Below are 243,395 nucleotides of genomic sequence, written 5' to 3'. Positions count from 1 at the left end.
TGGTAATGATTCACTTTGCTCAGAATAATCATACTTAATGCTCTTGACACAAACTTAAATTTTTCAGATATTGCCTGAGCCTATACAAGGGCCTGGACAAGTGTACATAAGTTAGAGCTTCCTAAGTAATTGTTAAACTTGGCTGGACCCCAAGGAATAGGAATATTCTCAAGTGCAGAGTCCATTGTTAACAGCACGATAATATTAATTACTGCTCTGTCAGTGAGCAGGGTTCTTATATTTTCTTGAATTGTTCTTATATTTCTGTTCAGTGTAAATGCTTCTGTGAACTAACATTAGAGACAGCATATAGGTAAGTGAAATTTCCTTTTCTATTAATAGCTTCAGTTGATACATAGGCAGTGTGTGCAGATAAGAGGGACAAAATGGGGGATTCTTTCTTATGAGCCTGTCTGACCCTAACCTCAGTAATCCCCCTACTCCTCTGTGTCTGATCTTCTTTGGGTTTCATACAGAATGTTCTCTTTCAGAAAGGATGAGCCATTTCTTGCAGAAAATGGTTAGCCTTTTCTTTTTATGCTCATACCTGGTAACGTAAAGACAGTCAACATTTTTAGACCCCCAAATCTTTCTGTCCTCTACCCTACTACCTATTTTGTTAAGATGAGTGACTGTAAGGTCACTGTACTAGGGGCTTCTGTAGTCGTATAATGCCAGGATTTGGCTCAAGCTGTATTTTGGATTTCTTTGCTCTTGTGAGAGAGGGTTTTGTTTGTGCACTTGCTGATGCTGTCCTGACAAGCCTGAGATGCCAGGCACTGAATGGACAGACCATAGAGACTGAAGTCTTCACTCATCTTTCCGGTGGTCCCTCCAAAACAAAGATTCTCAACCTTTCTTTCTGAGCCCCACCCGCACATGCTATAAAACTCCCTGCTCCAGCTGTGCCTCAACAACTGGTTTTCTGCATATAAAAGCCACGACTGGCAGTAGGGGATAGCAAACCAGGCAATGGTCTGGGGCCCCAAGCCACAGGGGCCCCTGCAAAGTTACATTGCTCAGGCTTTAGCTCCAGGTGTCAGGACTCAGGGCCCTGGACTTCATTCCAATGTGATGGGGGCTTTGGCTTTCTTCCTTGGGCTCTTGCACATCTAACATTGGCTTGGCTTGGCAGACCCCCTGAAACCTGCTTGCTGCCCTCCTGGGGGATGTTGGACCCATGGCTGAGAACCACTGCTGCCAGAGCATGCTGAAATAGGCAAGGTGGCGTGTGGCATTAAGTCAGCCTCTTTCAAAAGCTCTTTTAAATAAAGAAGGATTCTTCCAGTGAAGAACTGGACTATATTGGGAGGTCTGAGTTCAGTTCCTACCTCTGCCACAGACTTCTTGGGTGACTTGGGGAAGTCACTTCTGTGCCTAAATTCTCCAAGCTGGCTAGACACCATGATGCCATAGTGATGATCACCCTAGAAAAGCCAAAATTAGGGAGGGTGGGCTTTGGGTTTGAATAACCAATTAATAAAAATCAGCAAGAAAGAAGATAAATTGTCATTGAATAATGAAACAGAGGGAAGGAGGTGCTTGGAGACAGACAAAAAATGTTAATTTTAATGCGTCCTTAGAAACATGCAGGAGGAGAAATTGGAGACAGGCAGAGGTGCCTAATTGAAAATAGGGGAAAGGCTGCTGGTGGTGAATGTAGTCTTCATTGTTTTGCAGAAAATTACCTTTAATATAAAACGAGTGTGAGAAGAATAACTTCATTTGTTTACAGTATACATTCAAACCTTTTTTGGAATTTAGAAAAATATTATTTCATCTTGCCTGCTGACAAACTGCTCAATGCATTTTCTTGTGGATGATGAATCATAGGAATTTTGCTAGTGTGTTTCAAGCGTGACTCTTTAAATCACATCATCTTTTCATTTCTAAGTAATGAAGTGATTTTCTTATCTCTTTAGATGATTTATTGCTTTCAGAATGAGCCAACGGTATCTGTGTAGATTCAGTCTCTTGCTCCTAAAACTAATTACTTTACCCCGTTGAAGTGGCACAGGAATAGCAATGCTTAAAAGGACAACAGTTTCAGTGATCTTAATGTGATCTTTTCCTCTTTTTGCTTAGAGATTATACGCACTCACTTGCAAGCACAATTACTGCACCAATGGACAGACAGCTAACTATTCAGCTTGTATGTGTGAGTATAGTAATTCTACACTACTCCAGAGTGCTGCACACTAACTATCCATGTATCCCCGCTGCTGTGCGCGAAAGGTCCCCTACTGTTCACTGACCTACTTTTGTTTCAAACCATAGTAGGTCACAGTGAATTAAGGAATTTTTAGTGCACAGCAGGCTAGTGATTTAGACCCCAGATTTTCACACATTAATGTTTCACCCTGACAAGCCTTTGATTCAGCTACACCAGAAAGCTGTGAAGGCTGAAACTGTTTTAGCTTGAGAGTCATTTAGTCTCTGGTAATTTTTCATGCTAAAAGTAATTTAGTGCTCATTTTTACCAGTCAGAGAAATACGATTCTGGTGTGTGGCTGACTTCTCAAATCTTTTAATGCATTCAGAGTGCAGTTTTTGTCATACATGCATACATCCTAAATAAAAATTAAGGGCCCAGTGGGGAACACCGCCAGATTGATCCATCCCCCTGCCATTGTAGGTTTAGAATGTCCAAGTTGGATCTGTTTTTATAGCATTTGGTAACAAGACAGTTGATGAGTGGGGGGTGGTTTAAACATAGGCCAGAGTTTTCTCTCCCAGATTACATACTAGCTCTGTGTCTATAAAATTTCCCACAATGGTACTGCAAATAGGTTCAGGTCTACAAGAGAAAGCTGTAAGAGCGTGGCTGTATTTGGTCAGTCTATTTCAGCAATGCCTTTGAATGGGCTGATGCAAATAGGGGATTAATGGTATAAAAGAGGATTTCTCAATTAGTGGCTTGCAACCAGTAAACTAGATTCAAGAGGTTTTACCTCGCCACCTGAGGGGGTGAAGGGAAAGCTCTGAAATTCTGCAATAACTAGGACTTAGAGGGAACAATGGGAAGAAAGAGGAAGTTTGAACCTCCACGTACCCTGGGCCTTCCTTGCTCTGCTGTATCTCCAGTCCTGAGACAGCTCTTCTGCTCCTCTTCTCGTGCTTATGCCTGTTACTGACTTGTCCTCCTCCCTTCCCCCATTGGTATCTCGCTTTTAGACCTCTTGTGTCTGCAGATTCTGCTGCTCCTGACTTATGCTTAGAGTTCTTTTCCAGACTACTTTGTATTGCTTATCAAAACCCTAGTAAAAATGGAAAAATGTTTAAAGTGCAGTTCTACTCAGAAAACTGGCTCTTTGCTTTAAAAAAAAAAAAAAAAAAAAGTGTGAGTTTGTGCCCTGTAAGCTGGGTGCTGGGCAGCTGCCCGGGGGAGATTCAGATGCTGATTGGCAGAGCACCCACAACAGACCACAGCTGGCAGCATGTTTCTGTTGGTGGTGCACAAAGGTATGTGCCTTGGCGCGCGCAACCTAATTTATTCTGCACATGGATAGAAAAACTGAGAGGGAACATTGGTGAGGTTCCATGTTTCTTATGAGTCTTTGAGTTAAATGTGTCACTTTGCAGTGCAACTACAAAAAGTTGGTTTCTTTACTTGCCAGCCCTGAAAACTACCTGGGATATAGAAATCCAGCTGGCCTCTTTTCTCCTTTAACATTGCCAGTGATTATAGTTCTGTCAGCCTTCAGTTACACCTTGTTTTCAGGAAGGCTGCACCAGTGTAACTGGAACTTAAGAAACAGTTAGGGTGTTATTTCATAATATGAAATAGCCAATCTCCCCGTCCCCTAGCTATGTTGATTCCTGCAGGGCTAAACAGGAGTGTAAGGAGATAAATATTGTTATAAGATGGTGAAACCTTGTTACAGGTTGAATTTAAACCTCACTGAAGTGGACAGGTGTGAACTCATCCTTCACTTAACAGAACTGCAAGCATAAGCTTTCACCAATTACAAAAGGGGTGTATATGAGCTCACCGGGGAGGTTTTGGCTGAGTGTCTGTTTGGGGTAAGAAGGTGTGCATGTATACGGAGAGAGATCTAAAGCAGATGAGAGACAAGAGGGTGTGGCAAGAAAGTCAAGCAGGAGCCTAAGCATAATATGACCCTGGAAAAAGCTAGACAAAGCTTTTGAGTCTGGTGTTGGCTAAAGAGGCTTGGGTGGAGTAAGAAGCAGCTGCTTTTATTCTTGGTTCATTCTGTGCAGTACTTGGTGCATTCCTTCTGAATAAACAAGATTGCATCAAAATAAATATCAGACGGCATCAAGTGCTACTCCCACATGGAACGTCCCTGAAGCCCTGGGTTTTGACAAGCCACTCAAAAAGGATCAACAACATTTTTAACACTGAAGTGAGCAGTATGGACTTGGAGTACAGACAGGAAGTTTCTACTTTTGAGTACAACTATCCCTTGTTTACATTCCAGAGACAAATCATACGTACGTGTTTTAGAGAAAATTAGGACACCTTGATTGTGAAAGAAAGCTAGTTGTATTGGTGTGCTGAAGTATTCAAATCAGTGACTTGTGAATAAAATGCTTTTTCATTGTAACCACTACCAAGGAAGAAGACGCCAGCATTACAGCAAGTTTGCCAGGCAAACATTTATACTTTGATGCTGAAAAATATACTGACTATATGGATTGTACAGCACTGTGGTAATTTAACTAAAAATTCGGTAATGATGGAGTAGACCACCTAGAAACAGGGGTGTCTTCCTCCAGGAAAATAAATATATTAAATCAGACTCTTGCATTCCAAATGAAAGAGTATGTGACTCTTCATGAGCCTTTGAGACAAAGCAAAGACCCATTTCAGTCTCTTGAGCTATGTGGTACTTGATTCTTCAGGCTGTCTTCTGAAGCACCTTCCTTCATCTAGGGACACTACTCCAAAGTCACTAAGCATGGCCTCCATAGGGATACACATCTTGAAGAACCTCAGTTACTGTGCAACCCTTCTTCTAGGCTGAGTTAATAGCAGCAGGGTCCGGGTTCAGGACCTAGGGCTCCCCTCCCAACAACGTAATGCAACACTGGCTCAAGCCCCCACCCAGTGACCTGGGAAATCTTACACACACCCCTGGGCGCCTCAGAGGCAATTCTTCCCCTCTCACAAGCACAGAGTCTCGGTATAGCAGCAAATCTTTAATACGATGAGGTAACTGACATCAGCATTCAATTGGGAAAAACACCACAACTAGGATTCATAGACCAAACCAAAGACCCACCCCCAGCCAAGCATCACCCAAAGTCCCCAAGAATCCAACACCCCAAGGTCTACACTGGCATGACCTTGCACAAGAACCCTTTTGTGGAAAAGTTCTTGTGCAAAAACTCTTCCAGAAGAGAGCGTCTACACTGGCATGTGCCTTTGCTCAAGAGATGTGCTTTTGCGCAAGAGCATCTGTGCCAGTGTAGACGCTCTCTTGCGCAAGAAAGTTTTGATGGCCATTTTAACCATAGGGCTTTCTTGCGCAAGAAGGCTTATTCCTGAGCGGGAGCATCAGAGTTCTTGCACAAGAAACCCTGATTTCATACATTAGGATGTCAGTGTAATTGCGCAAGATCGCACCAATGTAGACACGAACCAAGAGTTTCTTGAGTCCAGCAGCCCAAAAATCTCCCGAAGTCCGACACCTCAAAAGTCTCTGTCCCAGGTCAATGCCACCCCAGGGTTCAAAAGCTTACCTGCAGGGTTTTTACCTCCCAACCTGGGTAGAACGGAGGAGGCAGGGATTGATACACCTTGTGGTAGGCCGATGGCCCCACCTCTCTGCAGGGTTCTGCTGCTGCCTTTAATACGAGTCACTCCGCCACACTCCACCTGCTGTCCTGTGAGCTGCTCCAGCTGTCCCACAAACTGCCCTGCTCCACCTCTGTCTCGTTCCACTCCACCGGCTGGCCGCCTGCCGGACATTCCCACCAGCTGCTCTGCAATCCGCCTGCTGCTGCTCCCACCAGCAGCTCTAGAAGCCACCTGCCGCCATGCTTACTGGCTGCCCGCTGGTTTTTCCCACCAGCTGCTCTGCTGGGTTGTCCCCGCAAACTGCTCTGTTAGCAGCTCAGCAATTTAGCTTCAGGATCCCCACAGCACTCAGCGATTTCAGCTCTTTAGCAAGTTCAGCTCATAGAGGAGCCTCAGTGCTAATGCACCATTGGCCAAAAGTAAAGTCAGCTCAGCAGCCTGAAACTAGACTCCTAATGGAATCCAAATTAGCTCTGATATTCCACAGTGGAGCGAGGAGGGGGTGCAATTGGTGTTTCAGGTCCTCAGACGGGGACCCACCACCAGTTACAAATACTTGTCCCCAGCCTCTCACTTCACTGGGTTTGGAATCCATGCCCCTTGTCTAGCAAGTGCTACTTAGTTGATGGCGAATCCCTCTGTCCTAAAACAGTTCCACTGTCCTTGATTCACATAATCAGGGTAACAACACTTTATCCCCCCTGCCTCAATAACTGAGGGTATGTCTACATTACCACCCTAGTTCAAACTAGGGTGGTTAATGTAGGCAACCGAAGTTGCAAATGAAGCCCGGGATTTGAATTTCCCGTGCTTCATTTGCATCTTGCCGGGCGCCGCCGTTTTTAAAGCCCCACTAGTTCGGACTCCGTGCCCGCGGCTACACACGGCACGGAGTAGGTAATTCGGATTAGGCTTCCTATTCCGAACTACCGTTACTCCTCGTGGAATGAGGTGTACCGGTAGTTTGGAATAGGAAGCCTAATCCAAACTATCTACTCCGTGCCATGTGTAGCCGTGGGCACGGAGTCCAAACTAGCGGGGCTTCAAAAATGGCGGCGCCCGGCAAGATGCAAATGAAGCCCGGGAAATTCGAATCCCGGGCTTTATTTGCAACTTCGGTTGCCTACATTAACCACCCTAGTTCGAACTAGGGTGGTAGTGTAGACATACCCAGAGAGACTAGGGATCCCACAGTGGCCAAAGTGACCATTTGGGCTGCTGTGAGCTCATACTAAGCGGGGTGGGTGTGCCTATGCAAACAAGATCAGCCTCTGAAGTCTTTTCGCCCCACTCGCCACCAGATGTCAGGGTAGAGCTCATCCTGACTCTGCTTACATCTGCACAAAGGCTATGTCTACATTGGTGCGATCTTGCGCAAAAGCAACCAGTTTTGTGTCAAAACTTGCTGCCTGTCTACACTGGCCGCGAGTTCTTGCGCAAGTACACTGACGTTCTAATGTATGAAATCAGGGCTTCTTGCGTAAGAACTCTGATGCTCCTGCTCAGGAATAAGCCCTCTTGCGCAACTGTTCTTGCGCAAGAGGCCAGTATAGACAGGCAACATGAATTTCTTGCACAAGAAAGCCCCATGGTTAAAAAATGGCCATCGGAGCTTTCTTGCGCAAGAGAGCGTCTACACTGGCACAGATGCTCTTGCGCAAAAGCACATCTCTTGGGCAAAGGCACATGCCAGTGTAGATGCTCTCTTCTGGAAGAGTTTTTGCACAAGAACTCTTCCACAAAAGAGTTCTTGGGCAAAATCATGCCAGTGGAGATGTAACCTTTTTATAACCGCTAAGTTAATGTATTAACAAAGTTAAAGGAAACAAACGTAGCTGTGTCAAGACATTCTAACTTGAAGCTAATCCCTATTTAGCTTGTTCAAAAACATGACCTACCTAGAAGTAGGGATGTAATAGTATAGTTGGCTAACTGATTAACTGATAAGCAAAAGCTTATAGGTTAATGCTATAGACTACATGGATTTCCCTCCTTCCCCCTGCCAGTTAATTTTTTTGGCAGAGTGGCCAGCAGCCTGGGTCAGTTCTGGCTTGTGCAGGGTCTGGGACCTACCCCAGCTACAGCTCTGCATTTAAAGTGTATGAGGAGCTAAGTGGGCAGGCAGCCCGGCTCTGCAGCTTGCGCCAGGTCTGGGAGCTCAGATCCCACCTGAACAGGGGCTTCTGCCACCCAGCACTGCTGCCTCTTAATCAGAGGTAGCAGCACAGGGCGACAGGCAGCCAGTCTGCAAGGGGAGCTGGTTTTTAAACTGGCTTCCCTTGCAGACCAGCTCCCGCCTGGCACGCCACGCTGCTGCCTCTGAGACAGTGGCAGGGGGCTCCTTGGGAGTGAGGCCGGAGCACACTAGCTGCTGGCCCTGCCCCCAGGGACTATAGAATAGCCAACTAACCGATATTTAACATCCCTAATTAGAAGCCATCTCAGAGTCAGGGTGTGTGTCCACATTCTCTGATGGAAGAAAAACAATTCTCTGCATCAGTTAAGGTGTCTGTTCCCCTCTCACCCTGATCTCCAAGAAACCTCACTAACAAATGATTTCATTTCCAAAAGAGCTTTTTCTGTCCATTAATTTTAATTTCATAGGTCAGATCCTTAGCTGGTGTCAGTGACTTCTGTGGTGCTGAGGATATGGAGCCACATTTGTTATAACGTTGATTTGAACCTAAATATAGTATACCTAGGACATGCGGGAATATAAATACAATGTGTATATAATGTGTATTGGGCATTCATGTTTAGTAAGGGTACTGCATATATTGAATTTGCTTTGAGAGTTGTTGAGGTTCCAACTTGCATTAAGAGCAGACAGGCAAGTTTGAGCTTTTACTGGGTTTTTGCTTATATTCATCCAACCCTAACTTGGAAGCTTGCATGGAACACAGGAAACACAAGGTTTTCAGATACCTAGAGTTGTCTAACAATTTCACACATCACCCTAAAAGGTAGGTGTTGTATATCTGAAAGTAACTTCTCCAAATTTTGTAACTGAGTTAGTTACCCAAAGCACATTTAAAACATATTTCCCTTCTATATCTCTTGTGAACCTCTCATTGAAAGACTAATTATCTTAAAGTTACATATACATCTTCCTCATTTAAGCTGCTCAATGTTCCTTAAGAGCTTCTGAAAGTCCAGGTGCAGCTGCATTTCTCGTAAATGAGGTAGTATAAATCAATCTTAGACATTCTGTATTATTGAAGGGCATCCTCTGACTTGCTTGTCTTGCATTGTCACATGCCAAAACCAATCCCATCCAATGTGTTGACAATCTGCAGACTTTGCAAGAAGCTGGTTTTATTTATGATGTGATGGGGTGCAACTGTGAGTGTTCATGCTGTGCTGGCATAAAGCTTCTTAATGCATTGAGTGCTACCCTTTCTTAGTGTGATGTTATGGAAGAGATGAGTAACAATGAATGTGTGTCATGTCATGAGTAATAATGATTTCTATTTCTGTTTTAATAACGTATCTGAGATTTTAAAGAAAAAGTTCATGGAAGTTCAGTAAACAAAATCAAGCAATAATAAAAGGACTTAATCAGTGTGTTTTATATATAAAATGATACGATCAATAGAGAAGAAAAGCAAGAATAGAAAGGCTAGCTTAAATACAAGGGAAAGATTACAAATGAGAGAAAGATATTCTTTATTCATTAACATGGGTCTGCATATACAATCAGTTCTTTGATACATTACACAATAAAAAACATTTTCATTTAAAGATGTATCAGTGATGCAAATTGTAAACCAGTCTCTTATGCTAGACTTTCAGTGCAATTTTCAGTGTTGTACAATTATTTGTTGCATTCAGTACTTTTTCCACATTAGACACGCACACACTATTCCAGAACACATTAAAAAGCTGGCATAGTACCCTAATCCTGACAACTATGTATTAATATGCATACATTGAAAGAGAACAGGAAAACATTTCTGTGTTTATTTGTAGAGGCAGTTTAAGTAGATGGCTATTATGGGTACAACAGCCTCCTTGCAGTGTGAGGGGAAGAACTAGGTCTGCAAGTCACAAGTACCCAGGGAGTGCACTGCTTCCTCTCCAGTTGAACGAACTTCCATTGAAAGATAATTCAAATTTTAAAAACTGTAGTGAGGGAAAAGCATAATTTATCTTACTGCAGACCCTGGAAACAAAAATTCAATGACCATTTCTGGATATTCTGTTTGTCTCCAGCCTGGGGCAGATCTCTGGACCTTATCATGCAATGAGAGGATAATTTCAGATGAGTGAATGAAAACATGCCTATTTGTTGTTCTAAGGTACGCAGATTCGCTGCGATGAGACTTTCACAGCACCGTATCTCCAGGATGGAAAGCAGGCTTGTTCTTCAAATATGGACTTGCCAACTCAGATACTATTGTCCAGGGAAGGATGAAGGATCTATCAAGTGTGGAGAGGAGTTCTGCCATTTTACACTGGCTAGAGATTGAATAACCAGTCTCATTTTGGCGAATGTATGTATTGATGGCCATCCACAGGTTTCAATACAGGAGACGTGACACCTGTGCTTGAGATTGTCAGTGCTCCTAAGGAGTGAACTTAACAGAAGGAAGACTGTTGAATTTACATAGGGAATTTAATGTTATGAACTATTGTGGGGACTGTCTGAATTACAACAATGGGTGTGATCCGAGAGAGTTCCCAATTTAAAAATTGATCCAATTGAAGACAATTATCTATTCAGAGATCTGCTCTAATGGATAGGAAATATGATGCATCAGGGGTTTGAGTTAGGTATGTCCTCAGGGAGAGTAGAATGAGGTTCTAAGGAAGCATTTTATGCTGGGATTTGTACCAAAATTATTTTCCTTAAACATAAAAACATTGTAGAGACTTGACCTTTTTGCTTGGACACTTTTATATACCTGTATTAGCCCTACTAGAGGGTGACTGGGACTCTTAACCAATGGGGATAGGGAACATGGATGTGGGTAAGGTGACTGGAGCTCAAAGCTTGGGATAGATGGATCAGATTAGGGATGCAAAATCCTGTTTAATTGGCTAATGGGGGGAGGTATAGAAATGCTCCTCCTTGCCTGCCAGGAAAACACCCTGGCTAATTTTAAATCCAAGGATTACAAAGGCAGACACCATCTACATGTTTTGTTAGCCTGTGCAGGATAAACTTAAAAGACAAAAACTGGTCTGGTAGCACTTTATAGACTACCTCGGCTACCCCCTGGAGCTTCTGGAGTTGAGTTGAAATTCAATACTATCAATTTAGGACTGAATAAGGATTTTAACTGGTTAATGCACCACAAAAGCAATTTCCTCTCTTGATATTCACATCTCAGCATCAAATGTTGTGAATGAGACACAGCCACTCTGACTTGATTAGCCTCGTTAACATGGGTCTTACACTAGACAAGAAACTTCTTTTGTTGCTCTTATATATACCCCTGCCTCTAATTTCCACTCCAACTCATCTGTGGGTTTTACCAACAAAAGATTATGCCCTAAGAAATCTGTTAGTCTCTAAGGTGCCACAGGATTCCTTGGTGGTTTTGGAGATACAGACTCGCAGGGCTGCCCCTCTGAGATTTCTGAAAAAAAAAATACGGTTTTCAAAAGTTTACTGCTGAATGCTAACTTAGCGGTAACTTTACTATGCAGAAGAAAAATGCTGCTTTTAAACCCTCCTTAATTTAAACAAGCACAGAAAGCTTCCTTACCTGGTCAATTTTTTTAAATTCTCCCTTCATTTTTTGCTAGTTTATGTTTAATCACAGCACTGTACTGTATTTGCTTTTTTTGCCTTTGCTGCTTCATGAATGCATATTTCTGGTTCCGAATGAGGTGTGTTTTTGTGTGAGTGAATAATTCTGCTATTCGTAACTTAGTTGTAGTTTAGGCCTTGAGTTAGTGGGATACTCAAAAACATTCTTATCTTTGTTAGTAGACCCACTGAAGTCAACAAGACTTACTCACAAGCTTAAAGTTAGGCACGTGCTCACATGCTTTTCTGAATAGGGGCCTAAATCCATAAACTAAAAGTGTTGATACACAATAACCTTTTATGTAGATTTGTCAGCTAGAGGGGAAGGAGGAAAGAAATCCCCACATTCCTACTGGGGGTTATATCTATACAAAGGAAACTCTTTAAAAATAATGTCCAGCACTGTTAATCAGTTCAGCTCCCCCAAAGTTAACTTGCTACTAATGTTTAGTAGAATCAGTTGGACCTACTCTAAGCAGCTTAAACTGTTGAAACCAAATATATTTTTACATTGAAAACAGACTGTCACAGTAAATTTTAACTTTAGATGGTTGAGCCAATTACTTCAAAGTGTAAGCTTTGTTACATACAAAACTTTTTAGTCCATTGTAAAATCAACAATTAATGCTGTAAATGCGTACAGTATGGCCAGTATGATACAGATGCTCTGTATTTAAAAAACAAAAACAAAAAAACAAAAACCTTAAATATACCAGATCCAGTGTCTGCCCAACATTGGCATTTATGCTACCTGGCACTGAGCTGAGTTCCTTGACAGACTCTACACCAGTGTTGCTATGGTCTGGGTATTGTGGATGCTTTCTCGGCTTCTGTAGTTCTTTTGGTGCTCTCTCTCTCTGTAGCTGTTCTCAGGGCTGTACTGAGTCCTGGTCATCTGTCTCCGAAAGGCCTGTACTGTTCGAACGGCGAGTGCACAGACCACAGAGCTTGCAAAGTACAGACAAGCAGCAATAATGCCAAATAGGCTGACAGCTGCATCACCCCCCTGAACCTCGCAGTTCATCCAGGTGTATCCACGGCGTGCATACAGTCTTTCCCTCTTCTTGCATGTGTCTGTGGAGTTCACCTGGATGATAAAGTGTAAGTAAAGGCCAACAGCCACAATATATCCCATACAAGCCAGTGCATCAAAGACGCATTCAGCCACGAGCATCCTCACAGAGACGCGATGAATGGGTTTTGCCCCAACGATGAGGAACAGGAGAGTAAGTGTTGTTAATGTCAGACTGTAGGCCACTCCCCCATACACACATGGGGCTCTCATCTGGCTATACTGCATGTCCAGGTCTCTCACCTCCTGGAACTCAGATCCTTCAAATGGGCTGTAAAATGAATTAATGTTGAAAGACCCCATTCCCAAGCCGCCCATAGAACTGTAGCCTGCGATCGCTGCATGGGAGGCTCCAACACAGATCAGCACTAGAATGTTGACAGTAATTTCAACAAACTTCAAAACGCCTGCAGGAAGAAAATGATGAATATTAGCTTAGAATGTGTTTTGTACAAATGGGAAGGGGGCGGGGAACCTAGCACACTCTAAACTAAAGAGAAAACTTACTGAGCTTTGCTTCCCAGGGGAGGCCACAGAAAAACTGTCCTTTTGTAAATGAAGCATTCACTTTAATTAGTGTATTTCAGAGCCTGAACATAATGACTTTGTCAGTAATTTGACAGTGCACTTGATAAGTGGATCATGCAAGAGAAATCCATAAAGATGCTTACAGTGGTGCTTGTACTGCGAAAAAGGAGATCGATCAGTTGAGGCACACAGGTTGAACAAGTGCCTCCTTAAGTATGATTTTGAAACCTTGTTTGATGTAGATTGTGCCTAGTAGCTGGAGTACCAAACAGAACCACATAGAATGGGAGCTATCTGAACAAAACTGAGGACAAGAATAAAAAAAAAGGGCAAAAAAACCCTTCCAGGGTCCTAGTGATTTTTTTTTTATATATAAGGTCACTTATTAGATCCCTAAACATTAATTTAGCAGCATTACTTTGATTTAAAAAAATATTGGCCTAGTATCTGCTGGATCCAATCTACATCAAACAAGGTTTCAAAATCATATTTAAGGAGGCACTTGACTCGATCAACCTGTGTGCCTCAACTGATCTCCTTTTCAAGGGAAGTAACATTTATGATTCTTGACTTGACTTAGCCAACTCCCACTTTCAAAAGCCAAACCCTATGAAAAGTTCTGACTCTCTTCCTCCTCTTGGCATGGATTTTAAGTAAATGAACAGTGTTTGGATAAGTGACTCCTGTTTCTTGTCGATCACAAAGTAACAAAAGCGAAGCTGAAGTTCTTCAGTTTCAAACCATGCACCATTGCAACGAAGAGATGCCATTTAGCATTTATCTTCCAACCCACCACCAAGATGGACCTTTATGCATACTAGTAGTGGGACGTACATCTGTATTTGAACAATCAGCCAGATCAATGTTTTAAAGATCAGAACTTACACAATCACTACAACCTTGTTATAGTAAGTGTGTAATTGTTATCCATGTAATATCACTTCCTGGAGCATAATTGCATGTTCAAGTGTCTGCAATCTAACTGAAAGCTAACATCTCAAAAGGGTATGTTAACCACTCCCCTACATAAGATAAATCAGAAATATAATATGTAGCTCTTCATCATTGGTGTGCCTGGGCACATCCAAATGTGGGGCAGACTGGCTGGCTGGAGGCTGCTGGAGGAGAAGGGGTGTGACAGGGCAAGCCCGCCCCCACAAAAGACGCCAGCGGCTGCGGCGTCAGAAGCTGCGCAGCCCAGCGCGCCTCAGCGCTGCTGCACATGCTCCAGCGACCCCGGGCACTTCAAAAGCCAGGGCCTCATACCATGAAGCCGGTGGAGGATGCAGGATACCTTCAGGTGAGGGCGGCCCCTCTCCACCGCCCATGTGCCCCCTGCAGCCAGCCACCTCCTCCTGTGCACATTCCCGCAACTCCCGCTCCCCACGTGTGGGCTCCCCGCCTTTGTACCCCTACTGCCGGCAGCTGTCTCCGGTGCGGCTCTGGCGACAGCAGACGAGCCGCTCACGGGGAGGGGCGCGGCCGGGCTCCCTGCCTCGCCAGCGTCTCTCGCCTTCCTGCGCTCCAGTGGCCGATCATGTGCTCCGACTCCAAGAGCTGCCCCCCTTGGTGCTGAGGCCCCTGAGTCTCGCCACTGGCCCGGCTGTGCCACACCAGAAGGAGTGCCTGGCTTGGCAGGGCTTCAGTGGTAACTCCTTACATGCTGGGCTCGACCCCAAGCTGGGCTGCTGGCTGCCGAGCTCCAGAGCTGCCCACGTGGTGGGGGCCCGCTTTTCAGAGCCCACCCAGGGAAAAAATACCGGCTGGGAGGGACAGGGCAGGGGAGATGGGCCAGTGGAGCTAGCAGGCGGGGGCAGGGCAGTGTGGCTGGCTGGAAGAGATGGGGGGGAGGTGTTGGGGGCAGTGGGGCTGGCCAGGGGAGATTGGGAGGAGGAGAACTGGGTGGCAGGAAGCAGGGGTGGCCGGGAGGGTGTCGGGGTGGGTATGAAGAAGATGAGGATGGACCAAGTCATGTGTGAGTGCACAGGGGCATGATGGGAACGGGGGCAGAGAGTGGTGAGGGGGTGGACATTCGGGAAAAAGGGGGCAGGGGCAGTGAGGGAAAGGGGAGGCACCAGGAAGGTGCAGGTGCCAGGGGATTCTGGGGGTGATGCAGAAGGGCAGACACCTGCAGGGGAGGGACCAGCTCCAGAGGAGAGAGGCAGGGCAAGTGTGTAGAGGGAGGTGTTAGGAGAGGGGATGAGGAGGGGTAGCTTACATGATCAGAGTGGGACTACTGGAGGAGTGGGCACAGAGAGGAGAGAAGGGCTGGTGGAGGGGGGCAGGTCTCAGGTAGGCTGAGGGCAGTGATAAGGGCAGGAGTCAGGATAGCAGAGGAGGATGATGGGGGCTAATTTGGCTATGACAAATCAGGAAAGAGATCTTGGAGTTATCGTGGCTAGTTCTCTGAAAACGTCCACACAGTGTGCAGTGGCGGTCAAAAAGGCAAATAGGATGTTAAGAATCATTAAGAAAGAGATAGAAAAGAAGACACAGAATATCTTACTGCCCCTGTATAAAACTATGTATGCCCACATCTTGAGTATTGTGCACAGATGTGGTCTCCTCACCTCAAAAAATATATTTTGGCCATGGAAAGGGTTCAGAGAAGGGCAACTAAAATGATTAGGGGTTTGGAACAGGTCCCATGTAAGAAGAGACTAAAGTGACTGAGACTTTTCAGTTTAGAAAAGACGATACTGAGGGGGGATATGATAGAGGTCTATAAAATCAGTGGTGTGGAGAGGGCGAATAAAGAAAAGTTATTCATTAGTTCCCATAATATAAGAACTAGAGGACACCAAATGAAATTAACGGGTAGCAGGCTTAACACTAATAAGCGAAAATTCTTCTTCACACAGCGCATAGTCAACCTGTGGAACTCCTTGCCAGAGGAGGCTGTGAAGGCTAGGACTATAACAGAGTTTAAAGAGAAGCTAGATAATTTCATGGAGGTTAGGTTCATAAAAGGCTATTAGCCAAGGGATAGAAATGGTGTCCCTGGCCTCTGTTTGTCAGAGGCTGGAGATGGATGGCACAAGACAAATTGCTTGATCATTGTCTTCGGTCCACCCCCTCTGGGGCACCTGGCACTGGCCACTGTCGACAGACAGGCTACTGGGCTAGATGGACCTTTGATCTGGCCATTCTTATGTTCTTACGTTGGGGGCAGCAGGCACCAGGGGAGCTGATGGAGCAAGGGGAGGAGACATGGCAGCAGAGGGAAAAGGTAGAGGTTTATAAGATATTTATTAACAACTTGGGTAGCACAGTGGCACATCCAAACAAGCCACATGAACTCAGTACTGGTGTACAACAGAAAATTAATTCTGCTCATGGGAGGAAACTCTTAGAGTGAACACTTCCCCCAGCCTCTCCGCCCCCAAGTTAATGTCACGCTCATTGGGTTAATGCAACTGCAGGATAGTTGCATGAGGGAGGTTTGGTGGGGGACAAACTAATCCCTATTGGTAGGAAGATGGTGGGAAAAGTCCTTAGAGGAGGATCACATGAAACCTTTTACTTCTGGTCGTGTGTCCATCTTGTCCTGAGAGTGTTACCTCCAGAGGTGTGGCTAATGGGGGGTCAAAGAGTACATTTAAAAAAAACTTCTTTGGGTGCACACCCTAATGAAATGTACTGTGCACGCCTATGCTCTTCATCTTAAAGTGGCTTAGGAAATGTATCCAGACAGCACAACAAATAACTCCATCCTTGTGTCTGGAAAATAGGAACAAACTAAGAAGAGGGGAAATTTTTGCCCAAGATCTCCAAGGCAAAACTTTGCAGTATAAAAAAATGTTAGTGGATTTTAATGTCCATCTAGAGGAGAAAGTTATTCGTATAATATATTAACACCCATACAGAGAACTGCATAGAGCTCAGTTAATCTACCTTGCAAGGCTGAATTGTCTGTCGGGCATTGAGCCAATGCCTCCAGGGAATTGAAGTTTCAGGCATTGTTTAGCTGCTATGCCATCTCTTCAAACATGGATACAACAGGCCTGACCAAATAAAATGGCCTGGTTTTAATTAAATCTATGTTTTTACCACTTGCTAATTCAGTCTTTGTACTATTTTGTATTACTCTATTAAAAAGGACTAAATGTTTACTTTTTCTGGAAAAGTGCTGCAGTTTGGATCCAGATCACTGCAAGCACTGAGGCTCCTAATATGTAAATAGTCTTAGAAGAGGAGACATTACAGAATTTATCGTCATATTGTTTGACTATAAAATCTAAAGTTTTAAGATGATGCAATGACATCACCTTAAACAATAAATTCAACAACGTTAATGTAGGTCGTGTAAAGTGTTGATTCTAACCAGTGAAGCATCCGACACCCTGTTTTACTTAGTTTTGATGTAGATGGTATTTTAGATCTTACTACACATTAGGACTCCAGGGTAGTAAATGTGAAATTGTGAAGAATTTGTCATGGGACTAAGCAAAAAATTATAATGTAGAAATTGCAAAATATTCAAGATGTTAGCATAGTCATAGTGTGTGTCTTGTTTCTGTGCTATCCAGAGCTAGACCTTCAGTATGTGTATAGATGTAATCACTCTATTAACCACTAGAGGGCAGACAAATATTAGTAAACATTTTATCACAGTTAAACATTCAACTCAGTTAAACTTTAGGTTTCCGGAAGCCAAACCTGTAGAATGGCAAACACGTTATCTCTCCTAACTTCTGAAAGTAATTACTGAGTACCTAAGGCAGCTTTTATCCCCACCTTATTCTTTGCAGTAATAACTGAATACAGGCTAAATGCAAGAAACTTCTCACAATGGTTCTGCATTTACTGGCCTTTACAATATGGGACACAAATTGCAAGAAGTCTACAGTCTTTCACTTTATTCTGCCAAATTAATCTCCCTTTCATTTCCCAGTTATCTAGCCAGCTGCTCTCTGTTGTTGTCAGAACTGTATGCGCTTGCAAAGGAGGGACTGAAGCAGCACAACAAGGATTAGGCTATGGAACATCCTTTCTCTTGCTAGGCTGTGTTGATCTAGAAACATTTGCTCTTTGGAACATGAGCCTTCCTGGGGCAAAACCAATTATGCTCTTTAATGGCAGGTCTGAAAAATCGCAGAACTGTACAACAGCATGAAAACTATCGAATCCCAGTCTACAATTTTGCATTGCCTGTAGCTTTCTATGTAATTGCAATGCACCTGATTGACACAGATTTCAGTGAAACTCCCTCTGGGGTAAGGTACTACAGTATGAGTAAGGGTAGCAGAATCTGACCCTTAGACAGCAGGCGAGGAAATAGAGATCAGCATACGTGTAACTGTCTCCAACTGTAGCAGGAGTTGCTTTATGGCATGTTGTGAATTATATTTCAATTGAGACAGGAAATTCAGGTTAGACAGGCTTGTGTGTCTGTATAATTCCACCCCAAAGCTGCCACAAAGCTGACTTATTGAGGAATTTGGGCTCGGCTTCAATGAACCGAGTTTGCTGTACTTGAGTAAACAACACACAGAGGACTCCAGTGACCCTCCACTTCCCAGTTACTTGCAAGGTATTTAGAATGACTAAAATGAGCAAACATCCACTTTTTTTCCTCCTAAATCAAAGAAAAACTATTCTTCTCTGGAGCAAAACTGGCAGCTGTGAATTAGAGGGCAGAAGTGCTGGATTTTGTCAAAGTAATAAACAACTAAACTTACTTAAGGGGTTAATGAAGATTAGATCTCTGGAGTAATAACCCTTCTCAAAGTTTGACTTCCTTCACAGTAGACTTAATACATTGATCAGAATACCCTATCCTAGCCCTGTACAGTCGTCTCAGACGCTCTTGTTCCTTCTGTTCTCATTTACTGCTGCTTCCTAGAAAAACTCCCAAGCTGCTGCTCCTCTTACCATCCTCCAATTCCACCCAGATAGAAGTGTGCTTACATGAAATCCATTTTGTCAAGTTTCCCCACAGCAGCCACACAGGTGCCTATGGCTGCTCTTCTCTAAGCAGAAGGTCAATGCTGCTGCAATCAATCTTCCGGAGTTTGATTTAACAGGTCTAGTAAAGACCCACTACATCAAATGCAGAGGGTACCCCTGATAGTGGCTTGGTACTCATACTCCTCTGAGGAGTAAGGGAAGCTGACAAGAGCATTTGCTCCGATTGGCCTCCCACTGTGGAGGGAAACTCGAATCAAAGTACGTTGATTCCAGCTTCATAACTAATTAACATAGCTGGAATTGTGTATCTTTAGTCGATCTTCTCCTTCAGTATAGACCTGGCCTATATGTTGGGTGCTGTAGAGTACTCAGCCTGCTGTTCATTTCCATATGTCATCACATGTGCTCTGAGCAGGAACCCGTGACCCTGTGATAACAGGCACCGTATCAGAACCATGGCTCTACACATCACTTATACTTGCAGAATGACAATTCTGAACAATTATAAGAGTTTTAAAAAACATCCCTGATCTAAACAAGGCTTAGTCTAAACGTAATACCCACTTTTCTGCACCAGTACAAGCAATGGTGTAGATGGAAGCCCTGATAATGCTGCTCACAAGTGAGCACTAAACATGCCAGTTAGTGGGGCTTGTCCCAAAGCTCATTGTCATCGTATTTATGGTCAGGAAGGAATAGTTCCCCCAAGTTAGACTGGCAGAAACTTAGGGCAAGATAGTAGAATTTGCAGCACAGAATACAGGTCATTTGCTGGTCTAAACTAGAGCCAGTTGTGTATTTTCTTTAGCAATTAAGATGTGCTACCTAACTACTCCTGATAGCCTAGTGTACACAAAGCAGAGTTTAACCCGCACTAAGATGGAGGAGTTGTAGCCTATGCGCCACTCCTGAGGCTTTGATGTTTCAAATTAGGCAGCATGGACTTTAATGCATGCTAATCTACTTCCAATGCTAGTTAGCACCTTCTACTACAACATCCTAACTTTTCAGGCCTAGTTTAGACAAAGCCCTGGGGGCTATTCTTCAGGGCAAGAGCTTCAGCTTAAAGTGCTTGTTCTTACTAGGTGATTTCATAATTAATGAATATTTTTGTCCAGTGTTTTTAGCATCACTTTTAAGGACAGCACAGAATGATTACCAATATCAAGCACCTGAATCCTTCCCCAGATTCCTGTACAACCCAAAAACTAAATAGTGAGCCAGGCAAAAATTCAGATCTCATTCCTCCCACCCATGCAGGCATTAAAAAAATGAACTTTCAGTCCACCTGGCAGATTGGCGGAACTGAAGCTTGTCCGACTCAAAGAAATGGAGTGATGATGACCATTAAATAAGGGAATGGAGCAAGTTTGTTTTGGTGTGTGTGTAGGTGGCTGGGGATAGAGGAGCGTCTGATTATAACTCTGCATTTGACAAGAATCCAAAACAATCCTAATACCACTGCCCATGCACAAAACAGTTCCTTCAATAAATTAGCTGAAATAATTAAAAATTAAAGTGATAATAATTAGCAATGATAAATGAAGGAAGGCAGTAATATTCCCGTAACTTGAGGGTAAAACTGACCCTCTGACCCTCACCTGAACACTGTGTACTATTTGGATGGGTGGTATTCACTGGTGGCCTCCTAAGTGCCAAGCTATACATTTGATGGCTAAAATGAATGTGAAAACTTGTGCTAGTGAAGTGCATAAAATGGAGACTGCTCTGAAAGAAATGTACATGACCAGAACATCTTGGGTTTAATCATTTTAAAATAACTCACCATGACCTGGATGGTTGCCCCAATCTTGAATATGGGATATCATTGTATAATGACTTTGGCTCCAGCTAAGTTCATGTAAGAACTGATTGTATCATAAAAATAGTTTCAATAGCTGTCACCAGAGAGAACAGTTTCTGATCCTGGTAGGATAAACAAAGGTGTATTGTGGTGTGGAATGTGAAGGCAGTTCTGAAAGGAAAACTACCTTTTTTTTTCTTTTAAACTTAATCTTACACTATCTCAACTACTGGTATTGAAGTTGTTTTAAAAAAAATATGGTAACAACATTCATCATGAAGCGAAAAAATACAGGATCTAAGCCAAAGCCCATTTAAATAATCACTCTTCCTGACTTCAGTGGGTTTTTGAGTAGCTCCATTATTCCTTGTGTTGCAAGGATCAAATTGTGTATCTTTTATTAGTACCATTATTGAAAAACCCTGTAGAACTTAATGAAGTAACTGTTCTATATTATTGCTGCTTCTTTATGCATGATGCAAAAGTCCAGCAGAAGTCAAGTTTTATATAGTTTAGTTTTTACAGTTTTTGCAGATGCATATTAAATTTCTGTTAAACCCCGATAGTTTTCGCTTACGCAGGTTTGTACAATTTTTTTTGTAAATCCTCAATCTTGACCACACCCACACTAGGTAAATCCACAGCTCCTCTCTGCCTGAAACTAAATGCTAGATACTCTACCACCTGACCTCATCCCTGGATCAGATAAATATTTAGGTTTACCCAAGCATCCAGGATTCACTTCTGCGCTTCCTTTCCTATCTCATTTTTTGCTGCCCCTCCTGTCATGCAACTAGACTGGCCATTAGAGAGGTCTTAACTCCGCTTCTGTCCTCTTGCAAGCCTGTTGCTGGCTTTCTCCCTTTGGAGAAGAGGGTCTTCTCTGTGACCGGCTGCTATTTGTCCCCTACACTCACCACATCAGCAACTTTGTCTCCTCTTTACTTGTTCCCAGCAGATAATTATTGGGGTGTGTAGATCTGGGTGTCTTGGGACAGGACAAGCTGATGGAAGTGGGAACAGTTAATGATGTTGGGTCAGGTGAGATACATAATACACATCTGTTTAGGAAGCTCATTTCACCCCTCCCTTCATTAAGGCTTATAAAGGGTTATAAGTGGGTGTGATGCTTGTTCTGGTTCTTTCTGGATCACTGGCACATGGAGTGCCTTTTTGCCTTGATCCTCCACTGAACCAAGATGAGTCTGTCAAGTCTAACCACCTTGTCAAGACAACGCATTCTTCCAACCTGGTCCTGAGTACAGGGGGCTCCCTGTGTGGCTTTTTGTCAAGGTATGCAAGAGATCACTCAAGTTTGACTCAGTGGTTTGGTCTCCTGTTCTGCTCTGCTTGGTGGTGTGACTATTTCCCTTGCAAGGTGCCTGTGGCTGAGCTTTCTTTCTGTCATGGCAGGAGAATGCTGCCAGCATCCATGTAAGGATTTCTGTTGGGTTGTCCATTCACAGTTGGGAAAATGGTGAAAGTCAGTAGTTAAATTTAGTTGCTTGTGTTGCCATCCCTGAATGAAGAAAGAGTTCCTTTGTCTGCTTACGTAATGCCCTGGAACAGTTGTTTCGCCCCCCTCTTATGGCCTCTTCGTGGTTCATTTTTCCTTCTCTCGTGTTTTTTAAACTGTGCTGTGTTTTCTCCTCTTTCCCTATTTGTCTGCCTACTCTGACCCTCACCTGAACACTGTGTACTATTTGGATGGGTGGTATTCACTGGTGGCCTCCTAAGTGCCAAGCTATACATTTGATGGCTAAAATGAATGTGAAAACTTGTGCTAGTGAACTGCTGCATAAATCTGCAGCCCTGTGTTCACGAGCTATTCCTGTAGTGGGCTCCATTAGTGGCTTCTATACAAGCAGGGAACAGAGAGCAAGAGGTCAGATATGAATTGGTCAACTCAAGGGTTAAGGCTGTGCAGCCCATTTTACATTCCCTGAGCCAGTGAATCTTTAAAAAAGCAGGTTGACTTTTTTTTTTTAAGATAACTTTTTAAAAAGACCTGACAATACATAGTGACTTGCAAAGGAAGGAGTCAAACAGTTCAGAAAGAGATTCCATATGTAGAACTACTCTTGCCAATACACATTTTGCATTCCACAGAGTAAAGTTACAGCTGAATTTGAGGCTTTACAGGCACCTCTATGCTTCAGCAGCTGGATGGAGAGAGGCGCAAGGGAGATGGACAGTGAAAAAAACCTGACAGAAGAAAGGAGATTCTTTTAAAACACGAGCTGCAGACATGTTAAGATAACATGCTAAAAGCAATTCAGTGAAGCTGGATGTCTCCATGTCACTATAAAGTTGCATGTTCACTTCAGTGTGTTTTTGTTTGTACACCTTGTATACATATCCCTGAGAGATGCAACTGCTGCTATTGAAGTCAACAGCAAACATCCCACTGTCTCTATTGCTGCAGGATCAAATCAACAGAAAACATGCTATGTAAAAAACCCACTCACCCTTCAATTTACATGTTCCCTGTCAGGTGGTGCTCATTTCTCTGGATACTCCTAAATATCCTTAATATTTTTGTCTTGATCCTCCAGTGAACCAAGATGAGTCTGTCAAGTCTAACAACCCAGTCCAAGACCATGTATTCCTCCAACCTTGTCCTGAGTACAGGGGGTACCTTGTGTGGCTTTTTGTCAAAGTATGCAAGAGGTCACTCGGGTAATACTTAAAGCAATGTAATGGCAAACATGAATCACTGAGCCTAGGAATTTCAAGGGAGCCTAAGAGAATTAGCTACCCAAACCCAGTGAATTCAAATGGAATCCAGATGCCTACATTCTGTGGACTCCATTGAAAATATTTTAACATGAGACTATCTTGTTGAATTTATTCAATTCATCAAAATATTTTATGGTCGTAAGCATCTAACAAGCATAAGAATGAAGCATGATAATATCACCTGATGAATACAGCTTCATTCTCATCGGGGCTGCCCCTTAATCTAACTACTATTCTGAAATCATGTATATGCTACTTCAATGTGTGCTACTCATTGGTTAGTTGACAGTGAAACACAATGTAGCATCTTTGTGAGAATCAGAGCCATCCAGTTCATAGGTTGGCTCAGGGTGGCTGTCCCAACCCCTGACCTTTGGAGTGGGGAGGCGTGATGACTACCTCAGCCATCTTAAGGACAGGATCTAGGGAAGCCCCAGAGAATTACTAGGCTGTTTGGTGTGGGGCAGCAGCTGGAGTCTCACCCCCCACAGTGGCTGGAGCTGGAGTGACCTGCCAGCCTCCTCCACCCTCCTCTCCCAGCCCACTATATTCTGCTTTACCACAGCAGCAGAGAGCAGGGTGTCCTGGCCCCATGGGGCTCCACTTCCCACCACTGCAGTGAAGGGGAGCGTAGCAAGTTGGGAGAGGGTAGCAGGGTGGAGTGGCGCAGGCTTCCAGGTCACTCCAGCTGCCACCACCCTGAGGAGTGCAGGAGGGGAGCCTGACCCCTGCTGCCACCCCACACCAGACTCCCTGGCAATCCCCTGGTCTTCAGGCAAGGGGGCAGAGCAGGGGTGGGGCAGAAATGGGGCAGGGCTTGGGGGGGGGGGGGAGGTTGCTTCCCCCCCCTCTCTCCACCCTCCCCCCGACTTGCTGCCTCTGATACAGATACAGCAAGGGGGGAAATACATTTAGTCTACTCGATTACTCATTTACATCCCTAGCTAGGAGGAGGAAGGCACAGCCTCCTTAAACTGCCAGCCTGGCCCCACCCACAACTCCACTCCCAGAATGCCTACTCTAGGTCAGTGGTCCCCAACCTTTTGAGGTTGTCGGGCGCCATGGGGCGTGGCCGTTTGCCGGCCGGGCACCAGGGGGCGGGGACACTAGCGCGCCCGGGGGTGGGCCCCCCCTTGCCGCATGCCCGGGGGCGGCCCCCCCCAGCTGCGCGCCCGGGGGCGGGGCCCCCCCATAGCCGCACGCCCGGGGGGGGGCCCCTCCAAGGGCCGCGCGCCCGGGGCCGGCGCTCCCCCTCCCCCCGCCGAGTGCCGCGCGCCCGGGGCCGGCGCTCCCCCTCCCCCCGCCGAGTGCCGCGCGCCCGGCCCTCCCCCCGCCAAGCGCGCTCCCCCCGCAAGCGCCCGTGCACCATGTGCCTGGGGCCAGGCCAGCCCCGAGCACCTGGCGGGCGCATTGAAATGCCCCCGCGGGCGCCATGGCGCCCGCGGGCACCGTTTAGGGGACCACGGCTCTAGGTGCACTGGGGCAGAGTGTTGCTGCCCCCAGCACCTGCCTTCCCTGTGCTCTGGGGCCAGAGAGGTTGGAGCCACCCCCATCCTATCCCCCCGTTTTCTGGGGCTGGGGACACTGGGTCCCGCACACCCAGTCCAGCCCATGGTGCTGGGGCCAGAGAGGCTGGGGTCATGGGCCACTCCACCTGCTTGTGTGTGGGGGCTTGCAGTTTGGTTCCTTTGGGGGGGACCTAGGCAGGGGAGTGAGGCTTGGGCAGAAGGGGCAGGACTGGGGGCTTGCCTCCCCCCGCTCTACCTTCATCCACCACCTACGGTGCTGGACTTCATAGGTGGCTCCTGACAGATGCAAAACATATGACATAAGTATAACAATAGACATGAAAATGTTGATTCTATGTCTACTGGACTGATCTCTCAGTCTTGGAGATACTGTTTCCAAGCTTTTCATTCCACTACTCAGAGCTACTTTCCAGAACCTATCGCTATGGTTAGAACTTCCAATCACATTCCTAAGAACAAAGGCTTATGGATGCTTACATTGTAATTAGTGCTGGTTTACTAATGCATGAGCATATCCTAGAGCAAGTCATGTTACTGCTCTTCTGTAATTTTTATTTCCTGTTGAAATTAAACTCAGTTGGCTTTTACTACAGGATAAAAGTGAAATTAGAAAACGCCCTTGTTTCTAAGAGATACCATTCTCTAAGATGGCAGGGGTCGGAACAATCAGGGCATTTACAGTTTAGGTTAGAGGTATGTTCACTAGCAATCTGTTATATAATGCAGCTGAGGAATACAACCCTATTCACTGCATTTGCTTTGAGCCACATTCATGCTGCTAGGAAATAGGCTTTCTGTTACTCTGCAAACTGTGTCTCAAGCACCTTTAATTTTTATGGAAATGAGAGATTAGTTAGACCAGAGTTAAAATAGATGATTAATGTAAGAATTTTTATTAAATAACTTTTTGATTGTTCAGAATGGGCGAGAGTAATATGCAGATAGACAGTGATAGAACTTTGTGCACTTTTACTTTATAAACAAAAGTAAAGACATTTTACCATGTCACTGTTGCCTTTTCCTTCACATCGATAAAAATATACTGAAACAAAACTAAAGTATGCAGTATCTCAGGGTTTTTTTTTGGGGGGGGGGAGGTGCCTGGGGGGGAGTAAGCATCCCCCAAACATTTCTAACTTATTTAAGATTAGAGATTTACTTACACACTTGACAGTTTTTGCCCAATCTTTGAAAGACGAAAGCCATGTCAGGCTCAAATCTAGCACTTTCCCATACCACCTTCTGCCTCTCTACATCCTCTCACTGTCCTGTCATTCAACTGAAGTAAACCTATGTGAGCAAAAGCCTAAATAACAAATGTATTTTCATTGGCACAGGAAAAGGACATACAAAAAATAAGAGCAATTATAAAGCAAATAAAATGTAATATTCTATTAGTCTATTGCCAAACTTCAAAAATATTTCCATCCTATGTTTTCTTAGCTTATTACAAAAACTGTATGTCAGATAAGCTGTAAGTAACTATTGCAAAAAGCAGTTCCTTCATTTATAGGAAGGCTTTATTAAAGTGTCACCATTATTGAGATGGGGATATGAAAGAAAAATTTACAAATATGGGATTCTTATAAGCACTATTATCTTGAAATCAGTCAGTTAAAATAGATCTCGGGGTAATCATTTTTTTGGTTAAGACCAGCCTCCCAAGATGCCCTTCCAATCGAGTATAGTCTCACTTGGCTATGTTTTTCCAGTAATTTTCACATCTTTTCTGAAACATGATATAGGAGAAACTGACTATACAGGGGAGGGCAATACAGAGTTGTACACAAATTGCTATCAAGTGCACAAGATTTGTAATAAAAGTAGTGCCAGTATAGATTCCTTCAGTTATAGTGCTATTATGTTACTTGTAACAAAAGCAGATTAAATACTCAGATGTGTGACTTCTTTTAAATAAAATTGATAGTCTCTTAAGTCCACATAAATTAATATATAAAGGGGTTTGTATTTTTGAAATGTTTTTCACATGTTTAGGTTGTTTCCACTTTAAACAATGAATAAATCCTCAGTTAATATTGTCATCAAATATCAATATTCTAAAATAATTTTCCAGTGGCTAATTCCATTAATTTTTTTTCTAAATCAAATTCGATTATTTGTTAAGCCTTCAACCGTTATCCTCCAAAATTGTATTGGGAGTGATTAGCTATCGATTTCTGGGGGAGCACATTCCTTACTTTGCTGGCAGCTATTTCGAATACCAATAATATCTAAAACTGAGGCTGGTAAATTCTGTTGCAAGAACAGGACACACAGGAAATAGATCTTGCCTTGCACAATATAAACATGGCTAACAGCAGGTTTATCTAAGTACTATAGTTTATTTATATAGTTGTATTAATTCACATTCTCACCACTGTACTTGACAAAATAATAAAAGCAATATGAAATAGATCTTGACACAGATGCCTTGCTTTGATAGGTTTTATAGCTTAATAAAGTAGAGAGGCATGGTTTTGTCTTGATAAATAATGCAATAACTCTGTGGATCATTTTAGCATCACAAGGAACAATATTTCCCTGAAATAATTTTTACAATTCCTTTGAATATTAAGAGATTTTTTGAAATTAGAATTCTGTTTTTGCACAATAGTTTTTCATTTGACAGCTGGAAAAAGGATATTAGATAAACGTGGCCTGGAAAGGTCAAAGGGTCAATATACTTCAGGAAAATTAGATCCAACATGAACAGGAAATGGCTTGTTTTTCTAAAAACAAAAGTGTAAGGAAAGGAAGAACCTCATCTTGCAAGAAAGATGGTGGTAAAACTGTCAGGTGAGTGAGAAATGTTTTTTAAAGGATCTTTTTATAGTCCTTGCTCCCACATACAAGTTAGAAATTCAATTTAAGGAAGTTCTAACTCATTTTATTTCCTCTGTCTCCCTCCAGAGAGTATTTTAAAGAGGAAAAAAATATGAAAACTTAAATAACATCAAATGTTATGGGAAAATGTTTTAGGTGGTAGCTTTCTTTTATGGTATCCAGTACTAGGCTGTTTTATTATTTAAACAAATGCGCACAAAAGAAGGGAGCAGAGAGAAAAGCAAGATGCAGCAGAAAAGCAGTTCCTTTCTCGGGTATTTGTAGTTTAGTTTATGGAAGACTGCAGCACATAAACCAACTGGCCTCTCCTAGACCACTGTTTACGTCTTGTTGGCTCTCAGGGGAAAAAAATTCTGGGTGACCAAGCAAGGCAAAGATTGAGAGATCTGGTCATTTGGATATTTTTATGACCAGTATGGAAAGCCAAGTGTGCAAGGGTTACTCTTATCCTTGCAATCTTAATAAAAAAAAAGAATAAGATGAGAGCAGAAATTGAAACAAGAAGATAGCAGTAGCCCTAAATTCACACAGCAAGTGTTGCTCAGGGAACAGTCATGGACAAGATGATACAGTAAAACTCCATTGGTGCGGCATCCAATGCTCCGGCACTCCTGATGGTCCGGCACAATCGGGAACACGGAAGTGCTCGGGGCAGCCAGACAATTGGAGCTACTCTGTGCCTGGCTTCCCCGATTCAGCTGCTGCTGAAACTGACCAGCAGCTGAATCGGGGAAGCCGGGGGCAGAGCAGCTGGGGTACTGCCGGGTTGGTCCCGTAGCGCTTCCCCTCGGGGCTGCGGGACCAACCTGGCAGCACCCCAGCTGCTCTGCCCCAGGCGCCCCGATTCAGCCGCTGCTGAAACTGACCAGCAGCGGCTGAATCAGGGACGCCTGGGGCAGAGCCGGACTATCGGAAGGGGGGGCTATGAGGGGTCTGGAGTGGCATCCCCCCCACTGCACCCCAGATCCCTTATAGCCCCCCTTTCTGATAGTTAGGCATATCTGATAATCCGGCACCCCCTGGATCCTAAAGGTGCCGGATTATTGGAAGTTTACTGTATTTGGCTCCCTATTCCGGTCTGAGCAGAGCTTATTTCAGAATCAGGAAAAAGAAGGTTCGATCATGTAGTGGTAGACACAATTCATGGGGGGGTAAGTACACATCAGTTTCCAGATATTTCTCAGAAAATATCCAAAGGGAGCAGCGATGCCCTCAGAGAACAAAGAGAAACTATTATAAAACAGAAAGATACCAGTTCTGCTTGTCTGGCAAGAACAGGGTAAAGGAGGCTTTTTTCCAGATCATTCAAGCTGTGTATATTTTATCATTAAATCGGTAGACTCATAAGAAATCTAGGTTCCTAGAAAAATCACTGGATTCACAAATAGGGATATAAGCGATCGACTACCTGATAAGCCTAAACTTATCGGTTAATCGAGTCGACTACTCACTCCCCCATCCCCCAGCAAGGGGTGGAGGAACAGCAATCAGAGACAGCAAGGGGTGGAGGAACAGGAGCCCGTTATGGAGGGAGCATTTTAAATGGGGGTGCCACACAATTGGAAATTAGTGGAACCAAGCCAAGGATGTTTATTCCCCTGGTGTGGGTGGGGTGGGGAGAGGAGGTGCGGGTGAAATAAGCGCAGACTCAATATTAATCACACAGTGAGGAGGTTTACAGGCCCTGCGCTACCCACGTGAGCCTGTGCACCACACACAGCATGAAGGGAGCCACACAAGGCAGTTTAGACCCTATGCCCTGGCTAGGCACTTCGGAGCACTCCACTCTGTGCATTCACTCACCTGTCATCTCCCCCCTGCTTTCTTCCTTCCCTCCCCTTCTCTAGAGCCTGGCTAGTTCCTGACTTCAGTTTTGATGCATTTTAAACATGCGTGCACAAACACACGCTATGAATTGGAGCGAACTGAATTAGAAACCAGACCTGGGTGTTCCTAAGTAGCCCTGTACCCCCAAGAATAAATGCCCCCCCATCTTGCCTCGCAATCTGGCAAACAAAGAGTTTCCTTTTGATTCTCACACTTGCTATAATTTTTAAATATAATTGACTTTGCACCTGGCTAACCAAATCTGTGAGGGTTTGTTTGTTTGCCTGCATGGGGCATCGGGAACGAGCCGACTCCCCCGCCCCCGCCATTTGCTTCCTTCCCTCCCTGGCCAGGGCTTGCTCACAGCAAAGTGTTCACAGAGGTAGGTTGCAATTCAGAACTTACAGGCAGCAAGTGAGCCAGGAGCGGCAGATTTGCTAATCCGGTGGTTAATGATCATCCCCCCCCCCACACACACATACACCCCTCACACCCTGATTGATCGGTGATGTTGGGTTTGCAACCGCAGGGAGAGGTGAAGGCACAAACCCTGCCCCAGCCTCAGGGAGAGCAAACCTTTCCTTCTTTGCCTGCCTCTCTCGAAAGTGATTTTTTTTCGCAGTGCCTCTCGCTCCGCAGCGCTTGCAAGGCAAAGAGCTGGCGATTGAAGTCTAGGGAGCAGAGTCTGAACCCTGCCCTCCCTGCTTTATCCAACCACTCCTTTATTGTTAAGCCTCATTTCTCTTTTCTTGGTCTCACCAGTCTGGGACCAATGTGGCTCTGCATTTTAAATGTAGTAAGGTTTAAAATGCAGCGCTGCAGCAGTACTGGCTCTGTCCTGGATTGGGCCAGTTGGGGACCTACCCCTGCTGCAGATCTGCAGCTTAAATGTAGTAGGAGCTTGGTTATGGCTCCTACTAGGTTTAAACTGCAGAGCGGCAGCAGGAGTAGCTCCTGTACCAGTGTGAGCTAGGACAGAGCACCTTCCCCTATCGACTAATTGCGTAGTCGATACAAATGTTATCGACTACAAGATGAGTCAGTTACCCACCTCTTAATATCCCTATCCACAAAACCTGAGTTCAGCTGCTAGGCGACCTATACACCCGCATGAGGACACAGTGGTGCCTCAGAATGGGATTCACAAAAGCCAGCCTGATGGGAGGCTCCTCGTCTAAGCCATCCAAGTTGAGGTGTGCGCTCTAAAGCCAGCTCCTTTTGGAGACAGTTATCTAAGGCTTTATCTACACTACAAAGTTTTGTCGTCAAAACCTGCCTTTTGGCGACAAAACAGTGACAGCATACACATTGCAATGGGACTTTTTTGTAGGGAAAAGCACCCAGTTTCACTGACACAAGCTTCCACCCCTCTGAAAGACTTTTTTCTCCTCCCTTTATTGTCAACAAAGACTCAAGATAGACTCTGCTGTTTGTTTCGTCAACAGAACTGGCTTCCACCAGTATCCCAAAATGCCTGCCTGCCTTTTGATGGCTCTGCTCAGGTTTGACACAGCTGCCATGCAGCTGTGTCCCTCTCTTTTCAAAGCACCAGGAATTGTCTGACAGCTGAGTGAGCTGCTTTATTTGTGAACAAAAGAAGAGCAAACCATTGGAGTGCTTCTCTTCTGCCCTGCACTGGGAACACAGCAACAGGCAGATTGCTGATTCAGGGGGAAGAGACATGTTGCTTTGCTGCTTTTTCATTCCTCAACATGGAGAGCTACTCATGATGGCAGTTGAAGAGACTGTGGGAGAACTGAGGGGGAATCCCAAGATGTACAGGGATCGGCTTTGCCTTCCCACAACGTGGCACAACTTTGCACACTAGCAATGATGGTGCCCCCCCCCCCCCCCCCCATGTGGACATGATCTATTAACGGGGGAGCAAGCGAGAGCATTCTCTGGCGATTTTTGTTTTGTTGACTTGTGTGTCAACATAAGTTGCTGGGTTTGTTTTGTTTTTGTTTTTTTTAACAAAACTTGGTAGTGTAGACATACCTTAAATCCTCAGTGCAGGGAAGTGCCTAACTACTTGAGATTGAGCTGCAAAAACCTGTCTTGGTGTTAAGCACCTAATACCATTTAACAAAAAAGCTTGAGGGGGAAAAGAAGACAAGGAAGTACCCCTCCCTCACAACCTTTGGCCTAACCACTAGGCAAAAAGGTCACCAGTTCAAGGACCCCTACCATACCTGAGGGGAGAAGGTGAGTGCCTAGACCACTGATCTGTAGGATAGTCCAGCATGTTGCTCCCTCAATCTCTCTTGATGAAGCTATTCCACTATGAATAAATACGTAAGTCACTGGAGTAGGGAGTCTGGGCCCTAGGTCTCCCACCTCCAAGGCAGTAGAGTCACTCAGGCTTGCTCTGGCTCTCTCATCTAAGGTTGCCAGCTTTCTAATTGTACAAAACTGAGCACCTGAGGCCCTACCCTCTGCACATTCCACTCCCTCCCTCTGTTGCTTGTTCTCCTGGCCAATCGGGGCTGCGGAGCCAGTGCCTGGGGCAGGGGCAGAGCCCGAGCCCCTATGACTGCACACTGCCTGTGACGGACCTCCCACCATGCTTTTGGAAATGGACTTATGGACATGAATATACATATCTCAAAAGTGTTTTGAGCAAATCATTTTGTGTAACCCATCAGTCTTCATGTCACAATTCACTGTTTCTCTTTATCTTACATACAACAGAGTATCATTTGTGTGTGTAAAATTAGACACGTGGCGTGGGGAATACTTTGTGGGTTTCAAATGTGTGAATGAGAGACATAGAGAGTGGCTGGGCTGCACCTGAAGGAAGGAGCCTGAGACCCCAGGGTGGGGAAGAGAGACCTGGTTTAGACTGGCAGCTGGAAAAGAAGTGGATTGAGGCCACTCCCTACCAACCACTGCTCAGGCTGAAGGACAAAAGAGATAATTTAACAGTTGAGGGTAACACCCTCCATGTGTCTCATTCACACATTTGAAAGCCACAAAGTATTCCCCACACCACGTGTCTAATTTTATACACACAAATGATACCTACAACAGAGTAAGATAAAGAGAACCAGTGGATTGTGACATGAAGACTGATGGGTTACATGAAATGATTCGCTCAAAACACTTCTGAGGTATGTATATTCATGTCCGTAAATCCATTCCCAAAAGTATGGGGGAGGAGGGTCCGTCACACAGCCCTTGAGTCTAGAAGGTGAGGAACATGTTGCTGCTTCTGGGTAGGGATCCTGCCATCCCCACACCAACCAAACTTTTAATGGCCTGGTCAGGAATGCTGACTGGAGCTACCAGGGTCCCATTTTGTCTGGGCGGTGTGGTCAAAAGCTGGACACCTGACAACCCTACTCTCATCTCAATGACTGAGTGATTCCTTAATGCAAAATTCTGAAGTTACATAAAGGCTTAGGGGCCTAGAAATGCAAACAGGTGCGTAGAAGAATTTACAAAAGCCTCTAAGCAACCTAGAAAGTCAGTGGGCAATTACTATTTAACACAGGTGCTTTTATGACTCTAAGAGCCTATTTGTATCTTCAGTCATATCTGTAAACCTGGCCTGTAGACATTTTACGACTAATAACTAAGCTGTAGTTTTTTGCCATTCATGAATCTCTGGACTTTGTTATTCAGTCCCCTGCCTCTTTTGACCCTTTGTCTAAGTTTGTGTTAATGAAACAAGGGGACACATCTCTAGAGAGACACAAGGGTGGTAAGTAAAATAAAAATCCACATACCTCTCCTCGTGCATAGCTTGTTACATTTCTCTGAAAAGGTCTCTTTCTGGGGATTAAGATGTGGTGGATAGCTGACATATTCATGAGTTATTGCTATGTTTTTTTGGTACGGGTCTGAATAAGCAGTAGAAGGTCTTGAGTGTTGGTTGCCCGGAGTGCCTTGTGTTGACCTGCAAATAGGATAGAAGTAAAGGATTATATATAGGCAACAACATAGTCTAATGTTTCGGGGAAAGTGAAGCCAAAAAAAGTATTAATTTTAGTTTCTGTAATTTTTGCTAACTTATTTGCTTCACTGGTATGTGTTTGTATGTGTATGTAACTTTTATTTGCAGATAATTGATCAAATGAGATCCGTTAGCAAGAATATTCATGAAAAGAAAATCTATTACCTGGTTGCAAGAATAAATATTCACAATGTTTTGTTAATGTCTCACATGGGGTTGCCAGGCATTTGATTTTTGACAGGAATGCCCAGTCAAAAATGAAGCCTGGCAGTTCTGGTCAGCATTACTAAACTGGTCTTTAAGGGTACATCTATCTACACAGAAGGGCTAAAGTTGGAATAAGATATACAACTTCAGCTACGTCAATTGCATAACTTAAGGCAAAATAACTTATTTCGGCTTTTGGCGCTGTCTACACAGCAGGAAGTCGAAGGAAGGACACTCTTCCTTCGACTTCGCTGATTCCTCATGATGAGGGTTACAGGAGTTGGAGTAAGAAGTCCTCCAGCTTGACACTGTTCCAAAATGAGCTACACTACAAGCCCCTTTTGTTATTTCGGAATAACGTTAGTTATTCCGAAATATCGCTGCTGTGTAGACATACCCTAAAAGGCCAGTCAGTGGTGCAGCAGGCCTCAGGAAGACTCCCTGTAATCTTTTCACACCCTGGAGCCAGAAAGTTGCAGCACTGTAAAGTGGCAGTATAGACTTAGCCCCAGTTGCTTCCCCTTTCTCTGAACTCCGACATAAGAAACATTCTGAAACTGGAAGAAAGTACTACAGCAATTAACACAATATTCCAGCTGCAGTAGCACCAGCATCAATGTATAAGATTACTGCCTTTCAGCTTGAATTTGCATTAGCCATTTTGTTGCTATATCATAATGTCAACTCCACTATGAATACAGATTTTGCCATTTGTAATGGACTAGGAGACTATATCCCATCTTGGCAAACAATGACCTAACTTCAGTTATGCATGCCTTCATTTATTCAGGACTACAGCAATGCAGTATGCTGGGGCATGAAACCATCAGTATTTAGTTTGGTCCAGCTAGTACTGAGATGTACTACAATAGTCTGTAACAGTAACATATGTTCTTAGTATCACACATGTCTGCTACTATTCCTAGAGAATAGCAAGTTAACTTCCAGGTCTTAGCTCTTTATCTGCAAGGATCAAAATGGCTTGGGCCCAAGAAAACTACAAAAAATTGCCTGGAGCTCTGGTATGAGGTCTGTGGTCAACAACTTAGTTACAACAGATCTTTCTATCACAGGGCACGGGGGTGGAGAATGCATCTTTGTAGGAGAGTGCTTTCTTGGGGGCAGGTTTGAAACCTGCAAAACAAATCACTCCAGGAACGAACAATCATCACAGGCCTCTCACTTTCTGTGCCAAATGCAAAACATTCTTCTCTGACCCACATTCTCTAATATACAGATGTGATGTGTGAACATAAAAGCCCTATCAAACCAAAATACAACACTGACCTACAACTAAAACAAAGTTCTCCCTCAGGGAGGATGAGAGAATGAATAGCATGTGACAGATGTTACAGATTCCAGTGCGCTCCACTTCTACGGTTATGAGGATAGAACAAGAAAATGTATAGAACAGAACATGTCTAATTTGTTGTCTTATTACTGTACTATTAAATTTACTCTAGTATTGTTGCTTTAAAATTTCTCCTTCCAACTGAACATCTGTCTGAGATTACTTATGCTCAGGTCTATTAGCCTGCCTTTTTCCTCAAATTATTTTTTATTTTCTGATCTCTACGTTTTTTTGCAGTTCTGTCTTCCTACAATTCCATCAATTTAACATAATCCACAAATATCAGTTAATGTGTAAGCAAAAGCATCCTCACTGGGTAGAGAATTGAGATTTCTTTTTCTCTCATTCTTCTTTAACTTTAATCTAAATCCTAAATCAGACAAACCTAATTTATCTGCAGATTATTGCTGCCATCAGCTATATTTTGGCTGAGACATTCCTAAGTTTTCTGGTTTTTGTCCTGGGTCTCAGGCAGGTGCCTGACAAACTAAACTGTGATTTATAAAATCTGTCAGCTAACATGAAAGGAATCCCTTTGATACTTCTGGTGCAGCTGCTTCTCCCTATTGTAGTGTGCTACTTGCCAGGAATGCTGATGTTCAGAAAAACAGTGTGTTAAAGTTCCAAAGAAAATATGGTCTTTTTGAAATTTTCTAGCAGTTCTTTTCACAGTTACTGTACTCCCATTCTTCTCTGTGGACTGGATTCTCAGTCTGGATTACATTTCCAATGATGCAACACTTTCTCCCAGCTTGATGAGGCGAGGTGGTGTGTTGATCAGAATCTATGGCCATGGGACATCATGGGAAATATACTCTGGCCAGAAAGAGAAACCCATATTGAAGACTGGGCTCATTCAGCATCAAAACTACAACTCCCATGATACAAAATGACATTTCAGTGCATCAAAACACTTTAGTTTTCAGCTGAAAACTGTTTCCTTCCCAATTTTCCATATCCTTTCATAAATTGTCAATGATACAGCAAGTTCACTGGCAATTTTTTTTAATTTTCTAAAATTCACATCAGCTGGACCAGATGATTATCTTTATATTTCCCTGTATTCTCTACTTTTCCCTTTATCACTAGTTATGTAGGTTGTCTTTGAATATCTTTTTTTCCTTCCTGTTAAATATAGATTTTTAAGGATGTCAGTATTTCTGCCTTTTTTTTTAAATCAATTAAATTCATCCTGCTCCCCTTTACTTTTCTCTTATTTTATTAATGGTTCTGAGAATTCGTTGTTGTCTCCTCTCTTAAATGCATTAAAACAAGCCAGGATGCATTCCAGTGTGATCTAGTCTGGACAGGGAGAGCAAAATACATGCCAGTTTCTGAGGCTACCCCAAACTTCTCCATTAGCTACTTCACATAATGCATCACATTTATCCCAGACACTGAGGCCTTACTTACAAACTAACACTGGTCTACTAAAGAATGACCATATGTGTTTGCACCAATTTATTCTGATTTAGCTTATAAACCTATTCCTAGTTGAAATAAGCCTTCACTGAGCCTTAGGATCTGTTTAAACCAGTGCAACTATGAACGTACAGAAGTATGCACCAAATATCACTTCTGGAGAGATGGGGACATAACCAACCCCTCTTATGACCCATCCACATCTCTCCCTTCCCCTCCCACTTCCTTCTCCACCTCCATGTCTCACTCTCACCTCCATCCCTTACTCCCAGCCCACATGTAATTTTTTATTACAAATAATGTTTAATTACAGGCTTCCTTTAAAACTTTCACTAATTAAATTATTCTACCACGATTCTGAATGTGGCATATTTAAGTTTCTGAACTTCATGGCTGAACATGCCTTCACTGACACTGTTTTACATTCAGATTATGGTTCTTACAAACAAGCTCTGCATCCCATAGTAAGGGACAAAGAGATGACGCACCTTCCATTGGATGGGTGTGGCTTTTTAGCCCTTCTCTCCTCCTGGTGTCTGTCAGATCTGTGGCTGTCATGATATTGGTACTGGTTATCATGGTGAGGCCTCTCAGCATGAGACATCTTGTTTCTGTCATGTGTTTCTTCTTGCTGAAATAATCTTCTGAGCTAGAGAGATAAAACCAATCCAGTTTATAGTTCTAATTACTCATTGACCAGCCTTTGCACAACACCATCACCCCTGTGGCTAGTTAAGATTTCAGTAAAGGTGATCAAGTAGTATAGCGTGTGCTGGGGAGGCAAGCAGTCCTGAGTCCACGAGTGAAGTGTAGTTTCATGAAAAAGTAGTAAGTATTCCTTTGTACTTTTCCATTGCCAAGTAACTTTGACTTATCTGTGTTCAACACCACAGGTATTAAAATAGATTTTTCTTCTCTCCTAACCTGATTACAAGAACCATGTACAGTATTCTCCTGCATTCTTATATAAAGCATATTTTAAGATTCCTGTTCTGGTGTCTTTTTGTGTAGGACATTAAGCACAGGAAATGCCCACCTACCTACTTAGGTCTGCATTGTGTGAATGTGTGGTTCCTACTTACTAGGAACCATGTATATCTGAGAGCAAATTTAGCCTGTTAGGTATGTTTAAGGACAGAGCACAAGTGAATGTGATGCACTTTAAAGTAAGGATGTTAAATTGCAGCTATCTGGCTAATTGTGTAGTCGATCCAATTAGTCGATAAGGGGCGCTCTGCAGTGCCACAGCGGGGGTAGCTCCCAGACCCAGCTGGGGATGGGACTAAGCAGTCCCCGGCTCCCACCAACTCCATGAGCCATGCGCTGCAGCTCTGCATTTTAAATGTAGTAAGAGCCACTGGGCTCTACTAAATTAAAAATGCAGAGCTGCAGCACTCTGGACCAGCCTGAGCTGGGACTCCTTGGGTTCCGGCTCATGCCAAGTCCAGCAGCCCCTGTTCATGGTGGCCAGGGCTGGCTGTGGCTATGGCCTGCCTCCCTTGGCAGTAGTTTCCCCTATCACCCACCTACCCCCCACTGATGGAGGCAGCACCACGAAGGTGCTGAGGGGGAACAGGCTTTTAACCCTGCTCCCCAGAACTGGCTCCTATTCTCCCTCCTCCCCAACTTGCTGCCTCTCAGACAGATGCAGCAGTGTGGTGGGGGGGGGGGGGGAGGGTGCAAGTACTTTACTTGACTACCTGATAATCAAGTAGTCAACTATTCACTTACGTCCCTATTTTAAAGGAAGGATTATAATTATCTCTACATCTTCATCTTATCTGAAGAAGTAGGTTTTGCCCATGAAATCTCATTATCCTATATATATTTGTTAGTCTCTAAAAACACATAGTCCTGGGTCACCTTAAAATTCTCTCTACAGTTTGTGCTTCAACCTAGATTTTGTTCCTAGATCTATCCACCTACTTCTGTCACCACCCTCCAAAACCCTCAAACTTTTAATATGGAGACAAGTAGGAGTACATTATCCTCCCCAATAAATGTTATACAGTCAGGAAATTGAAATGTAAGATTAACTTTAAAAGGAGTCCCTACATATTAAATCATGGGTTATTGTACCTAAACAACCTTGTCTCTGCTGAGTGGGAACACCATGAAACACCCAGACACTTATGATTAATGTATAGAAGTTTGTAGTTTTAGCTTAGATGTAACTGATTTTAGAAGTCTTCCCCTCCAGTCTCTCCTACCCCCCTCCCTGGTGAAGGGAGGAGTTAAGGTTGTATACCTGCAACTGGGGAACCACCATCTTCCCTGAAGACAGCATGGCTACATGCCCAGTTTTCTCAAAGGAAGGCTGTGTCATTTTTAAAGCAGGCCATTGTCTCTCCTGAAAGTACTTCTGGCCTTGCTTTCATTGAAAACAAAAAGAAACTGCAGGTAATTTGGGCCATTTGTGGGATTCTCTGGGGAAAGAGAAACTGTTTTAAAGTGACAGCCTCCCCCCCAAAAAAGACCCATACTTTCTTCTAATGTAGCCAATGCATGAGATTTCAATGATTTCTAATTATGAGAAGTTTGCATTATTCCATTAAAATTATGCAGAGTGCTTAAAGTAAGTTTAGTCAAATGACGTGTATCCCTGTGACGTCTTAGCGCTGTGGCTCTGGGAAGCTTACACTGTGCCTGAATCCTTAGCTGTGGCCCCACACTCGCTTGCCCTGCTTCTCAGCTGTGCCTCGTGCTGCTCGAGATCTGGGACAGGCCCTTTACAAGTCTCTGCTCTTTAATTTCCTCACTGGGCCCAGCAGATACGAGAGAGAGATTCCGCTGGATTCCCAGTCAAAATTTCAACCCCGCCCTCCTGCCCTTTAAGCGGCTCCTAGGGGAGAAAGCAAGCGCTTAAGTAAACAAGGCGGATTTCACACGGGTCACACCTCCCCTCTCCCCCAACCAGCAAGGGCCACTCAGAGCCAGACCGTCCCAGCTCTTCTGCCCTGGCCTCCCTCCTCCCCCACGCCCCATTATTTAAGACCCCCTGGCTGCATGAGACTCTGCGCCGCCTCCTTCCCCTGGACCCCACCCCACGCGCGTCTCCTGGCCTCCCCGCCGGGCGGCGCTTGGAAAGGGCCCTGGAGGCGCCTCACGTGTCTGGGGGCAGCAGTGCCCCGCTGCTGGTGGGGGAGAGTTGGCGTCGCTGCAAGCTGCGCCCCGGCGCCTCTGGGGCTCCCGCTCCCGGCCAGCCGCGGTGCGTTTCCTTGTGTGTGCGGGGCGGGGCGGGGCGGGGAGGGAAGAGTCTCGCAGGTGGAGGGCGGGTCCCTGCCCCTCCCGGCGAAGGCTGGCGCTTGCCCGCCAGAGCAGTTTCGCTCCGCACCCTGCGTGCGGCCCCGGAGGCCAAAGGGCGGGCGCCAGGGAGCGTGCGTGGCGTGGGGCCCGGGGGGCGCCTTGCATGCGCCCCGCATTTCGCAGCTGTGGCTACGTCGTTGTGCCACGCATGTGTGCGCCCCGCAGGAGCGAGGGGAGCCAAGGCAGCAGGCCTGAGAGTTGGGGGCAACTAATTCCCTGCCTTCGCCCTTGCGCCAGTGTCTTGCGGGTATGTTTGGGGGCAGTGGGGCCCCCGCCAGAGGGACGTGTAGGGTACGCAGAGGTCTTTCAAGGGACACGTCAGTTCAGCCAGGTATTTGCCTGCTCTTGCACCGGGCTGCCTAAAAAGCACCAGCCAAGTCCGCGAACACTAAAATGTAACACGGTGACTGGTTACTGCAGAATAGTGATAGAAATGTAGCCGTGTTAGTCTGGGGTAGCTGAAGCAAAATGCAGGACAATGTAGCACTTTAAAGACTAACAAGATGGTTTATTAGATGATGAGCTTTCGTGGGCCAGACCCACTTCCTCAGATCAAATAATGGAAGAAAATAGTCACAACCATATATACCAAAGGATACAATTAAAAAAAAATGAACAAATATGAAAAGGACAAATCACATTGCAGAACAGGAGGGGGATGCGGGGGGGGGGGGTAGGAAGGAAGGTAAGTGTCTGTGAATTGATGATATTAAAGGTAGGGAGAGTGGGATGTTTGTGAGTTAATGGTATTACAGGTGATAATTGGGGAAACTGTCTTGGTAATGGGTGAGATAGTTCAAATTCTTGTTAAGTCCTTGTTGGCAAGTGTCGAATTTTAACATGAATGACAGTTCAGAGGATTCCCTTTCAAGTGCAGATGTAAAAGGTCTTTGTAGCAGAATGCAGGTGGCTAAGTCATTTAGAGAGTGTCCTTTCTGGTTAAAGTGGCAAGAAACTGTTTTCTCTTTGTGATCTTGTCTGATATCTGTTTTGTGGGCATTAATCCTTTGGCGAAGGTTACTGCAGTGTGAGCGCTGCACAATAGTTGCATTTCACCGGATTGAGTTTAGACGTTTTCGTAAAGATGCGAGAGGAAGCAATGTTTCCGTAGCCGTGCCCTGACACTTGTATTTGTAAACCTGATTTTTGAAGGCGAGCCGTTTTTAAATGAGGTGGCCGGAGGGGGACGCAAGACCCAACTAGATTTCCTGAAATGGGTACGGTAGACTGAAAAGTTGGGATCAGTGCTCCTAATTTTCCCACTTGTGCGGAAAGAATTGTGTTACGTGCACCAATGTGGAGGGGATGTGACATAGCCCAAAATGTTTATGTGACGGGTAGGGTGAGGGGTTTGAAGTGTAGGAGGGAGCTCAAGGTTGTGGTTTGGGGGGGCTGCAGTCTCTGGGGGTGCGGGCTCTGAGGTGCCACCAGAAATGAGAGGTTTGGGGTGCAGGCTGCACTGGGACTGCAATGGGAAGAGATGACTTCCCTGCCCCAGAGTGCAGCAGCACTTGGGCTGGTTTGGGGGGGGGGGGGAAGGCACCTTTCCCACAGCAGGCCTGGGGAAGAATCTCTCCCATCCGCAGCACCAAGTGCCTGCGCAGCACTTAATAGGCTGTTGCACAGTCGCGTGGCTTAGAGGGCACTTAAGTTGAGAGCCACTGTTTTGGAATTTCTAATTAGCGAACATAAGAATGGCCATACTGGATCAGACCAAAGGTCATCTAGCCCAGTATCCTGTCTACCAACAGTGGCCAGTACCAGATGCTCCAGAGGGAGGGAACACAACAAGTAGTCATCATGTGATCCCTCTGCTGTCATCCATTTCAGACAAGCAGAGGCTAGGGATACCATTCCTATCCATACTGGCTAATAGCCATTGGTGGACCTAACCTTCATTAATCTATTTAGCTCCTTTTTGAACGCTGTTAAAGTCCTACTCTTCACAACATCCTCTGGAAAGGAATTCCTTTTGTTTGTTTTAAACCTGCTGCCTATTAATTTCATTTGGTGACCCCTAGTCCTTATATTGTGGGAATAAGTAAATAACTTTTCCTTTTTCACTTTTTTCAAACAAGTCATGATTTTATAGATCTGTATCATATCCCCTCCCCCTTAGTCTCCTGTTGTCTAAGGTGAGAAGTCCAAGTCTTTTCAATCTCTCTTCATATGGGGCCCGTTCCAAACCCCTAATCATTTTAGTTGCTCTTTTCTGAACCTTTTCCAATGCCAATATATCTTTTTTGTGATGAGGTGACCACATTAGTATGCAGTATTCAAGATGTGGGCATACTATGGTTTTATACAGCAATAAGATATTCTGTCTTATTCTCTATCCCTTTTGTAATGATTCCTAATATTCTACTTCCCTTCTAGAGATGGGGAAGCCCACTGGTCTGAGTTTTAAAGGAAGAACATGAAGGGGAGCCACCTGCCGCCCTGCGCTGCTGCCTCTGTATTTTTAAACCGGTTCCCCTCACGGACCAACTCCTGCTTGTCACCCTGCACTTGGGGGCTCCCCAGGAGTGGTGCCGGGAGTGCATTAGCTGCTGGCCTCATCCCCAGAGGCATCAAATAATCGTGCAATTGTTAAGAATTGTTAATTGCCTATTTGTACCGATAGTCTTCTAATTTCTTTGCATTATTTATAAAAGTTTGATTGATTGAGCATAAAACTGGGATTTGAGCATAGAATTGAGCATTCTGGGTTCTAATCCCCAGCACACCAACACCAATCCTTTGTGATCTTACGATGCTGGTCCCTTCAAATGTATGCCTGGAATCAGAGAAACCCAGAAGGCAGGTCTTTGGTAAGTGTCTTATTATCAAATAGTGTCAGGGAATGAAAATGTACTGTTTTAGTTCAGGAGAGAATCATGCATTGCTTCCCATGAGACATTTCATATCTAGGGCTGTCGAACAAAATGTAACTTTTTCATCAGTGTTGGAAATAAGCCAGGACACTCTGGATGCAGGTGAAAACAAGCGGAGGATTTATTATACATCAGCTGATGGAGTGACACGCAGGGGTTACCCTGGTGAACACTGGTTAATTAACACAATACAATAGATTATATAGTCAGCAGGTGGACGGAGGAAAAATGATTTGATAGGTCTAGCAGCAAGACGAAATGAGCACATAAGCCAATAGAACTACTAAAGATTACATAATATCTCCGCCCATTGCAAAGTAACAGCTCGTTAATTAATATACAGGTGGTTATTGTTCAAATGCCAAAACATGTCAGCAAAACAGTAATAACATTTTAGTCTGCATAGATGATGATGTTGCTATAGCAGGCGGGTATGGCCTTGAGTTGGTGCAGCACTTGGTTCTCAGGCTTATTATCTAGGAGTGAAGCAAGACAGTTTAAGCAAATTTTATGAATGTTATCTTAAGCAAAATGTGTTACATTACCAACTGAGACCCTTTTCGAGTGTTTTAGAACGTGATTGCTATGGTGCCCAGGGTCTTTTACTGTCTGCAGTTCTTATCCTGACTGTGGTGTTCCTAGGCCTTAATCCTAGAATGGAGTTATTCTGTTTAGAGGCCTACTAGCACATTTAGGGCTGCCTCAGTTTACCCTACAGTTCCCTCCTTTTGACCTTAGGGTTCCCTGACCCGCCAGGTCAAATACAGTAATTTCAGGGTGTTTATTTTACACTGGAAGCGACGGCACAATATCAGTATCAGTATGAATGTTATGATTGAAACTCCCCACATAATTTGGCAAAACACTACCTAAATCCACCCCCAGGGTATTTCTTCACTGGTGAAGGCGCTGCCCATGATTTAGGTTTGACCTCTACTGCCTGGTTGAGTGCCTCAGAGGTAGGTGTTTGGCATGGTCCACGGTGTTTCCCTATCTGTGTGTACCTCAGACGGCCGGCCTCGATATATCTTTTGAGCATTGGCCACCAACTCCTTGATCTTTGCCTGCAGGGCCAGTAAACCCTCCTCTTGGTACTTACTTCCGCTGTGCCACTCAAGATCTCATGTTAAGTTACCCATCACTCCTGAAGTGCGATAGAGCCGCATTTCATCAACGGTCAGGATCGCCCGGTGGGGGACTGTTATGCACACAGACAGATATGTAGAGGGGCAAGATGGAGTGATCTGTCTGGGTAGTCAAACACCAGTAGGTACCGTTTATTTGGACCAGCTCGATGTTTGTTTTTCTGTGAGAATCACATTAAACCTAGGCAGATTCGTCATGATGTTAAATGGGCAAGTACATAAAATTTTTATCAAAGTGGGTGCAATAATCCCTGGATACAGGGAGGTTTCTACACCTTCACAATAAGCAATGCTCTCTACTCTATTTATATGCTCTTGCTTTGGTACAGGCAGGGAGGTTACCATTCTGAGCATTGTGAGTGAGGAGGCTAAAACAAACAGTTATACTATGGCCTGTCTAGGTGGGCCTTTGGGTCCTCAAGAATTTTTTACTTTTTTACTCTCATGGATAGGCACAGGGAAGATGGGGACTCACCACTTCTATAAGGGCTGGGTGGTAGTGGCTAAAGCTTTCTCTGTTCTTCAATACTGGCCTTTTAATTTCTTTAATTTAGTTCGATTAATTAACAATCAAATTAGTCTCTGGTCTAAATATCTGATTAGGTTTAGTGAAGTGGGCACAGAGCTGGACAGATCCTTCAAACTATTTAGGTTCACTTGATTAGCTTGGCTGGTGCTTAGGCCTTTACAAGCACTGGATATTACTGCATCTACTAGCCTGGACATAAGTGCTACTGACAGAGTTTCCAGGCCCAAACCAATCTGCGATGGTATCTGCTAAGCCCCGTCGTTGCCTAATTAGGCACTTGCCAATTCCATTAGCCAGTCTAGCACACAGCTGGTCTATACCAGTGTGGAACATCACCAAGGTAAGGACCAGTGACAGTTGTCTTAGTTCTGGGCCGGGTCTGTTCAGGGAATGATGCACAATTGGGAGGCTCTATTTTGTCCTCAAGGACTTGGTTAATAAAACTTAAATGAGGGCAATTTAGCAATGGCCTTTGTTTAACAAGTGACAGCCATGCCTTAGGGGTTACCTTTGTTTGGGCTTTAAGTGGTAAGCCTCAGTGGGAGTTAGTAGGTTTAACGTCAGTGGCCTGATGTTAGTGTTTAGTTTCTTTTCCACAATATTCCATACAAACTTTAACTCAGAGGACTGTGTATTCTTTGTCCTCGTAGTGTTCATGTTGTTACAATAAACAAATAATTATGTGTGAATGAGGGGAGGCCTAAGGTCGTGTATTCCCCATTGCTATTAGTGTGTATTTGTTCTATGTATGTGACTTGAAGGACGTTACATTGACTAGAGTCACTGTTTCTCTTATAGGACTAAGCATGGTTCACAGATGTTTAATTGTTAATAGGAACTCATGCAATTCCATAATTCTTGAGGCCTTTTAAGGCATCAGGCAGCAGTGAGTAGCAGGGCAAGTAGCTGTTATTGCAATGGTGAGGTTACTAGTTTCCTCATTGTTGTGGGCATCTTTACTTAAATATGCTGATGTCTCACTTGCCTGTGTTGTTACTTATAGATTTCTTATTATCTCTGGCTAAACCACTTTTATGGTTGGTGTGCAAATTTGCAGAAGCTAAATATTTTATTTATGTAGCCATTAAAGCAAAACCAGTCTGGTGGGGGAGAGGGCTGGTACCCGTCTCCCATCCTCCTGTTCATGTGATGCGCTCCTTGCTTCCTTCCAGTTCTTTTTTTGTTCACCTGTGGAGACATTGTTAACATTCTTCTAGCCTAAATAATTACTAAACTATTATCCTTTTACTGAATTTTAAAGTTGACAATTGATTAAGTTTAGAGTTGCCAATTGATTGGGCCCAATTATTAATTTTGTTGGTTTAAATCCATGCTTCTACTTAAATTATCCTTTCATTAAATTATCCTTTCATTAAAACAATTTCCTATACACAACAACATTTGCAATATGTATTACAATTAAGACACATAAGACAAACTTGGACAGAACACAAACTTATTATGTCATGACACAGAACTATGGTTTTTTGTTGTTTGTTTTTCTTCAGCTGGCACCAGCGCTTTCTGATGATCTGAAAGACAAGAAAACATTTCTACCCACATTGGGGTAGTGCATTATATTTAGAATACCTTTTCTTTACAGATGTTCTTTCCTAATTTTTATTATCTTGTTGTTACCTAATGGTATGCTTTGTTTTGCACACTAGCTTCAGAGGGTTTGAGTAAATTACTTCATTGTTCAATTATTAAGTTGAAGATGACATGCTTCAGTTTCCCTCTTGTACTGCAGTTCAGGCTCTTTTTTCCTTTAATGCGTGAAGCTTCAAATAATTTGCTGCCACAGAAACTTTTTCATAGAACAAGGCACTTGCTAGTTACTATTTTAGCAAGCAAAAGGTTTTCTTTTCCTGAAAAGAATCATATACAATGTTACAGGCTTACTTATGAGGGACAGTGCTCCCCCCTTTCTAGAACAGACAGGCAGTTTGCAGACACAACTTTGGATTTGAAAGCAAGCTAAAAGTGCTATCAACTCAGCCTTGAACAGAGACAGTGAAGTTTCAGGGCTTGGATTCTTAAAACAATGGTTTGTTTTCTTAAAGAGTAAATTTAACCTTAAGGATTGAATGTATAGATTTCATTCTTCTATACAGTTAACCAGTTAAGTATCAATCAAATTTCTTATTTACTTTCTACTATGCCCATAGGACTCTAAACTCTTTGCCTTTTCCTTTCACATGCTTTTTTTTTTTTTTTTTTTTCTCTTCTTTCTTATGGTCTATCTTGATTCCTGCTAAATGACCTTTCCTAATGACACAAGTTTATCCAATATTAATTTGGTAAGGAGAGCGGGCTTTCCAATTAGCCTCACACCTCCTTATTCTTTTCAATATGTAAATCTAATTGTGTATTATTGCAGTTAGCTATTATTAATTTTAAACTTCTTAGTATAGGGTTTTTATAATATCCATGCTGCAGCAGTTGATCTATGCTGCTGATTCTGGGGTGGATCACTTGCTCATGCTCTGTAAGGAGATTTATGTTGCAGAATGTGTCCCCTTGTTAGGGCAGATTTAGCTTCTGGTGATTACATCTTTAAATTTAATTTCTACCAGTTGCCTTTAAGGTGGCTTTTAGGTTACTTCCTCCCACGCCCTCAAGCTAATTATAACAGCGTGTGAGGGAAGGGTTTTAACTGGTTTTTTTTTTTTTTTTTTTTTTTCTGGACGGCCTCTGCTCGTGCGTTGTGAAACATCCTTGAATTGCCTGCGATTCCAGCCGGAGAGGCTGTAGTTATCTATTTGCTAACAAGGCCTTGAGAATCTCCTGAAGTTGGTTGGCAGACTTTCCTACTCTTGTATTGTGTTCTGTGTAAATGTTTCGAACTAAAATGCCTAGGGTTAATATGGCTTGATGGTCGGCAGGCATTCTTTCCTTGAGAATTTGGAGGAATACTTCCCATCAGCTGTTAAGTTTATTTGCTTTGAATCGGGCAAAGTTGTTACTAAAGCCCGTTTTTTTATTGGGAAGAGCTGATCTTTTTTAGTTATCTTTCATGCCTGCTCTCTAGCTATAACGATGTATAGCTCATATGGGTCTGGGCATAGAGAGGAGTAAAGGGGTAATGTGTCAAATTCCCCCTCTAAGCTTGGGAGAGGCAGCACAGTTGATATGGGTGCGCCAGCTGAGAAATCCTTTCCTCTCACTCCTCGTGCATTCTTTTGGCACAGAGGCACTGCTGCTTGTAAGTTACATTTCTTACCATAGGGAGGATTTCTTTTTGCTTTTCTGAGCTTCAATTTTATCCTTCAGGGCTTTAATTTCTTTTCTGTTAATCTGTTAAATGCTTACAGGTCCTTGGACCATGATGCACATACATATAGTGGGTGCTTTTCTGCAGTATGCTTAGACTAATCCCCATTCATTTTAGTTATTCAGGGGAGTATTTTGTCCACTCCTTGTTTGTTCAGTGGCTTATAAGAAACTAAATCTACACACTCCAAAGAAGGGGTCTGCTGCGTCTAGAGTGTCAGACTTTATTAGCAGCTTATGAAATAAGGGGAGTCGTCACTCCCTCACATATCCGCTCGGCCTCAAGGTTCGGCTGACCTCCCCTTGCATTTAAGACCTTGTCAGCGGCATTCACTCCTCATACATCAATTTGCATTCATTCAGATGAGTGATTATAAATGTGGTTTTTAACATACTATCAGTAGGAGAAATAGGATTATCTCTAGCAGGAAAAGGAGCACTCCTTGGGATTGAACAAATAATGACAGGGTATGACATACAAACACACAACACGTGGTCCGGAGAACGCAGAGGTTCAGCAGATCACACTTTCCAGCTGTAACAGCTACAGCTCACCGTCCGACCTTCCCAGTCCCTCCGGACAGGCGCTGGGTTCTTTCTCTTCCAGTCCTAGACTTGGGTGCTTTGGCTCCCAATCTGGCTGGGCTTAACTTCTAGCTCGGGCTCGGGCACCTTGCTCTCGACCCGGCTAACTTCCAGCTCGGGCTCGGGCACCTTGCTCTCGACCCGGCTGACTTACTTCCAGCTCAGGCTCGGGCACTTTGCTCTCGACTTGGCTGACTTATGGAGGCTGCGCGCGGCTTTCCTCCCTGCTTCTTCTTTTTGGTACCTCCTCGGGGAGTCCACACACGACTTAACTGTCCCTCTTTAGCTTCGTCTTTCAGACGTACTCTTAGGGATCAGCCTTTTTCCCCGAACTTCCATGTGTGGGCTTATGCCGTACGGTCTTTTCTTCTTGTAGTGTCTCTTGGTACTTTCACAATTACTGGCGGGGATTTGCACTATGCGAGAGTGTGTACGTTAAGTGCCTGTTGGGGGGCGTCCGCCAGGTCTTACAATGTTACGTGCAATGAGAGAGTGGGTCACCAGTTCGTGCTGCCTGCCGCCTTGCGTACTCGGCCAATCCCGAGCTTAACGTACGGCTCAATCACTCCCTGGTGATTTATCCAGTCTCTCCGTAACGAGCCCCTTAGTTCTAACAGTACACAACCCTCTTGTGCTCGTCCCCAGTGGGGGGGGTTAGATGTTCCTCCCTCCCTCTTTCAGGCCTGCCTCATATACTTGGTTCACCTTCATCCAGGTATCTCATGCCTCAATGGGAACGGAACTAGGATGTGTCTGAAGGAAACCAGAGACGTCAACCCCTAGACCTAATGAGGTGGTAAATTAAATATACTCACCTCTCTTGGGTTTCAGTCTCCAGCTCCCGATCAGCTCACAAGCCTGTATCCCGGACGAGCCCCCAAACTGTTGGAAATAAGCCAGGACACTCTGGATGCAGGTGAAAACAAGCGGAGGATTTATTATACATCAGCTGATGGAGTGACACGCAGGGGTTACCCTGGTGAACACTGGTTAATTAACACAATACAATAGATTATATAGTCAGCAGGTGGACGGAGGAAAAATGATTTGATAGGTCTAGCAGCAAGACGAAATGAGCACATAAGCCAATAGAACTACTAAAGATTACATAATATCTCCGCCCATTGCAAAGTAACAGCTCGTTAATTAATATACAGGTGGTTATTGTTCAAATGCCAAAACATGTCAGCAAAACAGTAATAACATTTTAGTCTGCATAGATGATGATGTTGCTATAGCAGGCGGGTATGGCCTTGAGTTGGTGCAGCACTTGGTTCTCAGGCTTATTATCTAGGAGTGAAGCAAGACAGTTTAAGCAAATTTTATGAATGTTATCTTAAGCAAAATGTGTTACATTACCAACTGAGACCCTTTTCGAGTGTTTTAGAACGTGATTGCTATGGTGCCCAGGGTCTTTTACTGTCTGCAGTTCTTATCCTGACTGTGGTGTTCCTAGGCCTTAATCCTAGAATGGAGTTATTCTGTTTAGAGGCCTACTAGCACATTTAGGGCTGCCTCAGTTTACCCTACAATCAGCCACCTGAGAGAGTTTGAATGAAGAATGTTTCTGAAATAATACACACACAATAGTCTAGGATGGATAAGTAAAGGAAATAAGATAAAAATATGCTTGTCATGACCGATCAAGACTGAAGATAGTGTCCCACAGCAATCTGTCTGCCAAGAAATAGTCACGTTCCGTGCAGATTCTGTTCTTCCAGATCTGTATATATCAGAGGATCATGCATCCTGTCCTTGCAACACTTAGGACAAGAGTGCAGAGCTGTGCAGGCTCCATGCATCTGCATAGGTCCTGGGACTAGAATGCTGTTGCAGCCGGGGGGGGGGGGGGGGAAATGAGTGGGTACTTACTTAGCACCCACCAGCAGCCAAGCTCCCTCCCTTTTTCCAGAGCCTCCCACCAGCCAGCAGCCCTGCTGATCAACTCCTCCCCCTCCCTTCCAGTGTTTCCTGCACATTGCAGAACAGCTGTGAGGGAGGGGGAGGAGTGTTGGTGAGGGATGCACTTGGGGGTGCGAGTGGGAAGGAGTAGAAGTGGGGCTTTGGGGCAAAGGGTGGATGGAGACAGGGCTAGGGTATGGATGTAAGCGACTAGTTGATTATCTGATAAACAAATGCTTTTTGGATAGTCAAGTAGTGACTTGACTAGTCACTTCCTTCCCTCCCCCTCGCCCCCGCCTCTCTCAGAGAGCGGCAGCAATGGGGGAAGCAGGATCCTGTGCTGGGGGGAGCCAGTTTAAAAGCTGGTTCACCGCAGCACTGTCTCCGTGGGGAGAAGAGGCAGGGGCGCAGAAGGGAACTGGCAGCGCTTCCGCCTTTGAAATGTAGCAAGAGCAGGGCTCTTGCTAAACTTCCAAAGCAGAAGCGCTGCGGAGAGCCTGCGGTGAGCTGGGGATTCAAACAGTCCCCCGCGGTCCTGGCGGCACTTTGCTTTTGAAATGTACAAGAGCCCTCCCGGGACTCTTGTACATTTCAAAAGCAGGGAGCATGGGGCCAGCAGGGGACTGCTTGAGGGCTCTGCTAGATTTCAAAGGTGGAGGTGTCCTCATTGACTAATCGAATAGTCGATGCATATTAGATTGACTATTCGATTAGTTGATTAAATGTAACATGCCTGTGGTAGAGTAGGAAGAGAAGGGGCAGTGCGTGGTAGGCATTGAGCGCACTTTTGATAGGAAGTTAGTTCCTATGCCACACGCCCGGCTTGAAGTGGTTTTCATTATGTATAGGGTTTATAGTTTCGTTCAATGGCTCTCAGCACTCCCTCCACAGAAATAGCTCCATCAGCCCTGTGCAGCCATGGAGTCCTAGGGCTGGAAGAGACCTCAGGAGGTCATCAAGTCCAACCCTATGCCCAAGGCAGGACCAACCCCAACTAAATCATCCCAGCCAGGGCTTTGTCAAGCCAGGACTTAAAAACCTCTAGGGATGGAGATTCCACCACCTCCCTAGGTAACCCATTCCAGTGCTTCACCACCCTCCTAGTGAAATAGTTTTTCCTATTATCCAACCTAGACCTCCCCCACTGTAACTTGAGACCATTGCTCCTTGTTCTGCCATCCCTCACGACAGATGTCAGACAGCTAGAAGGGATGCACAGGTTTGTGGGATTTTTTTTTAAAGGTGTGGAAATTATGGGATGTAGATATTATGGGATGGAAACAATGGTTGGGGACAGCTCTCCATGATGCATTGCCCTGTACGTCAACACAAGCACTCTTAGTGAGAATGCATTCATGCAAGCAATATACTAACTGTCGGCTTTATACCAATATAACTTGCATAACTCAAAGTGTATGTGACTAAGATATGGCCTCAGTTTTCCACTCTTCAAAGAGCTGCATATGGAACTCTTTATATATCTGATCAAGGCCCTTCTCACCCACAGGTATATCTGATGGAAAATGGCAAATTGAGAAATAGACATCCCCCTCACAATCCCTCTAGATGGGCTGAATCTATCTAGAAGCTAAGTAGTAAGGTGAGTGAAAATTCTTACCTTTTAGTTCTGAGAACATTGCTTTATCAGAGAATAATCTTTGATAATAGAACAAACTGTTCCAGCTATTTAAAATTATTCAGTGGCTGTCTGCATAAAAAGTGACTTTCCAGCTGAGGAAGGTACCACTAGTCTTATAGGCATTTTAGGGATTGTTTACACTTGGAATAATAGTTTCATAAGTGCCTACATCCCTCTTTCAAAAGTGATTTGGGCACTCTAGAGTGTATCTCACTTAAACACTTTGACCCAATGTAACTCTGTGGTTGGCATTATAAAAGTGCAAAATAGGGCATTATACCAGACCAACTTAATTTGGTAACTTACTAGAAAAAATCTTGTCAAATTTACACCAATGCATTACATTCACTCTGGAGGTGTTAACCAGCATAACTAAAAGTATCTAGTATAATCTTAGCAACAAGTGCTGATCCTGCAACATAATCTATATTAAGAGAGTTCTCCGTTCATTCAGATCCTCATTGAAGTCTAAGGGATTCCATACAGCCGCAGGGGTCTGACCATGTGTATCCATTGTAGGACTGAGGTTGAATATGCCTCTTACTTCTCTCTAGCTGGAACGCTGCCCTCCTCAGGTCAACATGACTTAACATTTACATTGACATTCCTCTTTTTTTCTTATAAATTGAATCTGTAAGTTGTAATTAGTTATGTACAAGTGACTAATATCAGCAGAATTAATTTGGCTTGGGGGTGGTTTATTTAACAGATTTGGAAAGATCCAGTTTTGTAGAGGGATAAAAATGGAATTTTAGAACTAAGTAATTGGCTTTGTCTCAGTCAATTTTATGTTTTAGTGGAAAATAAATATCACACTGCAAAGGAAGTATCAACAACCGAATGTTTTTACGGCTAGTGTATCTTTTCTTTGGGATGTGACACACACACCTGTGTGTGTGTGTGTGTGTGTGTGTGTGTGTGTGTGTGTGTGTGTGTGTGTGTGTGTGTCACTCACTCACACATATAACGTAAACATTTCCTGCAGGACAACAGAGAAAATAAGACCCAGAATATCTTACTGCCCCTGTATAAAACTATGGTACGCCCACATCTTGAATACTGTGTACAGATGTGGTCTCCTCACCTCAAAAAAGATATTTTGGCCTTGGAAAGGGTTCAGAAAAGGGCAACTAAAATGATTAGGGGTTTGGAACGGGTCCCATATGAGGAGAGGCTAAAGAGACTGGGACTTTTCAGTTTAGAAAAGAGGAGACTGAGGGGGGATATGATAGAGGTCTATAAAATCATGAGTGGTGTGGAGAGGGCTGATAAAGAAAAGTTACTTATTAGTTCCCATAATAGAACAACTAGAGGACACCAAATGAAATTAATGGGTAGCAGGTTTAAAACTAATAAAAGAAAGTTCTTCTTCACACAGCGTGTAGTCAACCTGTGGAACTCCTTGCCAGAGGAGGCTGTGAAGGCTAGGACTATAATAGAGTTTAAATAGAAGCTGGATAAATTCATGGAGGTTAGGTCCATAAAAGGCTATTAGCCAGGGGATAAAATGGTGTCCTTGGCCTCTGTTTGTCAGAGGCTGGAGAGGGATGGCAGGAGACAAATCGCTTGATCATTGTCTTCGGTCCACCCTCTCTGGGGCACTTGGTGCTGGCCACTGTCGGTAGACAGGATACTGGGCTAGATGGATCTTTGGTCTGACCCAGTACGGCCGTTCTTATGCTCTTATGTAGAGTGAGGTCAGCACATCACACACGTTGCCTCGCCCCGCCCCCAGCTGCAGGCCATGATCTCCACTCCCCCACTCCTGGGGCTCAAATGCTCTGGGCTCTGCTGGCCCCTCATGGGCAGAAGCATTAGCCATGGTGGGGCTCCCCTCCCCAGTAGCAGGCCTGGGACTCAGTCCTAACCAGCCACTGGGGGCAGAGCTGGTGCTGGCGTGGCCTGGGCTGGGGGTAGGAGGGATAAAAGTCTGGCGGGGAGGGGTGGGGGGGGGGGGGAGAGCTGGGGCTTGTGCAGCCTGGGCCTAATGAGGAGAGAGGGTGCAGGAGGGGAAAGGGCCAGACGGGGGAAGAGCCAGGGCTGGCATGGCCTGGGCTGATGGGTTTCGGGGCGGGGGGGGGAGGGAAGAACCGGGACTGCCTACCCCCAGAGAGAGGGGGGTTGGCAAGAGCAGCGAGCAAGAAGCACAGCCCCCCTAGTTTCTTTTTAAAAAAATAAGTAGAATCATCCTTAGATATCTTATTTTTGTTGTATTTTTGTGTCCACCCATTTTCCAAAGCTAATTTCTCCTCACCTTCTACTGAGCAATAAACAACACATTTAATTTCCCCAAGAGATCTTTGTAGGAAGAGGAATCAGCTCAGATCACAAATCCAGATTTTAGGCTGAGGAAGACCCCAGATTCAGGGAATGATCCAAAACCTATTGAAGGGAATATCAGCAATATCAAGTACCAGTTTGGATCTTCAAAAATCTATGGCTTCAATTCAGTAATAAGCTCCTTACAGATGTGCATCCTTGATTTTGCTTGCATGAAGCTCATTGCAGTATTGGGGCTTAAGATCCCAAGGCAGGTTTTCTCAAACCATTGGTTCATAAGATAATTTTTATGTTGCGTTATTGTCTAACGGAATCTTCTCCCATACTGTTGCATGAGGTACTTTTTCTCCCATTGCGGAGCACATTACATCCTAGACAACTTACGTGGAAAATTTTTAGGAAAGTATGGCTTTTTAGTTGCATTATGTATGCTAGATGCTATATCCTTTTTCAGAAGAGTTAATCACACAGGGTACTTTGCGTCTTCATTTCTTCTTCCCTGTATTCTCTTTCTCTCAGATGGAGTGGGAAGTGGTAAAACTGATCAGAGAGTATTTGTTCTTTCTTTTGCATGCACAACTAATAGGCCAGATTCAGCATCCTTGGCAGTTAATGAGCAGACCCCTATTTACCTCATTGAACACTGGATTAGGACCATAGTGCATAAGAAATTGTGTGTAAATAAACAATGGCTAAAGTTACCCAAACATTTTATTTCTGGCAGATGTTTTGTTCTGTGATACTGAGCTTTCACATCAGGCATTGTCTGCAGTTGTAATGTTGGCTAGTATGATACAAACACACACAAAAATTCACTTTTATGAACAGTTGTTCATTGTTTCTAACGAACAATTTATTTTGATGTACTGAAAAAGAAAAGCAACAGTGGCATCCTGTGGTCTATATTATTAATGGCAGGGGTGTGTGCATTTTCCAGAACAGAGTCCATATTTCTTTACGGAATGGTGGGAAATTGAGTTTTCAGTGAATGTTAAAAAAAAAAAAAAAAACTTCTATACATACAGTGCAAATCTCTGGATTTCTATCAGTCTTTCACTAGCAATTTTGATGTCTTTGTTTTGTTCTTTTTTCCTTGTTTTGTTGTGTGCTTTTGCTGTCGGTATTCCTGCAATGTAAAAAGCCAGTAGCATAATTAAAGTTTGTGAAACTCTGTAGAGCTAACAGCACCTGGAAGATCAGCAACTGGTCTTTGGTATCTGATCACTGTATAGCCTAGCTGTCCAACAGCAAACTCACAAATACAATTGCTTGAAGTATTGTGCCTTTTATTTATATTCTCTCCGATTATTTATTCAAATAACAGAAAACAAAAAATGTTAAATCAGATTCTTAATTTAGTGACCGAGAACAAAGACTGATACTGGAACATTCTCAAAGGTTGTATGTAAGATGCAATGGCAAAAGCTGTTAAATTTAAGGTTGCCTAGTGATAAGTTGTCCCATTGCAGAACATTGAAGTGAGCAAACCTCAAATTTCTGAAAACGCACAGCAAAGATTGAGAGTTTATCTGAGTAAGTATCAGGCAGTTGTATAAGTTAGGGATGTTAGAGTATAGTTGAATAGTCGTGTTACCTCATGAAAACTTAGCGTTTACATGACTGAGGGCCAGCAGCCAGTGTGCTGTAGCCCCACTCCCAGGGAGCCCCCTGCAATCCTGCAGGATGGCAGGCAGGAGCTGGTCCACAAGAAGAGCCAGTTTAAAAAACAGCTCTCCATGAAGACAGACTGGCTGCCTGCCACCCTATGCTGCTGCCTCTGTAACAGAGGCAGCAGCGAGGGGTGGCAGCAGCCCCGGTCTGCGGGGGTTTCTGAGCTCCCCATGAACAGAGGTTGCTCCATGGGAGCTCAGAAACACCACCACCCCCTGCAGACAGGGCTGCTTTGTGAGATGCAGAGCAGCCTCTGTCCACAGGGAGCTCAGGCCTGCTGTGAACAAAGGCTGCCTCATGGCAGCCTCCCTTGCCCTTGCACTGCTGCCTCTCATAGAGGCAGGTGAAAGGGCAGGTGGCACCGTGGAGCCGGTGCTGGGGAGAACCAGCTGTAGGAGGCAGTAAGGGGAGGGGCAGGCAGGTGCACCAAGCCAGCAAGTGTGGGGAGTTGGATTGAAAGCCGGTTCCCTGTGCATATTGACTCCAGCTTACCCCCCGACCCTCTGCGCTGCTGCCTCTCTATCAAAGGCAGCAATGCGACGGTAGAGTGGGCAGGCAGATCTGGTGCTCGTGGGGAGTTGCCTTAAGCTGGTTCCTCATGGGCATTGGCTCCCGAACTCCCCTCTCCTTGCTGCCTCTGATGCAGAGGCAGTAAGGGTGGGAAATGCATGTAAAGGACAGGATAAGCCCAGGCTTATCAGTTAATCATGTAGTTGTCTACACAATGACATCCCTAGTAAAAGTCTGTGAAGTAGTTGGTAAATTGTACACATGTGGTATTCTTTTTGGTAGTTGGCTAAGTGTGTGAGTGTACTTTGGGATCTAGAATTTCCTCAGTCTAAAATTGCTAAGGGCCAGTGGGAGTATGTGGTTTATTAAATCTTTTCTCAAAAAGTGTAGAGGGAAGTGGCCTGGGCAACATTTTTTCCCTCCTTTTCTTTCCTGTTTATCCTTTATTAGTGTTGGATGGAATCCTGCAGATGACACTTGCTTTTATAATCAAGTAATAGTCTCATTAAGCTGTTATCACCTGGGATATCAATAGATCATGCAAACTTTGGGAAAAATTCAAACAAGGTTGGTGCCCAAAAATAGCTATTCATAGTACCGTATTTTCTGGCGTATAGGGCAACTGGGCGTATAAGATGAACCCCTAATTTTTTAATTAAAAGATAGAGTTTCATCTTATACCCCAGCGCCCCTCCTCCTCCTTTGCTCCCGGTGTCCCTGGTCTGCTGGAGATGGTCCCCAGCAGACCAGAGGCACCGGGAGCAAAGCCGCAGCAGCTTTGCAAAGCCTTGGGGGAAGCTGGCGGCGGGGCATCCCAGGCGTGCCTGGGATGTATACCCGGCGTACAAGACGACCCCCGATTTTTGGGGGATGTTTTTTAACATCAAAAGTCGTCTTGTACGCCGGAATATACGGTAGTTACTAAGTTAAGACGACATCTAGGTCACCAAAACTGTAACAAAAAAAATCACCCATTCATCCAGAACACCTTTAGACAAACTTTTAAAATTCTTATTCCCCCTTCCTTAGCTACTTCTATTAATAATCAGGACTTTATGCCTAGGAAGTATCAAAGTGGTTATTTGTTATGGGTAAGAGGTGAAGCTTACTTGATATGGACAGCTTTTGAGTCCTTTTATGAAATCCTGTCAAGAGATATGTAATAATGTAAAGATCCCATATTTTCAGTATTTGCAAGTCAAACATTTTATTGTGAAATCTGGATAGAAGGTGGGTATATCTAGATCTTTATATTTGAGGACAAAATGTTTAATTTCTAAGATGTATACCATTTGATTGAAAAAGATGCAAATATGACAGATGGACAAAGAAATTGGTGTGTGTGTGTGTATATGGAAAAGAGAATATACAACTTGAATTTTGGTAGGACATAAAGAGAATTTTTATAAATTATTATGTAGATGGCATCTGACTCCAGTTAAGATCATATTTTTTGTTACTGGTGAGATGCTGTGTTGAAGGGGCTGGGTGAAAAGGGGAACATACTTGCACATGTGGTAGATGTCTCCAGGAATTAGACAGTTTTGGGAGGAAATTATTAAAGAGATTCATCTTATGTCAGCTTCCTAGGGAATCCCCTGACTCGGTTACTTAATGTTCCAGTAAAAGATCTACATTTTAAATAAAATGACAAATTAATTTATTTGTATTGTTAGTTAGCAATACTTTGTATTGCACATTATTTGAAAAATGTGACTTCTGTCTGATTATGGTATAGTAAATTATGGACTGTCCTCGTAACACAAACTTTCACACCATATCCAGACAGAAGAGAAAAGCCAAAAAGGGGATAGGTATTTAGAAACAGGCAGTCCCTGGGTTACGTACAAGATAGGGACTGTAGGTTTGTTCTTAAGTTGAATTTGTATGTAAGTCGGAACTGGTACATATTGTAGGGGAAACTCTAGCCAAACATTTCTCCAGAGCTCAGTTTTATTCTCCCACACCTCACGTCCCTCAGTCCTTTATTCTCAAGCTGAGGTGTCTGCTGAGAAAAGCTGCTCTGCGTCTCCCTGGTCTGCTGGGGGGAAGCAGCTAGTGCGGGGTTGCCTCACCCCGTCTGTAAGTAGGGATCCGTTGTAAGTCAGATCCATGTAACCCGGGGACTGCCTGTATTGGTTACCATTTTAAGCATGCTCAGAGGACCACGACTTCCTAAAGTCAGCAAACTGGAATCTTTTAGTCAGGTTCTTTAAATATTGACCTGATTTTGAATAAGTAATGCATAACCTAGTAAATTAATGTTTTATTGTAGCTTTGCCTTAATAAAAAGGTTTTCCTTTTATAATATACATTTTTTAAGTTTGGGTCTCTAAAAGAATTACTCGGTGTTATGTATTGCATTCAGTAAAATGGCACAAATTGAGACCATTTTGACTCATATTACATCAGTAATTTGATCGCTACCTATATGCAGAAAAAAAAACCACTTAAACTTTGAAAAATGGTTAGTTTTATCAGGGCTCTTATCTGAAATGTCTAGCTCAAATGACTCCATTTCACTCAGTAACTTCTACCTAATATGGCAGCACTCCTATAGAGGGAAAGCAAATTTTGAGTGAATCTAATTATACATATCAGTTTTATGGTACATAGAAAGATCAGCCTGGAAACATAAGTGAGGATGCAGCCTTAACTTTTTAGTACAGGCAGTCCCCGGGTTATGTACAAGATAGGGACTGTAGGTTTGTACGTAAGTTGAATTTGTACTTAAGTCGGAACTGGCGTCCAGATTCAGCCGCTGCTGAAACTGACCAGCGGCTGACTACAGGAAGCCCGAGGCAGAGTTTCTCTGCCCCAGGCTTCCTGGAATCAGCTGCTGATCAGTTTCAACAGCAGCTGAATCTGGACGCCTGGGACAGAGCAGCTGGGGCGCTGCTGGGTAGGTCCCCACAGCGCCGCACCTCGGCGCTGCAGCGATCAACCCGGCAGCGCCCCAGCTGCTCTACCCCAGGTGTCCCCAAGTCAGCTGCTGCTGAAACTGATCAGCGGCTGATTCCAGGAAGCCCGGGGCAGAGAAACTCTGCCTTGGGCTTCCTGTAGTCAGCCGCTGGTCAGTTTCAGCAGCGGCTGACTTGGGGACGCCTGGGGCAGAGCAGCTGGGGTGCTGCTGGGTTGGTTCAGTAGCGCCGCTCCTAGGTGCTACTGGAAAAACCCAGCAGCACCCCAGCTGCTCTGCCCCAGGCGTCCTGATTCAGCCGCTGCTGAAACTGACCAGCAGCGGCTGAATCAGGACGCCTGGGACAGAGCAGCGCGGGTGCTGCCGGGTTGGTCCAGTAGCGACGAGGAGCGGCGCTGCGGGACCAACCGGCAGCGCCCCAGCTGCTCTATTACAGGCGTCCTCGAGAAAAGCCAGGTCTGTTGGGGGGGGGGGGCGCACTAGCTGCGCCCTCCCCCCCCCCCCCCCCCAGCAGACCATGGAGACGCGGGCGGCGGGACCGATACGTGCCGCGGTGCTGCCGCCCGGGTCTGTGGCTTTGCTCCGCGTCTCCCTGGTCTGCTGGGCCCCCCCCAGCAGACCAGGGAGACGCGGAGCAGCTTTTCTCGCCCCTGAGGACGCGGGCAGCGGGACCGCGACGCATCTGGGCGGTCCCGCCGCCCGCATCCTCCGGGGCGAGAAAAGCCCCGTTCGTAAGTACGGATCCGACATAAGTCGGATCCACGTAACTCGGGGACTGCCTGTATAAAGATTGAACCTCCCAAATCTGGGGTTCTCTGGTCCGGTAACATCTGTGGTCCGGAAGGAAAGACCATAGATGTTGCTGGACAAGAGAGCTTCGGAGGCGAGGAACAGGAGACAGCTGGGAGTCCTGCAGGTGCTGGGGAACCCCAGCTAGGCTGGCAAGGGCTAGTCCAGTGGTAGGTAGGGAGTCCAGCCCTGGGGAACTGAAAGGAATCCCCGGACCCAGCCAGGAACCCCAGCAGCAGCAGGGCCGGCCGCAGGTGCAGGGAATCCTCTGCCGGTGGAGAGGGACCAGTGGCAGTTGGGGGGAATCTCAGCCTGAGGAGGCTGTCCCTAGGAGCCCCGGCTTGGGGCCAACAGCAGGGAAGGGAAGCCCACAGTCCAGAGGAGCTTTGACCTTCCCTGGTCCGGCAAACTCCATGGTTCAGATTCCAAGGGTTCCAGATCAGAGAGGTCTAACCTATAGGAACATCTTTGAGTAGATATGGGGCAGCATAAAGCCTTAAAGCCTATTTTAGCCCTTCAAGCACTGCAGTTGATACAAGTGCTCCTAGTGAGGACACACATGGCCAAAACAAGGAACAAAGTGTAGACATGCACAAGTGATGTAATTAATATGACAGCTGTATGCCAACCTAAGGTGTGGATGTGCCTCCCCTCCCCCCTTCATATGTGGTTTGTGGCCAGTATAAAAATCCTGCACTGAATCTGATGTTTTAAGCAGTTAATTTTAAGATATGGGGGACAGGAAAGTATTGATGTTGCAATTCTTGTAATCTGACATGTCAATCATATGAGACAGTGAAATATATGATAAAGTAAGGAAAGAAAAAGAGGTTTACAGGACCCCCTGTCTAATTTACAACTAGTTTGGTATGCACTGGTTGATTTGAATGACAAGTAAATAAATATGCCTGAACTATATTGTTCACTGGTCAGTATTCCCCTATGTACTGAATAAGGCAGCAGTCTTGCTGAAAATCTATGTAATTGAAGATTGCAAACCAGGTTCTAACCGCCCTCCCACACCCCCCCCCCCTCAAGTCTAGTTGTCTTGGACTGCGTCGGCCTCAAAATAACCAACACTTGCCTCAACGGAGTTGCTATGGATAACAGCGTAGTGGTAAAAAGAGGGAAATCTGAGGAATTAGGCTTTGTCTACCCTAACTCTTCACCCCCATTGATCTAACCTATGGGACTTCAGCTACGCAAATAGCATAGTAAAGTTGATATACTTACCTTACCACAGGGTCTTCTGTATGGTAAAGTCGTCAGAGGCTGCTCTGCCATCAACTCTGGCTACTCTTCTAATCCTGGTGATGTACTGGAGTCAACTGGAGAGTGCTCCAGAATCGATGTATTACCTCTAAGCAGACATAATAAATCAATTACCAGTGGATAGATTGCTGCAGCATTATTCCACCATTTAGTGAACTCAAGCCCTTAATGAATTTAGATATCTTGCCTACTGGGGTTAACCGTCTGCCATTTTAGGGTCCAAAAGAATGCACAGTTTTGGAACCTTAAGGGATTTTTCACAGCTTTAGATGCTGAGATAGCAACTGTGGTCAGAAATGCATTCTTTTACCACTCACTAGCAGTGATACTGTGCCCTTTCCTCTCAGATACAATCTCAGCCAGAGAGATTCATCTCTTCACTGCAAATATACTCTTCCTGCGACTAACAGTGAAAGCCACTTGAAAGTTCAGTGAATAGCAGACCAATAAGAGACTTATCATGCTTGTTTTCTGCGATACACTGTGGCTCTCTGTCCACTTTCGAAGTTGTTTCAAGATCGTGGTCTTTAACCTTCATATTCTTGAATGGGTTATGGAATAACTATCTTAAACAGTCAATCACCACCTCTCCAGCATACATCAACAACTGTGGTCAATAAGGATTCCTTAGGCCTCAGTAGGAGTATTGTCCAGGTCTGGGCACCAGATTTCAAGAAAAATGTGGACAAACTGACCAAAGCCTGGAAAAGAGCAACAAAAATTATTAAAGGTCTGGAAAACATGAGCTATGAGGGAAAATTGAAAAGCTTGGGTTTGTTTAGTCTGGAGAAAGGAAGACTGAGAGGACAAGTTTTCAAGTTCGCAGAAGATTGTTGCAAGGAAGAGGGAGAAAAATTGTTCTCATTAGCCTCTAGTCTAGGGATAAGACAAGAAGCAACTGCAGCAAGGGAGGTTTAGGTTGGACATGAGGATAAACTTCCTAACTGTCAGGGTGGTTAAGAACTGGAATAAATTGCCTAAAGAGGTTCTGGTATCTCCTGTAGATTTTTAAAAATCACTGTAGATTTTTAAGTGCAGGGTAGACAAACACCTGTCAGGGATGGTCTGTCAATACTTAGTTCATCAGTGCAGGAGAGTGGATTAAATGACCTCTTGAGGTCCCTTCCAGTCCTATGATTCTATGGAGGGTTTGGAAGATAGTCTGTGTGGACCATGGGAAGAGCGTGAGTGGCTTTGGAATTCACCTGTAGTGGAAATCAAGGTGAGCCTGCCTCAGTCATCTTTGCAAGGGGAGTTGGTGACAGGCCTTTCAATAGCCTAATCTCCCAAATCCCTCTTTTTAAGAGGAAGAGGTGAGAAATGGGGTCTTTCAAAGCCTATCCTTCCCCTCTGATTCCTTCTGCATTGGATCTAGAGGTACAAACTTCTGCATATCCATTATCATTCACCTGAGCTATTCAATCCCCACTTCTCCAGCCATTAAATCTAAAATAAGCAAAGATAAAACTGGAGAAAATATGGACTTGTCAACATGACAGTTCATGTTAAACCTATTTTGTACTGCATTCTAACGGACTAACCGCTACAAGCACAAAATAAAGTGACTTTAACTTTTCTTTCTTCATTTTCATCAGTGTCCAGAAGGATGTTGCATCTAAGGTTCATATGTATTTTATGTGATTCTACCTTAATGGGTGAAAAGTGGACTTCAGTAGTGTAAGTGGTTTCCTACTCTCCATACACTGAATTTCTTGTGGGCATCAAATTTCCTGTTGCATGTTGCAGTCATAGAAGTTCCCTTCCTTGGAGATTGACTCACACAGAAATAGAGAATAGGGGCTTGAGACAAAAGTTTAAGGAACACTTATGACATAAAATGTTTTGCAGGACCTGCATATTAGTCTGTTCCCCATTCAATCACTGGTCTGCCCCTGAAATAAACATACTTGAAAAAATGTTTAAACTTATTGGACTGCAATAATGCTAAAACATGCTCCTTTTTGTCAGTTAAACTGACAGCTCAGATAAGAGGAGCTGGTTTCAGTATCATTTGTTGCACAATAAACCACGATTGAAGAAAGAAACAGCACCCTGTCATATGAGTTTCCTTTAACTGTCAAAAGTGCTATTTTTAGTGTGATTTGCTATCTAACTTTTTTTTCCCTTAATCATCTCTCCCAATTTTCTCTCAGTATTTAGCCCTCCATCTACTTCTTTCCAGTACAGATCCTGCTGGTAGCGTGGTTGCTTTTAGCAGTAATTTGTCAAAAATCTCTCAATGTATGTATTTGTTGGGACTCAACTATTGTAGCACTGGTACAGAAATGCAGTTCTCATCACCATCCTGGGATCCACAAAGTCTGAATTAGGCTCCTAGGCACCTTATACACTGAATGGGGTGGGAGGCTAAGAAGGGGAAGTCACACTTAGAATACAATCTGTAATAGTTGGAATAATGGAAGTTGCTGACGAGAGGCCTGTGTCCTGACCCCTGCTGCTCTTTCAGAGATAGGTGCCTAAATGCGGTGTGCAGAAAGAGGCCTCATTTTGCTAGCAATCCTCTGCTGGAAGCAGGTTATGTAGACACCTATGCCATTTCTTATGAGGGAGGAGTTAGGAACCTACATCATTCTATACAAAAAGCAAGGCAGGCAAGGGGGTGATGGTGTCCAACTTTTAACTTTATGCCCAGTGCTTAAAGCACTCAGTTGGAATGTGAGAGACCTGGCTTCAGTGCCCTGCCTGAGGAGGGAGAAGATTTGAAGAGAAGTCTCCCACAGCTCTCAGGAAAGTACTCTAACACTGAGATATTCTGATGTGGGTCTCCCTCAGTCTCTTCTGTTGCAGCCTCTGTCTGACTGTTCACCTCCTTTCAGTCTGTCTCTCCTGGTCAGTAGTCAGTCTATTGCTACCTTCCCTGTTGGCATATTGTTATTTTGTTTTTTCTTGTAAAGCACAAAATCTCTGTTCTGGTGACTAAGTGACATGATGTAGAGAAATAGCAGGGAGCATGAGCACTAGCTGAAAGCTTCTTCTGAGTTAACTTCTTAGGTTCCACTGGCGGTCCAATCTTTTTCTCCTGCGTCATTAGGAGACTTTTGGGCAAAAGCATCATCAGGCAATTCAAAATGTGTTTCAAAAATTCACCAAAGAGGCAGAATGCTTCCTTAGGCAGATTTTCTTCTTGGACTGCAGAAAAGGCCTCTCTGAGACACCACCAGCTGAATGGGTGTAAGAAATAGCCTCCATGATCATTAAGCCCATTCTTGAAGCCAGGGGAGGAACTGCAGATTATTGAAACAAAGCAACCAACCAGCATGAAAGGAAAAAAATAGAGAAGAGAATCTGCTATAAACAATATTATCACAAACAGCACACTATCACATTGCTAGTCTGCTATACAATACAGATCCCTTTCCTTCCCTTGTCAAGATGATTTGACCTTCTATTGAAAACATTACATGGAGAAAGCTTGGCACTCACATTCACTAAGCAAAGCTGATCTGTTTTCCACAAATTGAACAAAGCTGGTGGCTATTGCATGCACATATAATGCAGCAGGTTAGCTTATCATGGAGAGATGATGGTCTAGTTATTGGCTTTTATTTTAATATGGCTCATGTTGCTTTAGGATTTAAAGTTAATGCACACATAAAATTGACTTGAAATTTCCAAATACCTATTTGCTTTTTATATCAGTCAATTTATAGGTACAATTGCACACTGTCCTTGATTTGCAAGTGAATAGATTGTTTTAAATTCTTTGCACTGTTGGTTGCTATTTTATGTCACTGTTTAAATGACTCTGACCTAGTTGGTTTATTTACTTTTAGGAAAATTAAAATATTATACCTAAAATGCCTATTGCAGCACATAGATGAAATGAACAGGGGGCAGCAAACAGCAATTCATGAAGGTAAAAAGAGATTCCCCTGCTGAACAAGATGTGACTGCTAATTTTGGGGTGAGTGAGCTTGTTGGTTTGTTGGGCTTTTTCTCCTTCCGGTTACTTAAAGTTACAGTGTTTGTTGGGATTGTATGTTTGGGAACTGCTTGAGCCTTTGTTTTGTGGATCAGCCTTGTGATCGCCCTCCTGTGGTATGATTATTGAGGGTATAGAGCTGACCTAGGAGAGAAGGGCTTAACAGTCAAAGGCCAAGTGATCAAGAGGACAGCAAAAATCAGTTTGAAAGAAAGTTTGTGGGGGGGAGACATAACATAATTATGGTTAGGAAAGGCCATGTCGCCAGTGCCAGTGATGCTCCCATTTCCTCCAACTGCACCCAGACAGAGAATCTGGCCATGGATGCTTCTATACCTGGTATGGATGCACAGAGCCTGCAGCTCGTATTTCCTTGTCATAGAAAGCCACTGTGAGGGAAACACCCAGTGTGAAAGGTGTCTGCTGGTGGACTCGCTCAAGAAGCAGGTGGGAGAGCTACAAGAGGATGTGGATAGGCTAAGGAGCATCTGGGCACACAAGAAATTCCTTGAGTATTGATATGGAGACATTCAAGGCTGAGGAAGTTATCCAGCTGCAGAGGACTGTTGTCACACTGTAGGGCAGGAAGAAATTTCTCTACCATAGTCCAGAGATCAGAACAGGAAAGAGGCAAAATGGAGATGTTTTCAAGGCCTTTTAAAGCTTCTATATATGGAAAGAACTTCATTGCCACAAAGCAAGCCCTCGCCACAAATGTGGAAATGTACAGGCACAAGATGGAGTTCAGTACCACATGATCTAGTTACATGCCCTTGCATGCTTTAATGAACCATTGCAAAGGCTGTTAACCATATTCTCACTAGAATAGTGGTTCTCAAACTGCAGTCTGCAGATCTCTAGTGGTACACGGCTGCCTTCCAAGTGGCCTGCAGCTCAAGCTCTGCCTTGCTCCTTCCCCGCACAGTGGGGAACCCATGCTGGTGCTCCAGTCTCACCCTCTCTCCCCCGCAAGGTTGGAGTGCTAGCACTGGCTTCCCACTGGAGTCGCGTCGAAGGGAAGAGAAAGCCGCAAGTCTCACTGTACAACCCAGCTCACAGGGAAGAATTGCTCACCTCCCCCAGCTGGGGAACAGCAGCGTACAGGTGTGCTGCTTGGAGGCTTTCCCCACTGCTCCCATTGGCTGGAATTTGGCCAATGGGAGCAGCAGGAGGCCATGCCTGGGATCAGTGTAGGGCATAAAGGCAAGTTAGTGCCCCCTACTCCCTCGTGCCCAGTCCCCACACCCCCAGTCCCCTTACTCACCCCCTTGCTAAGACCCTGCACCCCCAGCCTGCTCTTGCACCTTCCCCCCCAGCCCGCTCCTACCCCCACCCTTGCTCCTGCACCCTACTTCCTGGCCACACACTGCACCTTTCCTTGCTCTTGCCCCCTCTCCCTGGCCAGGCACCCTACTCCCAACCTGCTCCTGCACCCTACCTCCCATCCAGACCTCACCTCCTCACCCTTTCCTATACCCCACCTCCCACCAAGACCTTGCACCAACATCCCCTCTAACATTCTATCTCCGACCCAGTTCCTGCACCCCATCTCTCTTACTGGTAGCCCTGTCCCACACATGGAACCCCCCATTTTTGTCCCAACCCCAGAGCCTAGGTGGGTTCACAAAATCCACTAACCCCGGAATCTCAGAAGAGTATATTCTGGCCTGTGGGAAGCCCTGAACCTCAGTCATCACTGGCCCTCCCCCTCACCCGCCTCTCCCATGGGGCTGGAGTGCCAGGGGAGTGAGTTGTCTCAGAGTATATATTAATAATTTCAGATAAAAATGTCATAGACATACAGATAAGCTCTGTGGTGTCCAACACACTAGCCACTTGCCACATGTGGCTATTTGGCCAGTTCAGTGTGACTAATTCTGCTTCAGAACTGGTTGGACACCACGGGATAAGATAATTATATTCAGCAAAGCATGACTTTTCTGTTGACAGCTTATATGATACATTTTGTATGAGATTTGTTGCAATTATGTAACAATGGTCGCAACAATGATTTACATGATCATATTCCCATAAGAGCAAGGGGTCACCCAATGAAATACAAGTAGCAGGTTTAAAAACAAACAAATGTTTTTCTTCACGCAACGCAGTCAGCCTGTGCAACTCATTGCCAGAGGATGTCATGAAGACCAGGACTTTCACAAGGTTCAAAAAAGAACTAGATACATTTATGGAGGCTATTAGCCAGGATGGGTAGGGATGGTGTCCCAGCCTCTGTTGTCAGAAGCTGGGAATGGATGACAGGCGAGGGATCACGTAATGATTCCCTGTTCTGTTTAACTCCCTCTGGGGCATCTGGCACTGGCCACTGTTGGCAGACAGAATACTGGGCTACATGGATCTTTGGTCTTAACCAGTATGGCCGTTCTTATGTTCTTAGTATAATTATACAATGCCACAGTGGAGGAGGCTTTTTTAAAAAAATCACCCAAAGCACAATAGTTGGTAGTGGTCTGGGATTTCAACTACCCAGACTTCTGGTGGGGAAAATAACACAGAAGGACACAGATTATCAAATAAGTTCTTGAAGTGCATTGGAGGCCATATTTCATTTCAGAAGCTGGAGAAACCAATCATGGAAAGGCTTTTCAGATTTGATTTTGACAAATGGGGAGGAACTGTTTGAGAATTTGAAAATGGAAAGCAGCTTGGGTGAAAATGATCACAAAATGATAGAGTTTATGATTCTGAGAGAGAGAAGGAGGGAACACAGAAGAAGAGATAATGGATTTCAAGAAGACAGATGTTAGCAAACAGGAAGTTGGCAGGTGAGTTCCCATGGGAAGTAAGTCTAAGAGGAAAAAAAGTTTGAGGGATTTCTCAGATTTTCAGGAGACATTATTAATGGCACAAGAGCAATCTATCCCACTGCACAGGAAAGATGGGAAATCTTGCAAGGGACTTCCCTGGCTTACCCGGAGATCTTCAGTGATCTGAAGCTCAAAAGAGTCCTACAAAAAGTGGAAAGTAGGTCAGATTCTGAAGGATGAATATAACAAAACCCAACACAGGTGTGTAGGAACAAAATTAGAAAGAACAGGGCACAAAAAGAGATTAAATTAGCTAACTACATAAAAGGTAACCAGAAAGTATTCTACAAATACATTAAAAGCAAGAGCAATATGAAAGAAGAAGAGGAGGACGATAACAGAAAATGTGGAAATGGTGGAAGTGCTAAATCTTTTTGTTTGTTTTCACAAAAAAGGTAGTGATTGGATATCTCGTGCAGAAAATGTCAGGGAAAATGAGGTAGAATCTGAGGCTAACATAGGGAAAGAATAAGTAAAAAATTACTTAGACAAGTCAAATGTCTTCAAATTGGCAGGTCCTGATTAAATAAATCCTGGAATAGTCAAGGAGCTAACTGAGGACATCTCTGAACCATTCCAAATTATCTTTGAAAACTCACACAAGACAGGAGAGATTCCAGAGGACTGGAAGAGAGCAAGTAAAATGAAGTGGGAAAGTTCAAGAATTAGACCAGTCATCTTAACTTCAGTACTTAGAAAGGTAATGGAGAAAATAATCAAGAAATCAGTTTGCAAACAATTAGAAGATAAGGTGATAAATACAGTCAACATGGAGTTGTCAAGAACAAATAGGTGAAGTCAGTGTGGTATCTTTCTTTGGCAGGGTAAAATGCAATGTGGATAGGAGAGAAGCCAAAAATGTGGTATTTCTTGACTTTGGTAAGCCTTTGATACTATCTTACATGGCCTTCCCATAAACAAACTAGAGAAATAAAGCCAGCTATAAGGTTGGTGTCTAACTGTTCGGAAAACCATTCACAGAGAGTAGTTTATCAGAGGTTCTCAGCCAAGCTAGAAGGGCATATTGAGTGGGATCCCACAGAGATCAGTTCTGGGTCCAGTTGTGATTAGGGATGTAATAGTGTAGTCAGTTAACCCATTAGCAAAAGCTTATAGGTTAATATAGAGACTAAACACCAGTACATTTTTTTAGCAGGCTGGCCAGCAGCCTAGCTCAATTCTGGCTTGTGACCTTCTCCCACTATGGCTCTGCATTTAAAGTGTATTAGGAGCCAGGTGGGCAGGCAGCCCAGCTCAGTTCTGGCTTGTGCTAGGTCTGGGAGCTCAGACCCGCTCCCTTTTCCCCCCAGACAGGGGCTGCTGCCATCCTATGCTGCAGCAGCGCAGAGCAACAGGCAGCTGATCCATGAGAGAAGTTGATTTTAAAACTGGCTCCTCTCGTGGACCAGCTCCCGCCTGGCACCCCGCACTGCTGCCTCAGATACAGAGGCAGCAGCCCAGAGTGACAAGGGTTCCTCAGGAATGATACTGGAGTGCACTGACTGCTGGCCCCACGTCCGGGGATTATAGAATGGTTGAGTAACCAATAAAAATTCATGAGGTTAATTGACTGTTCAGTTAACCAATATGTAACATCCCTAATTGTGATCAATATCTTAATAAATTACGGAGATAATGGCATAGAGAGTATACTTACAGGCTATGTCTACACTGCCCCCTCTTGCGCAAAAAAATGCAAATGAGGCAAAGTGTGGAATATCTCCGCACCTCATTTGCATAATTAATTAGGCTCCGTTTTTGTGCAAGAGGCTTTTGCACAAAACCCCCCTCTCGCACAAGATCCATTCTTCCTCTTTTTTTCGGGAAGAACGGCTCTTGCTCAAGAGGGGCGTTTTGCACAAAAACAGCCCCATTAATTATGCAGATGAGGTGCATTGATATTCCACACCTCATTCGCATAGTTTTCTGCACAAGAGGGGGCAGTGTAGACATAACTATAAAGTTTGTGGATGATCCAAAGATGGAAGGGGTTGCAAGTGTTTTGGTGGATAGGATTAAAAGTCAGAATGATCTGGACAAACTGGAGAAATGGTCTGAAGTAAATAGGATGGAATTCAATAGCGAATGTATATTCCACTGATGAAGGAACAATCAGTTGCACACATACAAAATGGAAATGACTGCCTAGAAAAGAGTACTGTGGGAAGGGATCTAGGGCTTACAGTGACTCTCAAGTTAAACATGACTTAAGAGTGTAAAACTGTCACAGATAAATATCAGAATGTTGTTTTTCTTGCAGTAGTGTTGTAAGCAAGACACAAGAAGAAATTCTTCTGCTTTACTCTGCACTTACAAGGTTTCCACTGAAGTATTGTGTCCAGTTCTGGGTGCTACATTTCAGGAAAAATATGGACAAATTAGAGAAAGTCCAGAGGAGAGCAACAAAAATAATGAAAGATCTAGAAAACATGACCTGAGGGAAGATTAAAAACTTTTATGTTTGTTTACTTAGGAAAAGTGAAGATGGAGAGGGGATGTAACATTTTTAAGTGTGCAAAACTTCATTACAAGGAGAAGCATGACAAATGATCTTTATTAACTTCTGAGGATAGGACAAGAAGCAAAGGGGCTTAAATTGCAACCAAAGCAGTTTAGGTTGCAGATTAGGAAAATTTTCCCATCAGGTTAGATAAGCACTGGAATAGATTGCCAAAGAATGCTGTGGAATCTCTTTCATTGTAGGTTTCTAAGAACAAGTTAGACATACACCTATCAGGAATGGTCTAGTGATCACATAGTTCTGTGTTGATTGCAGGGGCCTAGACTAAATGACCTACTCACGTCCCTTCCACACCTACATTTCTATTATTCTAGGACTCCATACTTAAAACTTTTGGGCCCATCTTGCTGTCATGTTGGGTGACCATATAGGTAGACTTTTTCATCCATGTTAACTAGTCTTCCATTTGTGGTCTTAATCTACCTTCATGAACTCTCTGCTCTTTTTGTTTTATTTTGTATCATTAGCTTAAAGACTGTTCTACCACCTTCTTCAGAAAAATAAAATAATCTGTGCTGTATGCATTGTGACAAAGCTCTTACAAAAATTTGGTGGGTCCTTCACTTCCTGGTGCATTTATTTGCCTCAGAGGCAGCCCACAGTTTTAGGTACCATGCCCAGCATGCCACCATGCTGTTTGTTGAGCTCTAATCATTGGCTAGCATATTGTAAAATGGAGAATAAACTCCACAATCCTTTTCCCCCAAGTGGAAATGGGGAGGTGGGTGTTGTGGGGAGGGGACCTGGGCCCACCCTCTACTCTGGGTGTTAGCCCAGGGTCCTGTAATAGTAGCTGCTTGTGTGAATCCCCAACACCTGCTATAAGACAGCTCCAAGACCCCGGGCTACTTTCCCACACTTCTCCCAGCACCTTCCTTCTCTCCAGTTCGTGCTCTTGGTGTTCAGTTGTTGTCCCCTTTCCTCCTATTCCTAGCAGCACCCTCTTCTTCCTCCATCCTCTCAGCTACACACACCCAACTGCAGGCAAGCTTCTTTTATAGCCAGTCTGAACTGGTTTTCTTAATTACCCTCAGGTGTCCTGTCAAGGCTTTTTCCCCACTCTGGCATGATGAATGCAAAAGTGGGGGCCTGTAAAATTACCCCAACACCTTATCTTTCCCGGCTTTGGTATAAAACTTCCCCCCGAAATCTTAAAAACCTAGATTTTGGGGATAAAAATCCACTTCCACCACCCAAGTAATGGTAAGAAAACCAGGGAAGAGATCACTTGGGAAATCTCAGCCCTAAAGTAAAACCAGGACACAAAAATTAACCAATACCAGGCTAATAAAAAAAGAAAGAACTTTTAATATTACCACAATACTCCTGTTACAAGCATAATGACTAGATGGAAAAGTCGCCAGTTAATAAACTCATGGGGAATTCCACCATTGGCCAAAGCTTAGTTGCAAAAGAGAGCAAACTCCATTTCTAAATGCACAGACTTCAGAGTCCCATTCCCAAACCATAAAACAATAAAACCTAATGGATTTATCTAAACTTTACCCTACTTACGGATAGCGAAGAGTCTTTTCTTGGAGAGAGAGAGAGACATATCTGTCTCCCTCAGTATCTGGAGAAAACTGCCAGGGACAAAGGAGGGTAAAACCTAAAATTCCTTTGTCCCAGTTTGAAATTCCTATCTACATTTCTATTGGCTGCCTGCTACTGTTACCAGATTTGCCCAATACTCTGGGGTATGCTCATTTATTAGGGTTACTCTTATAGGACTGGGGGAAGGTTATCAATTCTATCAGTGTGCTGCTTGTGCTTACTTGTACTCTCAGATGGAGCTGAATTCTCATCCTGCTGTCAATTCCCCCTCCCACTGGAGCTCTCCTGCAGGAACTAGGTTCCTCAGGATGGGGTTCTTCCCACCTTAGCAACACACACAGACACTCACACCCACTAACAGAGCATGTCTGACAGGACTGGGTAATCAGCACTCACAAGCTGACCCCTCATATGTCCCTGGATTCAGCAGGCTGGGTTTAACTGCAATGCCGCACTGCACCCTCATATGCCTTTGGACTCAGTGGGCTGGATTAAACAGGGCTTCAAACTGCCATCCTCATATGCCCCCAGGTTCAGCACCCCCTATCCCCACTTTCACACCACAATCATTCACTGGTAAACAACACGATGAGCAAACCCCACAGGATTTTGGGCACTCCAGGGATCTTTAGCTTGGGTACAAGAAGCATTGTTGCAGAGCGAATGGGGAAGCCAAAACAACACCTCTTGAGGAAGAGTGAGCGAAAGAGAGAGAAACAACCAGCTTAACAATGAAAGTTATTTATTATACAGTAATTCCTCATTTAACACTATAGATATATTTCTGAAAATGATCGTGTTAAGTGAAAACGTGTTATGTTGAGTCAATTTTCCCATTGAAAATAATGGAAGAGGTGGGGGTTGCGTTTCAAGCGGTGGTGTCTGGTGGGACCGGGACATAAGTTTGGGGGAGAAAGGGGACTGGGTTACAGCAGGGAGGGAAGGTGTTTGGCTCTGGGGAAGAGAAAAGGAGAAGAGGGGAGGAGGATTGGGTTGGGACTATGCTCCTATAATGGGTCTGCCGGGACCCGCACTGTGTCTGGCGAGGGGGGCATCGCCGGTGAACGGCACAGCGAGCAGCAAACCCTCCGCCACTTCGCAGAGGCGGGGGAAGCCCCACACAGCTGCTGGCAATGGGCCAGCTAGGGAAATCGTGTTATTCCGGGGACAGTTGTGTAATTAAAAAAATGTTCCCTAAAAAAAATCGTGCTATCGCGAAAACGTGTTAAGCGGGCACGTGTTAAATGAGGACTTATTGTATATATAGGGAACCAAACACACAAAACAGTTACAGTTACAATATTAAACCTAAATTGGAACTGATTACAAATGTTAGGGCTAGCTAACCATGTAACAGTTTACAAAGGGCAGAATCAGGAGGCTAGGCTTAGAGATAGGTAGTTGGGGGCAGGGGGAGGAGAGCAAGAGAGACCTCACCACTCTGTGGAGCTTGCACTGATCGGGATTCCCAGATGGTGATGGTAGCTGGGGGTCCAGAGGGCAGGAGACAAGCAGAGCAGAGCCCCTAGCACGATCAGACAGGAGATGATGAAGTCTCAATGGAACTGATGCAGTTAAAATCCAGGTATCAGAACAGTTTTTCTTGGGGCAAGGATAGGAATTTTTATAGGGATAGGACAATAGTTCAAAGAGAAAGAGGCGAGACAATAGAGACTGATCACCCCTGGTTATGGGTGATGGTCCTTGAACGAGCTCACAATGCAACTTTCAGTATTTTAGATGTCAATAGGATTTTTACTAGAATTGGCCTGATAATGACTAATTTGGGTGTGAGCAGACCTGGGTTCATTAGCATCTGGAGCAGAGATTTCCCATCAGGCAGTGCTTCTCTGCTTTCGGTATCCCATAGTTCACTGCGGTTCCTGCCTTGGAAGAGCTGGTCTCCATTCTGTATGCTAATGAGATGTCCCTCTGTTCCATCTTTAATGCAGATGAGGCTGGGGTGCTTTCTTAATTAGTTTAGGTGTGTCTTCCCTGGCCTTTTCGTTGCTTTGTCTGATTCTAGCAGAGGCCTAGGGGAAGGGGAGGGGAGAGGGTTTTCCATGACTGTCACTCCCTGGCTCCCCTACACTACCTGGTTAGGTAAGGGACATAATTAACCCTTTAGTCTCCAGGCTGCTGGCCATCCCTCATGATCATGACATGACCTAATTAGCCAGGCTGGCCTGACTCTGCAGGCCTGGTCAGTTAGCCCCTGGTGTTTCGCTGCCCCTGAGTGCCTCTGCTGGTTCTAAACCAGCCCCTCCTTGTTACTTTGGGAACAGAGATCTCCTCAAAGGAAGGTTTATACCTCTCCCCTCTACTACTTTTTGATAGCCTTCTGTTCTGACCCTGTCACAGCATGTGTAATGCCCATCCACCACAGGCTACCAGTAAGGCTATCCTGAGACCTTCCATCTTAGACTGTAGGAAATTACAGCACTAGCTGGCAGTGTTAATAAGCGCTTCTCATTTCACTTCATAGGTTAAAGAACACACTCCATGGTATGAAGTGGCTTAAGATGATCATATTTTGCCTGCCCTGAAGTAATGTCACCCTGGGCATGCACATGCCTCAAAATCAGCACATGCTCGGCCAGATTTTCATTCCATACATAAGGTGTCTTTTGTTTCTTGTAAATTCTTTCTTGATGAGCAGCACTGCCAGGAGCTATCTAATGAAACTACCCAGCCATGAAGTTAGGAAAACGGTGCATGCCAAGAATGTTAAGTTATATTGCAACTCGCAATAGTTATAGCAGCATTTCAAGTGGGCGAGTTGGGAGGGGGATGTCAGGGAAGTTCCCTGTTTCTCTGATAGTTAAGCTATCTCTCTTGATGGTGCTAAACAAGTTAGTTTTCAAAAGCTAACAGTGTGACCCATTGCTACTAATTTGTCCCTGGCTCATAACTATACTTTTGAAGATTTCACCAAATAATGTGCTCCCAAAAATACTCTTCCTCCAGTGATAGACAACATTCATATGTGGGTCATCCCTGTAGAAGGGCTCCATCCTTCCTCTGCAAATGATTCACTTCAATCAGGGATTGACATTTAGAGAAGGCCTCCTACTTTTCCCATTAGTCACATTTTATTAAGTCATCTGGGGCCCTAATCTTTCCTTGGATCTCTCAGCCAAAAAGTCTACCCAAAAAGGTTTTAAAAAATCAACAAAAGCCTGTCTTTGGAGAAACTTAAAAAGAAGTCTGACTAGTAGACAGCTCAATCTGTTGTCAAGCCTCATTGCTTCAAATCTGTCCATCCCATCCCAGCAACTGTTTTATCTGTAATAATGAAATTAGTGCCTGCAGCATGCATTTTTGACAAGGCAATATTTCTTAGTAACTTAGTAACAGCGCATGCACATACAGAAATACATTTATAATTAGCTCTTGTCTCAAAAGTTGGAAGAGGTTTTAGATTCATTGGAGTCTGGCAGCCAAATTCGTTATCTAATTGGATGAAGCTCCTACTTTCTGCAATTTGGTTGATGTCTGCTTTTGCCCAAACTCATTAAATGCAGCTGTACTGGAAGTTTATAACAACAGCCTCAGCGAAGACTAGTCTGAAGCTAATAACTGTGCTGTTTTCTTTTATATGGCTTAAGCTCTTTTGATGATAGTTGAAACATGTCCAAATCTTCTTTCCCTTCAGTCACCCCCCTCACATCCCTTTTTTTAGTCTCGATTGTCTTGCTAATTACCAAATATACAAATTATACAGAGGTTTCATGTTCTTTTGAAACCACAGTGTTTAGAGGCACTTTCAAAGAAGAGAAATTTTTAAAGCAATTCCAACACTTCCATGAGACACACGGTGCTGATTTATATTTTGTATTTCAGCGTTCGGGGGATAAGCTGCAAAGCTGTCAATCACAGAATCAGGAAATCTTCACAGATGGTAGGGGAACCAGATGTCCCAATATTAAGGGCTCTGTCTTATATATACAGCTATACTCTTCACGCCCTCAAAAAAGTGTCCTGACCTTTCACACTTGCTACATTTTCCACAGTTAAGCCTGTGTTAAGCTTTTGCACTTAATTAGACTTTAAAAGCCTTTCTATTGGTCAGAATGAATATTTTAATGAATTTTAGTGAAATATTTCTGAAAGCTCTGAACTTTTCAATGTCTGCTTTGTAGTTTCAATTTTAGTAAGATAAATATATTTTTAAAATCTCAATTTTCTAAAATATAACCCTGTATTTCCAGCATAGATTAATTTCACATTTATTAAAACACCACACAACAGCCTCATCTGTAATACAGATGTATCCAAATTTTAAATATTTTTTCCTTGTAGCTTGGAACTACGCCAACATTTTCCAGAGAACTTCCAAAGCTTTGCAAGAGACTTCCACCAGCTAGCAGCTGTATATTGGCTATACACGTAACTTCAGGGTCAAGTCTCCTTCTTTTCCTTCCCTTTCCCATGTTCCATCTTCTAACCAAAGAAGGGAAACTCAGGTACTAAACAAGGATAACTTCGGAAACTGCATGGAGATAGTGAGTCTTGGCCCTGAAGTTGTCTTTCAAGAAGAGTCATTAGCTCTTGTCCCAAGGGCACTTTCCCTTGCCAGTTAATCACCTAAAAAACAAGGAGCACTGTGGCACCTTAGGGTATGTCTAGACTACAGGCTTTTCTCGACAGAAGTTTTGTCAACAGATACTGTCGATAAAGCGCGTCTAGACTACATCCAGTTCTGTCAACAAAGCAAGCCGCTTTGTCAACATGACAGTGTAGATGCATTAACGCCTTCTGTCGACAGATCTTTGTCAACAAAAGGCGTTATTCCTCGTAAAATGAGGTTTACAGCCATTGACAAAACTGCTGAGTTCTGTTGATGTTATGTCGACAGAACTCAGCGGCAGTGTAGACGCAAGTATAGTTTTGTCAACAAAAGTCTACTTTTGTCGACAAAACCCTGTAGTCTAGACACACTCTTAGAGACTAACTGATTTATTAGGACATAAGCTTACGTGGGTAAAACCCACATCTTCAGATGAGTTGGAGTGGAAATTACAGAGGCAGACGTATATACAAGGACAGCAAAAGAAGTTATTTGTAGATGATAATAATGGTGTTATCACCTACAGCCCCCAGCTAAAACCCCTCCAGCACATCATTGACAATCTACAACCTATCCTGGAAAATAATCCCTCTCTGACAAACTTTGAGAGACAGGCCAATCCTCACCTACAGATAGGCCCCTAACCTGTAATACATACTCACCAGCAGTCACACACCAAAGCACAGAAACTTACTCGGGAACCTATCCTTGCAACAAATCCCATTGTCAGCTCTGTCCACACAACTATTCAAGTGACACCATCACAGAATCTAATCACATAAGCCACAAAATCAGGGGCTCATACAGCTGCACATTCTCTAATGTGATTTGTGCCAGCAGTGCCCCTCTGCCGTATATATTGGCAAAATCAGACAGCCTCTATGACCAAAGATAAATGGACACAAATCAGACAGCAGGAATGGTAACACACACAAACCTGTAGGGGAACATTTTAACCTCCCTGGATGTTCAATAATGGATTTGAAAAGTAGCCATTATTCTACAAAGGAATTTTATCACCCAATTACAGTGAGAGACTGCTGAATTGAAGTTTGACACTATCAACTTTGGGCTTGAATAAAGATATAAACTGGTTAATGCTCTACCAAGACGATTGTCCCTCTCTTGATATTCATATCACCACATCAAATACTGCAAATGAAACACATCCACCTTGATTACTCTTATGAAAACTGGTCCCTACACTTGGCAAGTAACTTCTTTTGTTCTTATTAATACCCCTGCCTCTTTAATTCCCACTCCAACTAATCTGATGATGTGGGTTTTACACACAAAAGCTTATGACCTGATAAATCTGTTAGTCTCTAGCCGTACATCTACATAGCAGGGCTAAAGTCGAATTAAGCTATGCAACTTCAGCTATATCAGTTGCGTAGCTTAAGTTGAAATAACTTAATTTGGCTTTTAGAGCTGTCTACACAGCAGGAAGTGGAAGAAAGGATACTCTTCCTTTGACTTCCCTTGCTCCTTATGAAAGGAGGGTACAGGAGTCGGAGTAAGAAGTCCACCAGCTCAATATTACTTCATAATAAAGGCATATAGTGTAGACATGCACTATGTTATTTCAGAATAATGTCAGTAGACATACTCTAAGGTGTCACGTGTTTTAACCGGGGAGAGGAGTGTATCCAACCAGATAGCAGTGGAAATGTGGTGGTAGTCGGAGGAATGGAAATACGGGGCATGGAATAGTTTTATTGGTAGATTCAAAGGGACTACCTACTTGGCCAAAATCCCACAGTGATGAAAATCTATCTCTGACAAAGGCAAGCATGAGAAATAAGTGTGGGAGCATCCTGAACAGAAGGATTTTTGGTAGGCATTTGCATGAGTTTTTGCTTCTGGCATTCATAAAGTTACAAATGCTGAGGTTTATCTTCTAGATAGCGTTTCTTGGTGAAATATCATATTGCATGAGTTATTTACCTAGTGATGTGTTGTGTATATTAAACAGTTCCCAATAATTTTAAAATCATGCTAAATTTCACAAGACTTAAAGATAGCTGCAAGCTAGTATTTTAATCTTATCAGAAAAATAATGAACAAAGTATAAAATTATGCCTATGGTGGTACTAGTAAATTTCAAATAATGGATTAGTAATATAAATAGCAAATAAATGAGAAAAAGAGATTACTCAAATATTTTTCAAAGGCATGTTAAAAAACTTACCTAAAACAAATTTTTAATTTTTTTTATTGAAACAATAAAATGTTAACCGACTACATATCAGTTATGTATATGGACAGTAACTTCACAGAAGCAGCTTCATTTGAAAAACAATCCTATATAGTGTGAAAAAATAGTGTGTGAAATCTCGAGAGCCTTTTCAAACTTCTTATAGAAGGAAGGAGACTCTCAGAAGAAGGGTATTGCAGTAGTCTATGGAGATCTTCCGTCCATAACACATTAAGATATTTTCCATGAACAGTGCTTCTCCATCCAGCACTTATGCTGCCTAGTGTCTGTGTTCTGTGGGTCATTGTGCTTTTTTCTTTGAGTCCTCCGCTCAGTAAGGGCATGATGCTGCACAGTTCTGACACCCTGAACGACTTCAGTGAAAGTTCTGGGAATTTAGCAGCTCATAGGATTGAGCCCACTTGAAGGCAAGACTGTGAGGGTGATGGGATGGGTGAGAAGTAATGTCTGAACCTTACATGAACATACCCTTCAGTCCTACTGTAATGTTCCTCCCTCAAATAAACATGAGATGTTGGAGCTGTATGTTGCTAGACTGTGGAAACACTGCAACTGATTTCCTCTATTCATTGTGATAAGCATTTTATAGAAAATTTCATGTTTGCAGATTGGTTCTCTTTAGTGATGATTTATACACTTGGTAGATTGTCTTTTGTTGGAGAAAAGTCAAACTGCAGGACTGAGTCTGATCCAAAAATAGTTGTGAATGAGCTGTTGTCTTAGGCAGAAGAATGAAACCTGTACATGTCTCTCTGACACTACATAGTTCTGCCTCTCTCCAGATTTTCAGAGTTCAGTGGTCACGGCTCACATTTATGTAACTAAGTGAGGTGGTGAAACTTTCTCACGAGTTCTGCACACAGAAGCTCCCATTCTTTTCATGAGTTTTACAAAATTGACCCTTCTTGTCCACATAGTGTGAGAAAACTGTCTTCATAAGTTAGACAAGTGTGACTAGGTCTCTTCTCAACAGTAGTTTATATCCGACCTGTTCTGTACTGAATCTTTTCAGTGCACAAATATATTTTATTACCAGCAATGCTGACTTATGCATGAGTTCACTTGATGCTAGAACATTTTTCTATAGGCATGTTTACCCATGACACATAAAAATGACAATCCTTGCTACTCTGTCCATTTTTATTATATTTTGACACGATTTGTGATATGAATGTGTGTTTGTACCACAGTTGTTGATGACTCATGCCATTTAATTTGATTGGTCAATATGACAAACTAATGTGGTGTTCTGGGAATGAAAAGAAGTTCTTTCATTTGTGGTTGTGAGCTCATGGACTGCTTTTCTTGGAAGTTGTCAGTTGGGTGTGATTAAGAAAAAATAGTGAAGTCTTTCACTGACATTTGAGCGAGTTGAATGATGTCATGACAAACACATTTGCTTTTTAATTTTTTTTTTGTTTTTATTTGTGTTTGGAAGGAGACAAACAAGATGCATTAATGTAGCAATGTTAACAACTGTTGATTCACAGAAGTGTGAAGTCTTTCATACGTCTCGGTGCCATGAACGTGTGTCATTATGTAAAGGCTTCAGCACTGGAAAATGCCAGTTATAACCCAAGAACGAACTGAGGAAATAAAAAAATATTTAGGTAAGAGGAGTGGACATACTAATGGTTCACATGACACACTTGCATGGCATGTTCCCTTTCTGAAAAATCTACATCAGTTTGTCATGGACATTGGAGCTGGAGCATTGTCTCACCCTCCTTTGTGTTAAACTCCATCATGGAAGAGACAGTGGCAGCCACAGGAATAGTCTGGAGCTGGCAAGTAGTGAGAAATGGCATCTGTTCTGGGGTTCTGACCAGGGATTTATTGGAGTTGCAATCATCCTTAATATTCTTCTTGTTAGAAAACCCCTGCTGTAGTCAATCTGTACTAAAAACAGGAGAGGATTGAGTAACCCTACCACTTTCCTAGCTGTTAACACACACAAAACAAAGCTATTTTGTGACCTTAGATGTTTCTGGTTTTGTATAGAAAAACAAAGGAGCTGCCCCTGCTCTTCCTGAGGTCAAGAGTTTTGCCCCCAAGTTTGTGATAAGTCTTAAGAAAAAAACTCTATGTATCTGAACCACAGATACTGCCCAAAGTATTTTAAAATGTAGCCCTCAAATTATTTTTCCTTTTTCTGTGTTTCATAAATTTCCTTTGTGATTTGCCTTATCTTCCCTTTTGACAGAGAACTTAAATTTGTGACTTACCATAAGAATGGCCATAGTAGGTGTGACGGCCTGTCGGGGTTTCCATGCCATCTGCAACCCCGTAGTGGCATGAACAGACTCCACCAGCCAGTAGAATAGAGGGAGTTTATTGCTTCTCCACGATACAGCACAGATGTAATCTGGTTACAGGAACTGGGGCTAGGAGGCCTCAGTGCCCCCCCCCCCCCCTTGAGATGTGGGGTGGCTGGGCCCTACAGTCCCAGCCTCCTCCCTAGCTCCTTCTCCCCTGCTTCTCAGACAGAAACTAAAAAACGTCCCTTCCAGCCCTGCCCCCCATCCAGGGGCTGGCCTCCCCTGGGAGGCAACTGGTCCGACAGGTTGGGAGCCCCTTGCATAATGACTCATCCCCTGTCCTGCTGGGCCGTGCCACAAACAGCCACCAGCGGAGGTCACCCACAGCCCACCGCCCAGCATAGCAACCAGCAAGGTACCAACACTACATTACAATAGGTCAGACCAAAAACCATCTAGCCCAGTATCCTGTCTTTCAACAGTGGCAATGCCTAGTGCCCCAGGGGGAATGATCAAAATGGATAATCATTAAGTGATCCCAACCCTTAGATTCACAATGGCATCTGTGACCAGTTTAATTGGTACCAGTGCTTTCAATTCGTGGTTGAAGATTGATTTAAATTAGAGAGAAAGGTTAGACTGGTTTTTGTTTTATGTTTTAAGCAATGGCATCTTAAGCGATCAGATATAAGGTGTTGGGCTCGGTACAAAAAAAACTACCCAGATGACAGATGTTACTGAAGGATCAAAGGTGTATACATTTGTTTAAAACATGGGTGAGCGTTAGGCATAGATTCATTTTAAATTACAAAATACAATACCCAGTTTTCTTAAAGCTGTTTGACAGATAAGCATTTGTGTTTTATTAACTGCAGTTGAATTACAAAATGGGAGAAGTGGTTGCAAAATGTACACATTACTTTAGAGAAATAACATCTGCTTTTGTGTATGTAGAAAACTTGGAGCATTTAAAAGGTAAGTGTGTGGAGCGGAGTAGACAGTGGAAACTGTTGTGAAAGTAATGAGGAGAAGGTCCAAACACCTCACCAGTTTTATCCCTAGGTGTAGAGGGAATTCAAAATTAGACTCCAGATGGCAAATAAAGTCGGAACCATGTGAGCTTCCAGCCAATATCCCTCGGCAATGTTAATTTACAGCCTAATGAGTGAGCACTTTGGTTTTCTGCCAGTCTTAGCTAAAAGCACTATACTCTGTAACACAGTCAGCAATCCTTTCCAGGCCATAACTTAGGTCACATATTTGTGCAGTAAAATTAGACAGCTCAGCCCGTTAGCTGACCTATGAGAAACTGGAAAAGCTAATGGATTACTCTGTGTTCAGATTTCTCATTACAGTCAAGTAGTATCTCTTCTTCATTGGCTGCTGGGTACTCTAGATAGTAGCATTTGTGTTTTATAAAAGTTGGTTTACCAAAATGTTTGTTCATATTTTTTGGAAGATTTTTGCATGATTGGATTTAGTGTTAGGTTGCTTTGTTGTTGGATGAAAGACTAATTAAATGTGGCTAAAACAGCTGAACAAATCAGAAAAAAATGTAAAAGCCCGGCAAAAGAGGTTAACTGTAATAATTTTGAAACAAAAGACAGAACTATGTAGCACTTTAAAGACTAACAAGATGGTTTATTAGGTGATGAGCTTTCATGGGCCAGACCCACTTCCTCAGATCAATATGTGGAAGAAAATTGGCACAACCATATACACAAAAGTGATACAATAAAAAAAAATGAACGCATGTGAAATTGACAAATCAAATTTTAGAACAGAGTTGGGGTGAGGGGGGAAGGTAAGTTTCAGTGAGGTAATGACATAGGGGTGATAATAGGGGAAGTTTCTGTGAGGTAATGACACTAGGGGTGATAATTGGGGAAGCTATCTTTGTAATGGGTGAGATAATTAGAGTCTTTGTTTAAACCCATACATAAAGGCTATGTCTACATTGGCACCCTTTTCTGGAAATGTTTAAAACGGAACAGTTTTCCGTTATCAGTATTTCCGGAAAAAGTGCATCTACATTGGCAGGATGCTTTTCCGGAAGAGCACTTTTTCCGAAAAAGCGTCCGTGCCAATGTACACGCGCTTGTCCTCAAAAAAGCCCCGATGGTCATTTTCGCGATCGGGGCTTTTTTGTGGAAAAGACTACTGGGCTGACTACACTGGCCCTTTTCCGGAACAGTTTTTCCGTAAAAGGACTTTTGCCCAAACGGGAGCAGCATAGTTTTTCCGGAAAAACAATGACGATTTTACATTAGATCGTCATTGCTTTTCCGGAAAAGCAAGCGGCCACTGTAGACAGCTGGCAAGTTATTCCAGAAAAGCGGCTGCTTTTCCGGAATAAGTGGACAATGTAGACACAGCCAAAGTGTCACATTTAAGCATGAATGAAGCTTCTTGTTGAAGTCTGGAGTTAAAGTCTCTTTGACGCAACATGCATGTTTTAAGATCATTGAGGGAATGATCAGTCTGGCTGAAATGGCAGGCAACAGCTTTCTCTCTGTGAGAGAGTCTTATGTCTGTTTTGTGGGCATTGATTCTTTGGCGAAGTGTCTGAGATGTTTGTCCAATGTACATAGCAGACGGACACTTTAGGCACATGGTAGCATAAATTATATTTCTGGATGAACAGGTGTATGTGTTCTTGATCTTGAAACTGGCATGGTTAGGTCCAATAATGGTATCAGCAGAGTAAATATGTGGACAAAGCTGGCACCGGGGTTTGTTGCAAGGGAATGTTCCAGGGTTGGTATTAGTGTGATATGTCCTGTGGTTGTTGGTAAGAATCTTCCTGAGGTTAGGTGGCTGTCTATAGGAGACTATGGGTCTGTCTCCCAGAGCTTCTTGGAGTTTAGTATCCTGTTCCAGTATTGGCTGTAGTTTATTGATAATGTGTTGGACAGGTTTAAGTTGGGGGTTGTAGATGATGACAAGTGGTGTTCTGTTGTTGGTTTTCCTGGGTCTGTCTTGAAGTAGATGGTTTCTGGGTATTCTTCTGGCTCTTTCAGTTTGTTTTTTTATTTCTCTGGGTGGGTAATTGAGGTTTAAAAATGCTTGGTAGAGATCCTGAAGTTTCTGGTCTCTGTCAGTGAGATTAGAGCACTTGCGATTGTATCGAAGGGCGTGACTATAGACGATAGATCGTATGGTGTGTCCTGGATGGGAGCTGGAGGCATGTAGGTAACTGTAGGAGTCAGTGGGTTTTCTGTAGAGAGTGGTATCTAATTTGCCATTGGTGATTTGTACTGTGATGTCCAGGAAATGGATCTCTCGTGTAGAATGGTCTATGCTGCTGGAACTGGTGTTTACAGGAGTTTGCAGACACTCAGCATCTTGTAAGGGTGAGCCTTGTTGGAGACCAACAAGCTTTTTTTAATGTTACGATATTAATGGTGGGTAGATTTGATTGCTTAGGTAACGGTCAGTGTGTACATTTTTGTGGGTGTTTTATTTCTGAATTGTTTTGCATTATTACTGCAGTGGGACCTACGTAGCTTTTTTTATTTGATTAGCAGGAAGAAAAGACAACCCCCCCACTTCCTTTGCAGAATTTGAAAGGATGTTAATATAATATTGCTGATTGCCCTGTCATTTTTAACCCCTACATTTTGAGAGAGCCATTTTACATCTGCTTTTACTACCAACTTCTTCAAATCATCTGTTTTTAATCAGCTCACTGACAATGGTGATCAGATGTTTGAAGAGTTAATTTATTTGCTTTTTGTTGTTCACCAGCTTGCTAAACAAACTTCTTGGTCTTGTCTTACCAGTAAGCAGGGTGACAAGCTAGCAAGTATGGAAAAATTTGGAGGGAGGATGTCATTGCCTATTTAAGACAAAGCCCCTAATATTAGGACATTTGGTCACCCTACCAGTAAGGCTAGGTAGCATGTTTCTGGAAGAAATTCTTGCTGGCATGTAAGGGTGGAATTAACTTCTGTAAAGGAGGGCAATATTATGGCAGGGGTGGGGAACTTTTTTGGGATGGGGGCCATGGACTCTCAGAAGGAAAAAAACCCGTGAATTCTCACTGATGTGCCCTCCCCCAAAATAACTCATGTTATTTTGAAATAAGTGTGTGCAACTAGTCTATTTTGAAATAATTTTAAAATAACGGGCTTCTTACTCTGACTCCCGTAATCCTCATTTCACAAGGAGTGAGGATAGTCAAAAGAAGAGTGTTCTTCCTTTGACTTTCTGTGATGTAGACAGCTCTAAAATCTAAATTAAGCTATTTGGACTTCAGCTATGCAATTGATGTAGCTGAAGTTGCATAGCTGATTTAGACTTCAGCCCTGATGTGTTGACATCCCCTGTGAGTGTTGAAAAGGTTAAAAAGCACGTAGGAAAAATGGATGGAAGGAGAGAGTCCAGTGACTTACTGGGTTTGCAATATGTTAGGATAGTTGCAAATTTTGTTGAGGAGCTGCTCATTCATGGGCAAACTTAAGCTACATTTACAAAAAGAGATCTCAAATTTTCCCTATTGTTTTCTGACTATTGAAGGTTTTTGTATGAGGGAACTCTCATCATAGTATCTCATATTGTCAGTCAAAACACATTTTGGCTGTTTGTTAGGTCTGAAACACGTTCTGCCTTATGCCTGACTCTTGCATTTCCTTCCTCTTGTTCTCCTCATCATCTTAGTGCACTGGTACCCATGTCACTAATGCCATTACAGATGCTCATCTCTCAGCCTTTCAGAGAGGAACCGACACTTACATTTAGTGACAAAAGAGGAAGAAGAGTCTGTGCAGTAGGCAGACACTGGGACAGTTCACATGTTTTGCCTTTTTAGTGGAGAAACTTACATGATCATTCTCCACATGTCAGATGTCATTTTAAAAAAGAGTTGCTTCCCTAACTCCCCTTCCAACCCTGTAAGAGCTGATTAAGTAAGCCTATAAAATGTAAAATATCTCAGTATCTATGGGGGGGGGGGGGGACTCATGATAATGGGAACAAACCACTAAGAATAACTAAAACAGTGATCCCCAACACAGTGCCCACGGGCGCCATGGCGCCCGCGGGGCCATTTTTGTGCACCCGCCAAGTGCTCGGGGCTGGCCTGGCCCATGGCACGTGGTCCATGAGCTGTGCCGGAGCCGGCCCTGGCGCATGGTAAGCGCCGGCCCCGGGAGTGCCGCAAATTGGCCGCTCGTGCCCCGGGCGCACGGCGCTTGGAGGGCAAGGGGGGGAACGCCGGCCCCGGGCACGCGGCACTTGGGGGAGGAGGAGGCGCCGGCCCCCGGTGCTTGCAGGGGGGGCGGCCCCGGGAGCGTGGCGCTTGCGGGGGGGCCCGCCCCCAAGCACGCGGCTATGGAGGGGGGGCCGCCCGCCCCCTGGCGCCCGGCAGACGAACGGCCACGCCCCCTGGCGCCCAGCAGCCTCTAAAGGTTGGGGACCACTGACCTAAAACATAATATTTCTTCTTAGGGTTGCTTAATGTCTTTAGACTAGAGTAAAAAGTTGCTCAGCAAAGAAGCAGTTGACAGCTAGATAAATGGGAGACACAAAATGTAGTCATGGCATTGCGTTTCCAAAATGCGAGGTGCATTTGCCTCCTACATTTCACATTGGATATTACATCTTGATGTTTGGGGTCCTTGCATAACTTCTGAAAATCCAGTGCCTCAAAAATATTACCTTGACCAAATGTCCTTTACTTTTAACAGTGTTTCTATACAGGCAGTCCCCGGGTTACGTACAAGATAGGGACTGTAGGTTTGTTCTTAAGTTGAATTTGTATGTAAGTCGGAACTGGTACATATTGTACCCCAGGTGTCCCCAATTCAGCCGCTGCTGAAACTGACCAGCAGCTGACTACAGGAAGCCCGAGGCAGAGCTGCTTTGCCCCGGGCTTCCTGGAATCAGCCGCTGATCAGTTTCAGCAGCAGCTGACTTGGGGACACCTGGGGTAGAGCAGCTGGGGTGCTGCCAGGTTGGTCCCCACAGCGCCGAGGTGCGGCGCTGCGGGGACCAACCTGGCAGCGCCTCAGCTGCTCTGTCCCAGGCGTCAATTCAGCCGCTGTTGAAACTGACCAGCAGCGGCTGAATCGGACACGCCTGGGGCAGAGCAGCTGGAGTGCTGCTAGGTTGGTCTGGTAGCCTACCCTTGGCGCAGCGGGACCAACCCGGTAGCCCCCCAGCTGCTCTACCCCAGGCGTCCTGATTCAGCCGCTGCTGAAACTGACCAGCGGTGAGAAAAGCCTGGTCTGCTGGGGGGGGGGGGGGAGAGTGACGGATGCACTAGCTGCGCCCCCCCCCCCAAGCAGACCAGGCTTTTCTTGCTGCGGAGGACGGGGGCGGCGGGACCGCGGCGTGTCTCGGCGGTCCCGCTGCCCACGTCCTCCGCGGCGAGAAAATCCTGGTCTGCTGGGGGAGTGGTGCACTAGCTGCGCCCCCCCTCCCCCCAGCAGACCAGGGAGACGCGGAGCAGCTTTTCTCGCCGCGGAGGACGCGGGCGGTGGGACCGCCGCAGCGCGTCTTGGCAGTCTGCTGGAGGGGCGGGGGGGGGGGGGGGCGCAGCTACTGCGGGGTGAGTCACCCCGTTCGTAAATAGGGATCCGACATAAGTCGGATCCACCTAACCCGGGGACTGCCTATATGTGTCTATCACTGTGGTACAAGATTCACATTTGGCCCCAGAGAAGAAAGAATTTGGATAAAAAATATAAAGTGTTTGCCTGGAAATTAAGTGCCACAGATTAAGCTGCTAATACCTTTTATTACACTTATTTTAAAAACTATATTTCATTCTTTTTTTCTAGGAGCATTTCTTGTAGCATTATCAGATAATTCTGCTATTTGCAACACTGAGGCACCTTTGTCTTTAAAAAACTGGATCTTAGCTCAAACAACTCCTTTTTGGTATGCCTGTTTTTTAGGTCTCCTCTGGAAGATTCCCAGGTTGCTTGATACTTGATTTATCTATTTTGGAAGAATGAAAACTGAATTGACTTATGTGCTGGGACCTGAACCCATAATTCCAGAACGCCTAGGTGTAGGATAAAAACTGAAGTTCAGACACACTCTTTGAATAATCTTAGCTAAGGTTTAGTCCTTCAAACACTTAAACTATAGTTCTGCAATGATCTTTGTGTATACAAACACCTGTTTTAACAAGGTACTTGGTGTGAGTGCCAAAGTCCACCTCAATCTTGAATATTCAAAAGTCACGAGTTGGGTCCTCAAAAATAATGAAATTGGCTTGAAAAATTACAATATTTAAAAACCCACACATTTAAAGTTCTGTTTGCCTTCTTGCTTTGAATCTTTCAAGCTTCTCTGGGTAACCATGAAGGCTAGAAACCCAATTCACATGACTCCAGTATCTAGGACTTTAGGAAAATCATCAGATGTTAAGAGATTTATAATTAAAATCATGTGAGCTGGAACTGCTTCCACAGAGCTCATTGGAGGAGGAGGATTTTAATATGCAGCCTAGCATGTTAATACAACTAGTGAGTAGTAAACTCTTCACTCTATTATTTACAGGATTAAATTCGTGTTTGCTAATAGTGGAAAAAGTAATATGGTACTAACAGTTCAAATGCTTAAGAAGTAACTCACAGTGTACTTTATTATTTCTTCACAATATTAACTAGACAGAAGTTTAATGGCAACATGTTTATAACAATTAAAACACAAAGAACAATCATATTAAACAATATAAACTAGCAAACTACCGTACATATACCATCCAAGATAATGGATAAATTATATCTGCTTATTTACAATGATGCTGGTGATACTTAAAAGTCAAATATTAAAAAGAAAAATTCTATTTAAATAACGAAAAAATACATTGTGTGTGTGTGTGTGTGTTAATGCTTTATAACAGGGTTGTTAGGATTTCAATTCCAGGAGGAAGGTGCATTAAGTTTTACCATAGGAGCACACTTAAAAAAATGTTTTTGGGATTAAATTGATTCTCTAGCCTCCTTATTGTTTTAAAAATATATAGGAATGAAAAATAACACTCAATATTTATGCTTTCAGAAGATATTTATATTCCCAAAAAGTGACTAAAAAAACATTTAATTTATCATAATGGAATAAGGCGGCATCATTAACATAATGTGAATTAATCCTTTTGCTATCTTGTTTAAAAAAAAAAAAAAACCAAGCTCTTTACAGATGCAACTTCATCACACTTTTCATCAACATTTTGAAACAACAAGAAGTCCTGTGGCACCTTATAAACTAGCAGATTTATTGAAGCATAAGCTTTCATGGGTCTTTACCCACGAAAGCTTGTGCTAAAATGAATCTGTTAGTCTCTAAGGTGCCACAGGACTTCTAAATGTTTATGCAGATTTGGACTAACATGGCTACCCACCCCTCTGATACTTGTCAACATATTAAAAGGTTTTTTTGGATATTAAATTAGTGCAGGTGCATAGCCAACACACCACCTTGCCAAACTCCGACTGAGGTGAATAGGTGGTTTGTGTATGAAAGGTCAAGATGTTTCTGGCCCATTACCTGCACTCTATAGCATCCCATATTGACTTTTGCATGCAAAAAGTCTGTTTCCAGACTATAGCTGTGCTTCATTAGGAAGCATTCTCCAGGAAGCTGTGCTATCACAGATCACAACTGGAAACTAAAAATATGTTAATTGTACTCATGGGTTAATGCACAAACATGTATGATTGTTTTAAATCCACTTTTTGGACTACTGTGGCCAAACTTCTGCATCATACAAGACTGTGTATACAACCCCCACTCTAACTGCCTTTCAGCCCTCACTGGCCCCCTTTGTTCTGTAGCTTCAATTACCACAACATAAGTTATTCCATTGTCAGAGCCAATGACTTAATTATTAAGAAACATCCTTTGGCTCATCTGATTTCTCAATACTTAGTTTTAGGCTCTTTCCCCTTGTTTCAGCACTCTTACTATGTAAACAGGTCCTTCATTTTCACTATTTTATTTAATTTTCCCTAGGAACTTATGTTTATTACAACAAAATAGGTGAAAATCAGTGCAAAAACTATTAATTTTTTTTGGGGGGGGGTAAATATTGGGATTTACTTTGGTGGTTTGAAAGACTGGGGGCAAAGGAGTATTCAGTAGATGCTTTCAATTCTGTTCATCAATGAGATTTGCTGCAGATGCTAAAACACAATGCCACTTCTGAGAAAACAATTTAAAAAACAACATAACATTAAGTCTGAAATAAAACTTTTCATTTGAATAAACAGTTTGGACTTAGCATTATTATCATATAAACATTTACATTTAATAATTGGAACACACGATTTGCAGCTAACGATGTCATCCTTTTTTCCAGTTTTTCCTGTTACTTCCTTGTGTTCTGAAACACATTCTGCTACAGATTTGTTTTCTTCCCATGTTAGTGCAGCAGATCTTAAAACCATTATCTGCTAGCGGCTTGAAATGCATACACGGTGGGTGTGAGACCCATCACTATGTTCAGATGCCTACCCACATGCTTCAGACCTTGCATATGTGTGTTTGTTGTGTGTATCTTCTAGACTAATACATAGCCTTACTTCAACCAGCAGCTTTGCAACTATACACAGACTAATGTATCCATCATAATACATATCTCTCTTTCAATGTATTGTAATTTCATGATAAAACATGGATTTTTATGTGGCTCGCTCATACAAAAATGGACTGAAAAGAATAGTACTTTTTGTAAAACCCAACTTTTTTTTGTAAAAAAATGTTTAAATGGAAAACAAAGGGACTTATCTGTTAATTAGGAAACCATAACAAATCTTAGATAATCTTATGAAGTTTTCCTTTGTTTAAAATATTTGTTATTGAAAATCAAAGCTAAAAAGAATTAATGGACAAAAATTGTGGTATAGGAATGTCAAATAGCTGATCTGGTTTGTAGATGAGTGTTGCTAGTATTAACAAGGCTTTACTTATAAAAGCCCCTCCCAGCAAGGATTTGTTAACCTTTTACTTTGTTTATCCTCACTACCTATCATTCTTTTTCATCTACAAAAAAGGTGGCCAAATCTCATATATACTATTATCCTTAGTCATAGATCACTGAAATATTTTCATCTTCTCTCTACACCTTTTTATGTGTTGTCCCTTGGTTCCCCATAGCCAAGTAACTTTAGAAGTGCAACTTTTAATATTTTTAGCTTCTTATAAATTGCCCCCAGGACTGATCGGTGGTGAGCGAAGTGATTTTTAATTGTATTGTAGTCTTGGAGTATGACTGTAAGGCCCTGCATTTTGTAGGAAAAGTTTTGTTTCATATGGTAACAAACAAAATGGAAGAGACAGGAATCCCTGTGAAAGCAAGACAGTTGAAGGAGATGTTTCAAACAAGTTCAAGCTTTTATATACATTCAATGTTTCTAGTATGGTGATTAATAATAAATGCATCATCAACTGTCCTTACAGCTAATGCAGCCATAATATTGTACAATAATGCAGTCAGTATAGGAAAGCTCCATTATCTGTTTAAAAAAATAACCATTAACAGTTGCCTTGACTTTTTTAACTTATTAACTAATATACTGGGAATCCCAGTGAATAGATACAATAGAACACAAATTGGCAGCATCTACATAATCATCTTGGTAATGTAACTATTTCATATTACTTCTAAAGCAGCTTTGAAAAATCTTGCCACTGGAGGACACTCCAAAATAAACTCTCTCCAAATTATCTTGGTAATATAGCAGCACAGGAATTTATAGTCACTCTTTTTTTTTGTTTTCTGATACTGTAAACCTTCAATAAACAATCCAACATTGAAAAAGTTCAAGGTCAAATCATTTATTATTTTTAAAGGGGGTTAAAGGGCACATACTACAATGAAGATTAGATTATGAAATGTGAATTGAAACAGTATAATGCCAATTCTAGTTCACATTTGTACCTCGCTCTCCATAAATTAAATCTGCTAGGTGGAAAATCAAGCCCACAGTCAGTTCCTATTGTGTGGTTCCCTATTTTAAATATTTTTCATAAGTGCCTTGCACAAATGCACACAGTTTAAACATTTCAGATATTTTTACTCAGCAGAGTTTAAAAATAGATCACATTTTCTTTAGAAACATTTGTTTCATTAAATGCTTCTGTAAAATTAAAATAATTGCAAATTAGGAATGTGAAAGTGTAACCATGTAAAGGGTAAACCAGTGAGCCTAAGCTCATCAGTTAATGTTCACGGTTTCATGTTTTATCCCGTTACGTGGGGGAGCTGACTTAAGCTGGCTCCTGTGTGCGCACTGCTCCAAGGGAGCTGCCAGCCTCCGCATGATGGTGCCTCTCTATCAGAGGCAGCAACACATGGTGGCAGACAGGAGCTGGTACATATGGGAGCAGTCTTAAAAGCTGGCTCTCCATAAGTACCAGCTCCCAGGGCTGCAGGTAGAAGCAAGTATGCACGGGGAGCTATCTTAAAAGCCAAATTTCCATGAACACTGACTCCCTGGTAGTCAACTGCCATCCCACGTGTAACCATGTAACCGCTGACATTTTCAGCAGTTAAACGGTTACTTCGTGACACACATTTTAACATCCCTGTTGCAAATTTGAAATGCAAGACTCACTCCATCTTTGCCCATAGACCATATAGGTGCCATGACTAAATAGCAATAAAAATGCTGAGATGCACAAATCTAAAAATAAGCAGCTTTGAAGACGAGACATCAATTACAACCTTAACGATGAACATATTACATTCCTAAGTTACTGCAGATATTTTGCATTTAATGCCACAGTTATATCATTGACATCTCAAGGTTGACTATACAGTTTTTCATTGTATTTTTTTCACTTTGAAAATACTTGTATGTTGTTATTGTACTTGTATCCAGAGCTTTCTAACTTGTCCCTGGACGTACATTTAGCTACAATTTCCATATTTTGAAAGTTTAATAGTAAAAAAATAAAAATACTTGACTTCGCTGTTTTAAAGTGGAACTCATAGAAGCCAAAAGCTTGTTAAAACCGACTTTGATGTATGTTGACATGACTGCATAAATCCTGGAACCATACATGTTAGACACTTTAAAGCTGTGTATTCTGAATTAATCTTATATAAATTGCAATTATTGTCTGAGAAGCCAACTCAGTCCATCCTTTCTCCTTGCTTATTCTCCCCGGAAGTGACAATAGGCATCTAAGGAATCTGGATGTCAGTGAGTCTGTCCAGCTAAAAGATTAGGATAATTTCTTCATCTTCTTTATTTCTGTAGAAAGTCTTAAGAAATTATCATGAAATACTTTGACTGTAGGGGTGAGCTGCAGGAAAAAAATACAGATCATCTGACTTCTTTTTTTAGGAAAATGAATGTGATTTTGGTGCTCAATTTGATAAACAAGTATAGTTGGAGTTAAACTGGAATTCAGATCATGTCTCATTCTTGCCAAATAAATTTAAATGTTTTTCTACTTTCAGGGATTTAGAGACAAAACTGAATTGGTTTCAAAACCCTGGAGGAGCTCAGCAAGTAAACAGGTCAGGATCAGTTGCTGATATGAGCCCATTAAAATGGGACACAAGTCAGGACTCTGGACTCCAGCTGTGCTCTGTAGAGGCAGGCACTTATGGTCTCATGGTTTCTGTGTATGTAGCTATAAAAGACATTTAACTGCTGAGGAAATAATTGAAACAGTAATTTCTTGCATGTCCAAAGGATTTCATTTCATGCACTCAAAGAATATCTGAATTAACGCATCCTTGTTTTAAGATGATATTGTTATGATTATGATGTATTGGCACAATTTGGTAGCATAAACACTTTCATAAAATATATGTATTCATATTTCAAACTGTTGTCCTGTCAGGAGACTCCACTAGATGGCTGTCCTTCGAGAAGTTAGTATTCTGACATCAAGTATGTACCATATTGAATTGTATACTCATGTCAGTGCTTGCAACTGAAAATAATTATAATTCACTCCGACTTTTTTAGGATTTTATCCCCTTGGATCTGTGAGGAATTGTAAGAAAATCAACACAATTACACAGCCTAAAGCAGCCCAAGTAACTGCTCCCCCAAGAGAAAGCAGGTAGGTCTTTGTCAGTATATTTAAATCACCCAGCTGCATTATTTTTTTTAAAAAAAAAAGCTCAAGGTTTTGGGGGCTCATTAAAATTAATAACAATATTATGTGATACTAGGATATAAATTGTTTGTAGAGTTTCTGAAAATAGCAAGTTAAATGTAAATATCTTTAATAAATAACTTTATTTCCTGCAATGTAAAAAATAAATGATACCTCCCTTTGGCAGTAATAGCTGATTTATATTTAGCCAGGAATTTCTGCTCATAAAACTAATATAATTGTGCTATTGGAAAAACATATTATTTTATTGTTTCGCAAGACTTTTGTAATCCATGGTTAGGCGGTTGACTTCACTTATGTCCCAGATAAGCTCCAAGGGTGATGCAAGCTCCCACCAGAGCAAGACTGAGGATAGTCTTCAAAGAGATCCAGGAGAAATCAAACAAAGGCCTCATGTTGCTGCCATACAATTCCACAAAGGCATCCTGGGTTGGGAGGAAGGGAAATAGAAGAAAAAAAAAAAGAGTATTAGAATCCATACCAATATAATTCCATAGCAGACAGGAACAAAAGATGTTTGTTGATTAAAGCTACATTAATAATGATAAATACAAATCATTCAGAGAAACTAAGAAAAGCACAAGAGTGACCTCTTTTGTATGCACATGTAGGTAACTCAGGAACCAGTTTAGCATACAAAATGCTACTAACATTAAGTTCTTTAGGCCAATCAGGAATCGTCTTTGTACAGCTCCTAAAACAATGGGCTCCCGGTGCTACAATGATGCAAATAACAAAGAAATGTGAGCACTTTCAGCTCCCATTGATGTCACTGGTATTTGTGGGTGCTCAGAACTTCTGAAAATGAGGGGACTTTTGTTTCGTTTCCTAAATATGGATTTAGGAACCGAACTTTAGGCAGACAGGTTTCTTTTTTTATGTATATAAATAATGGCTTTATTTTGTGAGCTTTACACATTTTCTTGTTGATATTGGCAGTGCATAGAAGATTGTTTTATAGACAAAAAAATGAATTTTTTAATGAAAAGTGTCAAAACATTTAGACACCAGGGTAAAAGATGAAAACTTTATGAAATATCTGGGTTGTGTGAGAATTATGAATCCAATAAGATTTATGCATTGAAATGATTAGTAACCCTACCAATGCACATATTAATCACACTTTGCACTTACATAGTATCTTTCTCCCAAGGAGCTCAGAGCTCTTTACAAATATTAATTAAGCTTTCTCTCCTAGAGGGTAGCTAAATGAAGAGACAAATTAAAGGACTTTCACAATGTCTCAAATTAAATTGGTGTTAAAGTTTGGAATAGATTTGTGGTTCCCATTTCCTGATGCAATTCCTATGCTCTTCTACCCAGATACTGATAGATACTGCTAACTACTACCATTGTTACTCCCCCCCCTCCCTTCCTTTCTGGACTTCTAATACTCCAGTCATCTGAAGAAGTGGGTTGTGCCCATGAAAGCTCATGATACCATCTACATGTTTCGTTAGTTTTTAAGGTGCTAGTAGTCTATTTGTTGTTTTTTAAGTTTTTCCTGTTACAGACTAACTCGGCTACCCCACTGAAGCTATTGTTTCTAAAGATTTTGGTGGCAGGGATTCAGTTAGTTGTAGAAAATAAACATTCCTTTTTTTCAGTTACACTTACTGTAAAATAGTGGTCACCAATCAGTAGATCGGGATCTACTGGTAGATCTTGGAGCCTGTGACAGGTGATCCTGACTGGTTTGGCTAAGGCTATCAAGCCCAGCACTTCAGCTGCCCCTCTCCTAGTGCATCTCTTGCCATTTGCCTTGGAGCTGTCTCCCACCCCCTCCCCAAGCAGAACAGGGAAGGGAGAAGAGGGGGCGCTCATGTCAGGGTGCCCCCTCTCCTACCTTCTTTTCTATCTCCTCAGAACAAGGTGGGGGGGGGAGCACAACAGGGCTTGGGATGTAGTTTGCTGGCTGCTTTTCAAAGTGGTGCAAGGCCAGGGCCTTAGCCCCAGTGCACCACCACCCAGAGCTGCCTGACGTAAGCATTGTCCAGTTGGAGCCAGCATCCCAAACCTCTACCCCAGTCATAAACTCCATACTGCACCCCAAGCCCCTGTCCTAGCCCTGAGCTCCTGGACCCAAACTCCCTTACAGAGCCTGTACCCTGACCCTCCTTTGGCACACCCCAAATCCTTACCCCAGGCTCAGGTCAGACTCCAAATCCCTTAACCCAAGACTAGAGCCTGTGCTCCAACCCTCTGGCCCATCCTAGTGAAAGGGAGGGAAGACAGAGGGGGCAGGAGCCTCAGAGAAGGGGCACAAAGGAGGCAGGGTAAGGGTATTTGGATTTAAGGTAGATCATGAATTGCACTTAAATTCAAAATGGGATCTTGTGCTTAAAAAGGTTGGAGACCATGGCTGTAAAATGTCGTCAGCCATCTATAATGTAACATATTATCCCAGCCTCCTAAAAATATACACGAGTACATTAATAAATTACAGCCATTGAGGAGAACAAAGCCTTTGTAAATTACATTAAATAACAATAAACCTTTCAATTATGCAGTGTGTTTTTCAAAAGATGTGGACATAGTGTACCATTTTACACTATCCTTTGTCATCTGATATCACAGGCTATTGTAGGTCAGCAGGGAAAGATTAGTTTTTGCCACAAGAGGGCGTGTACATTTTTTCTATTGAAATCCTCTTTAGTGGAAGTTTGGTTCTGAGGGAGATGTACTTAAATGGGAAACTGTGTCTACTTCCACAATTTCTCTATGTAATTAAACAACACCAGACCAATTCCAGCACCCCTTCTGGAGGCAAAACTCCTATTGCCTGAATTAGGGACTGTGGAACCCAAAGAATGACTATGTACAAAAAACGCATCTCTATTTATGATGTTGTTTTTTGACATTCCTTTAGACTAATATTTTCAAATGTGTGTTTCTTAAACATCCCCACATCCATATATAAGCAACTAAATAAAACTCTGTTTTTTAATGATGATCCATGGAATCTCTGAGGGCTGAGAAAAATCAGACCACTTACTTGGGTACCTAATTTTAGAAACACAAGGTTAATAATGCCATTCTTAATGTTTTGCCGTGTTGTTGGGTTGCAAAACACACTGAATGTGCTGTTTTTCAAAAAGCATCTTTTACTACTTCTCTTTAAGGCTATTAGACAACACAGACTTCAAGCAAATATTACAGAGTGGGCTGAATCCTACAATCCCCATTGCAGACTCACAGATTTCAATGGGAACTTTGTCAGTGCGGAGAGTTAAAGATCAAGCCTTATAAACATTCGTTGAGGACAAAGTTCAATATATAACAATAAAGCGACAGAGGAAATTAGAAGAAAAAAAGTGTTGAGAAAATGTAAGTCAAGTCCTATGAAAAGTTTTTAATGTTACATTTCAGTGCTGCCCTTTCTGAACAATCTTATCCTATTTCTGTTACACCAGTGGGAGCAGAAACATATCCTGTGTCAATTCACTCTCACCTCCCAGGTTTAGACGGTGAGCAGCCCAATTTATTACTAAAACTACTGCTGAGAGAGAGAGAGAGAGAGAGAGATCTTGGTGCCTGGCATGAAAGTAGACTAGAGGGATGCATTAACACAATGCAAAAGCTCTGATTTGTGACTCGACAAAAGGAATGTCAGCACAAAACATTCAGCATGAAACAGTTTGTTATTGAGACTATTATAATAATAACATGAACCCAACCTTATGGTTTCTGTACTATGTATTACAAGTAGCTACTTTATGGGTGCCTTTTTATTGCACTTTTGCCTTCTCAAACATCCTGATTAGGCTTATTTCCGAAGCCTGTTTGAACAGCCTGTCACTATTTGTTTAAGTTTCAAACCTGTTTTAAATAAACACAGGCCCATTTATGTATTAAAACAACAAAACATGGGAGCCTATCCCCCCCCATGAAAACTGTTTTAATGCTAAGAGAACAGGACATGTACGCATAATGTTTCATATGTTTCTATGTATATGTATCTTAATACTCATAATTAGATTTTTGTCATCTATGTTCATCTGATTAAAATGACTGTATTAAAAAACCCTACACGCTGCTTAATACAGACTGCCTGAAGAGTTTAAGTCCTCTGACAAATACTCTCCTTTGGTAAAAATGTTTTGCACTCACACAGAGGCTCAAAACCTGGACCTTTTGCACAGCTTGATGGGCCCTGAAGAGCTGCCATACTTACTGAAAAGAATTTAATAGAAAAGGATAACTCTTGTAGATTTTCATTTAAAAAACATAAAACTTCACAGAAAGTTATACCTCTGCAATAGAATTCTCTAAGACAGTTCCAGAACTCTACAGAATTTCCTTTGCTATTAAATTCTATAGGCTTTTCAACAGTAATTTCTATAGAATCCTACTGCACTTTTATTTAAAGCTGCTCTTTTACTTTAATCTCTTTAAATTATGTTAGACTTTTCTATGAGGGAAGGAGTGGTGAAGGAAGGGATGAGCTCCTCAGCTGCGTCTAGACTGGCAAGTTTTTCTGCAAAAGCAACGGCTTTTGTGGAAAAACTTGCCAGCTGTCTACACTGGCCGCTTGAATTTCTGCAAGAACACAAATGCTTTTGCGCAAGAGGGCCAGTGTAGACAACACAGTATTGTTTTGCGCAAAAAAGCTCCGATTGCGAAAATGGCGATCTGGGCTTTCTTGCGCAAAACCGCGTCTAGATCGGCATGGACACTTTTCCGCAAAAAGTGCTTTTGCGGAAAAGCATCCTTGCCAATCTAGACGCTCTTTTCTGCAAATGCTTTTAACGGGAAAACTTTTCCGTTAAAAGCATTTGCGGAAAATGATGCCAGTCTAGACGTAGCCCTCATGTAGCTGTTACATTCTTTTCTACAGTACGAAAAATAAAGGCTCGTAACTCTGGAACTACGTATACATCAAACTGCCCAAGCTCCATAGAAGTCTTAGCTATGATGTTCTACATGACCAGCGTATGAAGGCTTCCCATGATAGCTCTGCTGTCCCATATGCACACACAAGACTTAGAAAGATGATAAGCCCGCTAATTACCAGCCATGTCCACTTAGCCACCCAATCATTATTTAAGGGTAGCATTGCTGCAAATTCAGAAAGGCTCAGTATCTCTCACTCTTATAGCTGGGGGGGGGGGGGGGGGGGCAGCTTTTTTAGGTTGTGTAGAACTAAATATTTCCCATACACTGAGTCCAGTGATGCATTAACAATGTGAGTTTTCTTCATTGAAAATACAAAGGGAAAAACCAGCTTAAGTGCCACACTCTGCATTTATTAGTAAAGGGGTGGTGGGCAGAGCAAACATGAGGAAGTAAGGACTTCCTTTTTCTACCTGAATCAAACAGCTGGTGAGGAAGTGACTTTATTTCCCTTGTTATCATTGGTTGACAGGATATCCTCTTGAGCCACACTGTATTGAATGAAGTGCCTATGAGACTTCCATTTCACTGAACGGGAATTGCCTTGTAGCTATTTTATGCTAACCTCTCTGTGACTCCAAACAAACAAACAAACAAAACATTAATTCTAGGCTTTTGAAGAAACTTTCATGACACAGCTTTGCAGAGAATGACATAACTGCTAATGGCAAGAGTTAGTGGATGAATGGCACTTCTCTTGTCCCTTGTCTTTGTATGAAAAGCCTAAATATTCATAAATCTTTTATTTTAGGAGAACTGAGAATTGATTAAATCAGCCAGTGTCTTGTAAAATAAAACCTAAAAAAAAATTCTGTCCTGCGGGTAACAGGAAAGCTCCTGGAACATGAAAATGTACTGGTGTTTTTCTGAGGCATTTATTAGTCTTTTATGTAAATACAGACTAAATATGTATGCAAATAAGCGCAGTTCTCATCTACAGTATGTTTTGCTGGGTTTTGGTGTTTCATGGTCCTGGTATTTACAGAGGCAAAGAGCTTTACACTTGGAATGCTAAAATGCTGGCAACCAAGTCAAGTCTGGTGTGCTTATCAAATTCACTGCTCAGGAGCAGAATTGCATTGCAATAAAATCTGTGTTAACCATCAACAGTAAAGCACCATTTTCAATCCATTTTGACAAGGTGTCTTTCATGATGCGTAACTGTTATTTATTTGTAATACAGGCAGTCCCCGAGTTACGCGGATCCGACTTATGTCGGATCCGCAGTTACAAACGGGGCTCTCTCCCTGGTCTCCAGCAGACCAGGGAGAGGAAGCAAAGCGGCGGAGCACGCGGGCAGCAGATAGCCCAGACTTGCGTCTTGGCTGTCTGCTGCCCGCGTGTTCCGGCGCTTTGCTCCCCGTCCTTCTGGTCTGCAGACCAGGGGGACGGGGAGCAAAGCAGAGCAAAGCAGCTGAACATGCGGGCAGCGGACAGCCCAGATGCGTCTGGGCTGTCTGCTGCCCGCATGTTCCGCAGCTTTGCTCCCCGTCCCCCTGGTCTACAGACCAGGGAGACGGGGAGCAAAGCCGCGGAGTCCGAGGGCAGCAGGACAGCCACAGCGCGTCTGGGCTGTCCCGCTGCCTCCGTGCTCCGCGGCTTTGCTCCAGACACTTGTGGTACAGCAGCTGGGGCACTGCTGGTTGGTCCTGTAGCACCGCTCTGGGCGCTACTGGACCAACCCGGCAGCACCCCAGCTGCTCTGCCCCAGGCATCCCCAAGTCAGCCGCTGCTGAAACTGACCAGTGGCTGACTACAGGAAGCCCCTGCCCCGGGCTTCCTGGAATCAGCCGCTGATCAGTTTCAGCAGCAGCTGACTTGGGGATGCCTGGGGTTCTTAAGTTGAATCTGTATGTAAGTCAGAACTGGCATCCAGATTCAGCTGCTGTTGAAACTGATCAGTTTCAGCAGCGGCTGAATCTGGACGCCAGTTCCGACTTACATACAGATTCAACTTAAGAACAAACCTACTGTCCCTATCTTGTACGTAACCCGGGGACTGCCTGTAACTGATAGTGCAAATACCTGCCTTAACAACTCCACAATCTCGGGGGCAAATTTTGTGTTTTTATTTAAGCAAAACTCCTATTTAAGTCAATATGAATTAAGTCAACGGAAATAATGTCTGAATAAAGTCTGCAAAGTAGGGTCCTTGTATTGCAAGAGCTCTTAAACAGTTTTGATGTGTGCATGCCAGACCCTATAAAATTTAAATACACTTCAAAGCTCTATTGTTAATAATTAAAGTATTGTCTGTCTTTTCTCTGCTGGAAGCCAACCTGAGCAGAAAAGGGATATTTCACTGATTACTCTAAGAGATCTGCAACTAAACCTTGGTTAGATAGAGTGATTAATTCAGTCTGGTTAACCACATGATTGGTAAGGTGGTGCTAAATCAATTTTACACAGAAATCTATACCCTGTTCTGCTGAGCCTCATACTTGTTAAATATTTTACATACTGACTTGGTTTAAACAACAAGGCTTAGTGTTTTGAGCTAATTGAGTTACACATTGTTCCCCCCTGAAAAACAAACCAACCAACCCTAGACAGAGTTAGGGATGTAATAGTGTAGTCGATTAACCAATAAGCAAAAGCCGATAGGGTAATGCTACAGACTACTTGCATTTCCCTCTCCCTGCCAGTAATTTTTTTAGCAGGCTGACCCAGTCCTGGCTTGCGACAGGTCTGAGACCTACCCCTACTGCAGCTCTGTATTAGAAACTGGGCAGGGAGGCAGCCCGGCTCAGTTCTGGCTCATGCTGGGTCTGGGAGCTCAGACTCCCCCTCCCCGCCATTAGACAGGGACTGCTGCCACCCTACGCTGCTGCCTCTTTCTCAGAAATAGCAGCACAGGGTGACAGGCAGCTGGTCCACAAGGGGAGCTGTTTTTAAAACTGGCTCCCCTTGCAGACCACCTCCCGCCTGGCACCCTATGCTGCTGCCTCTGATACAGTGGCTGCCGCCCCCACCTCTGGGGACCATAGACTAGTTGACTGATAAAATTTAATGAGGTTACTCAACTATTCAATTTACTGATATTTAACATACCTAGACTGAGTAGGAGTTGCCTTGTTTTGCTGTTATGCCTGGAAAATAAGATACTTCTGGCCCTGGAGGTAGCATAGCCCAATAAGTGCTATCTGATGATGTGACACCTCTTCTCCTGGAGCAATATTAAACAATGGTGGCACTGCTTGTGTCTACCCTGTATGGGTGAGCATTACAGCACAGCTCATTTGAGAGAGATTTACTGGAATGTGAGCAGTTTACGTGGGGGTAGAGAGAGAGGCAGCACTATCTATACGGCCAAGTAGCTCATTTCCACACAGAATAATTCAATTTTAGGCCCATCTTCCTGTTCTAGCCAAACTAGGGTATAACACTAGCTTTAAGGAATTTAAAGTGGGTGAAGCAAGATAGTCTATGCAAATAGGGGGGCAATGTGCTTCTGTTGTCCCAAGTGGGAAGAGGGAATGAACTTCATGTAACTAACTGAAATATCCCATTACACAAAACTAAATAAGATCTTGCATCAGTACCAGTACGTTCATTATGGTTCTAAGCTAGGTAAAATCTAGCGGGGTGAATCAAACTGATGTGTGACTCTCTCCTTCATTTATAATGATGGTAAAAAACGAAAGAGCTTAACTCAAAAAGAACTTAATAGAATCTGCCCAGAATCTTAGCATAACCTGCCCAGAAATTAACACCATGTAGGGAGAGAGGTTCCAGGGGATAGCCAGGTGATGATGAGAGAGGGCAGAACACAGAGAAACTCAGAACAGACAAGAACTGAGAGTTAGGCAAAGGCAAAAATCAATAAAGCCAAGCACTGTGTGACTCTGGGCTAAGCTAGATAGAAAGCTTTTGGATTAAGGATGTTAAATTGGGGTTAATTTACTAGTCGATGGAATTTACAGCAACTACTGGACTAGTCGATAGGCACTTGTGCATTTCAAAGGAGGAATGTGGAACCCGCGCAGCCCAGGGCCAGCAGGGGCTCTTGTGCATTTCAAAGCAGAAGTGAACTCATGGAGCCCCGGGGTCAGCGTTGCCGATTTGAAATGCCACATGGAGCCTAGAGACAGCTGGGGACTTCCCAGCTGACCGCAGATTCTGCACAGCATTTCTCCAAAACCTAGGGTCAGCTGGGGACTCCCCAGCTGACCCTGGGTTCCACGGCAATGCTGCACAGAGCCCGGAATCTGCTGGGGAATCCCCAGCTGACCCCGGGCTGCCACTTTGAAATGTTGCCTCTGCATTTCAAAGGGGGCAGCACTGCACAGCTGAGCTGGGATCAGCTGTACAGCGCAGCCCTTTGAAGTACCCCCTTTGCTGCCTATCTGATAGAGACAGCGGGGGGGGGGGGGGCAGGAAATTGACTAGTCGACTGACTATCTGAACTTTTGCTTATTGGCTAATCGACTAGTCTTTAACATCCTTATTTTGGATCTGTTACGTGAAAAGGCTTTGGACTGTAAAATAAGAAACTACTATTTGTTGGTTTCTCCTGTGTTTGGAGAAGCAGGCATTTCTGCTTGTAAGTGAACAAGACTGCATCCAAGAGAATAGCAGACTCCATTGATTTCTACTTTTAAAAATGTTTTAAAAGGGGGTGTAAACGTGTAGCTACTGCCATTTTCAGCGGTTATATGTTTACATGCAAGGCAGGGAGCTGCCTTCAAGCCACCTCCCTGCGACCAACAACTTCCATGGAGCCCCCTGCCATGAATTGCTGCCTTTGTATCAGAGGCAGTAGCATTTTGGTGGGAGCGGGAGAAGGAGAAGGTGGCTCCCCAGGAGCTGGTGCTTGTGGGGAGCCTGCTTAAAAGCCGTCTCCCCATGCACACTGGCTCCTGCCTTGCACGTCCCGCTTGGTGCTGCCTCTGATACAGAGGTAGCAGTGCTGGGGGAAGGGAGGGAAAAGGAAGTTGTATGTAATCATGAAGGTTAACTAATGTACCTAGACTTATCAGTTCCAGGTATACCTCACATCCCTGCTTTCAGCTAGAACATTCCCAGGACCCCAAACTTTCAGTTTAAAAAGAGGCAGTATTACCATGCCCATCAAAGCACAGAAGTTGTGTGTGTTCTAGGTCATTAGTAGATGTAAAATTTAGATTAATTAGCTAATAGACTTTTCGATCAATCTATAAGGGCGCCTCTGCCTTTGAACTGTAGCAAGAGCCCTACTGGGCTCTTGCTACAGTTCAAAAAGTGCAAGTCCTGCAGGGAGCGCAGGGCCATTCAGCGCCAGAGCCTTTGCAATGTACAAGATAGGGACTGTAGGTTTGTTCTTAAGTTGAATTTGTAGGTAAGTTGGAACTGGTGTCCAGATTCAGCCGCTGCTGAAACTGACCAGCAGCGGCTGAATCGGACACGCCTGGGGCAGAGCAGCTGGAGTGCTGCTGGGTTGGTCTGGTAGCGCCGACCCTTGGCGTGGCAGGACCAACCCGGCAGCACCCCAGCTGCTCTACCCCAGGTGTCCCCAAGTCAGCCGCTGCTGAAACTGATCAGCAGCTGATTCCAGGAAACCCGGGGCAGAGCAGCTCTGCCTCAGGCTTCCTGTAGTCAGCTGCTGGTCAGTTTCAGCAGCGGCTGACTTGGGGACGCCTGGGGCAGAGCAGCTGGGGTGCTGCTGGGTTGGTCCAGTAGCGCCACTCCTCGGCGTTGTGGGACCACCCCTGCAGCCCCCCAGCTGCTCTACCCCAGGCGTCGGCAAGAAAAGCCTGGTCTGCTGGCGGGGGGGGGGGCAGCGCGTCTCAGCGGTCCCACCGCCCGCGTCCTCCGCGGCGAGAAAAGCCGCTCCTCGTCTCCCTGGTCTGCTGTGGGGAAGCGCCCCCCGTGCCACCGGAGGCGGCGACAGTAGGGGAGGCACCCTACACTAGCTGCGCCCCCCCCATTCGTAATTAGGGGTGCGACTTAAGTCGGATTGATGTAACCCGGGGACTGTCTGTACATGATTTCCACCATCAGCACCTCCCCATATAAAAATTAACCCAGCACACCTGAACAGAGGCTGCTTAATTCTGCACTTACACACTGAAACACAGTTCTCATGTTAGATTCCTGATTGCCAATTTGGAACTAGACCACCTAACTCTGGCAACCATGTTTGAAAAGTGGACTCCCCTTGAGCAATAGGCAAAAATAGTAGAACACATCCCCTTTCATTGCTTGTGTGTTCCAGATGCCAGAGCCTATTAACAGCTGCTGCAAAAGAGTTAATTCATATAAAAGTGTGAGAAATGGGAACTGAAAGTAGCTGCTTCTTATTACAGGTTCAAAGTAGACTGGCCTTAACTATTGTCATCAACACACTGCATCCAAGGTGGAGGACCTGGTGTTTTATTTAGTATGTTCAGTTATCCTGGATCAGGGATGTGGTCCTTGTTTGTTTTAATCCACAGGTGCTGAGTGAGATTAAAAAAAACACACACAAAGAATATTAGTTTCCTAAAGGGAACTTGCTCAAAACAATCTCAGACCTAGTCAAGGCAGCGCACCAGCTTGAAGAGGGTGAAATAGAACTGGTTTGAGCAAGCTGCATCATCAGCTGAGCACCACGAGCGTCCAGTCATGCATTCTCTAGCTGTTAGCACCGCATAGGAAAATATGCGATCTTTCTCTTGTTTAAACTAGCCATTAAGTTTTGATCCAAATGCCTTTGGCTTGACAGACCAGTCCTTGAGCAACAGCTACCCAGGACCGGGTTTGAACTCATAGTTTTCAAGTCCAGCACCTTTTGCACACTGTTTTTGCAGCACATGCTGTTAAAAGTTCATGCAGTGCCACTGGCACCTTCTTCAAAAATGCCACAAATTCTTTGTGACCTACAGCAGACTTTAAAAAAAAATCTTGTGATTGTCAAGTGACTTACGGAAAACTTATTTTTGTAATAAAAGATTTGCCACCTGACTAAGAATGGCTGATCCAAATAAACAACCTTTATTGGACAAGCATACTGCATCCAGCAGGGAAAAATGATGTGAACCTATCTGTGCATGTGTGTTCTTGGCAACTACATTTTTACTAGTATCCAAACCACTTGAGTTCACTTAGAAAAACCTGGTATAAGGAAAAGAAGGGCACCATGGGCTTTTTTTTGGGGGGGGGGAAGAATTCCTTTCTCTTGCCACCTCACAAATCAACCTCTTCACATATCATACATGAAGGCAGGAGATTTGGGAAATGGAAGAAGTGTTGACCTTATGTTGGGGATCCCTGGGGGGAAGCACTGTAAACTTTCCTGCCATGCCTACCCATCATGCAATGATGAGAAGAATGAAGGCATCAGTTTGCAAAGTCTTTTCTTCATTACAGCAGGCTCTATGTTATTCACCATAGTAGTCTCTAGACCTCCTACTTCAAAATTTTATCTTCCTAAGTGATAAGGGGAAATGAGTTTTCCTCATCTGCAGCTGGCTGAAAGGTAGATTTTCTTTGTCTTAGTGCCTCTCCTCTGTTGCCTGTGCCTGCTCTTTTCATAATGTAAGTGACTCACACATAACAGGAGGAACCAGGAGTTAAACAAAGGGAGACTCAGCTGGTTCACCCACCTGCACAGCAGTGTGAGGAAAAATCATGAGAGTCCTGTGAAATTAGGCACTTGGGAGATTATAATTAAAACAGATTTAGCAGAACAAATGAAAACTTCTTCCTGTCACAATGAACCAAATTCTGTTCACACTCCCACTCCAACCTACTGTCTTCACTGGTATTCCACGCAGGCTAATCAAGGTAAACTTTGGAATATGCAACTACATCTTTGTTTTTGTTGATTCAGTTAAGCCTTTGCTAAATCTTAGCAGGTAGGAGCTAACGGAAAAATCCAAGGTAAGGTCAGCATGTTAGAATATGATTAATATTCAGATTGAAAGATCTGTATTTTATTATTCAAATCAGTTCCTTCAAAGTTCATTTGCATAGATAGTTGTAATCCATTAACTATGACTGCTATAGCACAGAAATAAAAGATGATTTAAAAAAAACACACACACAAGAGGCACCAAAGTTGGAAAAAAAAAAAAGCTGACCCTCCCTCAAAAAAGACTGCTGGGCTGTTTGAGAGATGTTCTTAACCTATGTGTAGATCCGTGTTTTAAAACAACATTCCTACACAGCAATTAAAAACTGCTTGGTGGCCCATGCCAGCTGACTCTGGCTCAAAGGGCTTGAGCTAAGGGGTTGTTTAACTGCAGCGTAGACATTCAGGCTGGAATCCAGGCTCTGGGATCCTGCAAGTTGGGAGGTTCCCAGAAGGCTGAAACCCAGACGTCTACAGAACAGGTGTATCTTAGCTTAAGCCCGAGTGCCCAATCATGGTCTAGATATAGATTTTAATGGCAGTCTTGATATACCTGTAATCATAAAACTGAACCAATGTTAGAGGGGAATAAAATGAATCTCTTTATTTTCAAAATCAAATCATTCCTTCCAACTAAATGTTAAGCACTGATCTCTGTTAGTCTGTGCATGAATTTATACCACATTTCTTCTAGCAGGCTAATTTTCACTGCAAATGAAATGCTCCTTAGGAAACAATAAATTTCCCAACACACTAACTATACCATAAACTTAGGGAATGATTTTATGGGGAGCTGAACACCTGCAGCCCCTGCTAAACTTGTGAATGCTCAATCTCTCTCACAAATCAAGCCTGTAAAGTCCTGTAAAAGTCTGACATTTTTCCATGCAATTCTACCAGTTTATCAGGCATAAACTTTGCTGATCTCATGGTGATATGCTGGCTATTACAATTTATCAATGAGTCCTGCAGGGTGTACAGAGTCTTTCTAGACTAAGCCATTAAGTAACATGTGGAAGTTCTTGAGGGCAGGAACCATATCTTTGTTCTGTAATCAGGTAGCACTCTGGGGATCTTGACCAGAGCTCCTAGGCACAATCACAATACAAAGCATGAGTCCCAGTAACACAGTGCTGCAGAAACCTGACGCAGCACTGTTGGCAAGCTATGCACAACTCCTTGGGAAGAACTGAAGTAAAGCTCAGCCAGAGCACATTGAATTCCTAGTCACAAAGGAAACTAAAAGGAACAATATTTGGTTCACCGTTTATTTTTATCATCTTGGACACTATTAAGGCCTGAGCTTCAAAAGGGCTGAGTAGCCATATCTCCATGTGTCTTCTGCCGGAGTGGTGGCTGGCCAGCATCTCTCACAAACTAGGTCCTTAGTCTATAATTTCTGAGAATGACAAATCAGAGTCAAGCCTGTCATGGTGAGCTTACTAGGAACCAGAGAGCCATGCTCCAGACAGGAAAGCACTTATTTATTTTATTTGTCTGGCTTTTAATACAGAGAATAGGAAATTCTCACAGAATTCCCGATAATCAGGAGGAGTAAGACATAAAAACAGGAACATCCAAGGCAGCTATGAAAATTAAATACAATTCAGCACACATCAAAATAGGGCTGGAAGGCACGGCTGTATTTCTGGAATAAATATTACTTCAACAACTGATAACTGTGCCAATCAAAACTGGAATGAGGTAAGTGTACTGTAGGACAAGTAAAATCTTTCTGTGTAACTTGAAAGCTTGATCAGTGCTGACAGTTCCATCCAGAGTGAGATCAAAAGGGGATTTGCTTTAGCTACATGTGCTGCACAGAAGTTGATGAAATTATGGACTGATAAAACATTATGTTTTGTATCAAAGTGACTCTTATCAAACCAGCATGATGCCATGGACTGGAAGCAGGTGCATTAAATGCAACAGACATCAGCAGACTGGAGGCAGTAGACAATTCCTTGGAAAAGGGCAAGCAGAATGATTCTAAGATAAATGAAGTTAGCAGGAGAGCAGGATGTGAAATAAGGGTACCCCGTTGGCTGTAATCAAGCCGATTACAATGATGGGAGACTACAGAAGACACATATGATTAAAAAAAAAAACACAACCACAGCTGAGGTCAATCAGACTAAGAGCCCCACCACCAACTAGGAAATTAAACACTATATGCAGGGACATGACCAGGCCAGGCCAGGAATGAATGGCAATGCTGTGCTGCTCCCTCTGTCAGTAAAGATGCTTTGGGGTGAGAAGAGGAGACATATATAGTCAAGAATCCACAAGAATGTATTAAAATGTTATCCACATAGAGAGTCACCTCTGCTAGGCAGAGCGGAATATGAATACAGGGTCTCTGGGATCTACCTCTGGTATAAAAAGAGGAACTAGATGCAGCAATGAGGCACAACAGCTGCCATGGCACCTGCACACAGTCATCTACTCACCAGGGCTACCTCAGGTCTCAAATTTCCCTTGCACCCAAGCTGTGTCACACCCACACTTTACTTAGCAATCTCAAACCTCACTCATGTGCCTTTGCCACCACCATCACAGATGGGCTGGTACAGGAGGAATGTCTGCTTTATGCCCTTCGGCAGTTCACCTCTGCCAAGAACCTTGTCAGCTGGCCAAGTGTGCCATTTCAGGAGGCCAGAGGGAGGATGCTACTTGCACTTCTACCCCTTCCCCTCTATCAGGGAGCAAGAGAAAAGTACACAGCTTGCCTGCATTGACACACTATCTGTCTAGATTCTCATCCCTCACACATCGCTGTGGAATCTGGGCATCTAGTGCTGGATGCAATTTAGTTAGACTTTTTGCACACTGACGGTGGAAGTTGACACCCAATAGCCTCTTGCTTATAAATGCAGCCAGCTGTTTGCCAGAAACCTACTCAAGTGAAGCTGCTTCAAGAGCTCCCCACCTTAGCAGGCCTTCTTCCCTCATATGTTTCCAGATAATGAGACCAAAGAATGAGAAACGTGCCAACCATAATGTAGAACCAAAAACAGAAATTCAAAAGTGCTGCAAATTTGAGAGCCAATGGAACTTACTAGCCTGCAAATAAGTTGCTGTAGCATTCCCAACAAGCTCACAGTATCAAATTTTACTTAGAACGTGATTTTCTTTGTATCAATCTGCATGGGAATAATGTCTACACAGGTAAGTAGAGTGTTGTCACGGAAGCATAAGTGGCAAAATGAGCTAGCTACCTTGAGTAGCATGCCCATTGGAGACATTAGGCATGTACACAGGTGGCTAGCTCCTTCCACCAGTCGCGTCATGTGGATATGTCTTCTCCAGTGGGACTCTCACCCCCAGCTCAAAGTGTAGACATACCAAAGGAAAGGATGAGCAAATTACAGCCCACAAGCTGCATCCAGTCCATCAGGGCTTTTAATCTGGCCTGCAGGATTACCAGTGCAGCAGGTAGGCTCCTGGCTTGTCCAGAAGCAGCCGGCTCGTCCCTACAATCCTGCGGGGAGAGGGCAGAGGGCTCCCTGCACTGCACCTGCCTGCAGGTACCACTCCCTGCAGCTCCCATTGGGTAGGAACAGGGAACCAGTCAGTGTGAACTGTGGGGGGCAGTGCCTGCAGACAGCAGCAGCGGAGCCATGTGGAGCCAGGGCCGGCCTTAACTCCGCTGTGCTGCCACCCTGTAGCACCTGAGGTAAGTGGTAACAGGCTGGAACTTGCACCTTATGCTCCTCCCATGCTCCAGCTCCCTGCCTCGGACCTGCATCCATGGTCCAACATACAATCTTGTGGCCCAGATGTGGCCTTTGGACTAGAAAGTTTGCCCATCTTTGCCCTAAAAGGCTTATCTTCAGAAGTCAGGAACATCACTGCTTCTTTCATTCACAGTTAAAAAAAAAAAAGCCACAAAACAATTACAAATCATTCCGCAGTTTCCAAATTTGGAATCGGTCTTCAAATGTTGTAACTACTCAGGGCTTGATCCTGCTCTGATTGTCAACTGGGAACAGGTTAATTCCCTGAAAGAGCAGTTTTCAATGCCCCTTCTGATTATCATATGAGTCAAGACAAGAAAATAGAGAGGGACGGGAGGCTGAAGATTAAATTGTATTAAAACTATATTATTGAATTGCATTATTTTATTATTAAATTAGATTAGATTATTCAAAAATACCCTTTCTATATTAAATTGGAGGTCTGAATTGTTTAAGGGATGAGGAGACAAGGGAAGAGGAAATGGAGGGCTTGTCTACACTAGAAATTTTGCTGCTTTAAATACCCCACTAGAGTTAAGTGGAAATCACTAGTGTGGACCTGGTTATACTAATATAAAAGTTTTTATCCCAGTATAACTTATTCTGATTCATGAAGCAAAATAATCCATGCTAACATAAGGCATTCTTATACTGGTATAACTGTGTCCATGGTAGAGGTATATCTACACTACAGACCTTACAGCAGCAGAGCTGTACTGCTACAGCTGCCCCATCGTACGATCTCCTTTGCAGCTGCTCTATGCTGGTGGGAGAGAACTTTTTGCCAGCATAATTAAACCACATCCAACTAGCAGCTGTAACTATGTCGGCAGGAGAACATCTACCTCCAATATAGTGCCATCCATACTGGTGCTTTTGTCAGTGAAATTTATGTTGGTTGGGGTATGTTTTTTCACATCCCTGAACAACAAACTTTTACCAACAAAAACGCATTAGGGTAGATAATGCCTAGGGGCTCGTGCCAGGGTAAATATCTGTGGGTAGAACTATACTACAGAGTTTTTGTGCAAAAACAGATGTTTTTGCACAAAAACTTGCAGAGTATCCACACCTCCAGCACGTTTTTGCGCAAGAAAAGCGAAAGAACAGAGGGTTTTTTCCAGTGTAGATATTCCTCCGTCTACGAGGAATAACTCCTTTTTTTGCAAGAGCTCTTGCACAAAAAGGTGTGTGTGGATGGGGAACAGAGTTTTTTATTGCAAAAAGAGGCAATCGAAAAAAGCACAGGTGCCCTGATGGCCATTCTGTAAATAGCAACCAGAGTTTCAAGAGAGCATCCATGCAGTCTGGACACTCTCTTACACAAAAGGGCATCATCGCCTTTTTGATGCGCTTTTACAGCGTGGACACGCTCTTGCACTAGAAGTTTTTGCAGAAGATCTCTTCCGCAGAAAACTTCATGCACAAGAAGCCTGTAGTATAGACAGAGCCTGTAAAAATCACCCCCCAAATGATAACAGTTATACCCGTATAACTCTTAAGGTCCACAAACAGACCTTGTAAGCCAAGAGGATGAGTGAGGCGAGGGAGCAAGTGTCAGGGAAACATTTGCAAACTACTGATTTATAATAATTTGTTCTCTAGAAGTTCTTGCAGATCTTTCATGAAAGAAGATTAAAAAAACCCACCACACCAAAGTTCTTTCCCTTCCCTATATTTAATCCCATAACATTAAAGTTAGATTTGTAGATTTGTTTCTGGAAAGCAAACTAAACCAAGTCCGTGACTGAAACACTCAGTTAATTTGGTTATTTGAGAAACACTTTATTTTAATGTTCCCCACAGAGTCTTTAGTATTTTTTTCATATTTTCATGAGTCTGTTTGACCTGAAAGGAGAGCATTTTTTACAGCCAGAGGACTGTAGGTCAGAGTAGTTAAGACAGTGGCCCCCAACCTTTTGGGGCTGCCGGGTGCCTGGGGGCGGGGCTGCACACACGCCACGTGCCGGAGGCGGCACTGCGCATGTGCCGCACACCCGGGGTAGGGACCACCCATGCGCCACACGCCCGGGGCCAGCACAACGCATGTGCTGCGTGCCTAGGGCTGGCACCACGCATGTGCTGCGCACCTGGGACAGAGGCCGCCCATGTGCCACGCGCCCGGGGCAGGGCCCGCCCATGTGCCGCGCGCCCGGGGCAGGGCCCGCCCATGTGCCGCGCGCCCGGGGCAGGGCCCGCCCATGTGCCGCGTGCCCGGGGCAGGGCCGGCCCAGATCATTCGGCGGGCGTACATAAATGTCCCGGCGGGTGCACATAAATGCCCCAGCGGGCGCCATGGCGCCCACAGGCACCACGTTGGGGACTGTTAAGAGAATGTTAAGAGTCCATGTTGGCGACTCTTAACTGTTAAGAGATGGAACAGAGCTGTCATTAACTTCATTCACTTGAAAGTCCCCCAGATACTGGGGAAATAATAAAGGTAGCATCTGATTTGGGGGGGGAAGACTGCTATACTCTTTTCACTTTGCCTGGCTCTTTTCTCCATATATTTTGGGACCATAGTTTTATAATAAAAATGTGGGTGACTATTGTTCCCCCCATGTCTATTTTGCCTCTTTCCTATATTTTCTCTTTTCAGTTTTAGCTTTATTTTCTCAAATTCTACTTCATTGTGTGCATCCTACTCCTTCTATTTATTGTGTTTCCTTTTTTGTCTATATTTGATATACTTAGTTTATATTTTGTGGGGTTTGTTCTTACTTTTGTTTTTATAGATTTCTTTAAAATCTTTAAATCTCACCTTTCTCCTGCTTTACCTTGACCCTCCCTGTGCTACCCTGGGAAATTTCTGCAAGGCATTAGTTATGCCTTTCCTCTACTAATAAATTGGCTACTTGCAACCACAAATTGCATAATATAGACAAGGACAAAAGACATGTTTAGCATCAGGTTAGCTAATCATGGTAAAATCCTGGTCTCAGTGGGTTTCAACCATGACAAGCTGACGCAATGCTGGATATAATTTATCTGTGCTGAATGCAAAGGTGCAAGTAGCACTGTATTAATGAGACTCTTCAAAGTCATGTTTTAAACCTAACATTTTATCATGAAGACAAGTTCCACCTGTAGCTCTGTAAAGAAAGTAAGAATTAGTTTATAAAATGGTATATACACAAGATCAAAGTTATTGGAGAAGCCAGAAACGTGGGAAAACTTATGTTATATGTACTTTCCTGATATAGGAAAATTTCATCCCCATGTTGAAATTCTGATTGGATTAAAACATTGATTTCAATATATGTGAAATGCTGTGAAGCCAACACAAAACCGTGATAGCAGAAATTAAAGGTATGGTCACTCTATCCATGTGGCTCAAATTTTAGCTAAGAGCATTTGTTTTGTTGCCTGAAGGGAGATTTGTCCTTTCATTCTGCAGTCTTCGCAATGGTCAAAGAGCTAACAGCTGCTGAACTGCATGAGAATTTCTCTGACGGCTCTGGGGCTACGTTAACACTACAGGGTTTTTGCGCAAAGAACCTCAAGCACATTTTTGCATAAGAAAATGTACAGTGATTCAACAGAACAGAGGAGTTTTTGCGGTATAGGTATTCCTCTTTCTACGAGGAATAGCTCTTTTTTGTGCAAGAGCTCTTGCGCAAAAAGGTGTGTGGGGATGGGAAATGGGTTTTTTACGCAAAAACAGCCTATCGAAAGAAGCACAGGTGCTCTGATAGCCATTCTGTTAATGGCAATCAGAGCTTTCTTGCGAGAGAGCATCCATGCAGTCTGGACACTCTCTTGCGCAAAAGCGCATCGCTTTTCCAATGCGCTTTTGCAGTGTGGATGCGCTCTTGCGCAAGAAGCCTGCAGTGTAGACGTAACCTGAGACAGACCTGTCTTCAGGAGAAGATATTCTTGAGGATATATGGGCATCTGGTTATCAGAAAATAAACTGTCAACATTCTAAGGAAATTGCAGTTATCTTTCCACTAGACCTCTAGATAAGAAAAAAAAATGTCAAAAAAAAAATTGGTTAAGCCTTTCCCACCACATTGAAGCAGCAAGAATTCCCCATTTCTTAAAACAAAAAAAATACAGAACTTATACTCTTTACTGAATTTCTTAGATACCCAAACGTGTGTCTTATCAAATTCTTTAGATACAAGTAAAATGAGGTCACCTCATGTAGATAAAGGAGCTAATATTTTGAACGCAGAAACTGTCATACTGGATCAGACTCATGGTCCATCTAGTCATTATTTCTCAGTGGCTAGCCCAGCACATTCTGGATCTGACTGGTGCCGAACCAGAAGAGGTCAATATTGTATAGCAGGATTACCAACACTTCCACTGCTTACTGGGCTCATAGAAGACATTTAGGGGTTAATTAGAGATAAATAGCATAGAACACTGAGTTAGGACTGAAGGCTTTAAACAAATTTTATGGGACCATGAGAAACTTAGCCACACATGATAAGTGTAGATCCAGCTAACTAAAACCATGCAGAACCAAAGTGTGCCGGACTAGAGATGTTCAATCTGTATCACTTTTTGAACCAGCCTCTATTTGTTAATTAAGACAAGGCAAGAACAGCTGTCCTCTCCTCTTGTGTGCTCTAAAATTAGCTGTTCCAAGATGCAAACATATAAAGTGTCAAGAAATTGCAAGTTTATAAGTGGGTCCTACATTATCATTTGTTGAAGTTTGCAGACTCTGATTCTCTGTGATTTGCACTTAATTTTCTTTTCTTGATCTGGAGGTTGGCACTATAGCCATACTAATATATTTAGATTCTTACAGGTTGGCATTTGTATCTTTGTATCTGGTGAGTCAACTATGTGGCCCTCAGAATTTTCTCTCTCATTAGAATCTATCTAATACATTAGTTACAGAGCGGTACTTTACTTCTTTGGTCTATCCTTTCCTGTTTAGGTGTATTAAACACTGCAATAATGCACTGGTTTTTATAATTCTACACACTTCCATAATGTTTATTGTATCAAGGTCCTCATCCATTGCAAGACACTCTAATTTATTCTTTTTCTTTTACATTTCTATCAATAGATATTTATAAATATTTATCATTGTTGCTCAAGTATCTTTTTTATTTAAAGCCTTAATCTATCATGCTGTTGGTTTTCCAGAATTTATCTGTGTTTTTAACTTGTCCCTGTTCTAGTTCAATTGTAATTTGCATCCTATCCTTCGTTGAGTACACAGATATTGGTGTATTACCAACATCTTTAACAGATGTTTCTATGTGCTTCTTGTTCCTGCAGGTTCCTGCCGCACTCTTATAAACTCCTCTAACACCATATTTGTTTTACATGGTAGTTGTCTGGTTTCATTTTGATCCCCTCTGTACAACGTCCCCCCTTCCTCAGAATGTTTCTTGTTGACTAATAAACTTAACCCCTTTGCTTTACACAGTTTCCTCAACCAAGCATTGAGACCCTGAACGTCACTATGTTAGCTGGACCTACATTTGGGGACTGGAAGTGTTTCAGAGGAAGCTACCTCTGAGGCCTTAGATCCATGAGTCTTTTACCTAGTAGTCTAAATTTAGCTTCCAGGACCCCACTCCTACATTTCTGATACCAAGATGTAACATGACCACATGGTCCCCTCTAGCACTGTAAAGAAGAGGACTTCATTAGGAGCTGCTAGGAAAATCAAGGCACTGATTTAGGTTCCCAAATTTGCCATTAGGAGTGTTAGAAAATCTTGTGATTTTGTAATATATTACTTCACCCACGTATGGATAAGGCTAGGGAAGCTTAATTGTATGCTTCTATTTTTTGAAAATCTTGGACATATCACTTTCCAAAACTATGATCACGTGGGCTACAATTTACTAGGTTTTTGCTTAAATGTGCATTGTGTATAAAATCTGAAGAAATCTGTTCACGTAGAGTTCAATTTTCTACAACGCTGAAGAATTTGAGGGGGCTCAGAGAAAAGCAACAAGAATGACTTGGAGTATGGCAAAAAATGGTCATATTAATAGAAGTGGAAAAGTCTGGAGCGGTTTATCTTATTATATAGCCCAATAATAGGGGACATGACAAGAAGTTAATAAAATAATTAATGATTTTTGGTTGATTAATGATATTTAGGGAGAACTGAAGCTCTCTCTCTCTCTTTCTCTCATAATACAAGCAAAAAGGTTTCATCAGTGAAATAAAAAAACGGGAAATTCAAAATTCATAAAAGGAATTTCCACCCACAATGGGGAATTAGTAGAATTCATTGACACAGACTGCTGAGGTAAAAATTTTTGCAAGACTCAAAGAGGAGAATAGGTGGTTATAGTGAAAACAAGAATATCCAAAGCTATAACAATGAATTGGAAGAATATTAGAAGGTATATTAAACCTTATACTTCAGGTATTAAGTCAATGTCTAACTAGTTAGAATTAGGAGGTGCCTGTGAGTGCAGATTACTCCACATCTGCCTAGTGTGCATGAATTGCACCTTCTCTGACACCTCTGGTGCTGGCTATTGTCAGAGACAGAACACTAAATTCTGTCGCCCATGGGTCTGATGAAGTATTGCGATTCTATGTGTTATCTGAGCAAAAGGAAGTTGCATTTTTTTTAAGCTTTTAAAAAAGTCTTGTGGGGCCAGATGGGCTTCAGAGCCTGACCTGCAGCCCAAACTATAGCATTTCTACTATTATTTTAGGGGGCTAGCTCGCCCTGCACTAGTGCAAGTCTATCTAGTTAGGCTGGGAGGCTTGCTCCCAGCTGCATGGGAACCACTCTCTGTATTTCATTTCTAATACCTCCTTTTTAAATAAGCACATATGATTGAAAATGACAATTAAGGAAGAGAAGAGCATCATATACATGGAGATGCCAGCTATAAATCTGTGACTGTTTAATATATCTGAATCTCTTCCTCATGATCAGTTTGGCCTCCCAATTACTCTTCTCCACCCATTCAATACTTTCACTCACTTCTCTCAGACTACTAACCAACCACGGTCATTCACCTCTCATGCCTTATCCACCTCTTTCACCCTCTGCCACTTGCCCATGATTGTCATTTATCAGTTTTATTCTCATCAAACCATTTCTCTGACACCCACCCTTCTTATCCACCTCTCTCACCCGTTGCAGATAGGGACTAAGTCAATGTTCCTAGAGTGACTCATCAGTAAGATCAGAAGATGCAAAGTGATGATGGCACTAGATTGGAAATCCTACTGTCAGGAGATGTGGTATGCGTTTCTGGTGTTATACAGCTATAAGTTCTTGTGTGAGTTTGTGTCAAGCACTTACGCCCAGATCCTCAAAAATATTTAGAGACGTCCTTGCCCATCTCGCTGTGGCATTCTGAATCATAAAGCAACATCCTGGCAGCACCCCAATATTTTCCATGGTGATACGATGATGTTAGTTTTTATACAAAGTATGTCAAATAAGGTATCAATATAATTATCCTATTTGTATCTACATATATTTGTATCTAAAGTTATGAATGTTATCTGTGTATTTCAAATGCATTTACTTCTAGGTAATAGCAACAAAGTAGTTGACATCCATTGTAGTCAGCATATGATGGATGAACCATTGTCTCACACAGGAGGGTTTAGAAGAAGCTAATCCCCACTTGATGGACTTTCCTTTGAACATTCTAGATAGAATATAGGTAATGGCCCCTGCTATGACTCATCAAGGCATGCAAGGGTATGTGACTAGATCATGTGAAACTGGTCTCCCATCTTTTCCACTGACTGTGCTGGGGTCTATGCTTGGAACAATGATGTTCCTTATGCATGGAAGAAATTATACAACGGAGAAGCGACATCATCAGCTGACTTCATTCCACCCATAACTCAATATCTGGAAACATCTCAGGAACAAAGACTGAACTGGGGAGCTGATCCCACGCTGAAGGGCTTTCTAGCCTGTGTATGGAAAACTGGTGGATTGTTTGTACCATCAGGGTGAGACACTGCTTGACCAAAACCCTGTCTAGTGTATAGAACTGCTTGCAATTTTGTTTATTCCTTAGGTGACGAACATTGATCTGTATTCCATTACTAACAGTCACTTAAAATTGGTTTTTCTGTAGTTACTAAATCTATTTTATTTTACATATATATATATTAACCTAAAACATGGTGTTGTTTGAAGTACCTAGGGCAATCTGCACAGGATAGGGAGCTTGTTCGTTGACCTCTCCACAGAGAGAGGGGTGAACTGGGTAATAAACTTACACTAGTCAGGCTTTTCACTAGGGTTGCCAGGTGTCTGGTTCTGAACTTTCTGTCCAGGAAACAAAGTGAGAAAATACGGACATATAAATGTCCGGTATTTTCTAATTAAGTAAGTTGTATTATTATCATGAGTATCATCAGTATGTAGTTGCGTACTGCCTGGCTGGTAGACATGCTCACACTGCATGAGTGTGTCATCCAGCCAGGTAGTATGCAACTATACAGTATAGAGAAGGGGGGCGGGGGCCCTGCCGGGACCATGCATGGAATGGTCCCCAACCAGCCCTGCTTGCCACCGGCTGTCCCCCCCCCCATCTCCCCCGCCAGCCCCACTCTCCTCGACCAGCCTTGCTTCCCGCTGACCAGTTCCTTCCCCCACTCCCTCCCCCCAGCTAGCCCCGTTCCCCGCTGGCCAGTTCCTCCCCACTCCCCCCAATACCCTCCCAGCCAACCCTACTTCCCGCCCCCTCCCCCGCCCCATCTGAGATCAAGTGTGTCCGGTATATTTTTGAAATCATCTGGTAACCCTACTTTTCACCAGGGCAAAACAGCTCTGGGGTCCTAGCTCAGGAATACGGAGTATGCAGAGAAACTGGCTCAAATCTCTCTATTGCTGGTTTCTGAGAGGCTCGCCAAAGCATTTGTGGAACTCAGCTGAGTGTGTCCCTGCCTGTAAATGTTTCTGTGAATGCGAGACTGGGACAGCTCTGCACCTTGTCACAACATCAGTGACAGAGGGTTCAGTAATACCCCAGCTCCAGTTTGTACCCTGGGGAAGTCCATCACACCACACAAGTAGGCTGTGAGATCCATCCATGCTCAGTTTTGGGATGAATATTCATCCTTCCACAGTCACTACAAAGAGAGGTTACTCACAACAAATCTGTTTTAGTTCAAGCCTTTATTTTTATCTAGCTTTATATTTCTGCACTTGGTTACAATAGGAAAATAAAAGTCAGGCCTATATTTGTGTGTCATCTTACCTCAGACTAAGAAAACACAAAATAATGAGAAAAAATTGTAATTATTTTTCTCACATATTCTTCAGTCTTGTGTGTATCTGGTGAATCCACTGTAACGTGACAGGACTGTTCTTGGGGCCTAGTCCTAAATGACCTATTTTATCCTTTCAAGCCATATTTATACCATTTATTGACAGAACAATAGATGCCTGTCAACACCTGCCATGTTGCAGAATGACTAGAGAGTATTATAGTCTGACTGAATATAAATGAGCTTCTGTAGATTTTTTTGGTAAACAAAAACTAGAGGCAAAATTAAGAAACACTAAAAATCAGTGTAGTAGGAGGCAGACCACACATCAAGAACATTACAAAGAAAATGCAGGTGCTAGTGACTTTTTGCTGGCTGGTGACTCTCAACTAGAGATGATTTAACCAATCACCAGAGTCCACTGATCATTAGCAGGACTTGTACTACACCCATTCCTGTACACTTGAGTTGATGGCAAGATGGAAAAGTACAGACTCAAGGGCCTGACCCAAAATCCACTGATGTCAGTGGAAGATTCCTATTGTCTCAGTAGGTTTTGGGTCAGGCCCTTAATGAAGTAAAATGTACTTCCCCACAGTTTGGGGCCAAATCCTCTTGATTGCAAAAGACCTGCATGGCCACAGAACAAAGGTGTTTGTACTTTAGGACAGAGATATGAAGGCACCATTGCTGAAGAAGCCAAGCAGAGCATCCTCTCCAATGCAACTCTGAATGGACTTTACACAGATGTGAGGCTAGATGTATAAAAGAACTTGGGTGCCTAATTTCCACTTTAGGGTACGTCTACACTACAGCGCTAATTCGAACTAACTTAGTTCGAATTAGTTAATTCGAACTAAGCTAATTCGAACTAACGCGTCTAGAACTAAAAACTAGCATGTCCACATTAAGTGGACCCTGAACCGGGCTTAAGGATGGCCAGAAGCAGTGCCGGCAGGGCATCAGATGAGGACTTAAGAGCGTGGAGATGCTGTCTCAAGCTAGCAGAGGGCTGCGCTTAAAGGGTCCCGACCCCCACCCCGGACAGACAGTTCTCAGGGTGCCCTGCTTGCAAAGCAGTCCTGGCTTGGATTGCCCGGAGTACCCACACTGAGCACATCACAGCACTTGGTCATCAGACTGGCTGCACTTGCCACAGGCTGCCATCTGGGGAGAGGGGGTAATTGGGGGGGCTGCAGGAGAGCTTCCACCCCCAGAAGCCCGCAGAGCCAGCCCAGTCCTCCCCATTGGGGGCGCGTACCCCATTCCTCCCTCACCTCCTTCCACTTACCCTTCCCTAGCCCCTCTTCTTGATGTACAAAATAAAGGACAATTGTGTTCAAAAATGGAATCTGTCTTTATTGAACAAAATGGGGGGAGACTGGGAAAAGGAGGTGGGAGAGGGGAAGAGAGAGGGTGGGAGAGGGGAGGGCAACTAAAATGATCAAGGGTTGGGAACAGGTTCCATATGAAGAGAGGCTAAAGAGACTGGGACTTTTCAGCTTAGAAAAGAGGAGACGGAGGGGGGACAGGATAGAGGTCTCTAAAAGCAGGAGTTGGGTGGAGAGGGTGCATACAGAAAAGTTCTTCATTAGTTCCCATAAAGAAGGACTAGAGGACACCAAAGGAAAGGAATGGGTAGCAGGCTTCAAACTAGTAACAGAAAGTTGTTCTTCACAAAGCAAAGAGTCAACCTGTGGAACTCCTTGCTGCAGGAGGCTGTGAAGGCTACAACTAGAACAGAGTTTAAAGGGAAGTGAGATCAAGTCATGGAGGTTGGGTCCATGGAGTGCTATTAGCCAGGGGGTAGCAGTGGTGTCCCTGCCCAAGGTTTGTGGAAGGCTGGAGAGGGATGGCACGACACAAATGGCTTGGTCACTGTCTTCGGTCCATCCCCTCCAAGGTCCCTAGGGTTGGCCGCTGTCGGCAGACAGGCTACTGGGCTAGATGGACCTTTGGTCTGACCCGGGACAGCCATTGTAAGCTCAGGGCTCAGGGTCTCAGTGGACCCCCTTGATTCTCTTGCACACCTGCTCCTGGGTGGCCAGGCTGGCAGCTATCCTGCCCAAGCCGGCCACTTTCCTGTGCCTAGTGCAGAGATTGTGGATGAGGTCCATGATGTCCGCACTAGCCCAGGCGGGTGCCCGCCTCTTGCAGTTCCGGGCAAGCTCCCGGGAGCCGCCAGCCTGGTCCCGGGAAGAGGGGGAGGGCTGGGGGGCATCGGGTGGGTGGCTCGAGCTGTGCCAGGTGCAGGGTCTGCTGGCTGGGTGCTGGCAGGCTTGTACCTGGCACGGGCACCGTAGCCAGCCCGTGCCCCTTTAAGGGGTCCGGGGCCAGGAGGGGGGCAGTAGAGTTTCCCTGGTGTTGGCCAGAGTGGCCACCAGGGAAACCTGGGGAGGGCTAGCCTCCCACTAGTTCGAATTAAGGGGCTACACACCCCTTAATTCGAACTAGCTAGTTCGAACTAGGCTTAATCCTCGTAAAATGAGGTTTTCCTAGTTCGAACTAAGCGCTCCGCTAGTTCGAATTAAGTTCGAACTAGCGGAGCGCTAGTGTAGCGCCTATGAAAGTTAGTTCGAATTAACGTCCGTTAGTTCGAACTAACTCTGTAGTGTAGACATACCCTTAGAGATCTGAATCTCAGAATCAGGCTCCACTGGGATTCACAAAATCTCAGCTCAACTGCCTCTGAGTCCTGCAGGCACCCAAACACACCAATACCTTAACTTTTGCAGTAAACATTCCTTATGTTACCGCCTCCCAACACATGCCCTGTAACCCCCGCCAGGCATCTGGATACCTGGGCCCCAATGAGATACACAAGCCAGGGAAGCGCAAGTGTTCTGCCAACTATTGTGCATTCAGAACTTGGTCTGGTAAACCTGCTCAGAGCTCACTTACCAGACGGCCACGGTAAGGCAATGGATTCAAGACCCCCTTCCAGCAGAGTGGGATGAAGGATTTGACAGAGATCTGTCACTTCTGAGTGAGTGCTCTAACCACTGGAATATAGGATATTCTGAGGTGGGGCTCTGCAGTCTCTCATCCTTCTCCCACCCACCAATTTTTTTCCTTATGTAGCTACAGTGGAATAGCTTCAACAGCAAAGTGTGAATGGGAATCTCCCTTCAGCTAGATTAGGTGAAGAGGTGCTTCTTGTGCTGCCCTTTTTAAATCCTGTTCTGAGGGGACTATCTCCTCCCATTTATTGCATAGAGAATAGGGGTGGGAATGGTTAACCAGTTAATTGGTGAGCATCACTCTTACTGGGTGATGCATAGAGATCCTAAGCAGTTTGGCTTTGTGACTCACTACGCTTTTCTAGATGCCTAAAAGTTAGGCGTGGAGATGCTCACGATCACCACACACACCTACATTTTTTTTTCAAATCCAGCCCACAGGCAGTGGGTGAGTGATTATGAGGACTAGCTGGCCAATAACACATGGATAGCAGGCAGCAACACTGATCCTGAAGGGGCCTTTGCAGGCATTCTGTATAGTTCCTGGAAAATTCCTAGCTTTTCAAACCCTGTATCGTTCCATGCATAAAACCAGTTTACTTGGGCTTTACATGGGACCCTGACTTGGACCTAAATCATTAAACAGCTGAGATCATGTCAGATAGAAGTTGGGCTTGTGAGATTTTACAATTCATTGATAAATACTTCCTAAAATCTTCCATTTTTAATTTGATCTCCCTACTGTATGGCAAAGAATGATGAACAACATTTTGGGTGTCCACATATTCCCTAGCCAGATAAAATACATACTGTATATTAGGAATCAAAGTGGAGTACTTTCACAACAGACTTTAACTATACAATTCAATTAATGAACAACAATTCATATTTCATTAGAACAGAAGCTTTTTGTGACCTCAAATAGACAACAATTTGACAAGGGCACTGCGGAATTTTAATTAGACAAGGAAATAACAAAGAAAAACTTAATGGAGGGAGGAGGGAAGATCTGCCAGGCAGAATTTAAAACAAAGGATGTATTTGTTCAGCTAGTTTTTCTCTTCTTTCCCCAATGCAGCGGTGCAGAGAACAAAACATTGTTGGCTTTCTTTGACTATGATTAACCATTTACAGGAAAGGCTCTCCCACCACTTATGCTGTACACACTGGGAGGGAGGGAGAGAGAGAGAAACTGATGAAACAAAACTCGGTGGTCCACAACTACTTTTTGCATATAATGCTACAAACTAAAGAGCAACTCCACTGAGGGAAATGGAGTTATGTTAGTCTAAAACCTGTGTAATTCAAAGGATTAATAGGTCCTATAATTGCACAGCAGCAGGATAACACACAGACACATATTTGTAATATATTTGATGAAATGCAGAATATCACACATCTGTACAAAATCACTGACAGGGTTAAAGTAGAGATGAGATGAGAGTGAACTACCAAGTGTTTTTATGTTAGAATTTCTGACTAAAAGATATATTTATTTTTCTGGTATGTTAAAGTTTGGATGGGAATGGAGTGCAGGAGCATGTTGGTTAATTCACTACCCCACTGACTATTTGTTTCAGTTGCCATAGCTATAACATTTCTGCATGTGCTGCCTTGGGAAAAGGAGCAGTGGCGTAGTTACAGTGGTGAAAGTGATGCAGTCATGCCAGAGCCCTCAAAGTTACAGAGACCCTATGACATGGAGCAGTGCTCTGGCATTTCACCTGGCACATGGGGGCGGAATGCCACACCCCACTCAAGCATGGCGCCACCACTCCTCCATGCCAGATCTGAGTGGAACTGTGACTTGTCGCAGGGGGACAGTCACTCAGGATTGACCTAGCTGACTCCACCCCATGACAGAGGAGCAGTTGAGCCAAACCTGAACGGAGCTGTGACCCCCTGCACCATGTTGTAATACCACTCATTACTGAAATTTGACCCATGCTGTGTGGAAAGTGGAAACTAGTAGAACCACTAGGCAGCGAGGCTCAGGAGAAATCACCTTAGCCCAGGATGTAAATGTTCCAGTGAGGGCCCAGGATGATGGCTGAAGGTCTGGGGGAAAGCTGTTTGTGGGTAATGGAGTGAGGAGTTGAGGCAGGATTGGAAAGGGTACCCTACCCCTTACTTATTACACCTACTGTCTAAATGCCTACTAGCTAATTGGCTTTCTAATATCTATAGTTCCAACTGACCTGATGTACATTTCTATGGTTTGACTCAACTCTCATCAAAATCCTACAAAACTCACTATTGCTGATTATGTAGGAAAATAACTTCCTATTGTCAGAAATTGGATTATTATTTACTCATATAATGCCAAAAGTGTTCTAGGCACTTCCTATACATGTAGGAAGAAAGATTCTGTTCCAAGGAAATTGTAATATAAACAGACAGCATAAGAATGGAAAGATTATAACATTTTTTTCCTTTATCCTTTTCCCCATTTACCATTATTTGTTGTTTCTAAAAACATGCCTATTTTCTCTTTACGCTTTTTTGTTTTTAACCCTTGTTTTTTTCTTTTAATATAGCCCTTTTAAGCTTTAATACAAAATAAGTAACAAAAATCATACAAAGCTTCCTAGATTTTGCATTATAAACAATGTACCATATAGGAAGGAACTAGATATGTGGCAAGATACATCTGTTTAATCTGGATATTTGTTGATTTGGGTCAGTAACTGGGTGGCTGTTTATCAGGGGTCAGTGGGTGGTAATGGCAACAAATGGCTTATAACAGACAAGGATTATTTTTAATTTTGGTAAACATATCCAGATGGGTATAATTTAAATTCATATATGGTGATATATTTATTAAATAGATATTTTAAAACTAGTTTCAAATAACTGATTACAATAAAAAAATGCACTCCAACCCGCTATTAAATAGTACTTTTAAATAACATTTAAAACCTGATACTGTTTCTTAATGACAAAGAAAAAAATATTTTACCTTTTACTGAGTTTGCTGATATATTAGATATAAAATGTGTGTATTTTTCATAAGGACAAGTAAAAATATCAGTACTGATTAGCACAGACGCTCTCAAACTTACTGTAAGTGAAGCCAGTTTTACCAGAACAGACCATGCTATTTTATTGTCAAATAACCTTTTTTAAAACATAAAGAAAACAGAAAAAGTACAGTTACTAAATATGAGACATTGTAAAAGGGGAATTTCCAGAAGTCACTGATATTAGCAATTCACCCCTTCATTCCCTTCCTCTCTAGTTTCAAGATGGGATGATTATAAAAAGGTTGATTTGTCAGAAAAATGAAACTAAGCAAATTTGCAAACTGACACCAACCAACCTGGGGAATTCCCATGCCTGCCTTCTCTGACATGCATTCAAAGAAGCAACAAACCTAAGACAGAATTATTTTATTTTATTAAGCATAATTCTTAATACCTTCTCCCTTCCCTATTTCTAAACCTCAGTATTAATGATTAAAGATATACTTTAACTTTTGTTTGGCCCAAATTATAATTGTCCTGTTTAGAGCAAAAGACAGCCTTGTCTTGTCTCTTATGTAGCCCTTTACACCTGTTCAAGGTGAGTGAAATCATTACCTGATTAGAATGGTAGCTTTTTGTACACCTACATTGCACAGGTGACAATTTCTATGCCTGCATGCAAAGCCCAGGAGAATCATGCCCTCAGTATTCATTTTTAATGGTTCAACTAATGAAAACTTTTTATAAAGCTACATTGAATAATACTGTTTCCTTTAATTTTTTCATACTTTTTGGCTTAACTGACAGAGGAAGAAGAGGAAATGTTTTCCTAGAACTATCACCTACTTCATTATCTTTAGAGGGATGTCTTTGATGAATTTTACAGTCTTATAGACACATTGTTTGAGATATACTATACATTATGCTAACATTATCTGAATCAGTGCTGTTATCCTCATAGTAGAATGCAAGTATAAGTCTTTTGCATTTTCTCTTATGCATCTGGATGTACAAATCTGACACCAGACTATGCTCTGTCACAGTACTGTAAATCTGATGTAACCCCACTGAAGTCAATGGAGTTACTATGGATTTGTGCAGGTGTAACAGAGCAAAAAAGCTTTTAGATGGATGGGGGGGAGAGTTGAGGTTAAAGAGTAATGCATACTCATTTTCTTATTGTTCTTGGAGACTATTTTTGACATACAGGAAGAACTCTCAAAAACTAGTAATACCTATTTTGGTAAATTTCACATAATTCTTAGTTTTCAGTATTCCAGGCAGCAGGCTTTCAAGAAATGATGGCACTCTATTGTCAGCCTATGTTAATCTAAATAGAAGTGCAACATTTGTATTAGCCGACTAGGAGCTATATGTTAAAATAGTTGAGACCTATGTCTTAAAATGATATGCAAGACTATTCAGTGGGATTGGGTCCAAATATTATATTCGAAAATAAACACTTAAAACCTCTGATGATCATAACAATGTGGTTTTAAAAGTATCACTTTAAAAGGTCAGCTATACCACCCTTCTAAGAGCACAAAGTATAGCGGATATATTGAGTCATACATATTGTTCATTGTTCATTTGCATTTGGTGAAATCCCTGAGTTGGACCCAATTTAGTAAGCAAGCACTGACTTGGACTCCCTTGGCAATACTTACCTTGTAAATATAGACACTGTTTCTCTAAAGCAAAATATTATTCCATCCCCACTGCTAAATCACATGGTTCCTTTGATCGATTGTCATTGTTCAAAACATGTGGGTTATGTCACATTAATGGAAAGAGAAACAGAGGGATTATGGGTATTTTGTGATTCTCATCTTTTGATATATTTTCTGCTTATTCTAAACAAAGTTATCAACTACATCAATGTGCAGATTAACATCTTGTCATGCACTAGTGGTTATCAGAACTAATATTTCATGGGTGAAGAATTATTATATCCATTAACCTTGATCCTGCAAACACTTACTACGGAGCTCAGAGCTCACTATCATAGACAGGACTACTGAACTCAAGAAAACTATCTTTGCAGCAGAAAGTGCAGTGTTAGCCAGATTGGGCCCTGTATTTTTGTCCTTATTTTTGCATATTTCCCCTGATGTGGACGGTTGTGCTTTCCAGTTGCAACCTGTACATCGCATAAGTTGCCTTCCCCCTTCCGGGAGCTGCACTTAAAGTGTAAGCAAATTATGTGGGTATTTTCTAAGACTTATTTTGTATGAGCAATGTTTAAAAAATGACTCATTCTCAGCTCAGCTAGTGTTGTTGGTAAGTGTTGGTCCAGGGTGATGATAGCTCTAGATTGGTAAATAAAACAGTTTTCACTGCACCAAATTTTTTTGCTCTAATGTTGTTAGTTAAACTTGACGTCACAGTGAGAGAAGGAGAATATAGATTAATGTATGCAGATGGCCAGTTCTGCAGAATGTATGTTGAGGAGGAAAGGAATAGCTGATCCTGTTTAATATTAGTAATACGGATGTAAATCATTTGAAACCAGTGAATAAAGACCACAGAAAAACAATGCAATGTTGGGCAGATCCAAAGCCCATTGACGTCAATGGAAGACTCCCACTAATTTCAGTACATTCTGGATCAGGCCCTGATTGAGGATTAGTAAGAAACAAAAATTGACTAGCTTACAACTAAATATACTTGACCAGAATAGCATGAAAACACTTATACACAGAAGGATTGGCATTAGAAACTGCTTCAAAGCAGATCTTAACTGTATCTTCACAAACAGTAATTTCCTAGCATCTCACATCTAGGAATACTAATACGCTTGGTAAATATGAGTTATTTAGTCTTCACAACACCCCAGGAAAGCATGGGAAGTATTATTTATCCATTTTACTGATAGGAGACAGCAGCCAAAAAACATTGGTTCAGTGACTTGCTGAACAAGGTCACCCAGTTATTCAGTGGATAAATACGAAATAGAATACCGTAGCCCTGTTTTCTGTTTTAGCTGGAAGACAACATTATTCTTTTGATATTTGGGAACTCAATATGGCTGATATATGGGTGCCACTGGTAATCTTTACCACTTCCCTAGTTTTGATGGCTAGTGGCTGGCCTAGTATTGAAGGGCTTGTCTACAATACCACTTTCTTTGATAGAACTTATGTCACCCAGGGGGCATGAATAATTCATACCCCTGAGCGACATAAATTATGCTGACCTAAGTGCCAGGGAAGACAGACCTATGTCAGTGGGAGAGCTTCTCCCACCAACACAGTGTAGTTGATGGCAAAAGTAGAGTAATTAAGTTGATAGGAATGCTCTCCCATATTGGCTTAGGGCATCTTCACCAGATGTGCTACCATGGCACAGCTGCATGGCTGTAGCATTTATAGTGTAGACTAACCCTTCGCATGGCAAATCGTCATGCCTTACCTTCTGGTTCTCACTGTTGTCTGCCTTTTACCATCATGCTTCCACCTCATCTGCAAGCACTACAGACATGTGAGGTTCATGTCCTCTTTATAGAAACCCTTCATGTCCCTTCCACTGTCACCTGATCAGGGTTGCTAAACTGACATCTTTTGTAAGCACTGAACTAAGAAAACAAAAACAAAAAATCAACAAGGTAGTATCCACAAGGTTTACCTATGTCACTTAAGCAAGTAACAAACAATATTTATATTCACAATTGTTTGCTACTTAGATATCAAATTGTGTTAAAGAAGGGGAAATGCACCTATGATGACAACAGAGAAGATTATTTTAGACCCACGTGCATTTTAGCTACATAAAATGCTATACTATGTTGAGGGGAGGAAGTACATTGTTAACAATATTAAAGCCACTCAGCTGGACTCAATTTAAAAAAAAAAAAGAAGACGAAAGATCTGCCCAGCATTTGCATTGTGGAAGGCTGTGTAACTTGCTCCAGAAATTTTAATTGAATCCAGCCCCTCAACACAAAAAAGAATTCTTTCTAACTGGTTCATGATATAAAGTAGGATACAACATATCATACTGATTCTCCAAAATGAGGTTCTTGCTATATACAACACACTTAACATGCACTCAGGTCTTCTCTGATCAACATTTAGTACAAAGTAGTGTTTACAAAGATTAAACATTGCCAGTCAACACATGTTGCTCAATGCATAAGTCTATCTTAATTTTGACTTGATTCAAAACAATGTCCCTAATTCTGATTTTACAACAGTGTAAATCAGAAATAATTCTACTAAAATCAATGGGCCTAATCCTTAAGTGAAGCAGAGGAGTGCAGAACTTGGGAGGGACGGTGACAAAGATGGAATTAAAAAACTTTGCACTCACCAGATCATAGGGCCATGAATGCTGGTATCATCTCCAAATACCATGATAGCCACAGGTGATCTCAGTGGCTTACGAGATCCTGGGCTATGTTTTTCCCTAGCCATATCCCATATACCCTCCACATGGAGCATGTGAAAGGAAATGTTGTATGCCAAATAATAAGACTGCATTTTACTTGTGTATACACACACATAAACAGAAAATGATCACAGCATAAGTTTAGTATATTTATAAACTGTATTGCTCTACTTCACAAATTACTTTTTTCATGTTCTGTCCATTACATTGATTCAATAGATTAAAAAGGCTGCTGATGTCAAACTCGCACCTTTTAGCCTCTTAGAAAAATAAATGAGGATTCAATCAAGGTGTCATATGGTTTTAAATGACCCATTGATGCAATTCATAGTGTAGTATCCATTTAGCTACTGTACAACCATAGTGTGAATGAAACTGACTCATTGCTGAGCAAACAAATAAGAGTTTGGAAGAACTGATCAATATATTTAGATAAGATGTATTGAGAATACCTAGCAACCTGTGCCTTTGTCTGTACTTGGAAGACGAAAGATTTAAAGGGAAAATATCCTCTATATTAGAGACTTCAGTCTAAATTATTCTCTCAGTTACACTTGTGTACGTCTGGAGTAACTCCACTGCAACCACAGGGGTTACTTCAGTCAGAAACCAGAATAACTCAGAGTCAAATGGCATTTATTAAGAAAACAAAACAAAAGAAATATAGAGGGAAATCCTAGGCTGAACCTTCTCTTCAGTATATGAACCCTTTGAACTTCAGTTTGCCCACACACACTCTTACTCACAGTGTGTTTATAGAGAAGTAGTTGGAAGCTATAAAAATAATCCACTAAAACTGTCAAATTGGGAATGGCCAAATGCAGATGAAAAGCATAAAACTATAGATTTATTACTTACAAGAAAACACTAAAGTGTATGCAAATACTTATGTACGATTACGAATAGTAAACTAATATGTTGCTCCTTTGCCTGCCTTTCTTCCCGCTCCAACCCTTATTAGTAGGAATTCCATTAACTGTGAATGGGATCTTTGTAGGAATTAGTAGTACAGGAAAAACTAGGACAACATTTAGTATGAAACAGCCTTTGATAAAAGAGCTAGTTCTATTACCAAGCCTGTGTTCAATTGCCTTCTCTGTTTTCTTTCAGACAGCAGCTGAGCAATTTACAATAATGGAAAAAAGAGAATCTGTTTCTAGTACAAACTGGAAATTAGACTCTACCTGAATCTAATATATAAAGGAGAACATTTGTATGTTTGTGCTCTAATAACTTGGACACTATAAGAGCTACCTCAACCAAACTTTGCATGGGACAACCTTTCCTCCAGGAGAAGGTTTTAAGGTACTGTGGGAGGGTGTCGGGGGCCCCAAGTCCCCCTTCCCCGCACTAGCTCTGCCGGCGGTAATGCGCTCCCAGGCCGCTGCTGTTCGGGGCCTGTGGCGCTTGCACAGAGGCGGTGCACGGAGGACCGCCCTCACGGTGCAAGCGCGCCTCAGCCAGTGTGCAAACCAGTGGGCAGGTGGGCCCAGGGAGAGCAGGGGCTCCGGCAGGGATGCCGGCGTGGAAAAGGGCACTGACAGTTAAAACCAGTGCCGGGCCTAACACAAGGAGGGGAGAGAGAGAAAGAGGAAGGGGGAGCGGGGCCGGCTCTTTTGCACTCTGCCACCTCCCCCCTTTCTTGCCACTTCCCTAACTGCCGGCCTGTGCCCCACACAGACAGAGAATCTGATTTTCTTCCACCACATCTGTCCAAGTACCAACCTATCTAATATATAAAGGAGAATGATGTTTGTAAGTTTGTGCGCTAATAACTTGGACACTATAAGAGCTACCGCAACCAAACTTTTCATGGGATAACCTTTCCTCCAGGAGAAGGTTTTAAGGTACTTTTGGACCCAATTGGGGTGCCGTCCTGCCCCCCGCAGCACCTGTGGCCCCGGGCACGAACTGGGGCACCCCTCCTATGTGAAGCCTCCCGGGACTCGTCCTCTCCTGCCCGTGAGGTTACATAACTGACTCCCCCCTTAGCATGCAGTGCCCCCATGTGCACAACGGCTCAGGCACCTGCCCTGCCCCCCGCGGCACCTGCAGCCCCGGGCGTGAGCTGGAACACCCCTTCCGCATGTAATCTCCCCTCCGCCCGGGGTCGCTCCTCACCTGCCACTCCACTCCCCTCCAGAAACCAAAACCAAAGCCGGCCAGCCTTTCTACTCAGCTCTTTGGGCTTATCCGAGCAGAAGGAATCAGTGTGCCTGCTGCAGCGCAGGGCAGAGGGGCTGGGTCAAACCCTCGATGCGTTACACTGTTGTGAAGCCAGCCAGCTGCTGTTCGTACTGTGAGTGGGGCTCTTCTGTGTCCGGTTCCAGCCATCGGGGTTAGATGTGAGCTCTGAGCTTTTGCTTGCCAAGGCAGGGCCAGTGGATCCCTGAGCCAACCTTGCAAAGAGAAGTCCCCTTGCTACTGTCCGCACGACTGTGTACTGTTCTCCTGGGGGCTGGCTGCTCGGTCCTGCGGACAGGAGGGTCCTGCTGCTCTCAGAGGGTCAGGTGTGGGCCAGGAGCCATTAGCCCCCACGGTCTGTGGCTTTGGGGATCCCCTGGCTCAGGGTCCCCTCCTTTCCTAAATTTTCCAATTTTGTTCCTCTGAGCAACACCGAGTAAGTCCAGCTAGTATTCTGTACAAGTTAGTTGACTTCACTTGTCTGTTTTCTTAACAAAGCTAAAAACTAGTTTCCTCAGCAATACATATTGTAATTTGATTGAATACAGTACAGAAAACAAGCCTGGAGAAGAATATTTTGAGATCTGTTCCAGTTTGGAGGGGGATTTTTTTTTTTTACTCCAAGTAAATGAACATGAAAGAATCACACATATCTGGGCTTACTGTAAAAACCCGGTACGTTCTTTATACATGTTTGCATGGGCATGTTTACTATAGGGCAACCACTAGATGCATACTCCAAAAGAACTGGTACCCACCAAGTTGTACATAACAAATTTGCTTAAAGACACTAATTTATGCACCTCAATACCATGTGGTCTCCTTATATCTGTGATCATATACTGTTTAGTGTGTATAATAGAGATGTCATCATGACTGTAGACGACTACACGATTAATTGATAAGCCTGGGCTTATTGATTAATCCTGTTGTTTACACATATTTCCCTTCCCTCCCCAACTGCCTCTATATCAGAGGCAGCAAAGAGGGTGAGGGGAAGTGGGAGCAGGTGCCCGTGAGGAGCCATCTTAAAAGCCAGCTCCTCATGAATACCGGATCTGCCTGCCCCCACCTCTGCGCTGCTGCCTCTGATAGGCAGCAGCATGGAAGGTGAGCGGGGAAGGCTAGAGCCAATACATGCGGGGTGCCGGTTTTCAAGTCAGCTCCCTGCACATGCTGGATCCGCAAACCTGCCTGTCTCCTCCCCTCTACCGCTGACTGTGGGGAGGCAGGGAAGGATGCCACGAAACAGCCTCTGTCCGCGGGAGGTCCAAGCTCTCCACGAACAGAGGCTGTTCCACATCCCATGGAGCAGCTTCTGTCCGTGGCGAACCTGGGCCCACCACAACAGAGGCTGCTTCACATCTGTTGATGTGAAGCTGCATGGGGCAGCAGGCAGCCAGTCTGCATAGGGAGCTGGTTTTTAAACTGGCTCCCCTCGCAGACAGGTTCCCACCTGTCATCCCACACAGCCGCCTCTGTATTGGTGGTGGCGTTTCAAAGTGGCAGCACTGCACGGAGCCCAGGGTCACCAGCTGATCCCAGCTGGTCCCAGGCTCTATGTGGCGCTGCCCCTTCGAAACGCTGCGGTGGTGTTTCAAAGCAGCAGCACCACACGGCGCAGCTGGCTCTGGGCTCAATGCAGCACTGGCGCTTTGAAGTCCTCCCATCTTCTCCGCCCTTGCTGCCTCTTCAACTGCCCGCAGCTACACGCGGCAATAAAACAATAATTCGAACTAAGTCCTTAGTTCGAATTAACTGTTACACCTCATTCCATTACACCACTAAGGACTTAGTTCGAATTACCGTTTCACTGCCGCGTGTAGCTGCAGGCAGTTACTTCGGACTAGTGGAATTTTAAAATGGCGACTGGACGGGAACATGCAAATAAAGCCCGGGATATTTAAATCCCGAGCTTCATTTGCAACTTCGAATGCCTACATTAGCCTCCCTAGTTCGAACTAGGGGGCTAATGTAGACATACCCCTAGTGTATAAACCCACATATTTTGAGAAACCCAGAGTGATATTAAACGTAACCCTCCACTGATTTCTAATATAATTACACTTTATTTTTTTGGAGAAATTGCATTCAGTGGGAGATCTGGGCATTTTTAAGAGGTGTTTAGCCTCTTGCAGATTCATGACTTTTATCAGTTAATTCTCCTTGGTGTTGGTGAAATGTATGTACACAGGACATAATGCTCAAATGCAACCTGCCTGATTGCTATGAGGGTACCATCTCCTCTCTGGCGACTCTCACAGCAAAAGGTTGTGATTTAAACAATCTAATATCCCAATCTTGCTGTCCTAGTGATAAGCCTCAAATAAATCAATTGGGATTTCATTCAGGCATGGTAATACATCTCATGGATTACAATGCAAAATCAGGGACCAAATTTCCACACAATATAAATGTAAAATTGTTTTTGGTTTATACCGTCAAAAGAAATATATTAATGACTTCCACAGCAAACTTTTTCTTGCTAATGTCACTGTTTTTATCACAAGTATCCAAATATTGGGCAAAACTGTATCGGATATTCTAAGAATTACAGTAGTTAAACTTACAAGATGAAACATAAAAGATCATAATTTGATGAAAATACCAGCTTGTGTGTATATTAACTGTATTTACTGTGAAATAGCATTATAGGCACATCATATCACAAGCACTGTCCATATGCCCACAACAAAAAAAAATAATTTTAAAACAGCCAGGGAAAAATTATTTTTTTTTAAACTCCATCATTTTGATTTAATATAAATACAATGGGCTTTATTCTCTTCTCACTCCCAGTCTTGCTCTGGCATGTTGCTAGTAACACCAATACAGTTACTACTGATCTAGTATGCTATGAGAAGAGAATCAGGCCCAATATTCAGGCTGCAAATTTCAGCTAGCATTATAAACTGATAACTTCAGCCTGGGGCTCAAACTTAACATCAGGCTAAAACTGTCAATCACTCTGCTTTTGATAAGTCAGCTTAACATACTGCAAACTAAGGGACTAAATGTGGTAAGTGTCGAGAACTTGCAATTCCAATTTATGTTCAGAGGAGTTGTAGGCACCTAGATGTCTTTACGGGCCAGAGCACTTGTCAAGATTAGACCTCTGGACTGCAGGACATAATATTTGAAGTAATTCAGATATCAACATTTGGATTCCATAAAAGGAAAAAGCATATGGCTAAAATCCTGACAGCCTGGGAAATCCCTCAAAAGGATGACTATTAGTACAAACACCTGAACTGAGTAAGAAAAATTCCCAGGATCATCTCTGACTATATTTACAGAGGCTGAGGGTCAGCCAAATATTTATTCTAGTTAATGTATTAGAGACTAGGGTATGTCTTCTTCAAAATAACACTTAATGTAGTTACTTCTTAGTGTACCCATGGTGTGCATGTAACTCTCAATGAGAACGCATAAGCAGTCCATGTTAGTACTTACACAGTAAAGAACACTATGCTTACATGGATTTAACTGCACACCCAACATGCTCAACATTTGTTCAGCATGGTTGGGCTCAATGGTTCAATTAACGTAAGCTTAGGCTAGTCTGAACCAGTTAAGTGTTCAATTAAGTATGATCCACTGCATCTCCCCTTTTTATTTCATACATACCCAGATACTGTGTTTTTTTCCATGACACAAGTGACTCCCTAATCCTTTTGGAAAAAGGCTTTTAGCTGACGTGCCTCGCATATATAAGACAGAGGATAGGAAATGTTTTTTTATCTCACCATTGTGAAGAGGGAAAAAAAATCATCGAATGTGACAGATTAGCACTGACTAAATGGAAGTTATTTTCCTGAGATACCATATTCTGCCTCCAAAATGGATGATATAACACATCGGACAAAAGCACCAGCACCAAAATTCCATTTTGATTTCCATGTATAACAAAATAAATGCCATAAAGAAAATCTTTAAAAGATCTTTCAGAGCAACATGCATCTCCACAAACAACTCGTCTGTCACACTGCAAACAATGGTTATTACACGGGGTGGAAATTATTAATCTGCACTGTGTTAAATCTGCATGCATTTACAATTAAATAATGGGCTAAAGCATCTGCTGGTGTAAACCATCAGGGCTTTGGTGACTTCACAAAAGCTATGCTAATTTACACCAACTGATGATCTAGCCGATATATTCTTTGAAAATGCTTCTGTCTTGAGGCAAAAATAAACCAATGTTGCTTATTATGGTAACTCTGCAGTGGTCCTGTGCTCCACAATGACAGAGACTAACTGAGATTCTCGAAACCAGAGTGAAGAGGAAATCCTTTGAGGGATGTAGGTGGGAATTGGAACATCCAGTTTGATTAACCAGTTAGTACACCTGCTCTGAAGGGCTCCACATCATTGGCTTGGGCAAAACTTTCCAGAGAATGTCCCAGTTGTACTCATTCACGTGATTTCTCATCTGGGGCAAGGGAGATCCCTTTAAAGGTCAACTTGAGAAAGATGATTCAAAAAATAATCCTTGAACTTACAGAAAAAACAAAATTTATTCAAATTACTCCACCACTCTCACACGACTCCTAGATACAGTTGTTCTACCAGGAATATAGCTCACTTAGCCTCTCATTAAGAGCTGACACTGAAGTCACACATAGCCTGTGAAGGCTGCCTTTTACACAAACTAGACTCATGATTCCCTAGTCTTTAAAAGACTATACACTGTCTTTTAAATGATAAAAAAATAAAAAGAACGACACCCCAAACTGTAAGGCAGTATAGCTCAGATCTATGTTTGTGGGGCTTTTGCTACATTTCAAAGGCAGAGGCGCAGCAGGGGACCCGGCGCAAGCTGGGACTACTTGAGTGCCTCCCCTGCGGAGACAGTGTTGCACCCCCCACTTGTTGCTGGTATGGGGGGGGGGAAGGGACTAGTTGAGTAGTGACTTGACTACCCAATAAGCATAGACTTATCGGGTAGTCAACTAGTCGATTAGTTGCTTACATCCCTATCAGAGATCATGACTTTTTTTGGGTGGGGGTAACTGGGCATTTGTCCCTCTTGGTCTAGGAAGGCACTTAAGTATGTTGTGCATGAGAAAATGGGACAAATGCGCAGTTTTCCCCAAAAAGTTGTGATATCCATGATGTCAGCTCAGGGCAGCCCACATAGCAGAGGTTGGTCAGCTGCAAGACCAGGCAGCTGAGGTAAGTGGCAACATCACTTCCCAGTGTCCTGTTCTCACTTTAGGGAAACATGTCACACTACATATATGTTCACTGCACACAGAAACCTAGTATCTGGAAAACTGGCAAACTATGGGCACATCTAGACCACATTCCTTTTTCAAAAGAGGAATGTAAATGAAGCAAATCAAAAGTGCAAATAAAGCACGGATTTAAATATCCTGTGCTTCATTTGCATATTCACGTCTGAGTCCTTTTTCGAAAAAGGGTTTTTTGAAAGTGAAAGCACAGTCTAGACAGTGTTCTTTCAAAAAAAAAAAAAAAGAAACTTTTTCGAAAGAACCCGTACTCCTTATTTTTTCAGGAGTACAGGTTCTTTCGAAAAAGAGTTTGTTTTTTCAAAAGAACCCTGTCTAGACTGCACTTTCACTTTCGAAAAACCTTTTTTCAAAAAAGCGCTGAGACGCAAATATGCAAATGAAGCACAGTTTATTTAAATCCATGCTTCATTTGCACTTTCGATTTGCCTTGTTTACATTCCTCTTTCAAAAGAGGAATGTAGTCTAGACATAGTGTATGATTTAATATGGGCTGGGTTTTTAGCAGATGGGGAGCTTTATGGCAGGTACAACAGTTCACAGAATTAGTCAACCTGCTGCAGATTTTGTAGAATATGTTAGTCTAAACTGAATGTAGTACAAAACAAAGAAGTAAAATATAAATGATCTTGGTTTAACCATCCTGATGGAGTGCCTATTTCATAGCAATAAAACAAGCAGAAATGAAAAGCTAAGAAGATATTGGAGGGGACACTCTATTAACATAAATAAAATAGCTGCATATATACAAGATATATATAGAGAGAGACACTGAGATTGTCAAATGTTCACCATTCAAGCTCTTCCTATCACAGATGCCCTTAAAAAGAATACAGTTGTTTTGATGTATGGGGATATCTTGGGAGTATCTTTATTTCATTTAGAATTGCTTAATGCTTTGACCCATGTTGTAGATTTGGTTGGAGAGATGAGAAATAACAACAAGATTTGAGAATGGCTTATAATAATTATAAGATTTGGATAATTCTATTAATACATTCCAACATAAAAGAGGCAAAAGAGTCCTCATATGTTGTTTTATTTGAACATGCACTTTCTGCTATTTGTATATGGTATAAAAACTGCTGTTCCTAATGTGCTAGTCTGGCATGATTTTCTATTCCTTTCCCTAAAATTTCCTTTTATGGCTGCTGTGCAGTAGATCTGTTATTTTTAAACTACTGGGATTTTTTTTCCCTAACACTCATCTGACTGTTCAAAGCCCTACCATGGAGTCTCAAAACATACAGCTGCATTTTTCCACTGTTTCACACTGAGTTCATTTCAGATTTGGATCGGCATTGGATTTCAGTTTAGTTGTTTTATTTTTTAGATTTTTGTTTGTTGTTCATTTAAACTTTTGATTGTTACAGGTGAAAACAGTTGCAAAACAATCTTTTACTTCTTTGGCAGCAAAGCTGTGTTATTATTTTGGCTTTCAGTGCCCTCTATGCATTTCAAAGCCATCAGCAATGTTGGACTGCTGACTATCATGATTACAGCATATTTTGTAGGTCAGGCCATACCCTCTTCCCTCCAGTTTTTAGAATGCAGTTCTGCTCTGAACCTGACTGTAAGGAAATCAAGTTTTCTTAGACATCTGCTATTTAAGCCAGATTCTCAGATGGCATAAACTGGTGTAGCGCCATTGACTACCACTGAGGATCTGGACCCTTGCATTTTCCAAGTCTGAGCTACTGAATTTAGTAACTAAAAATCAATATTAAAATCTTTTTAATCCTATCAGCACTGCCGAGCAAGCAGAGCAGTGCAAAGAATTCTGTTCCATTAGATATCTCATAACCATAACCAAGTTCCAATTAGTTACACCTGTGCAAACCCACTGACATCAATTGCACAGGTTTTATTGAAGGCAGAATGTGATGGCAATGGAGTTGGACAGGTATCTCTGCAGGACTAATAGGGTTTCACAGGTGCTGCTGAGGACCTAATTTAAAGTGGGGGGCTAGGAACTGTGCACACGTATTTGAAGGTGCGAAATGAAACATATTACTAATGCAGCACATTCAAATAGAGCTTGCTTTGTTTTTACAGGTAAGTGGGCCCTCAAACAGACTTAGCTTATGCACACAGCAGCATACTGTAGAGAAAGGAGTATTTAGCAGCTGGAGATGGGATTCACAGGGGGGACTCAGGCATTTCAATCTAAATTGTAGATTCTCAAAACCTTCTCTCAACTCCCTAGGTACCTGGGTTTCCACTGTTAGGTCATGTCTTCACTACAGGAAAGATCCTTGCTGCCATGATCGATCTTCTGAAGTTCAATTTAGCGGATCTAGTAAAGACCCACTAAATCAAACCCAGAGAGCACTCCCATTCACAGATGGCACTCCTGCTCCTGCAAGGAGTAAAGGAAGCTGATGGGAGCATTTGCTCGCATCAGCCTCCTGCTGTGGGTACAGCGAGGAAACTCAAATTAAGGTACATCAACTCCAGCTACATAATTAACGTATCTTGATTTGAGTTTCCCCTTTAGTGTATACTTGGCCCCAGAATACCCATAACACCTAAATTTCTGCCACTGGGCATGCACAGCTGTCTCAGTCTTGACATCTCTGAGCAGTTCAGCACCTATCACATGCCTAACTGCCAGCAGAATTCACAAAATAGGTGTCTCCAATCTATGTCACCTGTGGGGCATGACCAAGAACATTTGCTCAGAGACTGCCTTAGAGCATGTTTACCAGATTTGGCCCCACACAAAACACAGCTGGAAGAGGAGGAAGATAAGTTGCCCCAATAGTCCAGTAGCTAGAACTTACTAGGAGATATGTTTGTAAGGGAAACACTTGGAAGTGGAGATAAGGGTGCTAGTTACTATCAGAGTTTCCATAATTGGGATTGGAGTTGCTGTCACTAAGAAAAATATGAGCTAGGGAGAGTTCTGCCAACCCAAAAGACAAGAGCAGAGTTTCTGTGAGTAAGCAATGTTTGGCACACTCTGTGGGAGGAAGAAGCTGGGTTAATTTTCAGGGGGCAGGGAAATTCATACGTTTTGGCAGTTGAGAGCTAGGGAAGCAAAGGGTTTTTGTAACTGAGGTGAAGGTTTGGCAGCTGTGAAGATTGTGTGGGCTATTCTGGGCCCGTCACTGTTCATTAATAACCTCATGATGGTACATGCATGGAGTCCTGGAACATCTAGCCTAAATTCCCTTCTCTATAATTTTAAGAATGGGTTCCACAGGACAGGCTTCTAGATTTACTGCATTGAGATGTTTCTGACCCTTTGTGGCACCCATCCTCTTAATCCCAAATCTTATAAATAAAGATAAATGTGATAAAAACCATAATCCATGAGGAATCTTTGGCAGTATACACAGTACATATACATACTCATAGGCTACGTCTAGACTGGCATGATTTTCTGCAAATGCTTTTAACAGAAAAGTTTTCCGTTAAAAGCATTTGCAGAAAAGAGCATCTAGATTGGCTTGGACGCTTTTCCGCAAAAACACTTTTTGCGGAAAAGCGTCCGTGCCAATCTAGACGCGCTTTTGCGCAAAACAAATCTGAGCTGTCTACACTGGCCCTTTTGCGTAAAAGCTTTGCTCAAAAGGACTTTTGCCCGAACGGGAGCAGCATAGTATTTCCGCAAGAAGCACTGATTTCAGACAGTAGGAAGTCAGTATTCTTGTGGAAATTCAAGCGGCCAGTGTAGACAGCAGTCTAGACACAGCCATGTTGTATTAAACAGAGGAAATTCAGTGCATTCAAATGCTGTCCAGACATAAAACTAGCTCAATTTACACCAGAAGTGTAAAAATGACCTTATGTGTAGTCAATCACCGAGCTCTGTTCTCACTGTTGCTTTATTCCTATTCATTTTTCTCCTTATGCAAATAAACCTTACCTAAATAAATTGCTATAATTTAAAGTACAGTTGTTTATATAGAACTATGTCCAGTATAGACCCATATAATTAAAATGTATTCCCTCCACCTCATTTCCATATTGTAAAAGTAGCATAAAGCTATTAAGGCCTTAAAAAGTCATTTTGTCATATGCTTTTACAAATATGAAATATCTTGTATGCCTAAAGCTTGGTATAGACAAAGTACATGGTCCTGGTCCTTCAACATGTGTGATAAATGACAAACATGGCAAAACTAAAATATAAAATATAAATAAATGGAAAACTTGATGTAGAATTAATCTTTTAAACATGTTCTTGAGAAGTCTGATTTTTTTCTTATAATCACAAACATATGTTACAAGCCAATGGGTATGAATAGGTTTTTTTAAACTATTTATTAAAATGCTCTGGATATAAGTTAAGTTTCATGCACCACATGTATTATTGCTTCACTTAGCTTAAAATTGGAACTAAATGAACTTTGATTTAAAGATTGATTTGTTTTCCTAGACCGTCTCTCTAGATGTGTTTAATACAATAATTCAGGTTATCCAATATCTAATTAAGGACTAGTGGAACCTTAATTTGTTATGGGACAAGAGAGGTGACTGCTTTGGGTTGCTTGAAAAGGAAAGCGGTGCTTAGCAGAGAAGTATAAATAGAAGAGGCTACTCTACTCGAAGTGCAAAGGGACTGGTTCTGTACTCCTATGGAGTTAATACTAATAACTTTAAAAAGTGACACCCCATTTAATGTAGCCATTGTTTTTTTATCAGTATACTCTTTCCCAAATATTAAAAACCTATCTGTGACCTGGATATTTCCCCTCCAGCCTCTCATTAGAAAAAACCTATTGGGTCCTCTTGCTGTAGTTTACTGCAGTGTCAGTTCCTCCTGAGCCAAAAGTGCCTTTTTTGTATAAAACTACTCCTTATTGTGTAAGTTAACAATCTCCCACCTTCTGCTGACTGCAAATTTTGACATCACCAAAGCACATTCTTTCTGGAGACATAATATATAAAATAAATACCAGTCTTTTAGTTTCTTCTAAACACATGACTGCTTCTGACTTAGCAAAGCCTTGCTGACGTGAAATAGATCTGTCTCAAGAGAACAGCGTTTGACATTCTAGTCCCAAATGGGCTACAGCACAAACAACTGTGACTTTGCTCCGTAAAAAAAGTTTCAATCAAGCAAGCAAGTTACAGGTTTAAAAATGTGACGCACTGTCACCTACATCAGGAAGGTAGATTAACAGAAAAGGTAAAATTAATTACGATAAAAGGCATATTAATTACACCTTTATGCCTTGATCCTGTCTTTCAACACTAGGTGGTATATCTTTTTAAAAGCTAGCAATTGTAATGTACATGGAATGACCACAGTGAATTTTGCAAGATCTACATTGATAAATGCTGTGCTTCACAGAGCCAGACATAGCCCATAAAGTTTAATATCATACTGTATACCTCCTTGTAATGCCAGAGAGTGCAGCTCCACATGGTACATGCTAGTAAGGCTAAATACTAATCTGGGCCTGTGTGAGTGCATGGAAAGTACCCTTGCCACGGGCCTCCTCCTCGCATACATCACTATGGATATGACTACACTATAATCCAACATCTACAGCAGGCCCATGCCTACAAACTTGGGCATGCTGGGGTCAAACTAGGGGAACCCTCCTACTTCACAGGGTCCTAGATTCCAGGATCCAGCCTGAATGTCTACACTGCTCTTAAACAGCCACTAAGCCTAAGGTATGCCAGTGTGACGGGCCAGCCATGGATGTCTAACTGAAGTGCAAAAAAAACAAACAAAAAAAAAGAACCTTAAAAAATAACAATGGTCCTGTAGCACCTTCAACACTAACCAAAAATTGAAATGGTAACACGGAGAAACCTGTTGGGGAGCATTTTAACTTGCCCAATCAATAATGGATCTAAAGGTGGCTATTCTCTTACAAATCAATTTCAGGAATCAACTAGAGAGAGAGTCTGCAGAATTGGCCTTCATATGGAAATTTGATACAATTGCACAGCTTGAACTAGATAGGCCATTATAGTTAACACCCAAATGACATCAAAAGGTAAGTATTGGGCACTTACAGCCCACTCTATTAACCTCATTTAGCACAGACACTTTGACAGAGGAGAGGGAGTTCTCTTCTTCCTCTCCCCTTTTCTTATGCATTATAATTCAACCTTGGTGCCTCTTGCTCCATATTTGTCATCTAAAGAAGTGGGTTGTGCCCACAAAAGTTCATGATACTATATATACTTTTTAAAGCTTCAGAGGGGTAGCCATGTTAGTCCATAACTGGAAAAACTTAAAAACCAATTAATAGTCTAGCAGCACCTTAAAAACTAACAAAACATATAGATCAGTGGTCCCCAACGCGGTGCCCACGGGCGCCATGACACCCGCCGGGACATTTGTGTGCGCCCGCAGACAACTTGGGCCAACGCCGCCCCCGGCGCGCAGCGCACTGGAGGCGCCGGCCCCAGGCGCGCGACATGCACCGGCGCCTGGTGCGCGGCGTTGGGCAGCCCCAACCCCGGGGTAAATGCGGGCACGCGGCGCCGATGCCGGCCCCAGGCATGCGGCTCGGGCGGCGGCGCCGGCCCCACAGCACAAGGCGCTCGGGCGGCCCCGGCCCTGGGGCACATGCTGGTCCCGGGTGCAAGGGCATCCCCGCCCCTGGCATGCCCCAGGACGCGCGGCCCCGCCCCCGGGCACCCGGGAGCCTCTAAAGGTTGGGGACCACTGATGTAGATGATATCATGAGCTTTCGTGGGCTGTGAAGTGGGTTGTGCCCATGAAAGCTCATACCACCATCTACATGTTATGCTAGTCTCTAAGGTGCTGATAGACTATTCGTTGGTTTTTAAGTTTTCATATTTTTTTTGGTTAGTCTCTAAGGTTCTACAGGACCGTTGTTTTTTTTATTTACAGATTAACACGGCTACGCCTCTGATACACTTAAACATGCAAGAAACTAAAGTGCAGACATACCTAAAAAGGCACAGCTTAATAACTCTCTGAGGAACAGGGCATAGACAAGAGGCAGAAGTGGTCCTGGATCCTGGGGATCTAGGACCTTATGAAATAGGAGGGTCCCCCTTACTTGTGGTAGGCAGTAATTTTTGATAGCGGGCCACATATTTGGAAAGTGGTCAAGGGATGCACTGTTCCATATTAGTGGAATAGGCGTGGGGCCTGAGATGGAGGTTGGGTGCAAAAGGGAGCTTGCAGTATGGGTCTGATGTGTAGGACAGAGTGTGGGGTCTGGGAGGGAATTTGTGACCTGGGTTAGTTGACTATGATGCAGGGGTTTGGTTTGTGACCTTGGGCAAGGGGACTAGGGTGCAGGAGGAGATAGAGGGGTTTGGGCTGTGACCTAGGGTAGGAGGGGGTTATGACTTGGAGCAGGGGAATGAGGTGCAGGATCAGGGAGGGGATATGGGTAAAGAAGTTTTGGGTTATATGGGGGTAGGGGAGCAAAGGGGTGGGGTGCCAAAGGCAGGCTCTGGCTGAGAGACTTACCTGCTTGACTCCCAGTCAGCAGCCTTCTCAAGTAGACTCCTTGCCTGCCCTGCCCCACCCCTGCACTGGCTGCAGGGGCCATGTGGTTTTTGAATAGCTATGAGGTGCTGAGGTGCTTCCCAAGATGCCTGTTAACAACAGGCAGCTCCCATTGGCTGAAACCAGCCAATGGGCTTGTGCTGGGGGTAGGAGCAGCGCTTGAAGGCTCACAAACAGAACTCAGCAGCAGCTTTTCTCAGCAGTTTGTGGGGGACAGGCAGGGAATCTGCCTGAGACTCCCCGCTGTGTCCATGGGCCAGGTCTGTCAGCTTGGCTAATCATATCCAGCCCACGTAGGGTATTTTACCCAGGCCTGCCTTAGTTAAGCCCAGCAAGGCCAAGTTTACAGGCACTAGCCAGCCGTAGATGTCTGGGTATAGAGCGTTTGACATGAAGGTCATCTGTTCAAATTTGGCCACAGTTAGTGCTGACCACATGTTTTTAATCATCTAATGGCTGTCCTGTGCGATAGGCGCTTAGCAGGTTCAATCCAGTTCCTAGCTGTCAAATATCTCTAAACCATAACTTGTGTCCTGCTCTTGCAGTTTCAGAAGAGGCTGGATCAGCCAATTAGACATACTGGGTGAACCATGTGAGGAGGCCTACCTTGTGTCCACGGAGGCTATACCTGTTTTTAAGATAACAAAATGTCAGTGCCCAGGGCTGTCTGTCTAGATCCCAAGATTAGCACTACATTCAATAAGGGAAAATACATGCTGTGATAAACATATGAAAAATAATGGGAACAATACTCAATACTTATACAGAATGGAGTTTATTTAATTCTCATGCAGAGACTAGACTAACAGTCCAGGAGTCTGAAGTCTTTATTCACTAATCAGGTCAAGTATTGAAAGTATAAGTTGCCCCATGGCTGCCCTGCCAACATGTCTAAACCCTTACTTAGAGAGACTATTTATAAGGAGTCACAGGACAGATCAGTCTTCGTGCCCATTTGGTCCTCAGTCTCTATGTTAAGATAGCACATATTATGACTATGTAGGTCTCTAATACGGACACCTATCTTGACTAACACCATCACAAAGCTCACTCACTAAGACTGCAATGAATTTAGATCAGTAGGAACTAGGCTGGCCACAAAACAGGAACACAGATTTGAAAGGCTCAGAATCCTATTACCTGAGCCTTCCCAGCTTCTTAAGTAATATTTTTAAAACATTACAGCAGAGAACACATCCTCTTTGTTTCTCTACACACTACTTTCCTTCTTCCTCTTCTCTCCTAGATAGACTGAATAGACGTCCACTTTAATTACAGACCACTTAAAAGATGCACACACACTTAGGAAAGGGTTCACCAAAAGAAGAAGTTGCGTGTGCATGAATTGCTCCTTTAAAGATGCACATAAATATGTAATGTGGAGCATACTCATAATGCAGCCAAGAAGTAGGAAAGGGAACTATTCTTAGAAAATGACTGGGAGTAAAACTTCCAATTCTTCACATCATATCTCAGATCAGATTGCAAACTCTTTGGAGCAGGGACCATAGCTTTCTATATGGACTGTAAATCCCCAACCACACTCTGGTTACTGTTGAAGAAAACACTAAATATGGGTGTGAAATCTTATTTCTCTTGTCTATGTTCTCCTCCCGACCATGCCTTTCAGAGCCAAGCTGAATGGCATGTATTATTTTTTATAGTAGACAGCTCATTTTATCTAGCTTACCAAATTTCACAGTCCATTTTGGTCTATTTCCAAGTTGTGGGATTTTAAAAATAATAAATTTCATTATTTCACATGTTTAAATCTGAAATGTCATGGTGTTGTAATTGTAGGGGTTTCAATCAATCTAGGGGACATGGGATGGGGATGGGGATTGCAAGGCAATTGTATGGAGGAATCACGTTATTGTCACCCTTACTTCTGAGCTGTTGCTAGCAGAGCACTTCCTTCAGAGCTGGGAGGCTGTCTAGCAGCCACTGTTCTCTGGCCACACAGCTCTGAAGGCAGTGCAGAAGTAAGAGTGTCCCCCGCCCACTCCTAACAAACTCGAGACCTTGCAATGACTCTCTTTTTGGTTGGGACCTCCAGTTTGAGACACGCCAGTTTCTCCCATGAAATCTGTATCAGATAGCGTAAAAGTACACAAAAAACTATATTTCACAGTCCGTGTGATATGTTTTTAATGGATGTGAATTTGATAGGGCTCTATGAGCAATGACACAAGGATCCAAGTCGCCTACACTAACTGCCCTGCTGTTCTATCAAGACAGTTCAAAAATTATGTCGTTGTTTAAACAGGTGCAATTATTTATGTATCAGACATTTTCCTTTTGCAGCAGGAAGCCTCTCAGATGTGACAGGATGATTTAATTCTGTACAAACCTCACCTCCCTGAATTCTTAGAATGTAGATATATACCACTACCGGTATTCTTAGAGTTAGTGCTCTACAACCTAACTGAGCAAATATAGTACAATGGAACTCAGAGTTTCACTGGAATCCCTAACTATTAGCTATTACGTACTTTTCTTAGAGAGAGACAGGAAACCAAATATACAAGACACAGATCTATAGATATCTTAGCATTTGTCAATAGAATGTTTTCATAAGTTAACAACACGACATAAAACCTGCTTGCAGTGTATTCAGTAAAGGTGAAACTGCTTTTAGCAGTGGAGTGAAAGTTTTAAGGTGTTGCAGTGCACTCCATGGACTATAAATATTATCTTCACTCAGTTTGGTTCCACTATGATAATCCCTTTGGGGATACCCAGCAGGAAAGCATTAAACACTGGGTTCACTCCCAAGAGATTATCATAATGAAATTGATGCTATCTTGTGCAGTGAAGAGTGAGGAGGAATTCTTAGCACCTGACCTTGCAACAGCTGTTTGCAGCACAAAGAGAAGAAGGGCCACACTTACTATGCCGGGAGCTATTTCCCACCAGTGAAAGTGAAAATGGCAATCCCCAGAAATCCTAATGTAACTGTCCATCTGCAGTGGAGGTGTAGAGAGGACAGATTCTCATGGCGAAGAAAAAGGCCATTTTGCACTCTTGTTATAGGGAAACTCCATTTATAAATAGAAAGATTTTTCTGGCTGTGAAATAACAAATTCTGCAGCAGTTAAGACCTTTGGAGGCAAAGCTGTTGCTGCCCGATACACTTCCCATTTGGATACGCAGAACATGTGGAGAGCAAAGAGGTAGCGCAGCTTGCAACCCACTCCACTATCACATCTGTAAAGCAGTACTGTAACTCCTCAGGGAGGAGCAGACTCTTCTCTTACATGTATTAAAACCAGGCAGAGTTTCCCATGGTGCTGTTGTGGTTTCTGGTTTTATCTCAATATCATGCATTTATTTCTTTTTTGCCTATCAGATGTCAGAACCACCTTTTAAACTGAAATCACATCTTTAACAGTGCAAAGAGCACTTGGCTCCATTGGTGAATCACTCCAACTGCCATGATGTACTCATCCCTGCATGAACTTGTGTTTTATTAGGATTGCCTCTGATTATCTCCTTTCAGATGATAATAAAAATACCCAGTTCTTATGTTGTGTTTTTATATATACAGCTTTCAATGTGCTTTACAAAAGAGACCAGTATCATTATCCATGATATTTTAGAAGACAGGGTCATAATTCAAAATAATCTGGACAAACTGGAGAAATGGCATGAGGTAAATAGGATGAAGTTTAATAAGGACAAATGCAAAGTGCTCCCCCTTAGGAAGGAACAATCAGCTTCACACATACAGAATGGAAAGCGACTGTCTAGGAAGGAGTACTGCAGAAAGGGATTTAGGGGTCATAGTGGACCACAAGCTAAATATGAGTCAACAGCATGACACTGTTGCAAAAAGAGCAAACATGATTCTGGGCTGCATTAACAGAAGTGTTGTGGGCAAGACATAAAAAGTAATTCTTCTGCTCTACTCAGCACTGATTAGGCCTCAGTTGGAGTATAGTGTCCTGTCCTGGAAAACACATTTCAAGAAATATGTGGAAAAGTTGGAAAAGGTTGAGAAGAGCAAGAAAAATTATTAAAGGCCTAGAACAGTGGTCCCCAACCTTTTTTATACCATGGACCAGCAAATCCATTCACAACCTTTTGGTGGACTGCCAGCCTCCTATTTCCAAAGCCCCACTGCATCCAACCCAAACCCGCAATATCCCTCCCGTACCAGCCCCCAGTCTTCAATATTAGCCCCATCCCATAGGCCCCCAGTGCCAGTCCTGCCCCCATAGCCCTTTCACTACTAGCCCTACCTCCAGAGCCCCCCTGTGCCAGCTCCCTATCTGGATGCCCCAGTGCCCTCCAGCATCAATCCCCCACCTCTTAGAGCCCCCAGACTCATTAAGACAACCCACAATTCAGCAGCCCAAGAGCTGGGCAGTGAGAGCTGGGAAAGGGGAAGGAGGCTGCTTGGAGTGACTTGGGCAGAAAGTGGGCAGTCCCAGCGGGTGGGGGTGGTTGAAAAGGGATTAACAGCTTGGTGTTTGCCCAGCTGCAGCCCCGGGAGAATAGCACCAGCAGACTCTGGGCTGGGTGGGACCCACCAGCTCCTGGGGCTCCCCTGCTGTCCGGGGCAGGGCACGAGCAGGAGCTGCATTCACCCCTTCACGGTGCAGCCTGGCGGGGTTGGGATCCGCACTTGGTTTGTGCATGGCCGGCGATGCAGCTCCAGCCTTCTCCTGGGCGCTGGAGGTTTGTCCTGTGGCAGGTCTCCCTGCACATGGACCGTGGGCTTCCTGCACGTCATGCTTTCCTCCCCTTTCCTCCCGACATGGCCCCCCAACATGACTTCCCTGCAGCTCCTGCTTGGGCCTCGCCTAGGGCTGCCGGAGCAACTGCCGACCGACACCCAGCTCTAGCCCCAACTGGGGCTACTAGAGCAGCTGCTGGCAACCTAACACGTGGCCTGCTGCTCCAGCCCTGGGGAAGAGCCAAAGCTAAGCCAGGCCAGAGCCAAAACCACGTAGACTGCCCCAGAGCAGCCGATCAGGCCTCAAATTCTTCCCTTAGAGGGAACACTAGAGGGAATCCAGCTGTGGGCATGGCCTGGCAGTATGCCACAGCTCAGCAGGCAGGGGTGCACAACTCGGTAGTTGGGAACCACTGGTCTAGAAAACATGATCTCTGAGGGAAGATTGAAAGAATTGGGCTTGTTTAGTTTGGAAAGGAGGAGACTGAGAGGGGACAGGATAGCGGTTTTCAAGTATCTAAAAGGGTGTTACAAGGAGGAGGGAGAATAATTGTTCTCCTGGGCCTCTGAGGATAGGACAAGAAAGCAATGGGCTTAAACTGCAGCAAGGGAGGTTTAGGTTGGACATTAGGAAAAACTTTCTAATGGTGACTAAAAACTGGAATAAATTGCTTAGGGGATGTGTGGACTCTCAATCACTGGAGATACTGAAGAGCAGGTTGGCTAGACAGACATCTATCAGGGATGATCTAGATCAGTGTTTCTCAACTTTCTTTTTTTATAAAGTACCTCTTTAAAAAAAAATACCTACAGTACCTATAGTTTTCTGATACACACACTTTTTTTCTACCATTACAACACATTTGTTTAAACAACAATCGTAGCCAGGCGGGCGATGAAATTTTTGGGTGTAAAAAGTACAAAAATAATAAAATGCTGTAAAACTTAAAACAAAAATTCAGTTTTCCCCAAATTTCATTTGTGCTGTTCTACGCCCCCAGACTTCTCTCAAGTACCTCTAATGGTACTCTTACCACTGGCTGAGAAACACTGATCTAGATGGTGCTTGGTCCTGCTGTATGGGCAGGAGACTAGACTTGATAACCTCTCAAAGTCCTTTCCAATTCTAATGTTCTATGATTCTATCCATGATTTACAGATTGGGAAACGGAGGGGCAGAGAGGCGATCTGACTTCCCCAAGACAGGCCAGTGGTGGAGATGAGAACAGAACCTTGGTCTCTATTAGGCATTTCCATGGGATAGGACACGTTAGAATCTAAATGCCTGTTTTCAGTATGAAATGCACATTTTATAAACAAGTGAACAGATAAGAAAACAAAGGAATGTTACTGTCCTTGGAAGAAAGCACTGAGTTGGTTCATAGTAGGTCTGATTTTGCAGCACTATAGTCGGCAGAAGCAGGAGTGAGCTCATAGCTCTTTAAGCAAGCAGACTGAATGCACAGAATTGGACCCTAATGTTATAATTCATCCCAATGCAAGAGGCCAACACAAGATGTATACACCTATTAATTCATATTTTGAGAACTTGAGAAGGATTTAAGTGAACAGTAAGCGATACAAAAGTTTTGTATTAGGTCTCTACCCAGGGTTAAATTTCACTCAGTATGAAGAAGAAGCATCCAGCACCTGACAAGTTTGGGCCGCTGCTGCCAAAGGGTCAAATTCACTCTTGTGCAGAGTGTCAGCACATATTCCAGGTACCCCTTACATCTCAACTAAGTCTTCCAAATAGATCACATGTCTTTCACTCTTTTCATTTTTTCATTTCACTAATGAAAAAAATGCCTGTGAATTATAACTACAGACACACAGAAATTAGGTCAAAAGAACATTTGGTGTTGCAGAGTCAATCATTCAAAAGCTAGGAAATGCCAGAATTAAGGCTGCCCATTCAAACTTACTGAAAAAAGTAGGTGATTTATATAATAGGCAAATGTTCCAGGAAAGACTAGATTCTCTTGTCTGTTATGATCACTTTGTACTGCTTAAAAGTGTCCGGAGATAACAAATGGAGAATTTTCTCAACCTAAGAGGACATGGTACAGGAAAACTTTATGTAGTGGCAGAAGTTAGGGTTGCCCCTGTGCAGCTGAACAGTTTTGTATCAGTGAACCACATCCAGCTCTTTCCAGTCCCCACAGAATTGTCTGGGCTCTGCCTGGACAGTGTAGAAATGCAAACCAAGAAGATTATTCCATTTTTACATCAGTGTAACTCCATTAATTTCAAAACAAGCAAGCATTTAATTGTAAAAACTGTAAACAACAAAATGTATAAAAATAATCATGTACTGAGAATCCGTTATATGGATGGATATCAATGGAATCACAGCAGCTTAAAACTACAGCAACTCATTTATGAAGCAGGTTTTAGATTTAACTAAATGCATACAGTTGATTATCAACATATGATGTTTTTCCTCAGCATTAAAGGTACCAAATGATATTATTTAGGTTTGGCAGACATTTGTATTTCTGCATTGCTGATGTGATCATAACAGACTGTGCTATAAACTGTTCAGATACTCTAGCAACACTGAAACCAAAATATTCTGCCAACCCAAACTTGTTTATCTTCAATCATATGACATCACAGAGCATACACCATTTATTTCCTTAGTCTAGTCTAGACTTTACCAAAAATCTATTTAATTATGAGAGCCATTGGTTTGCCGTTTAAAAGAAAGAAGAAAAAAAAAAGAATGTGACACATTTGGAAAACTTTACATTTTGAATATGAGTAAAAGGACTTTTCTGGGGGAGGGAGTCTTTTTAAATGTTTCATTTTATTATGTGGTTTTCAGCACTAGGTTTATCTTAGTGTATGTTTTACTATAAAAAAAATCCAGAATGCAAATAGTGCTGGAATTAAAATCCTTGTGCTCTTTCACTGCTTGGAAGCGAAGCTGTACTCCTGACTGCAAAGAGCTCCAACCAACTGACACATTTGAAGCAGGACATGTGAATAACAGGTATATAAGACTTACACGACAATCATTTTCTTTTACCATAAACACACTGCGTTCATGTTCTCAAATGGAAAGTGCAACTGAGGACCTTATTTACAGATCTAGAAGTACAGGCTGATTCCTTGTCTTTGCAGCCAGTTTCAGCCACGTTTAGGTTTTTCTTGGCAAATGCTCAACTGTAATGCTGGTGCGCATATGCTTAATACTGCTTTAGTCAATATGATTTCTGTTAAAATTATCAGTGATATGAATTGGGCAAATGTTTAGTCTTATTACCACCAAACAGTTATTTTGAACTATATCCTATAGCTGATAAACTGACAGAAAAGGCCTTGACTTAGATAGGCACCAGGAAGAGACCATTTTCTTAGAAAAGCACAGTTCTCAGTAAACCACAGAACTACTGAGTTCAGACAGTTATACATATTAAACCACAAAAAACTATGTTTGTATATTTTTTCAGGGTCTTCAACTCCCCATAACTAAGGATTCTTACACTGAAATCTGGAACTTAAATATCTTAACTCACTGGGCATTAGTGTCCCAGCCCTGCTCCACATACCTAATTAACTGAAGGAATCTGCAATGTCCCCGCCCTTTATTATTACTGAATTTTGGGTTAACATAGTGTGTTGAGGCCATAGTAAAGTAAGAATCCTTGCCCAAAAACTGAATCCTTGCCCCAATTATCAGAACGCTTCCTTTTTCTCACCCTCTGTCCGTCTTGTCTGTTTAAAGCAGGGTGGACAATAAGAGCCCCGCAGGCCAGACAACGTTCATCAGGGTTTGCCTCTAGGCAGGCAACCAGATGCTTTATTTACCTGTGTGTCTACACGTATGGCTGCTTGCAGCTCCCACTGACTGTGGGGTTCACTTTTTCAGCCAATGGGAGCTGCGGGAAGCAATGCAAAATTGGTGTGTTGGAAACTAAGCCTAATTGGTGAACAAAATAATCATAGGATGGGCTGTCCCATCCCCCTACCGCAACGTTTGTGAAAAAACTGGCTACTGGACAGAGTTTCACTACCATGGCTGCTACCCGCATCCTCTCCTGAGACCTATGGTCTACATTTTCCTGATCCTGAGAAATGTTCTGACCATTCCAGGCCAGAAAGAGGGACCCAGACAACACTGGTTCTATTGGTTTCAGCTAAATCCCTATCATCACCTGGGATAAAATGGGATTGGACTTCAGCAATAATATGTCCAGTCCAATTCAACTAACTTCACTCTTCCCCAAAAGGAGTTATTACCATTTTGAATATCATCTATGAGATTGTCAAACAATAGGGTTTTGTTTGTAAAATCTCTCTGCAGCTAAGAGAAAAGGTAACTAGAGATGCTGCTAAAATGAAAACCCAAGTTAATACTTTACATTTAAAATTATTGAACTGTTTTTCCTCCTTTTCTTTACCAGTAATAAAAGGTTTCAAAGATTTTTCATGGTTTGTCATAATAATATGCAGGCTAATGTGTCTGTATGCCAAATCTTGACCCTTTTACATACGATGTACTGTTTTCTAGTGTACTAGAGTTATGTTAACACTTTCAGCCCATTTATTCCATTTAAATTAATATACCACCGTTACAATGATCCCCAATTTACAGAAGAGGAAATCAGTCACAGAGCCTTCACTACAGGAAAGCCTCCCTATTGAGAAAAGCACTTCAGGTCTAAGAATGGGCTTACTTCCCACTTAAATTGTACAGCCCCAATGAAATCTGTGACTGGGCCAAATCTTAGGTAGGAGCAGTAGCTGCTTCATTCTCTTCTGCTATTACATCCTCTAATCTGGTGTTGCCATCTCAGAACTGCTAATGCTTTTTCGATGGAGAGACATAGGTGAAGTAGGGTCTGAAATTGGGCTCAATCTGTCTTGCTTAGACACTTCACTAGGAGAGTTCCACTGATACTGAGTTAGGGGCTTTTACAGCAGAGAATCTTGAATTAAGTAGCTTTTAAAGCAGGCAAAAGAGAAATTTAGAGATTGCTTCTTATGCTTAACTGCATGAATTAACCTTAACTTTGACCCTTGTTTCTCTGAATTGGGGTTAGATTTTTAACAACACAGTACTAATGAACTGGAGATATCCAGCCATTTAATCATCCTTATTTTTGACATCAGGAGAACAGCAGCCAATTTTTTAGCAGTGTATTATGCACTGGCACAACTCAAATCTCCATTGACACAGAATTCCATTGCGGAGGGAAGAGGAGAAGTCCTCGGTGACGAATGCCCTGACTCCATATGATAAGAGATTCACTTGCAGCTCCATCAGCAATAACTCACCTGTTGAGTACAGCATTTTAATAGGGTGTGGTCTACACTAGAAGTTAGGTCGGTAAAGCTTTCAATCCGGGGGTGAAAAATCCATACCCCCCTAAGCAACAAAGTAAAAACAACCTAAACCCTGGCACAGACAGCACTGTGTTGATGGGAGAATTCTCCTGTCAACCTAGGTACTGCCTCTTGAAAACATTGTTTATCTATGCTGATGAGAGAACGCTTCCTATCAGGGCAGGCAGCTTTGTCACTGAAGCGTTCCAGCAGAGCCACTGCAGAATTTTAAGTGCACATAGGCCCTAGAAGCACAGTGAGATTGTTATGGAGATTAAATACATCTTGTATGGCATGGGGGAGCAGAACTAACAGTATGTTTTGCATGTGGTGACTTTTTAAGAAGCACTTTCTGCAGCCTGTTGTAATGGAGGAAACTTGTGAGTGGCTTTCCCACTCAATCCAAGGTTGCAGCAGTTAGCTCATAGGTGACCAAGTCACATACAAGCATGACATCTAAAACAAGTCCACATCTAAAACAAAGAGGTCTGGTTGAAGATGGAAGAAAGGCATTTCTGGTCTCTGTTGCTACTGAGCTATCAGGATTTAGCATTGATCTCTTCAGACTGCTTGCTATATCTTGACAATAAAAAGATGCTTTTGACACAACAGAATGATAATCAATTCAGCCAAAAATGATGCCTATGAACCAATACATTTCACTGTGGTATTTATAATACTGAAAAATGAAATGTAAAGAGCCATGACTAAACAGAGGAGACTTTAAAATTCAACTATGGACAGAGGAGTGAGCATGTCAAAATGGCATTTTATAACTCATATCTGTTAATGTGTTTTGCGTTATCAGTTTACACTATTGAAAAAATAAATGTAAGCACTCCCAACTCCACGTAGCTATGGAAGGTTAAATCAGATTCTCTCACTTTCATATATCATCTACAATAGTGACAGCTTTACATTTTAATTATTAAGCATATAATCCTGGCCCCAGGAAAGTCAATTGCAAAACACCCATTGACTTCTATGGGTCTCTAGAATTTCACCCAAAATTTTTATGGCTAATGATAATCTAAGAGTGAGGCAGAAAGAAGATAGTTTTAGTATTCAGACTGCAAAGCTGGCAGGAAGAAAACTCATCCTTTTACCCAAACTGAGCAAACCTGATATTTATTCTCCTAGCAATTTCCATTTCAGTTTGTTCAGTTTACAAGTCAAAAGGAAGATTTTTCTCCCTGTCATCACTGCTAATTCAGTCTGGTATGTCAAGCTAATCCACACCAAATGGATCTGGAAAGGAGAAAAACGATGGAATGGAAGGTTGAGAATGATGATCAAGATCAAATAAGACATGATTCCAAATAGTCTTTCCTGATTAAAAAAGAGATTGTAGATTTAAAAAAAAAATTTATTGTGTTCAAAGATTTTAAAGCAGTGGCTAATTAAACTAGTGTGGAAATGAAGGGTATAATAATTCTAGCACCTAGTATCCTCCAAGTGGTAAAACTATTCAGCTGCTAGGTGAAAAGCAATGATCACGTCATATATTTAAGGGACACAGAGAGCTAAGGAACAATCAAAGAAAGTAATGCTGTTCTTGCAGTACAAATAGTGCATAAAAAGATCTGCTACATTTAAAGTACATTTTGTAAATGTTTTACATAAGAAGGAAACGAGATATACTATCTTTATGTACCATAATATCATAGAATACTAGAACTGGGAGGGACCTCAAGAGATTGCTTTAAAATTCCCCAATCCAGTCGTTTGGCCAAAATTTGCTCCCTGTTTTGCATGTTCATCTTTCACTGAAGTCTAAAAAGAATTTTGCTCATAGTGCTTCAAAATAATTAAAAGATATGAGTGGGCTGTGCCTTGTGCTTGCTACGCTCACCAACTCCCCCTCTTTCTGGCCAGAGAGCCCAATGATGTCATTATATTGCATGGCAAGAAAAACTTTTTTATATAGAGAGATATTCATGCATATATTTAATAATTTAGTTGGGGGTTGGTCCTATTTCAAGCGGGGGCTGAACTAGATGACCTTCTGAGGTTTCTTCCAACCCTAGTCTTCTATGAGTCCATAATTTGTTTACTGAAAAATCTAAGTAATCACTACAAGGCCTAAATATTAAAAAAGGGTAACTCGGAGGACAAAGAATAGAATCTTCAGGTTTAGACTAGTAAAACTGTATTCAGAATTTCAGAAAGAATAGTTTTCATGGAGGAAAAATAAAAGCAAGTACATCTATCTATTGTTTATCTTGTTTTTACTAGGAAAGCAACAAAATGAGGGAGCCCATATCCTCGGCTGTTATAGTTTGACATGATGCCATTGAAATAAATTGAGCTACGCTGATTTATACCAGCTGAGGGTCTAGCTTGAAATGTTTTAAAATACTACTAAGAGGATGGGTGTATTTACAACTTAGCAAATTTTAAGTAAAGTATTACAGTAATAATAAAAATATTTATATTGTGCTGAGTGTTCGGAAGGAATCCACTGGTTCAGGTAATTCAGAATAAACAATTAAGGAAAATATGGGGCAAAATCTTTAACTCAGAACTGATAAGAAGTTGAATAGTGCATGTCGAGGGAATGAAAGAGACTTCTGAGATCTCAATTCTAAATTAGCCAATTGGCGCTTACCATTTTGACTATATGGTACCTGACAGGAAAAGTTTAATTATTGCATCTAAGGATTTTTTTTGGTTGCAGTCTTCAGAATAATGATATTTTACTGAAATATATATATTACTTTAATTGCATCGAAATACAGGTTTACAAATTTCTAATAGAGCCAAATACATCAGTTTGTCTAAGCAACAACTGGAGGTCACTTAAATCTTTAAATATTGATATGTAAACACCAGAGGGAGAGAAATTACTAACCATAATAAAAGAGTGTATTAATTAGGAGAAGTGGGATGAAATTAAAAAAGGAAAACATTAACAGTATATCATGAACAATTTCCTGAAAAGATTTAATAGCCAAGGATAAAGGTTGAATCCCTGTTATTTAGAAAGTCTAAAATGTACAGATAGCCTTAAGATGAGCTAATACAGCAGCTCCTATCATTTCTTATTGAACCCTCCTTGTAGGTATAAGGGACTGGAGAATCAGGTTCAAACACTTTATACCAATGGAAAGCTAGGATTTAGGAATAAGATGACAGTAAAACTTACACTGGTCAAGAGCTTGAGTACAAGATTTGGATTTTAACATTCTATCTGCACCTTTTCAATAAACTGCATCATCTGTTTAGTTCCTAAATATCTTCAACTCTTTTTTCAGGTACCAGAAGAGGGGAGTATTGTGTGGGGAATATTAGAGGCAGCATCAAATTCTCAGATGGATTCAGCCCACTGTCCCAATTCCCAAATTATCTGTGCTGCTGGATGTTCAGAGAAAATTACATCTTGAAACTATTTCAAGAGAAAATCCCTTATTTGGATTTTTGTTAAAAATTCCACTTTGCATAAAGAATACATGACTTCAAGTGTGTACTGTTCATGAAGGTTTGTTTTTTGTTTTTTTCCCTCCTCTCCTGGCTTAAACAGTGAATGGCAAAGCTCCGAGTCTGAATAAACAGTGTGGGTGGTGACTGTTCTGTGAGGCCCATGTAAAGGATGCAGTCATTTTCTTTCTGTTCAGCATTAAATCATCTGAAACTAGTTCAATTACAGCAAACAACATTTACAGCGTAACATTCTGAGTATTCTTTCCTAACTTTGTAGGGGAAAATAATAATTAATTCTCCTAGCTTGAAGCATGTAGCTGTGTATAAAGTTTACTGACCTCACTAGTTGCTGTCAGATGATCTTGCTAAGGCCTGTGAAAAATATCCCAGGAATGCAGTGATGTGGGAAGAAACAAAGTGAGTTCATGCCACAAAATGCTTTAAATGGAACTAAATCATCAACCATCCAGAGAGAATGCACTGAAAACAGAACTATAGAATAATCAATGGGTTTAACCTCACCCAAGCACAGCTAGTTCTGGTTATTTTGAAGAAGTGATTATTATTAAATCATATTTTAAAAAAAAACTTGTAGCATCTGTCATGTGACTACATAAAGTAACTGTTTATTGGTAATCTCTGCAGCTGAGACAGAACATACTGAAAACACTGGCAATGAGGGTTTCTGGGTTCTATTCCCAGATTCCATGTCCATCAAAGTGATATAAATAGGCTTTTGGGTAGGTCCTTTACTTCTATTTTTCAGAAGGGAATATTGATGTTGTAATGATACATCTGCATTTTTCAGTGCTTTGAGACCTTAGCAGCCATCACATATTTTGCATATATGCAAATTTTATCCACAGTACTACAATCAATGCTTTCTGGATCATCATTTCTGATTGCATTCTGCAGTCTCTTTCTGACTAGTGGCAAAGGAACATGTCAAGCCACTCATTTCCGATGATACTATTAAATGAATAAATTAAGCATGAATATGCTGTTGGGTTTATATAAAAGATCAGCTGCTCTCTTTGTAGCAGTTTACAAATAAATGTATGTGATTCCAAAGGAATGTCACAGCATTTTTTATTAAGCAGCACTACATCGACTATTGTACAGGTTTCCCTAAACTTTAAATGAAGGTAAAGGCTGAAAGTGTATGCACCTATCTGCGTTAAACTGCAAGGTCTTAAGGACAAGAACCATATGGCTCTTTGTATAGGTTGTACATAGGGGAACTGGCAGACTCCATGTGCCCCTGGGCGGGGGAGCAGAGGAAGTTCCATTCTCCCAGAAGGGTGGGGCCTCAGTTGGAAGGGGCAGGACTCTCAGCTTCCCCACAGCCCTCAGAGGCAATTTCAAAGGCCTAGGGCAGTGGCCAAGGAGCCCCAGACCTCCTTGCATCACTGGACCCCAGGGCAACTGTACTCTTTGCTCTCCTCCTGTCAGAACGTAGCACAAGGGGACCCTGATCATGACTGAATATTAAAGGACTGAAAATAGTGTACTCTATACTTTGGTGAGGCTGAAGCCTGAGTCACCTAAAGGCAGTCTCTGTGTAATAGGGTATAAGGGTCTGCAGTTTCTCCAACAGACTAGCTGCAAAGTTTGCCTTTTTTTTAGGGGAAAAGGGGTCCATGTTTCCTGTGGAGTCCCACAATACACTTGGCAAAGTATGATGTGTTACTACTTGGCATTCCTCTTTCTGTGTGCGTTTTCACGGCCATTGCTCCATGCTGATTTGTGAGAGTAAAGTGGTACAATTAATAAACAGCAGCAAGGTGATGCAAAAGCTGGTCTGAAATTATCACATAAGAAAAATGGCCTGAATCATATGGCCATCTACTTCCTCAGTGCCACTCCTCAAGTTACTCTCTTTGTACTCAAGTCATGATGGTCCAAATCCCTTTTAATATACTTCTGGCATTTTAAATGTCTTATCACAATGGCATAAGATATGTTCTTGAATAAATAACTCTGGTTATACTATTTTCTATTAAGTTATTTGGCACACTTTGGGCACCATAACAGGCCTGGATTATAACTTCCACCATCTGGAATGTAATCTTCTTCACAGACAGATAAAACCAGATCACACCATATTAAATTTTGGATTACTATTATTATCTCTCTTCATATTAAGTGATAAAACCTTACCACAAAAGAGTGTGTAGCTTAAGACAATCTATACTGTTAAATGTATTGGAAAAGATGTACTTCATTATCTGGGCATCCCCGTTACAAGTCGCCCCGGATACATCCATTCCGCACTAAAGTCGTTGACATTTGTAGGAACTGATACATTATAAGTCCTCCCATTTCCCGCTCTTAAATCACAGAAAAAAAACCCAATCTGTGCAAATGGAAGTCAGCCACAGGAAAAAAATTCCCCACTTTAAGTTGTTGTGCAATAAGTCCAAGGTTTTTCTCAAAACTTGTGTTTCTTCAATTATTTTTGCTTTTCATTTTCTGAGCTAAAAGTATTAGAATACAGGAATTAAGTGCAGCCATAGCAATGCAACTTAAACTTATATTTTTCAGAAATATTAAGTATTCTGAGAGCAACAGACCTACAAAATCCATCAGTACCCAAGACCTATGTCAGACACATCATGCTTTCATAGATTTATTTTGTTTACAAAACAAGATCAAATAAATGCTTCTAGATCTGCAAATATATAAACAAAATGTGACCGAGCTACTTAAAAGTTGTGAAACATCAAGCAAATTGACACCAAGCTAAGTCTTAAAGAAATATGTAGTACTGTACTTAAATGAGATGAAACTTTTGCTTCAGTTCTGTAAAATCAGAATGTGTGAGCCGATTTAAGACTGAACGTCTGTCTGAGCAAAACACATTTTCATAAAAACTTCTCTAAGTCCTGGGTTAATTACCATATCTACCAAAGCATAATGATAACTATTCTTAAATGGGAGACTGTAAATCATTGCAATCCCATTGATTTGAATAGTCTAAATAGGTGAAACTGACAGCATTTAACCACATGAGTTCAGAAGCTTTGTTATTAAAATACAACTTTGAAAAAAGATAGAACTTGTGGAAAAATTACTAAAAACTTGTGGAAAAATTACTAAAAACTTGTGGAAAAACTACTGAAAACAATCTTATCTAACAAATTTCTGCATAATACATTGATGGAAAGTTGCTTTCTGAAAGCGCTTTTGTTAACTCCTTAAAATACAGTCATAAGAATCTAAAAGCAACCACTGAAAACTAAAGATGTGCAGAAAAGGTCTATACAGCAATTCAGGGATTCACTATTTATTTTTATTTAAACAGTGTCCTGGGAAACTTAACTAGTCTGGAGAGCCTTGGTATTGCCAAAAGTAATGAGCACTAGCTGCATCCTATACCAAACTATCTTGGACTACCACCCCCCACCCTCCCACCATTAAAGTCTAGTATGATTTTAGCAGTCAGTAGCTAGAATGTATTAAACAATGAGGGTATTCCTTTGTGCTGCTTGAAAGCTAGAAATACAAACCTTCAGATAGCACAAAGAACTGTTTGCTATATTTAACTGTCTTGACACAGTGATCCCCATAATCCTCACTTGTTATCCATATATATAAGTTCAGTATCTTGTGATACAGCAGTACTAGAAACAAATGTCTGGCACTACTGGCACAATAAACATAATTAACTTTGTATTCCAACAATGTAATACATTTGTTTCTAACCTCAGTGATTTATGAGCGATATTAGACCTTAAAATTGTCACTCTTTCTTTGCTCTAGCATTGCTTTGTTGGCACTGGTCCGGGTCTTAATTTTGCAAGTCCAAGATCTCAAATTATTCATACCTTCAGTCCTTGTCCACTTTAAGTCAAGGGCTGGAAAAGGCTCCAATCTATGAAGATACAAGTGGTTCTTTAGAAACATCAGGCTAGATTCACAATTATTCTAAATTGGTGTACCTCCATAAACTTGGCCAGAATTAAGAAAGCTATGGATTCTCTCTGAAATATAGTATTTAACACAGAATATGAAATCAGAAAAAAAGGAAGATCCTATAGTCATTTCAAGAAGAGAAGATTAAAGGAGCTCACTAGATAAGGCCTGGATTTTCTTGTCTAGCACTTTGGTTTTAATTCATTTTCCCCTTCTATAATGAAATGAGTTATGAAATATGAATAGTATTTCATGGCATAAATCTATTCTACAATATAGTTATGTTTAAAAATATACACAACTCAACACCATATATGAAAAAAATGTGAAGTAAATTTTGAAGGGGAAGAGGAGCAATTATCTATTTCAGCCAGCAAGCAAAGATTAATCAAATAAATGGGCCAACAGGACAACCAGCTGGAACTATTAAACTAAAAGCCCACCTCTGAATACTTGTATTACATCCTACATGGGCTGGAATTGGTTTAATCTTTCTTGACTGTTTCATCGGAAAGTCAGATAACACAGGCATAGCCTACAGTGGAAAATCTTACTGATATTTTTCTTCCGAAGATACTAAATCATATGAAAAATATATAATTGTAATTGTTTTCCCACACTTAGCTGGCTATGCTTCAGTGTCACTGACACTAGTTCTTAGAATGTAATTAGCATCTTTTCTCTGAGGACTTAAAAATGCTTTATAAATCTTTGTGAATTATGTCACACAATCATTTTGGAAGATATATTTACATAATTAGACCCATTTTACAGATGAGTATACACCGAGACTCATAGATTGACCTATTGACCCAAAGCCACAAGGCATAGGTCAGTGGCAGAGTTTTCACTCCCTATTTCTTACTCTAACTAAAACGTCACTCAGAGAAAGAGTCTAAGCCTTACAGAAGTATAGAAGGTAAATTACCCCAGCTACTAAAACGGGAGGGCCCTTTATATTAGTTCTATCTAGTAGTGGTTGTCTGGTAAGGAGAGAAGACATTTGATATGGGTTTACTCATGCCACAACTTTATTAGATGTCTGGGACTGCCCAGCAGATAACATGTACAGTGCAAGTATCCCCACTTGTTTTTCTCCCATAATTAACCTGGAAGGGGTGGAGGTACCTTTACTATCTCCTATCCCTTTTCCACCCATGTCTTTCCAGCAGATCAATTGCCAGGACCATACAATCCATGGTTGAAGCTTCCCCAATTCTCCCCCTTCCCGTCCACGTTCCTCCAGCGAATCCATTGTCAGGACTGTACCAACCACCCCTGTTGTAGGAGGGGAAAGGTGGACTATAACAGGGAGCTGGCTTCCTGCTGCACCAATAATAAGAGTTCCTAACTAGCTCCAGCTTGCTCAATTACAGAATACTTCTCCTGAAGTCATTCCCCCAAACTATGTATCCGTTAGTGTATGCCTTCTTTTATGTAGTTCCTGCACTGAACATACACTATACAGTTAAATAATGAGTTGTGACATACTGTCTACTGTCCATCATGTTTTGCATGAAAAGGGCCCACCTGAACCTGTGGTGAGGAAGGTGGAGATTTAGGTAGGATATTAGGGGAAAAGTTTCTGCAAGAGTAGTTAAGCTCTGGAAGAGGCTTCCAAAGGAGGCTGTGGAATTGTCTACATGGTCCTGCCTCAGTGCAGAGAGCTGGACTTGATGACTTCTCAAGTTCCCTTTCAGCAATACATTTCCATAATGCTATGAAAGACTGGCCATTTATTTATAAAATACTTGAAGGCTTTATCTATATGGGATATTTAGAACCTCTTCCAATAGGATCTGATGGTGTACTCAAGTGAATATTTACTACAAAGAAGCTCCACCCAGACCCAGTAATAAGACAGGGGCTTCAGTGTATTGACACGTTGTTTAAAATGGTTTCTGGAGGTGCTATCCTGTAGTCCCGGTCACTGGAACCTGCCCTCCAAGAGACTCCCTCTGGCCTCCTGTGTAAGCATGTAAGAATTATGCTCTGAGTTTTAAACCACATAAGCCAGAATTGTACACAATTTGGTATTCAATGCAGTATCCAGGCATTCAAAAATCATGCCAGGTTCCCAATGGTCATGAATTTGTCTTAAAAATAACGAGATTTTTTAAAAAATAGTACTTCTGTGTCTTTTGGTTTTTGAACCATTAAGTGCTGCACTTGGGTCATGTTATCAAGATTTTCTCTGAAACCACGAGGGCAAGAAAATTTAAAAAAAAAAAAACGAAGTTGGGATTCTTACAGAATCAGATGACTCCAAATCTGGGGCTTTAAGAAAACTATCAGGTATCACAAAACTTACAATAAACATCACAAGAGTTGGCAACATTTGTAAATGAGTCTCTCTGATTCCACTGTGACAGGTGTCTTAGACTAAAAAGTCAACAAAGAGACTATAAAAATCCAGACGGTTTCATCTTTATGTTATCTTTGATGTTACTCTTCTGGGTAATTCCCAATGTACAAGTCTCTCTGTGTTTAATACCTAATAGTTGACAATAATTGGTCGGGAGCTTCTTCTTTAAGAATTATAAAGTCAGATAAGAGTCTATGTTGGTGAAAAACAATTACTAAAACTGAAAGCAAAGGCATTCTATGCCTGCGTGACAGTGGTGGGCAACCTGCATCTGGAACACCGTGAATCAGCTGTTTTCTGGGAGGGAGATGAAGGAGAAGGGAAGGAGTGTGAATCAAGCAATTTGTGGCACTTCAAAAGTGTGGAAAGGTTGGGGGGAGGAATAGGAAGTGTGGGGCTATAGTGCCCCAGTGCACAAGAGGCACATGATGTAAAGGAGGACAGAAAAAGGGGTCTGTGAACCCGCAGGTGGATTCCAGTAGGTCGTGGGCTGCTGCAGCCCACTGAGATGAAGGAGGGCCATTCATGTGGCACACCCACTATTCTTGGTTGTCCATTGTTGATGTTGTAGGACATTGCTTTGCCTTAATTTCAAATAGACCATTTTAGATTTTAGGATTAGCAGCTGGTAAATGAAAATGACTTTCACATGGCAAGCAACAAATTGCAAATGCCTTGCATCAATCTATGCTTTCTTACTTGATAATTCTTTGATTTCACAAGCACAACGTTGTGAGTAGGTACAAAACAAACTTTAACATGCCACTGTAAAATATATAAGCAGAAGTTGAATTGAGCAGGAATGCACTGGTTTTCCACAGCTGCTCTTCTCTGCTGGCCTCAATTAAGATTTCATTGTTTTAAAAATTAAGTTTCTAAACTTCAGGATTACAAAGCAAATCTCTGGCTATGACCTGATGTGATATTGAAACTACAGCCAGACAAAGATAGCTCCCTATGTAAATCTGATGACAATTTGAATTACACTGTTAATTATGTCATTGCTGATCTTTTAAATTGCAGTGTGGAATTAATGATTTTGTGTAGGTATGACTACTTTCCTCCCCCATCATCAATAATTTTATCCTTGTATATAAGCAAGGAAAATGTGGATGCTCTTAAACATTAATCTAATGAAACACTAAGCTTCAAGGAAGCTTATATAGAGAGTAATTATTTTCCTTTGTGATGTAATTATTTTATAATATGAATTTGATGCCTGGTTTATGAAATATACTGCAATAATTAGGAAAAAAGGATGCAATAATTTGAATAATAATCACGAAAGTAAATATTTTACTTAGGACAGTAGGCAGTCTGGGCAATAAGTTCAAAAATTATAAAAAACTTATTTAAATTTTAATAGAAGGTATGAGTACAAAGCGAATAAAACATTGCATTTTCACTGTTCTGGGTGATGAGATTATTTGGGATTAACTACTGCATTGGAAAGATGATTCTCAGTACAATGTGGGCAAAAAGGAAATAATATACATTTTTGTGGCTATGAACATTAACCAAAAAAATGGTCAGGGCTTACTGTTGCTTAAAAACATGAAGCAATTGTACTAATCATGTCTCAGAGTTAGTTTCTTGGGACTAACTTCCCACTTCTCTCTTTTTCTCTCTCCTATCCCTTCTAAGGATGTTAAAGACTAGTTGACTATCCGGTAAGCATTTGCTTATCGGATAGTCTTTTGACTAGTCAACTAGTTGATATCCCCACCCCTCATATGAAATAGAGGCAGCAAAGGGGGGTAGGGGTACTTCAAAGTGGCAGCACCGCACAATGGCGCTGCCACTTTGAAACCCCAAGGTGGCCGCTGCACAGCTGATCCACGGATCTGCTGTGTGGCGGGGCTGCACCTTTAAAACACCACCTCCATGCATTTCAAAGGGGCAGTTGCTGTGGAGCCCGGGGTCAGCTGGGGACTCCCCAGCTGACCCCAGGCTCCATGGCTTTGAAATGCACAAGAGCCCTTGCTGGCTGGGCTGTAGGTTCCGCATTCCTCCTCTGAAATGTACAAGAGCCCCAATAGGGGCTCTTGTACATTTCAAAGGAGGAATCTCGAAGTGCCTATTGACTAGTCGACGGAATTAACCACATTTTAACATCCTTAATCCCTTTCTGTACAGAAAGGTCAGAGTTTCTTTTTTTAAGATAAAGATTTTTATGAATACTTATACACCTTCATTTTCCTCTTTAATTACACACAGTGGCTATTAAAAATAATAAACAATAAAAAAAATCTCTGCTCATCTGAGGAAGTGGGCTTTGCCCATGATACAATAATGATATGTATATTTATGTATGCAATATAGATATGTTAGTCTCTGAGGTGTTACAGGACTACTTGTTGTTTTTAAAGTCATAGACTAACATGGCTACCCCACTGAGACTATTAATAATGGCATTCTTACTAAATAATGTAGGCTAACCTTACATACACAACAGCCTAGATTTCCTCTTTTGCCTCATAAGTACCACTTTTCTTTTGTCTATATCATATAGAGAGAACAAAGTAACTTCTATAACTTGTTCTTAAACATAGTTAGTCTTTTCTATAAATGATTCACAAACCGGGGTCAGAACCAGATTCAGCATAGAGACATCTCTAGAGGTATTAAAAGATATCCTCCCCACTGCCCGTACATAGATAAAATCTGATATCTCTGCAACCTTTGACATAGCAGACCATGGTAACCCTACCATGCCCTTACACAACATAACAGAAGACAGAGTAGACCTACAGTGGCTCCACTAATTCCTCTGAGTAACAGAGAGGGGATAGCTGACTGTTCCTCTCCGAAAGACCTCATCTATGGGGGCCTGTAGGGATCTATACTATTCCCACTTGTCTTCAATATCTACATCATAGTACCAAGAGGGGGAGAGAGAAGGAGACAGACAGACACACACCATGGCCTCAGCTTCCAACAATAGGCTGTTTACACTTAACTATACATTTCACCTCTTTCTGAAACCAAACATCAAATCGATACACAGCCTCCACCTGCTACAGAATGTGACTGCCCCACTTCTCTATGACTTAGGCCTTTGTGAGAACATCAAGCCAGTGACTCTACCAGCTGCCAGCCAACTTTTGATAGCTGTTTAAAGCCTTGGCTCTAATTTTCAACGAAATTAATAAATCAGGCCCCAGCTACATCAAAGACCAAATTGCAGTTCATCAACCCCCGTGACAGCTGTGCTCCCCTGAGACAAGCCCAACAGAAAGCATGTAAGAGCTTGAGACAAGCATTCCTTACTGAGGGGGATCTACCTATGGAATAATCTTCCCATGGAGATCAGGTGAACCAACCTCTCTGTCCTCCCTCAAAAAAATCCCCTACTCCAAGCAGACTTCTGACCCTGAAAAGGCAGTGTGCCTGACTCCATCAAGTCCACTAGGGAATTCACTATTGCTATTAATTTTATGTGAAAGGCACTTCAGTGTGTGATGGTCAGCAGTATAAAAACAGACAGATGACACACAAAGTTTAGAGACTCATTCCCTGGGGACATTATGTTCAGGACAACCTTCAGCATTAATAGGAATTATTTGTGTAATTCTCCCACAAACTGTACCGCAGTCAAAAGAGTTATACTTCCACCATGGCACGATTTAAGGGCAGGATGGGCCAACAGAATTAACAGAGGGCTATAGCCTTCATAGATACATAGTCCTACATTTTCAAATGTGGCCTCTACTTTTGGGTGCCCAACTTGAGAATACTTGAGTCTAATTTTCAGAAAGGCTGAGGTCTCATGAGGAATATATGGTCTTAAAATGGATTTTGCCTTAATTTCTCTGCTTGCATTTCTCCATCTATAGAACTGTATAGATACTAATGTCTGGGACTAATTCTCTACTGCCTCATCTCCTCTGTAGAGATTACACAAGTGTAAAAGTAATAGTGAAATGACTTGGACTCTGATTCAGCCAGATACTTAAGTATGTGCCTACTCATATGCCTAAAGTTAGATGAGTTGTGGAACTGCAAGATAGATGGAAATTAATATTCATTACCATGTCATCATTAGCCTGATAAGGCCCTGCAATGGTTGCACTCTCAAGCAGCAACATTTTTAGAAAACAAAATGTACTAACTTTTTCTGGTATCTTTAGGCTACATCTATTAAAACTTTAAAAGTCAAAATTTTCGAAAGTACAGAAGGACAGTTGTATTACTAAAGTACAAAAAAAAGGGATGTAAGTTCTAGTCAAAGATAAACAAACAGGCCAAAGTATCAACATATCCACTAAATTTGAGTGTCTCAACTTTTTTGGCTGCCCAAAATGAGACAAATGAGTGCCAGGATGCATGGAGAAATCAGGTCTCAGATTTCTCAAGCTGAGCATATAAAACTAGTGGAAGATATTGGTCTTATCTTTTCTGTCTCTTATTTTCCCCCACCTGGAAAATGCAGAGTCTTACCTCTTTCTCACAGGGGTATTGAGTGGTGGATAGCAATTTTGAGACTCTCACACTCAAGATAATACAAATAACCAACCTTCCATCAGGCGTCTGCCTTCCACTAAAAACAGTTATAGAACAGAGCCTTCATAAACTCATCAAATGTATTATTTAACACCACAATGTATTATTAAACATTTATATAGATCTGAAAATGTACACAGTGTTTCGTAAAACATAGGACAGACAGAGCCACTCTCCTACAGAACCTACCATTTTCTATAAGTCAGCCACACAGTTCACTAAATATCATTTTTGTAAACTGCTATGCAAAATGCTTTTGAAACAATTAAAAAGTCTTATGTTAGAGACAGATTCATAAAAGAGTCTTACATAAATTACGTAGTGTCTCCTCAAATACACTCATCTTGCCTAATTTAAAACGTGCACATTCTCAACTAATGCCGAATGAGGTTTCTTCAGCTTACAGTACCATTTGCAACTTAATAAGCCTGGTGCCCACTGAACACTTAAGAAATAATAACCACATTGATTAGAAACAGCCAGAAATGTTCTGTGGCAAAATGTTGTTGTTCTCTACTGAGTGTCTGAGAAAGGGCTTATTGACAAATGAGTAAGAACTTAACGTAAAAGAACAAGCATCCACTACAGATGGCTTATCAGAACAATGTGTCAGTGTTCCCAATATATCCTAGAAAAGAGAACAAAGTTTAAATGAAAACACAGTTTGTGTACAAATAAGATTTCACTGAATTCACACACAGAGGATTAAGCTACCCTAAGGCAGACAGGAGGCAGTGTTTGGTATCACAGAGGTGTGGTCTACATCTAAAACTTGTATCAACCTAACTACATTGCTCAAGACTGTGAAAACTTCCATGCCTTGTGGAATGCAATTATGTGGACGTAACACCCAATTCAGACCAAGCTAATTGACAGAGTAATTCTTCAACCTAGCTACTGCCCATCAAGGAGATGGATTTACTACTTCAATGTAAAAACCCTTCACCCCTGCATTAAACATCTATGTTGCAGTGTTCATCTGTGCCACTGTAGTGCAAGTGGAATAGATGTACCTGAAAAATAGCTAGAATAAAAGAAAATAAAGTGCAGTTTGCATTCCAGAATGCATATGACACAAACAAAAGGTGTGATATTTTACTACACAACAGAAACTGCATGGAGTAAATGAATTCAGTATACAATAATCTGAAGTACAGCAATGGAAAAGAAAAAGATTATGTTTTCATTCTACTCTATCCTATTTCCTAGAGCAATACACTTACAGCATTGGAGTGATCACACTCTTTAGATATCTGATCATCTGATGCCTAGACTGAGCAAGTGTTTTTCCTATTCAGAAGATGCAGATTTCCAAAGATTGTTTGTCTTCCAGAACCCATAGTCTATTAAGAATCCTTCTCCTAGTACACTTTTGTATGGCGCTAATGTCAAGCCACATCAAAGTTCACGGGAATCCTACATATGTGAATCCAAGTTTAATCAAGAAAAAAAAAGGCTCAAGTTTTTACTATGTGAATTTTATTGGAACATTCCCTTCATGTCCCTACATACAAAAAAGCGTCTGGATTCACTTACAGCAGCACTGACTCCCACACATCTGCTTTCTTCTTGTAATAGTTACCTTTCCTCACTGGATACCTTCTCCTTCCACCCCCCCCCCCCTTCTTTCACCTTTAGATACATGATGAAGAGGATCAAAAGCTCAACCTTCAGATGTTCCAACACAAAGACATTAGGTATTGGTTATGCTTTGAAGTTGCTTAGATATTTTCATTCATCTGACTTTGTTCTAAAATCAACAGTGTCATTGACATTCTCTGTTTTTAAAGTATCTACAGCAGAAACTACACAGTTTTGCTCACAATTACACTTATGCAACAGCACTAGAGTTATGGCATTGTGTGAGGTGTAACTGATGGTATGTTCTTATTTTAATGTATCCATGTGTCTGTTTACAGTACACAATTTGTCTGAGACATGTTTCACTTGAACAGACATAATGTAAGGTACAGCCTAGTTTCCTAGCAACATAACCAAAAACATTAAAATAAATGTTGGATCTGCAAGATTCACATTTATTACATAAACCGCTTAACAGGCTGCATGACTGAAAGCAGTACATGTCAAATCCTAAATAGTACTCAGTGTTTCCAGATAGTACTGAGCACCCTTAATTCTAGCTGAAGTCAATGGGCTTAAGGGTTTTTAGCACATAGCAGTATAAGGTTCTAAGGGTGTCAAAATGTTAATTTTAATAAAGGAGACTTTACCAGCCATACTGTGGAATAAGTCATTTTTATAATAAGCAGTCTATAAGTTCAGAATTTCTGCAAAACTTTAAGAGTAGAACTTATCATGGCTTTTACTGTAAATGCCTAATTCTGCTCCAGCTGAAGTTAGTGAGAAAGCTTCTCTTGACTTCAATGGAAATTAGATTGGGCATTAAATACATATAGCAATGAACCATGAAGACTGACAAGGATGCAAGGGCCCTCCTAAAGGATGAAACATTTTCGGTGATGAAGTTTTAGGTATTTCTAAAAAGGTGTGTGGCACAAAAGGAAGGCAATAAAAGACACAGGTACTAAGGTAATATATTCCCTAACAACTGAGATAGTTATTACTAAGATAAACATACAAATGGATTTATTTTTGATTCTTGAGAGCAGGTAACAAGGATTAATTAGTGCGTCTTTGAGTCAAGGTCTTAGGCACTTAATAGATTCAGAAGTAGACAATGGCAGGATTTCCAGTGAAGAATCACACCTATTTTTTGAGTTCGACTAAAAGCAGGTATCAGGAAAGGCAGCAAGGAAAAGTGCAGATGGAAGCAAGTGAACAGGGCCTAACTTCAACATGTAAAGCTTGGACATGATGGGAATTAAGGTTATATAAGACAGCAAAAAGATAGAAGTGATCTGAAATATTTTCTAATGTTTCCAATATTCAAACCATTGGGATTTAAAAAGTATGTGGGATGAATTCAATGCAATAGAAATGAGCATGGGAACATTAAAGCCCAGGGCCCAGAGGAACTGCATTTTCATTCAAGATACTTTCCTTACCAAAGTGCTGATTGACAAATACAGGTACTAAGCAGAACTTGCTCATTACCATTCCAGTTTTCTCAATGGTACAGAAGCAGCCCTACCTGAGAGCTGTAACTGAAAGCCGAATAGGAACAGCAGTTTATTCCTCTGCTTGCAAATTATTTTAATTTCTGGAGCACACTTACAGAGTTAGGCTGAGGCTTGTGATTGCTCAGTGGACTTAGATACTGCACATTATTCTCCAGAGATATACCAGCTGTTCCTACTTCTAGCTCCTCTGATGGGGCTAGGGAGGAACAGAGTGTTGTAGTGGCTTGTGCCATTCCTTTTGAAACTGGATTTCCTAATGCACCTCATCATTTAATAATCAAACCATTGGGAGAAATATAGGTCAGATGCTACTTTGCATAGCTGCAAACATAATAATATACCATGGGGCTGAAGCACTGAAATACAAAGACTAGCCTTTTCCTGTCACAAAGCATTATCAAGATATAATAATTTTCTACAGAGCACTCATTGATAAAAAAAGAGAAGACTAAAAGAGAAATTCAATTGCAGATTTAATTTCAATGACAGTACAACTGAATTGTTCTGTAAATAAGCTAATTTAACTATTCAAATTAGGCATCACTACAGACGAACTGATATTAACCTCTGGGGAAATTTTAAGATTGATATTTTTCTCTCTTAACCATAATGAAAGCCCCTTTTAAAAGTCACTATTCCCTGAATCATAGGTTATTTACTATGATGCACAAAAGAGTTTCTTAAAAACGAATGACAGGTTCTCTTAAATGTGAGTCTTTTCAAATAGACAACTATTACCTTGAACGAGCAACACAAAATCTATTTGCATAGCTTTAAAGGTTGAACTGAGGACAATAAAGCCCCACAAGTATCATGGCACCCCAATCCCAAGAATGATAATATAAGCCATCTTTTGGCAATAGTTTTTCTTGGGCAGGAACGGTGTTCCTAACCTCTGTGTGACAGGGCTGAGATTGGGCAACAGGAGAGGGATCACTTGATGGTGACCTGTTCCGTTCGTTCCCACTGGGGCACCTGGCAGTGGCCACTGTCAGCAGACAGGATACTGGAGCAGATGGGCCTTTGGTCTGACCCAGTATGTTCTCGTGTTCTGTTTTCATCCAGAGCAATGAGAAATATGGGAGGTGGTACAGCAACAATGGGCAACCAAATATAGGGAGTGGACCGTGTGAATGGCCCGCCTTCACCTTAGTGGGCTGCAGCAACCTGTGGTCCACAGGATTCCACCTGCAGCCCTGCGGTCCCCCGTCTACCCTCTCTCCCCATGCACCTCTCGTGCACTGGAATACCAGAGCCTGCACTTCTCCTCCCTCTCAGCACTGTCAGAGTGCCATTAATCTGCTGATTTATATTCTGACCCCCATCCTCCCAGAACTGGAACAGCCACAAACAGCTGATTCACATGCTCCAAAAGTGGTAGGACGGAGAGGGGAGGCACAGAAAGTGCGAGGCTCTGGTGTTCCGGTGCGCAAGAGACTAGTGGGCGGGGCTCTGCGGGCTGCAGGTCACCCATCAGAGTAGTGCAGTGTTATCTGCAAAGAGAAAGATGATAACCGTACTATCCTCCTGGATTCCACATGTGGAACAACTGTTAAACATGGCTCTAGGACAGGAGTCTCAAATTCCCAGCCCTGGCTCGACTGATTATACAATCCGGCCCAGAACTTCCAACAGGGTATGGGGGGCTGTCCATTACCAGTCTCCGAGACCTGCCTCTTCCCATTATCACCCCCTCTTATCCCTCCCCCCATGGCACTCCATCCCTCAAGGATGTGGCTTCGGGGATCAATGGGGAGCCCAGCACTGCACCGCTGCAGCAGCCAGTCCCCCAGCATTCCCCATGGCGGCACAGTGAGTGCACTCACCCAGTGCGCTCCGCTTCCTCCATGGCTTCTGCCACTGTAGAAAGTTCGAGGTAGTGTGACAGCTACATCTGTGAGGTGCCAGGCCCTCTTGGTGATTCTCCGGAGATGGGATGACTAGGATGGGAGAGGAAGGGTGATGGCGGGAAGGTGTGGGGATTGGTGGCTGGTAAAGGACACTGGGAGTCCCAGGCCAGACTGCACAATCACTCTGGCCGTGGATGGCCCATGGGCCAGGAGTTTGAGACCCTTGCTCTAAGATCAATCCTCTCATGAGTGAAACAATCTGTGGACCAATGACTGGAAAATTCATACGGGCACTTTAAAAATATCAATGTAAAACCCCTGAATTCTGAGTGGCACTAGAAATCAGTAGGGATAGGCCCAAACCCTGGACCTAAACACGCCTGAACTTTTGGATATTTAGATCTAGATCCAAACATCTTGATTGGCCCATACCTTTATAACCAGCCCAATGAAGCTTTTAAAATTAACTCCCTGGAACTTTGAGTTCAGATCGAGAGCCCACCTTTAGTCTTAATTTCCATAAAACAACCATTTAGAAAGCTTGCAATGGTTAGTAGGCATTTCTATGCACTACCTGGCAGTTCTTTCTCACATGAGTAGGGTGGCTAGTACTTAATACAGAGACAGCAGAATCTCTTTCACATTTTGGCTATGTCTAAACTACATTTTTTTTGCGGAAGAGGCAACGCAAATGAAGTGCTCATTAGGATTTTCTCACTCTTCATTTGCATAATCTCTTCCCATCTGTTTTGCAGAAGAGGTTTTTGTGCAAAAAAAAAAAAGCAGTGTGGACGTGTCTTTTGCATAAGGATCTTTTGCAAAAAGGGGTTATTGCGCAAAATGGATACGTCCACACTGCTTTTTTTTTTTTTTGCACACAAACCTCTTCCGCCAAATGAATCGGAAGAGATTATGCAAATGAAGTGTGAGAAAATGCTAATGAGCGCTTCATTTGCATTGCCTCTTCCGCAAAAAGTTTGTAGTGTAGACATAGCCTTATAGCTCAGCTTGAATCAATGCATTTGATAGGCTAGTGCACTCAGACACAATATCCCAGAATGGCTCTCAGAATGTTGCAATTGACGAAATGGGAATGGCTAAGAGTACCAAAGTAAAATGTCATAATACATTCCTTTTACATGATCAGAGAACTTTTCTTTTGCCACTAGTACCAGCTGTTCTATGTCAACTTCGTTCCACAGCAATAATTGCCAACAAAGATACATTTGGTATTTTTCATGTCTTCTTTAAAACCTGTTTGGTAATCTGTCAACTAATCAGGCCTCAAATTATTAGAGGACAAGTGCATTTTCCCATGTAGTCAATCTAAATTGAAACTAAACTCCAATTACTAAATACTGTACTGTAAAAAATTTGTTCATCCTATCACACATATGCATTCAATCTATATTAAACTAGCTGCATCCTTCTAGAATTAAAGTCTTGACTAAAAATATTAACTTGGGAAGCTTGACTTAGGGGGATGAAAACATGGTGATGCCCTATTTAAATTCCACCAGCTACCCAAGAATAGCAGAATACTGTTGCTGATAACATGATCAGCAGTGAAATGATAATGCAAACATTTTGAATTGTCACTATAATGCTTCAGAATTTTGCTTCCCCCATTTTCCTCTTATTAGGGACAGGAAGCATGTCCCAGTGGTTGGGGTGCCAGTCTGTGATTCAGGAGACCTCCGGAGTTCTGCTAAAACTTCCTGTGTGATCTTGGGCAAGTTCCTTAGGGAGTTAGGTACCCAAACACCTTTCAAGATCTTTGAGGATTCCTTATCTATAAAAGGGAGTTAATAGTATTTCCTCACCACATAGGGTTATGGTAAGGATAAACATTGTGAGGTATGCATATACTGGAAGAGTGGGGTAATCTAGCTAAGATTGATAGATGGGTCTTGAACTCTCTCAGGCTTTTATAGGGGAAGTCCAACACACACACAGCTACACAATGGTTTGGCAGTGTTCTCTTTGAAAGCAATAATCCTATTAGGGACAGTGGTTGGAAAAAGGGAGGTGGAGTCTTGATATTCATGTACAGTAGGCTAAGGGATAGGAAAGGGATCAAAATCTAGACACTAACATAATAATCCATCTCTCTCGTGTCACTGCAGGATTTTTCCCTATGCTACATTTACTATAGTTTTAAAAGTTGAATCTATTATTCATTAGTTTTAGCTAGAAGCTCCAGTCATGGAACAAGACATTTGCATCTAGTTTTAAATATCCCAAATGCTGTGATATATATATCACTTCCCTTGGGAAGACAGACAATCACACAGCCATGAGAGATCTCAGTCAAGGAGTGAAGATTTCACTGTTTTAGCCTTAATTTCATCCCATCACTTCTAGTTGAACTCCCTGCAACCACCTTAATAATTCTTTTGCTTTATATATTGCTGATAGTGAAATGCCAAGAAGGGAATGAAATTTTCCAAGTGCAGTTGCACTAGAACCTTTATAGGAAGGGATTATTGCCTTTTGTGCCTCTGGACTGTGTTAGCACAGATCAAATATTATTTGCTGCTGGCCTTTTGATGCACATTGGTGGTCTCGGTTGATTTCTATGGAGAGAGGGGTCCTCATCACAAAACTATCACTATCAGGAAGATGCCACGAGCTGCACAGAAATACAATTAAGCTGCCACTAAATCCTGGAAATGGTCCTTTAAAGTCCAAGTTCAGGACCTGTGGGGAAAGTATGTATGGGGATGTCTGCATTAGTATTGCCTGTGTTGTATATGCTTTGTGAATAAATAGAGCACTATAATCTGAAAAGGTATGAAACCAGCAACATTCACCAGTATAAATGTCACTAAAGCCACATACATCTAAGTCACCTTTTTAAGATTTGAGTACTTTGTTTCCATTGGGTTAATAAATTTCAGTCGAACACAAGAACATAGTAACTCCAAGATTTTGAGAGATAAAACCAGAAATATTGAGCTTACAGGAATGGGGAAAATAATAAATGAACAGTTAAAATGCCATTCACTAAAGTTTCCATATGACATGGAGTACCTATTTACAGTTCTTGATAGACTGGTCTAGAGAAAATTTGCATACATTTGGATTTTGTTGTGTTTGTTAGCTTGTAATTTAAGATCATGAGACACCTCATATTCAGCTCAAAACCTATCATAAAGCTCTTTTCATACCAAAAATAAGGTTAGGAAGGCCTTGTTATATTTTATTTTCTGGTTTATTTTTTTCTTATTGATCTCACTAGTATTTTAGCAAGAAATAACATGGTAATCAATATTAAGAAATATAAATAGAAACAAGAGGAAGAAGATATAATGGGCAATATTTTCATAGCTCATACAACGAATAAGCTATGTAAAATGGGAAGAGTGGAAAAACACTGTTTTTATATCACAAACAGGTATTAAAATGTGCATATTAGATAAAAGCTTGTGCCAATATGTTTGGGAGGCCTGACTACCAAATACATGCAAGTGTATTCCTATTTAGGCAGGTGGCTGCAAGGCATACAGAACATACCCTGCATTTTGTATGCAGGCACTGAGTACAGCTCTTAAAAAATAGGCAGGTCCAGTATTTAGACATTTTCAAAATCACTTTTCATAGGAGTTCATCAAAGATCTAGCTCTTTGACTAGTACTTGGGACAGACAACAGGTTTTTCCAGTGCCTCACCCAAAGTAAGAATACTACAAGCAGACAGGAGCTGCAGACAGAGGAGTTTGAGAGGGACCGCAAGGCATCCCGCCGCTGAACAGCCTACTTGGTGAGAGTACTCGCTTTTGGTGTGAGTAAGTTTGTTCGACTGTTTGAATTTTGTTTGTTTGTTGAATTCTGAATCTGATTTCAGTTTCAGCTGCTGTGGCAGCTGGGACTGAGTGCCTGACCCTTTGTTCCCTCAATTGCTCTCTTGATTGCATCTGGTCAGCCTTCCCCTGTGTGACTCACGAGGGGGCACGCCTGGCCTAGGCAAGCAGGCTTTAAAAGCCAGAGGCAGAGCGCCCAGGGAGCGAAGCGGACAGGAGCTGCAGACAGAGGAGTTTGAGAGGGAGTTTGACAGAGGGAAGCCTACGATGGTCAGGAAGACCCGCAACATCTGTGCCAGCACTGCTTCTGTCTCCTCCACCGGCGCCTGTAACCAGACAGAGCACCTGAGCATAGATGCCTCTACCCAGATCCTGGTGTGGTTTTGCAGGGACTGTGGCTTGCAATTCCCACTTATTGATATCCAGGCTGGGGAGATCATCCAATGCGAAAGGTGCCTGCTGGTGGACTCTCTCAGGCAGCAGGTGGCAGAGCTACAAGAGGAGGTGGCTAGGTTGAGGAGCACCCGCATCCATGAGAAATTCCTGAACCGTGTTCATGAGGAGACAGCTGAGGTAGCTGTCCCGGTACACAGGACTGGGGACACACCACTGGTGGAGGAGGAGACGGCTCAGGGTGGACAGTGGCAGCTGGTTACTTCTGGCAGCAGACACTGCTCCACCCCTGCTCCGAACCTTCCCGCTGTGGTACTAGGAAACCGTTATGCTCTTCTTTATACAGGAGATAAGCAATCGCCCCTACACCGGAGGAGGAGAAACCCCATACCCCCAAGGCTGGGAGGTCTGCCACCACCACTGCGAATAGGAAACATAGGGTAGTGGTGGTTGGAGACTCTCTTCTGAAGGGGACGGAGGCGCCCATATGTCGCCCTGACACTTCATCTCGGGAGGTATTCTGTCTGCCGGGGGCCCATATCCAAGATGTTACGGAGGCATTGTCGAGGATTATCTGGCCCTCTGACTACTACCCCATGCTACTCATCCATGTGGACACTAGTGATACTGTGAGGTGTGACACTGAGCAGATCAAGAGTAACTACAGGGCTCTGGGGGTACGGATGAGGGAGTTTGGAGCGCAGGGGGTATTCTCTTCGATCCTTCCTGTCGAAGGTAGGGGCCCAGGCAGAGACAGGTGCATCCTGGAGGTGAATGCCTGGCTGCAAAGATGGTGTTTCCAGGAGGGCTTTGGCTTCCTCGACCATGGGATGCTATTCCAGAAAGGACTGCAAGGCAGGGATGGCGTCCACCTTACAAGGAAGGGGAAGACCCTATTTGGATACAGAATGGCTAACCTAGTGAGGGGGGCTTTAAACTAGATTCGAAGCAAAGCCCACAGGTAAGTGGAGAACATGGAGACCTCGGAGATTGGTCAGAAATGGGAGGGGGAGTGGGCTACAATGGCAGAGAGAAAGGAGGGTCAGGGCAAAACTGAAAGGCAAGGACAAATTAGGATCTTAGATGTCTATATACAAATGCGAGAAGTATGGGAAATAAGCAGGAAGAACAGGAAGCGCTAATAAATAAGCACAATTATGACATTGTTGGCATCACAGAAACTTGGTGGGATAATACACATGATTGGAATGTTTGTATGGAAGGGTACAGCTTGCTCAGGAAGAACAGACAGAGAAAAAGGGTGGAGGTGTTGCCTTATATATTAAAAATGAACACACTTGGAGTGAGGTGGAGTTGGACATAGGAGACGGAAGTGTTGAGAATCTCTGGGTTAGGCTAAAAGGGGTTAAAAACAAAGGTGATGTCATGCTAGGAGTCTACTACAGGCCACTTACCCAGGTGGAAGAAGTGGATGAGGCTTTTTTTTAAAACAACTAACAAAATTATCCAAAGGCCAAGATTTGGTGGTGATGGGGGACTTCAACTATCCAGATATATGTTGGGAAAATAACACTGTGGGACACAGACTATCCAATAAGTTCTTGGACTGCATTGGAGACAACTTTTTATTTCAGAAGGTTGAAAAAGCTACCGGGGGTAAGCTGTTCTAGATTTGATCCTAACAAATAGGGAGGAACTGGTTGAGAATTTGAAAGTGGAAGGCAGCTTGAGTGAAAGTGATCATGAAATCATAGAGTTCAAAATTCTAAGGAAGGGTAGAAGGGAGAACAGCAAAATAGAGACAATGGATTTCAGGAAGGCGGATTTTGGTAAACTCAGAGAGCTGATAGGTAAGGTCCCATGGGAATCGAGACTGAGGGGGAAAACAACGGAGGAGAGTTGGCAGTTTTTCAAAGGAACATTGTTAAGGGCTCAAAAGTAAGCTATTCTGATGTGTCAGAAAGATAGAAAATACGGCAAAAGACCGCCTTCGCTTAACCACGAGATCTTGCATGATCTAAAAATAAAAAAGGAGTCATATAAAAAATGGAAAGTAGGACAAATTAGAAAGGATGAATATAGGCAAACAGCACAGGAATGCAGGGGCAAGATTAGAAAGGCAAAGAAACAGAATGAGCTCAAACTAGCTATGGGAATAAAGGGAAACAAGAAGACTTTTTATAATACATTAGAAGCAAGAGGAAGACCAAGGAGAGGGTAGGCCCACTGGTCAGTGAGGAGGGAGAAATAGTAACAGGAAACTTGGAAATGGCAGAAATGCTCAATGACCTCTTTGTTTCGGTCTTTACCGAGAAGTCTGTAGGAATGCCTAACATAGTGAATGCTAATGGGAAGGGGGTAGTTTTAGAAGGTAAAATAAAAAAGAACAAGTCAAAAATCACCTAGAAAAGTTAGATGCCTGCAAGTCACCAGGGCCTGATGAAATGCATCCTAGAATACTCAAGAAGCTGATAGAGGAGGTATCTAGCTATCATCTTTGGAAAATCATGGGAGACAGGAGAGATTCCAGAGGACTGGAAAAGGGCAAATATAGTGCCCATCTATAAAAAGGGAAATAAGAACAACCCAGGAAACTACAGACCAGTTAGTTTAACTTCTGTGCCAGGGAAGATAATAGAGCAAGTAATTAAGGAAATCATCTATAAAACACTTGAAAAGTGGCAAGGTGATAGGGAACAGCCAGCATGGATTTGTAAAGAACAAATCATGTCAAACCAATCTGATAGCTTTCTTTAATAGGATAACGAGTCTTGTAGACAAGGGAGAAGCGATGGATGTGGTATACCTAGACTTTAGTAAGGCATTTGATACGGTCTCGCATTATATTCTTATCAATAAACTAGGCAAATACAACTTAGATGGGGCTACTATAAGGTGGGTGCATAACTGGCTGGATAACCGTACTCAAAGAGTAGTTATTAATGGTTCACAATCCTGCTGGAAAGGCATAACAAGTGGGGTTCCACAGGGGATCTGTTTTGGGACTGGCTCTGTTCAATATCTTCGTCAACGATTTAGATATTGGTATAGAAAGTAAGCTTATTAAGTTTGCAGATGATACCGAGCTGGCAGAGGTTGCGACTAATCTAAAGGATGGGGTCATAATTCAAAATGACCTGGACAAATTGGAGAAATGGTCTGAGGTAAATAGGATGAAGTTTAATAAAGACAAATGGAAAGTGCTCCACTTAAGAAGGAACAATCAGTTTCATACATACAGAATGGGAAGTGACTGTCTGGGAAGGAGTATGGCAGAAAGGGATCTAAGGGTTAGAGTGGACCACAAGCTGAATATGAGTCAGCAGTGTGATGATGTTGCAAAGAAAGCAAACATGATTCTGGGATGCATTAACAGGTGTGTTGTGAGCAAGACACGAGAAGTCATTCTTCCGCTCTACTCTGCGCTGGTTAGGCCTCAGTTGGAGCATTGTGTCCAATTCTGGGCATCGCATTTCAAGAAGGATGTGGAGAAATTGGAGAGGGTCCAGAGAAGAGCAATGAGAATGATTAAAGGTCTAGAGAACATGACCTATGAGGGAAGACTGAAAGAATTGGGTGTTTAGTTTAGAAAAGAGAAGATTGAGGGGGGACATGATAGCAGTTTTCAGATAGCTAAAAGGGTGTCATAAGGAGGAGGGAGAAAACTTGTTCATCTTGGCCTCTGGGGATAGAACAAGAAGCAATGGGCTTAAACGGCAGCAAGGGAGGTTTAGGTTGGACATTAGGAAAAAGTTCCTAATTGTCAAGGTAGTCAAACACTGGAATAAATTGCCCAGGGAGGTTGTGGAATCTCCATCTCTGGAGATATTTAAGAGTAGGTTAGATAAATGTCTATCAGAGATGGCCTAGACAGTATTTGGTCCTGCCATAAGGGCAGGGGACTGGACTCGATGACCTCTCGAGGTCCCTTCCAGTCCTAGTATTCTATGATTCTATGCTTTCTTCTAATTTACTAAATCTTGTAGAGAGCAGATCTATCCAAGAAAGATCACAGGGGGTTTAACTTAACTCTGTCATTATGATTTACCATTCTCTTAATAATTCTTTCTCCATCTCCAATAGCTATGTATGCTGAATATGGATCAATACAATGTCCTCCATGAAGAATAATAAATGCTTCCGCAGCCAGTGGATCGTGGAAGCACACTTGGTGGAAATGGAGATTCATGACTGACACTTTCTTCAAAGGATATTGGTCTATGAGGTTCTTAGTTTAGCTGGTCAGAGATAATGAAATGCTAAAACAGGGTACTCAACACGCGGCCCGTTAGTTTGCGACCTGTGGTATGGTTTGGGTTTATGTGGGGCTCAACACTCGGCCCATGGGTGGGATCCTTCGAACATGGCCTCCACTGGGAATATGCTCCACTACAGTGAGTCAATATAATGGTCTGTTGATATGTGTTTTAGTAGTTGAATTCCTGGACTGTCATTGCTCATTAAAAGTGCTGTCATATGGGTGGAAATTGGGTAAATATTGAATTTTATTAATATCAGCAGAACTGACTAAAATGGAGCCTGAGTGTTGTGTAGTCTTGCCTTACTCTTTGTATTCATGCCTGTTAGTGTGAACAAAGCTGTTTGCATATATTTGCATATATATTTGCATGTTCACGCAACCACACTTAAGTTGTGGCCCTCGGCATCTGCTGTGAGTATCATTGTAGCCCCCTGGACTTCCAAAGTTGACTAGCCCTGTGCTTAAAGAACTCCAAATCCAGGTCTCCTAGACAATACCATTTTGCATAAATCACCAGTCAAGCTTTTGGATTGGTCACACGGGGCTCATCCTTGTTAACAAATTGTAGTTGCAGCTCCAATTACACAACATTGCTTTGGTCCCTGTCTACATTTCAGAACACAGAACTATGTATTCAATGAATACTCCTATGAAGTGCTCAACATTTTCCACTCCCATTAACCTCTGAGTTAAAGGCACTGACTACAATACCAGAAGTATTCATTATAATGCAGGATTGGACCTTATGTAAGAGAGACATTAATTACAAAACTTCCTCTGACATCATAATTGAGCACATCATGCTTTTCTTGCTTCCATTCCCCTTTTACTCATAGGATTGGCATATTCTTCAAACGTTTTCAATCCACTATAATTCATTTTGTGTAGTTATAAATATTTTAATGTATGACATCAGTACAACATGTTTTCCCTGTGCTTAGATCTCTTCAGTTAGGATGGGGACTGTGTTATTCCTTATTGCTTTTGGTACTTTATACCTGATGACCAACTTCATTCTCTCTCAACATATTCCTCTTTCTTCCAGTGGGGAAGAAAGCAATGAGTGATTCTTTTTATTTATTGTTCTTGATAATTGGCTTCATTTTCAGTCAAAATAGACCTGGTTATCATGGAAAAAGAAATAAAACACATAAAAAAAACCATTAAGGAATTGTTATCTCTAATTTAGAAGAGCAGTGAAAATAACCAAAGGATGACATAAGTGGTAATTTTAATCTGGAGGATAAAATCGTCACTTAAATGTCTCTTGAAAATGATACGGCTCACAACTGCAATTATTTATCTCTCTTTATTCCTGGACTTTTCAATTTTTAGAGAAGCTAATCTATACTAAATAAAGGCATAATTTACAGTATTGCCAACAGCATAAAGGTTCAATCCTGTTTACAACAAAGCCAGTGACAAAACACCCATTCACTTTAATGGGAGCAGGATGTGGCTCCAAATTCTGATTCAGTTAAGGCTAGTCTGTGTCTTTTAAGCACAGCGTTGAGCAAAAGGTGGCGCATATACTGCACCCACCTAGCAATAGCACTAGAAAGCATTATGCTGGCCAAGACCCAACCCTTCCCTACTACCCTTTGCTTAAGGTGAGTGGGAATAATAGAGGGCAGTAATTTTGCTACTGGCATATGCTAACAGCAAATTAAAACTCCCCTTCAGGTATTTCAGTTACACTAGCAAGTATGGGGAATGCAGAGTCTTTGCCCATTCCCTGTGATTCCTTGTCTGCTGCCCACATCCTTATTTTGGAGAGATTGGTAGCAGACCCCACTTACTCCTATGTACTCTGCCCAGAACCTAGTTCTCTCTTCCCCAGGCAGGCATGTAGCTTAAGTCTCCATTTAGCCCCTTATTACTGGAGTTTCCCAATCAAGTAGGAGTTTAAGCAATCACACTGCTGTTTAGTAACCATGTGAAGTGCTAGGATTTGGTACTTTCCAATACTTTCTCTACCGGTAATCACATAAGCATATATACATTACAAATGCAACTGACTAGAAACTACGTCAAATTTGTTAAGTACTTGGGGTGAAATGAGAGAACAGCAATCACTTAATATATATTTCAGGCTTGGAAATTCATATTTATTCATTCCAAATACAAGTATTAGTCTGCAACTTTTGATTGTTCATTTGTGGTCAACAAATATTGGAGTGCTAATCCATATTATTAGTCAAAGCAGATACTGAAATGACCATCCTGATGACAAACAGAGATATTAAAGAGAGCGAGAATACAGACTTCACCAAGGCTGTGCAGAATAAGAATGCAAACCCTTTTATGAACCAATAAGCCAAGAGCAGCTTGTTTTGAAGCACACTAATTAAAGGGGCATAAACCAGTCCTCAGTTCTCTCTTTAGGCAAGTGCTTTTTAAATAGAGATAAATGTGTTAATTAACACAGTGAGATGTTTTATGAGGAGGCCTAGAAATAGAATTATATAGAATGACAGTAATCTCAAAAAGAAAAATGTACGCCTGTGTAATTCCATTGAATTTCAAAAATGGTTGAGGCTTTTTGAGTTTTGTTTTTAGTACGTTTGATTGTTGGTGGGGTTTTTTTGGGTGGGGGAGTTAGATGTAGGATAGTCTTATGAATAAGGCAGTGGCCTAGATGTTAGAAGATGTGGGTTGAATTCCTGGCTCTGTCATCTACTTTCTATGTGACCTTGGGCAAGTCACTTACGGTATGTCTACACTAGCCACCCTAGTTCGAACTAGGGTGGCTAATGTAGTCATTCGAACTTGCAAATGAAGCCTGGGATTTAAATATCCTGGGCTTTATTTGCATGTTTCCGGGTGCCGCCATTTTTAAATGCCCGTAGTTCAGACTCCCTGCCTGCAGCTACACGCGACACGGGCTAGGTAGTTTGAATTAAAGCCCGTAATTCGGACTACTGTTACTCCTCATTGCAGGAGGAACAATGGTAATCCAAATTAGGGGCTTTAGTTCAAACTACCTAGGCAGCGTGTAGCCACGGGCAGGAAGTCTGAACTACGGGCATTTAAAAATGGCGGCACCCGGAAACATGCAAATAAAGCCCAGGATATTTAAATCCCAGGTTTCATTTGCAAGTTTGAATGACTACATTAGCCACCCTAGTTCGAACTAGGGTGGCTAGTGTAGACATACCCTTAAAGATTTATGAATGCAGGTAATTCCACTAAAGTCAAGTTAAGCATGATGTGGAAGGACTGGGACCTTAATTTTTCTGTATCTCCATTTTCTGTGCCATATCTTCAGGTGCACCATGTTTATACACAAAGCAGTTAAGAAGAGTGGTGACTCAGGTGCTTGCTGGATCCTGAACAGGCCAGGGGCCTAAATGGCCACCAGAGTAATGTAGAGCAACTTAAGGGGCTACTGTAAACAACACTAAGTATGCTATGTCCCATCCCCCCTCTCCTGCAGGGAAGTCAGTGGCAAATTCAGTCTAATTGAGACAGCACCAAGCAGCCAAAGCTGGAGATGAGGGTCTGAGCCTCCAAATGTAAAGAGGAGATAAAAGTATTTTTGGTATCTTCCATACCTCAGAGGTGTTGTGAGGCTAAATTCTTTGTATATGTGGTGCTCAGATACTACTTTAATGAGGCCTGTAAAACTGCCGACACACAAAAGTTTGCACTGAATTCTCTAACAGAATCAATGGTACCTCTTTCAGATAAAACTGTATATCAACTTTCTTTGGGGTTAAAAGGTTTTATATTTTATTACACAATGTTAAATGTACTAAAGCAGTATAATGTATTAATACAAGAAGAAAATCATATTTATATAAAAACCAACATTGCCTACAACTACTATGTACTTATCTACTTTAAAAATTTTTTACAAGCACACAGAGAAAGGAAGAAAAACTGTGATCCTAAAGGCTATCAGTACTGCACAGAAAGTTCAACAGAAACTAATTAAAGGCATGACAATCAAAGTCTCCGATGGTACTGTAACCTAAAAAGCAATACATAACTGTTCACATCTTTATGATACAAATCTTACCCTCATACTTCACCTCTGAGAAAGTATCATCCTTGTTTTATGCAATGAGATTAAGGCCCAAACTTTTTAAAAATGGCATCAAATGTTGGTTGCTGTAGGTATTTTTCAGGATAGCTTAGGACAATATTGACCTGCAATGCAGACTGAACTCCATGGAAGCTGCAGGTGAAAAACACCTCTGACCATCAAGCAAGTTTTAATTAGGGGACTCAATTTGGATTTAGGAACCATAAAAGGCATTATGGGTAAAATGCTAGCACCACTGAAGACAACTGAAAAACTGCTGCTGACTTCAATCAAGACAGGGTTTTACCCTTAGTTTTGACAGGACTGGCCAGGCAGAACATAAAATCCAAAATTAAAGGCTTTTAAAGTTTCAAAAAAATCATGCAAGAAAAAAGGCAGATCGACAGCTAGGGGCATGAGCTACATTGATAAAATGTAATCCTTTTATCCTGGAATTTAAAAGGATTCAATGGCTTATTCTGTCTGGTGCTTTGATCAACATTTATCACAAATGAGCCTAGAATAGTACATAAATTACATAGTCTGTTCGGAAAATATACAGAGCAGTCTCTTTACTATTACTATTATTACTTTCAATTAGGATGCTCAGATCCCAGCTCAATTCCTTTATCTTTAAGAGACAGATGCGCCTTCTGGTTGGGGATTTTTTAAAGTATAAAAACCAATTACTCTCCTTCACTGAAGGTAAATTTAATTTCTTTTTTGATGCTCTGTTGTGCATCTCAGAATAGTGCCTTCAAATTATGACTAGTGCACAGTATTCTCACTCCCTCAAACAAAACAGAAAATATATTTTCCACCTAGTTATTACTAGAATGATAGCATGAGTACATTTTGAATAATTTAGTCACTTGGTAGCAAGTGAAAAAATTTCCCTGGTTAATTGAGAGGGCTAACTCTGAATTATCAGCTTCTGGAATAATTAAGTGTCTTTTTCTTTTTTTTAAGTTTTCAGCGGTGACACTGCCTTGATAATGGGAACCAATGAAGTGTAGTGTCCCTGAGTCTGCAAACAAATGACACTAGTGCTGCTGCCGGGGTTTATAACTTTCTGAAGCAGAAGCAGACTGTAATCACAAAGGGTATGTCATGTCTACACTACAGCGCTAATTCGAACTAACTTAGTTTGAATTCGTTAATTCGAACTAAGCTAATTCGAACTAACGCATCTAGAACTAAAAACTAGTTCAAATTAGCGTTTTGCTAATTCGAACTAGCGCGTCCACATTAAGTGGACCCTGAAGCGGGGTTAAGGATGGCCGGAAGCAGTGCTGGCAGGGCATCAGAGGAGGACTTAGAGCGTGGAGATGCTGTCTCAGGCTAGCCGAGGGCTGTGCTTAAAGGGTCCCGACCCCCACCCCGGACAGACAGTTCTCAGGAGTGCCCCGCTTGCAAAGCACTCCTGGCGTGGACTGCCCTGAGTGCCCACACTGGGCACATCACAGCACTTGGCCATCAGCCCGGCTGCACTTGCCCCCCTTCCAAAACACTGACATATTGTTTCTTTTTGTTTTTTGTGTTTCTTTGTGTTTTCTTTTTTTCTTTTTAAGTGAAGTGGATTTCTTGTTAAATAGTACCAGGGCGGCAGCCTCTCCTCCCCCCGCTATTTCCCACCCTCCCACGCAATCATACTTACATCACACCATCTATTCTGGTATCTTATAAAAAACATTGGCAGGACATGCGTGTTCAAAGTTAGTGAATAGAATGAAAACCTCCACACGGATGTCCACCTGTGTATATAAGAGTAGAACTGAGACCTAAAATGAGGTACGTTCTTCTGCTCTATCATATAATGTTCCACTAAAGCACAGCAAGCTATTAGGTTAGATGCTGAATGGAAAAAATGTACCAGTTTCACTATTACATTAATTTCATTATCGTGTATATATATATATATATATATATATATATATATATACACACACACACACACACACACACATACATACACACCCACCCCCCCAAGTTTCATATGTAAACAACAAACATCCTATGTTGGAGAGATTCATGCACCATGTACAGTACAATATGTTTTCTTATTATTATTGTTTGTAGTTTCCAGCTTAGGATTTATCCAATTATATATCTATTGTGTGACAGACCTGGCATGAGAGATTCCATTTACAGGAAATATTTCTGAGATCACTGGCCCTGCAGGCTAAATGCAAAAACTGGAGCAGATGGTAACTGATCCAGTAAAGCTGTACCTTGAGGTGCTAGAAGGGGGGAAAATCTTGGAAAGTGAAGTCTGCTAACAAAGTAACTTCATATTATTACAAAATACAACTTCATGAGTCCAGCAAGCAGCTAGGGATCTAATTACAAAACAACTCCTACCACTTCTATTTACTTATTTTTCAGAGAAAAGCAGAGAATGGGCAGGAGAAGCTGGTTGTATTGTAAAACAATTCACCGGTCGGATAAATATAAAGTCACGGAGAAAAAATTAATTTATAATTAATTATTGGATAGAGATAACACCTAGAGGCTTCAACCAATATCTGAAAACTGACATACTTTTTACATAATCATTTCTAGTCCTTCCTTTTGGTACCATTGCAGGCTTTTGAGATTAGCACTCTAAATTCCCTCTCTATCTTAACAATAAGCTTCTGTGCTGGGACCTGGTATACCAATGCTACTATTCAGCAGTATGCCCTCTAATTTGTAATGTATCTTGTGTTTTTAGCAGCACAGGCTGAGGCCAGCTCTATAGCAGAAAATCTCTGAAGGCAGAGCTATACCAGCAAACCTTCCTAGTGTAGATGCAGGTTATGTGCTTTTTCTAATATAGCTAATTCTAACCAGTTTTCCAAGTGAAATCTACCATATATTTGAGAGAGTTTGTGTGCATGTCCATGTGTCTGTCTATCTAAGAACTCCTCCTAAATGGTAAGAGGTAGAATACCAGATTCAATATACAGCTTCCTCTTCTCCTAACTTAAAGCAAGCTAAGGAGCTGGTTGTGCCAGGAAAATGGGATGTGCCTGGAACGGGACTGTTTCTTTTAAAAACATACAGAAGAAAGAATGTGTGTCCGGGACTGCCCCGGCCCCAAGTCTCCCACCCTAAGACATACAGGAACATTGCTGGCAGTTCCCCTTCATCAATGAGTGGGGGAAAGTCCACAGTTTGCTGCATTCCTCACTCTGGCTGGGCAGACAAACCTGTAGCTAGAGCTGCAGTGGCTATGGAGAGGTGCTTCTCATCTGGCCCCAAGCTGCTGTGGTGAGAGATGGCTGAGGTAGTCCCCTCTCTTTGGGGCAGCCTGCATACCAAACCCCTCATCCCCAGCCCCACCCTTGTGCAATGATTTAAATGAAGAAAAAAACTGAGTTAAGGACCCAAGCAACACTGAGTAAAACTTCTAGTAAACTATATACACAAAAGCATTTTCCTCTCAGTAACAGCATCTACACTAGGGCTTTTGCCAATATAAAAATATATAAAAAAGGAAAAGAAAAAAAAAAAGTTCCCTGGGTGATATTACTATACCTGGAAAAATGTCTAGCATAAACCTAACCCTTAAGTTCTCAGGGAACAGACTGTCTCTACCTGTATGTTTATATTGTATGGAATTCAATAGGCTTCCAATCTTGACCTGGGCCTGTACACATTAGAGCAGTGGTACACACCAACTTTTCCTGTTATGCCCCTTCTTACCTATAGTTGGCCCAGCAGAGGAGTTTGGGCTCTTCTGCTAAGCCCCGCCCCCTCACACACACACTCTGCCAAGACCCCATCCAGCTTCTGCACCCTCCCTCTTGACCAGCCTCTGATGAAGCTGGGGCAGCTGGACCGAGTGGTGCTCTGACCCTAGGGTCTGCCACTTGCCGCCTCCTCCTCCATCTACCCCCACCAAACACTCCTCTACAGCCCCATGGGAAACATACCCCACAGTTTGGGGACTTCTGCACTAGAGCAATGTAAATAAGCAGTAATAATAGCGAGATAGGGAACAAACACAAGTGAGGGGCATCTAGGAAGTACTGGGTGAAAAGGTGAGGATTTAGACTGGTAAACTTGTATATCAGCCCAACAAGCTTGAAATGCACTGGTTTTACTAACCTCAATTCATTCTGTTAATGTGGTGGTAGTTACATCATTCATAAGTAAATCAATGCAAAATGATATCCAGACCACTTTACGTTCTTAACTTACTGGAAAAGTATGGGCCTAAACGTCTACTAGCATTGTTTTTATTGTCTCATCTTTATTGAGCATGTACATAATTTTTAAAAGGGAAGAATCTTATAGACTCTTTCGGCCATTTATATAGAAAAACAAACTTGATGTGTACTAAAGGCCAAGATGCACAGAGACCTGTTAATGTGAACCCTTATGCCCCTTGCAGAGATCTGTCAAAGTCAGGAGGCCTCTATGTGAGTACGGGGACCCTTATGAAGGATTGGGATTTAAAATCACCCACAATTTCTATGATTTAATAACATTTAACTGGTCAGTTACTTTGCTATGGACATGACTACTGAAATAGTTAGCTAAATATTTCCACAGAAATAAAGGTAATTTTGTTTGTAGGAATTCTTAATTTAGGCCTAAAGGACTAAGCAACATTCCTGTGAACTGCTAATTAATTGCTATTTTTAAATTCCATTTTGAGTGCTGTAAAACTTTTAAAGATGCACCAAAATTTTATAGTCAGAATTTCTAAATTCCCATATTATTTACAATCGTTGGGTAACTTATAATAAACTACAGCTTCCTAATAAAACTTCAGACACCGCACTCATTTGCCTTCAACACATTTATAATGCTTTTCCCACAAAACACACAGAAACATGACCTGAAAAACTCCAGGTGTCAAAATAAACAACACTTTAGAGTTCTAAAAGTCACAAGACAAATAAAATAAAATAACCCCTCCGGGAAAAGGTGCCCAGCTGCCTCCAGCTATTTTGTCACCATGATGCTAAACAGCACATTGATCACCTTTGACTTCATTCCAAATTTCAGGCAAATCACAAAGTAAAAAATCCATTATTATTATTTGCATTACAGAAATGCATAGAAATTCTAGCAGAGACTGGTGTGCCATTGCACTAGGTGTTCTGTATGTACCAGCAGAAAATTTGGCCTAATAAGTACACCTTTTCTATTCTTCCAACATTCAAACCCTAATCCTTCCTGTACATACTGCATAATTAATTTTGATAAAAATTCATTCATTTCAACAGAATTGTATTTATTTCATAGTGTTAAACAAAACTCCAGCATAAATTACTAATTATCCTTTATTTTCCAGCTTTTAAAATGTTTCAGAGTACATTTAATATAAATATTAATTGCAACAGATGTAACCATTTTAGAGTCTAGACTGCCTTTTTGCACGAATAGATTGCCTTGTTTTTGTTGTTGTTTTTTTAATCAATATATTTAACAACTTAGCATTCTGACTGTATTTTACTGGTGAATGAAATTTAAAGGATTGGTAATTTGGTACCGAAATGTTTCAACACTCCCTGATCATTTGTTTGCCCCCTTATAGATTCACATACACGCCAAGTCCACTGCTCGGAGTTATTTTTTTACATAAATATATGAAAGACTGCAAATATCATACTGCATTCACAAAAGAGGTAAGAAAGGAAAGAGCCAGCTCCAGTTTTGTACCTCCACAATTTCTTCAAATCTATGTCAATCGCTACCTTACAATGAATTTTAACTCTGTGGAGAGTGTGAAGGATAAAGCGGACATTTATTATCAAGAAGAAGCAGAAGACAGGTAATACACAAAGCAAATTTAATCACACTGTTACACAATAGAATACCACTTGAAATTTATTAACTATATTTCCAAGTTTTTCTACATTTTTAAATATATTGATTTCTATTATAAAGTGTACAGTACTTAGTTTATATTGGTTTTATTACAAATATTTGCACCGTAAAAATGATAAAAGAAATAGTAATTTTCAGTTCACCTCATACAAGTACAATGCTGAAGCTCTGTTTGACCTTCTGCAAATAAGTGGGTTGTGCCCATGAAAACTCATGATACTATCTTCATGTTTTGTTACTCTTTAAGGTGCTACTAAACTATTTGTTGTTTATTAAGTTTTTCCTGTTACAGACTAACTCAGCTACCCCTCTCGAGCTTTTGCCTTCTTTTCCTCAGTTCTGTATTCTGCTTAGTTGGAATAATATTACCTCCCACCCTCACTTGCATGTTATGATGATTAATTAGTGTTTGGAAAGCTCTTTGAAATGTTAAAAATGAAAAGGATTTAGAGCTCCTAAATTTTATCAGAGTAAATTTTTATCAGAGTGAAATTTTCAAAAGTACCTCGGAGTCCCATTTTCAAAAATGATTTTAGGTGTCTAAGTCTCACTATGTTTCTATATATGAGGCTCCTGATTCCTATTGGCCAGGAATGGTGCACTGTGGCCCATGGGAGCTATGAGTGGCTGCACCTGTAAATTAAGTGTCTTGTGGACCACCTCAGGTTAATCCTGGCAAATCGCGTCTGGCCCATAGGGCGCTTATTGCCCACCCCTGCTATAAACGGTGCCCTAAAAATTGCTAATCCCAAGAAGCCCTGACTAGTTTACTGTCATTATGTGGTCAAAATTCAAACAAGCGTTGAAAAGTTTATTTTTGCCCCTGTGTTGTCATGTGGAATGTTCTTACAATCCTTGATCATCCAAACCAAACTGATCATCCTGCCTTGGAGGCTGCTCAAGAACTTGAAAGATGTCATCATGACATTCTGGTGCTGGAGTAAGAGGATACTTGCTGAAAAGGGCTGGCTGACTGAGGAGAGTGCTGGATACATTCTCCTCTCTTCTCCCACCAAACAACCCAGGTGACACAGGAGTTGGCTTTGTAATGAAAAAGAATCTTCTCTCTCCTGTCGAGAGCCTATGCAGTGGGATAATGACAGACTGGTCACATGCCAACCGCCCCTGAGAGGTCAACAATAAGCTTTGCTGGTCAGTGCTACACACAGACAATGACTAACTCTGAAGACTTTAATTCCAAACTAAATGGCTTGATATGACTGATGCCCCATGAAGACAAGTTGATTATCTAGGTGACTTTAAATGCTTATGTTGGCCACGATTCCAAGTAGCATGGCATACTTGGCAAACAGGGTATCATCAAGATGAATAACAATGGTCTACTCTTGCTGATGAAATGTGTCTAATACCAATGTGTCTAATTATTAGAAATACTGTATTCTGATTCCCAACAAATACAAAATGACCTGGATGCATCCTTGCTCACATCATTGGCAGTTTTTGACTATGTTTTGGTCCAACAAGGTGATCTATTAGATGTCTGCATAACTCAGGTGTTACATGGGCTGTCAACAATCAGCTCCACCATATTGTCTGATCAAAGCTTTTCTATTAGTTCAGATGAAAATGCATACAAAACAGTCAGTTATGTCTGTAAATATTGACAGCTCTTTCAGGCAGGCAATCACCTAACAATTTTCAACACACCTAACTGTTTTAGAAACTCTTCCAATGATCAGAGATGGAGGATCTACTGAATAGGTTTCCCTGCATGACACAATAACACTGTTGTTGATTGTGTTAGGTATCAAAACACTGTCTTGCATACTGATTCAGTAACAATGATCCTGAAATACTGTATATCCTTGATGTCAAGCGATAAGCACATGCCACACTCTTGGCTGATCCACTCTGAGTCAAAAAGGTTGAATATAAGGCAGCTTTCAGCATGCTCCAAAGAAAGCCTGCCAAATGCAAAATATGTGGTTTGACCATAAAGATGATGAAGTACAGGCTCTTGCTGATAAAAGCCTCCAAAGGTCTCTATCATGCAGATTTTAATCCCTCTCTTGTCCTGTTTTAAATGTTGCAGGCATTACCATAACTAATAAATAGCATGATACATGTGTACTGCTATGTATGTATTTTACAGCAGTTAAAGCTATATATAGACCAGTGTCTCTCAAAGTGGTCTGTAGACCCACTTTGAGAAAGCTGCTAACTGACCGTTCCCATTTGTTTATTTATCTGTTCTGCAGACACAGAGCCTCGCAGCGCCCTTTGGCTCCAGTTTGCTGTTTGTAGCCAAAGGAAGGCACAGGAAGCAGCAGCCCAGTCCACACCACTTCCTGCGACTCCCCTTGGATGCAAATGGTGAACCAGAGTCAATGGGAGCTGTGAGGCTCAGTGACTGCAGAGCCGGTAAATAAACGGGAGCAGCCCAGTTAGCAGCTTTCAAAGTGGATCTGTGGACCACAGTGAGAAACACTGATATAGACCTATATGATATGCCCTGACACCACTAGCAAGTCATCAGGGTGAATCTCTTATCACAGATTGCACTACTGTAAAGCTAGAGAAAAAAGCCAGCACCAAACTTCATTAAATTTGGAAGCAACATGGAATCTATCTGTATGCAAAAAAATCAAAGTCTGTAATGCAGTTGTCCTCATAACATTTCTCTATGGGTATAAGACATGGTCCTGTGATCACCAGCATATTAAAAAGTTTTACAATACTGTATCTATTTGCAATATGACAATTGCTAGGCATCAAATGTCAGGACCAGGCTTCCAGCACAGAAATCTTGGTGAAAGCTGGTTCAGTCAAGGCTCATTTGATTTGTACAACAATTGAGATAACCTAGCTGTGTAATTCATATGCCTGAGAATTGTTTACCAAAACAAGTCATATTCCAAAATAAGCCCCAGCAATCATAGAAGTGTGGAGGAGATGAAATGCTTCAAAGTCACCCTGAAAAAAAATCCGCACAAATTGAACATTTTGGATAGGAATTTGAGCAATTGGCAATTGATTTTAGTGTACAGTACCACACTATAAGGTAAGTGACCAAGACTTTAAGAAGAATGGCATTGTGCAAATGGAAATACGTCAGGCATGGAAACAAATTACAGCTCAATCAGCATAAGCAGGCACATGGTTCTGTAGCCAGTGCAGTAAATGTTGCTCTTCCTGAATGGTGTATGTAGTCGTGCAAAGACCCATTAGTACAAACCATGATCCTCAACAATCTCCTCAAAAGTGAGGTGACCATTAAGATCATCACTAGTTGTTGAAAAAGGTACTATTCAGCATGAGTAAGGGCATCAGAATCTGGACCATAAGAAGAAAAAAAATCTTTTTTAAACAGAACTGAATTTTTCACTGCTGTTAATAGAAATCAGGCTGGTAAGCTGTTCAAGGGGAGAGAAGCACCTAAAAAAAAGAAAAGAAATAATCAAACTGATATTTTTGTTTGCTCCATCTTTTAAGGTGGAAGGTGAAAACATTTTTAATTGCTAACACCTACATGAGTTCAGAGAACTGAATTTCTCTTGCAAGTGCTGAGCGGGTCTTTAGCACCCAAACAGTGCTGATAGCTGCCCATTTCTTCAATTGATTTAGGAGTTGTTAATTTCAGTAACTCTTATGAGCAGAAAAACAGTCCTCTGCTAGGCCAAATTTAGTTGCAGTGTTACCCTAAGCAAACTGGCAAATGGCTGACCCTAACAAGTCTCAGCTATCAATTAACGACCATTTATTCCCCCTGAGAAGCTTCAGTCTCTCTATTCATGTACCAACTAGGGATGTAATAGTATTGCATATTAACCAATTAAATGATAAGCAAAAGCTTACTGGTTAATGCTATAGACTACACTTTCCCTCCCCCAACAGTAAATTTTTAGCAGGCTAGTCAGCAGCCTGGCTCAGTCCCAGCTTGTGCTGGGTCTGGGACCTACCCCTGCTGCAGCTCTGTCTTTAAAGTGTATTAGGAGCCAGGGAGGCAGGCAGCCTAGTTCAGTTCCAACTTGCACCCGGCCCAGGAGCTCAGATTCCCCCCGGACAGGGGCTGCTGCCTTCCCGTGCTGCTGTCTCTGTATCAGAGGCAACAGTACAGGGTGATGGGCAGCCAGTTCATGAGGGGAGCGGATTTTTAAACTGGTTCCCCTCACGGACCAGCTCCCGCCTGGCAACCCACACTGCTGCCTCGGATACAGAGGCAGCAGTGCAGAGTGGCATGAGGCTCCTTGGGAGTGGGGCCAGAGTGCACTGGCTGCCAGCCCCACCCCTTGGGGCCTGCAGAATAGTCAAATAACTGATAAAAATTCATGAGGTTAATCAACTATTCAAGTTGCAGGCAAGTACCAGCAGGCAAGTAGAAGCAGGAATCAACTTTCTAAGGTGTTGCTTAAAACCTAAAATATTTTTAAAAAACAATATTTATGTTGTCGCTGATTGGCACCATCAATACACCTTTCTATATTTATTTAGTTAAAAAATGTATTGCCAAATCACTTTTCTGAATAAAATATTCTTAAATTCCAGTCCTAGACGGTGGCTAAATACCATGAAATCTGAAGACAATCTTCAGAAAAATTTAATCAAAGCACCAAGGGGCAGTCATTGCAAATAAAACAGCACTTGGCCGAACTCCTCAGTCCTGCAGAACATCACTGTACTAATTGGAAGAACAAGAAATTCTTATCACCAAGAACTTGAAACAATTGACTAGTGAGGTATGAGTCTGCCATGTGAGCACAAATCCTTAGGTACCAAATGTGGAAGACAGATGTTAAATAAATACCTTGTCAAATGTATCAAAAGCTGCTAATAAATCAGAAGTAGAAAATCTACTAGAAGTACCTTAAGGACCAAAGGATAAATTCTCTGTTGGCAGAACTCCAGCAGTGGCATTTTGCCAACACAGAATTTGGTCCCAAATTTTTGAAGAACTCTCAATTCAGCCTCCACCTGCACACAACAAAAATCACTTGCACATGTGATTTTGAATGCGGCCTTTCTGCACACAAATAATAGCATTTTACATGCAAAAAAATTCATTTGTGTATAAACCAAACGTAAATGGGGGGGGGGGGGGAGCAGAACGACATTGCATGTAAAATTCTGTTTGTGTCCCCAAATGACTATGTGCATGCATGAATGCAGATCATGTTCTGAAAATTTAATTAGCAGTAGATCATACACAGTATGACAAGAATATATGCCACATACTCCAATTTAGAAAGAATAGTTCTGGCATTTTAGTATTATAATCACTGTTTTTCTATTTTGTCCCTTCAAAGGTCTCCCCTAGTTCAATGGATTTAATTTTGTACCTGCTTTCTTCCCAAATGTCCCTATTTATGCTAGCAAGTACGTAGTAAATACAAGTACTTCTATACCTCCCCATAAAAATGAGACTCTACTTCAAATCGGGGGGGCGGTGGAGGAAATAATGAACAGCACAAAGGAATGCTTTCAAAACAAGCAGATGGCAATAGAAAATAAACTTATTGGACATATTACCTCATCCGTGAAAGTACGATGAGATATAAGGGTTGAATGCAAGTGCTGTATAGATGCCTATTTCTCCCTTCCCTTTTTTTCCTCTAACAGCAACACACCTCTAAATTATTAAGGCAATTAGAAGCTGGCTCATCACCAGCCCACTCTAACGGAAAAGAAGTATTCAACTCACACCTAAAACTTCTATATTGGCATGGAATAAAGCTTGATAGCTATCTCTGTACCCACAGCTGTGTTCCACATATAGAAAGAACACAATTGACTCTGTTTTCTTTGAAGATGCATCGCCCTTTTCCTGAGCCGTAACTTAGACTGACCATTAAAACATATAAATACGAATGGATACCTTACTGTTAAATGTGTATTTTACAAAAACACTGGATTTATTTTAAAGAAACAGTTTAAAGTTACACCATATTCTGCATGTGTAGAAATGGCAAATACTTTGGCAATGACATAATGAATATTTCTGAAGCTTTGTACACTTGAATACTTGCAAGAGCATAGCAATCATGACACAACACAATGCAAGGTTCAGTGGCTTAGGAGCTGACCCAAAATGCACTGAAGCCATTGGGAGTCCTATGGGAGTTGAATCAAGTCCATAACAACTGCAAAGTCACTGAAATAAAAGAAGTACTTTACAGAAGACCATAAAAATGCTAGTCCTCATAGCAGGTAACACTGACATTTCATTATGAGCAGCACTTTGGGCATATACTAGCACCCATTAAAATATTTCTATTTATTGTGTAAGTAATTTCAAAGTAAGAGGTTTCTGTGTATGCTTAGTACTGGGTATGTTATGGTAACGCTAAATTGCTTTAAAACAAACAGTAAATGTCAAAATTATAATCATGTCCACTGCAGTTGTGATATTTTTGCTGCCCCAAGACTCCAGCATAACTTCAGATCCCATGGCCTCCTCAACTGATATTATGAGCGCCTTATAAAAGAGCAGTACAGAAGCAGCCATTTACAATGCCCAACACATTTCATCAGTGCTACAAAACCCAAGAACTATGCTGCATATTCTTCAGCATCACCTACTGATAACATATCTAACGGCTATTTACATGCATGGAGGCAACTGTCACCTGCCCACGTGTCAGTCTCATGCTCCATGCTCATAAAAGTGAAATGGAGTAACTAGCAGGTCAAAACTCCTGCAGCCCAAGTGGTAGGTTTTCTCTTGCCTGTGGATTGGTCATTGCAATCAAGCCTTGGGGGGGGGAGGGGGAGCATATCACTGTACACTTCCATACATACTTGAAACCTAAATCCAGACATAGGTTTGAATCCAGCTAATATTATATACGTGAATCTGGTTGGGATAGAAGAATCTCAAACTATCAAACAACATGCTTTCATAACCAAGGGTCTCCTGATACATTTGAGTGAATTTACTAATCTTTCCATTTAAAATATTCCTGCGTCCATTGATCACAGCAAATCAGCTGGCTCTCTTTCCTCTTCTTTATGGTCTCCTCCAATCCTCTCATCTTTGATGCTTAAATGCTCTGTAAATTGCATTCATGCAATAACATTCCACTTATTTGAGGGTAGCATTTGGAGAATATCTCTCTCTCTCTCTCACACACACACACACACACACACACACACACACACACACACACACACACACACACACACACACACACACACACACACACACACACACACACACACACACACACACACACACACATGCTGCAAGGGTAACAGCATGTGCTAAGTACACACAAATATACTGCACTTCCCTACAAACGCAGAACATTAACTCAAGTCTCTACTGGAATACGAAGCAAAACTTGTTTCTCACCACACAGACTTTCTGTAGCACTTGCAAAATAAGTATTAAGAGAAAACCAGAAAGCAGAAAATTAGAATCTTTCATTATGAAAAAAAATTGTTATACAATTTATTAACTCAAAGATATAGCCTGGGCCATTCATTTTCTTTCGTGGTGGTTACTTGACTGCACAAAAGAAAGGAAGTGAATTAGAAAACAAAAGCCCTGGCTTCTGTACCCCTTTTCAGGTTATAGAGACCATCACAAGCTGTAAAAATCCATCATGACATTATCTTTTTGGAATTACTACTTATATTAGCTATGTTCACTTGACACACTAAGAAGATTCTTTTGTCATTCTGATAATGGCATAAAACCATAATGGTTAGCACTCACATTTTTCAAACTTACAATTACAGAGAATTTAATATTTCAACTGTCTTAAGATGCAGACCAAACATCAAGTAAAATAGAGCACAGACTGTCATCTCGGTACAGTGAATCCCAACATGCAGCTGAAAATAACAGAGTCTACTCACAGATGCTACGATGGGAACTAAGTGAATTTTAGCATGGAATGACAGAAGACATATAAACACTGGCAAGAAAACACTGAGCAAAAGTAAGGAGGGGGAATTAAGAAGTCCTTAAATTAAATAATTTCAATGTATTAATTCTGTCTTGTTTTGGGAAATCACAAATACATGAAGTTCAAAGGCAAAAATAAATCACATTTCTTATTTACATTGTTGCATTTTTCTTAAATTCATCTGCTAACATTAAAATTCAAAGGAAAAACATTATTTTAACTAACATTCCTGAGGAGAGAAAAGTTGGCATTATAATGTGTCTGCATAGTAAAAGAGCACTTGAGAAATTCACAGCCGTACAGAAGGCCAACATGAGGCCTATGAAGGGCTTAAGATTTACGTAAGCTGTTTTTGGAGAGCCTAAATTTGAATTAAGATGTACATAGACACTGTGCTGGCTCTCTGCACAGTGGTGAATTTCATCCTCTAAAGAATGGACTAAATGGAGAAAATAATACAGACTTTTAAGAAAGACACTCAACTCTAAAAAAAAAGTCGTTTTAAAATTAATTAAAATATACCTGTTGTAATTTTACAATCAAAATATTTCTATTTTTATAGAATACTGTCAAAAACACAAAATAAGCAAAGGGGAGAGGAGGATATTTTTAGCTTTTCTCCAATATAATAGTTTAAAGTATTACTTATAATACCTCTAACAAACATTTTAGATCTGTGGTTCTCAATGTTCCCAGATAACTGTACCCATTCCAAGAGCATGATGTGTCTTGCATATTCCAGTTTTCACCTCACTTAAAAACTACTTGCTTATGAAATCAGACAAAATACAAAAGTGTCACAGTACACTAATGCTGAAAAAAAAATCGCTTGTTTTCTCATTTTTACCATATAATTGTAAAACAGATCGACTGGTACATGAATATTGTACTTACATGTCAGTAGGATACTTCAGCCTATTTTTCACTTGAGTGTCTTGTCTGAAGCCAGTGCCCCCACTGCCCAGGGCTGAAGCATGGGACTTAGCTTTGCAGAGCCCAGGGCAACTGCCCTGCCTGTCACCCTCTAATGCCAGCTCTGCACTTGTAACGCTCCCCCACAACCACCCTGTGACACACACTCCCCTTGAAGATGGCAACCCCCAGGGTGAAAACCACTCACCTAGATGAGTTTGAGTACCTCCCTGAAGACCTGAAATGACTTATGAAGTGAGGAAAAGCAACTTGAGTGTGGCTGGTTCTAAATGCTTATGAGATGAAGAACACAGCATAAGAAGTCTTCCTCCCTTATATCCCTGAGCAAAGCCTGGGCCCCAATTATAGCCCTTATGCTCAGGAAGAACAAGGAGCCTGAAAGTCTATGAGAGCATCTCTAGAGAGTCAAAAATCAAAAAGACTCTCTGTATAGGCCAACACAACTTGACACACCCCAACATCACTCGTTAATAAAAGCCATGTTTGAAAAGCACCACTTAGTTCAAAGTGTGAAACTGCACGCCTTATGATTCCCCACAGTGGAATTACATATATATGATATGATATATGATATGATATGATATGATATGATATGATATATGATATATGATAATGGCATAATTATGATGCATTTTGTATAAGATAGGTCACGTAAGGTGTAATGGAAAAAGTTCCAATTTGCAGGATATGATTATCTGTTTGTATGAAAGTATTATTTTTGTATCTGAAATTATGAATATTGACTATGTAACTGTACTTCACATTTAGTCACACCTGGGTGACACCCAGTAGACAAGATATTCCTGTCTAAATAGCTGGATCTGAAGGTTGCATTTAGTGTAATGAGTCACTGGGAAAACAGGCCTCAGGAGAAGCTTATCCCTCTCCACGGTGAACCTTTTTGAGAACATTCCAGACAACCCACGGATAATGGCTTCTCTGACTCTGAAAGGTCATGTGGCCAGCCCTCATGACTGTCTGGACTCCATTTTGGATACCTGTATTTTTCCATAAATTATGCTGGCAACTGTTTTTGCAACAGAGGGTTTCTGCCATATGCTCATCTGTTGTCCTTCACAGTTGACCTCATCTGTTGTCCTACTCTCCTCCACAACTGAATAACTAAGAGACTCTCTAAAAGAAAAGGTCTTGGTATGGAGTGGAGAGTCCAAGATGCAAAAGTAAGTTTAGCTTGTGCCTTGATACAAAAAGGCTTAAGATTCTCATCAATCAGGGTGAAAGATTATTCTAGTATGTTACGCTTAGTTTGCATTTTTGTTATTTATTAGGTAATCTGTTTGCTATCACTTAAAATCTGTGTTGTGTAATTAATACACCTATTTTTTGTTTTAGCTAAATCAGTATATTTGTGACTGATGTGTCTAGGGGAAAATTTCAGCTTGGTTTAACAGCAACGTATTGTGCATATTCCTCTCAACAATAAGGGAGAAGTGAATGGAGTAATAAATTCATAATGATCAGGGTTTTGATAAGGGCAGAATGGTGCAGCTCTAGGTCCTAAGCTGAGGGTCTGTGGATTAGTTTGGCTGTGGGCCAGTGTTTCTAAAAGTGGACCGCAGGCCCACTTTGAGAAAGCTACTAATGGACCACTCCAGTTTATTTATCTAAAAGGCCCCATAGCCACGGAGCTTCGCGGCTCCCATTGGCTCCAGTTTGCCATTTCCACTTAACTGGAAACAGCAAACTGGAGCCAATGGGATCCGTGAGGCTCCTGGGCTACAGAGACTTTGGATAAACAAACCAAGGCGGCCCGTTAGCAGCTCTCTCAAAGTGGGCCTATAGCTCACTTGGAGTAACACTGCTATAGCCTTTCTATTGTTGGTTCACACAGTGACTGGCCAATGCCTACACATAACTGAGGCAGGTTGGGTCCTTGCCGGTGTGAATGTTGGTGAGAATGGTCTACGGTAGGGCTATTCAACTTGGGAAGCCCCAGGGGCCACAATGATACTCGCAGCACATGCCAAGGGCCACAACTTAAGTGTGGTTGCATATACAAACATATGCATATGCAAATATATGCAAATAGCTTCTTTCACACTAACAGGCATGAATACAAAGAATAAGGCAAGACTACACAACACGCAGGCCCTTTTTAAGTCAGTTGTGCTGATATTAATAAAATGCATTATTTAGCTGATTTTCACCCACATGACAGCACTTTTAATGAGCAATGACAGTCCAGGAATTTGACTACAGGCAGTCCCCGGGTTACGTACAAGATAGGGACTGTAGGTTTGTTCTTAAGTTGAATCTGTATGTAAGTCGGAACTGGCGTCCAGATTCAGCCGCTGCTGAAACTGATCAGTTTCAACAGCGGCTGAATCTGGACACCAGTTCTGACTTACATACAGATTCAACTTAAGAACCCCAGGCATCCCCAAGTCAGCTGCTGCTGAAACTGATCAGCGGCTGATTCCAGGAAGCCCGGGGTAGGGGCTTCCTGTAGTCAGCCACTCGTCAGTTTCAGCAGCGGCTGACTTGGGGACGCCTGAGGCAGAGCAGCTGGGGTGCTGCTGGGTTGGTTCAGTAGCGCCGCCGCTCCTCAGCGCTACTGGACCAACCCAGCAGCACCCAAGCTGCTCTGCCCCAGGAGTCCTGATTCAGCCGCTGCTGAAACTGACCAGCAGTGACTGAATCAGGACGCCTGGGGCAGAGCAGCTGGGGTGCTGCCGGGTTGGTCCAGTAGCGCCCAGAGCGGCGCTACAGGACCAACCGGCAGCGCCCCAGCTGCTGTACCACAGGCGTCTGGAGCAAAGCCGCAGAGCACGGGGGCAGCGGGACAGCCCAGATGCACCGTGGCTGTCCGGCTGCCATCGGGCTCCGCGACTTTGCTCTGCTTTGCTCCCCGTCCCCCTGGTCTGCAGACCAGGAGACGGGGAGCAAAGCAGAGCAAAGCCGCGGAGCACATGGGCAGTGGACAGCCCAGACGCGTCTGGGCTGTCCGCGTGTTCCGCCGCTTTGCTCCCCGTCCCCCTGGTCTGCAGACCAGGGAGACGGGGAGCAAAGCAGAGCAAAGCCGCGGAGCACGCGGGCAGCGGACAGCCCAGACGTGTCTGGGCTGTCCGCTGCCTGCGTGCTCTGCCGCTTTGCTTCCTCTCCCTGGTCTGCTGGAGACCAGGGAGACGGGCCCCGTTCGTAACTGCGGATCCGACGTAAATATCCCCGCGCTCTCCACCCCTCATCCCCGCCAGGGGAAGAATGTCCCCACCGGCCTTCCATCTGAGACAAACATTTTACATGTCCGGTATTTTCTTTTTTTTCTTTTTTTTTTTTTAACTGGACAGAGGCGGTGAAAGCTAGACTGTCTGGGCGAAAACCGGACACCTGGCAACCCTATTAGTGAATAGCATTAACACAGCAGCTCCTTTAGTTGATGGCTGATCCATTTAGGAGCATGGGGTCAATATAATTTAAAACAAAAATAAAAGCATTATAATTCAGCTACCAAGAATGGCTGCTTTAAGGTCAATGACACAAGCAACTACAGATTTAACTCTTACTTTGTTGGACTAATATTTCCACTACTGTCATTTTAAGTGACTATCCAGATTATCAGATTGAAGTGTAAAGGACTCACACACATGCACAAGACTAGCACCTGGCTTAAATGTCACTTATATCCCACTTATTCATGTTGAGAATTTAAATGATGCCTTTGTGTTTGACCTCCGTACGGGAGCTAATTTTACTCGTAGTAAATAGCTATTGTGTTTTTTCCATCATTAAAGAAGAACATGACCCTAAGAATAAATGTGATCATGCACATTATTCACTGGTGAGGCGTCATAATTAGTATATATCCTATTAAGTGCAAGGTTCTGCAATCTCTAGTGGCATTGACTCCCATTGATTGTTTGCATGGATATAGACTGCAGGTCTGGGTCCTAGCATGCTATTTCAAATAAGAATGTGCACAATTAGATGCCTTTGCTTGTCATCCTGATTTATTTCCTGTTACCTCATCATTTACTAAGGTACCCATGTTATCAAAAACACTTACTTAAATGAATAGGAGAAGGAAGACCAAATGTATCTTTTCTTTCTAGGCTTTATAAATTGAATGTATCCTGAATTCCACACTGCTGTTAAACAAAGATGAACAACTAATTATGTAGGTATTTTTCTTTTTAAATTAAGTGAAAAAGATTGCTGTTCATAAAGATCAAGTTAATTAATAATTTGAAAATCGTTCTTGGTCTGATCGAAACGCCATAAAACTCAGCGGAAAGTCAGGCTCTAGATCACAAACTAAAGAATAAACATTTCATACTTTAAATAGCTACCACTTTGGGAAGGATCCACTTCTACTATGTTAAAATCTGCCTGACCAAAGCATTCACTAGCTTTTCCATTCCATTTGTGAGCAAGTATGGTATTCTAAAACACCACAGATTAAATGAAGGTATTGCAGGAGCAGAACTAGTAAGAATGGTTAGTTCCCTAACTGCTAACCCAAAAGCTACTGCACATTATGTGCATCTTACCCAGTACTTAAGTACTAGGGATGTTAATTTAAATTAATCAACTAATCGAGTAGCCGGTGGAATTTCCATCAACTACTTGATTAGTCAATAAGGAGGAGGTGGGGTGCTCACTATCCCGACTGAGCCTCTGCCTTTTAAATTTAAAAGGCAGAAGAGCAGCAGGAAACCAGGAGCAAGAGGGGACTGCTTGAGTCCCCACTCGCCCCGGGGTTCCTGCTGTGCTTCTGCCTTCGAAATGCTTATAGAGCATGGGGCTCTTGCTACATTTCAAAGGCAGAGGCGCAGCAGTCAGGACCTGGCACAAGTGGGGACTGCTTCAGTTCCTGATCGCACCATTTCCCCACTGTTTCTACCTCCCCTGCCTCCCACTGCAGAGGTGCTGGGGGGGAAAATGGCTTTTAAACTGGCTCCTGCTCCCCGCACTTGCTGCCTCTCTCTGATACAGTCAGCAAGTGGGGGGAGGGGAAGCGACTAGTTGAGTCACTGCTTGACTACCCGAAAGCATATGCTTATCGGATAGTTGACTGGTTGCTTACATCCCTATTTAGTACCATCCTATTATAAAATGTAAAAGGTTAAAGTTACATTCCATGGAAATCTCTTGTTTGCTTGGTTGTCATAAACATATGGTCAGAAAAGGAAACACTCCACACATCATGTTTTCCGCTCCTAATACATTTTCAGTTTTCTATTGCAGTCTTTGTTTTACCATGTATCACTGATAAAGGACTACTATAGTTTGACTATGCTGCATAATACTTTCCCTTCCTTTTTCTATAAGCTTCCTCATGACAACAGAGAGTACATGTCTGTGGCCCTAAGGAGAGACTCGAATGTACCATATTTACAAAAAAAGTCTTTAAAATGTTAAGCACTACTGTATTTTTTTAACCATGGCCCTATACATTAAAGTGTGCATGCACACAAACTCATACATAACTATTTATAGATGTAAAATTTTTATTGGCACAAGTTTTGACAAAACTCTGCCAACAGATCAGTCTGCATGGTTTCATATCCTTTAATTTTGTTCTGAGATCCATGGTTGTGTAACACCCTCTTATCTTACCCCAGCCCTCAAAAAAATCTCCTTCAGCATATCACTGATTAGACTGACTGGGTACATTATTGAACTCATCCATAAATCCTGTGAGTTTTGAAAAAAGTTTGGTGAAATTGCCAGTTTTGTAACAACCCCCTATGTGTACTAATCAGACTGGTTCATTGAAATCTTTCCGTAACTGTCCTCTCTTTGCTGTCTCTGAAGCTCAAAAAGGATCAGTGGAAGTCTCTCAGGAAGTGCAGTCACAGTCCCATATGCGGGGGGGGGGGGGGGGGAGGGGGGGGAGGAGGAGGAAGGAGCATGCTCCAACTGGCCAGGGGAAAGGGCGTGGCATGCTGCCTGAGCCTCCTTCCCCCATGCTCTGGCCATCTAGGGGGCTGATTTCCCCACTTACTTGGGGGACCATAGAGGGTTCATTCACACCCTTGCGGTCCATATTTACAAAAAAAAACACCCTCCCCCACAGAAATTCCTGCGTACAGGCCTGAGTCAGTTATACTGTTGGGGTCATAGGCCCCAATATGCAAATTCCAATTTGAGCATAGCACTAAGTCACCTCACCTTCCTAGTTAAATACTTGCCAGTGTCTATGGACCTAATGCTGTGAGATACTGAATGCCTTCTGTGAGGTAGTGACTGTACCCAGCTCCCAAGCAATTTCTTTAGGACATGAAGGCACTGAAGGACCTCACAAGGTGAGGCACTAATTACCTCACAGATCTAGTACCATGAATTTGTTCTGTGTTTATATAGCACCTAACACAACAGGGGCTGGTCCATGATGAGGGTGCTTAGGCGTCATGATAATTCAAATAAGTTAAATAAATAATAGTAATAATTAGAACCTATGGGCTAGACCCCTACGCATTACTCCCATGTGAACTACCTGTAGGGCAGTGTTTCCCAATTTTATTTGGCCACAGAATCCTTCTGAACTTTAAAGAATTTTATGGAACCCCTGGCTGACTGCGCAGAACCCCTGACTGATTGCGCACGCACACTGAGTAGTGACATCATCGTCCCCACTCTCTGGCTGAGCTGGCATTACACAGGGACACTTGTCATGGAAAACACAAATGAAAATTGTTTTCAGTAAAATTCATAAATGAATGAAAATGCCATTCCATTACAATAATTCAGGTTGCAATGGAATTCTCTCGCAGAATCCCTGTTTTCACTTTGCAGAACCCTGGGATTCCATGGAACACCATTTGGGAAACACTGCTGTAGGGAATGCCTAGCTGGTTTAGAGCTGTTATATGCAACTCCGCTCTATCCCTTTTTCTCCCCCCATCTAGCTCAGTGAGGATGCTGGGGTGGAAGGAGGCATGGTAGGAATGCACCGAGCGCCTGCATTCCCTTGTTTGGGTAACAGCCGTTATGGAACTAGTACAAGCTGGTATAAGTTTAAGCAACCCAGAGGCTGCTCTAATATAAGCTTCACTCAAAGAACTATCCAGCTACATTAAGTAACAGGAGAATATAGAAGAAGTGGCATATAGTCACCTTTGTTCTTTTGCCCCTCGAGACCTGTAGCCCTGGGAGTTATTTCAAAGTAATGCCCCTTATTTCAAAATAATAAGTGGAGTGTCCACACCACCACACCTGTTATTTCAAAATAATGGGCTGATTATTTCAAAATAATAATTCCTGTTTTCCACAAGGAATAACACTAATTCTGAAATAGTTATTTTGAAATAGCAGCAGTGTGGATGCTCCGCTGCTGCTATTTCAAAATAAATACTCCTAAGGGAAATTCAAACTAATTACTCCCTGAGCCAAGTCAAGGTTGTGCAACCACATTAACAGAGCCTGCCTCAGATTAATTTCAAGACTTCTCTGTACCGTGGACATGCTATTTCGAAATAATTATTTCAAAATAAGTTATTTTGAAATAATTTCCTAGTATAAACATGCCCCTAGTGAGCTCAGTGGAGCTGGACCAAAGGATCAGGGATGGTATGAATGCAGAAATGGTATTACCTATATCAAGTAAAAGACTAATAAATTGAAAACCCCTGAAGCATATAATAGCTTACTGACAAACTTTTCAAAATTTAAGTGTTGATTGTTTAAAATTTATGTCTAGATTTTCCTTAAGAATGCAATTTCCTGGCACATGGTAAAACTCACTTTTAGACCCACATGTCAACACAGCAGGCATCCTGTTTCAAATGTTATTATGGAAATACTACAGTGTTCTGTGCCAAATGTGTCCAAATTAAACCAAGGGAAATAGAAACACTCTCCCTGGATAGGTGGTGGTTGCAGTAGGTGGGCTTGTTCATAAGGAGAGTAAAAGTTACAGCTAAATATAAAAACAGATACATCATAATATTGTATAAGAAGCTGAACAACATGTCATTCAGCCTGTATACTGTGGAAAGAACACTAAGGTCATATCTAAAATAAGACCAGTGAGTGTTTGATAATAGAAACAAGTAGGAGGTAAAACTGGAGAATTTTCCACTTTTTTTTAAGTGACACTGTCAGATTAAAACAAGGTTGTTTTTTTGTTTTTGGGGGGGAGGGGGGATAAGGGGGCGAAGATTGTCAATGCAAATGTCCTTGATTGTGTTACTATGGCTCGGATGCAAAGCCCATTGAGTCTGTGGGGAATCTATTGATTTAAATGGGCTTTGCATCAGGCTCTAATGTAAATGCTAGCCAATATTATTAGTAGTGTATGTTTTGCCTCATGCTCAGTTTGGAAAATGAGAAAACAATACTCTGCTAAATTTTTGTTTCTATACAATTTCACTTTCTGGTTCAACTGCCTGATTCTCTTCTCACGGAACTCACTTGACTTCAGAGCACCTAGCTGTGTGCTTCAAGGTAAGCATGTATGTTTGCAGGATTGGGGCATAACAAAATTCAGTTACCTATGCTGTCAGTGTATTTTTGAAACAGAAAGTTTGAAAAACAAATGTCTAGGTCCTTTATCCACCAGGTATTAAGTTTCCTCTGCAAGGACTTGACATCACTAACACTGAAAGCACAGGGAATACAGCTTCCTGCTCTGCTGGAAGGGTAATCTGGAGTCAGCAATTCTCATAAGAGAAATACAGAATGCTGAACTCAAGTCTTGGCAGGTTGGGGATTTTATGTTTTCTTAAACACACCCAACAAATAAATAACTCTTTCATCTTACATTTATAATATATCTACACATCTTTGAAAAACTAAGATCTTAATTTTCTCTTAAATTAATAATTATTTTAAAGCATTTCCTGTAAATAGTAAAGGATTGAAATCCCTCTCATATATATATTTCCACATATTACTGGATATGTAAATTCCTGCAATTTTTCATTATATTTTATTCGCCCTTTAATAAAGTTATGGCAATAGAACACAGGAAAATAGACAAAGATTATAAAATTTTCATAATTACAAAAAGTTCAATTTGAATCCCCAACAACATCATAACAACAAAAAAGAAGAAAATAAACCTCAGCAATTCAAAGACAAAGTCAAAAGACAATCACAGTTGATTTGGGTATACAGATACACAGATAATCAATTTGAATCATGGACTTCTATTAGGGATGTAAGAGTGTAACTATTTAAATTCTCAGCCCTGCTCCTAGGGAGCCAGCTGCCACCCCATGATGCTGGCTCTGTAGCAGAGCTCACAGAGTGAAGCAGTAGCCAGCTCCCTGTGAGTATGACCAGTAGCCGGAAGCGGGTTGGAAGCCGGTATACTCTGGGGACCGACTTATAAGCCAACTTCCGGCACACACCGTCTCCTGTGGAGCTGGCTGCCACCCCATACTGCAGGCTTTGTAACCAAGTCTGCAGCGCAGGGCAGCAGCCGGCTCCCCAGGAGTGGGGCCAGCAGCTAGGAGCTGCTTCTAATAAGCTGGCTTCTAGCACGTACTGGATCTGGTTGCCGGCCCTGCTCTTGGGAAGTGGGCTGTGCAGTATAAGCTTTATACTGCAGAACCCAAAAAGTGTAACTGCTAAAATGTTAATGTTTACACAGTTGCAATATTAACATCTCTAATTTCAGTGTTAAAAATTAAATGTTAAAACCTTATATTATTAAGTCCATGTGCTAGTGACTCTGCGGTCACCCACAGAAGGGGAACCACAAAGGAGCCTATTGCAGCTACCTAAGTCCTCAGATTAGTTCCATTTAGAACTCTGCGGACTGCTCCAACGTATTGTGAACAGTAACAGTACGCAAGAGGCACCTGCCAGCTATGGATTACAAGAGTTTTATAGAATGGAATGGCCAAGAGGACAACCCTTACACCAGACACTGCTGCAGTGAGAGACCGGAGTCAGCTATGCCAACTCTGCTGGCTGCTTCCCAGCCCTTTTGGGCCACCAGAATAGTATGAAGGGTTGGACTGCAGCATGTTTTGCTTTTTTTTTTTTAAATAAAGGGAATGAAATAAATTCTTGCGTTTTGCTTCACAATGGCCACCTGTTATTTTCATACCTTGAACTTGCATACAATAGCATATGCTACTAGCCCTCAGAAATAGCATAGTATTATTTTCAGACAATACTACTGAACTTGAATAATTGCACTGGCCAAAAAAAAAAAAAAAAAAAAAAAAGAGATGAGGGGGACATCTACTGGCATTTTTTTCCTGCATTGGATGCTGGAAAAAAAACAAGAAAGCTGGTGTTCTTCCAAGTATGGAGGCAAAATTAAGCAACATGGTATTATTTAATATTTTGATTAATAAACAATGGTTCGTCTTCAAGACAGATCTTTGAGTGCAAGGAATATTGTTAAAAAACAGCCACCAAATTGGTTGGTGAATTTGATCACAGGGGAGTTACTCAGAAAAGGAACCTCAAGTCCATTCTTGATCGTGAGCGCTCATGTTAATTTACCACATTAGTGAAAATGTTTTCTGATTGAAGTATTCCCATAAGAAATACATCTCATTCTGTGAGGGCCTAGGAGTTGACATGCCATGATGACAGGTAACTAAGTGGGGATGTAAAAAAAGAGTTTAAATATTTAACTGGTTAAATGACTAAAGTTTTAATGTTTAACTGGTTAACCACCTGCCCAGCCTCTGCCATTCTGACATGGCTGCTGGCTTGCCTGGGCCAAGTCCTACCCTCAGGGTGGGGCCAGCCAGGGCTGGAGACCCACTTGTCTGCCCCATATGGCCGGAGCCCTATTCCCAGGACCGCAGCAATGCAGGAAGGCAGGCAGGAGTCAGAACCTGCAGGCCACCTCCCCACCCCGATGCTGCTACCTCTGTGGAAGGCAGCGTGGAGAAGGCAGTTGGCTCTACAGGAGGCGGTATGCTCAGGGAGCCAGCTTGAAAGCCAGCTCCCCGCATGTACTAGTTCCTGCTCCCCACCCCCTATTGCCTCTCGCCCTCCACCCCCGCTGCCTCTGTAAGAGAGGCAGCAAGGTCAGGGAGGCTACATGTAATCGAGAGGGTTAACCAATGAGCCCGTTAGCTACACATTCACACCCCTATCAGTAAGCCTAATGCTTACCCTATAAATGGTTAATCTTTTATATCCCTCCCTACTAAGAAGTATCTTAAGTAGAAGTAGAACATGGGCGACTAGATGTTACCCGAGCATACTAGGACTACCCTAAATGAGCAGACTGTATTTTTGACTTTCAATTTATTTTATACTAACAGGTTTTCTTTAAATAGATATTTAAATGTTCTCAAAAACAAAACAATTTGGGTGTTCATTTCAGCAAAACAGGCAGTCTATTCCAGTTATTAGAGGATGCAAACTAAAGAGAAGCCCACCTCACGTTGTCAGTTTTTCTCTAGGACACTTATTAACATTAATAGACTGGATTGAGTAAAGGATACACAGATAGCCTGAACGAGGAAATACAAATTAAAGAACAAATTTTCTCCAATAATTTTCATGTCCTGTCCTAAACCTAACCTGTTGTTTAGTGATTCTGTCCCATACATGTAGCCATCCCATGTATGCTGCATAACAGTAAGCCAATTTTGTAGTATTCCCATGCCCAAAATAAGCTGATTGCAAAGGTCAAAATCATGTAGAATTTATTATCTTGTACTTCCAACCAGGGTTTTGAGTGTTTTTTGTTAGAAAACAAAGAAATTAATTATGAATAAAATGACTCCTGAAAAAAAATCTATTTCTCTCAATGGAAACAATCATCCTTGAAAGATTAAAAAAAGGTAAAAGTGGAGGAACTGACAGGTTCTCCCATTGTTTGGAGAAATCATAATGAAAAGCAGAGTGAAGAGCAGTTCTGAGCTTCTGACTCACTACAATAAAGCACTAAAGGATTTCATTAGCTGATTATTAACTGAGGATGAAATATGGCTTTAAAGGCTGGAATCCTTAAACTAAATAAGAAACACACCAGAACCACAAAAAATTATAAAATTAAGAAACCTCCCAACTTTCATGTAAACCATCACTGTTAAATACCCCTGTCTGTCTGATAGCTGATACAGGTGAGTCAATGAACACGCAGGCGAAAAATTTTAGAATCTTCAATGTTATCTGCCACTTCTGCATAACAATGCTATGTTCCAGAGCTAAATGATTCAGGATGATTCTAGGACCCCAAAGCTAACAGTAGTCTTAGAATCCTAGGGGTGAAATCCCGGATCAACTGTAGAGATATAAGCGACTTGTTGACTACCAGATAAGCATATGCTTACTGGGTAGTCAAGTGACTACTTGAGTAGTCGCTCGTTGCCCTTGCTGCCTTCTATCAGAAGCAGAAAGGGGGGAGCAAGGGCCGGTGTTGGGGGGAGCCAGCTTAAAAGCCGGCTTCCCCCAGCACCATCTCCATGGGCAGGCAGAGGTGCAGTGGGGGACTGGGCATGAGCAGGGATAACTTATTCCCAGGTCAAACCTGATCCCCTGCTGTGCCTCTGCCTTTTAAATACACTAAGAGCCTGGCGGAAATTCCAACGACAACTCAATTAGCTGATTAAACAAAATTTAACATCCCTAATCAACTTGAAATCAATAGGAGTTTTTCCAGTGACTAAAATGGGCCCAGGATTTGATATACTAGTCTAAAATAGAATGGTAGAATTATCTACTGAAGAGGCTCTGAAGACAATGATGAATTACTACAGCATTCAGATGGAATTACAACTTGGGTCATCTATTTATATTCTGCCTGCCACGTGAAGTTTCAAATCACTACAATAATTTTCATGTCCTGTCCTAAACTGTTGTTTAAGTGATGCTAAAGAGTTACCACCTTTCATTCTAAAAGTAAATAAATTTAAGAGGTGAGCAAAGTAGTTCTCTCCTATAAAATGTGAAATGGTATTAGTGTTTATTATTACTACACAAGTATGTTTGGAACAAAAAAGAAATGGTATAGGTCAAATGATAATTTGAAAACAGGACTAATTAAACAGGATCCCTATTCCTGACAATATATACCACATAAAGATCTGCCACATGTAATGTAAAGAGGCCATAAAAATCAGAGTAAATGACATTTATACTGCACTGGCTTCCTATTCATTTCCTAGTGCAATTCAGGCTTTTGATTTTGATCTATGAAGCGTTACTTGGCTCAATTCCTGATTATATGACAGACTGCGTATGGCCTACAAATGTACCCCAGCAGTGAACTAACAATCTCTAAACTGAATGTCCGTGCAGAGCGGTTCCCAGGTGATCTCAGTGGATTGTTCTTGATTGTGTCTATCCTAACTTAGATTTGCAGAGTCTTGTTTGTTTTTAATTCAGATTTGGGAGTAGAGAGCTCTACTTTTTTAATTCTGTACATCCACTAAAATGCTTTTCTAACTGGGAACATTTTTTAAAATAAAGTCTAAAATGACTCTCAGAAGCTGTTTTAAAAAAACCTAAATGGGTATTTCCTTAAGTACGAAGTAACTCACATGCCTACATTCTGCACTGCAATCTCTAAGTATTCTCACAGACTTTAAGGCCAGGAGGGAGCATGACCTCCTCCACAATGCAGGCCACAGAACTTCACCCATCCGCTCCTGTAATAGACCCTTAACCACTGGCAAAGTCCCTGCTGGACTGCCGCAGCCCGGCCTTACTGGCATCCAGGCTGCCACAGCACACTGACAGGCTGGCACGCAGCCCCACTCAGGCTGCCACGGCCCCAGCTGGGTTGCCAGGTCGCCCCTGCCCTGCTACCTCGGCCATGCTACTGATGCTGGGTTGCTCAGGGCTTGGCCCCATTACCAATAACTTCACCTTTCCCAGGGCTCTCAACTACCAGCTCTCTTGCCTTGGTCTCTCTCGATCAGCAACATCCATAGTCTTGCCAGACCACAGAAATTGCCGGACGAAAGAGTCCCGGTTTAGGGAGGTGCAACTTAGCAAGCTCATGAACAGTTGAACCAAGGTTGTACCTTATAGCCAGTTTTTTTTATGAGGTCTTCACTATTCACCAAAAGCATATCTAAAATGGCATTACTTTTTATTAATTGAGCTACTGTCTGGTAAAGAAATCTAACAACTATCACAACCAGGAAGATCTGAGCGCCCCACTATTATTAGTAGCACTTGTCCTCCAACCTCTGTCGGGGAAGTGAAAGTCTCTTAAATACTTCTGAGAAAAATGTGATTATTTCATGAAAAACATTAAAGAGATCTCTATCCATAGCCAAATCAGAATCTAGAGCCTGGGGAACCTCTAGTTGCTTTCTTCCTCTAAAATGATTTTGGTCCAAATGGGACTCTCTCTTATCCATTCCAACACATCTAACTTCTTTACATAGTCTATGACATCATTAATGGTACTTTACTACTTTTGGCCTTTATTTCTGTTTATTCCTGAACAGCATATACTCTTCAAAACCTGTATTCTAGTCATGACTACTATTCCACCATATTTCTGTTATCCCTATCCCTGGTTTCACTTCCTGCCCTGGAAATTCTAGTTCTTCCATTTTTTTAAACTCATTTTACCCAGGTCTACAATCATCTTTGCATTGGTCTACAATCATCTTAATCGTTGCGGTTTGGCTTCATCCACATTTCTCACTCAATTGCACATAGTCATTCAACTGCCAGAATCACCTATCTTTTCCCTGTAATGTCCATTTCTCTTACCCACTGTTGTTCCTTTCTCAATTGCTGTATCCTTTCTTATTTGATTTTCCTCCCTCTCAATGTGAAAATCAGGCGTGGAGATCTCACGAGCACCTACCATCTCCTCCAAGTTCCAATTTGAAGCTCTTCTAATGAGTTGTGCCAACCTCCATCCCAGAGGTCTATTTCCCTCCGTACTCAGGAAGGGTCCATCCCACGAGAACAATCCTCTGTCCATGCATGCCTCTCAGTGATCGAACATTCCAAAACCTTCCTTATAGCACTCCTGCTTTAGTCATGTGTTGATCTGATCGTCATGATCTTGCCCCATCTCTGTTCTCCTCCTCTAGGGACAGGCATAATCCCACTGGAGATCACCTCATCCTCCATTTTATCAAGCATCTTCCCCCGCATGATATTTGGCATCATCTCCCAATGAAAATCTAGATATATCATTTGTTCCCACATGAAGGGCAATCAGTAGATTCTTTTCTGCTCCCATCAAAATCCTCTTCAGCCTCTGGTCCATATCCTGTATGTTAGTGGCTGGCAGACAACACACTCTTCTGTTCTCTGGATCAGCTCTGATGACAGGCCTGTCATTCTTAGTAGGGAGTCCTCAGTTGTAAAGATTTGTCTTTTCCTGGTGATGGTGTGATCCTCTGGCTTTCTAACTGTTTTTTTCTGGCTGCAAGTCCTCTTGTCTTTTATTCTCCCATGAAAACTTCTATGAGTCATCCTATATCTCCTGGGGTTCTGAACTCTGGGTATCTAAACTCTAGCTCTTCTTACAAGATTAGCTGCTCATCTCCTCCTCTTTGCCCTCCCAATTTCAGTTACTGCTGCTGTGCCCCTTCTCCATTCTCCAACTCAGCAAACCTGTTCCTAAGTTCTTTTGTCCTTTGAAACTCTGATTCACAGGTTCTCCTAAAGAAAATTATGACTTGAGTATAAATGCTCTTTCCTCTGGTATGAAATTGATAAAAGTTATTTAACCACAGTAATACAAGCTTTGCAATGTACAAAAGTATTGCTGTAAAAGACATTTCACTGGACTAAAGCCATGATACCCAATCCTAATGTCACCACACAAGCAAAAGTTTCAGATAGGAGTTCTGTCTACACCAAGGACAGACAAGCCCCAATTCAACAAGTTATTTAAGCACATGCCTAACTTTAAGCTCATGAATAGCACCACTGATTTGGTAATTAGACATAACTTATTTGAGCAAATAGGTCTTTTTTTTTTGTCTAATTGTGCCTAAGCTTTACTTATTTAGGAAACAGGTTTGTGCTAGGTGGAGGAGCACATGTATTGTGTGGGTACTGCTAAAATAATGTAATTAGTTGTATACATATGTGTATAAGACAAACTGAAAGGAAGGCGTTTCCTTTGTTAAATGTTTATCAGGAAAGACCTAATCATGCACAAGGGAAAGGCTTAAAGATGCAAACTATAGCACAGAACATTTTTCATGGATTTTCCAAATAATCTACAAGCAGCAAACCAACCTTCAAATTGACCAAAATAACTTGTTTTTCTATACATTGGTAATTTCCTCTACCTCTTTGCTAAACACATTGCACTATTAAAACTGAAAGCTTTTAAATCTCATTTATATTTAAACAGTTTACCTTTTATTTTTCAGCAATTCATTGCATTAAATTTGGCCATTAGTCACTTTCTTATCTAATTACCTTCTGGTTCTCACATACTAGCCAACAGCAACAATAATGAATGAATGCACAATAGAATTTTGTTTAAATCTAAACCTAAAACTTTCATGAAAAACCGTTCTGCTAATATTAGCTCTTGTTAATGAACTTTTTTTTTTTTTGGTAGGCCTAAACTCCCTGGTGACTTGTGCTTCTCAGCATTGTTATGAGGCAGACATATCACGTATCCATTTCTTGGTTGGGTAAACTGAGACCGAGAGAGAGATTAAATGACTCACTCAAGATCACACACAATTAGTAGTAGACCCAAGAAAGAAAGTTAAGGAGTTCTGATTCCCAGCCCCCTTCCCTAATAACTAGACCACAATGCTTTAATATCTCTTTCAGAGAAAAGGAGATAATTTCCTTTGATTACATAGGATTGCTGTACATTAAATCATACATCTTAATAGCATAAAACCCACTCATACATAGTAGTGGTGAGTTATCTTTCCTATTAAAAGACATAGTAACCAACTCTTCCCTCATTTTATTTGTAACATGGAATAACAGCATTCTTTTAATGCAGCATTATTCCTGTTCATTAACAAATTTTAGTAATAATTAGATTTTAAAAGATAAACACATGAGTACAGCAGTGAATTCAATGGTGTAAATGCTCAGAAAGAAAAATTACAATTAATAAAAACATCTTCTAACCTTATTAAAAATTGTATCAATATGTAACACAATATCCTTCAAATGCAACACTCTGAAAAGAAGCCAGACTCATCTCCACTTCTCAACATAGCTTTAAACATAAGAATTGCTATACCAAGGCCTCTCAATTAGAGACTTAATTCTATATTTGAGTAAACTATAAAGTAAATGCAGGCATTCCCACACTACACCAACAGTCTATCTAGTCCAGCATCTTGTCTCTGACAATGACCAATATCAATTACTCTTAGGAAGGTACAAGAAATCACATAAAGTGGGTTTACACTGCACCGTAACTCAAAATAAGATACTCAATTTGAGCTACACAAATTGCGTATCTTATTTCGATGCTCTTTCAAAATAGCTTATTTTGTCATTCGGCTCTGTCTAAATAAAGCGCTATTCTGAAACATCCCTTATTACTCATAGAATGAGGTTTACAGGGACATCAGAATAGCGAGCCTGAAATAATGGGCTTGCTGAGAAGATGTGGGTTAGTTATTTCGGGATATTCTGGTATCCCAAAATAGTGTTGCAGTGCAGATGAACAACGATGGACTAACCTACCAATTGAAATTTCTCCCAAACGTCATCAGTTATTGTGTGATTTATCCCTTGATTCAGAAGGGTTCAGACATGTTATAGGCAGCAATTTTATCCTATCTAATGTAAGTGTAGATGTTTTCACTATCCATATAAATCTTTCTTAAATCTAACTAAACAAACTCAGTGATATCTTGTATAATAGAAATCATACACTTTAAAAAGATCTTTTAATCTGACCTCCTGAATAAACGCAGGCATAAGACTTAATGGAACTTATTCTGCTTCCAATCCAATAGCTGTGGTTGAACTAGAGCATATCTTTTAAGAAAATATCCAATCTTGATTTAGAAATTTCAGGTGATGGAAAATCTACTATGCCTGTTGGGCAACTGTTCCAATGATTAATAACTTATACTGTTAAAAATGCATGCCTTATTTCTAGTACATTCATCTAGCTACAACTTCCAGTTATTGGGGCTCATTATACCTCTGTCTGCTAGATTGAAGATCCCTCTATTATCAAATTTCTGTTCCCCATGTAGATATTGTATTTATGAACTGTGTTAACCTTTAACCTTCTCTCTGTAAATAAATTGAGCTTCTTGTGTACCTCTTTTTAAGGCAGGCTTTCTAATCCAAACACCAGGGGTTAATGATGTATTATATAAAAAGTATTTTCTATTAGTTTAAAAGCTATTGCCTTTTATTTAAATGGTTACGTTTTCTTGTATCATAAACAGATACAATTTAATTACAATTGCCTAAAAAAGAGGTCTGTTCATCTTCCCACTGAAGTCAATGGAAAATGTTCAGTGACTTCAATTGGAACAGGATTTGGCCCTAAATAAATAGGTGGATTATGCAATTTATTTCTCTCTTCTTTAAAGCATGTTTGTTTGATACTTGCTAATTTGTAAAATGCAGGTAACTACAGGAAGCTTTGCAATAAGTGGAACATTTCAAGATTCCTCTGTATTAAATTCAAGCTTCAAAATAATAACATTGGTAAAAGCCAGCTACCACTGGGATATAGCATACTGCACATCTCCCAACAGGAAAAGAAGGAATGTCAGATTCCTGGGTGAACTTGGAAAAGTTATCACATTTCATGCTCTTTTACAAGCCAAATATAAATCTGATCATTAATGAAACCAAAAGCTAGAACAAAATAAAAATTCCCCAAGCCTGTCATCAGTGGCTGTGTGCGCCAAGAAGGCCTGGATGTTATTCTGATGTGGAACAGATTTAGAGCACCACACACCTTCACCTATTCTATTATTGTGCCTCGAATGAGAAACACTATTCCAGTACTGCCCTCAAAAATAAGTTTATTTTGTTGCAACTGAGTAATGACTGCCTTCTCAGTTATGATTGTTATTACTATTTGATCATAAGATAGAAATAAAGCATTACGTGTATATTCCAACCAGTGGTGGAAAATAATAGAGAAAAGATTAAAAGTCTGATCCACTGATATCAACCAAAGACTTTCCCTGTACCTCAGTGGGCACTGACTCAGTCAATAAGTGCCAAGTTAATTAGTAAAAGTTAATTTGTTGGCTGTCTTTGTATGTTGTTGCATGATGAACAAACCACGAGCCAGACTGGTGTAAAACTGGTCTGTGACCAATGTAATATAACAAATGCAATTACTTTTAATTTATACCATTGTGAACAGAAAATAGGACCCATGAGTTTAGCAATCCATGGACTTCGGCCAGCGTCAGTGGAAATGTTCCCATCAACTTCAGAGAACATGAGATCACGTTCCACCAGAATGCCATACAATTAGATACTCTAGTTAACCCTTTGAACTTCAAATATTAAGACAGTTTAATATTAAAACAGTTCTGTTTTCTATTTGTAATGTGCTTTTGCTGGGGTTTTGTTTTCGTTTTGTTTTTTAGAGTGGCTAAACTACTGCTACAAAATGATTCATATATTTAGGAATGGCACTGTGGATGTACTAAGTGCTAGAAACCTCTAAACATGTGCCACCCACGCACACACACGCTGTTTCCGAGGGGGTCATCAATTCAGCTGTCAAGCTGTATGAACTTAGATGGGAAAGACAAGAAAAAAAATTATGGCTGTGGCTTTTCTGGAGCTCATGCTATTTTGTGATTGTTGACATGAACTGCATCTGTTTAAGAAACAATTACTAGAAAGTGTGACTATAAATCATGCTGGAGAGTCTGATGAGCAGTCACTTGGAACTAAAAATGAGAAAATACAATTTACTAAAAGTAGAACAAAATCATCCAATCAAAATACAAAGCCATCACTAAAAGAAAATTGCTCCAGTATGTGACAAAATGGATACTTTTATGAATATTAACAAAGAGGTAGCCGGCAAAACAGAAAAAGCAGTCATGTAGCACTTTAAAGACTAACAAGATAGTTTATTAGGTGATGAGCTTTCGTGGGGAAGACCCACTTTTTCAGATCATATTCTGAAAGTGAATTGGCATGACCATTATATAACAGAGGGATACAATGAAAAAAGTAAAAAAATTACAAACTGGCAGATCAGCTACATAGAAGGTGCAGCCAACAGAAGGTGGCTAATAAACAGAAGATGGGGGCGGGGTGGGAGGGGAGTGACAAGGCAGGAGGAAACTGCTTACTGTAAGAGTCAATTAAGTGGCTAATCTGGGGTCACTACGAATATCAAAAGGTGAGGAGTCTGTCTTTGTAAAGTGTAAGATAATTATCATCTCGATTAAGGCCCATTCGCAACATGTCAAAATTTAGCATAAATAAAAGTCCCTCTGTAATCTGGTGTTAGTGTCTCTTTGTTGTAAGACACATGTTTTCAGGTCTTTAAGGGAATAGCCAATTTGACTGAAATAAATGCTGGCTGACAGGATATGAGCCCTTGATCATATAATTGACATGGTTAGGTCCAGTGATAGTGTCTCCAGAGTAAATGTGTGGAAAAAGCTGGCAACAGGGTTTGTTGCAAGGGAAAGTTCCAGGGTTAGTTTTAATGTGATATGCCCTGTGGTTGTTAGTGAGAATCTTCCTGAGGTTAGGTGGTTGTCTATAGGAGAGTACAGGTCTGTCACCCAGAGCCTCTCAGAGTGTAGCATCATGTTCCGGTATAGGTTGTAGGTTATTGATAATGCGTTGGAGGGGTTTAAGTTGGTGGCTGTTTATGAATATGTAGCTTTACATTTTTACCCGTAAACTGAATTACTAAAAAGGAATGAAAAAAATGAGAAACAGAAGATTAAAAAAAAATCCATATTGTTAAAGAAGATGTGTTATTTAATCAGATTTCTCACCGTATTTTATTCTGTTTTATTGCTGTTAACTAAGTTTAAGCAGCTATGGCTTATCCGCACAAAGCATCTGCCAGACATTAATATACCGCTTGTACATTAATTAGGAGCACTTAATGTACCACTTGTACATTAATTAGTAGCAATTCACTACTGTAATATCTAGAAGTCTCTCAATGGTAAAAGACAGTCCTGAAGATGAGACAGTCCTGAAGATATTACAGTCTAAACAGACAAGTCAAACAAAAGGTGGGAGAGAAAACAGAGAGGGAGAGAAAACAGAGAGGAACTGACCCTAAGGAAGGTCACATAGGAGGTTAGTGAATAGAAACCAGGTCTCCTCGCGCGCGCGCGCACACACACACAACCTTTGCATTTTACAAATTCTGGCAATTCCTTTTGTTGCTCAAAGGATCCCAAGATTTCCTATAATTTACACCAACAAGCAGTGACCACAAGAGACCAAAACCACCACAGTGGGTCAAAACAGTACACCAGCATGGTTCCCCCTTTTCTCAGATAGCAGCCCTTTTCCCAGTTACCCCAGGCCTGCAAAACCAAAACGATCCACTTTATGTTGAGATAACTCTCCTTAGGGAGTTAAAAATCCCCTTTAGAGTCAGATTCCACTAGTGATGCAGTGCAAACAGACAGTACCATGCTAGAAAATCTGGGCCCTGACATTTGGCTGCTGGGAAAATGTCCCTGCTCAAAATATAATTTCACACATCACTGAATGGGTTCTGTGCCTCTTCTAGTGAATCAGTGCTTTGTCAACACACTGTGAAATAAAAGCCATTTGATTGGATTTACCATGCATTTGTGGATTAGCAAACTGTAGTTTCAATCCACATACTAAAACTCCAATCTTAAACTAGATATTTTTCTCACCACAGATAACACAAGTATTGATACAAACACAGAAAAAAATAGTTCTCAGCACTGAATAAACCTATTCTATAAACCAGCTGTTTGAACACATTTCTTTGCCAGATGAAGGCAATTAACTACAATTGGCAATATTATATAGCCATTTCCTAGGACAGTAGTATTCCACCTTTAAAGATACATGATCAAAGTTAAAATCAACACTTCTTTCAGAACATTGTTGTAAATACATCTGCAATTACTACACATGAAATAAATTAGAGAAAATACATTATTTCCTCTTTTTTCACTTTGTTTACTTTTTGCAATTGACAACAGCAGGAGTGGCCCTCGAGGAGCTGCCGGCAACTGGTGCCCTAGGCGAAATGCGCAATCGGCGCCCCCGCGTCCAAAGCCCTCAACAGCCGTTTATCTTGGCGCCTTAGGTGACCTCCTCGTTCGCCTATATTGACGGGCCGCCACTGGACAACAGCTTGTATATAGTCAGTTCCACAGGTTCTCTTACAGAATTCCTTTCTTCTGTTACACAGGCATTAACAGAATTAGTTTGTCAGCAAGAGCTCAGAGAAAAATATTTTGATAAATAAGAAAATCTGATTGTAAAACCACAAAACCTGACAAAGGATTCTGAAGAAGCTTTTGTACCTTCAACTACTATCAATTTTTGTAAGTGGACCAGATTTCATACTTGCTAGACATTCTCTAACAGTCAATAGTGACATGGGCATTAAATGGAATCAGAGTGAGGCTTAAAAGAACTCATATTAGTATTTTAAAAAAGGAGTCATAAATTAAGCAACAGCTAATGCAGTCAATAAGACAGCAAAGGGACAGAGTTTGATGTCCTTACTGCATAAGACCTTATGTTTTAAATTGTCTCTCTGAAACCAAATGGGCTTTCTCAAGGAGCAAGGTATGATGCAATGAAGTAAGAGTATCACCATCTAGCCCTAAATAAATTACATTCCTGTACAGCATTTTTTTAAAAAGGTAAATCAAAGTAAAATTTTTCATACTTACCTGAATTGACCATTAACACAAATAAGGATTAATCTCTCTCATTCCATGACCTTCTCTTCTTTGTTTTTAAATTCCTTCCTCTTCCATCCCAACACACCCTCCCCTCAAACCCAAGAAGAGTGTTACCTGTTGGGCTACCACAAAGCCCAGAGCTGAGGCACTGCTGACCTCTAATTTAGTCTTTTGGTTCCATATTAGTCTATTAGGAATGCATTATTCCACAACAAATATGGTTATTTCCAAAGGTACAACATTTAATATTCCCTAAATCAGACTCATAAGTAACTGTTCTCATCAGTATACCTGTTTTCAGGACAGAAGTTCTATAGCTAAAATAATGAGATTAAAAAAATTAAATTTAAGCCATTAACTGGACAATCAGAAAATAGACATTATACTGAATAGATAGGAGAACCTGGTCTTCCTTATTACTTTTGTAATTTGATTAATATGCTTTTGTCAAGTCACAGCACGTATTTTAGCATCCGATCCAGAGTGCAACTGTTTTAGTCATATTTATGTGTATCTGAAATGGCAAGGTAAAAATACAGCCTAATGTAGGCAGTTTGATTTGTGTTTTAAATCAACATAAACATGAAGACATCTAACAATTGTTAAAATTTGTAGTCCATAAATTAGATCCCTTCCTTTGTTTTCCTTATAAAATAATAAATGTAGGTCCTTTTAAAGCAATTTGCTGGTGTTTCAAAAAAATAAAAATCAGCTATTAAAGACAGTGACAGCCAAACTTTCAGACCTGCTATCAGAGGTGTACACTCACAAAAGTAGTAATTGCAAGCTGAGCAACTTGTTTGCTACTTAAAACAGGTTTGTGACTGATCATTTGACTCTTACAGTTTGTGATGCAGTCTTCATAAACAATACATTGTAGTATCACATCTTATCATGAAAGATCATAATAGTACAGATTGGACCATTACACTGTAAAGCAGAAGGCTGTAAAAATATGCATTTCATATGGCTATACCTGGTGCCAATGTAGTATTGAGATGTGATACACAGTTATGCTTAGAACACATAAAGTGTTCATATGTCTGCATGTGAGTAATTATTTATAGAGAGACATTCATTACACTGTACTAAGGGCATATGCTGGGTATGTTGTGAATAAGTACCAGGTTAAATAGAGTGCTTCCAGCACCTGGCAAGAAGTGTCATCACATTACAAATTATACCATGAAGTATGTTTTTCCTTTTGCACACTTTAAAAAACAAATTCTATGAGAAGTGCTATCTTGGATTTTTTCCATCTGAAATGAGGATCCTAACAGCTGCATTTGAAGCTTCATTTGTTAAGAGCCTAGAAATTGCTACCTATGCTATTAATCATGGGACTCAACTGGTGCAACCTATTTCACAGAAACACTTTCATTTGTATAAAGTGTCCTGATAATATACATATATAAAAGATATGCAAATTACCAATATATTCACACCACAATAAATGGTGTCACATACATCAGAAAAAAAAATCAGCAGTCCATACATGAAACTTCGATGACCATGCCAGTATTAAGAAGCATCTTTCTTTTTAAAAGGCTGTTAGTATTAGATATCTAGGTTATTATATCTCTAAATGTGAAGAATATGAATATGGTTGAGTCATTTGACCAAGAATTTTAATCTTTTTAAAGTTTTCATTTATATCCATTATTTATTTTTTAAATAGAAAATAGTATGCACACATAACAGTATTAGGGCTTGAGCCAAAGGCCACTGTAAGTCAGTGGAAGTCATTCCCTTAATGTTTGGCCTAATTTTTTAGATCTATAAAATTCTAAATGTTCTTTTCCCCTATGCACAGCATAAACAGCTGTTCCAAAGAATGCTAAAGACTCATTTTGAAAAATGTTATCTTTGAAGGCTATCCTTCAGGTCCATGTTGAGGGGCTGTCCTGCAACTTTTAAGCCATATTTATAACCTTCAAAACAAGCTGGGGGGTTTTCCACATTTCAGTCGATATCACTGTCTTAATCACTTGTCCTGAAGTTTAACTTCAGAAGTAGAACACAAACATGGTAGAATGCCACAAATGCCTGCTCTTCCTACTAATGTCAGTCCACACGTTTCCCAGTCCCTTGGATGTAAAACACCCTGTGCTGAGAACCATGGGAGAGAATGGAGGATCTCAATATTTGAATAGACACAGCCACTGTGGATAAGTGATATTTCAGCATCTATAATCTTTAAGTACAGTAACAATTTATATATAGTTTTAAAAATGAATTTCATAAGCAAAATGCAGTAAGCAACTTAAAATTGTACTATATAACAAATCTCTCTCTATAAATATGCCACCTAGCAGACGGAAGTAGGGCCTTTAGAATCCCAGAACTATTCTATTTTCTTCTTTAAAATGACTTATGACAGCCCCCAGACTCATACATTAAGTTTTCTGTTGCAATGAGTCTTTTGCTCCTTGGATTCACAAATGCATTAAGGCACATCATACAAGATTGGTTTTATGCATACTGCAGGAATGAAATGAATAAAAGGAGAAAGCATCTTTCAATTGACAAAACTATTATTTGAGACAGAAACAGATGAGATTTGATTGTATGGATGAAAATGGTAGATTTTCTTTGCCTGTGGTTGAATTATTCCCTTCTAAAACCACCTCAGCCAGAGTTTTGGTTTGTTTTTAATCCCTGGAATTCATAAAATACTTCTTGCCTTTGGAATACACCAGGTTAAAGTTTTGGTTTGTTTTTAATCCCTGGAATTCATAAAATACTTCTTGCCTTTGGAATACACCAGGTTATAATAAATAGCATGCACTCTCCAGAAAACTGTCAGAGAAAGTTCCTCCCCACACTTTATTCTGCCTAACCTGAAATTGATTCAACACAAGCACTAGAAAAAGACAATTTAAAAATATTACTTTTAGCGTATGCAGTAAAATCTTTCTAATATTTTTATGTTATAAACACCAGATGATGCTCAGTTTAAACACTGCTCCATCTGATGATCTGTAATATAGAGTTCTCCTGCTTACAGCATTCTTGACTAACATGAGCATATACACAAAACACACACGCTTTCCTTTTCCCTCAACCTCATTCAAGCATTAGGCTATAGCATCATTCCTAGATATGTCACTGCTTTTCTTTCCCACACTGCTCTGTGAATCCATTCTACCATAGCGCAACATATACATATGATTTCAATGGTTAAAGTACATTGAAACAGAATGGAGAACGCTCACTGCACCAGCCAACAAGAAAGTTTGTTTTCAGTGTGTGCACATACATGCATACACCTCTTACCCAAGCTTTTAGCAAAGGATGGGGAACTGTGACCACTCCCACACCAAAACTCTAACTCCTGCATGACATGACATTCCAGAAGCTCCACACCAACAACAGCTATGCTGATAAACACTATAGTAACACAGACCAAAACACTGCCTTGCATTATGTCAATTAAAGTATATTATGATATTCATATTCTGGTCTATATAGGTTGCTATACTGCTTGCATCACTATAGTATGTGACCACATTGATGGAAATTCTACCATAATTTACAGAGAAAGAAATACGGGACACTTACCCAACCTCCATTGTCCTGGATCCAGTTGTGCAAGTGTCTGTTCAGGTACTCAGTCATCCACACAGCAATACTGTCCACAAGAGGCGACATCTCCCGGTTGACACTCTCCACACACATCACGCCACCAAATTCAAAGAAGGCCACGATCCTTCCCCAGTTAATCCCATCTCGGAATAGCTCCTCCACCACCGCCACAAAGCGCCCCCTGGCCGTGAATGGGGTCAAGTGCAGCTGCCCAGACATCTGGGCAAAATCTCTGTGATAGCGGCGGGAAAATTCATCTCCGGCTTGGCACAGAGTCAAGTGAACAGCCTGTGGTGCTGAGCGCAGCCCATCACCAAGGGGCACATTACTAGCAGCAGCCGAACCAGGGGGTTCAGGCGGCAAAGACACCAGCCCAGCATGGTCAGATGGGGTCCCAGCAGCAGCAGGAGGAGAGAGACTTGAAGAAACTGGTCCTCTGTTTTCATTGGCAGCCCAATCATACCCCCTCTGTGACAGTTTGTAATGGATGTACTTCAACACTATCTCCCGGTTATCATAGCCTCTTCTCCCAGGATGAGCCATAATTTCCAACAAGGACGAAGGAGAGAGGAAGAAGAGGAGAAGAATGAACCCAAAAAAGTAAAGTAGCCAATAACAATAATACCAAAAATTATAATCCAGTTATTGTATTTGATGTGGTTTCATTCATGATGGTAGCTCTGAGGTCTCAGAGGTACTTTCGACTTCTCGGTTTGGATGCACGTGTATTTTATTTCCAGAAGCACATGTTTACTTATTATATACTTATTTTAGAAACATTTTCTTCTTGATGCTGAAATACATTTTTTTTAAAAAATATCTCATACTTATTCAAAACAAGGTGCATACGTTCCCCAAGGTGCTGAACAAGCACATGTGAATGAAGGAGTTGAAGAACATAGACTGCAAAAACTGCAATTCAAACTGATTTGTTCAACAGCCTTGGATGAATATTAATCCAATACACTTTAAACTAAAAAATCTCAACACTGTTTTTTTTTTAATTACACAATGTAAATTTGCTGTGAAAAGTACTTACTTGAACTATAAATATGTTCCTCTGTCAAGTTTCCTTTAAAAAAATCAGAAGTCTTCAGACACATTAAGTTCTGGCTGCTTTGATGCTTCACAAGATCAAATCACCAAGGGGACAGGAAAGGGACAAAAACAAAACCCTAAGGATTTCAAAAAATATTTCCCCGCCTTCTGTTAAACAGACCTCTCCAAAGACATGTCAAAGCTCAGAATATCCAGCCTCAGAGCCCAGGAAAAAGAACAACCCAAAACAAAAAACAAAATTGTGAAGAGCAGATGAAACACACCTTTGACTCCAAGCTCTTGCAGAAGTGCTGCTGTGCTTTCCCCTCCAGTGCAAGGTACAGACACATGCAATTGAATACATGTAGTTTCATTCAGAGGCTGATCCCTAGGTGCAGCCCAGCGCTCCCACACACACACGTACACCCACACACTCAAAAAGGGAGCATCAAAATTGTGGCGGTTGCCTGAACTCCCGGGAGCAAATGCCTTCCCAAAGCAGCTTTGTTTGTATAAAAAAGGAAGAAACCCCCACTGTGCAGAGGAGGGAAGAGGATGGGGGCGTGTGTGGAATATTATTCATACAAATTAGGACCGCAGCTAGGAAGTTGTTCCCCGCTCCCTTTTCCCGCCCCAGCACCGGCAGCCTTGTCAGCCGCCCGGCAGAGCAGCCCCCTAGTCTGTCTGCAGTGGTGCTGCTGGAGCGCCAGTCCGTTCCGCGTCGCTGTGGCGGCCGGGGAAGCACAGGCACAGCGCGGCGGCAAGAGGAGGAGGGAGGCGGAGCGGAGCCCAGTGGCGGGGAGGAGACGGGCCGGGAGAGGCCCGCGCAGGAGGGGCGGGATCCCGAGAGCTCCACCTCGCTGTTCATTCAAGAAACGGGGAAAGGAAGGAGGCGATCGGCGTATCCCTGGCGGGGCGGGCCACATGCCCCGTGCGTGGCCGGGAGCAGCCTGCCGGGCTGCCTGCATGCTCGGCCGGCCGGGGTGTATGGAGCGGGGCTCCCTGGGAAAGGGAGGCGGGAGCGGGAAACGCACCGGGTGGCTCCTTGCTGTGGGCCGGGGCTGCAGCCACGCAGGGCCAATGCTGCGCTGGGCGTCGCGGGCCTGCTCCCCGCCGGGCGGTGCAAAGCCAGGACCGCGCGCTGCTCGCGGCTTCCCCTTGGCGCCGGCGGGGGCGGAAGACGCAGGCGGCTCCGGGGAGGCTGCGGGAGGCGCTGCTGCCTGCGCTCTTACCCAAGGCCGGCCCGGGCGCCGCGCCGGGGAGACGAGCCAAACACAACCCCCCAAACCAGCGCCGAGGCCTGGTGCCGGCAGAGGTGGAAAGAGGCCGGGTTGATACCTAACCCGAAATCCCAGCCAGCCCTGTGATGAGTTATGGGCTAGACGCTTCCGGGGCATGGCAGTGAAAGAGCAACCTGAGCGCGCTCCAGCAATGCTCTTACTTTCTCACTGACACACTGAGCCGGGAGGTGCCCGACTATATCAGCTGCCAACTTTAGGGGGGGGGGGCTCACCTCACATTAAGTGCTGGACATTTCTTCCCTCACTCATTTTTGTGCTTTCCATTTGGAGGGGGAATGCATTGCTGAAACCATTTGGAGTGAAAAGCTCTGCTCGTGGTGTAGGGGAATCCCTTTTGATCCTCCCCACTCGTGAGGATTAAGGACTGTTGAGTGGCAAAGACTCCAGACACACCATTAAGCGAACCTGGAAAGGTAGCAAGATGAGAAACATTTTATTGCAGAAACACACGCTCAAAGAAAAACTTAAAAACAACAAATGGTCCGGTAGCATTTTAAATACTAACAAAACATGTAGATGGTCTCATGAGCTTTCCTGGGCACAGCCCACTTCTTCAGATAACCAGAGTGTTGGATGCCCAGAACAAAAATAAATAGGGGAGGGGGGGAGAAGGAAAAAATAGGAGAGGGGGAAAAACAAGAAGATATAGTGGGTATAAAAATATCAAGGGGAAAGCTCAGCTGGAATGTAACAGGAAAAACAGTCTATAAGCACTTAAAGACTGGATAGTCAAAAGAGGCAGATAAGAAAGATGACTTCTAAGTTAATGACATGTTCATTGACCTTTTTGGCCTTTTTCACTAGCCCATGTGGTTTTTCTTCATTACTCCTTTGAAAATATTTTGGGGGCTATCATCTTAGATCCCCTTTGTGCAAATCCTTGTTCCTGGTTATTGTGCTTATTACTCTAATAGTCCAAATCTACCATCCCAGTTAGCACCATGCTATATAGTAAAATGTCTTCTAGGGTCTGTCTGTCCTGATCCTGCAGGGATTTATACACTTGCTTAATCTTATGCACATGAATAGCTCCACTGAGATCTAGACTCTATAGGACTACCTATATATAAAGTTTAATGCATGCATAAATCTTTCCCAAATTGGGGTCTTAGTTTGTACACAGTGTAGATTCTTGGAGTGGGAGGGGGGCAAGATAAATAAAAAAAATTGAGAGCAAATTAATCTAGAGACTGATTCAACACACACTTAAGATTACAGGAATCCTGCTGGGAAATGGGGTAAAATGCACTAGTGAAAAATCAACACTACTATTTTCCCTTGTTTACACCAGGGCTGTGTCTACACTGCAGGCTTCTTGTGCAAGAATGACTGTTCTTGTTCAAAAACTTGCAGAGCATCCACACTACAAGCCCATTCTTGCACAAGAAAGTTTACAGTAGCTAGAAGAGAGGGCTTTTTGCGCAAGAGATGGAAACAGGGAACCTCTATGGCTAAAATGGCCAGCAGAGCTTTCTTGTGCAAGAGAGCATCCACACTGCCATAGACCCTCTTGCTCAAAAGCACATCTCTTGTGCAAAAGCACATGGCAGTGTGGATGCACCCTTGTGCAACAACTCAAAGCACATCTCTTGTGTAAAAGCCCATGGCAGTGTGGATGCGCTCTTGCGCAAGAACTTTTGCACAAGAACTCTTGTGCAAAAAGTTCTTGTGCAAAAAACCTGCAGTGTAGACATAGCCCAGGGGTTTATAGTACAGCTACACTGATGGCTGGACACCCATGGTTGAAATTAGAATAAATCTCCAGTGTACACAAGATCAAAGTTAAATGAGAGGTGAAGGTACTTGGCACATCTAAGTATCAGGTTGTTAGCGTGAAAGGACAGAAACAGATTGCTAGAATGTTTAAAATGTTATTCTAAAGGATTTTCCTGTATCAACGCAAAATCTCTGTAAATCCTGAAGAATTAAATGAAAGGTGTTAACTGGAATGTTACCAACTATAGATCTAGATGGGAAACATATTTGAAATTTAAGATGAGAATTTGCTTGAATCCACAATCCCCGTCCTTTATTGGACCAACTTTTACTGGTGAGAGAAACAGTCTTTTCAGCTTGCCAAGAGCTTGTCTTCAGGATTAAGAAACATACTTTGAGTGTAACAGCTAAATACAAAGTGAAGCAGATTGTTTAGCAGAGACAGTTAAGACATATTTCAAGGGACCATTCAAAGTGAAGTGGCTGGTTAATACTTTTCCAGTTGTGGGAATGAAAAACTGGGAGCAGCGAGGAAGGTTGTTAATGTGTTATAGATTGTTGTAATAAGCCAGGACTCCAGAGTTTATTTTTAACATGTAGAAAAGTTATGAATTTACGCTCCCAGGTTCATCTTTTGATAGTGTTGTGCAGGTTTCCTTTGAGGATGGAGTACTGATAAGTCAAATAGAGAACAATCACTTTGAGAAAAAAAATTCATTCACATTTTTCTAACTAAGCCATTGTAAATTCACTAATGAAAGTTTTCTTACCACTTGTTGCCACCTGGTGGTTGCTTCTCCTTTAAAACATTTTGAAGTCACTGTTAAAGTGCTACATTGTCCTGCATTTTGCTTCAACTACCCCAGACTAACACGGCTACATTTCTATCACTATGGTGCTTGAGAGTTATTTTAAAGAGGCAGTATCAACAACTTGTCAAGTTTTAAATGTAGTTTCAGTTGCTAGTCATGCCCCCGAGCACCTCCGCTAAGTTTTGGAGCTCTACAATTACTTTTTCCTTTATTCTCTCTGGAACTGACTATGTAAGAGGGACAATGATGACTATGTGCGAAGAGTGGTCAAATATACAACATAAACAGGAAAATACAGAAATTGTAGTTGCTTTAAACTCATTTTTAGACATTTGATAGCATCAAAGATGCTAAGTTAAACAAGTCAGACTGCTGGTGGTTTGTAAACTGTTGCATCACTTTAATGTTAGTGTTTTTCAAAATAAATACCTAAGAAGAAATATTATTATTTGGGAGAGCTAAGCAGTTGTGTTTTTATAGTCTGTAATTATCAACAAACCTTGAGAGCCCTACATCCTAAAATGTTAGCTAACGTGTTACAGCAGTCTAGTATAATTAAAAATCCCACTGATATGGATTCAAAACTTATTCAGATATAGAAGTTGGATGACTGCTGGAAAATTCTGTTCCATGGTACACCACATGATGAGTACATCTGCTAATTTCTTTTAGGATGAGAAGTGTCTTGTGTTTATTTATCTGAAAGAATTTTAAAAGGAAGCAGAGCATGTAGTAGGTCAAGTGAACTGAAGCCAAATGGACAATGGTAATGCAGAAAGAAGCAACTGCTAATGGGTTATAAAATGAAACCTTACTCCCCAATAGTTTTGTCATAAAGGGAATCATAATTTGTTAACAGTGCAGTTCCACTTATGGTATGAACAACTCCCAGCAGTGTTAGATGCTTCAGAGGTAAACACATCTGATCCCCATCTAAATGAAAACCTCCAACAGTTGAGCTGCCATAGGCAGCAGAGCTCAAGTAAAATTAAGCTACCCAACTTCAGCTACGTCAATTGTGTAACTTAAAGTCGAAATAGCTTAACTTGGCTTTAGGCACTGTCTACACAGCAGGAAGTTGAAAGAACACTCTTCCTTCGACATCCCTTATTCCTCATGAAATGAGGGTTGTCATGTCGGAATAAGAAGTCCTCCAACTCAACTTTATTTCAAAATAAAAGCTTGTAGTGTAGATACACTCTTTGTCACTTCAGAATGTCAGTTATTCTGAAATAACGCTGCTGTGTAGACATAACCCATAGGCTATGTCTAGACTGCAGGCTTCTTTCGAAAGAGGAACTTTCGAAAGAAGGCGTTCTTCCTCGTGAAATGAGGTTTACCGCCATCGAAAGAAAAGCCGCGTTCTTTCGAAATAATTTCGAAAGAACGCGGCTTGAGTCTGGACGCAGGGGAAGTTTTTTCCCGAAAAAACCCCTGAGTCTGGACACGGCCATAGTGATGAAGCATAGATCCCATTTCTAGCTGTAGTTGCAGACTACAGTCTCGGCTCTGTAAACAGTAACACGTACATGACTTCACTTATAAATCATCATAGTGAAGTCAATGGAACTAGTCAAGGAACTAAATTTATAAACATTATTTAGATGATTTCAGGAATGGGGACAACAAATGTTCTTAGCTCCTATCCAATATCCCAGGATATTTTTCTTTATAAGCCAAGACAAAAAAATCAAGAGTGAATAAATTATAGGAAAAAGTAAAACTTTATTGTTGTGACAGAAAAAGAGTGGTGATTTGGATACACGAGATATCCTGACATTTTCTTGCAAACAAACGTGTTTTTAAGGAACAAGACACAAAAAGTGAGACCCGCATTGTTCCATGGCATCTGCTACTAAAATTAGTTGCTTTTGCTAAAGCAAAATATAGAAATAGGCCAACTACAAGCAATCACAGAAGTTAACTGATATAAAATAGATGAGAGAATACCTCAGAAATTAGAGAAAACATGAGTAAACGGCATAAAGAAATGGCTAAGATTCATTGTAGAATGAGATTTGTAGTACAGGAGGTGGTTACTTAGTTGTGCGATGCTGATCTAGAAAATAGAGATAGGAGAAAATGTAAAAATGATGGAATCCTGGGAGGAAAGAAATGTTCACAGTATTTCAGTATATTTTGTGTGAGGAGCTAAACAGACCTCGCTACATGACAAGAATACACTGAGGGAATATAAAGTTAACAATAAAATTAACTTCATAACTAACTTAAAATATGTATGAGAATTTTTCTCTTCAGAGTGGAATGAGTTAACAATGAGATACTGATATTTCAAGTCCAGGATCTAGATGTCACGCCATAAATAAATATAGACTCAGGTGGGGCACTCCTTTAAAGATTTTTTTTATTTTTAAAAAGAAAATGTTCAATTAGAGCTTGAAAAGAAGGGATCTTAATGCTGGAAGTAACTGAGATTGAGTTTAAATTGAGAGCAGTATGAAAAACAAGATTAATTAAAATATGGAAAATCCAGAAAAGTGTTTGTTTATAAGGAGTAAGTCACAGGAAACAAAAGTTGTGACTTGAAGAACAATGAATTGGACTCTTTGTTAAAAAACAAAAAGTCCTCCAAACTTAAATTGGATGTGTTTAAGGTTTTTTTCTCCCCTCTATCAGACACATTAGGTTTCTCTGTGTAAAAGACATTTTTAACACTGCATTATGAGGGAGTGGCATTTTAATAGGATTAAAGTTATGAGTGGGCAGCAACTATGAAGTCAGTTTAAGTTTCACAAGTTTTAAAATTGTTTTAACATCATGTTTCTTGATTGCTGTTTGGGAGTTAGGGATTTGGGGATAGAGGGAAAGAAGAGGTTTCAGTAATGATAAAACAGGAGTTAAAGTTTCTATGAGAAAAACGGTATGGATTTGTGGAATGCAAGATATTACAGTGAGGGACAAACATCTAGAAATTTAGGATTTTTCATAGAATGTGGGATAAATAAATTACAATACATTTTTCACTGTAGCTCTTCTAGGTAGCATTGTGATGTGTGTTTTCTATAAAATATTAGCCCTGCACTGACTTCTACAGATATTTAACTTTAAGCATGTGAATTGTTCCACTGAAGTTAATTGAGCTAATCATGTGAGTAATGTTTCTGACAAGTAAGTAGGAATGGGACTGAAAGAGCATCAAGAGAAACTGGAACATCCAAGTAAGAGCATGGTGTAAGAGGAAGGCTAAAACATTATGTACAAGGCCATTCTAGAAGAAACACTAGTTAGTAACAGACATTTATGGAGCAGAAAGTAGTAACTGCAAATCATGTGACTGATTTGGCAGTCAGGGAAAGAAACAAGTAATTTAATACAACTAGTTGACAATTGTACCAGTTTGAAGTCTCCCCCTAAAATTATGAGATACTGACATTTACTATGAGCCCAGTAATTTGCAAATAGATATGAAATGTTGATTCATATAAAATGATTCCTGAGAGTGGTGGGAGGAGGGGAGGGGAGAAAGCAGAACTTTAAAGAAAAAAAATGTGTAAGTTGACTTGAAACTTACATCCAATTGGAGAAAAGGACTAGAACCAAAATTTAAAAAAAAATTCCACTAACTTTAGGGGACTTTCTTTTGGGTGCCCAATTTGAGCCTCATTTCCAAAAGTGCTGCAAACCCTGGCTCCCAAATGACAGTTAATGACCGTTCAAAAAAAATATAGTGGTGTATGCAGACCGAAAAGATTTCTTACAAACTTCCTACAATTACTAACTACAAGAATACTCAGGCTGTTGTCAGATCACTTTCCTCTGCCAATTAACTAAATAGTGCCATGGTGTCTGGAGTGGCTCAAAACTGTGGCTAGGTCTACACTGCCATGTTAAATTGGAAAAAAAACATAATTTGCAGTACACAAATTGTGTATCTTTTTCCAATTTACTTTACAAAAAGGCTCTTTTGATATTTGGTACATCTACATGGTGCCAAATGTCAAAAGAAAATGCTCTTTCGTCCCTTATTCCTCTTAGAACGAAGTTTACAGGGATGGCAAAAGAGCGCATCTGCTTTTTCAAGAAAAAAAAACACGTTTCTTGGATGCGGTGTCGCTTTGCCAGGATACCTCCAGTATCCCAAAAAAGCAATGCAGTTTAGAAGTAGCCTGCGAGTGCCTCTGTCAGGTCAATCTGACCTGACAGATTCACCATCTTGCTTGCCAGCACATAGGTAAGTAGCTCCCTGCCCCACACCCTGTCCCCTCTCCCTGCCCTTGGCCACAGCAGGGGGGGGGCGCGCAGAGGGGGGCAGGAAGAGGAGGAGAAAAAAAGGCCCCTGGCAGCTGGGGAAGTTTGGCGGGAGGGGGAGCTTGCAGGGAAGAGAACAGGCCCCTGGTGGCTGGGAGGAACCTGGGGGAAAAAAGAACAGGTCCCTGACAGGGGAAGAGAGGGAGATAGGGGGAAATAATATGCTCCTGGTGGGCTGGGAAGGACCCTCTGCCCTGAGTCCTTCCTCACCCCAATCCTCATTCTTGCACCCCCAGACTCCTACACCTCCTCCCCCACATCCGCAAGACCCTGCCCTGAAGGACCTGGGCAACAATGGGTAAGCCTGCTAGTAAACCAGTGAATCACACCACATCAGATTGCTCCCAGTCCCAAGGACTAGCTGCTTAGTCAGATCTCACCCCAAAGACAACACTGGCAGCCAGTTCTTTAGTAAATTATATTTTCCACAGTTTATTAGCTAAGAAAAAGAAATGAGAGAGTGGTAAAACAGATAAAACACATTAGCAGGTAAGTCAAAGTCTGTAAATCCAAAATGGTATTGGAGATACAGTAATCTTCCAGTTTCCCAATTTTTTTTTCAGGGCTACCCAGAGTAATTCTAGGTCAGGACTTCCCATCTTCTCATTGGGGGAGGGGCAGCCGGCGGAAGCAGAGCTGGCCAGGGGGTAGGCGGCTGTCCGGGACATCAGGAGGAGGAGTAGGGGAGAAGCGGCGGCTGGAAGCAGGGCTTGCCTGGGGCATCGGGACTGTCCGGGAGAGATTGGGGGTGCGGCGGAAGCAGGGCTGCCGGGGGGTGCGAGCTTGGGGGTAGGGAGCTGGCTGGGGAAGATGTGGGGAGGGGGAGAAGAAGTGGCCGCTGGAAGCAGGGCTGGATGTGGGCAGTGGGGCTGGCCAAGGGAGATTGGGAGGAGAAGTAGGGGAGAACTGGCTGTCCAGGAGGGGGTTGGGGGAAGTGGAGCTGGCCGGAGACACAGTGGGGGGAGCGAATCAGCCGGTGGGGAGCGGGACTGACCCGGCCATATGAAGATATCGGGCCGCAAAGCACAAGTGAGTCCAGCCCAGGGATTCTAGTGTGCTCTCCCCCACCCCACCCCACCCCAAACTGTCAGGTAGTTGCAAAATGGCTGGCTGGTAGACACACTCATGAAGTCTGAGCACATTTACCAGCCAGGCAGTTCAAAACTACAAACTGATACATCTAGTAATAATAAAACTTAGCTAATGAGAAAATACCAGCCATGTTATATGTCTGGTATTTTCTCAGTTTGTTTTTTGTGTGTGTATATTTTTGGGCTGCAAAAAACAGTACAGAAAAAAAAGGGTTCCAACTAAAGTAAAGTCTGGGAAACCCTGGTCTAACCAGTTTTCTGTCTTCACTCCATTTATCCAATCCATATTCCTTAACTTGCTGGTAAGAATATTGTGAGTGGCCATATCAAAAGCTTTGCTAAAGCTGGCACTGGGGGCTTTGGGAGGACCAGAAACAACTTATTTGAATATACATCATTTGATTCATGAATATGCAAATAAATGTTACCAGTCCTCCAAAAGTTTGTGAATGGATTTACTGGTCCCCGTGTCAAAAAGTTTGGGAACCCCTGCCTTAAAGCAATTGGTTCATTGACTATTCTGGCCACAACTTAGTCTTTAAAGTCCTACCAAACTCTGGATTACCCACAATAGATGACAATGGCAGCGATCATAATGAAGATGTTAACTTTACATGAGATATCTAGAGTCACTCTTTTGAATGAATAATTAATTGTACATATTAGAAAGTCTCTACTACTTTGGTATCCACGTGAATACATTTAGTCTCACATCAGTGTATTTACTGTCTTAGAGGTCAACCGTTCATCTTAATTTCAACGTGACCGATTGTCAGCCGACGGTCAGGGCAGTGAGTCCCTTATGACCGGCTGAAGTTCTTTTAAATTGTGCTTGGTTCTGTTACAGCAACTGAAGGAGTCAGGTTAAAGCTTAAACAGTTACTATTTTATTGTTACAGGGTAAACTTAGTTGTTAAATGCTACTGCTGTGTTACAGATAACACAGACACTACAAAGGACAGGACAGAAATTACACTAATAAGTCACTTACAGGTACCATGAAACCCTTTTGGTTCTCTGAGCTCTTATTAAATGCATGCAAAATAGACACATAGCAGGTATATATTCTCACCCCTGCGTTCCAGACTTGGCGTGGCCAGCGTCTTTCTCTCAATCCCTCGGGAAGAAGTAGGGCGAGGTTGGGCGTCCCACAGACCTCGGGAGACAATCAATACCTGCCAGCAGGTATAGATGATTGGAGCTCAAATGGGGTGGGCTGCTGAACCTCTTTTATACCCCTTGGGTCATTTAGGCTTCTTCCTGGGCTCAAGTGGCCAATTAGGAAAAATGGCTTTGAACGCCAAGTTTCCCACGAAGGGTGCAAAGCATAATTTACACCTGGGAAAATGCAGACAATGGGCACCTCTGGTATGTGATGGGCGAAGATTCCTCTCCTGGAACAGTGCAGGCGTGTCAATTACTGGTACTAGCCATCAGGGCGATGGGAGGCCCCGGGTCGTCAGCTAGCCCATTTACTGTCTGGTTTCTGTTTATGGTAGAGTCAGGGACAGGCAGCAAACCTGTGTTCCCAGGGCATCAAAGGCTGACTGCCTTTCTCTTGCTCTCTGGGGGGGGGGGGGGGGGGGGGAAACAAGATGGGGCTCGTGGAAAAACAAGATGGGGTTTTTGTGTCTGGCTACACCGATTTACTAGTAATCTTGGCTGATGTGCTTGAAAGTATAATAAAGCTGGAGGAGAGGATTGTCTTTTCTTGCATCCATTATGATAGCTCTTGCCTACTTTGCAATTGTTTCTTTGAAACCATACTTGGTATTGAATTCTCAAACATCTTACTAGATTCTATATTAACTATCGACCCAAGAAAGAGATTTGTGCCTTGTTGTGCAAACTGAAGACTTCTGCACCGTTTGCCACAATGTCCAAAAAGAAAACTGAATATTGGGGTACATATATAGGAATGGGGAAAGAGTAATACAGAACATATACTACTCAGTATTCATATCTAGATCAAATTCAATTCTGATGAACCCACCTCAAAATATTTATTCCTATCAAAAATCAGTGGGGGAGAGAAGGCTCAGTGACAAGACGAATGCCAATTTTTTATGTGAAGAGAGAAAAAATTAGGAAAGTTGTAGCGATAGTTCTCTCAGCATAAAGCTAATAAAACTATTTTGGCAAAGCGCATTTACACTTCAATGCTTGTGCTGATGCATTGTCCACATGCCACCAAATTGCACTGGTGAGAAGCATTTTGCATGGTTGGTAGGCATTGCTCTGTCCTCCACAAGTGCACTGCTTTGTAAGAAATCATCACTGTGTTTTGTGAGTCAGCTGCTCTAATGTATGTGCCTCTCAGCCCTGGTCTACACTAGGGAGTTATTTCGAAATAACTCCCTTTATTTCAAAGTAACAAGCAGAGCAGCCACACTACCAAGCCAGTTATTTCAAAATAAGGGGCTGGTTATTTCAAAATAACTCCTGCTTTCCTTGGGGAATAAACTTATTTAAAAATAGTTATTTTCAGGAGTTATTTCAATTTCAAAATAATTTCCTAGTGTAGAAATTCCCTCAGAGAATTGTGGGAGCATGGGGTGAAGAGCCCACATTTCCTTCTGTTCTCTCCCATGATTACCTGCTGTTGCATATCATTTATGCACTGCTGCATATATAGATGTGTCATTTATGTACTGTAAGGACAGGCAAGTGCAAAAGAATCATACCAAGGACGCAGCACTCAGGCTGAATAATGGAGGACTGGGCAATAAATGAGAGATTACAGTGTTTCAGCTATTCATTGATCAACTGCATTTGGAATAACAATGTTAGCCCTATCCAATGAGCACTGAATGCTGGTTAGACCAGCTCACTAGGCGAGAAGGCATAATCCTGAACTTATATACAGAGTTTGTCTTAGCCTTGTAAGTACAAAAACAAGATGGAAGTTTTCCTTGCCATGCAGAAGTGTGGTAGTTGCATATGCAAGCATGCAACCCAGACGACTCCTGAATGGCAGAAAATCAAATTAATGTTGAAAAAAAATCAACAGTCAGGTCAGTCCTCAGCAAGCTATGCAAAGGAGTAGTGTGTCAGCTGTTAATCAGGCTAGGCAATGTGCTGGAAATAACTGTAATGTAACATTAATCAGTATTTCACTGTTCAAACACGAGGTGGAATGATATGTAAAATATCTTATTTAAAATGAATTGCAACCATAGGTGGCAGAGCATCAAAGGATGTTATGATGAACACAGCTGGTGCATCTAAGAAAATGCTGTGACTGATTCCGAAGAACATGACAATAGCAGCTTCAGTGAGCAGGACTTCCCAAACTGTGCTGGGGTAATAGCACAATGGGATCCAGATATATTGCTGGGGCTGCTAGGTGCTGTGGTAATAGAGAATGGCCCCATTCTATGTACTCTTCCATCCTTAGTCACTGGGGTACTTTGAGATAGTTATTTAGGCCTTTGTATATCACGGTGGATCAGTGTTTCTCAATCTTTTTTTGCTCATGGCCCCCTTCTGAGCCTCGTTTACCTCTGTGGCTCCCCTCATAGCCGCTGTTAGTTGGAAAAAAAGTACATGATTTACCTAATGTTCCGTTTTTCCCATGTGGCCCCCTAGAGGTAGGGCATGGTCCCTGGAGAGCCATATGGTTCTCGGTGGAGAGCCACTGCTGTGAAGGATACCCACAGTAGGTGGGTGCATACCTGACAAATTCTGTCTGCTCTAGGAAAGGCTGCACTGCATTTATTTTTAGAAATGCTGCACTTCTTCCCAAGCCGAAAACACACTCCCCCTTCTTTGAGTTAAGATGCAAAGAAACCCCCTAATGGTTCTTGGTGACACTGCCAATCATTTGTTTCCATCTCACAAAGCCTCATATTGGTGGACTCTTCCATGCTGATTAATGAATGCCTGGAGCAACTGCAGAATGACTATGGAATGTATTTTTGGGAAACTGGAAGACAGGTGGAGTGCCTTGGGAGATCACAACCTCAGTGAGGAAAACCTTCCTTGCTATAAAGTATCTGTGTGAGACCAAGAATGTTTATGTAAGAAAAAAAAGAAACCAAACTGCAGTCTCTGGTAGCTGACCTTTCAATCTTAGGCATGCATACACAGACCCAGACCTCCTGTTTCCTTCCAGGAGACAAGTATCAAATCACTGCCTTAATAGAGGATATTTTATTAAGAAAACAAAAAAGATATACTTGATAAAGCATACGTGGTTGCTAGGTGTTACAGAAAAGGGAGTTTTTCACTTTAAGCAGTAAAAACTGTACTTCAGGATGTGTTTCTCCATGGGTGCGCCACTGTTGGTGACAGGTCACCTGGAACCACAAATCATGAAGTCTTGCAAAGCATTTTCCCCCGTTAGGCTGCATATGCATGGAAAGCATCTCATGGCGCTCCTGCCCGAGCATTCTACTTGCACAGCCTGACCCTCCCTTTCAGTTCCTCATCTACGCTTGAGTGACTAAGACTTAGAGCAAAAGGGTTGAAGGGAAGGTCATGGGGCACCCACAGGGACACACATCTCAAAGAACAATCATTACTGCACACAGTAACTCCCTTTTCTTCAAAGGGTACTCCACTGTTTGTGACTATTTAGCAGTATTCTACTTGGATGAAGTCAGAGTCATTGTTTGGCAGGGGTAGACAAAACTGCAGTGGCCACCACTGAATCTGATGCAAGTTGTGGTAGTATGGCATATTGTTTGGCAAAAGTATGGTCTGATAACCATATGGTAGCTCGATAAATGTCTGAGAGGAACATAGTTCAAGAAGGCTGTAGAAGCCACTGTAGTCCGAGTAGCATGTGTTCATGGTGGGTGCTGTAAGGACCTATTGTCTAGAATATGACATCTGACTATGCATGTTGATATCCACTTTGAGATCTACTGGGATGAAATAGGTGTACCTCTTGAGCATTCAGTAATAGAAAAAGTCGTTGAGATTTATGAAAGCTCGTGTTCTAAGAAGACGGCCAAAGCTCGTCAGATATCCAGAATGTGCGGCATCATATCCCTTGGTGATGTGTGGGGCTTTGGGAAAAAGGTAGGTAATACAATGGGCTCATTCATGTAGAATGTGCAGACTTTCAGCAAGAAGGCCGGGTGTGGTCTTAGTGTAACTATCTTTTGTAAAGATAGTGTAGGGGAATTCCACCATTAGGGCCCTGTACTCACCTACTCTGACTGAAGTAATGGCTAGTAGGAAGCAGACCTTCATAAAGAAGAAGGGAACAGCAACGATGGACAGAAATTCAAAGGGGGAGCCTGGTCAAGTATCCAAAACAAGGTTTAAGTCCTATGGGGCAGGTATATATTCTAGAGACTCATAAGGAATCTTTTTGTGACAGGATGACTAAATATGGAGAATCCATCCACAGGGATGTAGAAAGCTGTTATTGCCAAAAGGTGGATTTTGAGAGAAGAAAGTGAGAGTTTGGACATCTTAAGCT

At 42.1% G+C, this 243,395-nt stretch overlaps 3 protein-coding genes and 1 long non-coding RNA gene across 27 annotated transcripts; 1 reads left to right on the top strand and 3 right to left on the bottom strand.

The window, feature by feature from the left end:
• Window positions 1-12,202: 12,202 nt before the first annotated feature.
• Window positions 12,203-40,143, bottom strand: LOC102444749 (MARVEL domain-containing protein 3-like). 4 transcript variants are annotated; one of them, XM_006122883.4, is made up of 5 exons: window positions 39,815-39,944; window positions 39,347-39,549; window positions 37,196-37,356; window positions 33,501-33,670; window positions 12,203-12,998 (listed from the first exon to the last, which is right to left on the bottom strand). In XM_006122883.4, exons 3-5 carry the CDS (start codon window positions 37,309-37,311, stop codon window positions 12,301-12,303), a joined length of 984 nt encoding a protein of 327 aa, XP_006122945.2. In that variant the 5' UTR covers window positions 37,312-37,356; window positions 39,347-39,549; window positions 39,815-39,944; the 3' UTR covers window positions 12,203-12,300. The 4 variants fall into 4 exon arrangements, with proteins under 4 accessions (XP_006122945.2, XP_014429020.2, XP_075777489.1 ...); XM_014573534.3 differs by having other exon boundaries at window positions 39,467-39,549; XM_075921374.1 differs by lacking the exon at window positions 39,347-39,549 and having other exon boundaries at window positions 39,815-40,143.
• Window positions 39,775-98,427, top strand: LOC142827195 (uncharacterized). 20 transcript variants are annotated; one of them, XR_012901698.1, is made up of 9 exons: window positions 39,777-39,915; window positions 42,390-42,823; window positions 51,828-51,920; window positions 65,196-65,326; window positions 67,920-68,130; window positions 68,688-68,872; window positions 80,474-80,645; window positions 93,712-94,325; window positions 97,505-98,427. It is a non-coding gene; the product is annotated as an uncharacterized LOC142827195 (long non-coding RNA). The 20 variants fall into 20 exon arrangements; XR_012901696.1 differs by lacking the exon at window positions 67,920-68,130 and adding an exon at window positions 61,373-63,078; XR_012901702.1 differs by lacking the exon at window positions 67,920-68,130 and adding an exon at window positions 51,455-51,539.
• Window positions 83,445-90,691, bottom strand: LOC142827423 (uncharacterized). Its single transcript, XM_075923068.1, has 3 exons — window positions 90,584-90,691; window positions 83,681-84,671; window positions 83,445-83,635 (listed from the first exon to the last, which is right to left on the bottom strand). Exons 1-3 carry the CDS (start codon window positions 90,689-90,691, stop codon window positions 83,616-83,618), a joined length of 1,119 nt encoding a protein of 372 aa, XP_075779183.1. The 3' UTR covers window positions 83,445-83,615.
• Window positions 89,417-228,965, bottom strand: BCL2 (BCL2 apoptosis regulator). Of its 2 annotated transcripts, none has more exons than XM_006122882.4 (2): window positions 227,714-228,965; window positions 89,417-94,807 (listed from the first exon to the last, which is right to left on the bottom strand). In XM_006122882.4, the coding sequence occupies exons 1-2, from the start codon at window positions 228,278-228,280 to the stop codon at window positions 94,673-94,675; spliced, it is 702 nt and encodes a 233-aa protein (XP_006122944.2). In that variant the 5' UTR covers window positions 228,281-228,965; the 3' UTR covers window positions 89,417-94,672. The 2 variants fall into 2 exon arrangements, with proteins under 2 accessions (XP_006122944.2, XP_075777490.1); XM_075921375.1 differs by lacking the exon at window positions 89,417-94,807 and adding an exon at window positions 195,001-196,029.
• Window positions 228,966-243,395: the final 14,430 nt, after the last annotated feature.

Source organism: Pelodiscus sinensis, chromosome 2 (genome assembly GCF_049634645.1).
Source record: "Pelodiscus sinensis isolate JC-2024 chromosome 2, ASM4963464v1, whole genome shotgun sequence".
NCBI classification, from domain to species: Eukaryota; Metazoa; Chordata; order Testudines; family Trionychidae; genus Pelodiscus; species Pelodiscus sinensis.
The sequence above is the reverse complement of the archived record's forward strand: the minus strand, read 5'-3'. Positions and strand labels throughout refer to the sequence as shown.

Excerpts from the sequence above, each read along its gene's own strand:
- LOC102444749 (XM_075921374.1), bottom strand. The coding sequence starts at position 40,129 with ATGCGGGGCGCATGCAAGGCGCCCCCCGGGCCCCACGCCACGCACGCT. Across the intron at positions 37,357-39,814 it reads GCACTGCTGCCCCCAGACAC|CTCAGAAGATTATTTCAGCA; the intron begins GTGAGGCGCCTC and ends TTATCTCTCTAG. Across the intron at positions 12,999-33,500 it reads CAAGCTATGCACGAGGAGAG|GCGTTTTGAAGTTTGTTGAA; the intron begins GTATGTGGATTT and ends TTCTTCCTGCAG.
- LOC142827423 (XM_075923068.1), bottom strand. The coding sequence starts at position 90,691 with ATGGTTTTAAGATCTGCTGCACTAACATGGGAAGAAAACAAATCTGTA. Across the intron at positions 84,672-90,583 it reads CTGGAAAAAAGGATGACATC|CTTGTTGGTCTCCAACAAGG; the intron begins GTTAGCTGCAAA and ends CATTAAAAAAAG. Across the intron at positions 83,636-83,680 it reads AGCTTCATTCATGCTTAAAT|CAGCCGCTTTTCTGGAATAA; the intron begins GTGACACTTTGG and ends ATTCCGGAAAAG.
- BCL2 (XM_006122882.4), bottom strand. The coding sequence starts at position 228,280 with ATGGCTCATCCTGGGAGAAGAGGCTATGATAACCGGGAGATAGTGTTG. Across the intron at positions 94,808-227,713 it reads TCCAGGACAATGGAGGTTGG|GATGCCTTTGTGGAATTGTA; the intron begins GTAAGTGTCCCG and ends CTCCCAACCCAG.